The following is a 288,358-nucleotide window of genomic DNA, read 5'->3' on the forward strand; positions in this document are numbered from 1 at the left end:
TATAATTACCTGACATCTTTTTAGAGATATAAATCAAGTAGGCATTATTTTTTAAAAGGGTTTGCAGGTTAAACAGTGTTTTTCTAAGATGCTGTGCATATCAAACTTATGATAAGCCCCATTAAGAATCATTAATAAACATATCAAAAAGGGCTATATAAGCTGGATTTTCTTCTTCATAGTAAATATTTTGATTACCAGTTTACAAGTGTTGAAAATGCACAAGAAAAATTTTACCTCACAAGTACTTTTATGTTAATATTTTGATCCTACATGGCAATAAATCTCCACGTTGTAACCCTTAGTATGTATTTTTTTAAATGGGGATGTAACACTAATAGCCACTACTTAGAAAATAAAGCACACAATTATTTTGGTGATTTTACAAATTGTTTTTTCCAGGTGTAAAGGCTACAAAAATTCCTAAAAATTAGAGAACACTGAAAACATATTAAAAGTTTGACATCTTACTTTATAGTATTTCCATTTTACCCTGAAAGATAACTTAAAAAAATATGACCTTGTTGGAACAGGTCACCTTGCTAATATTATAAAAAACTGGTGAGCGCAAGAAATTGTATCACTGATATGTAGGATTTTTGTAAATAGTTTTCTCCCCAAATCATTAGAAAAATGTTCAAAGATAAAAAAACAAAATGAAACAAATGGTGGTCCCTAAACTATTTTGAAGGCAGGTAGCTTAGTCTAAGCTAAAATATTTTTTCACTCAGGAATCATCCTCCCCTCAAATGCCCTTTTAAAAAATGCATGAAACAGTACAATAGCAAGAATCAAAGCACAAACTGTATTTTCAAGAACAAAAAAATTTCTAGTGCTGAAAGATATAGTAAAAAGCAGATTTCTTTGGGGACAGTGATCAATTAGTTTATAATTCATTATGAAGATTTCTCTTTTCTATTGCGGGGAGAGTCTGCTCCATTTGATGTTACTGTTCCATTTACACCATTTTCTGAAAAGAGAAAAGCATCAGTGTTAATCTCTTTTGTAAGTAAATACAAATAATACTCTTTATACATAAAGGTATCTTCAGGAAGGAACATTTAAAATCCAATATATACTCAGGTGAAGCTAACTAGTGCTTAATCTCCCTAGAATTTAACCAGTCATAAAACCTAGTAATATGCTGAACAAAATGAACTGAAAGCAGTAAACAAAAAGAACTATAATGAAAAGCAGGAAAATGTGGTAGGAGAGAACATGATTTACAAGAATTTAAAAATAGTACTACCAATAGTTTTGGTAGGTATAAAGAAACTTTTCATTTTAGATAGCAAGTCCTTGGAGATAAATACAACATATAAAAAAATTGTTTGGGATAACTATAACTATTATATTGAAAACGATATCATGAGTTTCTTCCTGAAGCTATGATAGAATAACTGATGTCTGACAAACTCTCCCTTCAAAAATACCCATAAAAGTTGAATATAAAAATGGGTATTTCAAGGTTCTCGAAAAACAAAACAAAAGAAACAAAAACCCAAGAAAGATAGGACTTGAGGTGCCAAAGTTCTGGAAAGAAAGGAAATAAAGTGAGGTGATTCTGCATTAACTGCTGTTTCTCCAGGATCATCTGACTCAGGCTGGAATAGAGAACACACAAAGGAATAGGATGGAAGCTGAGTCCAGGGATACCAAGGAGCCACGATTTAGCAGAAATCCTGGTGAAAGAAAACTAAGAACCAATATTCCAGATGTATCTCTCCCTTAAGGCACTTCCAATATTAAACTGTGAATCCACCAAAGATGACACAGAAATCACACAGAAAGTAACTCTTAAGGAACTACAAAGTTAAAGAGAGAATTAGAAGTCTCATATTAATAGTGAGACAAAAATTTAATTTCAGGGTCTATCAGGGAAGAAAATCCTTATACATATGTAGTATACTAATGCCCTAGAAATGAGGGCAAAGTGGAAAATAGATCAGCTTTGGTAAGATGGAGTGATCCACCCAAATGCAATCCAAAGTTTCTATACATGTTTACACAAAACACACCAGAGTCCTACCAGACCTACTAGAAAACAAGATCAAGTAACTAAAAATCAAGAGTCACTGATCCTGACTTAAAGAAAAAAAACTTGAAGTATAAGTATTAAAAGTATTTAATTAAAGTATTTAAAGTTAGAATGACCAGAGAACTAAAGTTTCTAATCTTAGAAATGGAAAAAAAATAAAAACCAGTAAAAGAAATAATAAATTTAATAAACAAATTCAGTAGATTAGGCACAAAAGAAGAGATTAATAAACTGGCAAATAAAAATTAAAAAAAATAAACTGGAGAAAATGCTCAGATTGACACGTGCATAGAAAAAAAAAAGAATGGAAAATGCACAAAATGTGACAAGATATAAGGGGTGGGGAAAAGAATTTAACTTATGTATAAACAAAACCCCAAAGAACAGAAGAGAAAGGTGCTAAAGAAATATCTGAATAGCAACCAGGAAATGAAACCATACCAAGATTCAGAAAGCTCTACCTTACACAGAGTAGGACAAGGAAAAATAAAACACTTCAAGGTGTTAAAATTATGTGCTATGGTTTCATTAATACACTGTTAGTGTAACTGCTAAAAGGCAAAGACAGTAATGATCACACTGGATGAAAAAAATGAAATCTGATTACATGTCTGTATATAAAAGTCACAAATTTTATATAAAGACAAAAAAAGGCTTGAAAGAAAAAAATACAAGAAAAGACATGTCATGATAATGTTTTACCAAAAGAAAATTGGTACAGTTACAGTAAATTTGGACAAGCTACATCTTTGAAAAAAAAAAAAAAGAAAAGAACATGTTCAACAGGAAGATAAAGCAGTACTAAATTCTGATGTACCTGATAACATGTCTTTGAATATGTAAAGCAAAAATTCACTGAACTACAAAGAGAAATGATCAGTTACAAATCATAGTGTGAGATTTTTAATATAAGTTTTGCAGTAGTAGACAGGACAAGCAGAATTCCCCAAACTACATCAGTAAAAATAAAAAATTAAAAAAAAAAAAAAGATTGAACAAAATTAACAAATGTGACCTGACACTGAACAAATGAAGAATGTACAATCTTCTGAAGTCCAAAAGAAGCATTTACCAAAACTGGACACATGCTGAACTATAATGCAAGTATCAACAGATTTTATAGAATTTAATTGGATGATGTTCTCTAATCACAGTGGAATTGTTAGAAATATAGCAAAGAGAAAAAAGTAAAAAATGACCAAATATTTGCAAATCAAACAAGGCACTTATAAATAATTGTTTCAAAGAAGAAATCATAAATTGGAATTATATTTTACCCTGAATGAAAATGAAGATATACCAAAACTCGTGAAATATGCCAATGAAGTGCTGAGAGAGAGTTTGCCCTTAATTAAATATCATTCATAAGGAATGAAAATCAATAATTCAACTCAAGGAGGTAAACCACAAACAACAAAAGAGCATATTAAAATTCAAAGATAGGAGAGTAAGAACAGAAAACAGGGATACAGAAAAGATATAACTAATAATAAAAAAGACAAATGTTGGCTTTTTTTTTTTTTTGGATACTGGGGATTGAACCCAGGGCACTGCCCATGCTAGGCTGCCTTACCACTAAGATACAGTCCTGCACTCAAATGTTGGTTTTGACTAATGGAAGGAAAAAAAAAAAAAAAAAAAAAGGGCAGAAATTAACTAATGTAGAAAATGAAAATAGAAATCATTGCTGACATACAGGCATTCATAAGGTAACAAGAAGATGCTATGAATAATTTTATGCCAATAAATTTGCAAATTTAAACAAAATAGACAAACTCCTTAAAAAACACAATTTGCCAAAAGAGACAGTAATAAGTAGAAAACTTGAATGATCTTATTATCTTTTAAAGAATGGGAATCTGCAGTTAACTTCCCCAAACAACTTCACTGATGAATTCTTCCAAATATATTTTTTAAAAATGTTAATATTGCATAAAGGACAAATTTGCCCAATGCTTTTCAAAAGGCCAGCATAACTGATAGCAAAACCTAACAAGGATATCACAAAAAAGGCTAATTACACACCAATCTTTTACATTAAGATAGATGCAAAAATCCTGACAAAATTTAAAAACCAGCTCAGCAAAAGTGATATATTATCATCATCAACCTGCGCATATGCCTGGAATATAAGTTTAATTTTACACTTTAAAATCAACATAATTCACTGCATTAAGAGAATGAAGAGAAACTTTATGTATGGTTATCTAAATAGAATAGAAGAGACTATACTTTCAGGGGTCATTTCCATAGTTTGTTACTAAATAGCGGCAGAAAAAACATTTGTTAAAATTCCACATCCAGTCATGATAAAAACTCCTAGCAAATGAAGCTCAGAAGAGAACTTCTAGAACAGAATAAAAGGCATCTACAAAACTTTTGTGTGCGTGTGTGTATATGTGATGCTGGACATTGAAACCAGGGCCTTGTGCATGCTCTACCACTGAGCTATATCTCCAGCCCCTCCAAAACATTCTTAATTGTGAAATATTGAAAGCTCTCTAACTTATATGATGAAAAACTCAAGGTCTCATTTCTTCTAATATTATGGTGGCCTTAATATTATATCTAATATTATGGTGGTCCTAGCTAGTATAATACAGCAAAGAAAAGGCATAATATTTACATATGAGACAACTATGTATTTCAATCTAAATTTTAGAGCAAATCAACTAGGAAGGTTTCTCAATACAAGAATAGTATTTTTAGGGCTATTGCCTGACATGTATGTAGCTCAATAGTATAGTGATTGCCTGACATGTATGAGGCACTGGGTTCAAGTCTCGGCACCACATATAAATAAATAAATAAAGGTCCATAAAAATAGTATTTTTAAAACAACCAATGATATTTCTAACTATTTTTTTTATAGGTAAGGTAAATCAGAGGATAATGTATTGGGATAGTTTTGTTCTTGTTTACAATTAAAAAGCCTTATATGATCAGGGATTGACGGGAGTGGGAATGACAAATGTACATTTCAGACCTTCATCACCAATGAAAAAATAAAGCATTTTTATAGACTTAAAACTTGTCATTAGTGCATTTAGATTCTGAAGAAAGAATCAAAATGTGAAATACCTCTACAATAATACAAAGTTAATAGAAATTGGCCACATACTGAGGCCATTTTAGTGAGCTACCATTGTTTAAATATAAGAAAACTAACTTCTTGGTTCAAATTAGTGAAAACTTAAAAAAGATTGTCTTTCGAGAACATTATTTGAGGACAATTCTTTTTCAGACAGATTCTGATATTCAAAATCACTTTATAACATAATTATGAATTAACCTTTAAATCACATCTTTTTAAAAAGCTGTTAGATTTCCATTTCTCCGGGAGATATTTTCACCCAGAGAATTGTTCAATTCCACAGGATAAGCTTTCTTCATTATTATTAAGAACTTCATACATAGTAGAGAGATTGCCATTCATTGCTTTATCATCTTTTCGAAAAGACACAGGCAGACTTGCTAGACTAAAGCTGACATCTTTAAAGGCATGCAACAAGAATGTCCCCACAATGATTGTGAAGAAGCCATTTAGAGTCCCAATGATATCATCAGCAGGCAGATCTTGCCACTCCTTAAAATGAATAGCTCAACAAGTTAAAACTGAGGTTATAAAGAAAACCTAATATATTGGTGTCACCATGGAAGTGTTGAATATGTCCAGGGCCCGGTTTAGGTAATTGATCTGTGTGCTCACACAGACTACGAGGCTCAGCAGCAGCATCCAGGCCAGGGGATGCCACAGCACAGGCTTTCCAGCCAACAGTTCTTTGATGGCGATGCCCAAGCCCTTCACACAGGAGACTGAAAATGCTCCAATCACAGAGCAGATTGTTATGTATACAAGAATATTTGTCCGTGGCGAGGTCCCACCACAAAGATTAATATCAAGGACACAATGACCACAAGTGTTGCAAAAACCACAAAACCTGGATCACCTAACTTGTGTGACATTTCATCTAAGGTCTCAATCTCTTCCTTTGGAGCATGGATGACCATAACTGTAGACCCCAGAATGCTTAGCAAACATCCAATTTTCCCATGAAGATTGTCTTTCATTTAGAAAGTATGAAGACAGAATGACACTTACGAGGACGCTGAGAGCTCCCAGTGGCATCACTAGTGTGGCTGGTGCAAAGGCATATGCGGCAAAGTTGGCCACCTCGCCTGCCCCCATTGACAGGAGTCCAGCCCACCACGACCATTCTTTAAGATATGCATGGCCACCTTGACCTGCTCTCATGGAGCCTTTTCTGGCAAATCGCAGAAGGCCTTTTTTTTTTCCAAAATGAAACTCCCTCCTATGAAAACGCTGGAGGTCATAGCCAATCCCAAACCAATATAGAAATCATATTTTCCACGCCCTGGGCTCATTTCGTTTGTCACTTAAGAAGCTCCTGCGCATCACACTGATTACAGAACAGAGAAACTGCTGGTACTGAGGCAGGGGATGCAGTCTTCACATATGTAAGTTTAATATGGTCTCTCTTTGGAAAACCAGGGATGATTTATTCATTCTCATTTCCTCGTAAATACAACCCTTTATTCCCATTTAAAGTTTTAAACTTTACTGGCAGAGTACTTCAGCCAAGGCAAACCTACTGGAAAGAACTTATTGCCACCGCCAAGGCCAAGGAGCCAGATTTCCGTGGGATTGAATGGCAATCCCGTTTGCGGGAGACTACCTCACGGCGGATCACTAGGAGAGCCGCTTCCATCTCAGAACGCACGTGGAAGAAAGGCGCCCCTGAGGGCCTGTTCCCTGACCTAAGACCCGCAGGCTGGCCCGCAAATCAGCCCCTTCGCGCTTGCCTCAAAGGAAGGAGCAGCAACCTCACCCCAGCCGGCAGGCGGGCCGCGCGACTTCCCCTCGGCCATTCGACCCCAGGAACCTTGGCTCGCACCCCCACAGGGGCCGCTCCCTCCAGCGCTCGCGCGGCCACCGTCGCCGTCCAGTGGGAAGTGCGAGCATCGGGGCTGCTGCAGTGCAAGCCGCCTCCTCCACACGCGCGCTGAGATAAACCCACCCAGGACGACCTCCAGCCCCGCCAAGGCCCGACCGAGGGCCACCGCCGAGGAGAACCAGGGCGCTACCCAGTGACGCCAGAGGCCACGTGCGCACACGCACAGTGCCGCGCCACGCAGGCCGGTATTTCTAACTATTAAAGCTGTTCTTTATAAAGACCATATATATTAGCTTGAACAATAAAGTCAATGAGGATAAATCTGAGAAAAATGTATGAGATCTTTATGTAAAAACCTATAAAATACTACCTTCCAGAACTCTTTCAAGCCAGACACGGTGTGGCCCATGCCTGTTATCCCAGCAGCTTGGGAGGCTGAGGCAGGAGGATCAGGAATTCAAAGGCAGCCTCAGCAAAAGCGAGGTGCTAATAAGCAACTCAGTGAGAACCTGTCTCTAAATAAAATACAAAATAGGGCTGGGGATGTGGCTCAGTGATCGAGTTCCCCTGAGTTCAATCCCCAGTACCGTCTCACCCCCCCTACCCCCCCAAAAAAAGAACTTTCCCAAAACCTAGAAAAGGAGGACATGCTTCCCAAGTCATTTTATGAGACTGGTATTATTCTTATAACAAAACCAGACAAAGATATTGCAGGGGGAGATAGAACCAAAACTATACAAGTATCTTTTAAGAATACAGACAACAAAATACTAGCAAACCAACTCTGGCAACTATAAAAAGGGCTATATGCCATGACCATGAGGGATTTATCCTGGGAATGCAATTTTGTTTTAATATTTGAAAACAGTAACTGTAAATCTATAATATCAACAGAAGAAAGGACAAAAACTATATAATCATCTCAAAAGACACAGGGAAAAAAAAAGCAACAAACTGAATACTCTTTCATGATTAAAACAGTGCTAGGGGTGTGTAGTTCAGCGATAGAATACTTATTAGCTAGCATACTCTTGGCCCTGGGCTTGATCCCCAGCACTGCAAAAACAAATCCACAAACAAATAAGGAAAAGAAGGGAACTTCCTCAGCCTGATAAAACCCACAGCTGACATTGTACCTACTAGTGGAAGACTAGATAGCCTACTCTCTAAGATCAGGAACAAGACAAGGACATCTGCTCTAACCCTTTCAATTCAACATTGTTCTGATTATGATAATTTGGCAAGAAAATGCAACAGAAAGCATTCAGATTAGATAGGCAGAAGTAAAAACTATTTTTCTTTACAGATGATCTCTGTATACTAAAAATCCACAGGAATCCACACATATCAAAACACTATGAGAATAAGTAAGTTCAGCGAGGTTGCAGGGATACCAGATCAATACATTAAAAAGATTACATTTCTGTATACTGGCAATGAAAAATCTGAAAATAAGATTAAGAAGATGATTCTATTTTATAATGGCATCAAACATAGTATTAGGAATAAATTTAATGAAAAAGGTATAAGATATAGTTTGATAACTATAAAATTTAATTGAAAGAAATTCAAGACCTAATAAGTAAATGGGAAAAAAAAAAAAAAAAAAGTCTATGTTCATACTCCCCAAGGCAATCTACAGATGAAAGATAATCCACATCAAAACTTCATCTGGCTTTTTGCAGAAAATGAAAAGCTGATCCTAAAATTTATATGGAAATGCAAGAGACTCAAGTAAACAAAACATAAAAACAAAACTGGAGGACCCATGTTTATGATTTCAAAACTTAAAAAGCTACAGTAACAAAGACAATGTGGTACTGTCATGAGAACAGACATATATATAAATGCAAAAGAATTCAGAATCCAGAACTAAACTCTTACTACATGATTTTTGACAACAGTATTGAGAAGGTTCAATAAAGAAAGGTTAGTCTTTTCAATAAATGGTGCAGGGACAACTGGAATCAACCTAGAAAACTACATAAGATGGTGCAGTGCCTTTGGAAATAGTTTGGTGGCAGTTCCCACCAAATGTTGAACATAGTTACCCTGACCCAACGATTCTAATCCTAGGTAAAAACCCAAGAAAATGAAAATGAGTGTACAAACAAAAACTTGTTCATTAACGTTCGTATTATCAATAGCTAAGAAGTGGGAACAACCCAAAATGTCCATCAACTGATGAATGAATAAACAAAATATGGTATATTCATATAATGGAATAGTTAGCAATAAAGAGGAATTGATACCTTCTACAAAACAGAATTATTTTGCTAAGTAAAGAAAGCCAGTCACAAAGACTACATATTGCATGGCTTTATTAACTTATAAGCAGTGTCCAGAAAAGGCCAATCCAAAAAGAAAGTTCTTGGTTACCATGGCAAGGGGAATGAGGAAATGTAGAGTGACTGCTCAGGAGCATGTGATTTCTTTTTGGGGGTGATAAAAATGCTCTGGAATTAAGACAGTGGTTCACATAACTTTGTGGATATACTTAAAAATGACTAACTTGTATAAAGGATGACCTTTATGATGTGGGAATTATATGCCAATAAATCTATTATTAAAAAATATTAGTTTATAGCTGCTCAATTCACAATAGCCAGATTGTGGAACCAACCTAGATGCCCTTCAACTGATGAATGGATAAAGAAACTGTGGTATATACATACAATGGAATATGACTCAGCCATAAAGAATGATAAAATTATGGCATTTACAGGCAAATGGATGCAATTGGAGAATATCATGCTAACTGAGATAAGCCAATCTCAAAAAAACAAAGGTTGAATGATCTCTCTGATAAGCTGATGATGACACATAATAGGGAATGGGAGGGGTTAGTGTTAGGGTTAGGGTTAGGTTTAGGGTTAGGGTTAAGAAGGGGGGCAAGAATGGAGGAAGGAAGGACTGTATAGAGGGAAAAGAGGGGTGGGAGGGGTGGGGGGCAAGGAAAAAAAATAACAGAATGAATCAAACAACATTACCCTATGTAAATTTATGATTGCACAAATGGTATGCCTTGACTCCATGTACAAACAGAGAAACAACATGTATCCCATTTGTTTACAATAATAAAAAAAAAAAGAATAAGAGATTTATTAAACGAAAGCAAAAAAAAATTACTAAGAGAAATAAAAATAATCTAAATAAATGAAGGTATGTGTTGTGTTCATGGCCTGAAATACTCAATTATCCCTAAATTGCTTTATAGGTTCTATATAATTTCAATCTAATATCTCAGCAAGCTTGTGTGTGTGTGTGTGTGTGTGTGTGTGTGTGTGTGTGTGTGTTTGTGTGAACTGACCATGTGCAAATAGTCAAGAATTGCTGGGATAACCTGGAAGACACAAAATATAAGATATCAAGACTTACAATGAGCAAACTGAGTTGATATATTTTCAAAACTGGAACTCTCTGTTACAATTCCAAGTATTTTGAGGGGCGTAACTGACTCACCTAAGGAATTACCCAACTGTGGAACAGTGGAACATTACTTTATCTCCAATTTTGTTAGTGTAGGATAAAGCATATATGTGTGCTTTTTTTCCTTAAGTAAGATTTGAAAATAAGGAAGACCCCACAGCATTTTTTTTTTCTTACATATTTCTCATTTCCATGGTTTTTTCATTACTTTCTGAATACAAACCTGTTCCTTTTCTAGAAGACCTGCCTTTAGTCACTGTCGGTTTCTTCCTCACAGGTGGTGCCTGAAAAGTAGAGTGTTCCCTCCACCTCCGAAGCTGAAAATTAATGAACTTCCACATCATGAATGCTTGGGTAATGCAAATGGATGCCAGAACAGCGATTCTGGAAAATATTAAGAAATTACAGAGTGTATGAAAATAATGCCACTGAATAAAAGTATTTTACACTAATAAATTACTGTTAAAATTTTCACTGACAGGATGTTAATAAATAAGTCATTCCATTACAAATTTTATCCTAGAAGTTAAATAAGGCTTTAGAACTTCAACTTTGAAATAAAAATTGAAATCTAAAAACATATTTAAAAAGAAAACAAAAGAACTACAACAGGTATGAAATCAAATCAAATGACTATTTTCCCTAACCCCTGCATTAATCTTCTTATTTTTTGGATGATTCACTTTATAGAGAAACTATATAAAAACATCTTATACAACAGAACAAAATAAAAATGTTAAATTGATATACCTAACAGCCAACACGTTGAAGTTTCCTGTACTGAAATCCAGTTTCTGATTCTCTGCTCTTGCAAGGCCAAAACCAACAGTGAGTACTGAAAGAATTAAAGTCAGAAGTCTTCCCAAAACAAAAAGAACTGCCCACAAAGAAAATCTGTAAGAAAAGTATCAAGTCAAACTCATAAAATTAGGAAGAAAAGATTCTATAAATAATTAGATTCTTACTAAGTAAATGAATATTAAAATAGCATTTCTTATTTTGCAAAAAAGACTTCTGCAGTCAAAGGTCTAGGAAATGCAACATATCATACTCCTGGGCACACATACTAGCCAATTTCAAGGTTCTAAGAACCTTAGTAATGAAATCTGCTTAATTTTTTGTTCAGCTCTCTTTTAGTGTAAGCACTATTAATATTCCTAAGAACTGCTGATACAAAGAACAATTTTGAAAAATGCTGGATAAAACCAAACAAAAAGCTGTGCTATAAAGAATAGGGTGCCAACTCTCATTCAAAGTTCCAGTTTTCTTTTCTTTTTTTTTTTTAAGGCTTTCTACTCCTTAGAAGTTATGCCTCTCTAATTGTTTTGAGTCCAATTTTTCCATCAAAATCTTTTAGTATCTTTAAAGCTATATTATCTACTTTTTCATTCTCTTCCGAAAGTTTAGGTTTTTTCCCCCACTCCTTTTCCTAAAAGAAAAACATACAATAAACAAAGTAGGAGAATTTAACAGGAAAGTAAACTCCCCAACCTTGAAAATTCCAAGTTCTCTGTGCAAGACTCTATTTTAGCAATTAAAATGTGGAGTCTGAATATTGCTAAATAGTTTCATTTTATTTAAAGTTGCTACTAGCAGCTTAAAAAGTAAATATTGTGTAACTGTCAAGGACATGAACCTTGGCAAGCTAGGCACTGACTTTAAATACTTGCTCCACAAGATGAAGAATGGTTAAATAACTTACCCTTTCTGATACTTTTCATCACTAAAATAAAACAAGCGGGAAATGTGGAAAAGAAATTCAACAAAATAATGCAGCACCAGAAGAACAAGTCCTAGATGATTCAAGCTGTGGAAACAAACATTTAAATGGAAAAGATAATCGATTAAGACCAATTAGCATACTCTCTGCCAGTCTCTTTAAACACCCAAGCAAAATCCCAACTCACTTCAAAAGATAAGCTCCAGCAATGTGAAAGAGGTAAAGACCAATGTAGACAAGTTGACGAGGAATATCTTCCTGAAAACAGAAAAATACAATATAGGTTAAAATAAAACAAGCCGAAACACTTCTATTCTTTAAGAGCAGTGTGATAGAGTAAAAAATGTACTGTAATAGAAGTAGGAGACCTGAAGGCTATTCTGACACCTACCTTGCCCCAGTCTCTCATTCCCAGTTAGCTTTATGGCTTTACCAAGACATTTAACCTTTCTTGGCTTTAGCTCTCATCTCTAAAATGTGAATACTTGAATTTGCTTCAATTAGATGAACTAAAAAAAAATCCCTTTTGGCATTAGATTTATCATTCTTTTTATAATAAACATTTATTAAATGATATAATAAAGTTATATGGTGGCAATCCAATGCCCTTCTAATATTGAAAGGACTACTTATTAGCAGTAAGATGTTTTTGTTTACCTAAAATAATCACAATTTTAAACTTGTACTTTAATCTCTTCATTGTCACATATAGTTGTTAAATTTGAAGGTTAAAATTTACCTTCTCATTTATGATACTACTTAACTGTATATTTTTCAGAAACAGTGTTTTTAAAAAGTGTAAGTCAACAAAGCCAGCCTCAAGAAAAGTGAGACACTAAGCAACTTGGTGAGACACTGTCTCTAAATAAAGTACAAAATAGGGCTGGGGATGTGGCTCAGTGGTTGAGTGCCCTTGAGTTCAATCCCTGGTACACTCCCCGCTGCAAAAAAGTGTAAGTCAACCCAGCTACTCAGGAGACTGAAGTATAATAAGTTGGAAGCCAGTATGGGAAACTCAGTAAACCCTGGGATATAGCACTTAACTAGCAGGTGCAAGGCCCTGGATTCAAACCTCAGTACTGCAGTGAATGGGTGGGAGAACATCAAGATTTCCTACTACTGAATTGCAAAATCAATTTAGGAGTTATATCTTTTAAAATATAAAATAAAACAAATTTTAAAAAGCCAGAAAGTACAGAACATTGTACTATGAAGAATGAGATTGTGTACACACACACACACTGAATTTTAAGGAAAACCTTGTTTTTCATCTTAGTTATAGTTAAAATGAGCAATGAGCTCAGTAAGTGCTTGTTGATTAATGAAACAACTGTACCTCATTTTGTTTTTCTTGGTTTTGGTTGTTTTCCTTACATACATAAGGCTTATTTAGTACTACTTACTACTATAGCTACTAATTAAAATTATTAATATGGTGGGCTGATGTTGGATACTGAACTGTATTTTCCTGGAACTTCACTAAACCATCTTCTGGTCCTCTATTCCTCCCCTTACATTTCAGTAGAGTGTACTTCATCAAATATTCTGAGAAATAGTGGAGATTTTACAAGCCCAGTTTTGAAACCACACACGCTTCTCTGGTAACAATGGTACAGAGATCAATTATTAGAAAGGCAGATCATAGGGCTAGAGATGTAGCTCAGGGGCAGAGCATTTGTCTAGCATGTTTCAGGCCCTGGGTTCCATTCCCAGAATCAGAATTAAAAAAAAAAAAGAGGAGAACATCAGACAGCCTGAGTAGTATTACATATAGTACTGTATTTTAGGATGAAAATTCCTAAGACAGGATACCGAGTTTATAGTTCTTCCAACTGGAGAGAAAAGTATCTCTGAAAATAAGCAATCTTTTTTTTTTTTTTTTTTTTGGTGGTGCTAGGGATTGAACCCAGGGCCTTGTGCATGCTAGGCAAGCACTCTACCAGCTGAGCTATATCCCCAGCCCCGAAAATAAGCAATCTTAAGATCCTCTCTCCACATAATTTTCGTACTTTCCTTGAAATAGTTCTCCTTACAAAAGGAAAGACAGAGGGAGAAAGGGAGTGGAGATAACATGCTAAGATCAACCATAGGGGAAACTTTTTCTTCTCCTGTTCTGATTTCAGAATAACTCACTTGTAGAGCTATCAATATAATTTGATGTAAAAGGGATATAAAGCTTACAATACATGCATATGCATATGTCGATTTTTCCCAATGTGTAGTGTGTCTATCACTGGTATGGTACAAAATGATTTTAAATAGTATACAAGGAAGCACTTTTATTTAACTTTATAATTTTAAATAAAGCATTTAAGTTATTCATTCTACTATACCTTAATAATTAAAATGGCATGAGTATTACTGCATAGAATAAGAATAGAGTCAAAAGTATAAATTAGTAGTATTTGAATATGATAAAACAGGATGGTGGCAGGTAAATGACTAAATATGGAAATCGCTGCGATATTCCTTCAGATAAGCTCATAAAGGCTTCAAATTTCTGAAAACAGACCAAGGAAACCCTAGATACTTATAAGGGTAGTTTTTAAACTGCTGATTGAACTCATTTCATAACATAAAAGCTTGTATAAGTCAATGCAAAAAACTAATTTGCTGGAAATACTGCGTTATAGTCAAGAGGATTTTTTAAAAAATTTAATGTCAAAGAAATCCAAGTAAGTTTCAAAGATACATTGTGGTCATGTAGAAGAGAAAGACCTAAGCTATGTTTTTCCTCTCAGACAAATCTAAGAACACCACTCTAAACTACAAACAACGTTTCAAGCAGTCATTCCATTTCTCTGTTCTTTTGTCCTGATTAGGTGGAGCAGAGGTTGTGTTTGGTACTAGCTAATAAAAAACCCATAGAGTTGTTGCTTCTGTTTCTATTTTTTTTTTTCCTTTGTAGTACTAGGGATTAAACCCAGGGGTGCTATACCACTAAGCTACATTCCCAGCCCTTTTTAATATTTTATTTAGAGAGAGGGTCTCATAAGTTGCTTAGGGCCTTGGTAACTTACTGAGGCTGGCTTTGAACTCGGGATCCTCCTGCCTTAGCCTCCCAAGCACTGGGATTACAGGCATGTGCCACCATGCCTGGCCCCAGTCCTTTTTAGATTTTATTTTGAGACAAGGTCTTGCAAAATTGCCCAGGCTGACCTTGAACTTGTGATCCTCCTGGCTCAGTTTCTCCAGTGGCTGAGATTATAGGCTTGCATCACCATTCCCGGCTTCATAGAACTTCTTTTCCAAATTCAGATTCAACTTTGCATCTCAGTACTAACTTTTTTTAAAATTTATCTTTTAATTTTTTACAGACTGCATTTTGATTCATTGTACACAAATGGGGTACATCATTTCGTTTCTGTATTTGTACACGATGTAGATTCATACCATTTGTTTAATCATACATATACATAGGGTAATGGTGTCTTGTCTCAGTCCACCATTTTTATACCCCCCTCCCTCTCATTTACTTCTACATAATCTAAAGTTCCCCCATCATTCTCTCCCTCCCCATCCCCCAACCCCATTATATATCATTCTCCACTTATCAGGGAAAACATTCGGTTTTTGGTTTTTTGGGATTGGCTCATTTCACTTAGCATGATATTCTTCAATTCCATCCATTTATTTGCAAATGCCATAATATTATTCTTCTTTGTGGCTGAATAATATTCCATTGTGTATATATACCACAGTTTCTTTATCCATTCATCTGTTGAAGGGCATCTAGGTTGGTTCCACAATCTAGCTATTGTGAATTGAGCTGCTATACACACTGATGTGGCTGTGTTACTGTAGTATATTGATTTTAAGTCCTTTGGGTATAAACTGAGGAGTGGGATAACTGGGTCAAAAGGTGGGTCCATTCCAAGTTTTCTGAGGATCCTCCACACTGCTTTCCAGAGTGGCTGCACCCATTTGCAACTCCACCAGCAATGTAAAAGTGTGCCTTTTTCCCCACATCCATGCCAACATCTATTATTGTTTGTGTTTTCGATAATAGCCATTCTAATTAGAGTAAGATGAAATCTTACGAGTTGTTTAATTTGCATTTCTCTAATGACTAGAGATGTTGAACACTTTTTCATTTATTTATTAATTGCCTGTATGTCTTCTTCTGTAAAGTGTCTGTCCAGTTCCTTGGCCCATTTATTGACTGAGTTCTTTGTATTTTGGGTGTAAAGTTTTATAAGTTCTTTATAAATTCTGTGCTCTATCTGAAGTGCACGTGGAAAAGATTTTCTCCGACTCTGTAGGCTCTCTTTTCACATTTGTCCTTATGTAAGGACACTCTCAGTATCCTTTGCTGAGAAAAAAAAGTTTTAATTTGAGTCCATCCCATTTATTGATTCTTGCTTTGATTTCTTGTGCTTTGGGAGTCTTGTTAAGGAAGTCTGATCCTAAGCCAACATGATGAAGATTCAGGCCTACTTTGTCTTCTATCGGGCGCAGGGTCTCCGGTCTAATTCCTAAGTCCTTGATCCATTTTGAGTTGAGTTTTGTGCAGGGTGAGAGAAAGAGGTTTAATTTCATTTCACTGCCTGTGGATTTCCAGTTTTCCCAGCACAATTTGTTGAAGAGGCTATCTTTTCTCCATTGCATGTTTTTGGCTCCTTTGTCTAATATGAGGTAACAGTATGCGGGTTTGTCTCTGTGTCTTCTATTATGTACTATTGATCTGCCTATTTTGGTGCCAATACCATGCTGTTTTTGTTACTATTGCTCTGTAGTATAGTTTAATGTGTGGTATTGTGATACCTCCTGTTTCACTTTTTCTACTCAGAATTGTTTTGGCTAATTGAGTTCTCTAGTTCTTCCAGATGAAGTTCATTATTGCTTTCTCTATCTCTGTGAGGAATGTCATTGGGATTTTAATTGGAATTGCATTGAATCTGTATAGCGCCTTTGTTAGAATGGCCATTTTGAAAATGTTAATTCTGCCTATCCAAGAACATGGAAGATCTTTCCATCTTCTAAGGTTTTCTTTAATTTCTTTCTTTAATGTTCTGCACTTTTCATTGTAGAGGTCTTTCACTTCTTTAGTTAGGTCGATTCCCAAGGTTTTTGTTTGTTTGCTTATTTGTTTGTTTGAGGCTATTGTGAATGGAGTGGTTTTCCTATAATTTCTCTTTCAGAGGATTCATCACTTATGAATAGAAATGCATTAGATTTATGTGTATTGATTTTATATCCTGCTACTTTGCTGAATTCATTCATTAGTTCTAGAAGTTTTCTAGTGGAGTTTTTTGGATCTTCTGAATATAGGATCATGTCATCAGCAAATAGTGACAGCTTTAGTTCTTCTTTTCCTATTTGTATCCCTTTAATTTCTTTGGTCTGTCTAATTGCTCTGGCAAGTGTTTCAAGGATGATGTTGAATAGAAGTGGTGAAAGAGGGCATCCCTGTCTTGTTCAGTTTTTAGAGAGAATTTGGCCCTAACTTTCTAGCAGTATGTTGTACTATAATTTTATGTAAATTAATTTGTTCTACCAGGAGCCACATGAGGTTTTGCTTGTTTATTTAAGATTTTAATTTTAAATACCTGAATGGAAATCTATAGTCAGTTAACTGGGTCAGTAATGATAAAGGGCAAAGTGCTGTCCCCTTCCACCCTCATAACCATCAAACGTCTATCTAAAAATAGCATCTACAGCTTTCAAAAGCACAAATGTATCAAGAACCCCTTTTCTAAGTAATAGTCCCTTGTTTCTAAAGCAATGTTTGTATGCTTACAGCCTACCACAGAAAAAATAAAAACCAGTGAGTAAGAAAATGGGTTAGTTCTGCCAATTATTGTGTAATTTTGAGCAAGTTAATCTCTGCACAATAATACCAAAAAAAAAAAAAGAAAATGAGTGGCAGAGATGATTTTAATACCACAAGGAGTGGTGGGGACTGTGGTTAACTAATGAACACACTCTGGATAAAGGCAATCTCCTATGATTTAAGAAACCTCAGTGGGAGCTGGAGATATAGCTCAGTTGGTAGAATGCTTGCCTTGCAAGCATAAGGCCCTGGGTTCGATCCCCAGCACCGCAAAAAAAGAAAAAAAAAGAAACCACAGTGGAGGTGGTATACCATGATTTTTAAGCTCATGAATTTTATTTAGAAAATAGCTGCTTTTAGCATCACAGTCCTAGTTCAATCTCCCCTGACATTCTCCAATCTCCATGGGGGTATGTCCTCAATGGTGTGGTGCTCACAGATCTGAGACTGATGACAAAGACCTTGCCTAGTACCAATGGTCTCTGAGTCTTACATGTTTATATGGGGTGTGGGGAATGGGAGTGAACTGAGGAGGCTGGGTAAACCTTGGCCCTCTTGAGGGAATTTTTGAAATTGTTCACTGGTTATACTACAGATTTCAATCAGGGAGTCAGCAAGCTGTTGGAGAGTAGCTCATCACTGCTCTAGAAACTATAGTCTAGATGAATAAGAAGTTGCTGAAAAGAAGTCGATTTGGTTTCTCAACACATTTTCATATGTTGTACTATAATTTTATGTAAATTAATTTGTTCTACCAGGAGCCACATGAGGTTTTGCTTGTTTATTTAAGATTTTAATTTTAAATACCTGAATGGAAATCTATATATGGTGCAAGTTTGATATTACATAGTTTTCCCAAGTTCTTAATATACTCTTAGTGCTAATGTACAAGTAGTTTACACAAGGATGAAACTAGGGAGTAATTCAGAAAATGCTGTTTTTCATGGAAAATCTAATAAGAATAGTACACAAATCATAAATTCTTAAGTTATAGATTCAAGTGACATTTTTAGTTGTTATTAGAACTCTTTTTACTAGAAAAGATTTTTCTAGTAAATTTAAAGTAAATTTGTTTTTATAAGAAATTACATTTCTTAACACTACATTAAAAAACAAACTTTAATACAAACTATGCCCAAATCTTAAGGTAGATTTCCCCCCACGTCCCAGATGGTGCTACATTATAATTAAAAATGTAAGAAGCTCTCATATTACAGGAATCCATATTGACTATTTTGAACAACAAATAAATGTTTGAGTAAGGCACATAAGTTTGAAAAATTTTGCCCAATAATATTTTAAAATGCTCACTGAGGTCTAATAGGAACCCATAAAGATATATAAAGTTGATGGATACTGGAAAACCTTTATTAAATGATTAAAAAAGTGGCTCCAGTAATGGAAGGCAGATATTAACACTGAAGTTGCATATGAAAAAGTGTGAATATAACTTTCATGAAGTAGGAGTGAGGAAAAAAACCCAGTATTTCTATTTAATTCTTTGTATGATATATGATTATATATATGTATGTATAATCAATGTAAAACTGAATATTAGAAATAAAACATTTGGCTATTTCATGACTTCCCTAAAAGGTCATATATTCAAATTGGCTAAGAAACTAAGAAGTGTTTTCCTTTTTAGATAGGGTATCACCATATTGCCAAGACTAGCCTTGTACTCCTGGGTTCATGAGATCTTCCTGCCTCAGCTTTGTGAGTAGCTAGGGTGATAGGTGCATGCCACCTTGCTGAGCTAAGAAATGATATTTTGAACCTTCTCTGGGCAAAATGGAGAATTGTTTATTCTCTTATTGAAAGGTACACAGTGTAAGTGCTTTAACTTTTCTCCTTAAAAGAAACAAGTTATTTGAGACTAAAAACACCTCTTAAACTGCTACCAACAGTGTTCCTTTCTTCATTTGTCTGTAGGACTGGTTCAAAACAATCACTGTACTAGTTTCTTCCAGTGAAGAGTTCTTCCAAAAATAATTTTCATAGACTAAATTTTAAGAAACTGTTTAACACATTTGCAGCTGTTACTTTCAAATTATGTTAATTACTTGAAACAGTTACTTTCAACTGTCACATGTAGGTGTTAAAAATAGTTTCAGTTAAGTTCTAAGTTATGCAAATTATCCCATAAAAATTAGATTGCATTTCTGGAGAAATGCCATCTGGCAGAAACTGATAAGAAGAGAGCTTCAGGAATGAAAATGAACAATTACTTTAAAATGTCCCTCTTTACTTACCAGGGTTGGTGAACATGATATAGACATGGATTAATAATGAAACTCAGAGGTATTATGTTCATGGGTATACAAATACCTAAAGAAGGCTTATATTGGAACCATGGTATTAAGACATTAAGAGAACTTTCCAAAAGGACTTTCCATGATTCCAGAAATGTTACATATCTCTCTTATCCAAAATGGTAGATCCTGGCTACACATGGCTAAAGGGCAGTAGAAATATGGCCAGAGTGACCAAGAAGGTGAATTGTGTTTTTATTTAACTTTAATTAATTTAGATGTAGTTAGTGGCTACCATTTTGGACAGTAGTTCTAGAACACCTATGATTAACATTAGGAGCTTACTAAACATGGAGGAGCTACTGGGAACTGTGGGCCTAATAATTTTATCTTATGACAGTTTAAAGTCAAACATTTGAAAATAAATAAGCATCTTCATCATACTCCTTACAATCAAGTTAATTGGAAAAATATTCTACATCATTAAAAAAAAATATATCAAAAGAAGTGGTGTGCCACAGTACAGGGCTCTAATGTGGTGCTGTTTTCTAATCCTAGTAGATAGTATCAATGATGACAGACACAGAACAAATAAAACACTGCCAAAACAAAGGCCTATATCATAAATCAACTATTTATAGTACATATAAAAATAAGTTTAGCTTTTGGGAGGGCAAAGATAAATTGGTCACTAGACAGGTTGTCACATTTCTACTTAGGAAGATATTTCTCAATGTAAGGGGATCCCTTCTAACTTAAAAAAAAAAAAAAACATTTTATATGTAGGAAATTATAAATACATATACAACTGGCAGGGAATAAAATGAATCTCCATATATTCACAACCCATTCTCAACAGTTATCTACAAATGGCCAAACTTGTTTCATTTACATACCACTTACCCTCATCTGATATTATTTTGAAATAAATCCCATGCAGCATATCATATTATGGAGGTTTTTATCACCTTCCAGAAAAAAAAGCAAACAAAGGTGTTTGATACTTATCAGAGGGAGAAGGATTCCAGGAAAAAGAATTGATGTGCTGTGGTTATAAAATTAGAGAGTCATCAGTGTGAATGAAGCATAGAGAGCAAAAAGAAGAGAGACCAGGGAAGAAATGATATAGATGGGAGAGATCCTTAGAACACAGGTACACAGCTTTACTTTAGTTTAAAGCAATAAGGAGCTAGTACAGGTTTCAGAGGACAAAGAGTTAAGTGAAAGGAATAAAGCTGATTTTTGTGACATTATGGAAGCCTGACTTTAGAAGTACTGAGGGTAAAACTAGAAGGGAGGATAATACAGTGTTTCAGCAGGCTGAAACAAATATCTTTCCCACGTGCTAAAAAAAGGAATGTTCCACCCATTTCAGGTAAAGCTTCCCTGGTGAATATTTAACCATGGTTTACTCTATTTTTCAGTGCTGAATTTTTCTTGGGATGCCCTCTGGGACTACTCTGGAAGTAGAGTTTGGAGAAAGCATAAAACTAGGGAGCTAAATGTGGTATGTAGAAAAGCTTCATTTGAAATCTGCACAACACAAGGATTGTTAGTTGTAGAATAATCACACTAATCCTTTTTATCTCAAATAAATTACTAAGAATATCAGTAAGGTGAAACTATTACTTTTTAAGAATTTAAATTCTAATTAAATTTATATCACTACTAATATAATTTTTAAAATGAGTGATTAGCATGTTGAATGTAAGGTTCCCCTCGGAGTTAAAACAATGATTAAAGTTGTTTTCAAGAAATACTCAAGAATTTTGGTCTGTGTGTAAAGGGGAGGTGGGAGAACGACAGGAAAATAGTTGAGGGAGGGCAAAGAATTAAGAAAGTATTAATTTTAGAAAGACTTTAAAAAAAAATGACAAGACAATTTTTAAAACTACAAAATATCAGCTTACTTTTTTGGTTTTCTGGAAGTAGAGTTCAGGGAAAGCATGAAACCAGTAAGCCAACTGTGATATGTAGAAAAACTTCATTTGAAATCTGTGCAAGAAAGCAAAAAGCATCTTTTAAAGCATAATGTTTTTAAAGAATAAAGTAAACAAATACTGGAAATCAGGATATAATAAGCACATATCTTTGTGTCATTTCAGAAAATGCCCTGTGTATCTTTAAACAACTCTTCAGCAGCCACTTTTCCCTATTTTCCTGGGATATTTCTACCGGTCAGTCCCCCGGATTAAGCAACAGGCAAAGAATTCATATGCAAGCCAGTCCAGAGGAGCCACAGCCTCTTGTCCATTAGTTAATTAATACTGACTAGTAGGTCATGTTATCTACTGAAAACACAAGAAACATGATCAGCCCTTAGATCTATATGGTTTCATCAAGATGGGAATAAGATGGGCAAAAAGACTGACACAAAAATGAAGGCACACAGGGCTGGGGATGTGGTTCAGTGGTAAAGCACTTGCCTAGATATGTGAGGCCCTGAGTTCAATCCCTAGCACCCCTTAAAAAAAAAAAAAGGGCAGGCATACAGATACCAATCACCTGAAACTGGGATAATCCCAATTTCAAATATTCAGGTTTTCCCCGTGGGGAAATATGTAATTCTACCTGGTTGGAACATGGAGAGACACTCAAATAAATGAAGGCAGAGCCAGAATTAAAGAGTGAAATAAGACACAGGAATGTTCCCCAGGAGATATATCCCAATTAGTCTAGAATCAATAGTTTTCCTCTTTACATTATATCCCTCTTGCCCTAAGTCCTCTTTATTCCCCCTTTGCCCTCTCTCCCAGAATTCTAAAATAGAAAATACAGAGCCAATCTGAAGTAATTTCTCAGGGGGAAATACAGTCCCACATAAGTATGATATTTATAATCCCATTTTGTAAAAGTTCATTGAATTAATATAATTTTTAAAAATCAGAGCAAGACCCAGTAAAAGGGTATTCAAAGATATGCATGGTCATACTATTCCCTTCTTTGCCTTTTCTCCAGTTCTCAAATCGCAATGTATTTAGGGAGTACTGTCTAGGTGACAAGCATCTACATTTACAATTCAATGAGGATATTAAATAAAAACAGGAGATAATTTCTATTACTGTCTGATACATAGTCCTGGTGGTATGGGCACAATACAAGATTTACATAAAATGGAATGATTATAGATCAAGACAATACTACATAAAATAAAGCCAAAATGATAAACTCAGGGATGCAAAATACTAAAATAGTCTTATAGTAGCCAGGAACATTAACGTGTAATTGATGTGTTAGAGTGAGGCTTAGAGAATAAGCATTTAGCTAAACATCTTTGTAACCAATGAGCTCCTGAAAGCACTATAGAAAATTCGGGACGGGAAAGATAAAAAAAGGAAGAATCCCTAAACTCAAGAAGTTTATAGCAGAAAGGAAGGAAGGAAGGAAGAGCTGGGGAGGGGGAAGCAAACGTATGGAGAAGACAGATCCATGAAAAAGAGAAAGGATCAGGAAGAAGAAATGGAAAAGAAGAGTGAACCAAATTAAGACTACTTTTAAAACCAGATGTCTCAAGCTAAGGAAGATATTGAAAAGATTATACGTATGAAAAGAGTACACTGGAACTTTTCTCTTATGGTAGTGGGACTGCCAAGACACTTTCACATATTTTATGAATTTGCCTGAAGTTCTAAAGAGACTAACAAGAATGAGTTCTGCTTACTCATGTTATGACCATCATCTTTATTTTAAAAAGCCTGTTAAAAACGACTTACGTCATGAGGTTATGGGGATAAGCCCTCCACAAGATCGTTGGATCTGAGATGTAGTTTTCCTAAGAAAGAAGACAGGGAAATGAGCCTGTGAGTATCATGCAAACATTTACAGTTCCTTGTATCAGGTTCCAAATAGCTCACCAAGTCAAGCTTTTTTTGCAGGGGTACTGGGGATTGAACTCAGGGCCACTCCACCACTGAGCCACACTCCCCACCCCTTTTTGTATTTCACAAAACTGAGTTGCTTAGTGCCTTGCTGTTGCTGAGGATAGCTTTGAACTCTCAATCCTCCTGCCTCAGCCTCCTGAGCTGCTGGGATTACAGGCATGTGCCACCACACCCAGCATGCTTCTTAGTGTAGTTATTTTCAGTACAGTTTTAATTGCCTAATTTAGCAAAGTGAAAATCAATATAACAAAGTCAAATAAGATGTAGTTTCTCACTTTCAAATATTTTTCAATCCAGTAGAGTAAAAATAATACATGTATACAAACCAACATAAGCAATAAACAACAAAATGGTGTGAGGTATAGCTATAACAGCCATAGGAGGGATGAATTTTACTTTGGGTAATCCAAGGAGGAGTTTAGGAAAAGATATAGCTCCTGACAGGAGACAGAGGACCACAATGCTGCCAAGTTTTTTGAAATTATGTCCACAAAATATTACCCAAATCTTTTTCTTAGATAATTAGATGTACTGGGAATTATTACCTATGTCAAAACAAAATAATCCCCCCCCATCTAAAGTGACTTACCTTTCACAAGAATATTTTCCCACAGGATTGTAACTCTTAAGTTTTTTTAAAAGAATTTAAAAGATTTTAAACTGACATTTACATATATTTATAAAGTATTATTAAAATGGCAGAGTAAAATAGAGTAAGCGCTGGCTTGAAAAGTTGAGTTTTATCTCTAAGATTAAGTGTTGTACCCTGGAAAATTCATGTTGTCTTGTTACTCATCTCAAACATGGTGATTAAAAAGAAACTATGTGCCCAACAAACTCAGAAGTATTGTAAACCATGGAGTATTAGGTGAATAAAAGGGATTATTACTATTTCTGATTATTAAAGTTGATACTGTCTCTCCTCATTAGAGTAATACAACTAAAGATTTTGAATGTCTTATTTGAAAAGTTACATGTTTTAAATTGTTTGGAAAATGACTGTTTTTAAAGGTGGAAATGACTGAAAATATTATAGCTCATGTAACATAGTGAGACTACCACTGACAAGCTTTTTGCTAATACAGAATTATCTACAAATGACTGTAAGATACAGAAATAACATTCAGAGTGACTAAAATGTGTACAGCTTTCTGAAACAGTAAATGGCCTAGAATTTTTGCTGTATAAAAACTAGCAGAGTGATCTATTGGTGAAACTCTTTTAATAATTTACACAAGTTCACCAGCAGAATTCCTAATCTTAGGTGAGAAAGGAGAACACTGAGAGGATCATACTTACAGAGACTAGAATGAATGTTCCCCAGACACAAGCAAAAAAGTAGAATGCACTAAGCTGACCAGATTCATTAAACTTGCTGTGTTTCGTTTTGGAGAAGTGCATTCGCCTGTTAATTTTCTAAAAATAAAAACAGGTATTAGTAATTAAGAATAAATTATAAAGGACACTTAATATATGACTACCATAGTATGGAGAACTAGTTCTTTACAAAGTATAGATTTCTAAGATTGCATACTTACATCCAACGTATACTTACATCCAACACATACTCTTGAATTATGGCATGAATAATTATCGCCACTAGCATGTAGAAGAAAACTGTAGCCAAATCTTTGATACCATAGTAATAAAGGGATGCTGATTCAGTAGCATGTTCTTCTGAAGGCCAAAAAGGACACACAAACACACAAATATACATGAGATTATAAAACAGCACTAAGTACAACATAGTTATGAAAACAAACAAAAGAAAACTAACCTAATTGAAAAAAATTTCTATAGAACTATCATAGATAATTTGCTCTTGGATATCATGAGTCTTAGGGGGCAATAAAAACTAAGGAGGAGACGATATAGAAACCCAAAGTTTCAGAAGTTACTTACAGAAACTTGACACATGTAGTTACAGCCATCAAAGACAAAAAAAAAAAAAAAAAACAGGGAAGGGAAAGTCACACTCAATAAACTGATACAATAAACTGATATTATCCCAGGGGTACAGATCATGGTTGATAAAGTTATGCTTGGCTATTTGCCTGTTTTTTCAAAGAACTTTTAAAACTTCAAACAATACTACTATCACTATTCTGAAGGAAAAATGGATTTGACCTTTATTTGATTTAGTTTTGCTCTGTAAGCAGTACAGATGCAACCACTACTTAACATAGTTTTTAATCCTTGGAACTGCTTTAATTTTTCAAAACAAATCTAAATCATATACTTGTGAACTGCTGACACTTGTTCTTAAGACTTAGGTTTAACATGATCACTTAGATAAAGTTTTATTCTTCTCTGGCTATTCAAATTTCAAAACTGTAGTTTTAAGCAATCTGATATCTAAGTCACTAAATCCAACAATTATGAAACTATATACAAGTGAGTAAAAATCCAACTCAATGTTGTATATCTGATTTTATGTCTAAATAACCTTAGGGCAGGTTTTCTGCCTGAATATGTTCATGTTTTATTAACCAAATATTCTGTCCCTCATGCTAGTTATGTTACTGTATTCAACTGCAATCAACTTCCTGTAACAACTTGACTTTCATATATCCTAGTTTAGAAAACTTTTTGGAAAAAAAAAAAAAAAGTATAATTTGGATACAATTACCTGGTAACTAGGAGTAGACTAGGAGTTCTCTAATCAAAAAGATTGCTAGCAGTAGTACATAACAAAAAATGAAAATAAATTTAAAGAAATTGTTATCCCAGGTCCAAAATATGACTCATAAATCAGAAAAACTAATCCTAAACATGTGCCTGTAGAAGTCTTGACCAAACAATAATATTAAACTAATTTAAATGATCTATTATTAGAATTTTCTTATGAAAATATCTGAGGGCAGAGATGACAATACAAAAAGTTCATTGATGGAATTTCACAAAAATGAATGCAATAAATATTTAAAACTAATTTTCATATAATGTGTAGGATGAAGTCAACCCAAAACATCAGGTCTTGTATCACAAAATTATCAGAAAAATGTTCAGTCTAATCATGGAAGAGACTGAAAATAGGTAGAGAATCTAGTGTTCATGAGTACTTCCAAGTATTCAACTGAACTTCTACTTAAATAGGAAATTCTTAACAAAAACTACCTACCTGTTGCGGGGAGGGTAACATTATACTGAAGAGTAACAAAAATGATAGAAGCTTTTGCTGTTATCTAGAAAGAAAGAAAGAAAAAAAAAAAAGATCAAATCAATTTGTGATCCTCCCCCAATAAGCAGATTAGGGGAAAAAACATTATAAATTCTGTCCCTAAATCTAAGAACTAAAGGCGCTCTAGTTCCTGTGGCACCATGATAGGCAGGCACAATGGGAATTCACCAAAGTATTCTATCATTTAGATAAGCTTGTGTAACTCATCTCTATAAGATTTCAAAAGTGATAACCTCTGCAGTTTCTGTAAATAATGATTTCACAAGGAATGATTCTCTAATCTAGACCTGTACAATGAACACAAAGTTCCTATGAAGAAAACTTTAAGTGTAATTTAATAAAAGGAAGTACAGTTAAGTATGAGAACAATGGATCAAACACAGGATCTATGAGTTAATCTCCCAAACACCTGGCACAGTTAAGTAGTCAATAAATGTTTAATTGACTGGACTACTGCTAAAAGTAAAGTGGTGAAAACAGAAATGGAACATTTATAGGCACCAGTCACAAGAAAGGATAAAATTAAGAAGGAATGACAGGGGCTGGGGCTGGAGCTGAGTGGTAGAGCGCTTGCCTAGCATGTGTGAAGCACTGGGTTCAAGTCTCAGCAACACACACACACACACACACAATAAAGACATTGTGTCCATCTATAGCTAAAAATGCTTTTAAAAAAAGAAAGAATGAAATAATCCCTGATAATAAGATATTCAGCTGTATTGGAGGACAAGTAAGCAAACTGTTAGAATGCTATAGAATCAGTACCTATAGAACATTCCCCTGGGATAGAGAATGAAGCCTATTCTGGAAAGACTGCTCAGAGGATGTAATGCTAAGACTGTGCCTTGTTGGAAAATAGAAGTTCTCTAGGCTCAAAAGGGTGGGGGTGAAGAGGGCAATGCAGGTAGAAGAAACAAAGTAAGGCAGGAGTAAATACAAGGCCAGGCATAGCACATATATCATGAAGAGGTAGCAGAAAAGTCTAGAAACATTAATGGAGTGCTAGAAAGTACCTTGCTTGTTGAGCTAAGTAGTTTAGATTTTATTTTTAGCATGACAACAGGATTTGGGGGCAGGGGATGTTAATTCAGGCCTTTTAGAAAAAGTCTGCTGGCTCTGGCTTCCTAAGTGGTCTCTCAAGCCACCTCAAATCCACTCCCACTACACCAGGATGATCTTCTAATCATGTTACCCTGTTTCCCACCCTACATGATAAAAATCTTTCACTGGATTCCTAGGATAATGTGTCCTATACAATTCCCCCTTGTTTGACTCCTTTCTGCTTCTGCAGCCTCATTCCCAAACCATTTCCTCCCAATCCCTGGCCCCTAGTAGTTCCTTCTACAGAGTCCTTGGACAAACCTTCCCCTAGATCTCAGTTAAATTGTATCTTTTCAAGGAAGGCTTCCCTTTCTAGAGCAGGGCATTACTCTGTCAGATTATCTCAGAGAACTGTGTGCCTTTCCTTTGAAACACACAATCTGGTTTGATTAATCTGTCTTGCCCATTACAAAGTAAGCTCTTAGGAGTTGTTTCTGCTTGCCACAGTATGTTCAGAGACCTAGCAGGGAGCCTGGCATACATTAGGCAACTGATCAATATTATTAAATATCAAATAAATACCAATTACAGTAAGCATGTAAGCCAAATAAAACACAGGGACATGTGCAAGAGTTCACATGAAGGTAAGGCCTGGCAGTGGATACAAGAGACCACGTCGGGGCTGGGGTTGTAGCTCAGTGGTAGAGCACTTGCCTAGCATGTGTGAGGCACTGGGTTTGATGCTCAGCACCACATATAAATAAAAAATAAAGGTCCATTGACAACTAAAAAAATATTTAAAAGAAAAAAAGAGAGACCACATGAAGAGGAATAATTCTTGGTTAGCAAGAGAAAAAGGGTCAGAAATTATTTATTGATGCTTACAGCTTGAAAACTAGGTGAAAAATACTACTACTAATAAAAATGTGTGGAGTACAAGAAGTGCAGGTTTGGGGCAAGAGAGAACAAACTAAGTTTGGACAAACTGAGATTTTGTGATACACAGGTGGAAAAAGCAGCAGGCACCTAAAGCCTAGGTCCAGAACTTAGGGAGAAACCGGATTAGATATAGATTTGCAAGTTTTTATTTACAAAGATAAGGCTGTGGAAATACATAAATCATATATGGAAGATGTACAGATTTGTAAAGAAGTATGACAACATCAGACCTGTGGAGAGAAGAAAAAGCCAAAATGTATATCTCTGCTATGGTTGTTTGGGTAAGTGTATCCCCCAAAGGCCCATGTGCTAAAGGCTTGGACCCCAGTCTGTGGCACTATTAGGTGGTGGTGGAACCTCAAGAGAGGGAGCCTAGTGGGATTCTGGGATCTCTCCTCCCACCACTGCCATGAGGGGAAAGGCTTTTGCTCCACCATGCGTTCCTTGACAGATGTGCTGCTTGCCATAGGTCAACCAATTGGTTGGGGCCAACCAATCATGAACTGAAACCTCCAAAACTGTGAGCCAAAATAAACCTTTTCTCTTATAAGTTGATCATTTCAGGTACTTACTACGGAAAAGGAAAGTTACCTAACAGAGGAAAAAAAGAAAAAGAAGAGCGCCTGGCATTCCAAAAGCCAAGGGGGAAACATTTCAAAAACGTGGAGTTAACCAAGTCAAAGTTTCAAAAGAGATGTGGCAGAGAGTGCAACAGACCAGATAATTTAAGAAGTCATAAGCAGTCACAACTTGAGTGATTTCAACAAAGTACTGAAAGAAGCAGCCAAATTGCAATGGACCAAAGAACATGAGGGATAAAATGGTATCTACTAGATAATAGGTCAAGAGTTATATTGTTTTTTAAATACCTTATTTTGTTTGCTTATTTATTTTTTAAAATGTGGTGCTGAAGATCAAACCCAGTGCCTCCAAGGTGCTAGACAAGTGACCTGCCACTGAGGTACAACCCCAGCCCAGATATATTGTTTATAGGATGGAAGAGACAAAGCTTGTGCAAGGAGCAACAGGGAGGTACTAGGGGAAAGGGAGAAATCAAACACAGAAGACAGAAAAGGGATATTGGCTAAAGAAATGTGGTAGGGAATGAAATTACAAGGATGAATTACTCTTGAATATTTCCTCTTAGCCTGGGAACAAGATAGTACAGGCTGAGTATTCCTTATTCAAATTGTTCAGAATCAGAAGTATTTCAGATTTCAACTTTTTAGAATTTTGGAATATCTGCCAATACATAATGAGGTATCTTGGGGATAGACTCAAAGTTCTGGATTTTAGTGCAATTTGAATTTTAGATTAGGGATGCTCAACCTGTAATGGACAAGAGAGATGAGATAGGTAAGTTCAAAAGGCAGGAAACTGAAGAAATCTACATCTAATAAACTCACTTTTTTTTCCCCGTGTGTGGGGAAAAAATGTCACACATGTTAAACACAATGGTGACCTGAATGATGAATACCTATATTGTTCCTATATGGCTAGGAAAAAGTAAAACGATCACAGGATGTTATTAATGTTATGAGGTTAGAAGTCTGATTCATAATATTATCTATCAGCATGCATGCATGGCATGGCTTTTCTTGGTAACCCTCAGCAATCTGTGAATTGACAGGCACAAAAAAGGCAGAAATAGCAGTCCCCCTTATCCATGTTTTCACTTCCTGTGGTTTTAACTACCCAAGGTCATAAGTGGCCTGAAGCCATTAAATGGAAAACTTCAGAAATGTAATAAGTTTTAAATTGTACAATGTTCCACATAGGGTGATGAAATCTTATGCTGTCTCATACCCATTCAGCCCAAGCATTAATCACCTTGGTCCAGTATTCCACACTAGATATGAAACTGCCTATCTTGGTATCTGTAGCTGTCTTGGTTATCAGATCAACTGCTGAGGGAGTGCTTGTGTTCCATAACCCCTTGCATTGAAGCTTAAGGCCTGCATCATTTACTTCACTTCAGCTCATCATGTACCTTCTATCATCACATGAAAAAGGGTAAGCACAGTATAATAGGGAATTTTGAGAAAGAGGCCACATTCATACAGTTTTGATTTTTTTTTTTTTTTTTTTGTAGTACTGGGGATTGAATCCAGTAGTGCTTTACTACTAAGCTACATCCCCGTCCTCCTGTTTGCAATCCTCCTGCCTTGCCTCTCAAGTAGTAGGGATTACAGGCATAGGCCACCACGCTCCATTTGTGTAGCTTTTATTACAGAATATTGTTATGATCATTATACTTTATTATTAGTTATTGTTATTAATTTCTCACCGTGCCTAATTTTTTAAGCTTGAACAAAGGTATGTATAGGAAAAAACCAATATCTATAGGGTTCGGTACTATCTGTGGTTCTGGATATCCACTGGGGGTTTTAGAACATATCCCTGTGACTAAAGAGTAGGGGCTTACTATAGCTGAATAAAGGTTATAGAAGAGAAAAGCAAAGCAATGAGGGGGCAAATACACTGAGAAAAGGAAAGCGGCCAAGGTACCGTAACAGTTTGAACTAGGTAAAGAAATGCCCTATGAGTATCAGAATGAGGAGATGAACATGAAGTAGGTTGTGGCTGAACTCTAGTACCCTGGAATTCAGCATCTGGAAATCAATCAGATTTGTGGGATGAAAAAAAAGTCCAGGATATTACCACTAGAGTGAGTTACTAAAGTAAGGTAGATATGAAGAATGCTTGAATGCAAAAGCCTAGTAAAAAGGCTATATTAAAATTTGGGCCATTCACAAGGAATCATTACAGGAGAATGACAGCATGAGTTTTCAGAGTAACACAAATTTCATGTGATTCCCCCCCCCACCCCAAGTTCTGGAGACTGAACCCAGGGCCTCATTTACTAGGCAAGGGCTCAATATCCTAGTCTTTTTATTTGAGATAGGGTCTCACTAAATTGCCCAGGCTGACCTTAAATTTGGGATCCTCCAGTCTGAGGCTTCAGAGTAGCTGGGATTACAGGTTTGAGCCACCACACCCAACTCATGTGATCATTTTTAATAAAGTTGATTGATAACAATTTCATTTAGTTTTTACATCTTTGGACTTCACACACACACACACTTTCTCTCTCTGTCCTGTTTCTAGTGTGTAATGAGGTCACCACTATCACAGCTAAGAAAACTCTGTGTTAAACAGTCCTCTACAAACAAATGAAATTTTTCAAAGATAAAGTTAGTATCAAATTCTAAAAGTGACAAAAATTAAGATTATCCTTTTATGCTAGGCTTTCAAATAAAATTAAAATCTGGTCTCCAGCTGGTTTAACATGTGTAAACAGAGTAAGAAGAGGAAAAGTACAAACTACACACCAAGAGTTTATAGAAAAATTAAAACAGAAATTATTCTCCTAGCCACTTGCAGGCCTCCTAAGCTTCACACCTTGGCCACTGTTGCTTTAGCTAAACTAATATTACAATTAGCTAACAGTAAGAAAATTCGTTTAGAATGTAAATATACTATAGAAATAACACTGTACTAAAAAAAAAAAAAAAAAAACCAAGTTATGACAGTTTTGGACATCTATACCATTGCTTCCATTTGTGAAAAAAAATGAGATTTACTATATCCATCTTAACCAATTCTATGTTGTATGCAAAGTCAAGTATATAATATATATATATATATATATATATATTTTTTTTTTTTTTTTTTTTTTTTTTTTTTTTGCAGTACCGGGGATCAAACCCAGGCCTCGTGCTTGCCTTGCAAACTCTACCGACTGAGCTATCTCCCCAGTCCTCATACTATATCTTTAATTAAGTGGTTGCCAATTGGGTTTTGGTATCTTATTGTTACACAGAGTTGTTAGAGAAAGGTATGATTACGTGGTCTGGATACAGAAAAAGTAAAGTTGATTTCTGAATATCAAATTCTGTTTCTCTACCAACTTATATAAAACCACATTCTTAAAAAGAGAGAGCTAGGCATGGTACCACATGCCTGTAATCCCAGAAACTCAGGAGGCTGAGGCAGCAGGATCACATGTTCAAGTCCAGTCTCTGCAACTTAGGAAGCCTGACTCAAAATAAAATCAAAAGTGCTGGAGATGTAGCTCAGTGGTAGAGCACCCCCAGGTTCAATCCTCAGTAGTGCAAAAGGAAGGCAGGAGGGAAGGAAAAGAAAATATTGGCATTAATACAAACCATGCTTAAAAATAAAAAAAACATCCAAAAACTGTTCCAAGATGATTGTAACTCTAAATGCCCCCCCCAAAACCTGTAAGGCACTAAAAACTCTGTAAATTCGTGGACATATATCTGGACAGTCAGTCAGTCCTTTCTAGGAGGAAATATTTCTCTTGTGAGCTCCTAACTCTTTACTCCTTTTTCATGACTTTCAGAAAGCTTCCCAAGTATCCTTACATGGCTGTTTAAATTTTTCTAACTCAAATGTGAAACATTAATTAATCTGTATTATGTGGACAGATATTGATTGTAAAAAAAAAATCCATGATTTCAAAATTCACAAGCAGTTTTTGATAACAAAGTTTATGGAAATCAAACTTTTGTATTTCTCCTAAACAGATTTCTTTTCAGTATATACCATCTCTTTGGGTGCTGCTGGGCTCTTCTCTCATATAAAAATGCTATCATCTATTTGCCAACTCTGATCCATTTCCAAGGAACACTGATAGTTACCCTCTTGTAAGCCAAACACAACACTAGGCAATGTACATATTAGCTAATTTTAATTTTGAGTAAACCAACAAACCCAATTTTATAGATGAGGAAATGCGTTCTGAGATGCCCTAACTTGAACATGGATCCCCTTAGCTTCAGAATCCATGCTTTTACCGTATATCTACACTGCTTCTTCATTTGGGATAGTAATAAATACGTTATTTCTTTGCTGTTTTCACCGTAAATCCTCTGACATTTCCTCAATAGACTTATGTGAAAGATTTAATAATTCTGTAAAAATATCAACTTCTCTATTATTTCAGCACAAGTGCTGTAATGCTATAATTATGTTAACTTCAAAGTTCAACAGCAATTATTTTAAAAGTCAAATAGCAAAATTTACTTGGTTAATACTTTCCCATATGCAGACAATATGCTTTCAAATCTTATAACTTTAACATGTGGTAAAACAAATGACTTGTACAAACTTCCCTCTTCTGTATACTATCTTAACACTCCTTTTTGAAGTGGCTTTAAAAACTTCTATTTAGGTGTGGGTTTATTTTTACAGTGCTGGTGACTGAGCCCAGGGCCCTGTGCATGCTAGACAAGCACGCTATCATTGAGCTACATCCCCAGCCCTACTTAGTATTTTGTTGTATCTATTTAGATGATCAACACAAAGGTGAAAAATCCATTTACTGTTAAAAAACATTAACATGAGAGTCCAGGTATGGCTGATGAACTTCCCTAGAAAATGGGGTGAAAAAATGTGAACCAGGTCACATAAAAGTAAAGTCATAGCATTTCTAAGTGTCCAAATTTCTGATTTATATTTCTTTTCATTTAATGCATTTGAAATAATAAGCCTTCCAGGTCACAGTACTTCTAAGTTTTTTCTTAATTATTTTTTTTTTAGTTGTCAATGAATCTTTAATTTACTTTTTATTTATTTATATGCAGTGCTGAGAATTGAACCCAGTGCCTTGCATGTGCTAGGCAAGTGCTCTATCACTGAGCTACAACTTTAGTCCCTTTAAGTTGTTTTTAAGTCAGGAATTCTTACCATGTGGAAATGGGTTTTGGAAAGTTATGCAAAATTGGTGAGTATAATGTAAATATGAAAGCAATTACTTTTAATATCAAAACAGAAAGTATATATAAATATCAAATTTGGAGAGTACAAGTGTTTAGCATTGTGTTTTGTGTGTTGTTGGTGATTGATCCCAGGGCCTGATCCTCTACCACTGAACTATACACCCAATCCTGTTTTTTAATACCACACATTCATATGGTCTTTTGTACACTGTCAGAAGCCTTTACACCATATTACGTGATCATTTAATAGTGGCGAGGAGACTAGTACCAGTGATTTTTATTTCCTTAGAGCAGAAAAACGGAGTCTAAGATTTGGGTCACTTAGTAAGTTTGACATGTGCTGGTTTCATTTTCCCTTCAACTATAGTTGCTCCCTCCTGAGCAACCTATAAATGATACTATCAGAAAAAAAGAAAAAGAAAAAATCTATGTCTAGATCCAGAAAAGCCCATTGGTGAGGATAAAACAAAAATAAATAAGATATTATCTAATAACATTTTTAAAAGCTCCAAATGAGCTTCATTTAAAAAATTTATTCATCTTTCATTCCATTAGCTTTTCTTAAGGATTCATACTTTCACTCATACTTTTAGAACACTATTCTAGGTGATGAAAATAGACTAGTTAAAAAAACAAAAACAAAAAACAAAACAAAAAAAACCCTAAAATTAGCACGGCTGAGCACAGTGGCTCATGCCGGTTAATTCCAGCTACTAGGGAGGCTGAGACAGGAGGAAGGCAAGTTTGAGGACAGCCTGACAGTTTAGTGTAATCCTTTCTAAAAGTAAAAAGGGCTGGGGGTGCAGCACAACGGTAAAGCACTGCCCAGCATATGCTAGGCCCCTGAGTTCAATCCCCAGTACTACAGGTTTAAAAAAAAAAAAAAGGAGAATATCTGTTTTTACTAAGGTTACATGCCAGGAGAAGAGGAAACAGAACAATAAAATAATCTATGTATATGATGAGACACAAGAGCTATAGAGGGGAGAGAGAGGAGAGAGGGAGGAGAGGGCGGAGAGGAGGGAGAGGAGGAGAGGGGGTAGAGGAGGGAGAGGAGAGAGGGGGTGAGGGAGAGAGGGGGCGAGAGAGAGAGAGAGAGAGAGAGAGAGGAGAGAGAGAGAGAGAGAGAGAGAGAGAGAGAGAGAGAGAAGAGAGAGGGAGGGAGAGGGAGGGAGAGGGAGGAGAGAGAGAGAAGAAATGGGCGTGTGTATTGGGGAGTCAGGAAAAAAAAAAAAACCTCGTAGGATGTTACACGTTCACCTTGCAAAGTTTATTACCCACATTCAACAGCTGTTAAGTAAGTCATCAAAATACTAGATATGTGGGAAGAGAATTTACACACTCCTGACATCCTCAGCCTCTTCTGCCTCAAGAAACGATACCACTCGACTCTGCCGCACAGCTGCTCAGAACCTCGATTCCCGAATCAGACCTCGTTTCTCTAGCAAGGCGAAAGCCAGTGTCAGGGCAGAAAGTTCGCTAACTGGTGAGAAGACCCGAAGCCACCCGTGTGCCGGTGCCCCGCGGTCGCCGCTCTCCAAGCCGGTGGCAGACGCCCGGCCCCGTCGGTGCCTCGCTTGCCCCCACCTCGGTCCTACTAGGGACTTTGTCACTTGGGGCCTGTGACCCGGGGGCCGGCGCGCTGCCGGGCCTGGGCAGGACATTCGGGCGGCCGTGGCGGGCCGCCCCCAAGTCCGCCCACCGCGCGGAGCCAGCACGGCAGCGCAGGAGCCGCCCCCGCCCGCCGTCGGGCCCTCGCCGGCTGCCACGTAACCCTTCGCGGGAACCAGGAACTGCGCGGCCGGCGGGAGGGGGCGGCGGTGGCCCGGGAGTGGGCAGCGCGGCGGCCCCCAAGCCCTGAGGGCGGCGGCGAGGCCCAAGGGGGCTCCGCTTCGCCGCGCCGGCCTCGGGCCAGTGCGGCTGGCGGCGCGGGGCAGGGGGGCCAGGCCCACACCTCCCCGAGTCCGAGCCCCCCGCGTCCCGGGTGCAGGGCCGGGGGCTGGCGGCGGGGTCCGGGCGGGGGGCGGGAGCGGGGGCGGTTGGGGCGCAGGCGGGCTCACCTCGAACATGAGCCCCAGCAGGAAGACCATCGCCACACAGGAGACGATGTCCGCGTGATTCTGCAGGATGAATTCATGGCTCAGGACCGGGGGACTCTTGGTGCTCTTCTTGCGAATCGCCATGGTGGAGCCGCCGCCCGTGCCTGCAGGTGCTCCGCCCCGGCTCCTCTCTCTCCAGCTGCTCACCGGCCAGCCGCCGCCGCCTCCCCCTGGCTGCTCCTCACAGCCCCGCCGCAGCCGCTCGCTGGGGCTTCACTTCCCATCCCACAGCCAGTACGCAGCCGCCGGGGCCGCCCGGAAAAAAAAAAAAAAAAAAAAAAAAAAAAAAAAAAAAAAAAAAAAAAAAAAAAAAAAAAAAAGCGAGCCCGCACCCTGGGCGAGCATGCGCAGTAGGGAGACGGTGCTAGCTCGCGCGGTGGCCGCCCCTGCCAGCCCACGGCGCCACCTGGGGACCGGAGGCCGCTGAACGCCGCGGGCTGGCGTGCGGAGAACAGAGCCGCGCGCTTCTGCTGGGCGCCAGGTCGGGGGTTGGGGAGTCGTTTGATGCGCGAGCTGACCGAGCCTGATCAACAGACTTGAGTCTGTGGCCGGGTCGCATGCGCCATGGTGCGTAGGGCCGCAGGCGTGCTTCCCAGCCCTCCTGGCTATCCAGGTTTCGGTGCCAGTGCCTGGTAACACTGATGGTCAGTTGTGTAGGCGACTGCACTGTCCAGAAAATCTGAAAATAGTACTATGGCCTGAACATACACGGGTACAGCACATTCTCTAGTTTCATCTGCATTAAAAATTAATCTCAGAGTTAGTTTTAATCACTTCTCTGGACTTTTTCCTACTTCCCTCCATTCCCCGCTGGACCTCAAAGATGGTGGGGTCGATTTGCCTTTACCTATTTCATATTTATTGTTAACAATTCTTAGTACTCTGGAGAGAGAGTGCAAAAGGTGTATGGATTAAACATGTTCTCTTTCATCATTCTGCCCAAGCCAAGAGTCCTTTATATTATTTTTCCTGAAAAAACTGCATTACTGTTTACTCATTTGCCAAATCTAGGAACTAAAGTCATCCTAGATTGAGCCCTTTCAGCATCCTTCCACGTCCAACTGCACACCAAACCCAGGCAATTCTATCCCTCTTTCCCCTCCCCACTGCCAATGCCCCTGGAGGGGACTTATCTCTTGCCTACCATATTACATCTAGGTAGAATTATGTAGTGGTTTAAGAAGATGGGTTGCTGGGTGTAGTGGCACACCTCGGTAATCCTAACGGCTCGGGAGGCGGAGGCAGGTTCAAAGCCAGCCTTAGAGACTTAACTAGCCTCTGAGCAACTCAGCAAGACCCTGTCTCTAAATAAAATATAAAAATACTGAGGATGTGGCTCAGTGGTTAAGCGCCCCTGGGTTCAAGCACCTGTAGCAAAAAACAAAACAAAAAAAAAAGTATGCAGGCATTGAATTAGTGATCCACCGTATGATCACAGGTTACTAAATATGTGAGACTCAATTTCCTCATGTATGTATGCATTTATTTTTAAAAAATGTATTGGGTGTTGACCATGTGCCAGGCAGTGGGAACTGGGATAACAGGGCAGCACTGTCACACCTGCCTCCAAATTAACCTAGTCTTACAAACTTCAATTCTAGTATGGGGAGAGACCCTTTAAACAAGATTTTGAAAGTGAAACATGTTAAATTGAGTTGAGGACCTAGAAGAATAATTAAGGAAGGGGAATAGAGGAAGCATGAGAAAGTTACATTTGTCTAAAGACCTGAAGAAGGTGAGGGCCCAAACCATGGTGGCACCATATATAAAACAGAAATCATTGTGGTACTCTAGCAATTAAATGAGATGGTTCAAAGAAAGTGCTTAACAGAGCTAGGGCTCTATACATTTAGTTGGATTTTCTTTTCCTCCTTTCAGCAATCATGAGTTTCATTTCCCTCCAAACCACTTATTTTTTTATCTTTTATTTTTTTTACTAGAATGATGCTTCTAACAGACTCAACATCTGTCAGTGGTTTCCCTTTTCTTTTATGGAAAATTAACATGACTAAATAACTCTTTATGATTGCCTCTGGTACCTACACAGGCTGGCTGCCTCCTTGGGTCTTTCATCTCTCTTTGTATGGGCATTACTCACTACTCACACTATGATACAATATGGCATGCTCCCCTGTCAGTCTTTCCCGTTTGACTGCTGCTGCCTCTGGAATTTTTCCTCTTTTCTCATGTACCCAGCAGACTCCTATTGTTCCTTCAAGTCTGATTCTTTCACTGATTCTATGACTGACCTAAGCAATCTGTCTCTTTTGACTCAATTTTTTTTTTTTTTTTTTGGTACTGGGTATTAAACCCAGAGGCACTTTACCACTGAGCCACATCCCCAACCCTTTAAAAAGGGTCTTGCTAAGTTGCTGAGGCTGGTCTCAAACTGGCTATCCTCTTGCCTCAGTCTCTCCAGTAACTGGGATTATAGGCATGTGCCACTGCAAAAGCTCAACGGTATTTTTTAAACAACTTTATCAATATAATTTATATTATAGAGTTCACTTAGTAAACGTGTATTATTTGAGTTTAGAATATTTACAAAGTCACACAACTGTCACCATCACCCAACTTAGAATACATTTGTCATCCCCAAAAGAAAACCTGTACAAGTTATCAGTCACTCTTGATTTCCTAGTGCCATGGGCAGTATCTAGCAACCACCTATTTTCTGCCTCTCTATATTTGCCCATTTTGGACATTTCATGTAAATAGAATTATGGTCTTTCGTGAACTGACTTCTTTCATTTAAGATAATATTTTTGGGATTTACACATGTTGTAGCATGTATAGGTACTTCATTCCTTTTTATGACCAAACAATATTTCACTGTTTGGATATACCACATCTTATCCATTCATCAGTTGATTGATATATGGCTTTTTTCCACCTTTTGCCTATTGTGAATAATGCTGCTATGAACATTTGTGACCAAGTTTTTGTTGGAACACCTGTGTTCAATTCTTTTGGGTGCATATTCAACAGTGAAATTGCTGGTCATAAAGGAACTTTATTTTTAATCTTTGAGGAACTCAAAGACTAGTTTCCAAAATGTCTACATTTATAACCCTACTAAAGATGGATAAGGGTTCCAGTTTCCTCACATTGTAGCAATCCTTATTGTTTTCTTTTCCCTTTTTCTTTTCATTTTCTTTTTGGCAGAAAATGGATAATTTCTTTTTTGGGAACGAGAAAATATATTTAATAATTTCTTTTGGTTTGCTTTCATCTAAATTATACTTTAAATAGATTGAGTCATTGAAATTTCTTTTATTTATTTTTATAGATTTTAGTTTTTCTAAAAAATTTTACTTAAAGTATTTTAATCAACACATAATAATTTTACCTTTTTTTGTTTGTTTGTTTGTTTTTTGTTTTTTGCAGTGCTTAGGAACAGAGGCAGGGCCTTGCCCTGCTAGGCAACTGCTCTGCCACTGAATTGCATCCCCATCCCATATATTTTTCTTTGAATCTTATCTATCTTGGTGGGTGTGAGGGGGCTCTCACTCTGATGTTGATATCATTTCCCTAATGACTAATGATGTTGACTACTGGCCATTTCATATGGTCACTAGTCATTTGACTATCTTCTTTAGACAAACGTCTGTTCAAATCCTTTACCATTTTCTGAACTGGGTCTCCCCACTGCTCCCTGTGGTACTGAGGTTGAACTCAAGGATGCTTTACCACAGAACTACACCCATAGCCCTTTGGATCTCCCTAAATTGCCAAGGCTGGCCTTGAACTTGCAATACTTCTGCCTCAACCTCCTGAGTAGCTGAGGTTACAATTGAGAGCCACCATGGCCCGCCTGAGTTGGGTCATTTAAAAAAGTTTTAAAAAATGTATCATACATACAAATCTCTTATGAGATATATTTGAAAATATGTGCTCTTTTTACTTTCTTGATGATGTCCTTTGATGCACAAAAGTTTTTAATTTTGATGTGGTTCAGTTTATCTTTTACCACTTGCTTTTGGTGTACTAGTTTATAAGAAATCATTACCCAACTCAGAAATTTATTTCTGTGTTCACTTCAGAGAGTTTTGTAGTTTTAGCTTTTTACATTTAGTTCTATGAGGATTCAGTTGTATTTTCATTTCATTTTATCAACTGTCATACTGTATTCTAATTGTTTTTGTGCATTCCCACTAGACTAGTGCTCCTGAAGAACTGCGAATCTTTTCATCTTTGCATTTGGCATGATGTTGTCAAGTTTTGATTGAAATGTATTGAAATTTCAATATTCATTGGCGAAAGACCTCACATGGCCTAGACTGAAACCTTAAAATAGTTTACTCAAGAAACAAACAAACAAAAAATGAATATACACATAAACATATAAGATGCATATATGTATGCATCTTTTTTTTTTTTTTTTTTTTTTTTAATACTTGGAATTGAACCTAGGGGCTTTACCACTGAGCCACATCCCTAGCCCTTTTTTATTTTTTTAATTTTGAGACAGGGCTTCTCTAAACTGCTTATATGCTAAATTGCTGAGGCTGGCCTTGAATTTGTGATCCTTCAGATTCAGCCTGAGCTACTGGGATTACATGTGTGCATCACCATGCTCAACAACATACACATCTTAAAGATAAAGAGAACTTGTAATGCGCCGAACAAGTTCTGAGTACTAGGGATATAGTTGTAAATAGACAGTTTTAATCTTTATTATTGAACCTCATAACTAGGATGGAAGACAGACAATAAACAAATAATTACCAATGTGACCAGTGTTTTCAAAGGGTCAGTGAAGGGTCAGGCACGGTGGTGCACACCTGTAATCCAGTGACTTGAGAGAATAGGGTTCCAGGAACACATGTTCAAGACCAGTCTCAGCAACTTAATGAGACCCTGTCTCAAAATAAAATAAATAGGGGGTTTGGAATGTAGCCCAGTGATAGAGCTCTTGCCTATCACTTATGAAGTCCTGGGTTCAATCCCTAGCACCAAAAAGAGGCCAGTGTGGAGTATAAAGGAAATGTTCCAGGTCATTTGAAAATGAATTGTTGCACTAATATCAGTTTTTAAATGCAAGCTGGCCTTGCAAACCTTGAAATCTACTTATTTTTCCTTCTTATATTTGAGAAAAAACTCACACTGTTTTGCTTTCAGTTGCTTAGACATACCATACATTTAAAGCTGTAAGGCTTTAAATGGCTTTTAGTTTTGGCAAGATGGAGTGTTAGTTTGGGCTGTCTAAGACACTGATGCCAGGATAGAGTAAGAAGCATGACAGATTTCTTGGTGATAGCATTTGTGAAAGATACAGGGGAGAGGAATCAGTCGGGAAAGCTTCAGATGATGCAAGTCTGACAGCTATAAGAGAAAGGAAGGAGAATGGGGCAGGAAAAGCTTGAAAGTGAGGTGCAGCTGAAGAAGTTCCCACCAGCCCAGAGGGAGCTACAGCCCAGGGATGGCCCACAGAGGAGCCCACTCTAGAAGAGGTGGTGAGTCCTTGGAGGACTGCTGTGCTTAATGGGCCCCTGGGGCCCCTGTCCTGCACTCTTGCCACCTGCCACAGAGAGTCCCTCTCCTGGGCTCTAGTAACCACTCTTACCACTTGTCCCTTTGGACACCTGTTGCTAATCACTGTCCCTCATGGTTTCCTTATGCTCTGCCCATACCTGTGAGGAGTCTTTTTATGAAAAATTTCCCAAATGATCCAGTTTGAGTGGCCACTTGCTCCTGCTAAGATACTGACTGATAGAAAGAGTGTTTTCCTTGGAATGGTAGAAACGAATTGGCTGGGGCTGAACCTGGGCTTGTGGCTCAGTGGCAGAGTGCTTGCCTCTCATGTGTGAGGCCCTGGGTTCCATCCTCAGCACCACATAAAAATAAATAAATAAGTAAAGATATTGTGTCCATCTGCAACTAAAAAAAATTTTTTTTTTTTTTTTTTTTTTTAAAGAAACAAATGGCTGATTGTGGTGCATTCAGAGACAATGGGAAGTGGCACGGTGGAGGCAAGAGTGTAAGAACTCATTTGAGGGATTTTATTGTGGGAAGAGGCAGAGAAATGGGCAAGTAGCTGAGAGGGGTCTAGGGAAGGTTTTGCTTTTCTTTTTTGGCTGTGCTACACTATGATATGTGCATGTATAGATGGGAACGATCCACAGGAGAGAGGTTTCTTCCACAGGAAATGTTGCAGGAGCAAAGACCCTGAGTAGGCCAGAGGTGATGGCATCGCGTGCACAAATGAGCACCCAAAGTGATAAGGGTGGGGCACCCACAGTACCCAGAGGGAGATCAAATTTGATAACGACAAGCTGCAGTTGTCCTCCTTTGAACGTTTCTATTTTCTTAGTGAAATGTGAAATAAGGGCTGGGTTGTGGCTCAGTGGTAGAGCGCTTGCCTAGCACAAGTGAGGCACTGGGTTCCATCCTCAGCACCACATAAAAATAAATAAGGTATAAAAAAGAGAAATATGGAACAAAATTATCAGGAATGGGGATAGTGTGATGGTGTCTGAGATCATGGGAGGATGAAATGAATTTGGGAAATGTAATCAGACAGCTGAACCTACCTGCAATTTTTTGACAAAATTAAAGTGAACTAGGAAACAGATTCGCATAATTTTCTGCAGTCACATCTTCCTGCTTGGATACTATAGGTGTGGAGAAGGCAAAGTTGCCAGGCAAGAGAGAGGGGAAAGGATGCTGAGGATGTGTGCAGGTGAGGGCAGGGGTGAGGAGGCAAAGGCCATGAGGGGTGTTCATGCTCACTATATCATCTCCCCTTTCCTTGACAACCCACTTTTTTCTGCAATGAAAGACAAACATCTGCAGAGTGCATCAGTGGGACTCTTTGACCTTGACTTCCAATTGGAACAGAGCTAGAAGTGAATGCCAAAAAAATCAGTGTTTGGAGGATACATTCTCTCTCAATCCCTTCTTGCTTTGCCACCTTTCCAGGGGTGGCTGTGTTCTCCTGTGGCAGAACCCTTGTCCGGTATCCCTTCTCTCACTGTTTCAGCTCTTTCGAGATCCAGTGATCTCGTCTCTCTCCTACATCTTCAGGCTGTTGGTGGTAATGGCTTCCCAAGTTCCTAGTCTCTGGGTTCTTCTCTGTCTCTTGTTGATTACTTCTATCTGCCCACTTCTGTCCTTTCTTGAAACCCTCTTCAGGTATAACATCCCAGTTTCAGAGAGAGAGAGAGAGAGAGAGAGAGAGAAAGTAATAGTGCAAAGGCACCAGTGTGTGGAGGGGGTGGAGGGGGTGTAGTTTGTTGAAGAGGGGTGGTCTGGATGCTGGAAATGATTTCAGAGGTAGCACAGTCATTGGCAATGAGATGGGCTAGGTAGGATGGTGCGAACTGGTGGTTGAGGTGGATAGAGGAGGAGAGGCTTGGAAGTGAGCAGTCTAGACAATAAGATGCTAAGGTGCTGATGCACACTTCACATGGATTTTAAGTCACCAAGAATGACTGAAAAGAGTAAAGTAGAGAGGGGGCCAGTGGGCCAGCCAGGCACTAACATCTGCTGTGAGCGAGGAGTTCGGGGAGCTGGCAGATGACTACCATGGGAGTGAGTGGTGGCAGAGTTTGAGGGTGTGGAAAGGAAGAATTGTCTGTCAGCAGCACTGAGGGTCATGAGAGACACCCACTGTACCCCTAAGCTCTGCGACACATGGGGCATGGGAGGGATAACACTGCCACCTCCTGAGAAGACTCTCAGGAAAGCAGATTTCAGTTTTCAATTGGAGCTGTAGTCATATTTCTGAGTAAGAATGTGAAGAAAATATTTAGAAAGAGGACGGGGATGCTGGGGATATACCTCAGTGGCAAAGCACCTGCCTTCCATGGACAAGGCCCTCGATTCTGTTCCCACCTCTGCAATACACACACACACACACACACACACACACTATTGGCTGGGTGTGGTGGCACATGCTTCAGCTCAGGAGGCTGAGACAGGAGGATTCCAAGTTTGAAGACCACCTGGGCAACTTAGTGAGCTCCTGTCTTAAAACTCAAAATAAAAAAGGGCTGGGGATGTAGGTCAGTGGTAGATCCCCCTGGGTTTAAGTCCCCAGTACCTTAAAAATAAAATAAAATAAAATAAAATTTGAACTCATCCTGAGAGGAGGAAATTTGATTTCTGCAAGGAAGGAAGCAAAACCATACCATTAATATTTGGAAACTATGTAATTTCCTTGAGTATATAAACCACTCAATTAATATTTGGAAATTATATAATTTCCTTGAGTATAAACTGTGCTGCTATGGAAATGATAAAACATTATAATGCAGTGATGTTGTAGATAAGACTGATGGGATCTTGAAGGTGGATCTCACAAATGAGGGAGAGCTGTCTGGTTATGTTATGGAAAGCCTGTGACCCACCCAGACCATTCCTGGCAAAGAGACTGTGATCCTGTGACCTGTGAAAGCTTAAGGAGCTCAAGAGGGAGTTTGTTGCCTTTCTTTTTTTTATTGTAAACAAATGGGGTACAACTTGTTTCTCTGGTTGTACATGAAGTAGAGGCATACCATTTGTGTAATCATACATTTACATAGGGTAATGGTGTTTGATTCATTCTGTTATGTTTTCCTTCCCCCCACCCCTCCCACCCCTCTTTTCCCTCTATACAGTCCCTCCTTCCTCCATTCTTGCCCCCCTCCCACCCCCTATTATGTGTCATTATCTGCTTATCAGGGAGATCATTCATCTTTTGGTTTTTTGGAATTGGCTTATCTCACTTAGCATGATATTCTCGCCTTTCTTAAATGAAGTACATCAGAGCCTGAGTTAATGTTTCTGATCAGTCTCAGAAATTGATGATGGCGAAGTAAAGAAACTGAAACAGGAGGTAGAGACCATGCTTTCAAGCAGTTTTGCTTTAAAGAGGAGAGAGAGCTGGGAGCATAACTAAAAGGAATGAGGGAGCTCAGGCAGGTTTTGTATTTGAATGATGTGACTCTTTCTCCCCAGAAAGAGTCTGAAGATACTGGGGAGAGGGGAGAAAATGAACGGACTGAGGTCTTTAAAGTTTGTAATCTACTAGAGCATAGGAACCCTGACTTTTCATGGGAAGGAGGAGGAAAAAGACATAGAACAAATTTTAAAGTTATTTGACCATTAAAAGATTTATGAATGAAGATCCCCTTCTGCAGCACGAGACGCTGGCTTTTAATGTTGCATGAGGAAGCAAAATAATTACTTGATGGGCCACAGCTAATATATGCCTTATTTGGGTATGATTCAGTGGAAAATCCCTAGTTTGAGGTTAGCTGGCAGTTTTTGATTAGTTAAGCTTAAGTTCCGTTGTGCTTTTTACAAGAAATTGAGTTTTGATTTGCTTACACAGAAAACCAAGGCACTGGAGCCATCTCAGCCTCATGGTCTCTCAGTTAAGTATTTTAGTGCAATGAACATGAGGGGTGTTACAGTAATAGGGCAGAGGAAAAATGACTGAAGGAGAAGGGGTTTTAAAATAGGATGACTCTAGTATGCTGATTTTAAGTCCTTTGTGTATAAACCGAGGACTGGGTCAAATGGTAGGTCCAGTCCAAGTTTTCTGAGGAATCTCCACACTGCTTTCCAGAGTGACTGCACCAATTTCACTCCACCAGCAATGTCTGAGTGTATCTTTTCCCACACACCCATGCCAACACCTATTATTGCTTGTGTCTTGATAATAGCCATTCTAATTGGGTGAGATGAAATCTTAGGGTGGTTATATTTATTGATACCTTCTTCTGTGAAGTATCTGTCTGGTTCCTTAGCCCATTTATTAATTGGGTTCTTTGTATTTTTGGTGTAAAGTAAAACAGCCACATCAATGTTTGTAGCAGCTCAGTTCACAATAGCTAGATTGTGGAACCAACCTAGATGCCCTTCAATAGATGAATGGATAAAGAAACGTGTGTGTGTGTGTGTGTGTGTGTGTGTGTGTGTGTGTGTGTGTGTTTGTATACATAATGGAATATTATTCAGCCATAAAGAAGAATAAAATTATGGCATTTGCTTGTAAATGGATGGAGTTGGAGAATATCATGCTAAGTGAAATAAGCCAATCCCAAAAAAACCAAAGACTGACTGTTTTCTCTGATAAGTGGATGATGATACATAACGGGTGTAAGAGAAGAAAGGAGGAAATTTGGATTGTGTAGAGGGAAATGGGGGTAGGGGGCAGAAGAAGGAAAGATAGTGGGCTAAGACAGACATCATTACACTATGTATATGTATGATTACACAAATGGTGTGAATCTACACTGTGTACACCCATAGAAATGAAAAATTGTACCCCATTTGTGTACAATGGACAAAATACTGTCGATAAAAATAAAATTAAAACAAATAGAAAGGCTATATTATGGTTTGGAGAGAAAGGAGATTGTCAGCCCCATATCTGACCTCAAGAAATACAAAGTTTAGAGAGGAAAAACTTCACTTAAGGGGGCTGAAGAGAGTTGGTATTTAGAGAAGAGGACTGGGATAAAGTTAAAGCAACTGATCAGAGGGAATGTTCAGTGCACTGGTAGAAGATGTAGGAGAGTTTATTTAAAATGGCATAGATTAGATAGTTGTAACTCTTGTTAGTGGCAAATGACTAGAAGGGTCTATTGGGACAAAAGTTAAGAGAGTCTAAAAGAGCTTTAGGAACAGCAATGTACTGTGGATCTTAGGAACTAGACTTAGGCATTTAAACTCATTGAGTTCTTTTTTCTTTCCCTGCCATCTTTTGCTTCAACTTGGCTTCATTTTGTTTTTTTTCTTATTGTAAACGGACTTTACTTACATGGAAAAAAACAAAAAAAACCCATAGTTATTTGCTAGTTCTTTCAGAACAATTTCAAGGAGGAACCTAGGTTAGTCTAGCTTGTGTTGCATAATCAATTGGAGCAAAATCTACTTAATTCACCATGTTTACTTTTGCTTTGGCTTCTTGGAAGCTAGCCTTATAGCATTCATTCTTGGAATTCAGTCCTTTAATATAATTATTCTCTCTTTCTTCTCCCATTTTATTGCTTGTCTCATTTAATGTAATTTTAATAAATTTCAACTTCAGAGGAAATAACTTGTAATAGCACTGTCCTTTGGACAAGCACATTCCTTGCAATAGCATTTGAGCCTAAAATAAATCAGTTTTTAGGATTATAGGGTGAAAGAATATTGTGGACTATAAAAGTTTCACCATTCAGGCTTGTGGAGATTTTGCAGGAAACTATTATCTGAAAGGCACCCTGGAAATAATTGCTATTAGAAGGCCATATACATAATTAAGCTCCTGAGCCCCCTTCAGCCTCTTTGATATGGGCACCCCTGAGACTAAATTCATTGCTCTTCTTGCCTTTTATTCACCACCTCAAAGAGCTAATCCATTTTAATGGTGTTGACCAGTACCACCATACTGAGCGATTCCCAGATGTGTGCTTGGACCTGAGTCACTCACCAAAACCCAGGCCTGACGCTTTGGCCATCTGCAGGGACCCTTCATCTCGTGGTCACCCAGAGTCAAGCATCCATGTGAAGAAACCCAATACATCTTAAACTGAGCTCCTCCGCTTACTCCACCATGTCATCCTCCTGATCACCTCCCTTCCCCAAATCAGCATGTGGCTACAGGAACCAGCACTCTCACAACCATGTCCCAAGCTGAAATAGTCCTCTGTCACTCCTGTTGCTTGCAAGTCAAGTCCCCTCCACTTACCTGGGCAGTATTGATGTGTCATTTGATGATGTAGTTAGAAGGCATTTTGAGGACCCAAGAAAATGCTTGTGGGTATGAGTGATGCTCATAGGAGTGATATTGCTGAAGAAATGAAAGTGGCTGACTTCACAGCCACCAAACCTATTATTTGGTTTAGCCCCAAAGATTTCTTTCTGTGTTTTCCCCTAGCCTAGTCTTCATTTCCTAATTAAAATAAACTACTAGTACAGTGGTCCCCACCTGAGTTGCAGTTCTCTTTTGATGGTTTCAGTTGTCTGAGGTCAACCACTTCTAAAATATTAAATGGAAAATTCCAGAAATAAATATGTAAATGTTAAATGGTATGCCTGTGATTGTGAAATTGTCAAGAAAGAAAAAGAAATGTATGCTAGCTTTACTGTCCTTACCTAAAACTGCAAAACTAATGGATACCACATGTGATAAGCACTTAGTTAAGATGGAAAACAATTAAATTATAGTGTTTGGTACTCTCCCTAGTTTCAGGCATCCACTGGGAGTCTCATGACATTGTTCAAGGACTACTGTAGTTGATTTCCCCATATACAAACTATTGTTTCCATTCATCATGGCGGTGGTGGTAAGAGTTTGGTAATATCTGTTCAGTCAATTCCTCCCCTGTCCAATCATATCTCCCTCTATGAGTTGTGGTCAGCAGCAAATTAGTAGTTCATAATGTTTACCATTTATTTGGCACCCAACAAATATTAGTTGCTTATATTTTCTGCTTGTTAAAAGTACATTCACATATTCATATTCCATTAGTAAAGTCTTCCCATAATTTTATAAGACAAAATTTACGTTCTTCATCCTGAGAAGTAAAAATACAGTAGTTGTCATACCTTAAACAAATTAATTCAATGAGCTGTTTCCTCATTTGAAATAGGTATAATATTATGTGAGTGGGTCAATTATTGTGGCTTATTCTAATCATATGCTTTTCCCTGTGGGTAAGATGAGTATATTAACAGAAGGTATGGAGGAAGGGGTGTTGCGCAAATAAAAATATGAACCACCAGAGGTGAAAAGTTCTGAAGGTGGAAGAACAGGGGGAGATGGTTGTATCAGGGGAAAAAAAGCCAATTTAATGTAATATGAACATGAGTAAGTGAGAAGAAGGAATGGAATGGCTTATATTTGAGGCAATGCCCAAAGGTATTGAGATAAGTCGTAGAGAGGATTTGTAAAAAATCTCAGCTGTCACAGACAGAGGAAAGACTTGGTTTGAATTCATTGTGCTTTAAAGAGAACTCTAGTTCTCATAAACAGGGAAATAATCGTAGGTAATAGTTTTCTGGGTAGGTTGGCACATGCTGGAGACAGTAGTAGCTTTGGGGGATGTTTCATAAGATAATTCAGCATTTACATCTGCCTGGAGGTCACATAGTAGATCGCTTTCACCTGAGAACTAAACATGGTGAGCATGATTCTGAGCAAAATGCTCTCCTAAACTGCTTCTAAAATTAAGCTTATTCCTCTGGGAATCTGTGACTGGTGGAACTGAGGAGATATCTTGTAGCCGTCAAAAAATGGTATTTGGCTCAGTGCCTAGTACAGAACCAAGGTCTTGGGATGATGGCCAAGAATTCTTTGAAACTTTTTCCTTGTTTGCATCAGCCAATGGGCTATAAAACAAAGTTTACTGCACAAATGAAAATAATAAAATATACACATTTATTTGTAATGCCCTGAGCTATTTTTATATACACTATTAATTTTAACCTCCTATCAATGTAAAGCATGATGCTATCCCTATTTCAAATGAGGAAAAGATCAGGAAAATAGCTTGTTTAAAGTTTGACAACTACTCCATTAAATTTTAGCTTCCCGGATGAAGGATGTGAATTGTATCTTAGAAAGTTTTGATAAAAATTTTACTAAAGAGTAAATATGGTATTTTGTAGCACTTAACTGGTATAAGTCCAAGTGAAATAATCATGAGAAAATATGTGAATGTTCTAAAAACAATGAAAAAATATAAAAGCAACTAATATTTGTTGGTTGCCAACCCCTGTACTAAACAATAAAAACTATTCATTTAAAACTGACAACTCGTTAAGTGAGATGTTACCATTACTATTGTCCAGGTGAGGAATTCATTGGACAAATATTATTACTATCACTACCATGACAAATGGAAATAGGAATAGGCTACATACAGGGAAATCAATTAGTAGTAGTTTATTTTTGTTGGTAAATGAGAGTAGACTAGGAAAGACCAGAGAAAGGAATTATATAAGTCTGTTTTCTGTTGTCAATCACATAAATCCACAGCCTGGGAGAGTTATATAAAGAAAAGAGGGTTGGGAGGCTGACGAAGGAGGATCACAAGTTCAAAGCCCTAAACAACTTAGCAAGGCGCTAAGCAACTTAGGGAGATCTTGTCTCAAAATAAAAAAAATATTTTGAAAAAACGAGCCATGGATGTTGCTCAGTGGTTAGTGCCCCTGGGTTCACTCCCTGGTACAAAAAAAAAAAAAAAAAAAAAAAAAAAAAAGTTTACTTATGATGTCATGATGTCTCTCTCACTTCCTATATAGATTCCAGGATACAATCATGGGGGCTCCACCCTGATGACCTTATCTAATCCCAATCATCTCCCAAAGTCCCTATCCCTAAACACAACAGTCAGATTAGGATTCCAACCTCTTACTACCTTACAATGGGAATTAAATTTCAATCCATGAAAAACTGGTGAACACTGAAACCATAATCAAACCCTAGGAGGAATAATCCTCCAGGTAAAGACAAATAATAGGTTTGGTGGCTGTGAAGTCAGCCACTTTCATTTCTTCAGCAATATCACTCCTATGAGCATCACTCATACCCACAAGTATTTTCTTGGGTCCTCAAAATGCCTTCTAACTACATCATCAAATGACACATCAATACTGCCCAGGTAAGTGGAGGGGACTTGACTTGCAAGCAACAGGAGTGACAGAGGACTATTTCAGCTTGGGACATGGTTGTGAGAGTGCTGGTTCCTGTAGCCACATGCTGATTTGGGGAAGGGAGGTGATCAGGGAGATGACGTGGTGGAGTAAGCGGAGGAGCTCAGTTTAAGATATATTGGGTTTCTTCACATGGATGCTTGACTCTGGGTGACCACGAGATGAAGGGTCCCTGCAGATGGCCAAAGCGTCAGGCCTGGGTTTTGGTGAGTGACTCAGGCCCAAGCACACATCTGGGAATCGCTCAGTATGGTGGTACTGGTCAACACCATTAAAATGGATTAGCTCTTTGAGGTGGTGAATAAAAGGCAAGAAGAGCAATGAATTTAGTCTCAGGGGTGCCCATATCAAAGAGGCTGAAGGGGGCTCAGGAGCTTAATTATGTATATGGCCTTCTAATAGCAATTATTTCCAGGGTGCCTTTCAGATAATAGTTTCCTGCAAAATCTCCACAAGCCTGAATGGTGAAACTTTTATAGTCCACAATATTCTTTCACCCTATAATCCTAAAAACTGATTTATTTTAGGCTCAAATGCTATTGCAAGGAATGTGCTTGTCCAAAGGACAGTGCTATTACAAGTTATTTCCTCTGAAGTTGAAATTTATTAAAATTACATTAAATGAGACAAGCAATAAAATGGGAGAAGAAAGAGAGAATAATTATATTAAAGGACTGAATTCCAAGAATGAACGCTGGAATACTTGCTTCCAGGAAGCCAAGGCAAAAAGTAAACATGGTGAATCAGTAGATATTTTCTTAGGTAGGGTTTCTGAAACATGCTTAGTTATCAGTATCACATAGACTGCTGCTCATGTGGAGACATTGATCAGTGGTCTTGCAGTTGGGACACTGTATGTTTAAAAAGTTCCCCAGAAACTTTTCTGATAATTAGTCTGATTTGATAACAGCTGTCACAAGAGAGAACTACTTCTTTTCAGCTTTGAAATCTGATTGTGTTCTTTGGACATTAAATTTCATGAAATAATTAAATAAAGAATGTCCCTAATAGTATTAACAAATTAAAGGTGAAGTTTATATATGTATCTTATATTGAACTTTGATAAAAATAAAAATCAATGCTATAATATTAAATCGTAATTCTGTTGATGTAGGAAAAGAATAATTGGGTAAATTGACAGACATAATATTTCTTGGTCCTCATAAAAAATCTGAGTAAGTCCCTGAAATTTGCATTCTTAACCCCTTGGTTGATAATGATGCAAGTTATCCAGGACATTTACATTTTTGCAGTGAAAGAATGAATGGCTAACAATATTCCTTTGCATTTAAGGTTCTGAGGTGAAATCTTGAGATATATCATTTATTTATTTAATTTTTAATTATTTTTTTATTTTTACAGACTGCATTTTGATTCATTGCACAAAAAAGGGGTACGACTTTTCATTTCTATGGATGCACACAATGTAGATTCACACCATTCATGTAATCATACATGTACACAGGGTAATAATGTCTAAGTCCACTATCTTCCCTTCCCCCGCCCCTTCCCGCCCCATTTCCTCCTACACAATCCAAAGTTCCACCATTCTTCTCTTACCCACCCCGCCACCCCCAATTATGTATCATCATCCACTGAGATATACCACTTATAATAGACATTTTTATCATTTTGAAAACTGAAGCAAGGGAAGAAAGCAGGATGAGTCTTCTTCCACAAAATGTTACCCTGCTACATGGGAAGACTTCTATTATATACAACTATAGAGCTTCTTCTAGTAAAAACTTTCCTTCAACCCTTGGAAAGATATTAAAAGTATAGGGTGCTTCATTTGCCGCTAACATAGATGCTAGTCTCACCCTAAAAGAAAAAATCAATCCTCAATGGATAAAACCTTTTAGAATCATGGGAAACTGAATTATTGAGCTTCTATGATTTGGATGGGAAATGTCCCCCAAAGGACCATGTGTTAAAGGCTTGTTTTCCAGCCTATACTACTGGGAGGTGGTGGAAACTTTAGGAGGTGGGGCCTAGCTTGTTGCAGTGGCAAATGCCTGTAATCCCAGCAACTCTTGAGGCTGAGGCAGGAGGATTGCACATTCGAGGCAACTTAGTGAAGTCCTGTTTCAAAATAATTTTTAAAAAGGACTGTAGATGTAGCTATGTGGTATAAACACCTCTGGGTTAAATCTCCAGAACACTGCCCCTCCCACCAACACCACCCGAAAAATGAAAAGAAAAAGAGGTGGGACCTAGTGGGAGGTTTTAGGTCATTGGGTGTGCCTTCAAAGAGGTTTGTGGGACCCCCATTGCTTCTTCTTTCTCTAGTTTTCTTCTGTTCATGAGCCAAATGGTTCTGCTCTGCCTTGAGCTCCCTTCTGTGATGAGCTGCTTTGCTGCAGGGTCCAAAGCAACTGGTCCAATTGGCCATGGACTAAAATCTCCAAAATTGTGAGCCAAAATAAACCTTTTTTCTGTTATGGTTTAGATATGAGGTGTCCCCCAAAAGTTCATGCATGAGAAAATGCAAGAAAGTTTAGAGGTGAAATGATTGGGTGATGAGAGCTTTAACCTAATTTGTGCATTAATTGCTAATAGGAATCAACTGGGCAGTAACTGTAGGCAGGTAGGGTGTGACTGGAGGAGGTCGGTCATTGGAGGCATGCCTTTGGGGTACATATTTTGTCCCTGGTGAGTTTCTGCTTTCTGATTTTCATGTCCTGAGCTGCTTTCCTCCTCCACACCCTTCTTCAATGATATTCTGCATAATCTTGGGTCTAGATCAATGAGCTGGCCGTCTGTGGACTGAGACCTCTGAAACTGAGCACCAAATAAACTTTTCCTCCTCTAAAATTGTTTGTCAGGTCCTTTGGTCATGGTGATGACAGAGCTGACTAAAACACTCTGCATAAAATGATTATATTGGGTATTTGTTATAGTAATGGGAAGCTAACATATTGGTATTTTTGTAGAAATATACTTTCCTTAAATCAAACTGCATAATATTTGGTCATATAGATGGGTCCTGAACTGCTGAAATATAACATATTTGGAAATATCTGATTTGTAGCAACACAGGTTTTTAAAGATTGGTCTTTTTCAAATATATAAGGAAAAAAAAAACATATTTTTCTCTTCAGAGGAATGCTTGTGGTTGCTAGTCATTCTAAACTTTTTAAAAGTATGAGTAGAAGTAAGTAAGGGGATCTGCCATATAAATGTTAGCATTCCTGCCGAATTTATAGTGGGTAACTTACCCGACCTTAGAGAAAAAGTGGTGTGCATTTGAGAGAGGCAGAGTTCTCTTCCTTTATGTTGGCTACTGAATTCTAATTTCAGTTCAGCTCTCAATAAGAGGAACCTGAATTATCATAAATCTCTGATACCCTACTATATTGAAAAACAAAGTTGGGATCTACTACAGAGCTATAAATAGCACTCTGTTAGATTCAGATAACCTTGGATCTAGTGCTCTTCAGTTGGTTTGCAGACTGCAGTGAAACTTGAAAGGTCACTGAAGTCTTTGATTCCAGTTTACCTGGTTTCTCTATGTCCTTCAGTCTAGAAAGTAATGGAAAGATTTGCTCCTGGGGAAAATTTTATGTTTGAGAATAGTATCCATGAAGGAATACTAACTTAAAGTATCTTACCTTGAGATCTGGGTGAGCATTAAATAAGTATGTGTGTTTCATTGCTTTCAACTCCTCATAATTTTTGCAGGAGAAACTTCTGGGACATAAGTGTATGCTCCATTAGACTAAAAAGTGGGAATTCACCCATTGTATGATATTGTGACATTAAAAATTTAAACTGACAAATATATATCTTTTAACTTTTTCCTTTTAAGTATAGGAAAAACATTTCCAAATTCTCTGTCCTTGTCATTCTCCCAAAGGAAAATAACTTTAAACTCTCTCTCTCTCTCTCTCTCTCTCTCTCTTTATATATATATATATATTTCCCCCCCCCCCCCGACCCCGGTATTAACCAATAAAATGTTTATACTTCTATTTTTTTTTTTTTTTTGGTACCAGGGATTGAACCCAGGCGTACTTAACCACAGAGTCACATCTCCAGCCCTTTCTTATGTTTTATTTAAAAACAGAGTCTCCCTGAGTTGCTTAGCCTCGCAAGTTGCTGAGGTTGGCTTTGAACTCACTATCCACCTGCCTCAGCCTCCTAAGCCACTGGGATTATAGGTATGTGCCACTGTGCCCAGCCCATTTCTTGATTTGTCATTTTTTATTGACTTTGTCATCACTGGTGATGATATGGCATTTTAAAATCTCCTATTCCTTTTTCCTTTCATCCTATAAAGCAAGTTTTAGTCAGTATTTACACTTGCCTACGTAAAAATACAGAGCCAAAAGTATTTCGTGATCATCCCCTTTCTTGCATAACTTTTATTTGGGGGGATCAATAATTGTCTCTTTTTTTCATGAGCATAGTTTTATTTAAACTTATAATTTCAATTGCTCAACTATAGCTATTATATGACTAGTAGTACTTTTTCCATCTACATGCTTAAATATACTGGATAACCTATTGACTTCATTTCTACCCCCTGGAGATCATTCTCTGAATTCCCCTCCCTCCTATTCCAGTCTGGAGAAAGTTAGGGGCATACTGTTATGGTTTGGATATTAAATGTCCCTCAAAATCACAAATGCTAATGGCTTGGTCACCAGCCTGTGGCACTGTTAGGAAGTGATGAAACCTTTAGGGGGTGGAGCCTAGTGGGAGGTAGTTAGGTCATGAGAGGGTGAACCTTGAGGGGATATTGGGATCCTGGCTCCTTCCTCTCTCTTTGCTACCCAGCAGCTATGAGTGAATAGATTTGCTCCACCACACAATCACATGATTTCCACCATGATGTATTGCCTGGCTATAAATTCCAAAACAACAGAGCCAGGCAACCATAGATTGAAACCTCTGAAATAGTGAGCCAAAATAAATCATTTCTCTTTAATGTGGTTCTCTTAAGCATTTTGTCACAGAGACTAAAACATATTATCTTTGTCTTTGTCTTAGAACTTCCTTTTGGCATTTTTTTCTGTTGGACTTATGATGTTGGGTTCTTTCCTTTTTCTTATTTCTCTGAGATACATTCTCTAAGGAGAGGTACATGGCAGACACACCTTTTGAGCCTTACAATCACACAGTATTAATTGGTTTTATGTTTCTAGTATACAAAAATTTATCCCTCAGATTTTTGAATGTATTATATGCTCATACCCAGTTACACTGAAAAAAAAAAAAAAAGTGCTCTTTTGATTCATGTTCCCTTTTAAGTGATTTCAGACTCCTAGTTCTACCATCACATCCACAATCTTTTAAGAGTTTTTCTTTACTTCTGTCTTAAAACTTCAAAATGATATGGTTTGGCATGGATTATTTTAGTGTTTTTACATTGTTAGGCAATACATAGACTCTTTCCATTTAGATTCATATCCTCCAATTCTGGGAAATTTTCTTGAGATTTTTCAAAGAAATTTACCTATTTTCAGGTATATATTGGAACTCTTACTTTGATGTTGTAGTTTCTGGTTTCCTCCTGAAATTTTTCCATTTTTTATCTTTCTTGTTCTATTTTCTGAAAACATTTTCAACTTTGTTTTCCAAACTAAGACTCATTTTTGTTATATTTTACTTTCCAAAGCTTTTTCACATAGCTCTTTTTCATAATATCCTTTTCATGTTTTATGAATATGGTACCTTCCCTTATCTCTTTAAGGATACTAATTGTTTTAGTCATCTTTTTATCACGGTGACCAAAATACAAAGACAATTTAGAAAAGTTTATTTGGGCTCATGACTTCAGAGGTCTCAGTCCATAGTCGGCTGATTCCATTGCTCTCAGCCTAAGATGAGGCAGCATATTTTGGCAGAAGGGCCCAGCAGAAGAAAGCTACTCAGTTCATGGTGGGGTCAGGAAGTTAGAGAGGAGAAGAGGAAGGGGTTGCAGGGAAGATGTACCTTTCCAAAGAATGCCACCATTGATCCACCTCCTCCAGTCACAACCTACTTACAGGGTACAGCTCTCATAATCCAATCATTTTACCTTTGAACATTCCTCATAGCCAAACCATAATACTAACAATTACTTTTTTCCTGCATTGATATTTGGCTTTAGAGCCCATTTTGCACTTTTGTAGCTGATGATCTTTGGATCTGTTTATGAGATACTGATTGGAAATGGTAGATAAGTATGTTTGTCAACTGGTAGGCTTCATTTTGGATGTGACAGTTTTGTTGCAGAAGCCACATCTTACTACTGTATGTAAAGTGCTTCTTCCTCTGGAGAAAAATTTGTCAGTCTTCAATCTGGTTTCATATACTTGGCGGTGACTGTTCTGGGAAGAGGTAAGCAAAGGGGAATGGAGGGCTACTATTCTTTCACATATTTTTTTCCCCTGCCCTTCACCTCTAAGAATAAAATTTACCCTTTTGTTTGGTGTGGCTGATAGTGGTGGTTTTCCAGTTAGGTAGCACTGGGAAAGGGACACTGGGGTATATTGCACATATAGGCTTTCAACAACCCCATTTCCAGACCACCATCTTCTAGATATTGTATCTACATGTCCTAATCTTCTCAAGGGGTTTGTAGAGTGAATTGGGAGTCAATATATTACCAGGTGTGTGTGTATGTATATATATATATATATATATATATATTAATTATTGCTTTATCATTGCTCTCATTTCGTCTGCTGTTTCTCAAAATTCGTTTAAAATCCCTATAGTCTCCTCTTACATTTTGTCTTTTTGGATCTGAAACTTCCTTGAAAGGTCCCCATGTGAAAAGCTTTGTTTCTAGCTTGGTGCTACTGGGAGATGGTGGAACCTTTAAGTGGGGACTTGTGAGTAGAAGTTAGGTCACTGGGAATATGCCCTTAAAGGGGAAACTGGGACACCAGCTCCATCCCTTCTTTTTGTCTCCCAGCTGCCGTGAGGTAAGCAGTTTCCTCTGCCATGTGCTTCCACCATGATGGTCTGCCTCATCATAGGGACAAAAGCAATACTGCCAAGTGACCATGAACTGAAAGCTTTGAAACCATAAGTCAAAATAAATCATTTTTTAAGTTGAATTATCTAAGGTATTTATTACAGTAATGGAAAACTTACTAACAAATAGGTTTATAAGTTTTGCTATTATTTTTATATATTCCTATTTAAAAATCTGATTTTAAAAATTTGTCCTTGGAAAGGAGTAGCAATAAATGTGGTCAATCTGACTATAATTAGCATCAAGAGTTAAATTTCTGGAGAAAAATGCTTAATATGTTTTTGCCAACCAATATAATGTTCAATGACTACTAAAATGGATTTGCTGAATTCAGAATACTCAAAAGTTAACATTTATGGGCAATCATTCAGGATAAAATTGGTAGTAACTACTTTGTTAACAATTTAATATCACATCATTTAGTATTGTTGGCCTTCATTTTCCAGACACCTGATACCTCCCTTGCGATAACACTACTGCTCCAGTGACTATCTTGTCCTTGGTCAATCTTTCATGTTTTTTAGCTGTAGATGGACACAATAACTTTATTTATTTTTATGTGGTGCTGAGGATTGAACCCAGTGCCTCACATGTGCTAGGTAAGTGCTCTACCACTGAACTACAACCCCATCCGTGGTCAGTCTTTCTTAATCTTACTTGCCAACTTTTCCTGGATAGCTCCCCCCACCACCCCAAGGTTGTTAAGCATACTTACCTTCCTGTTGCTTCAAGTGCCACCTGAGTGCTGATGACTTCCTAATCTGTATCTCTAACCCAGACCTCTTTCATGAGCTCCTCAGTAGACTTGGGTGGCAGCTTGGGTTTCCTTTTACCACTGGCCATGTACTTCCTCACTGTTTGGGGGCACTACATCATTAGACTCTGTGAAACAGGTTTGGTCCTTTTATTTTAGAATGTTTTTTTATTATTTATGTTTTCAATAGATAGTCCATTCAAGTAATTCAAAATTCAAAAGCTATAAAAGGGTACAGTGTAAAGTTTCCAGTCCTATCCCTTGTCCTTTAGATGTCCTAAAAGTTTTCCTCCTGGGATGTAAGCAACGTTGTAGTTGTTTTTAGTTTTGGTGTTTTTACAAAGACACTTTATGCATACACAAGTAAATACACTTATGAATATGTACCTCTCCTCTCCCCACTTCAATTCCAAACTTGTTTCAAAAGACCCAATGCAGCTGGAACCAAGACTTTCACAAAAGTTAAACTTTGCACCTATCAAAACGAGATACCCTTCTAAATACCCCTAAAGACAGAATAGGGGAGAAAGACTTAATAATGAAAGTTTTCTTGCTCCAGCACTGTCTAAAAATTGGTATCAAGTCTCATTCTGACCTATTGCTCTGATAAGCAGAATTGAAAGGGTAGAGATGTTGCTATTCAGCATTGACAGAATTAAGAACTTTTGCAGTTGAATCTTTTCTCATTTTGAGATATACAAAAGAGAAGCTGTAAAGTGTTTCCTTTAAGTGGAAAGGTCAAAGTACAATAAGATATTGAGAGGGAACACATATTCACTTGAATTTTACTATAGTATATCCATACAATTGCTCTATTTTTTGTCATTGTTAATTTCCTACTGTGCTTAATTTATAAATCAAAACTTTATTATAGGTATGTATACTATCTGCAGTTTCAGACATTTACTGGGGATCCCAGAATGTATCCTCTATGGATAAGGGGATACTATTGTACTCCAGCCCATGTAAAGCATGACTGGATGATGATACATTGATTCCTGTGTTCCCATGAGATTTGTGTTATCCCTGTGACCTCAACCATATGTACCGCATACTCTGGTCATATAAATTCATCCCCAATCTGCAGAATGTTCTGCCATATCTGTTCATGTGCAGACACACAATTTCTTCACACATGACTTTAACAAGTCCTCCCATCTCCCCAATACACCTAACTTTGGCTACCACTTAACTCATCTTTTCTGACTGTGGTCAGCAGCCTTTTATAACACAATCAGACTAGTATTTTTCCTTTACTCCAAATACAATGGCACTACAAATTGTAATTGTATGTCTCCACAAGTAGAGTATGAGTTCTTTTGAGAACCGCGTGGCCATTTTGTTTGCCTTTGTCTCCCCAGACCCTGGCCCAGTATCCGGCACAAAGCAATTTAATACACACCATTGTTTTTGTCAAAGTTCTGTTGCTAGACTACTAATACACTTATAGCTTTCCATCACCACCTCTCTTCCAAAAGATCCACTTGTAGTATCTGAGGCATGCTATACTATAAAAAGACAATGCTTCCATAGATTTTATGAGATTTCCTCAGCGTAGAATGTCCTTTTTATCTCAGTCTCCCAACATCCTTCAAGAAAGAAGTAGGAAGCCTCAAGTTAAAGGTAATTGTACTAGTTCAGTCCATAAAGGATGATGGCCTGGACTAAGAAGTACTGGAGGAATAAGAGTTTAGTGATAAATTCTGGAGAAAGAACAGGCAGGTGAGGATATGGATATGATAAGGGAGGCAAATAAAGAAGAATGACTAATGGGCTTTCTTTTTGACCAATTGAAAGGTATTTTTATTCAAGTAGATGGGATAGAATGGACATAATCAAAAGGCAGACTAATCATTCATGAACTCATAAAGTCAGATTTACTCATTTAGATTTTGCTATGTGTTGATATGCTTTTTATTTTTTGGTGGTATTGGGGATGATATTTAAAGTTATTATTTATCACTTTAACCATTTTAAGGATAATGTTCAGTAGCATTAAGTACATTCACACTTGTTTTGCAATTATCACCACCATCCATCTCCAAAAAATATTTTTGTTTTCCCTGAAATTCCTTATCCACTAAACAATAACCCTACAGTCCTATATGCATCATTCTTTGTCTCTATGGATCTGCTTATTATAGGTATGGCCTGTAAGTGAAATCCTACAGTATTTGTCTTTTTGTGATTGACTTATTTCACTTGGCATAATGTTCTCAAATTTCATTCATGATGCAGCACATATAAGGATCTTCCTTCCTTTTTAAGGTGGTATAATATTCTATTCTTAACATTTTATTCATCCTTCAATGGACAAATGTATTAGGGTTCTCTGGAGAAACAGAATCAATAGTTAGTATGATTATAAAAAGGGGATTTATTAGATTGGCTTACATGACCAGAAGCTGGACAATGGCCACCTGCAGGCTAGAGAGCTAGAAGAACCAATAGCTGCGCAGTCCACGAGGCTGAAGCCCCAGAAAAGAAGAATCAACAGTGCTACCCTAGTCTGAGACCAAGGCTTCTGGAAACTACCTGGAAAATCCTGCAGTGTCTACTTTAGAAGAGTAAGGAAGTGAGAGTCCCATATCCTCAGACGACTGAAGAAGCAATCAAGGACCCATTGAAGAAGAGTCGAGCTTGCATCTGTATCTGCTTCCTTGTTCTTCTAACTTTTATTCCATCCAAGGTACCCATCCTATTGGGTGGTGCTGCCCAGGCTTAGGATGGATCTCCACTTCAATTCACTATCCCAATTCCAATCGTTCCTAGACATGCCCTCATGGACACACCCAGAAGTCTCTTAATCATGGGCATCTCTTAACCCAATCAAGTTGACAATTCAAATTAACCATCATAACACATGTGTTGCTTCTCTACCTTTTGGCTTCTGAATAATGCTGCTAAGAACCTTGGTTCATATTTGTTCAAATTCTTGCTCCAGTTATTTTTGGGCATATATTCAGAAATGGAACTGCTAGATCATACAGTACTTCTATATATAATTTTTTGAGGAAGCACTACACTGTTTTCCATAGCAGCTACACCATTTAATGGTCCTACCCACAGTGCACAAGAGTTCCAACTTCTCAGTTTCCTTCCCAACAGCTGTTATTTTCTTCTACTTTTTTTCCTTTAAAATAGCCATTCTAAGGGGCATAAAGTGGGAGCTTGTGGTTTTGATTTGAATTTCTGTAATGATTAGTGATGCTGGGCATGTTTTCATGTGATTATTGGTCACTTGCGTATCTTCTTTGGAGAAATGTCTATTCAAGTTCTTTGTGAAATGGGTTGTTTGTTTCTTTTATTGTTGTGTTTAGAGTTATTTTGTAATATGGAACAGTTCTGGGTATACAAGTGGTGTCTGTGGTGTGAGAATGTGTTTGAGAGTGCAATGAATATACTAGGAAACTTGGAAAAAGGAGCAGAAAGAAGTGAGGATGTTAAAGAAAATTAAAAAAAATTTGAAGTCTTTACCTTTAAAGAAGAGTCAAGAAAGTACAGTCTTAGGATTCTATGCTTATTTTTAGTATTGAAGTTTGGCAACATTATAAGATTAAATAAGCACTGATAAGCTATCCTTCAAACCTAACCACTATTTAAGACACTAATTATATTAAAATAAAAAAGCCTGTATTATAGTCTTCTAATTTATAACCAACTTTTTGGTATATAATTCATATATAAGTTGATGTCTATGGACAAACATTAAACTCAGAAAATACGTTTACTGCACTAATGAATTACAAAAACTAATTGTTCACATAATACTTTAAAAATCTAATAAATTTCAATTCCCAAAACTGATTTACATGAATCATTTGTGGGATATCATTATAAGAAAATACATATGATATGAGCTATGGAACCAATACTTAATCATATTAAAATTGATAGAAACATGAAAACTAAGCTGTTATCTATAGATAAAGACAAGCATTGAGGAAAAGGAGAGTATATAAAGGTCTGGGCTGGTAAATGAAGCAGTTAGAGAAAAGAATATTACTGACAACTGGTAATAGACAACTAATCTCCAAGAGTAACATCTGGTTTAAATTACCAATTTTTAATTTAATTTTATTTTTTGTGGTACTGGGGACTGAGCCTAGGGATGCTCTACTACTAAGCCACATCTCAAGCTATTTTTGTCTTCTATTTTTAGACAGGCTCTTGCTAAACTTGGGATCCTCCTGCCTCAGCCTCTTAGTCTCTGGGATTACAGGTGTGTACCACCACTCTTGGCTAAATTTTATTATTCTGAAGGTAGCCAGTTTATTTAATCCATAGAAAATTGACAAATTGTTGGATTCTGATTTTTTTGGGAAAATGTTAAAAGATCAAGGTTAAATAATCTGCAAGTATAGTATGTAATTTACATATTTTAGAACAAATATATTGCTTTGAAGTGTATTTTTGAAGTTCCACGATCTATAGTTTCTCTATACAATACATATCTAAGAAAACATACCATCCTCTAAAAGCAAAACAAAACAGAGCTTTCATTAATTTGAAACTAAAGTACAGCTCTCCATTTCTTGTTAGGATCCGTGTTGCTAACTGTGGAAAGAAAATCAGAGTAAAAAAGTAAGAAAAGTAAGTAAACTCACTGAATTTTAGGTTGTCTATGGCTAGAAAAAGATTCATTCTTAAGCAATTTCGTTGCTCAATATAATTTTTTTTAATATTTTGGGACATGGAGACACATTGCTCAGGCTTCTATATGAAATTCAAGCTTTCAAGACCTTTTAAGGATTAAACTTCAATAAATTATTGATCTGACAAATTAATCTAAACAATTACAGAATTACTACTATGGTATATTTGAGTCCACTACATTCACTGCTGTTTAATCTTTCCCTGGTCCCCAATTTTTCATGTACAAAATTCTTTATGGTCTTGGGGTCTGGGAGAAGAGAAGCTATTCTCCTGATGTACTACTCTGAGTGCCATTTTGACAGGTGAAGACTGGAACATTATGTGAGATTCTAATTCCTGTGGGAGCTTCTGGCTCCAATTTGTAGCCAACTTGCCATGAGCCTAGTGCCTGTCCTAGTGCCTGTCTTTCCACCTTAACATGTAATTCAAGGGAGAACTCTGATGGATGCTCTTTTTCTAAAAGGAAGCTAGTGCATCTGTAGAAATATGTTAAATGCTCCTAGTAAAAATGTTAAAATTTGGACGTATACTTACATATTTTCCCTTCTTTTTCTAGTTTTTTCAAATGAAGCAAGATGTTACGTTCTGCCATTTTATGTAAATGCTCCGGAGTATTCTAAAAGAACAAGGGTGAAGAAAAAAAAAATTTTTTTTTTTTAAGAAAACTTATTTTTTTGGAAAAATTCAAAGTAAAAAACAAAATACAACATAAAAAGTTAACACATTTTTACATAGTTATAATCTAAAAAAATTCACTTTATAAATGCCTTGCTTTAGGACACTACATTCCTGTATATTTCTATAGATAAAAATAGACTAAGGTCTAATGGAAGCAGTGTCTGTTTTGTACACTACTGAATTTCAATGGTTAGTATAATGGCACACAGTAGGAATTCATTTATATTTTATGAATGAAGGAATAAATAAATGTAAAATTTCTTCTTAGTTTTGGATGGCTGACCCTATAGTTTATTTATTAGGTTATATGATAACACCTTTATTCTTTTTAAAAAAATTTTAAAATTTATTGCTGAACCTTTATTTTTATTTTATTTATATGCAGTGCTGAGAATTGAACCCAGTGTCTCATACATGCTAGACAAGTACTCTACCACTGAGCCACAACTCCAGCTCCAATATCTTTATTCTTTATGACACAATTTCCCCTTATTTTTACTAAAATAACATAATAATGACTACTGCTGCTTGAATGAAAATCAAAGCAAATATTCTTTTTATTCTTTAAATACAGGATATAATTCTGAAGCCAAGTTTCTTATCTAAATTCACTGTCTCTATTTCTCAACTCCCTAAAAATATTTTGCCAAGATCATCAAATACCTTCAGTCAAAATGCAATGGATTCTTTGCATTCTCCTCGTATCTGAAATCGATCAGCTATTCTCTCTTTCGACGATCTCTTTTCTCGTATTTATCCCACTGCTCTCATCATCAGTATTCATTCTGGACATTTTTCCTTAGATTTCTCTTTAATATTGATGTTTACAGTGAGTTGTACCATTGGTTCTCTTTTGTACTCATCAACTCATCACACGACAACACAGGTATTGATGACTCCCAAATCTGAACATCCAACCCTTAACTCTCCCTGAGCTCCAGTAACATGTTATATATACCAATTTGATTTTCTAGATTTCATCATGTGAGTTCCCTACCCAAGATCCTTAAGTGATCATTCTGAGATTATTGGCTAAAGCCCAAATTTTTTAGCTGTCAATGAGCCAGATCTGATCATGCCTCCGTTTCCTGCCTCATTTCCTGCAACTCCTTTCCTGTCCATCCACAAATACAACCTGTGCTTCAGTCATGTGGCTTCTTTGTGGGTTTTCAAACACATAATGATCTTAAACTGTGTTTGAATGCAATCTTCCCTCTCTCTAGAGTAACTTTCTTTCTCCTCTAGCCTGATCTAAAAAATGCTTGCATCTTCTTCAAGATTCCATTCACGGAATGTTTCTGAATGCTTTCCACACAAGCCTCATTAAACCCCACATCTTCACTAGGTAGAACTGATTTTTATTTTCATGCCATCACAGATTTGGTATAGGATGTGGAGGGAGTTTGGTATAGAAAAATACAAGATCTGAATATTCAAAAATGTCTAAAATCTAAAACCTTTTGTGCATCAGCACTCAAGAAAGTTTCAGATTTTGGAGCATTATTGGATTAGGGATGTTCAACCTGTATAAAGCACTTAGGATAGTGTCCACTCGCATGCAGTCATGTCTCAATAAATGCACACTATTATGACACAGCCAGTAATATGAGTATCTGTTGAATATGTGTGTCTTCACTAAATCACAAATCCCTGGAGAGCAGGGATCCATAGTCATCTTTGTATCTCTGCACCTTCTTATAGTGTGTCATATAAAAATGTTCAATAAATGTTGAATGAATATGTCACTCTAGAATACCATTCTATACCCATAAGGTGTTTAACACACTCACACAGTGAATACACTTCTGGATACACCTCTGAATGCAGAATTGACATTTGTTTAGGTTCTGGCAATTTCTTGATGACTCATTTGTGAGGGTTAGAAGAATTCTGCTATCTGTACTTAGGTTAGAAACAAACAAAACTCCTCAATGTACCTATATATAGAGATACATAGAGTCTATACTCTAGAATTATGAGGAAACAATCTGTTTCACACAATTTATATATTTACATTACTCTTTTGCAAATTAATTTTTCCCCCTTGGCAGTGCTGGGTATAGAATTCAGGGTTTAGCACATGCTAGGCAAATGTTCTATTAGTGAGCTATAGACATAGCTCCCAACAATGACTTTTTTTTAATCTTTTATCCCTCTCTCAGAACAAAACACAACGAGTTTAACTGTTTCTTGATGACTTAAAGACTATAGGGACATTAAGGTCCTTTACTAATTTGAAATGGCCCCAGCGTACATTTTGAAACTTGTCTTTAGTAACCATCTCATGCATTTTATGGCTGTATTTGATGTGGCAGTGGGATTCAGGTAAACTTTTTCTTCTTTTTGGTACTGAGGATTGAACCCAGAGGTGCTTTACCACTGAGCTACAACCCCCCAGATTTTTTTGATTTTTAAAATTTTGAGAGACAGGTTTCACTAAGTTGCTTAGGGCCTTGTGAAGTTGCTGAGGCTGGTCTTGAACTTGTGATCCTCCTGCTTCAGCCTCCTGAGTTGCTGGGATTATAGGTGTGTACCACTGCATCCTGCAAACTGGTAATCTTACTCCAAAGCCTATATTCTTAACTGCTAAGCCATTTCTACCAATACCACAGATATCCAAAGAAGATCTGCTGAAAAATTGAGTAACACTATTTGATTGCCACATAGTGCTATTACTCAGTGAGGTGCTCAGAAGTCACACTTGGAGGCATGGGGCTCTTTCATTACATATAAAATTACTCATGTTCTTTGATGGGTATTTTTTTCTTCTGTTAGCTATTGCTACAATTTTCCACTGCCATTTCCCCAATATTTGTCTCTAGCAGATTGCCTCACCTCATCTGCTGCAGGTTAGGGCACTGAAAGACAGCTAGAATAATACATATCAATATAAAACTGGTGCAGTTTCTTCTGCAGAGTAAAGTACATAAGGTTTAATTAAGATGGCTCAATAAAGTTCTTTTTTCTCCTCTACGACCAGTTTTTTGTTTTTTGTTTGGTGTTCTAGAAGGTAAGACTATTACTCTCAAGTCTAGTCAGGTGGCAGAACCTATAAAGTTAACAGACTTGTCCCAATCTGGGATGTAGTAAAAAGTATAGTCTTTTTATTTTTATTTTTTGCAGTGCTGGGTATCAAACTCAAGAAACTTCACACATTCTAGATAAGCACTTTACCACCAAGCTCTATCTCCAGAGCTATACAGTCTAGTAAGTAGATTGTTTATTCTAATAAATTTGTGGTTTGTACCAATTAACATAAATGAAAATTACCTTGTAAATAATTTTGACAAGATCAGTTACCGTAAATGACTTTTCAAAATTATCACGAACTAACGTAAGTATTTGTTCTTCTCGAGTATTTCTGTGAGAAATATATTGTAGAATTGTAGCTTCAGCATTGGGGATTACTGGGCCATGTCCTGAATTAAAATAGATATATAAATTACTTTACCAGATAAAAAACATTAAGTACAAATGAAGTTACTTCACTCTATGTAAAAATTATTCAGATGATATATTTAAAAAGCTATACTAACTAATTTATATACTAACTATACAAATACAGATTATTTGGAAAGTTCTACAAGTTTAAGGAGTTAAAAATTATGTGCAATGCCAAAAAGTCTTGGAGAATTATATCAAAATCTAATCTGTTAGATATCATTAAAATACAAAAGAGATTTTAGCAATAAAGCATAGCAATAAAAACAGCAACCATAATAATATCAACGGTAATATTTACAGAGTGCTCACTACGTGCCAGGTCCTGCTCTGTAAGCTAAACATACGTTATTTTTACAAGAATCCCAGAAGGTAGGTACTTTTATTATCCCTTTTTGATAGCAGACACCGAGGTACAGGGAGGGTAGATAACCTGCCCAGAATAAAACAGCTAAGAGAGGGTGGAGCTGGGATTCTGATTTGATAGTTTTTAACCACTCTGTATTCATAACCACTGTGATAAGCCTGCTTATAAAAAATGACTTTTGTAAAGGGGGAATGTAAAATGTGGATTCATGGAAGTGATCAAGATCTACATTCACAAAACAGTAGTAGAACTTTAAGAACGTATGTTTAGGCTAGTAATTCAGAAATTCTGACAACCCGAATTAATCATACTGAAATTTACTTGCTTTTTAATAATACAAATTAATGCATTACACAAGTCTGTAAAAGGGATGTTTCAAATATTTGAGAATAAAATGTCCAGAAGCAGGTTAACCTGCTATTTTGTAAAGACCACTGGTTTTAGTTAAGATAACAGACTACCACATATTAGCTGTGTGACTGCAAGGAAGTCTCTGATTCTCATTAAGCCTGTTTCTTCAGCATTGTAATAGGTACACCATTACTTACTCCAAAGGTTTTTTGTGAGGATGACAGCTAGAAAGAACTCTGCATTGAACCTGATGGGTAGCAGGCTTTATTATTTGGTAACTATGGCTACAGAATGTAATTTACCTGTGAACAATTGCTGTGCTAATAAGCCAGTTCACTGTACTTACTAAAGCAAACACTCTTAAAACCCTTTGTAGGCAACTTAGCTTGAATATGAGTGTACCCAAAATCTATTCTCTTTAAAAATAGCTATGGAGTGTCTATTCATTTTAAATCACAGTATTAATCTAAATGCCCATCTCCATTGTGTATTTCCTTATTCCCTCAGCATTAGGAATTAATAAGAGAATGTCAGCACACTGTATGGACAGATCTTTCCATGGATGTTTGGATAGGAGCATGTTAAAAGGACTTGGAAAATTAAGTAACCTAGTTCAGTTTTCCTTCTGGACCTTCTTGTTGGGTCGTGTCTTTCTTAGCTTTTAGGATGGAGGAGAGATTCATATTGCAAAGCACTGCAGTGATTTCTGAGACACTAACAAGAAGTTTCTTTTTCTGGGGAATAGAAATAAATATACCATTTTACAGTTTCTATGGAAACAACTGATTATTTCAATATTGTGAGTTAAGAAACTAAAGTTCAGAGGTCAAATGTAATCCAAGGTTGGAAAGCTCCAAGGTGGTCCATAATAGAAATCAAGTTAACAAAAATGATGGGGTTATGGAATGAAAAAAATTTTCCTTTTCCACTGTAAGCTTATTTTTCTTTATTTGACAGTTCTATCAATAGCTGTGTAGATGCTGAAAAAAAATTCTCATATCTTTGTAATAGGTTATCAATATAACTCTTGGACTTCTCTTTACATTTAACTATATGACTAAATAAAACTTAGGGATGTAATTTAAGGATATAGTTTATAAGTGTTTCTTCTATGGAAGCCAAAATGAGCCTTCATCATCTGATACGAATGGCTTGCTCAGTTAAAAAAAACTACCCACCTGGATATATAATATCAGCTTTGATTTTTAGTAACTCTTTTAGGGACTTCATATAATCATAGAGGTCTTCAAATATAGTTGTTCCTTCCCCAAGGATGCAATCTCCAGAAAAAAGGGCATTTTCCTCTTCTAAGAGTAGAGCCATATGATCATCAGTGTGGCCAGGTGTGTATATAACTCTGTTTGAATAAAGGAATAAGAAACAATAAAATAATAAGTATAAACTCCTGAGCTTAGAAGAAATCTTGGGAAGTAAATTATTCTCTATCCTTATCTTTGGATAAGATACAAATAAACTATGACAATGAAATTAAAAAGTTTATTTCTTGTGCCCACTGAAAATTATCAACAAATAATTCTCCCTTTAACTAAACCACATCTCTGACTTTAAAGTGAATATTTAATACTTTTCCCATTTTTTTTATTTTATAAATAATCAAGCACAGATTTTAACAAATTTTGAAAACAGAAAAATTAAGGACTTAAGGACATAAAAATCAGCAATCATTTTTATTACTTTTGTTAAATTTAAGAACATAATTGTTTTTGCTAACATGGTGATGCAGCCCTGCAATCCCAACTACTCAGAAGGTTGAGGAAGGAGAATCACAAGTTTGAGGCTGCCTGGGCGACTTAGTAAGGTCCTATCTCAAAATTAATAAAATAAATAAAAAAAATAATAATAAAATAAAACAAAGTAGCTTGGAACTCTAGCTCAGAAGTTGAGTGCTTCTGGGTTCAACTGCTGGGCACCACACACACACACACACACACACACACACACACACACACACACAAAGAACACAATTTCTTTTCTGTTTTCTATGCATAAATTTAAAAAACAAAATTATAATATTGTTTGAACACCTGATTTTTAAAATTTGCACTTATTACACAGTATTTATTACATCATTAAATATTTTTCAAAGACAAGTATTTAAATGCTTTGCAAAGTAGTTGGCATAAAGTTACATACTTCATAAATGATATTTTAGTAGTAGTTATATAAAGGTTTAAAAGAAATCTTTCATATGAATGCAAAAGAAAATAATTGCTGTGTATTCTGACTGCCTTCGTGGTGGCCCAGATAGAACTGGGGAATAAATCTGTGGGTTAAAAAAAAAAAAAAAAAAAGACATTTTTTTTTAGTCGATTTTTTCTTTTTTGGTTCCAGGACTGAACCCTAGGGCACTCAGCTACTGAGCCACATCCCCAGCTCCTTTTTATTCTGAGACAGGGTCTCACTGAGTTTCTTAGGGCCTTACTAAGTTGCTGAGGCTGGTCTCAGCCTCCTGAGCTGCTGACATTACAGGAGTACACCATTTGCCTGGCTTAATCTATTTTTTCTAATTAAAAAAATTAAATGAGAGGGGGAGGGAGGGAGTAAGGGTATGAAAGATGGTGGAGTGAGACAGACATCATTACCCTATGTACACGTATGATTACATGAATGGTATGAATCTACATCATGCACAACCATAAAAATGAAAAGTTGTACCCATTTGTGTACAATGAATCAAAACACAGTCTGTAAAAATAGAAAAAAATTTAAAAACAAAAGCACTCTGGATTGACTTTATCCTATACCATGCTTCTATTTACCATGCTTTTATTTTTTTTCTCTTCTAATTTTCAGTTTGTTTATAATCAATAGAATCGATATTATAATCAATACCTTTAAAGCATGACAAATACTTTATTTGAAGAATCTTATTAATATTGTATTTTAACTACATCTACAATAAACTTGTTAAACAAAGAACTACGTCTAAAACATTTCTTTGCAAAGCATGTACCCCTTGATTTCAGTCATATAAAGACTTAATCCTTTGTACTAGTTATTTTTTCCTTTGTATTAATCTTGTACTTTGGATTATAATTCTTTTACATAGGTTTCACATTGTTTTCTTATTTATCACTGAACTTCACAAGGTTATGAGTTCCTGAAGGGTTGTCTTAACTTTATATTCCCAGTGCTGGACACTTGGTGGAACCCAATTTATTTGCATTGTTTTCTATGTGTCAGGCACTGTCTTCAGGAATTTACAGGTATTACACATGTAGTGCTTATACTACTTTCGGGTGGGTACTTGTTATGGTTTAGATATAAAGTGTCTCCTAAAAGCCTCTATGTTAATGCAGGAAGGTTCAGAGATGAAATGACTGGGTTGTGAGAGTTGAACCTAATCAGTCCATCCTACTTTGAATGGTCTTGGTGGTAACTGTAGGCAGGTGGGATGTGGCTGGAGGAAGTTAGATCACTGGGATTCTGACCTGAAAGGGTTCATCTTCCTTGTGGCCCTTTCCCCACATTTCCTTTTCTCTCTGCTTCCTGATCAACATGAAGTGATCAGTGTTCCTTCACCATGCTCTTCTGCTCCGATGTTCTGACTCATGTTAGGCCCAGAACAATGGACTCAGCCAACCATGGACCAAATCTCTGGAACCATGAATTGAAATAAACTTTCCCTCTTTTAAGTAGTTCTTTTTGGATATTTTGGTTAGTTATGCAAAGCTGACCAATGCAGTACTAGTGACCTCTAAACTTACATTTTATATAAATGAATCACAGGAAATAGTAACAAATGTCTCATGGAGTATGGCTTAGATTGTATTTAACTTAAGAAACTAATTTCTATCCCCCCCCCCTTTTTTTTGGTACCAGGGATTGAACCCAAAGGGGCTTAACTACTGACTCACATCCTCAGCCCTTCTTTATATTTTATTTAGAGGCAGGGTCTTACTGAGTTGCTTAGGGCCTTCTAAGTGGCTGAGGCTGGCTTTGAACCTATGATCCTCCTGCCTCAATCTCCTGGGTTTCTGGGATTATAAGCATAAGCCACCACACCCAGCAGAGTATTGCATTTTTATGTGCTTGGAATATTTTTAATAATCGTCTTGATAATGGAATATTTTGGGGGGAAAGGGTAAATGTAATTGCCACATTTGTATAATAATACTTAGGAACTAAACACAGATTTTTGGTTACAGACAGTGTAGTAAACACCTGTTTTCTTTGTTCTAAAACACCAAAAAAATTAGAATAAAGGAGATTTTTGTTTTTAATGGCACAAACCCACAGGAATGAGAAGAACGGGAGAGGAGACATATCATCAAATATTTAGAAGCTACAAAGAAAGATGAGTGATAAGTGACTGATCTAGCCATGAGAAAACTGAAACCTCAACATGCAGTGGTGAAGACTAAGAAACAATCAGATTTAAACTGTAGAATCCCCCAAAGTCTAAGGGTTTGGGACCTAAGGAATCTGCAAGCCCTGGGTTCAATCCCCGGTCTGGAACAAGCGAACAAACACCACCCCGGTACAAATATTCAGATCTTCAAATTCCCACCTCACTTTAAGAAGTGTAACAAGTATTCCAATCCTTTTAAGGGAAAGACAGCAGATTTATTTAATCTTTGAAGAGGAAAAAACAGGCATGGAAGGAGATAGTGACAAAATACTAAGAAATGAATTACTTCAAATACAGGTAGATTTTTCAAGCTGCCTTTCAACACTCAGCTTCCATAGTGCTGGCAGTTAGCCTTTCCCCTACATGAAATTAGAAGAGTTTTCTAAGTTATTTCACCAGCTTAGGAGTAAAGACCCTAAGGTGATGACGCTGGAAGTTTCTCAACTGAACAGTTCATCCAGATCACCCTACAGAGAGGTTCAAAACCCACAAAAGCCTTTCTTCTCATTCTCGGAGCTCTCGAATAGCTCTGTAGTTTCCCTCAGATGACAACCAGTAAACATCAGAGGATAATCAGGCTTTCTAGAATCTAAAGCAAGCCTCTTGTGTGGAAGACAGTGAATAAGAATAAGCAAAAAATTTAGAGACAAAAAATTATGAGAAAATCTTCCAAAACAAACAAACAAAAAAATCATACCCCATGGATTATAAAATCCATTGCAACTAAGAAATAAGATAGGTTAGCATAAAAGGAACATTTAGGAAACAAAAAATGTCACTGAAAATTAAAAATTTGAGAATGGAAAGAGGAGAGGAGAAAAAAAAAATGTTAGATGATGAGTATAGGAATTCTAACAAAATAGAAATTTTAAGTAAAAGAAAGTACATGAAAAAGAACAAAACAGATGAGAAAACAATCAACAAGCAATTTCAATAAAAATTTCTAGAACCGAAGAAAATCTTTCCAGACTGAACAGGCTTATCAAGGATTGACGAAGATACTTTTCTGTGACCCGAACTTTGTTCAGCTTCTCTCAGTCCTTTCTGATGACAGGGTGTAGAACAAGCTCCTAAAAAATGTGGCACCTTTTCATACTGAGAATATTAAGCTGAAGGAATTTGAGAAAACTAAAAGCATGAAATTCTCTCTGATCTCCCTGCTGTTCTCGCCTGAAGTAGATTATAAAACAGAATTCTGACCTTCCTCTGAAATAGGTCACAAGCCCCTCACATGAGATGTGTTCCCTACACCCTGATGAAGGAACATCCTTATTTCTGAAGGCAGAGAATAATCTGAATAAACAGGTTTTGCTAAATTCCCTTAGCTCATACTTCCTTTGTCCAACCATACTTGTTCATGACTATCTACTTCATCAAACAGCATAAAAATATACAGGTTTTCCAGCTTCTTTTGGTCTTCATTTCTGCAGACTCCTAGGCCATAGAAAGCTTAATTTTAAAGTGGTATGCTTTTTTCTCTATTTCTGTTTGCTAGTTCTATTTTCAGATCTAGCTGGGGGGACCTTAAAAAGGTAGAGAAGAACTTCCCCCTCTGTCCTAATTTGAGCGAGAATCTTGCTAAGACAGTTTAAGGAAAACCTCTTATCTTTGGTAAATTATCATCTTGGCCGGCCTTTAGCAATAATCCTATCAGGTTGGGTTAGCCAGAAATCCCTTGCCTGTTTCCTCTATAATTTTCCATTTACTGACTGCTACCCTGCTCCTTCATCACAAATCACCACTTGTTCTTGTTGGAGTTCTTGTTGCGTCTAATACCTATACCATATGGCAAGATCCCACTGCAATGGTCCCTGTATCTCTTGCCATGGACCCCCTTCAACAAAGTCTATAAGCCTGTCTATGTCATCAACACGTTATCATGAATAGTTTTCTCCTTAACAGGGCCCAGAACCATAAACATAACTGAGAAATTTCAGAAAAAAAAAAAAAAGGACAAGGAGAAAAAACAAAACCAAAAACTACATGATTAAAAAAATGATTAGAAATCAGAAGGGCTTCAGATTTCTCAACAGCAGTGTTGAAACTAGAAGGAAATAACATCCTATGTACAAAATGGAGAAGGGAAAAGAGTTTCAATTCAGGTTCTATAACCAGAAAATCCTCTTTAAAAATTTAAATTCATTTCTCAACTAATGCATTAAAACATAAAAATCATACATATTTATAGAGTACCTACCACACGAGGTTTTGATACATGTATACAGTATATAATGTTTAAATCAGGTTAAACTTATCTATATCCTTAAACATTTATCATGTCCTTCTAATAAAGTCTACTAAAATACTTTCTTTCAGCTTTTTGAAATACACAGTACATAATCATTATCTATAGTCACCTTACTCTGCAATAGCACACCAGAACTTCTTATTCCCATCTAACTGTAACTTAGTACCCATCCCGTAAACAATTTTTTTCTTTTGATATTAACATTTCCTTTATTTATTTATTTTTTCCAGGTTCTTTTTATTTTTTTAGGTTATTTATTTTTAAATTTTTTTACAGACTGCATTTTGATTCACTGTACACAAATGGGGTGCATCATTTTGTTTCTATGGTTGTACGCCATGTAGATTCATACCATTCGTGTAATTATACATGTATGTAGGGTAATGATGTCTGTCTCATTCCACCATTTTTCATACCCCTTCCCTCTCATGTCCTTCTACATAATCTAAAGTTCCTTTATTCTTCTCTCACTCTCCACTCCCCAACCCCCATTATATATCATTATCCACTTGTCAGAGAAAACATTCGGCCTTTGGTTTTTTTGGATGGGCTTATTTAATTTGGCATGATATTCTCCAATTCCATCCAGTTATTTGCAAATGCCATAATATTATTATTATTATTATTTATTTATTTTTTTGCAGTGCTGGGGATTTGAACCCAGGGCCTTGTGCTTGTGAGGCAAGCACTCTACCAACTGAGCTATATCCCCAGCCCATAGTATTATTATTCTTAATGGCTGAATAATATTCCATTGTGTATATATACCAGAGTTTCTTTATTCATTCATCTTTTGAAGGGCATCTAGGTTGATTCCACAATCTAGCTATTGTGAACGGAGCTGCCATAAACACTGACGTGGCTGTGTTACTATAGTATGCTAATTTTAAGTCCCTGGGTATAAACTGAGGAGTGGGATAACAGTAAACTTTAAGTTAGATTTTAAAAAGACACATTTGGGGCTGGGGTTGTTGCTCAGTGGTAGAGGACTTGCCTAGCCTGCATGAGGCACTGGGTTCAATTCTCAGCACCACGTATAAAAATACAGATTCACTGACAACTAAAAAAAATATTTAAGAAAACACACCTTTACCACCTACAAGGAAGGCTGAAGCAGCAGGATCACAAGTTTGAATCCAGCCTGGGCAACTTAAGGGCCTTGTCCCTAAAGAGCTGAGGATGTAGCTCAGTGGTAGAGCACTTGCCTAGTGTGAGGCCTACGTTCAATCTCTAGCACCACAAAACACAGTAACAACAACAACAAAGTGAAGTCTCAAAATCCCACCCTTTCTCAGGAAACTCTTAGAGTTGGGTTTCCAAATAGCAGGGGTATAGGAAATTTATGGGTTATAGGAAATAGGTGATTCCACTTTAAAATTTATGGGCTATAGGATATAGGCAAAGAAAAGCACCCGCCACCCCCTCCCCCAATAAAAGGAACTCTGATGACAGCTGCATCAGGCCTGGAGGAAAACCAGTCCAGACTATCCAGACTGGAAGGGGCAGACGAAAGCTTCTTGGAAGATGAAGTTAAGAGAATCCCTGGCACACTTAAACATCTTGAGAGAAGGTTTATATAATCAGATTTGAATAAGTGATAAGTGCATTATTAACTGCAAGGAAAACAGGAAAGGGAAAGTAAACATACTTTACTGCATGGTTCAGCTGTATAATAGTCTTAATAATGTAATCATTATAGTGCCTACAATTGTAATAATGTAATCATTGAATATATAGAGCTCCTTCTTCCCTCTCTCTACTCCTTTCTGTTTTTCTTCTTCTTGCTCTTTTTGATTCTTTCTGGAGAACCCGGACTATTATCCAATTTCACTAATACTGTTATAAAAATATTAACTAAAATATTAACAAACAATAAAAAACAGTGAAAAGTAACAAGATAAAACTCTTTAAAAATCCAGTAATATAAGATCACCGAAAATAATAAAGCTAGGCAGAAAATAAGCTCATCTCCATAGACTCTGAAAATGACATTTGACAAAAGTCAGCTCTTACTAGTTTTTAAGATAAGTGAAATGACTACAATTTAGGGTTCTTTGCCAAAAGAAAAATTAGTCAAAAATTTAATATTAAATGTTGAAACAGTAGTCTTTTTATTGTTAAAAACAATAGAGTGTAAGAACACGAAATACTAGGGTAGTGGGGAACAACTATAATTATTGCTTTTGGTACTGGGGATTGAACCTAGGGACGCTTTACCACTGAGCTACATCCCCAGTCTTTTTATTTTTTTATTTTGAGACAGGGTCTCACTAAATTGCTTAGCTTTTTTAAATTGTGGCACCTGGCCTAGAACTTATAAACTTCCTGCCTTGGCCTACCGCATGTGCCACCAAGTCTGGCAGGAACAATTATTTCTCAAAGGCCAATGCCTGACCGTTAAGAATTATTATGCTTTGATGATTTCCAAGTGTATGTCTTATATTGCAGACAATTATTATAGTTGTTCCAGTGATGAGGTATTAAAGGGCTGCTTGAAATAATTATTTTTGTCTGATTAAACTTGCAACCACCTGATAATAGAAGTATTCAATGTTATATGAAAATAATTTCAGGAGGTCTTTTTCAAGCCAACTATAAAACTTTGTTGGTGTGTATCTTCTCTTATGGCAATTTTTGAGTACACAGAGTGCATTAACAGACAGAACTCCATTTCTTTTAATCTGTAAAAACTCATTTGGAGAGCTACTTTTTTTTAGTCTGCAAACTGTTTTAGCTGTCAACATGCTTGTATTAAATACCTCCTTTATTATTCCTAACCTTTGCCACACCAGAACTCAACAATTTTTTATTTTCTCAGTTGAAGGCAATAAGATATCTAAAACTAGGGCACTGGAAATTCTAAGTCACTTGGGTGTTTAATGCCTTAATTTGCATAAAACTGTGTTAAAATTCAGCTCACACAGGCAGGAGAAGAAAAGGAAATGACATCAGAGGTGTTTTGCTAAAGATCAGAAGAAATGCAACCGAATCCATCCCATTCATCAGTTACGCCTCTTCTGGGCCGAGTGGACTTTATAAGGATAGCACTTCAGAAAACTCAGGACAGTGAACAAAAGTTATCTGGTCAATTTTTCTTCAAGAAATTAAATTTAATTCTCTGGAAAATTCCTGATGGTGATGCCCAAAGTCAAATTTTTACCAAAAATATGTTCTAGCTTTCTAATTTTTACTAAAAGAGTTCTTGGTGAATATTGGTTATGTCCTATTTTTATTTTTGTTTAACAAGGTTGGCAAGTAGATAAGATTAACTGGACAACAAATACTTGAAGACTTATGCACTTTTTTTAACCTTCTATTATGGAACTTTTGCTTAAGAACAAGTCCTCAGGTAAATACTGAAAACAACTGGGTTTTGCTGATTTATAAAAATAGAAATCTGAAACTACAGTCATCAGGAAAATAAATGTTTTATTCAAGTTTTATCGTAATTAGAAATTATATTTTAAGAAAAGATTTATCAAGTCATTTTTTTTCTTTTTTTTTTTTGTGGTACTGGGGATCGAACTCAGGGCCTTGTGCTTGCGAGGCAAGCACTCTACCAGCTGAGCCATCTCCCCAGCCCAGGCATTTTTAAAGAATGTGTAAGCTTTTTATTTTTGATTCTTTGTGTTAATTTCCTTCCAATCTTAAAATAGATTTCTATATTTAATTTGTCCTAATCAGCATGTAGCAAAAGAAATATTAAATGTAATTTAGATAACATTGAGAATTTTGGCATCAATTTACTCTACAAGTCCAAGGTAGTGTTCAACTAAGGGGGAGATAGTGATAGAATGCTAGCATGAGGGGGGGCTTTTGGGGTGCTGATACTATCCTGTCTCTTCATTTGGTGCTGCTCATATGGCTTGTTCAGTTTGTAAGAAGTTGTTGTATTATACACTTAGGATATGTACATTTTTCTGTTTATAGATAACACTTTAATAGAAAGTTAAAAAACTGTGGTCCTGCTCACTTTGGTGGTAGTTAACTTGCAAGGGCTGAATATTCTCAATATGTAAGATTAGATATAGATGTAATATCCATCATTCTGTGATAGGGTGATAAACCAGTACTGCTATTCCCAAACCTTTGAGACAGAAAACTCAATGAACCACTTGCTGTGTCTACCTCTTATACTAGCTTGGCCCAGGGCTGGCGTGCTATGAAGGAAATGCAGTATTGTTAAGAATATTTTCTGAAGAAGTAATATGTTTATTTTCCTGTGATATCATGAGAAAATTATATGAGATGCTACTGTATTTTCAACAAGAGTATTTTTAAGACAACTGTTCAGTAATTAGCTGGTGTGTAAGTTATACAGTGATTTTGTAAATCACTAGCATAGTGGGGAAGGTATTGGCTTGAAAGAATACATAGACACCCATTACTTTAATTTTTTTCCTTATTCAATTGTTCATCTCCGTACCTGCTCATAGATACTTACTACACATAGGATAAATGTTTAGTGCCTTCTATGTGCCAGGGATTGGGAACAAAAAGAACCTGGTATCTGCCTGTGTTGGAGAATGGTTAGCTAATAACCAAAGCCACTTCTTCTTTTTCCTGGGTATGCAGTTGAACTAAATTTCCCAGCCTACCTATGGTTAACAAGGGGGACACGTGACTGAATTTGCAGTCCATGCAACAGAAGGCCTGGTCCATAAAAACCTATTACACAATAACCCTTCCATGCTCTTTTCCACTTGCTGGATTGATTGATGTGAGCGTGGTGATCTTGAAAACCACATGCAGAGGAGGGTGGAATCACAAGATGGAAGGAACCTTAATCATTATCCTACTGAATACATTGAGGGCCACTTGCTAATCAGGAATCTTTTTTGGCTTTATGCGACCGAGAAACCTATTTTGTGCTTGAGTCATTATACATTTCTGGTTGGTTTGCTATGGCAACTGGCATTAACTATTATTGTGAACTTAAGAAGCTGATTACCTTTTTAAGGAGACGCCCACTCACGCACACAAAAACTATAATACAATTTAATAAGTACTATAATGAAATAATAAAATTTATATAAAAGCTGGAGGAGGGAGCAGTTAATTCTGCCCAGAAAGGATTCTCAAAGTTAGTAGCATGTGAACTGGGTTCTGGAGAATAAATAAATAAAAATTTACCAGGGAGACAAGTATGGGGAAAAGGGCAATGCCCAGAAAAGGGAAGATTTAAACAAAGGTATGAAAACACATACTATGCCAATGAATAATTGCAAAATCCTAACTGTGGCTAATTGAGATCACAAGGGAAGTGGAGGGAGTGAAGACCAGAAACATGGTTTTGGCCTAGACTGTGGCATAATAAGGGAAATAAACATTACCTTGCAGTTAGTGAGAGTCATCAAAATTCTCAAGTGACATAGCCTATGAGGGACAGCCTGGAAAGGGGAGAGCCCAGGGACAGGAAGATAAAGCATAAAACAGTAATAGTGGACATGAAGAAGGAACAGCACTGATAAATATTTTTGAGGAAAACCACTAACTGATTGCATGTGGCAGGTGGTTGTAAAGGTGAAGGGTAAAGATTAAAGGTAATACTGAAGTGTCTATCTCAGAAGAAGGGGTAAGGCCCAAGTACAGAGCAAAATAGATGTTCTGAGGTCAGAAAGTCAGTATAGATTGTAGGGGATAGAACAGACCATAATTAGTTCAGTTTTAAAATTACTGAGTTTGAAACACCTTTCTAAATCCCTCAAGCAGGTCATGAGGGATTACAGGTCTGGCCTAAAATGTACTTGTTGTAGGTATGGATCATCTTTTCAAAGCAAGAACAAGGAAAGCCCTGAATTGAAGTACAGGTAGATCACTAAGTCACCCTAAGAAGAAAATACCAGCTTTTAAAATTTAAATATTATTTATGCAAAAAAAAGTAGGATTCAAATGAAAAGGGTATACAGAGTGAAATCTTCCTGTATTGGTTTCTCCAGCATCCATTTTTCTTCCCCCAGGATACCTAATATTACCAGGTTTTTTTTTTTGTATATTTCCCGGGTCAGTCTTTGAACATGCAAGCAAATAAACCTAAATCTGCCTCCCCTTCTTTATCACACATACATACAGGACCCTCCCACCCTCACCTTTCCTGACTAAGGAACATTAACCTACCTTAGAGTGGCTCCCTCAGTCTTAATCACATCTCCATCTTTCAGATAAACATACTGTTGCTCTCCATTTCCTATAATTTCTTCTTTGTGAGGATTCCGTGGGAGTTTTTTAATACAATAGGTAGTGTCTAGTCACAAAACATGTAAATATATTAGGTCATTCTTTAAATGATTTAGCCATTTAAAGATAAACTTTAATACAGCTAACAATTGTGAATGACTACATAAAATACTGACATTTAGACAACAAAAATATGGGATGAGTTATAGTAGCTTATCTTTAGATGTAACTATTTCATATAATTCAGTGAAAAGAGCTGTTTATTCTTCCATGCCCCTCTTGATTTATATAAAAGCCTGTGTGATTTTCTAGTCATTCCATTATATATAAAAGTTTGAAAGTAGTTCTTAATAATCTCAGCTAGTTTTTACATCAGTTATATAGAACTCAAGAACTTTTCTCTATTTAGGTGCCTACCTGTAGTAAAGAAGTCATGGCCAGTCACATGCAGTGGTGCATGCCTGTAATTCCAATGGCTCAGGAGGATGAGGCAGGAGGATCACAAGTTCAAAGCCAGCCTTAGTAACTTGGTGATACCCTAAGCAACTCAGTGAGACCCTGTCTCTAAATAAAATATTAAAAAGGGCTGGGGAATATGCCTTATATCATTCTTGCCATGAGTGCTGAAAGGGAACTCTAAATCCAAGGCTAAGTAAATTCAGGACAAACTACTACTCACTAACATAAAGAAAATCAAGCTAACCAATCAATAATTGTCTGACAATTATTTATATATAGTGAATACAAGTACTGTGATATCAAAGGATTTAAAAAACTGTCTTAGTGGGAGGAAATGAAACTTACAAACAGGAAAAAAATACGTATATACAATGCCATTTCTTGAGTACCAAGAGGTCAATTCAACAAATAGGGGCAATAGAGCAGGTTATGGTGGTACAGGTCTGTATTTTCAGCTACTTGGGAGGTTGAGGCAGGAGTATTGTCAAGTTCAAAGGCAGCAAGACCTTGTCTCAAAATAAAAAATAAGAAAGGGCTGGGGATATAGCTTAGTAGTAGAGTACCCCTGAGTTCAATCCCTAGTACTGCCAAAATAAATAAGTAAACGAAATTAAAAAATAAGAAAATAAAGGCAACAGAAGTTCAGAGAAAAGAAAAATAGGAAAGGATTCAGAAATATGATAGAACTTGTGGTACGATTTACAGGATAAGTAGGATGTGTAAGAAAGACATGTAGGAATGGGGAACAGCATTAGTAATGGCACAGGAATGAGAATGAGCATGGCATATGTGTGACAACATCAAGCAACCAACTTGTCTAATGCAAAACCTGGATGAGAAGAATGGAGAAAGTGGCCTAGGTAAGATAAGCTCAGATTATGGAGGGCCTTAAAGTGCCTTTCACACAATGGAGGAATTTAAACTTTCCCATGTGTGGCCACTACACACTTTCAGTAAAACAACGAGATAGTGTTAACAGGTGGGCAATATGGCAGTTGTAAGTGGGGAGAATGGAAGGGTGACATAAGACAGAGCCAAGAGGGGATGACTGCAATAACTCAAACAGAAGATAATGAATACTAGCGTGGTAGCACTGAAACACAGAGGGAGAAGAAGACATCCCAAAGAAAAACTGACAAGGCATAGACTAGTATGGAGGGTGAGAGAGAGAAACACTGAAATAAAAATAACAATAACAAACAGCACCTTCCCCTTCCAACCTCAAATTCCATTATTTTGTATCTTGGAGGCTGAAGCAACAAAACAAAACAAAAAACTGTCTGGAAACTGATACTATGCATTCAATTAGGATGGTGAGGCTTGTTTTGGTTTTTAATCTGCCTAATTCTTACTTCAGTAAAGAAGTGGAGGTTCACTTCTACTTATAAGGCTTTTCGTTGACAATCATAAAAAATCACAACTATTTCAAAATTACAAAAAAAATCATACTGTAACTTTGTATCAGTTTTTAAAATTTTGTGTGTGTGTGCTTATATATGAAAACAAATATCCTATTCACAATAACCATTTATAGGAAGAATGGAAAAATACGGTGAAAATAATCATATAATATCTCTAATAATCACTTTGAGATGTAATTAACATACTATAAAATTTATCCTTTAAAGTATACAACTCAGTGGGTTTTAACTATAGTCAAAAAATTCTACAACTCTCACCACTATCTAATTTTTGAAGCTCCCAAGAGAAATTCTGAACCCAATGGTAATCACTCCCTGCTCATTCCCTTCTGGCAACCCACTCATTTACTTTCTGTCTCTATTATATAGCTCTTAGTCATTTGTTAAGGTTTGAATAATGGTTTATAATATCATTGGAAATTCTTATCAATTAAGCTAGTGCAAATGTGATACCATCAATGTATACTAATTTCTAATAAAAACATTCTAACTGAATAGCATAGATGCAAACATTTTGCTCCTAGGACTTAGTTGTGAAATATGTGGCAGAGACTCAATTTTACTTGGAAAATAATTAAAAATTATCAAATAACAAAATGTATTTTACAAGATTTATTCAAAACCAAAACAAACCAAAATATCCAAGCTGTATGGGACTAGAGTCCTCATGCCTAGTAAAATGATGACTTCCTGTAAGTCACTAAGAGTTCCCAAGTAAGCAGATTGCTTCGAAGTTTTTGTATTCTCCCATGAAATCTTGTAAATGGCATTTGTATTTTTGGGGTGGTCTATACAAATATTGTAGCATTGTAATGTTCTTGAACCACTTCTGCCCTACCAATAATTAAACAAAATTGCAAAGAAATATGGAACAAAGTAAACAATTGAAAACAAAATGAAACCAGCAAGTTAGTGATTAAGGATTTTGAGAATGAAGAAATAACATGGAACTGTTGGGAGAAGATTCTGGAAGACACCTCTGTATGACTTTAATGCCCAGCATCTCAAGGTCTGCAGCAGCTTGTATAGCTTCAATAAAGTCCAGTAAGAAATACAACAAGTCATTTCTCAATGTATTAAAATTTCAGTGGCTATAAAAAGCAGTGTCAATTCTCTCTTCTAGTTTCTTCACATCAATTGAATAGGTAATCTACTACCTAGGCATATTATATTTTAGGTATACCTATATTACTATAGGAAATCTAATATTTATTATTTTGTATGGAACCCAAAACTTTAAATTAAAAGAAAATGGGTCAGGGGTTGGGGTTATGACTCAATGGTAGAGCACGTGCTAGTATGTGTGAGGCACTGGGTTTGATCCTCAGCACCACATATAAATAAATAAAATAAAGGTCCATTGACAACTAAAAAATATTTTAAAAAAAGAAAATGGGTCAAATGTTCACTAACAGGTGAATGAATAAATAAATCATGGTATATTTATATATGGGACTACTACTTGGCAATAAAAGGATCACAGTTTTTTTAATTCGCAAAATCTAATGGGTGAATTTACTAGAGAAGGAAAAGGAAAATTGAGAAATCATCAGGCTGAGAAATTATGAGTCCTTTCAGCATCTCCTTGGTTTGGATGAAAGGAGGAAAGAGGGCAAGAAAGTTAGGTTAGCAAGTTTTTTTTATTATTTTTTGTACCAGAGATTGAACCCAGGGGTGCTTAACCACTGAGCCACATCCCAGCCTTTTTATATTTTAGAGACAGAGTCTTGCTGAGTTGCTTAGGGTCTTGCTAAATTGCTGAGGCTGGCTTTGAACTTACAATCCTCCTGTCACAGCTTCCCCAACCACTGGGATTACAGGTAGGTGCCACCCTACCCAGCTGAAAGTTTTTATAACTGGCAGCCTGGTGATCCTGGGCATAGTAGCTGAGACTATTTTGTTCTTAATTATAGTCTCGAGGCCTAAAAAAAGCCTTGCAAATATTTAAAAATACTAGTTGAATGCACATGCACATCCTTGTGTGGACTGAAGTCCTTGACCTCTTGGTCATGCCTTGAATATGCCACGCACACTCCTATCTCAGCCTCTTTGCTCCTGCGGTGCCCTCACTCAGGCGTGCTCTCCTCTCAGGAGCTCACCCCTTCTCCTCAGTCCATTCTTTGATAATAGCCCCTTCCTCCTTCCACTTTACTCTTTCCATCTTCTCTTTGCATAGCTTTATTTTTCTTCCCAACACCCATTACTTTTTCTACTACCAGTTGAGTATACCCTATTTGAAATGCTTGGGACCAGAAGTGGGTCAGATGTTGGATTTTTAGAATATTTGTCAATACATAATAAAGTATCTTGAGGATGGACCCAATTTTAACATAGAATTCATTAATGCTTGGTATATACTTTATACAAAAGCCTAAAGGTAACTTTATACCAAGTTTTTAGTGTGTTTGTGTTTTGACTGTGACCTGTCACGAGGTCAGGCATGAAATTTTCCAACTGTTGCATCATGCTGGTGCTCAAAAAGTACTGGATTGTGGAGTGTTTTGGATTTTTGGATTAGGCATGCTCTTCTTGCAGAATGAAAGCTTCCTGAGAGCACAGTCTGTTTTCTTCATTGCTATAGTCTCTTGAGCCAAGAACAGTGCCTGACACATAGCAGTCACTTGAATATTTGTTGAATGAATGAAAGAATGAATGAATGGAGAAGTATGTGATGAGAGGATGAAGGAACAAGGAGAGAGTTGGTGAATAGGTTTTAGAGAGAGAGAAATACAATGACATTTTGTCTGAATTTCAGTATGTCTTGAGTAATTGCTTTAAAGTTATGGAAGCCCTGAGATCCATCTGTTTAGAACATGGACAAAGCCAGCATCTTCCTTGCAGTACCCTGAACGGCTCAAATTGTTTAGCAGAGTGCCTGGCACACAGTGAATGCTCAATAGTTGTCAGTTATTATTAAGTGTGAGGCAGTCATTGTCACAAAAGACTAAATTAAAACTGTCCTTTATCACAGAGAAAAAAGAGGACAGTAAGAGGGAGAAGAGGATTTAGAAACAGAAAACAGGACTTTTCCTTTCCTTTTTTTTTTTTTTTTTTTTTTTTAGTGGTGCTGGGGATTGAACCCAGGGCCCTGTGCATGCGAGGCAGGCACTTTACAAACTGAGCTATATCTCCAGCCCTCTTTTCCTTTTTTGTTAAAGCTGGGGACAGGGCTGGGGTTGTGGCTCAGTGGTAGAGTGCTTGTCTAGCACACATGAGGCACTGGGTTAGATCCCAAGCATCACATTAAAAAAACTAAGTAAACAAAATAAAGGTATTGTGTCCATCTACAAATAAAAATACTAAAAAGAAAAAAAGCTGGGGACAGTATTCAAGTCACAGAATTAATACTTTCTAAAAGTGCCATTTAAATAAAAGGTACTTAGTAAATGGTTTATACCTTAAATTATAAATTATTCCCCAAACATAGCTTTCTTCAATGTATATTATAAATATTTTCTGTTTACCGTTACTGATGCTTTTACAAATATCTTTTATGCCTCCAGAATGATCAACATGCCAATGAGTCACTATGATTTCCTGGATTGCTGTATTAAATTCGGCCAAAGCTTGCTTTAGACAGCTGATGTATTCTGGAATTGAGGGTTCTCCAGTGTCAATGAGGATTCTCCTGAAAATTAAGGGGAAGATAATCATGCAATTGGAACACTGGGTTAATGTTAGCATATTTCTCACATAGATAATTTATATTACATTTAAGAAATTGTGCGATAGTTTTGCTTTCAACATACTTGGAAACCACTACATGTTACTTTAGCTTAACTATATTAATAGTACTGCAAGCAAGTTCTTTGAAACAAATTTATCTAAAAGGAAGACTGCACAAGGAATAATATCAGTAATTTTGAATACTTACACAGTAACTAACATAAGCTTGGCACTGTTCCCACTGTATTCCTCCTAGTGACTATTCAAGGCAGGTATTTCATTATATTCAGAAGTTAAGTAACTTGCCCAGTATTACTCCACAAATAAATGACAGAATCAGCATTCAAATCCAGAAACCCTAGGCCAGAATATATGTTCTCATCTACCTTGCCTTCCAGATCTTTTACAAAGCCCTCAAAATGTCTCACAGTTATGAATTTGATTCAGTAGTAATCCAAAAGAAACCTGGTCTTCTGTATTAGATACCTAATCTAACACTGAAGTTTTACATTTGTACTCTTATGTGAAAAAGGCTGTAGGAAGGCATAGGGGAAGGTCTGAGCTGTTATATTTCATTACTTAGACAATCCCATTAGTTATATAAATATGTTTTTGTTTGTGTTTGTGAGCCTTTCTCTGTTTTCCTGAGCAAAAGAAGTCAGTGATATTTTCCTTAAGAACGAACCATTTCACCAATTTACCCATGCAGTTTCAACAGTAACACCTTACCAATTTAGTCTGACTGAGAGATGAAAATTCTGCATCATTCATTACTTCATCGGAAACTGTTCACAGATTACCCACAACTTGCCATGCCTTTATTTCTTGCAGAAAGCAAGAAAAACAAACTTGGTTACATTATAGGGAGGGTGGGAAGGGGAAGTTGTATATGACCAAAAACAAACAATGAAAGTAACAGGTGACAGAAAGCATTTTACAGAGCATTAAAATGCAAGAAACACACTGACCTTATACAAAGTTACAGGTGGACAGGAGCAAGAAGCCCTAGCATGCCATTGCACAGTAGGGTAACTACAGATAACAATGTCTTGTACATTTCAAAAAGGTAGAAGACAGGACTTTAAAAAGTTTTCACCATTTAAAGAAATGATGTTTGAGGAGATAAAATTTAATCTGATTTGAACATTTCTTCCATTAACATGAGCAATCATATGTTGTTATGAATCAATTAACACACAAATTTAGAAAAGGTCTCTCTCTGGGGAGGAAAGCAGTGGACTTATGGTCAGGGGGCCACTATATACATCCTGGGTTTTGCAGAGTAGTGAATCACTAGGAATACAGTGTTGAACTGGAGATGGATGACCACGTGTTACACAGGTCCGAGGAAACATTGTAAGATCCTGTTGGTAGTGAAAATGTAAGGAAGAGATGGCACACTCGACAGGATATTTTTGTTTTAATAATCGATGTGGAAGGGAAGGGAACGATAGTTCCCCAAGACTAATCACTGGAGGGAATAAATCTGAGTCTGATTTGGGTCACAAATTTTGATATTATTTGTACTTTCCTTCCCTTACTTTTTCTCCATAGCAATTATTATCATTTAACATGTATTTACATGCTTATTTACTTACTGTCTACCTCCATACTCTCTACCACTCTATAAAAGTAACCCCATGAGGCAGGGACCTCATGTGGTTGAAGCAATTTATGGATCTATTTGTTTATCTACAACACAATGTGCAATGCTTGTCCCTGCATACATTTAGTCACACTACATTAAAAATACACAAAACTGTAATACTATGTATGGTAGTTCCTTACAATACTCTCTTGCCTACAATTCTAAACTTTGGCTGTGTCTGTGCATTTGGGGTTCTTTGGTGTTTATCCCAAATTCTTGCTGCCCCTTAATTAGTGTCACTTGGACTATTTAGGAGGTCTTTTGGCCCTTGAGAGGAATCCTTCTATGCTTCAGATGCAGACTTCTCAAATCTTTTTAAACCACAAAGGCCCTTATTATTATTATTTTAAAAATCATTGTCTTCCTTTCCTCTCAAGACACTCTATTTTGAAATATCTGGCAACTGAAAACTGAATTTAAATTTCCATATTTTAAAGACCAAATCATATTATGCTGATCAAATCATGCCAAAATTAACAGGATTAACATGCTTATTTACTAAAATCCAGTAGCAAAGAAAACATCTTTTAGAATGCCTGTGCTGCCTGTTTGCAAGGCAAAGTCTGAGTGACTGCAGGCACTAGACTGCACTAGAGAATGTGATTCCTGGACCTCCTTTTTTAGGTCTCCCAGTGGTCCTGTCTTGGTCTAACAAAATTGGGATTGCAAAGAAAGGACACACAAAGTAAAGATAATAAGCCTTTCACAAGTCCTGGAATAAACACAACCCTATTTAGAATACAGAAACTGTATCTGGATGCCATAAAACCTAAAAAATGAGACGGTCATACAGATAACATCTTATACCAACACAGTAACTAAACCATTGGGAACTTTTATATTTATTATATTTTGATCCTCTGATCAACTCTAGTGAGGTATTATTTTATTTTACAGAAAAAGAAAAAAACAAAAAACAAAATGAAAACTAGTCTTCAGAAGGGTTAAGCAATTTGTTCCAGGTCTTACAGTTAGCAAGAGGCAGTGCTGGGAAGCATGAATGTTCAGGTACAAGTTCCCGTGACTTCTACACCCAGGACACTTGTTACCTCTTGGGAGGAAGGTGACTGGGAAAGCACCTAGAATCACTTCTCATGTGACAAAAATAAAACTTCAGTTCTAGACTAGAAAACAAAGTTGTTTCCTCCCTAAATATTTATCTTATCTGTAAAGCCTATGAACAGTGATTGCAGATGATGAGATAGTATCATCTCTATGTGGGTTGGTTGCTTTTATTCTTCATGGTCACAGGCAATATCTCCTATCTCCGGAGTTCATTCTGCAAATGCAAGTAAACTGATAATGGGCCCAGGAATGTAAATCAATCTGTATAGGTCTATGACTGATTTATTTATTCAGTAGGGCTCAGTGCCTGATGCATAGTAGGCACATAATAATAAACTGCTATATGGAGAAAAAAATTCTTTAACTCACAGAAAGTTAGTGGGATCAACTTTGCTGTCACTCTTATAAAATCATAAGACCTTTTGTGAATATCCTATGAAACCAGTGTTATAAGAAAAGCAGAAGTGATAAATAGCTAATGTTGTTTCCACATGCTAGTATTTGCTTTTTTGATGTTCATAGGGTTCACTGAATCCTCATAACATAACTATGAGTTAGGTACTATATAGCCCTTATTGCATAGGTAAGGAATGTAAAGCTTAGAGAGGTAGCTGTTAAAAGTCACACAGCTAGTAAATGGAGGCAGAATGATAATCTAGGTAACCAGAGTCCAAAGTATTAACTCTACTCTTCTGGACTGCTTTTCCTACTATAAGGTACAATATGTGCCCTCAAAGTATGTAGTTTTGACACAAAAGATTTAAACTGCAGCTCTCAGAGATTCTTGAGCAGAGAAGGAATGTGGAAATACTCTGGGAAATTGGGCAATCATTTGTTGATTCAAATGCTTATTGAGCACTTGTAATACTAAGTATCACAGCAGGTGCTTTAGTGAAATACATTTTGGCATCCGGGCCTGACCAGAATGAGGAAGACAAACTAAAACTGTAGTTATCCAGAAGTCCTAGAATAATAGTAAAAATTAAGAGAATATGTAAAGAATGGTTATTTATTTGGCAAACATTTACTGAGGTACCTCTGCTATACAAGGCTGTATGCTAGGTGCTGAGGATACAGCAATTAATATCTTCACTGAACTTACGTTCTGCAGAGCTAAGGGTCATCAAAAGTATGGAGTGCAAAGACAGTGTATTACTTTGTCCAAAGGATCAGGGAAGGCTTCCCTAAGGAACTATTTCAAATGTACTCTAAATGATGCTTAAGGATAGCTGGGTGAAGAAGGGAGGGATGAGATGGAGACAGACAAGTAGATATGCACAGAAGCCCAGTGGCAGAAATGATACAGCTTTGCTGAGGTACTGCAGAAAGACCAGCACGGCTGACATGAGAGGTCTGAGATGAGCCTGATGAGGAGGTGGGAACCAGAATACTCAAGGTCTTTCAATTTTCTTTTTTGGTTTGATACTAGGAATTGAACCCAGGAGGACACTACCACTGAGTGGGATTCTAGTGTTTAAAGAAGTAGGTACTTTTCATACAACATGGCCTCTAAATACAAGGCAATTTAATCTCATTTTTCAAACAGAACCAGTCATCTGGTTGGGAAGAAAGTAAGTTGTGTTGAACTTATTAAGACCATTCGTTGAACTCCAACATGGTACTATAGGAGACTTTCTAGAGTAATTTTGACTATACAATTTTCATCTTAGGTATATGCTGAGATGAGAATGTCTGTGGACTTACTGGGCTTAGGGATAGCTTAATTTTTTGTCCTCCTGGATTCTGGAGTTTGAAGGTCTTCTATCTACCTGACCCTGCCTGTTTACTATTGACTTAACCTCCTGCCTACTTGATTGCAAATACTCCAGTCCTTCCTATCCTGCAGCTTCTAAAATTCTTAAGTTACCGAAAAGAGAGTGAAATGCAGTAGATACGTCAAATGAAATCTCAATGACCTATATTGGTCACAATTGTAATAAAAACCAAAATTACAGTCAGTTCCTCCTTCCCAAAAGCCAGGGGTTTTTAGACTCAAATCAGTTGGAAGTAAGAAAATCCTGCCCTCTGCTGCTGAATTAAGGAAGTGGCCTCAACATAAAAGCTTTTGTGATGGGAAGTTGTACTCTGGCCAAAACACCAAGGGCAGTAAGGAAAGCAAAGTGGTCTAAGTGCTTCCTTGGAGTCTTACCTCCAGAACAGCTTAAGCACGAACCCTGGCATTCAACACTAAGCAAAGTAAATCGGGTTTCAAAAGCATAAGTCTTTTTAAAATTTTATTTTTTTCACAATTTCTGCCTCGGTTAGAGGTTCCTACCCGGGGCGGTTGTAATTCAGCTGAGCTCTGGGATCGTGGCATATGCATGCGGTCCTGACTGGGGTTGCCCACCAAGGGGCTAGAAGCCGCTCTCCCTCAATCTCTGCCCAGGACCAGCAGTCGTTGGAGCCCCAGCTCCACCGTCCTGCCGGCTAGTGTACGTTGTGGGGGAAGGGCGAAACGTTTACCTGGAGCCGGTCCCCACCAGGTAGGTGTTGGTGCCTTGCAGGGTCATGGGACCCGGGTTACAGCCCAACACGCGTACTACCCGATTGGACAGCCGCTCGATGCGCTGCAGCGTAACAGACATCTTCGGTTTCCGCGGCCAGCCGGCTCTTCGCGCATTAGGCAACAAGAGCGAGGAACTAAAAAGCAGGCCGGAGGGGCGGGGCTAGCGATCGCATTTCCCTGCACGAACCCGCCCCAAGGGGGATCGGCCGCTGGGCAAGGGAGGGGCCAAAGATCACGTGACATCGCGCGAGCGGGGCGAGACCAGACAGCGGGGCGGGGCCCGAGGTCACGTGACGCCGCGCGGGTTGCGTAGGCGGCGGCCAGCAGCTCGTGGGCTGCGTGGTTTGTAGCTGCCTGAGGCGAGGTGGGAAGCTGGCCCTGGCTGGGTCTTGTTCCGTCGCAGGACCTTGTGCCCAGGCAGGCGAGTGGCTTCGAATTGATGAGAGACATTTTAACTTGGGAGAGCTTGTGATGAAGCAAGGAGCAGGCAGGTTACCAAGTCCCAGGAAGGCTTGCCAGTCAGGGTTTTAAGAAGTGGGGTTTGTGTGTCAGAATAGCCCGCGTATCTTTTTATAAGAAATAGGGGTAGCTAATGCTTAATGAGTGCTTACTGCTGGGCTGAGTGCTTTTTACAAACATCTGGCTTAATCCTCAAAACCCCTAAGCGGTAGGAACTATTTTTGTCTCCGTTTCGTATCTGAAAAACAAAGTTTGCCTAAGTGACGGGATTTTGTTCCTATGTTCCGCCAACACTTGCCGGGTCTGCAAGATTGAAGGAATTTGCCTCTCCCTCTTTGTGTTACCCACTTTCCCCGGAAAGGAGAGTTGGACTTGGGGAAGAGCTTTTGTGGCCACATTGGAAGGGACTTCTGTGCTCCGTAATGAGTCGTTTTCTAATTGGTTGAGTATTAACTGCCTTAGTATTAACTACTGCTTCCCATTAAAAAATTGAGTTATAAACTAAGAGAAAATGCACAGATCCTGTTATCAATTCCATCAAATTAGCACAATTGTATATAACTGCTACCCCCGAAGAGATGGAGAACATAGCCACTGTCCCATCTAGTTTTTAAAAGAAACGAATGAACAACTGACACTCTGGATGTTTAGTTCTAAAATTTAGGATAGAAATCTTCAGCATTTTTTTCGGAGGAAGAGACTTTTTTAAAAAAGTCTTTTTCCTGAAGAAAGACAATTTGCTTTTTGCTTAGAAGTATTTTATAAAGCAGTAATCTAATATTTCAGGTTGTTTGAAAGACACCTGTTATGTGTGAGAAGTTGTCTTGTGTCTCAAAAATGCACCATTACTGGAAAAGTGTTTCAAACAGTGTACCTGAAATTGTCATATTAATATCATTTGTAAGATAGATAATCAATATACTTTTTAAAAATGCTTGCAGATATCTAGGCTCTAAACTGCTTAGACTCTGTCTCAATATAAAACATTTTCTGGGGAGGTGGGTCAGTGTTTCAGTTTCCCTAGGTTCAGTACCTGGGTACCAGAACAAAACAACCAAAAAACAAAAAAATCTTGCAGTAACTATCAAAATCTTCTGTTAGTCATTTTCATCCCATCCATAGTTACTTATTGATAGCCATCAATTAATGGCCATTCGTATGGAAAACTACCTTCCTCCCTCCTTCCTTTTTAAGAACTGTGCTGGTAAGTCAGTAACCTTACAGAAGAGAATTGTGGTTTTTGGATCACGGTGCTCTTCCTGGGAATCTGGGAAACGTCACCCTTACCTTTCCCCCTTTTGAAAACTAGAATATCTGGCGCTTTCTATTTTGATTTAATCCATTGCTAAGGTCCTCATTGTCAGATGAAGAAATGGGCCTAATAAATGAATTACAAGTCAAGTGACGTGTAGGGTTATACAATAGACAGTAGAAGAGCAAAAACAGAATAGGTAGTGAACATGGTTTAGATAAGATGAAGTTGAGGTAAATGTGGGATGGATGTAAAGGTTAATCTCTGGGGTCCAGCTATAAGGGTTAAGGGGAGAGCTAATAAAGAGGCAAGCACACAGTATGGCAAAGAGCAAGAAGTCCCCACCTGGAAAATTCAGTCCAGTTTATTATCTGTTCCAGAATCATATCAAGTCACCTAGGTTACATAGTACAGTTAGCTTTGTGCAGGTGCAGATCAAATAACTTGCTTGCTTCTCAGAGTCCCTACTACCAAAGGTTATTATAACAAGATAATGTCTCCAGACCTCAAGGACAGAGGAGTTGTAGAGCATCTCTAAGCCATTCAAACAGAGCGCCTTTTATCCTGAGGATTGTGCTCAACTCGAAGTATTTTTGCTCCTCTGTACGTTGACCTGAAATCCCTACAACTTCCCTTTCTTGTTTTGTATGGCCTTTTGAATAGATATGACTTGTCTTCTTTTCAAAGAAGGTGGAGGGAGAAAGCAAGGCAAACATTGGCAAAAACAAGCACAGCATAATAAGGCAAGTGTCAATAAACATCCTCCAATGAAAAGCTGTTTGATCCATATAAAATTTGATAGCCATGAGGTTAACCAATCTAATAAATCCCAACCTCCATCATCTTGTTGTACCTTCTCTACAATGTCTTTAGGATGACAAAATTCCCTTTGAACGGGTACTATTATCAGTTAAATTGAAACAACACATATTGTTAAATTCTTGGCATCCCTTATGATGTAACAACAACAAATAATCAATAGCAGCTCTATTGTCAAACAGCTTGATGACGATGTTTTTGTTCCTCATTAGGCATAGAAATTGCCATTGATGTGTAGTTTATATTTTTTACCATAGCGCAAGCAAGCTATATTGTCTGTTTATAAACTCCTACTGCTAGGACAGGAATACCAACTAAAGAGAAAGTTAAAGCTTCAAATTCTGTTTTCGATGATAGATGAATCGAATCATCACAATCTTTATCTAAGTATACAGCTCTCTTATGTAACTGTTGAGCTGGTGACCTATTAAATCCTGAGGAGAGGGGAGAAACACTGTTAATCTACTTAAACAAGAGTTCCATGTGATATGTTAGCTGGAATATAGTTAGAGGTATAAGTCCCACAGGACAAGAACCATCCCAGAGGTAAAGGGCTATGTCCATTTCCATACAAAATGGGTTCAACATTAGAGCAATTGAAGGAAGGGTATCCCATTGACACACATTTATGAGTATAATTTTGAATTTCAGCACAGGTATCAGTCATATTTAAAGAGGCCACATGGCATTGGAGGGCTTTGTACACTGAGGAGTCCCCCAATTATAGGAATCTTTATAAGATACAGATTTTGTATGCTTTGATTAGGGGAAAACATTGTCATAGTAGCTATTTCATGAGCAGGATGGGACACAGGGAGAAGGCAAGATCCCAGTATGCTTCCCATATCTACGTCTTGACGGATGCAAATCTCGGAAGAATTAACACTTTCCGCTAAGCAGATCCAAATATTATAATGGGTGTGGGAAGCCAAAGATGAAACAATTTTTTGTACAGGGACACCACCAACAGGGATATAATAACAGAGAAATAACACAATTAATAGCATAGTTATAGAATTTTGGGTAAGTTTGGCAAACAGAGCTATAACCAAGTTTTCTGGGGTACACTCTAAACCTATCTGGGCTAGCAATTGTTGAGCAGATGTTGTTAAACTCTTTATATCCCCCCAAGTCACTAGATGATTAGAAGACAGATGGTCTCTTGGACCTCTTGTTCTTGTTGGGGGTTCCTTGAATCAGAGTCATCTTCATCCAGGGTCAAATGGAATTTGGGACTTGAACTATGAAGTCCTCGATGACAACTCATGATGATTGATTGGTCTCACACATATGGCAGGAATTCAGACAGGACCTGGAGGAGTAAGAACAACAGCATATCCCCTCCCCCAAGTAATCAAAGGTACATGGTCCCACCAAATTGGATCTGGTGGAAATTGATATTTTACATAAATCTTAGGTAGTGGTTCCTTAGGGTAAACTGACTGTCCAAGGCAGAGGACCAGTGAAATGTATCATATTCATACTGTACATTAAGAGCATTTATTATGAACAAGGCACTATTGAGAGCATTATTAACATGAGTAAGGCTAGGTCCCCTTTTTTGTTTTTGTTTTAAAAGGCATGTCTTAAGCGTGTGATGTACATATTCAACTAAGGCCTGTCCAGTAGGATTGTGAGGAATTCCATGGGACTTATATTCCATTGATTACAAAACTGAGCAAAGGCACTAGAAGTATGAACAGGGGCATTGTCAGTTTTTAAATGATGAGGTTTATCTATGGTGGCAATGCAAAGGAGCATATGAGAGATACAGACTGAGACCTTCTCTGAATGATGTGCACTGGCCCATATAAGGCCTGAGACCATATCTATGGTAACATGTAAGAAGGCATAGGGGTGAAAAGGAGGAAAATGAGTTACATCCATCTGCCAGAGGGCATTAGAGTGCAAACCTCGAGGGTTTACAGTTTCCCAAGTAGGGGAATGAAAGGGTGTGCAATGAGAAGAATTATTTAAGATGAAACGGGCTGATTGAGAGGAAATAGAAAAGGTTTCATTAAGGAATGAGCATTTTGATGAAAAAAGTTGTGTGAATCCATGGCATCTGAAAAGAGAGGATAAAGTGATTTTATAGCAGCATCAGCATGAGCATTTCATTCAGTGAGTGGTCCAGGAAACTTAGTGTGAGCAAGAAATACTGGAGCTGTATAATCCTGTAAAAGAGATTGAAGAGTGATAAACAGGGATAACAGATTAGAGTCCAAATGAGGTGACAAAATTGCAGAGGAAATATGAGGCATCAGTTTGGCTATATACTGAGAATCTGTAATGATGTTTAAGGCAGTGGGAAACATACGAAGAGCCAAAATAATTGCAGCTAATTCTGCTTGAGGCAATGTGTAGTAAACAGTCCGTTTATTATCAGTGAATGTAGATACTACACCCCGTTGTTTTCCTCCATCAGTATAAACAGTAATCCCACTGGAAAGTGGAATGGAGATTATAGAAGAAGGAGCATGAGAGATTTAACAAGGAAACGTATTCATCCAGAGGTGCATGGAAAACAATAGGAGCTAAAAAATCAGTTAAGACAGCCTGATAAAATGAAGAAAATTGTAAATACGGTAAATGTTAAATCTTTTCATAAGTAAGATAAAGTACATGAATGTCCGTTCCTGTAAGAGATAAAATTGGGACCATCTGAGATCAGTTGAACATACATATCAGCATAAGGGAGAACATTTCTTCCTGAAAAGTGAGGAGAATATAACCACTCTAAGTTTTGATTGTGAATGGCAACAACTGCAGCAAAGGCACAAGGCTTTCCTGTAAAGATTATTAGAGATAAAGGAACATTGAGTGTTGGGAGTCTGTCTGTAAGAACTGTAGATAACTTCTCATTAACACGCTGAAGAGCTGTAGTCAGTGCAGGAGTTAACTGGAAAAAACTGGTGGGATTATGTTGCTTTTTTAACAGCTGAAAAAAAAGGTGACAACACATCAGTAGTTAAAGAAATATATGGTCAAGCCCAATTTAAATGTCCTAAAAATTTCTGCAAATGAACTAAGGAGAATTTGGAAGAGAGAGTCAATTTTGGAATATGAGAAATAGAATAATGTTGGAGTATCTTATGTCCTAAATAGTTAATAGGGAGTTGTCATTGAATTTATTCTGTAGCCAGATTGTAATAGAATGTATTATAATTTAGTTAAAGTATTTTCTATAAGTATATAAGTATTCTTATAAGTATAATAAGTTAAAGTATTTCTATAAGCAACCAAATTATCATCCATATAATGATAAATAAGAATATGTGGGGATAATCATCAGAAAGGCTGAATAGCCTTATTTACAAAATGTTGACATAATGTGGGGCTATTTAACATACCTTGAGGAAGAACTTTCCACTGATATCAGTAGGCTTATGATGATTGAAAACAGGAACTGTGAAGGCAAATTTTTCTCAATCATCAGGAAAGAGGGATAGTAAAAAAAAAAAAAAAGCCTTTTAAGTCTATTACATATAAGGAAAAATCTTGAGAGATTAAATTAGGGTTAGGCAGTCCATATTGAAGTGGACTCGTAGGCTGTATACATTTATTAATTTCTCTTAAATCTTGTAATACTCTCCATTTCCCTGATTTCTTTTTTATGAAAAAAATGGTGTATAACTTGAATTGTTCTTGAATGAGGGCCTCTGTGGCTGCCACCTTTGCCTTAGACAATGGCCATTGTTCTGCGCAGATGGGAGTGGTGACTTTCCACCTAAACGGAAAGGAGGTCAATTCTGCAGAGGCCCCGATAAAAAAGGGTGACTCTATAGACATTTGTAACTTGTGCAAGATGTCTCTGCCCTATATAGGAAAGGGAATTGCCATAATGTATGGTTGAATATGAGTAATAACTTGCTGTGGGTTGGAAGGGGTGGAGCATCGCAACCATGGAGAACTTTTAGATACCCGTTCATTATTGCTCCTATGACCCCAAACTGGGGTGGCCCTTACAGGGGGCCACATTGAGACAGGTATAACTGTAACATCAGCACCAGTGTCCAATAACCCTGTGATTGTCTGTTCATTTAAAGAAAGGGTTAATTTTGGGTCTATTTTCAGTAATAGGTAAACATGCTCCTATAATAGTGGAACCAAATCCTGCATTTCCTCTTTCATTTAGGGGTTGTTTGGCAGTAATATAAGGGCTGACAATTAATTGAGCGATGGAGGATCCTTTGGGGAGATTTAAGGGCATATGAGACCAAACTTGAATGTATATTATGCCAGTATAATCAGAATCAATCACTCCAGGAATTATAAATCTTCCTTCTTTAGCACTGTGAGAGCAGGGCAAAATTAAACCAAAGGTACCTTTAGGTAGAGGTCCTTGAATTTGGGTAGCAATTTTACAGATTTCTCCAGGGAGACGTATTTGAGCAACCTCAGTAGTAATCAAATCTATTCCTGTGCCCCCTCTAGTGGCATGAAAGAATTTATGGAAGGAGCTTCTGTGAACTGGAAACATCTGTGAAGGAGACATCTGGGTCATCTGCAGATGAAAAGTGTTCCTCCTCCTTTGGCCCTGGGTCAGGAGGTGACCGGTAATTGGGTTTCCCAACATGTCTGTTTTAGATCTACATTGATTAGCCCAGTGAAATCCTTTATGACAGATTGGACATTTCTGATTGGGCCATTTTTGTGCCCCCCCCCTTTTTTTTAATCTTACAGTCCTTTTGAAGATGGCCAAGTTTTTTACAACTGTAACAAAGTTTATCAGGGGGCTTTAGAGCAGCAGCCAGTAAAGGAGCTTTATGAGTTTCAGTCCCAACATTTTGACATGCCTTTATCAAATCAGAAAGTGTAGTATCCACTTTATGGTAAATGGATTTCATTACTTCCTTACAATCTTGGCATTTTTATAAACCAATTGGTCAGAATATAGGCAGCCTCCAAATTGTCTACTTGTCTTTCAATAGATTTAGTCAATTGGTTAACAAAATTAATAAAAGGCTCCCCTGAGGTTTGTTGAATTACAGCAAAGTACTCGGAAGGATCCCGAGTGTCTGGGATCCTCCTCCGTGCTTTACAAACTAAAGTTCTAATCTGGGAAATGGCAGCTGCAGGCAACTGAGCTTGTTGTTGTAATGTCCTTTGCCCCACACCAAACAAGTTATCATAAGCAATATTAACATTTCCTTGAGCCTTATCCTCAGCTTGAACATGAGCTAAATCAGAGTATTCTTGTAAAAACACTATATTTTGGGGCAGGAGAAGTAACCATTTTCACCAATGCTTTCCAATCACTATGAACCAAGGTATAACCCATTCCCAGCCCCTCTATCATGTTAAGAGTAAAATTACTATTAATTCTACTCTCCAACACTGTCCTTCTTAATTCTTTAAACACACCAAAAGGCAGTTGTTCATATTCTGGTTGATTTGCATTGGTTAATCTAAAGGGGCAGATAGCCAATGTCTGAGTTTCTCCTCCTTCAGCCGCCTGCCTAAGACAGTCAGACAAATGAGACTGTACTGCGGGGAGGAAAAGTAGAAGGGGGAGGAATGGGAATGCAGGGAGAGGACTGAGAAAAAGCTTCAGTCTTAGAGACTACTGGAGAAGTCTGTAGCTCTGTCAAGGCTATTTTTGAGATAGTGTCTCGACACAAATACCAAGTGTGTAACACAGGTATAGGAGCCCTTGGTTCCTCATGCAATTTTTTACCTATATCTTCCCAATCTTTGGGTCTTAAGGACTCACACTCCGGGTACCATGGACAGCATGAATCTATTTCAGATAGCAAAGCAGTGAGATCAGCATTACTTACAGTATGTTTAGCCTTACAAAATAAATAAGAAAGTTCAGCCTGATGATGACGTTGAGCATCAGACAGGGAATTCCCTATAGCTTACCAGTGGGATTGGTACCAGCCGATGAGTGATGCGTGTCAAAGCCTGTTCCAGGCAGTAAGCTACCCCTTCTCTTGTCAACATGTCCAGAAGGGTCCCTGTTTGGGCACCAGCTGTAATGGTTAATTGGGGTCCAGCTATAAGGGTTAAGGGGAGAGCTAATAAAGAGGCAAGCACACAGTATAGCAAAGAGCAAGAAGTCCCCTCCGGAAAAGCCAGTCCAGTTTATTATCTATTCCAGCATTGTATCAAATCACCTAGGTTATATAGTACCTAGCTTTGTGTAGGTGCAGATCACATAACTTGCTTGCTTCTCAGAGACCACTACTACCAAAGGTTATTATAACAAGATAATATCTCCAGGCCTCAAGGACAGAGGAGTTGCAGAGCATCTCTAAGCCATTCAAACAGAGCCCCTTTTATCCCGAGGAGTGTGCTCAACTCGAAGTATTTTTGCTCCTCTGTACATTGACTGACCTGAAATCCCTACAGTGGGATATCCAGGTAAAGAATCCAAAGACTCTTGGATATATGAATTGAACTCAGAAGAGAGCTGTAGACTAAAAATACAGAATTGAGTCTTTGTGGATATATTTAGCAGTGTGAATTTTGGAGTGTAAGTTTTTCTTCAAAACATAAGTCCAAAGATTTTACCTTCTGTTCAGTTATATTTAGTCATTTATTATCTGCCTACAACATGCAAGGTACTATTGTAAAAATATGGGGGGTGTGTTAAAAATGAGTTATCTAGTTTTTGCTTTCTAGATGATTGTAACCATGAAGGAAACATACATGATCTTATTTTAAAGCATATGTGGATAAATCCTGGAAGCACAGCTAAGGTGATGGGATTGCAAGGAGGAAGGGGAGTCTCATTTTTGGGGAAGATTTGGAAAAACTTAAAGGTAGTGGGGTTAGATCTGATTTTTTTTTTTTTTTGTCCTAGGGATTGAACCCAAGGGCCCTTAATCACTGAGCCACATTCTCAGGCTTCCCTCTTTTAAAAAAATTTTGAGACAGGGTCTTGCTCAGTTGCTTAGATCTTCACTAAATTGCTGAGGCTGGCCTTGAACTTGCAATCCTCCTGCCTCAGCCTCCAGAGCCACTGGGATTACAGGTGTGTGCCACTGCACCTGGCTAGAGCTGATTTTTAAAGGAATGGCAGAACTTCATCAACTAGATGTTATATTAGATAGTAAATGTCTTTGAGCAAAAAACTTAGAAGAAATATAGTTGTTATTTTAGGAATTGCTTTAACTTTGATCTAGAATATCCTGGAGGCCATTTGTTAAAGCCTTAATTCCCAGCCTATGGCACTATGGGAAGTGGTAAACCTTTAAGAGTTGGGGGTGCCTAGAGGGAGGTCTTCAGGACATTGAGGGCATGCCTTTGAAGGGGATTGTGGGACTTTGGTCTCTTTCTTGCTTTTGCTTCCATATGATGAGCACCTTTGTTCTACCACACAATTCTTGCCATGAAGAGTTGACTCCAGTTCCCAACATAGTCATGAGTCCACAAGATCATAGACTGGAAGTTCCAAAACTATGAGCCAAAATAATCTTTTAATAAGTTGTTTATCTCAGTGTTTGTTACAGGTGCAGAGAGCTAATACAGGAATAGGGAGCAACAGTTATATGTTCTTAGGTTCTTAGTGTTTGAGAAGGTATATAGGTTGAGAAAACATAGGTAGACTAAGTTAATAATACGTTGTAAATTCCTTATCTGAGTTATTTCTAACTTAAGACTCTCTCCTGGATATGTTATAAGGCAAATCATATTTTCTTAATATTTATTTGAAAAATACAATGAAAAGGTAGAATCTAGTGAGTGTACAAAGGAACCATGTTATTTCTTCCTCTCAGGTAGTTATAAAGAGGTGTACTGTATTCATGATGATACATACTGTTATCACTTGATTATAGAATGTCACATGTGACTAACAGGTGATTTCAGTTTCATTTTAGTATTCGATCTTAAAGGATTATATGCCCTTTAATTATACTTATTTTCAGTGGAGAAGAAATAAAATATTCACAGGATGAAGATTTTCCAGAAGGGACTTTGAATTAAAGAAGACTTTTTATATTTGACAAGTAAGTTTTTTTTTTTTTTTAGTGTGTTAAATTTGATTGATAAGTGAAATTTTCCTAGTATTTGTTTCTTCAGATGTCTGCTTTAATGCAGGGAGATCATGTACAAGGGCAAGGGTTATGTTTTTGACTGGCAAATAGGTAACCACATAACTAGGTTAACCTCTGAATGAAATTGAATTGGAACTATTAAGTCAGTAAGTGTAAGAAATCCCCTGGAGGTTAATTTTTTTTTTTTTTTTTGAGTACTTGAGTTTGAACTCAGGGGCACTCGACCACTGAGACATTCCCCAGTCCTTTTTTATATTTTACTTAAGAGAGAGCGTCTCATTGAGTTGCTTAGTGCCTCCCTTTTGCTGAGGCTAACTTTGAACTCTTGATCCTCTTGCTCAGCCTCCCAAGCTGCTGGAATGACAGGCATTTGCCACCATGCCTGGCTGGAAATCAATTTTGTAGGTGGCATTATTTTTCCTAAGGTGATATTGGAATAGTGATCAACTATAGAGGTAGAGATGAATAAGATGAAGGTTGTCTTTTTGAGAACTATTATCTTAGCTTGCTATGTGGATTTCCTTCCTGTTGGAGTTACGCTTTTGCCTAACTAAACATGGACATTCTTTTTCATTTTCAAAGCTTTGAAATCATACCATAGTAATTTTTCACTTAACATTTTATAATGTGAAGTCAGAGACTGCAAACTGAGATGCTTACAGAGATCAGGCAAGTAGGCATGCAAAATTATAATGATAACTAACATTCTCGAGCCCTGTGTGCCAAGTACTTTTCTAAAAGTTTATATATATCACATACATTATCTTTCTTAATCTTCATAACAACTCTCTAAGGTATATATTATTATTTATGTTTCAGATTAAAAAAATAGAACAGAGGGTAGAAAAGAAAAGGTTTAAGGACACATTGTGAGTAGGTAGGTGTATTAGCACTGAGACCCAGCTTTTGAAAAAATTACTGGATTGTGCCAAGTGGCCACGGTGGTGAACTGCAGAAAGTATGCCCCATGTAAAGGGCAGCCACTGTGCATGAGAAATGGTAGTGTAGTATAGCACATCTTTCAGGTTTTTTTTTAAATTGCAGACAGAAATCTGGATTTTTTAAATGAGACGTTGGAATTAATTAGAAAAATAAACAAAAAACACTTAAGTCATGTGAACTGCAGATTGCATTTAGTACATGTTTATAAAACAGGTCTGTTAATAGTATCTATTCCTAAGTTTGATGTAAGAATCAAATTGAAGCATTTTATATTCATTTAACTCAGTGCCATGCACATTGTGCTAAGTATGTTAGCTCTTTTTAGTAGGATTAACATATTTCTAGTCATCAAAATTTCTCTTCGGTATCATTTATTGTTATTTTCATCTTAAGAAATTATCAGAATAATATAAGTACATGAGTGTGTTGTAAAAACTCAACATGGAAACATAGAGAGCAAATGATTGAAGTTGCATTTGCTTCCTATTCCCAACTACCTGTATATAATTAAAAGCCATAAATACCGTGTTTATCTTTCTAGTATGCTACTCACTTCATATGTCTCGGAGATCTTCTGAAGTCAATTCAAACAAAGCTTCATCATTCTTTTTAAAGGTTGAATGATTTATTCTTTTCTATGGATATATCCTAATTTATTAAACTAGGTCTGTCAGTTACCATTTAGGTAGTTTTTAGTTATTTGTTGTTATAAAAAGGCTCTGCAAGGAGTATATATGTTTGGGGATAATTGTGAAAACTTCCCTATGTTGGGATATTGCATGGAATTTCTGGTTGGGTGCTGTGGGTGTAGCTCAGTGGTAAAGTACTATCTAGCATGCATGAAGCTCTGGGTTCAATCCCCAGCAACCCCCCCCCCCCAAAAAAAATAGAATTTTCAAAGTTATTTTACCTTTGTTAAATATAAGTAACTTTATATAATATTTAATTTTATGCACCTATCTTTATTTACGATTTCCTTATGATGACACATTTAGGTTATTTCCAGTTTCTTGCCACTAAAAATGATCCTGCACTAAAGAACCTTTGTGAGTAGGTTATATTTTAAAAATATTAATACTTCAATCTGAGAGGAAGTTCTCAACTAGTAAGTATATTTCTGAAACTTTACTTTCCAAAAACTATTTTAAGAATTATATTTAGTGACAATATATTATTATTATTTTATTTGGTAACACTTTATTTTTAGAGAAGATAGAGCTTTAATAAAATCACGGGCCTGTCCTTGTACATAGGATTTTTAGAAACTTATGTTTTTATTTCATTTTAGGTATTGTCATCCATAATGAAGATCACTATGAAACACAAGATTGAGTTGGACCTTGTAACTTTGGACCTGGATTAGAGATTTAGAATTGATAGTTAAAATTAGTCACTTTGGTTTTAGTGTTCCAATTTCATATTATTTATTTATTTTTATAAATAGGTTTAGGGAGAAGAAATTAAAATTCAGTGTAATACCAGAAGATGCAATAATATTTGTTCTGGCATTTTTTTTTCATTTTTGTAAGAAAGAAGAGAGAAGATAGCCAAGAGCTATAGCATTCATAATGAAATATACTAAATGCAATTTTATGATGTCAGTTCTTGGCATTATAATCTATATAGCTGATTTAATTGTGGACATCTGGGTATCTGTCAGGTTTTTCCATGAAGGACAGTATGTTTTTGGTGTTTTAACATTAAGCTTTATGCTTTTTGGAACACTTGTGGTTCAGTGTTTTAGTTATGCTTGGTTCAAGGCCGATTTAAAGAAAGCAGGCCAAGAAATTCAGCACTGTTTTCTTCTACTTCATTGCTTACAAGGTGGAGTTTTTACAAGGTGAATATATACTTTTGATCACTAATGTTGTTTTTCTTTTATCCATACTGCCTTTTTTTTTTTTTTTGTAGGTAGGTAATCAAATGTACAAAGGTTCCCTTTTTGCAAATAGCACAAAGGTTACTTGCTCCTCACTGTCTGTGTGCACATGAGTCATTGCTGTACTGTCAGAATTTCCCTATTTCATTTAGTTAATTAAACTGCTTTTTGTGGTATATGCTTAGTTTTATCTTCTCTGTATATTTTAAGCCTAACAGTGCAAATGTAGCCTATCACTTGTAACTCTGAGAGAGCACTTCTCTTATTTCTATTGATTTAACTAGATGAAAAGTTTTACTATAATAATGCAGTAGGCATGTGGTTAGCTAGGTATAAAACTAAAATCAACCTTAAGAATTATGTTGTTGCCAAGTGTGTTGGCACATGCCTGTCATCCCAGCAGCTTGGGAGACTGAGGCAGGAGGACCAAGAGTTCAAAGCCAGCCTCAGCAAAAGTGAAGCACTAAGCAACTCAGTGAGACCCTCTCTCTAAATGAAATACAAAATAGGTAGGGGATGTGTCTCAGTGGTTGCGTGCCCCTGAGTTCAATTCCTAACACCAAAAAAAAAAAAAAAAAAAAAAAAAAAAAAAAAAAAAAAAAAAATCATGTTGTTAAAACCTTATTATATAGTTAGACTAGCTAGAATCTAAATAGGCTCTGAGAATTCTGTGATTCGCTGTATATTTGATTTTATATGTCATTTTCATTATCACCTTAAATAATTTTAATCTGTTAAAACAGTATTTTTCATGAAAGTAAAGAGATAAAGATATCTATTAAAAGAGAATAATGTACTTTTTGTGTGTGTGTGGTGCTGGGGATCAAACTCAGGGTCTCATGCCTGCTAGGCATAGCACTGTACCACTAAGCCACATCCCTAGCCCTGTACTTTTTTTTTTTTTTTTTTTAGTTAGATTTTGAATCTCATCTATTTTAAGATAACATAGAGGTTTTTTTTTTTATTTATTAAGAGGCAAAAGTTTTATGGTTATTAGTTGAAAATGTTTAAAAAATTCTAATTACTTACAAGTGATGCCATTATATTAGTGTAGAGATTTAATGTTCTTCGTCTTCTCAAAGCTAGAGTTACTAAGTTATAAAGAGGAACTAAAATACAATTAGAATTTTGAAGGACTTAGGAAAGCTGAAAACAATGTACTTCAGTTGATATTGGGAGTTAGTTTTGGTATTGTACAATCTGAATAAGATGAAAATGTTTAAAGGAATGTAGTAAAAGTGCTTTTAAATAAATAGGTGTGTAATGATATTTAGTGAGTATTCTGTATGAGCAATAATGAGAATTATGTAATCATAATATCTGCAGGAGGATAAAAATTACTTTTGCAGAGTTTAGAAATATGGTGAACATTAGTTTCTTTGCTATTCTATTAATGGAAGATTTTCACATTTACCAAATTATTTTCATTGGTGTTTGAACTGATGACCTTAAGATACTGATGTTAAAAGTTTGATCTTTGTCCCTGATGCTGATCAAGGTTTTGAAAACAAGTAATAATTTTACTGCTTTGGTAGCAAAGGAGAAAGGCAATAGACTCAATCACAGAGGCTGTCATGCTAACTAGCAGGGGAAATAGACAGCTTTATAAAGGGAAGTACAAGGGGCTGTTTTCCAGATATTGTCAGTAGATGCGATAAATGTTCAACTTTATCCTTAGAAGAGCTATTTTCCCATTTCCAGATCCCGAGTTTCTTTTTCAGGTGGGCAGTTAACCAAAGGACAAATAATTTAGAATAGGAAGAATGTTAATCTTTATTTTCCCTTCAGTTAGGGATGGGAAGAAGAGGAAAGAAAAAAAAATGTTGGTTTTAAAAGAAGTTTCTAGCCATTGAGCAGCAAAGTTTACATTAAAAACATAAAGTGGACCCCTGTTGCATGAAAGGGACTTCCCCTCTTACCAAATTGCAAGATACTGTGTTACAAATAATAAATTCTGTCATAAAAGAAGGCAAAATTGAGCAGGGTGCCCTGGTGGCATATTCCCCATAATTCCAGCAGCTGGGGAGGCTGAGGGAGGAGGATCCTAAGTTTCAAACCTAGCCTCAGGAACTTAATAAGATCTTCAGTAACTTAGGGAGTACCTGTCTCAAAATAAAAATAATAATAATATAAAAGGACTGACTATGTGGCTCAATGGTTAAGCACCCCTAGTTTCAATCCCCAAAAATAGGAAGGCAAAATTGCTTTGATTTTCATTGTCTCTTTATCAGCATAGTAATTTTATTTTATTTTTATTCTTTTTGTATACATGACAGTAGACATATATACATGGAATACAACTTTCCATTCTTCTGGTTGTACATGACGTGGAATTACATTGGCTGTGTATTCATATGTGAACATAGATGAACATAGGAAAGTAATGTCCAATTCATTCTACTAACTTTCCTTCTCTCAATCCCCCTCTCTTCCCTTCATTCCCCTTTGTCTAATTCAAAGTACTTCTTTTTTTCCCAACTCCCTCCCCACTTATTGTGATTTAGCATCTGCACATTAGAAAATTTGGTCTTTGGTTTTTTGGAATTGGCTTCTTTCACTTAGCACATTTTCTGAGGAATTTCCATGCTGCTTTCCATAGTGCTTGCACCAATTTGCAGTCCCACCAGCAGTGTATGAGTGTACCTTTTCCCTGACATCCTCAACAACACTTATTGTGTTGTTATTGTATTGTTACTTGTATTCTTGATAATTGTCATTCTGACTGGAGTAAGATGAAATCTCAGTGTAGTTTTAATTTGCATTTCTCTGATAGAGATGTTGAACATTTTTTCATATATTTGTTAATTGATTGTATTTCTTCTTCTGTGAAGTGTCTGTTCAGTTCCTTTGCCCATTATTGATTGAGTTGTTTTGTTTTGGTGTTAAGTTTTTGAGTTCTTTATATATCCTGGAGATTAATGCTCTATCTGAGGTGCAGGTGGCAAAGATTTTCTCCCATTCTGTAGGCTCTCTCTTCACATTATTGTTTCCTTTGCTGTGAAGAAGCTTTTTAGTTTGAATTCATCCCATTTGTTGATTCTTGATTTTACTTCTTATGCTTTAGGAGTCTTATTAAGGAAGTCGGTTCCTAAGCCAACATGATGTAGATTTGAGCCTACTCTTTCTTCTAGTAGGCACAGGGTCTCTGTTCTAGTGCCTAGGTCTTTAATCTACTTTGTGTTCAGTTTTGTGAAGGTTGAGAGATAGGTGTTTAGTTTCATTTTACTGCATATGGATTTCCAGTTTTCCCATCACAGTTTGTTGAAGAGGCTATCTTTTCTTCAATGTATGTTTTTGGCACCTTTGTCTAGTATGAGATAACTGTATTTATGTAGGTTTGTCTCTGTGTCTTCCATTCTGTACCATTGGTCTACATGTCTGTTTTCGTGCCAATACTGTGCTGTTTTTGTTACTATATCTCTGTAGTATAATTTAAGGTTGGGTATTGTGATGCCTTCCTGCTTTATTTTTCTTACTAAGGATCATCAGCATAGTAATTTCTGATTTAGTGTCATAAAATTAGAGAGGCTCTGGACAATACGACTTTCCTTTTTCTCTGATAGGCGTTTAGAGTAAGGGTCAGTCTACTTTTGATTTTACTCTGCTTCTAGAGTACAGCCTCCAGGGCATTGATAACTTGATGAGGTCTTCTTGATCCCACAGAGTCTGAATGCTAGTCTGTTTCCTTGGTACTTCAAGACTACCAGAAACTTGACTTTGCTTTTCAAAAATGTTTTGCTTAGTTTTTAGTCTCCCTATGGTTTCAATATTTGGCAAATGTCTTAGGGGAAAAATTGACTGAGGTTGAGGTCCCACAGTTCTGCCAGACCTCCAAAATCTATGCTAGTTTGTTTCTTGATAACCCTTTGCCTAGGCAAAAATCCATAATTTCAACCTGACTTCCTGAGTAACAGTCAACAAATATCCAAGGAAATGAGCATTTGTAGAAACAACTTTTCAGTTTCTAGTTTCTCTAGTTGTCTTGGCAGGAGCATTGTTCTACTCTGATATATTATATCCTACCTATAAGTGTAGTCCATTATGTGCAATTCTACATTATCCTAAGTGTGAAGTAAAATAAACCTTTATGGTTCACATTGATAATAAAAAGACCTCAAAACACTTGAATTCCATTTCTCATGTTTCCAACTTACATATTAATGTTTTTGGCATTTTAGTTCCTATTTTAAATCTCACTAGATGATTTTATTTCTGCATTATAGTTCTGTTTTATGAATTTAAACTTTATTAATTTTGTTAATATTTACTATTTATTTTTCATTCCTTCTTGAATCTTAGACCTTTTGAAACATACTGAACTTAAGGGTCCTTCTGAAATTATGTCTTATTAATAATAAGACATCCCATATTTCCTTGTACTGAGAATAAAGCTGGAGAAGGATGCTGACTCTTGCCCCAGCCTGTCTGGCACAGGCTAACTAAATTTACATACGTATAGCACCTGGGTTTTTTTTCTATGTATTGTAATCACTTCTGTGGGACCAGGGGGAGTAGAAATCTAGCAGTTTCTCCCTAATTTGATCAAACTGTATAAAATTCACTTTTTCTTTTCCATATGTTTACCTATTCTTTTTATGTCAATAGGTCACTGAATCTAGCTAGCTGAAATCCAGGCAAGATCCCAGAGCTAGACTGGTAAGATCTAGCCCAGATCACTTTTTTCCTGCTTTTTGAGGTCCATCTTTTAGAATTTCATCTATTGAGGGTATGTTGGTGATATCATCTCTCAATTCTTGATTGCTTGAAAATTCTATAGTGGCTATTGAATTCTACTAGAATTAAGTAGATAAGTAGTTACTTTCAGTGTATTACATTCTGTTGTCTTTTTGGTTTCTATTGTAGCTTTGGAGGAGTTAGATTTCAGTTTTATTACACTCTTTTGAAAGTATTTTCTCTTTTTCTGCTTGACAACTCTTATAATTTTTTTCTAATGCTTTAATTATGATATATTTAGGAGATTTCTTTTGATTTTTCTTGCTTGAAACTTGCCAGTCCTGTTGATTCTGTCATTTATTATCTTCCACCATTTCTGCACAATTCATAGCAGTTATCTTTTTAAACATTTTTTAAGATGTTGATAGATCTTTATTTTATTCATTTATTTATATGCAGAGCTGAGAATTGAACCCAGTGCCTCATATATGTTAGGCAAGCACTGTACCACTGAGCCACAATCCTAGCCCTTAACATTTTCTTTACTACATCTCTCTCTGTTTCTTCTAGGAATCCAAATTTAAGGTAACCTTTCTATTTTTAAATTTTTAAATTCTTTTTATTTTTACATCCTCAATGTTAGCAGAGATAGGTTGTTTAACAAACATTTGTTCAGATCAAATAAGTGGAAGAAATAGTCATTTGCTCATCTGAGTCATACTTCCCTGTGATAAGTCTTCTCCTGGTTCAACATATGGATCTAAATAAAATTTGCCTTTGCCTCAGGGAACAGAGGAGGGGAAGGAAAGGAAGGTTCTGGGAAGAAGATTAAGCAACTAATATTGCGTGCTTGTACGATTAGAGCATAACAAATCATATTTTGTATCATAATAATGAACCGACAAAATTTTTTTTTTTAAACCTTGCTTTAATTCTGACAAGGTCAGACACAGTATGATTTCACTAAACTTGGTTAAGGTAGACCTCGGAAGAGCAAGTTCCACTTCAGTGAAGAGAAAGAATCCACCAAGTGTCTCCTGAGGAGATTCATCTTCAGTAATCGGCATTGAAGGGGTATTCCGGCAAATGAGCCTGTTCAGTCAGGACACAGATCCTCCAGTTTCTATTGAAGCTGAGAATGGTTGCCATCTCCTCATCACTCAATTTGAAGTCAAAGACCTGAAAGTTCTCCACGATGCGTTCTGGTGTCACAGACTTGGGGATCACCACCACATTCCTCTGGATCTGGGACCAGATCAGAACCTGGGCTGAGGATTTTTTGTGCCTCACAGCAGTCTCCTTAATCTTGGGGTCCCCCAGTAGTAAAGGGTCTTCTGGTTTGCTCTATCTGGAGAGCCCAGGGGGCTGTAGGCAGGGACAGTGATGCCCTTGGAGTGGCAGCACTGGGTCAGTTTCTCCTGGGTGAGGTAGGGGTAACCTTGACCTGATTAGTTACCTATTTATATTTCAGTCCAGGCTTGTTCAAGATCCTTTCAGTCTGGAAGTGGTTGAAGTTGGAGACTACAAGAGCTTTCACAAGCCCCTCATCCACCAGTTCCTCCATGACCTCCTAGGCATCCAAGAATGTTGCTTTACTGATCAGGTTGTTGCCTTTATCATCTTTTGGGAATAAGTCCTTCCCAGACTGAAATCCCGGGGGCCAATGAATAAGATAGACATCCAGATAGTCCAGTTTCAGATCCTTGAGGGTCTTCCGACGGGCCTCCTTCACAAGGTTGCTTTCAAAGAAGGTGCACCACAACTTGCTCACAATGAAGAGGTCATTCCCGCTTCACCACCTTCTCTTGGATCTTCTCTCTGATGGTTTCTCCCACCTCATTCTTGTTCTGATAGATGTAGGCACAGTCTATGTGGCGATATCCTGCATCAATGGCCACCTTTACAGCTTCTTTGACTTTATTTGGGGGAGACTTCCAGGTACCCAGGCTCAAAATGGGCATCTTGGCTTTGGTGCTGAGCTCCATGAACGTGGCCATGTCTGTGCAGAAATGATTCTGAGAGAGCAGATAGACGTTTAGTTCAGGCCACTTATTCTAGTAACTTTTTCCGTGGACTCCTTTCAATTCGTTACATAGATAATCATATTATTTGTAAATGAAATTATTTGTAAAGAAACCATATTATCTTGATTACTACAACTTCATAATATATTTTGATGTCATACACTCTTTTACCTATTTTTTTAAACATACTGCAAAATTGAAAAGAAAGAGTTTCCATATATTCTCCACCCCCCACACACTGTACAGGGTTCCTTACTATCAATATCCTGTTACATTGGTATGCCTGTCACAATAGATGAAATTATATTGACACATCATTATTACCCAAAGTCCGTGGTTTACATTGGGGTTCACTCTTTGTGCTGTACATTCTATGAGTTTTGACAAATGTATAATGACATTTAGCTCTCTTTATAGTATAATATAGAATAGTTTAACTCTCCTAAAAATCACCTGGGCTCTACCTATTCATTCTTCCCTCCTTGCTAACCCTGGTCAACCACTGATACATATATTTTTTACTGTCTTGTTTTTTTACCTTTCCCAGAATGTCATGTAGTTGGGATTATACAGAATGTCACCTTTTCATATTGGTTTCTTTTACTTAGCAATATGCATTTAAAGTTCTTCCTTGTGTTTTCATGGCTTAGTAGCTCATTTCTTTTTAATGTGGAGTTCCATTGTCTAAATGTAGCACAGTTTGTTTATCCATTCACTGCCTGAAGAACATCTTGGTTACTTGAGTTTTGGCAATTATAAAGCTACTGTAAATATCCATGTGCAGGCTTTTTGTAGACATTAAATCTTTAATCATTTGGGTAAACATGAGGAGTAGGGTGGCTGGATTGTATGCTAAAAATATGTTTAGTTTTCTAAGAAAATGCCAAAATATCTTCTAAAGTGATTATATCATTTTCCACCAGCAAAGGAGATTTCCACATCGTCATCAGCATTTGTTGTCAGTGTTCTGAATTTTGACCATTTTAATAGGTGTGTAGTGGTATTTTATTTTGGTTTTAATTTGTGTTTTTCTAGCGGCATGTAATATGGAGCATCTTTACCTACTTGCCATCTCTGTCTTTGGTGAGGTATCTATTTGGGACTTTCACTCACTTTTTTTGGGGTGGTTATTTTTCTTATTGTTGAGTTTAAGAATTATTTGTGTATTTCCAGTAACAGTCCTTTATCAGTTGTATCTGTTGCAAATATTTTCTTCTAATTTGTGGCTTATGTTCTCATGCTCTTAACATCCCATTTTTTTTTTTTTTTTTTTTTTTGGCAGTGTTAGAAATTGAACCCATGGCCTCATATATGCTAGGCAAATTCTCTGTAACTGAGTTACACTCCCAGTCTTTACTTTAAAAAAAATATTTTTTCTTTTTAGTTATATATGACAGTAGAGTATATTTTGACATATTTATACAAACATGGAGCATATCTTATTTTAATTAGAATCCCAGTCTTGTGGTTGTGTAGGATGTTGAGACTCACTTGGTGTATTCATATATGTAATAGGAAAGTTATGTCAGATTTATTCCACTTTCTTATTCCTGTCCCCTCTCCTTTCCCTTCATCCCCTTTGTCTAATTTGCTAGCCCGTAACTTTTAATCTATATGTGTCTTTATATTTAACATATAAAGACATATAGTCAACATATGGTTGTTTTTGATCTACTCTGCAATCTTTGTCTCTTAATTAGGACATATTTAAGTCATATTTAAATCATTGATATTTGAAGTGAGTACTAATATAATTGGATTAATTTCTACCATATTTATTACTGTTTTTTAATTCTTATTTTGTCATCTACTTTTTTCCTTCCGTTTGTGGGTTTAATTAAGCATCTTATATAATTGTATTTTATCTCTTTTTAGCATGTCAGATACACTGTTTTGTTTTGTTTGCAATGTACATTTACAACTAATTCAAGTCTGCTTTCAAATAACAGTATTCAGATTCATATAGCAAAATAATTTGAATCCCTCCTCCTCTCTTGTATCACAGCTGTCATTCATTTCACTTATACATAATTAAAACATATACATTTTATATATATATGCATACTTAAGCATTCATAGTCAGTTACATTGTTGCTACTATTATTTTGAACAAACTATCATTAAATAAAATAAAAATAAGAAAAATAAAATTTTTATTTACTTTCACTTATTCCTTCTCCAATGCTTTTCTTTCTTTATATAGATTAATGTTTCTGACCTATATCATTGTTTTTAATATTTCTTGCAAGGCAGGTCTCCTGGCAGCACTTTTCCTCAATGTTTAAGAGTCTTTATTGCTCTTTCACTTTTGAAACCTAATTTTGTAGAATATAGATTTCTGGCTTGATCATTTGTTTTAACATTTTAAATATTTCACTTTGTACTCCTTCTTGCTTGAATGTTTTCTGAGGAGGAGTTAGATATAATTCTTACCTTTGTTCCTCTGTAGACACAGTGCTTTTCCCCCTCTGTCTTTTTTCAGACTTTTTAAAATCTTTGTTTTTCTGAAATTCGAATATTGCATCCCTAGGTAGAGATTTTTTTCTTTTCTTTTTTTTTTTTTTTTTTTTTGCATTGATCCATTTTGAAGCTGTTTAATTCTTATATCTTTCGTTTGATGTCTGACATTATTTTGGAGGATATTTTCATTTGTTTTCTCCCCAAGTATTTCTTACGTTACTTACTCTTTTTCCTTTTCTTTTCTTTTTGGTGTCCTCATCATGTGTATGTTACACCTTCTGTAGTTAAATCACAATTCCTGGATATTCCCTTCTGATTTTCAAGTCTTTTTTCTTTTTGCTTTTCAGATTTAGAAGTTTCTGTTGACTGCATCACTGTAGTATGCTGATTTTAAGTCCTTTGGACATAGGCCAAGGAGTGGGATAGCTGGGTCAAATGGTAGGTCCATTCCAAGTTTTCTAAGGAATTTCCACACTGCTTTCCAGAGTGGCTGGACTAATTTGCAGCCCCACCAGCAATGTATGAGTGGACCTTTTTCCCCACATCCTCTCCAACACCTATTGTTGCTTGTGTTCTTGATAATCGCCATTCTAATTGGGGTGAGATGGAATCTTAGGGTAGTTTTGATTTGCATTTCTCTTATTACTAGAGATGTTGAACATTTTTTCATACATCTGTTGATTGCTTGTACATCTTCTTCTGTGAAGTGTCTGTTCATTTCCTTAGCCCATTTGTTGATTGGGTTATTTGTATTCTTGGTGTAGAGTTTTTTGAGTTCTTTATATATTCTAGAAATTAGTGCTCTATCTGAAGTATGAGTGGCAAAAATTTTCTCCCACTCTGTAGGCTCTCTCTTCACATTGCTGATAGTTTCCTTTGCTGAGAGAAAGCTTTTTAGTTTGAATCTATCCTAATTATTGATTTCTTGCTTTTATTTCTTGTGCTATGGAAGTCCTGTTAAGGAAGTCTGATCCTAAGCCGACATGTTGAAGATTTGGACTTACTTTTTCTTCTATAAGATGCAGGATCTCTGGTCGGATTCCTAGGTCCTTGATCCATTTTGAGTTGAGTTTTGTGCAGGGTGAGAAATAGGGGCTTAGTTTCATTCTGCTGCATATGGATATCTAGTTTTCCCAGCACCATTTGTTGAAGAGGCTATATTTTCTCCATTGCATGTTTTTGGCACCTTTGTATATTTCTTAATGAGTACTTATTTCTTCTGCATTGTATTACAACTAGTGTTTTATAGGTTTGACACCTCCATTAGATTGTAAGATCATTGAAAATTGAGATCATGCCTTCATTTTTGTAGACATCTGTCCCTACCCTGGCATCTAGCCCATATTTAGTAGATTATGCTATTTTAAAAGTGTAATGGTAAAAATACCTTTATTTGCCAGCTTAGAATCTTTGTATATCCATATATATGTATATATTTTGTTTATAATAGGAATAAGTTGTTTTTGTGTTTTACTTTTACTTTGAACTTTTTACAGTCCTTCCATATCTACTAATTTCTTCTAATTTTTAAATTTATTATAGTCATTGACCCATATTAGTTATACAAATTAATGGGATTCACTATGATATTTTCACACAGGCCTGTATTGTACATTGATCTTGTTCATCCATCCTCTTCTACTCCCTCCCTCTTTTCCTCCTTTCCTGTTTCCCTGCTTCCTCTGATTCTCTTCCCAGTCCCTAATAGTACCTCTTCTACTTTTAGGTTATCTTTTTTTTTAGTTTTCACATACAAAAGAAAACACGTGATACTTGGCTTTCTGTGTCGGACTTATTTCAATGTGATATCCTCCAATTTCATCCATTTTCCTGAAAGGACAGAATTTCATTCAACAGGGCTCCATTGTGTATATATATACCATGTTTTCTTTATCCGTGCATCTATTTATGGTCATGTAGACTGATTTTGTATCTTGGCTATTGTGAATAATGCAGCAATAAACATATGCGTTTTTAGTTTTTGGAGGAACCTCCATACAGTTTTCCACAGTGGTTGTTATAATTTACATAAACTCCAGTAGTTTAGATGACTTTGTCTTTTTTCACATCCTTGCTAGCATTTGTTTGTTTGATAGCAGTCATTCTAACCGGGGTGAGAAGGTATCTTATTGTAGTTATGATTTATATTTCCCTGATGGCTAAAGATATTGAGCATTTTTTATATATTTATTGGCCATTTGTATTTTTTATTTTGAGCCTCTGTTCAGATTATTTGCCCATTTTTTTATTTGAGTACATTTTAATTTTTTTAGTTCTTTATAATATTCTGGGTATTAATCGTCTGTCAAATGAATAGCTGGTAATGATTTTCTCCCTTTCTGTAAGTTGTTGCCATTCTGTTAATTGCATTCTTTGCTGTGTAAAAACTTTTTAATTTGATACAGTCTCATTTGCCAATTCTTTTTGTTTAATGTGCTTTTGGATCTTATTCAGGAAATTGTTGCCTGTGCTGATGTCTTGAAGTGTTTTATGGTTTCCTCAGTAGTTTTAAAATTTGAGATCTTAAATTAAGGTCTTTGATCCATTTGGAGTTGGGTTTTGTATAGGTAGAGAGATAGGGGTCTTCTATATGTGGATATCCAATTTTCTAAGCACCATTTATTGAAGAGGCTGTCGTTTCTCCGTGTATATTTTTGTCAAAAAATCAGTTGACTGAGGATTTATTTCTGGGTTTTCTCTTCTGCTTCACTGGCCTGGTGTTTCTGTTTTCATGCCAATACTATGTTGGTTTTGTTACTATGACTCTGTTGTGTGTTCTAAAGTCTGGTATTGTGATGCCTCCAGCTTTGTTCTTCTTCTTCAGTATTGATTTGGCTATTTGGGCATAACTGTTATCTCTTTATGGAAAAAAATGTCATGAGCTTTCATTTATTCATTCAGTAAATGTTCTTGAGCACCTGCTATGTGCTAGGTATTGTTCTAGTTATTTAGTTTGTATCAATGAACAAAACATGTGATACTTAGCTTTCTGTGTCTTACATCTTTTCATGTAGAGTACATTTTTTTGAGAAAGTAAAGAAAACCAAATAAATGATGTGCCATGTAGTATTACATAGAAAAATAATAGAATAGGGATATAGAATGTGATGGAGAGTACTACTTTAGATTGTGTGATCTGAGACTTCTATGAAGAAGTGACAATTGAATAGAGACCTGAATTTTTATAGGCTCTGAGAAAGTCCCACATTTTTGGTCTTGAGAAACATGATGAATATTTAGGAAGGAGTAAGAAGTTCTTGTGTGCTATTGCATGGTAGATGGAATATAGATAACAATAATGTACTATATATTTCAAAAAGCGTAAAGAAAGGAGTTTGAATGTTTCCTCTATAATGAAATGATCAAGATTTGAGGAGATGACATATTTAACCTGATTTAAGCATTATACAGTGTATATGTGTATTGAAATATTCACAGTATCCCATAAATGTGCATATCTGTGTTTTTATATTTCATTTAAAATAAATTTAAATTTATAAAAATACATGACAAGTTAAATGTTCATGTTTACTTTACAGGTATTGGTTTGCCTTGAAAAAGGGTTACCATGTGTCTTTCAAATATAGTAGCAAAACAGATAGCTTCACTGAAGAACAAATTGATCTACATAAGGAAGTTATAGATAGAGTGACTGATTTGAGCATGCTCAGGCTATTTGAGACCTACCTGGAAGGCTGCCCACAACTTGTTCTTCAGCTCTATATCCTCCTAGAGCATGGACAAGCAAATTTCAGTCAATGTAAGTCTTTATTAACACTGTGTTAGATGTTGGATGTCACTGAAATCTTATGTTAACTATATAATCCTCAGACAGGTTTTAGAATTTTTTTAATCCTTTAAAAATTATTTTTTGAAAAGTAAGTTAAGTAACATGGTTCAGATATCAAATAGTATATAAAAAGATATATGCCTCCCTGTCTCTTCTTCCTATTTCTTCCTTTGTGTGCCAAGAAAGAAAATCACTGCTGTCAGTTGATGATCCTTTTAGAGAACTTTTGAAAAAGTACATATCCTTTTTTATTTCATATAAATTGTAACATAAAGGAGAGGAGGAGGGAAAAGGACATCTCAATGTCTAGTATATCATGCTCTTATGGGGATATTAGTTCAGCTGGATTAGGGATCCACCAATATGACCTCATTTAACCATAGTTACCTCCTTAAATGCCTTACCTCCACATATTGTCACAAATACAGCCTCAGGTTTTGCAGATACGCAATTTAGTTCATAAAAAGTATGAAAGTAAATATTTATTTAAAATATTATTATTAATTGTAGATATAAGAAAGCTAACATACCACAGATTTCACAAAATGAAGAAAATTAGTATTTAAAAAATTTTTTTAATGCTCTTCTAAATTTTTTGACTTCATACTCTAGTTGGCTCTAGATATGACTTTATAATTTCCACAGAATAGAAAAATAATTCATTCTTTTCTTCAGTAGATTAAAATTTGTTCTTTAAAATTACTTTTGATTTAGAAATTTTAAACTTAATAACTTATTTGTAAATCATATACTTTTTTTTGATTGTTGTCAGATTTTGAAAAATCCCACCAATTTCAATAATATACTATAGGATTTCAGCACATTTCAAGATTATTTTTAGATGAAGTAACTAATTTAAAATAGTGTTTGAATTGACATTGCTTGTTTATTATTGATAACTTAGTGAATATTGGGAGTTTTATATTTTTTTCACTGATCAGTTTTTAATGTGAAGTCAGAAAGAAATTAATAAGCTCCTTAATGTGATTGAGTAAGGTCATAGGGAAATTCCTAATCAAAGGCATGGTTTGGTAAAGATAAGGACTTCATTTTAGATAGAGTGTATTATCTGGACAGCAAAAGGATCAGAAAAAAATGTTAGAAGCAGATAAGTAAATGGGAAATAGGCAAAAATGTCAAACTAATAGTGTCAACTGAATGTAGACTGTGGTGCTCTAACATTAGTATATCAAGGCCTGTTGATGGCATAATCACATGAAAAGTGATGTAGTTGGCTCTTGGTAACTGTGGGGGATTGGTTCCAGTACCACCATGGATACCAAAATCCATAGGTGCTAAATTCCATTATATAAACTAGCATAGCATTTGCATATAACTCATAAACATCCTCCTGTATACTTTAAATGATCTTTAGATTACTTATAATATCCAATAAAATATAGTGTATAAATAGTTATTTTACTCTGTTGACAAAAGCAGTCTGTAGTTGTTCAGTATAAATGCAATTTTTCTTCAAATGTTTCAATCTGTTTTTGGTTGAACCCACAGAAGTAGAACTCATGGATATGGAAGGCTGACTGTATAGTGAGATGTTAAGATTAGGCAAACTGACTGAGAATCCTAGCCATGACACTTCAATATCAGTTATTCAAGAAAAGTTTGCAAACATGTATTTAACTTATGTGTATTCTTATCTCAAGTTTTTCTTAGCTGGAACCTCAAACTGCCCAAAGCCACTTCAGTTTTCCAAGGCAAAATATGAGGGCGTGTAAATCAGAGGAGACAGGAAATCTATCAACTAAAATTAAAATGTCTTATTTGCAAATTTTATAAAACTATGGCAAGATGAACACATTGCTAGGACTTTGCCAGGTCTGGAAGGAGATTGAGCAAGTGAGGGTCCTTGAAATTGAAGTTTTACTACCTTTGTGATAAATCTACCTCTTTGATAACAGTATTGATCAGCTTTAAACATTGTTATATTAATATGAATACTGTGGTTTCTAGGGAAATAAAGAACAATATCAGCATATCACTGAAAGATGTGGGTTATTAGGTTGAAAGATTGAATTAAAATGACTGCCAAGCTCATTATATCATTTCAGAAAAGCAAAGATAAAATTCCAGAAGATTTGAGAAGAAAAAAATGATCACTTACTAAAGATAGAGAAACCAAATGGCATTAACATTCTTAACTGTAACAGTTGAAATTAGAACATAACAGAGTGATGACTTCAAAGTTTCAATGGAAAAAAAATTAACTTTAAATTCTATTTTTATCAAAACTGTCTCAAGAGTGAGAAAGGAATAAAGAATTTTTGAGACTGTAACATAGTCTCAAAATATTTAGCTTCTGTGCTACATGAGAACAAAACAAGAGGGAATGAGAACCAGGAAATAGGACATCAATACAGAAGAGAGGTGAAAGGAAGTTCTGGAAAGATAGGAAGCAAAACTTGAGAATAACCAGCCTCGGGCAGGAGGATGGTATTAGACAAAAATTGGAGGGGAGAAAAAAAAAAAAAAGAACAGAAATGTAGTTTTTCATAGGGTTTTCTCAATTAATTTGAAGAATTTGCTAAGAAATAGTGATAGGTCAAGAAAAACTAAGCAAGTGAGCAAAAGAAGTAGTTGACTCCAGAAAAAAATGTAATGTTTTAAAGGAAAGAAAATGTAATCAGAGTGACTAAGCAGTTAAAAAATCAAAACCAAACCAAACTGAAACTCCCTGTAGTTAGGTAGTTATAATAAAGTCAACTAAATATTGATTTTACCAAATATTGTGATGTTACTCTTTTAGAAGGAGAGAGAAATGGAGGCTGTGTGTAATGTGCACGTGTACTAAAATTTCTTCTTTCTAAATAGGAAATTAGTAAGCAGTGTCTAAGACAGATAAATTAAACATACTATGTATTTTATGTAGAAATATGACTACATGTCACAGTAGAAGCTTAGAGTTGGTAGTGATTTCTTTTGGGGATTGCAATTAAGTGGTGAGGAAGGGTAGAAAAAGGTACTGCTATTTTTCTTAGTAATGGTTATAGAATTTTTTAGCTTTTTAAGCTATATGAATATATTAATTTGATAGAAATTAAAACCAATTATAAAAATTATTCAGAATCACTTTAGAGCAGCCTGATGTAGGTACCAACTTTGGAATCAGGAAGATTCAGATTCAAATTTCAGTTCTGTAATTTTCTAGCTATGTGACTTGGGCCAAGTAATATATTTTGTCAAGCTTTAGTTCCCTCATATGTAATATGGAAATATTATCTCCAAGGATTAGATGAGATAAGTAAATTGCCTGAATGTGTTTGTGGAAGTGTATGTATACAAATAAAGCATATATGGCATATAGTAATTTAATATTGCTACTACTATTCCTGTAATAATATGTTGTTTTTATTTTTTGTTTTGTAGATGCAGCTATCATGCTTTCTTGCTGTGCCATTTCTTGGTCAACTGTTGATTTTCAAATAGCTTTAAGAAAATCCTTGCCTGATAAAAATCTCCTTAATGGATTCTGTCCCAAAGCCACCTATCTCTTTTACAAGTTGTTTACATTAATATCTTGGATGCTGAGTGTTGTACTTCTATTGTTTGTAAATATTAAGATTGGTTTATTTCTATTATTATTTCTTTGGTTCGTAGGTTTAATATGGGCATTTAAAGAACAAACTCAGTTTTGTAATTCCAAAAGTATGGAATTCTTATATAGGATTGTTGTTGGATTTATTCTTGTCTTTACATTTTTTAATATTAAGGGACATAATACTAAATGTCCAATGTCTTGTTATTATATTTTAAGAGTGCTGACCACACTGGGTATATTGATTGTGTTCTGGGTTTATCCACTTTCTATTTTTAATTCAGACTACTTTGTACCTATCAGTATCACTGTAGTTCTTTCTCTTCTCCTTGGAATTATTTTTCTTATTGTTTATTATGGGGTTTTTCACCCAAATAGAAGTGAAGAAACAAAATGTGATGAAATTGATGGATTATCTGTTCAAAGAGATTGTAGAATGAAGTATTTCCTAATGGAATAAGTTATTAATTTATAAAATATGTGTTGTTATTTTTGTTTCATTAGTTAGTAAAGAAAAATGTGTGTTGTGTGTATGTGTGTATTGTCTCTTATTTTTGCCACCTTTAATTTGAGAACTGGTACATTAATTTTGAATGTGAGAGAATATAATTATATTATTTAAATTATTCTTATTTTTGTTTTTTATGGTTCTGGGGATTGCATCCTGGACCTTGTGCATGCTGGAAAAAGTGTTATGCCACTGAACTGCCCCAACCCTCACATTTGATTTTCAAGATCTTGAGTACAAAAATATTTCCTTACTGTGTCTGGTAAAGCTGCCACTTTGAGTCTGAAATAGAAGAAATAATCTGGTTCCCACAAAGGCTGGCATTGAGGTACTCACCAGGTTTTCCCTCATTGTTCCTAAAACTGTCCTACCTATTTTAGGAACAGAAGAACACCTTATTCTTCTTTTCTTTATTGTCTTGATTCATTGCATAAATTTTGAACTGGGGACAGGTTATGTAGAAGAAATGGGAAAGGCAGGAAGAATGAGGAAAATTTCTTAATGATCACCTACTATGCAACTTTTCATGGACTCCCCAATTCAGTAAATATAAAAGAGGGTTGGGGTTGTGGCTCAGTGGTAGAGTGCTTACCTAGCACGTAATGAGGCACTGTGTTCAATTCTCAGCACCACATAAAAAAATAAAGATATGTGCATCTACAACTAAAAATATTTTTTTAAAAGTAAATATAAAAGAATTCATGCATTTGAGAGGAAAAATTTTATTTACTTATTTTTTAGGTTTTATGGATAAAATTTTATTCTTGATACATTAATTCTATTTATGCTAAAAAGTTTTAACAAAATAGTATTTTGTGTTATGTATTTTTTAAAAATTATGGTAAAAATTACATAAAATTTACCATCCTAATCATTTAAGTACAGTTCAGTAGTGTTAACTATACTTACTTTGTTATACAACAGATCTCTAGAACTTTATCATCTTACAAAAATTAAGACTCTATATCCATTGAACAGTGACTTTCCCCTGTTCCTGGCCATCTCAGGGCTGGGGAGATAGCTCAGTTGGTAAAGTGCTTGCCTTGCAAACACAGGGCCCTGGGTTTGATTCCCAGCACTGCAAAAAAAAAAAAAAAAAAAAGCCTGGCCATCTCAATTCTATTCTCTGTTTCTGTGAGTACTTCAGATATCTCATGTAAGTTGAATCGTGCAGTATTTTTCTTTGTGACAGGCTTATTTAATTTAGGATAATGTCCTCAGGGTTCATCCCTGTTATAGTATGTGATAGGATTTCCTTCTTTTTAAAGGCCAAATAATATTGTTTCACATATATGCCACATTTTCTCTGTTCTTTCATTTATCAGGGAACACATGTGTTGCTTCCACCCCTTGGCTACTGTGAATAATACAGCAGTGAACATGAATCAAATGAAATATTTCTTGGAGATTATGCTTTCAATTTTATTGAATATATGCCCCAAGGTGGGTTTTTTGTATCATATGGTAATTCTGTTTATAACTCTTACAGAATATTCATGCTATTTTTCCTAATGGTGGCCCCATTTTATAATCCTACCAACAGTGCACAAAGGTACTGATTTCTCTATATCCTCACCAACACTTGTTATTTTTTGGTTTTATTTTTATTTCTCTTTGTAGTTTGCTTTGCCTTTCTGTAATGATTAGTGATGCTGAGCATCATTTCTTGGCCTTTCATATAACTTCAATAGAGAAATATCTGTATTTGATAAGGGTTGACGTCTAGCATATAAAGAACTAAAACTCAACAACAGCAGCAAATTCCAAATAACCTGATTAAAAATGGAAAGGACTTGAAGTAACCAAATCATATTTTATTTTAATTAATTAATTAATTTTTTGGGGAAAGATGAGTTTATTGAAATGCTACAAAGTAAATGTAACTTCTTAAAAATGGGAACCTAAGGGACACCTCGGTGGTCTGCTTTGTCTGTCTCATTCTCCACATGTGGGGAGTGAGCTCCTCAGAAAAGGGACTTCATTTTGAGAACATTCAACACCCAACACAGTATAGAAGTTAGTTGTTGAATTAATCAATGAGTGAGGGATGAATTGAATGGTAGAGAAGGAAGAGATAGCAGAGGCTGGGAATATTGGAGCAGGCCGAATAAGTTTGAATGATCAAAGAAGGGGATTAGGTAAAAGAGCAACATGTTCAAGTGTGCTGGACTGATATTTCTAGCAGCTGCTGGTTCCTAGACCAGAGTGGTCGACCTCAGTTTGCTAGTGGGGATGCCCCTCCAGGTGAGTATTTGGCGGGGCCCAAATGGCTGGTTTACCGCTATGATGGAGAAAAATAGGCCATTTCTCCAGTTGGGGACTGTATTTCCAGGTGTTGTTGACATCATCTTCTTTTTCTACTTCCTCCTCCTTTTCCACTTTATTTTTCCCCTTCTCCTCTTCCTTCTCCTACTCCATTTCTTTCATTTTAAAGACAGGTGCTGACCACTTGCCTTGATCATAAAAAGGCAAGTTGCCTAAGTGACATTGCTTTGCTTGGATAATTCTAAGCAAAAGGAGGATTTAGTGACAATCCTTAAGAGCAGCTGTAAACTTCAGATCTGAGCTTGAAAGATAAGTCCCTCTTCAGAGTTCATTACCCTTCAAGAGTCTATAGTCAAATAAACTTACATTAAAAAAATTGTTTTAATTAGTTATACATGATAATAAAATGCATTTTGACATATCATACATAAATGAAGTATAACTTCTAATTCTTCTGGTTGTACATTATATGGAATGGTCATGTAATATATATGTACATTATATTTGACATATATGTACATATATCAGAGATAATGTCCAATTCCTTCTACTATCCTTCCTACCCCCATGCCCTCTCCCCTTCCCTCACTCTCTTCTGCCTTAGCACTTCAATTTTTCCCTAGCACACCCCTCATTGTGAATTTGCATCCACAAATCAGAGAAAACATTCAGCCTTTGGTTTTTGGGATTGGTGTATTTCACTTAACATGATCAGCTCCATCCATTTACCTGCAAATGCCATAATTTCATTCTTCTTTATGGTTAAGTAATATTCCATTGTGTATGTATACAATGGAATATTATGTATACAATTTCTTTATCCACTCATCTGTTGAAGGACATCTAGGTCAGTTCCATAGTTTAGCTAATGTGAATTGAGCTGCTATAAACATCGATGTGGCTGTTATTGCAGTATGCTGATTTTAAGTTCGTTGGGTATAAACCAAGAAGTGAGATAGCTGGGTCAAATGGTAGTTCCATTCCAAGTTTTCTGAGGAATCTCTGTACTGCTTTCCATAATGATTGCACCAATTTGCAGTCCCATCAGTAATGTGTGAGTGTACCTTTATCCCCACATCCTTGCCAACATTTATTGTTGCTTATAATTCTTGATGATTTCCATTCTGACTGGATTGAGATGAAATCTCCGTTTAGTTTTGATTTGAATTTCTCTAATTATTAGAGATGTTGAACATTTTTTCATATATTTGTTGATTTATTGTATTTCTTCTGTGAAGTGTCTGTTCAGTTCCTTAGCCTATTTATTGATTGGGTAATTTGTTTCTTTGATTTTGGGTTTTTTGAGTTCTTCTTATATCCTGAAGATTAAGTGCATATGGCAAAGATTTTCTCCCATTCTGTAGGCTTTCTCTTCATGTTATTTATTGTTTCCTTTGCTTTTTAGTTTGAATCCATCCCATTTATTGATTCTTGATTTTATTTCTTAGGCTTTAGGAGTCTTGTTAAGGAAATCAGTTCCTAAGCTGACATGGTGAAGATTTGGGCCTACACTTTTTCTTATAGTGCCTAAGACTTTGATCTACTTTGAGTTAAATTTTGTGCAGGGTGAGAGATAGAGGTTTAATTTCATTTCATTATATTTGGATTTCCAATTTTACCAGCACCATTTTTGAAGAGGCTATCTTGCCAACAAATGTTTTTGGCAACTTTGTCTAGTTTGAGATAACTATATGCGGGCTTATCTCTGTGTCTTCTATTCTGTACCATTGGTCTATGTGTTAGGCTGCATGCAAATCCCATGCTGTTTTTGTTACTATAACTCTGTAGTTTAGTTTAAAGTCTGGTATTGTGATGTCGCCTGCTTTACTTTTCTTGCTAAGGATTGCTTTGGCTATACTGGGTCTCTTATTTTTCAAATGAATTTCATGATGGCCTTTTATATTTCTATGTAGAATGTCATTGGGATTTTAATAGGAATTGCATTAAATCTTATAATGTTTTTGGTAGTATGGCCATTTTGACAATATTAATTCTGCCTATCCAAGAGTATGGGAGATCTTTTTATCTTCTACAGTCTTCTTCAATTTTTTTCTTTAATTTTCTGTAGTTTTCATTGGTAGAGCTATTTTATCTATTTTATTAGATTGATACCCAAATTTTTTCTTCTTCTTTTTTTTTTTTTGAGGCTGTTGTGAATGGGTTAGTTTTCCTAATTTGTCTTTCAGAGGATTCATCACTGATATATAGAGATGCATTAGGATTATGGGTGTTGATTTCATATCCTGTAGTTTGCTGAATTCATTGATTAGTTCTAGAAGTTTTCTGGTGGAATTTTTTTGATATTCTAAATATGGAATCATGTTGTTAGCAAATAGTGATAGTTTGAGTTCTTCTTTTCCTATTTGTATCCCTTTAATTTCTTTTGTCTGTCTAATTGTGCTGGCTAGAGTTTCTAGGACTATGTTGAATAGAAGTGATGATAAAGGGCATCCTTGTCTTGTTCAGTTTTTAGAGGGAATCCTTTCAGTTTTTCTCCACTTAGTATGATGTTTGCCTTGGGTTTAACGTGGATAACTTTTTTACAATGTTCAGGTATGTTCCTACTTTTCCTATTTTTTTTAGTGTTTTGAGCATGAAGGGGTACTGCATTTTATAAAATGCTTTTTCTGAATCTATTGAGATGATCATATGATTCTTAACTTTACATCTATTGATGAGATGGATTACATTTATTGATTTCTGGATGTTGAACCAAGTTTGTGTCCCTGGGATGAATCCCACTTGATTGTGGTGCACTATCTTTTTAATATGTTTTTGTATGTGATTTGCCAGAATTTGTTAAGAGTTTTTGCATCTATGTTCATGAGGAATATTGGTCTGAAGTTTTCTTTCCTTGATATATCTTTGTCTGCTTTTGGTATCAAGGTGATATTAGCCTCATAGAATGAGTTGGGAAGGGTTCCCTCCTTTTCTATTTCATGGAATAATTACAGGAGGAGTATTGGTGATACTTCTTTGAAGACCTTGTATAACTCAGCTGAGAATCTGTCTGGTTCTAGACTTTTCTCAGTTGGTAGGCTTTTGACGGCATCTTCTATTTCATTGTTTTAAATTGATCTATTTAAATTGTGTATGTTCTCCTGATTCAGTTTGGGTAGGTCATATGTCTCTAGAAATTTGTCGATGTCTTCAAGATTTTCTATTTTATTGGAGTATAAATTTTCAAAATAGTTTCTCATTATCTTCTGTATTTCAGTAGTGTCCATTGTGATATTTTCTTTTTCATCATGAATTTTAGTAATTTGAGTTTTCTCTCTCTTTCTCTTCATTAGTATGGTTAAGTGTTTATCAATTTTATTCATTTTTTTCAAAGAACCAACTTTTTGTTTTGTCAAATTTTTAAATTCTTTTGTTTCAGTTTCATTGATTTCAGCTCTGATTTTAATTATTTCCTATCTCCTATGACTTTTGGTATTGATTTGTTCTTCTTTTTCTAGGTCTTTGAGATGTAATGTTACATCACTTATTCATTGACTTTCTATTCTTTTAATGAATGAGCTCAATGCAATGAACTTTCCTCTTAGCACTGCCTTCATAGTGTCACAGAAATTTTGGTATATTGTATCATTGTTCTCATTTACCTCTAAGTATTTTTAAATTTTATCCTTGATTTCTTCAGCTATCGATTTGTCAATAGCGGATTATTTAGTCTCCAGGTGTTGGAGTAGCTTCTATTTTTTATTTTATCATTGACTTCTAATTTCATTCCATTATGATCTGATAGAATGCAGGGTCGTATCTCTTGTTTTGTATTTGCTAAGAGTTGCTTTGACATAAGATATGGTCTATTTTAGAGAAGGATCCATGTGCTGCTGAGAAGAAAGTATGGCTTGTTGATGGATGAAATATTCTATATATGTCTGTTAAGTCCAAATTATTGATTATATTATTTAGTTCTATAGGTTCTTTTTTAGTTTTTGTTTGGAAGATTATTCTAGTGGTGAGAGAAGTATGTTAAAGTCACCCAGTATTATTGTGTTGTGGTCTATTTGATTCTTGAAATTGAGAAGAGTTTGTTTGATGTATGTAGATGCTCCATTGTTTGGGGCATACATATTTATGATTTTTATGTCTTGTTGAGTATAATTCCCTTAAGCAGTATGAAATGTCCTTCTTTGTCCCTGTGGCTAACTTTGGCTTGAAGTCCGGTATGAAGATGAAAACCCTTTCTTGTTCACTTGGTCCATGTGAGTAATATGTTCTTTCCCATCCTTTCACCTAAGTCTGTCAATGTCTTTGCCTATGAGGTAAGTCTCGTGCACACAGCATATTTTTGGGTTTTGTTTTTAAATGCAATCTGCCAGTCTCTGTCTTTTGATTGATGAGTTTAGCCCATTAACATTCAGGGTTATTATTGAGATATGATTTTTATTCCTATTCATTTTTACTTATTTCTGATTTTTAATATAACTTAGTTTCTCCTTTGATTTCCTCTCGTGTAGTTCCTCCCTTTGCTGGTTTTCACTTTTTTTTTTTTTCATTTCCTCCTCATGGAATATTTGCTGAAAATGTTTTATAGAGCAGGCTTTCTAGTTTTGAATTCTTTTTGATTTGTGTTTATCATGGAAGGTTTTTATTTCATCTTCAAATCTGAAACTTAATTTTGCTGGATATAAAATTCTTGGTTATCATCCATTTTCTTTCAGACCTTTGTATATGTTATTCAGGGACCTCCTAGCTTTGAGAGTCTGGGTTGAGAAATCAGCTGAGATCCAAATTAGTTTCCCTCTATATGTAATCTGACACTTTTCTCTTGTGGCCTTTAAAATTCTATTCTTATTCTGTATACTTGGCATTTTCATTATAATGTGCCTCGGTGTGTGTCTGTGGTAATTTTGTACATTTGAGGTCCTCTAAACCTGTTCGATTTTCCATTTCATTCTTCAGATTTGGGAAATTTTCTGATATTATTTCTTTGAAAAAATTGTGCATTCCTTTGGTTTGTATCTCTGTGCCTTCTTCTATCCTGATAAACCTTAAATTTGATCTTTTCATGTTATCCCATAGTTCTTGGAAGTTCTGTTCATGGTTTCTTATCATCTTCTCTGTGTGGTCACCTTTATTTTCAAGATTATATATTTTGTCTTCATTGTGTGAGGTTCTGACTTCCAAGTGGTCTAGTCTGTTGGTGATGCTTTCCATTAAATTTTTAATATGGTTTATTCAGTCCTTCATTTCAATGATTTCTGCTTTATTTCTTTTCATAATCTCTATCTCTTTATTGAAGTGATTTTTTACCTCCTGAAATTTATCTCTTATTTCACTCCTTATGTCATTATTTGTGTCATGGATCAGTTTAACTGTGTACATTCTGAACTCCTTCTCTGACATTTCTTTACTGTGTTATTATTGGAGCATCTTGGTTTGTTTGGAGCACTTGGTTCCTTTGTTTTTTCATGTTGTTCATGTGTCTTCCCATCTAGCAGTGTGGATCTGAGATAGTACCTTTTCCATCCTGTAGACTTACAGTATTCCTGAAGACTTCCAGTACCTCACTGTAAGGGGGAGATCAATATTAACAGTACCCATTGCAAACAATATATGACCCTAAACCAAATAGCTCCTATTAAGACATCAGGCACTTCTCTCCAAGGTAGTACTGAATGCTAAGCACCATGACTTGTGTGCCTGTCAGGGAGAGAGAAATGTTCTTTATTGAGTGGATCAGGTTCAGGTGCCAGCCATGTAGCTGTGAGCACTGGGCTGGCTTGGTGGCTAGGGTGGGGTTGGGAAACTGGGGACTGGGAGGCCAGAGGGCTCTGCTAGGTGCCAAACTGATGCCAGACCTGGTAGGACCAGGGGATCAGTGAATGTTGGACTGGGGAGGGAGGTGGGGATTGTGCTGGTGCCAGGGCCCAGCGAGTGCCTGCTTGAGTGGGCCCTGAGAACCTGGTGGATGCTGGACTGACTGGCTGCGTGAACTGAGAGCAAGATGCCCTCACACCTTCCTCCAACTCTCCTACTGCTGTAGCCAGCCCTGTCCATCCCTGCATGCCTCAGTATTTGTGGATCTGGGGAGAGCCTGGTTCTCTCCTGCCTCTGCAGCAAGGTGGTAGCTATCAGCATATCTAGTAGGAAGAATCCAGGTGCAACCAAATCAGCAGGCACCTTGACAATGGACCTCCAAGGCCCTAGGTGGTGTCCCCAGATGGAGGCTACCATATCATGAGCTGGCAGTGGCAACAGACCTACAGGCACCTTGATACTGGGCTTCTGGGCCCTGGCTCGTGTTCCAAGATGGAGGCAGCTATGTTTGGAGATGGGATGGTGGTAGTGGGTGGGGTGGTGGTGGTAGGTGGTATGGCTAAACCTAAAATTGATTTAAACTAAAAGCTTTTCTGAACTGTCTTCCTTTTGGGGTGGGGGAAGGATACAGTGACTTAAATTCAGTGAGCACTGCAGAGATAAAAATGAGGGGTTACTGTGCAGCCCCAAATTGTGTTTTAGTAGTTTTTTTCCTACTAAAAGGTAAATTTTGGTTGTAGGACTAATGGGATGCTTGGGTTAGACTGAACTAGAAATAACAAAGCTTTTTCCATTATATTTCCTTTTCAATTTCAGTTCTTCACTCTTCTCCTTGAGTCATTTCTCAGAATGAATCATCAAAACAGCATTCTCTATTACTAACAGAAAAGATGGACAGTTCCACATTTAGTCTTATAACTTAATCTATAATGCTGTGTAGCTCTTAGGAAGAAGGATAAACTTGAAGAACACAGTACATTTCAACTGTCAAAGTGATATGAAAACATAAGTAAATATTAAGCACTAATTCTGTGCCCAGCACTTTGTGAGGTACTGTTGTGGATCCAAAACAAGTATAGAGTAGAGTTGTGTTTCTTAAAAAGGTTACACACTGAAGCATTTACAGAAACTGACATTTACAGAAACATTTTTCATAAATTTTACTTGTAATGTTTGCAACTTTTATAGTAAATGAAACAAATATTGAATAACAGAAGTGGCTATATTTATATAATTACATGGAGCATATAAAAACTCAAAATGTCCTCTGTGCTACTCTTTGAGAGTTAGGCAATGTGGAAGGACCATTTACTTTTGCAGAAGCTAGAGAATCTGCAGTATACTTGGGCATATGTTCCTTGCATATATTAATCTCATTTAGTGCATATCTCCTTGTCTCTGCATGTTTGACATGTTTGAAGGGTTGAAGGTGAGAAAATAACTTAGATATACTTGGTAGCATCTGAGTTAGAATTTTTGTGTCAAAAAGGACCAAAAGATTTTTAATCATAAAATAAAAGTGTTCTTCATTTATTTCTGAAGGTTTAATGTTTGTGTGTTATTTTCCCTCAACCTAAATAACTTTCCGTGGCATTTTCCATGTTCTATATTTGTTGATGATAAATTTCTTTATCTAATCATGGTTTTATTTCTGTTTCATTCTCATATGATATTTTTGCAGGATATAGAGTTCTGGGTGACAGATTTTTTTTTTAATCGAAGTGCTTGAAGGCTTATTTTGATATTAAATTCACTATTAGTTATTCCACTATTTCTGACTTCAGTGGTTTCTCATAAGAAGTTAGTTATCAGGCTGGAATTGTAGCTCAGTGATAGAGTGCTTGTGAGGCACTGGGTTTGAACCTCAGCACTACATAAAAATAAACAAAGGTATTGTGTCCATCTACAACTAAAACAAAAGTCTTTAAGAAGTTATCATTTGTATCCTTGTTTCTCTGTATATAATTGTTGTCTTTCTCTGGCTGTTTTGGGAATTTTTGCATTTAGTTTTGGTCTGCAGTAGTTTGACTACTATGTTCATGGGTATATTTTCTTCTTTGTATTTATCACAAGTTGGGGTTCTCCAAGTTTCTTGAACCTGCAAATTTTTATCTTTCATGATATTTAGGAAGTTTTTGGCCATTATTATTTCTATATTCTTCCTGCCTCTTTATTCTCAGAATCCACTTAATGTGTATGTTAGACCTACTGATGTTATATTATAGATCCTGGAGGTTTGTTTTCTCCCAGTTTATTTTCTCTGTCCTTCATTTTGGGTTTGTCTTCAAGTCAATTGACTTTTTCTTCTACCATCAGTCTGCTCTTACGATTATCTAATGCATTTAAAAAGTAATTTCAGATATATTTATGTTCCAGAATTTTCATTTTGTTCTTTATGTTTTCTATTTCTCTGTTAAAAATTCTTATATTTTTATTCATTATAAGCATATTTACCTTTGTATCCTTGGCCATGATTGTAATAGATGATAAAATCTGTCTGCTAATTCTAATATTTGGGTCATCCTGGGATTGGTCTTCATTGGTTACATTTTCTCATGAGTAGCTTTCACATTTTTACTAATTTTAAATTGTTTCTTGGATTTTATAAATGATGCATATTAGACACTCTTGGTTGTATTTTTCTTCACCAGAATTTTGTTTTATTTTCCTTCTAAAAGGCAATTAAATTGAGCTTTAAATTTTGAATACTGATCTTTGTTTAGAGTTCAGTAGGCTGTTTAGAGTCTGCCCTTGACATGCAAGATCAGTGGGAGATTTACGCGGAATTGGTATATGAAGTGAGTCTCTTTTTTGTTCTTTCCTTCCCAAGATTCTCTCCTTACTTTTCAGTGGCTGTGGTCACTCTATTTTACCCTTTGGTATCATGGTTTTGTGTCAGCGTGCTGTCTGGGGTCTGCTATTACTCAATGCCATTCCTTCTTTTAAATGTTGATCCCTCTTGAGTGTTTGCCTATTTTTTTTCTCTTTCTCTTTATTTTCTTTCTCCCACCCCTCGTATATTTTGTCCAGAGGTCATATTTGTGAAAGATTGTGCACTAGGAGCCCATGCCTACCTTTTTCTTAATCTATGACATTTTCAATAATCTTTCTGTAATATTAGATTACACAGACTATAGAGAGGCTTTTATTTATATGTAATATTTTCTTGTCCCTACTTTTATGACCTTCATAAAAATCATGCAATATAGATATTATCATCAGTACCCTTTAATTGGGAAAACTAAGACTTGTATAGTTTAAGTAAATTGCTGAAATTCACACAGATCAAATCTCAGACTTTTTGACCTCAAGTCCAGTTAACCATGCTACCTTTTTCAAAGGAATAGGTTAAGTGAACATCAGTAGCCTAGAGCTGACACTAAATTACTCATGATTTTAAAATTACTAGGTTATTTATTTGCCCACAATGTAATCAAAAAAAATTCCTACCCAAATATTTTTCAGCCTTCAATTAGGGTAGGGCTAGGGTTGTTTCCCTGATAGTTTGAATAATATAAACAATATAGGTAAGGGGAAATTGTAATTTACATACTGGAAAAATGTATAGAAAACAATATACATTTACTGAAGAGGCTAAGTATTAAATGCCACACAAAACTGGATTAAATATTACATTAAACAACTGTTTTCCTATTGATTTCATAGCCAATAAATAAATAGATAGATCTGGTCAGGTGTTTGGGCTATGTTGTAAACTCTTAAGATGAACTTTGGATATCTAATGGATTTCCTTTAATTCATTTTATCCTCTTGTTTTCTGTATCATCCAGTCATGACTTATAATAACTTTAAATCTCCCCAACTAAATTGTAAGATTTTTATAGATTATTTTGTGCATGGAAAAGACTTTGAAATTTACAAAGTCCAGAGAAGAAAAACTGAGCAATATTCTCATAAAAGAACCCTCATATAATGATTGTGTCTTTCACATCTACTTCAAATACGAATAGGGTATTTCTCTTGGTTAGACCTTTAGGGTGCATTAGAATTACCTTGAGGACCCATTAAAAACAGATTGCTGACCATCACTCCCACAGTTTCTTTCAGCAGGCTGTAGGTGGTGTTTGAAATTCATGTCTTCAGGTCCTCATGTTGCTGATGCTCTGTTCTTCCCACCCTTTGAGAAACCGCACCAAGTTGAGGTTAGTTTTACCATTATGAACCAAGTTTCTAAGTAGCCACTAGAGGGCAATGGAACTACAGACAAATTGGATGTACTGCTTAGTTCTCTAGTTTTTGCTCCCAACTACTTATTGCTCTAGAACACCAAAGCCAAAGGCTGATTTTCTACATGGTATCTTAGGCCCATTCCCAAATATAGCTTGTTCTTGTCATCATGGGGGTCATCTGGCTGATGCCCCACTTAATCATCACAATGCACTGAAATTTCTAATTTTCATGATGAGCACTTATACTTAATCTTTAGGAACCACTTGTGGCTTCTCAAAAAGTCTGCATATTAATATTAGATCTACTTTGTTATAGAGATAATTGTTTACTTAATAAGTGTTATCGTTTTAAAATGTGTGCCTTTTATTTTGTGAAAGCGGAACTCACATACTCTTTAAAATACAAAACTTCCTATATAGTAAACCTAAATTTGCAGAATATAAGGACCACAGAGTATAGGGAATTTACAGTTCCTTTCTTCTAGATATGTCACTTTGTTAGTAGAAAAGGACTGGCAGAAAGCCAAAAGATGTTGTTCACTAGAATGTTGTTAGATTTTCTTTTGAAAGCTGCTTTTTACTGCTATTGTTGCTAATCTTAAAAAACTCTCACTTGATAGATAAACTTAATACACCTTTCTTAATTATCAAATTATCAACTTGAACCAACAATTACTTTTCATTGTATTGTAGAAATTTCTATTTGAAATCAAAGATCTGGAGTTTGATTCCTGGGTTTGATATTATTACCTATATCACCTTGACAAAACATTTAATCTAAGTCCTTGTTTCTACATATGCAAAATAAGAATCACATACTTAGTAAGAATGACAATGTCTCTTGGGATTTTGTAAAAGTCAGCAAGATACTATGTGTGATAGTATTTTGCAGATTGTAACTTATCTCTGCAATTTTTTTGACATTTTCCACCAGTATGCAATATATTTTTAACTTGATTTTGATGTCATTATTATACCTTTATAAAATTAATTACATATGTATAAGTAGCCACAATAGTATATGAAAAAATTGGGAATTAAACAAGTTCAATTCTTTTGTAGAAAACATCTTATTAGTTTTTCACTAGTATTTTGTATTGCATATTATTCCTGATGTGTAGAAAATATAATCTATAAGACTCTTTAAAACAATTAATTTGTAATAAGGTTAGGAATAAGGCTTAAATTGCAAATAATTTTCTGGCTTTTGGAAGAATACATGAATGTCTGTGGTGTGTGAATGTGTACATACATTTAATAGTTGATTTCATTAAATATTTATAATAAATATTCTCTTATTTTTTTTCTAGACCATAGAAGACCTTAGCTATGGTTGCCTTAAGGTTAATCACTGGCAAATCAACTAGAAAAATCCAATTTATGGTGTTTTTTTTTTTTTTTTTTTTTTTTTTTTTTTTTTGTGTGTGTGTGTGTGTGTGTGTGTGCTTTGTTAACTCAAGTACAATCCTATAATTAGGGACTGTAATTCTGTGTCCCTCAGAGGATGCACAGAGTTTCCAGAGGTTTCTGTTAGCAGCAGAGTACTGTTACTTTTTCTGAACTCTAGAAAAGTGAATGGAGTATATTTTATTCCATAGAAAAATCTGATTCCCCTTTGAGGGCAAGGAATCAGTCTCTCAGCATGAACTTCTGAGTGCTGTCTATGTTAATGTATTTGGCATTGTTTTAATAAGTACTTGTTAGTTTATTGATTGATCACCATTTCAGAGAGTGGTTTGTATTTTCCCGGTGGTCTGTAGATGAAAAGTGCTTTTAAAAAAATTCTGGGTAAAATAACTTTATTGCAGTCTCCAAGAATATGAATATTGCTGTGATAATCTTCTTTTTCAGAACCAGCTTCATCAAGATATAGTTTATATGCCCTACAGTTCACCAATTTAAAGTGTACAGTGCTTTACAGTGAACTTTTTCTCATTTTCAACCATCATCAAACTCAATTTTAGAACATTTTTATTACCTCAAAAAAACAAAAAAACCCTATACCATTAACTATCACTTCTATGATGGCTAATTTTATGTGTCAATTTAGCTGACCAGATATTATTATTATAGATAAACATTTTTATGGATGTTTCTATGAATGTGTTTTTGGATGAAATCAACATTTAAATAGATGGACTTGGAGTCAAGCAAATTTCCCCATAATGTGGATGGGCCTCATGCAATCCATTGAAAGCCTGAATAGAAACAACAACAACAACAACAAAAACCACAAAAACTCCTCTTTCCCAAGCAAGAAGGAATTCTGGCCTTCGGACGTGAACTGCATCATTGGTTCATTCCTGCATCTCTAGCCTACCAGCCTACTCTACAGATTTTGGACTTGCCAGTCCCTATAATTAATGTAATGGTAATTTTTGGTATCAACTTGACTGTAGTAAGGGATGCTCATGTAGGTGGAAAATCATTATTTCTGGTTATGTCCATGAGGGTGTTTTCAGAAGAGATGGCACTTTAATCTGTGGACTAAGTAAGAAGACTCACCCTCACTGGGTGTGGGCAGGCACCATCCAAACAGTTGATGACCCCAAAAGAACAAAAGAGTGAAAGGCAAATTTACTTTCTTTTTTGGAGCAAGGACTTTTGTCATCTTCTACCCTTGGACATCAAAACTTTAGGTTTCTCTGGACTCATGTGAACAGCCTCCCAGATTCTCAGTCTCTGGGACTCATGTGAGCAGCCTCCCAGATTCTCAGGCCTTTGGTTTTGATCTGAACTATACCATGAGCTTCCCTGGCTTTCCAGCTTTCCAGTCACATCACGGGACTTCTAAGCCTCTATAATTACAAGCCAATTCCTATAATAAATCTCCTCTTGTCTATCTATGTTTTGCTTCTTGGGAGAACTCCAACCAATACAGTTGTGTGAGTCAATTCCTCAAAATAAATCTCTCTTCTCTTTAATTGTTTCTGTACCTCTGGAGAATCCTGACTCACACAGCCTTTGCTTTCCTTCTTCATTTTCCTCTCCCTGATTTCAGCTAATTTCTGTCTCTATAGATTTCTCTATTCTCGGTTTTTATGTGAATGGAATCATATAAGATATAGTCTTTTGTGACTGGTTTCTTTCATTTAACAATGTTTTCAAGGTTCATCTATGTTGTACCATATTTTATAAGGGCTTGTTTTCTTTTTATGGTTGAATAATATTGTATGAATATAGCACATTTTACATTTCCAGTTGAATATTGATGGTCACTATTGGTTAATGTGAGTAAATCTACTGTAAACATTTGTGTGTAAGTTTCTGTGCAGTCATATTTTTACCCCTTTTGAGAGAGGAATTGCTGTGTCCTGTGGTAATCATATGTTTGTTTGAAGAACTGCCATACATTCCAAAGCAGTTGCACCAATGTATATTCCCATCAGCAGTGTATGAGTTTCTGATTCTCTCACGTCCTCTCCAATGCTTGATATCTGACTTTTTATTCTAGCAACGCTAGTTGTATGAAATGGTATCACACTGAAGTTTTGATTTGTGTTTTGTTGATAACTAATGATGTTGAACATTTTTTGTATGCTTATTGTTGATCACATATATCTTTGGAGAAATGTATTTCTATTTGTCTATTCAGATCCCTTGCCCATTTTAAAATTGGACTTTTTATTATTGACTTGGAAGTATTCTTTATATATTATAGACCTAAGTCCCTTATGCAGGTATATATTCCATTTCTCAGGGTTTCTTTGTACTACCTCGATGGTGTCCAAAGCATAAACATCTTTAATTTTGATGAAGTCCAATTTATTGACTTTTTTCTTTTGATGCTCATAATTTTAGTGTCAAATCCAAAATGTCCTTTGCTAAACTCAATGTCATGAAGATTTAACTCTTATGTTACATTCTAAGAGTTTTATAATTTATGTTCTTAACATGGTCTTTGATTCATTTTTAGTTAGTTTTCATATATAAGAATTTACCTTAAATCTTTTGCTTATGGCTATCCAGCTGTCCCAGCACCTTTGTTGAAAAGACTATTCTTTCTCCATTGACTGGTCTTGGCATATTTGTTAAGAATCAGTTGACCTCTGATATATGAATTTATTTCTGGACTTTCAATTCTATTCCACTGATCCATATGCCTTTACTTGCATCACTACCACACTGCCTTGATTATTGCTGCTTTGTAGTAAGGGTTAAAATTTAAAAGGGTGATTCCTTTTAGTATATTATCTTTCTGGATTATTTTGATTGTTCTGGGTCCTTTGCAGTTTCATATGAATTTTTGAGTCATTGTGTCGGTTTCTAAAAATAAGTCAGCTGGGATTCTGATATGGATTGTATTAGAATCTACATGTTGGTTTTTGGGCTAATTTCATTTTAGCTATGTTAAATCTTCTGGTCCATGAGTGTAGGATGTTTTTCTGTTATTCAGATTTAAAAAAAATTTCTTGAACAATGTTTTGTAGTTCCAGAGTATAAATTTTTCACTTATTTTGTTAAATTTATTCTTAACATTTTATTCTTTTTGATGCTATGGAAATGTAAACATTTCTTAATTTCATTTTTGAATAGTTCATCAATTCAAATTTATCAATACCATTACTTTTGAATATTGATCTTATATTCTGTAGTCTTGCTGAGCTAATTATCTCTAGTAGTTTTTAGTGCTACTTTAGGATTTTCTGTATGTAAGATAATATAATCTGTAATTAGAGATGAATTGACTCCTTTTCCAATTTGGATACTTTTCATTTTCTTGCCTAATGCCATAGCTAGAATGCCTAATACAATGTTGACTAGAAGTGATAAGAGTTGATGTGCTTGGCTTTTGCATCATCTTAATGGAAATGATCTAATCATTTAGTATTAAATGTGATATGAGCTGTGGATTTTTTGATGCCTTTTACCAGGTTGAGTAAGTTCCTTTCTATTCCTAATTTATTGAATGTTTTTATCATGAAGGGTGATGAATTTTTCTTTCAAATTATTTTCCTGTATCTGTTGGGAGAATCATGTGGCTTATAATTATATATTTGTATTTATTATATATGTTCATTAATTTTTTATTTATATGATATAGTGTATTAATTTTTTGGATGTTAAACTAACCTTGAATTATGGACTAAATCCTACTTGGTCATGAGCTTGTTCTTTTCTGATTTCATTCTGACACTTCCTTTATGTGTGTATTGGTATATTTAATGGTGTCTCATGTTTCTGTGAGTGTCTATTCATTTTTATTTTTTTTTCTCTCTGCTTTTTTTTTTTTTTTGGTACAGGGGATTGAACCCAGGGCACTTAACCACTGAGTCACATTCCCAGTCCTTTTTATTTATTTTTTATTTTTAGACAGCATCTCAAAGTTACTTAGGGCCTGGCTAAGTTGCGGAGTCTGGCTTTGAACTTGTGATCCTCCTGTATCCCAAGATGCTAGGATGACAGGGGCACCATCGTGCCCAGCTCTCTCTGCTCTTTGATTTGTACAATCTCTACCAATCTATTTTAAAGTCATTATTCTTCTGCAAGCTCAACTACACTCTTGAGTCCTTCTAGCAATTTTTGAAAAATTTCAACTGCAAAATTTTGAATTTTTTAAAGTAATTTTTGTCTCTTGATATTCTTTATTTGGTAAAATATTGACAAGATACCTTTCTTTGCTTCTTTAATCACATCTTTATTTCTATGAATGTATTTTTATGATGGCTACTTTGAAATCTTTTTGTGATAAATTTGACTTCTGGCTGCTTTCACAGGCAGTTTATGTTGCCTGCTCCACCTGCCCTGGATAATAGGCCATTTGTTCCTTTTTCTTTGTATGCCTCATAATTTTCTGTGGTAACTGGACATTTGAGATAATATAGCCACTCTGGGCTCTGATCTACTCTTGACATGTTATTTTGTTTAGTGATTGACTCTCCCTGTCCTTGCTGTCCACCTCCACAGTTTAAGCCTCTGATTTTGCTCTTCAGGGAGGCATAGCTTTGGGTCTACCCTTAGTCACCTTGGGATGACAGACACACTCGTAGGACTCTCTTCTATCCTTACCTGACCACACTCAACTGTTAAACTCCACTAATTGCTGGCCTGTTTTTCTGTTATTCATAACCATGCTCTGGAGCATAAATTCCTCTATATACTAATTCTTATGGTTTGAATGTGAGGCGTCTCCCCCAGAAACTCACAAGTGAGACAATGCAAGAAGGTTCAGAAGAGAAATGATTGGGTGGTAAGAGTCTTAACCCAATAAGTGATTTAATCCCCTGATAGGGATTAACTGAGTGGTAACTGAAGTGGTAGGATATGGCTGGAGGAGGTTGGAATTGGGTCCTGACTTTGGGGTATGTATTTTGTATCTGGAGAATGGAGTCTCTCTCTCTTTCTGCTATCTGATCACCATGATGTGAGCTGCTTCCCTCTACACCCTCTTCTGCCATGATGTTCAGTCTTACCTTGAGCCCTGAGGAATGGAGCTTGCTGTCTGAATTGAGGCCTCTGAAACTGTGAGCCCTCAAATAAACCTTTCCTCCTCTACAGTTGTGCTGGTCAGATCCTTTTAGTCACAGCAGTGAAAAAGCTGACTAATCTAATTGAATTGTGGCTCTTTGGAAAGAATGGTTTTGGAGGTTAGTGTTTGCTATTTGTTCAGAACCCAGAAGGGCTCCTTCTTGCTATCTTATGTTTTAGTCATCATTTTTATTACTATAATCAAAAGACCCAACAAGAACAACATAGAGGAGGAAAAGTTTATTTGGGACTTATGGTTTCAGGAGTCTCAGTTCATAGATGACTGATTCTACTGCTTTGGGGCCAAGATGAGGCAGAACATCATATAGAAAAAATGTGGCTGAGGAAAGCAGCTCAGGTTATGGCAACAAGGAAGAAGAGAGAGGCCTCTGCTCACCAGGGACAAATATACATCCCAAAGATGCGCTCCCAAATACTCCCCTGTCCCCAGACCTGTCTCCTCCAGCCACACCCTACCTGCTTGCAGTTACCACCCAATTAATCCATTCAAGTGGAGTAATGCACTAGTTAGGTTAAGGCTGTCATAACCTAATCATTTTACCTCTAAACTTTCTTGCATTTCCCATGTATGAGACACCTTGTATCTAAACCATAATATCTTATTTCCCCATTCTCTCCTGCAGATTAGGTGACCTTGTAGTGTAGGATTTTTCTTCATTAGATTCACAAATCTCCCAAATGCTTCACACCCTGGTTTTGACTGTGCTCCTATTCTTTTGCAAACGGAGTCAAGTTTTTGGGAAAAAGTTAGGAGCTATTTGTTTTGTGACATGGCAAATCTCTGAGCTGGGGTTCAGGATTTGGAGTTGAGGACAAGGGCAGGCTTCTGTCTGGGTGGCACCTCCACTGAGGGGTTGAGCACTGGTGTGGGAGTAGGGGGAAATTAGCCTGAGGTCTTCTGGTCTTTTCCTGATCTGAAACCATGCCCTCAACTAGGGAATGAACATTAGGGCCCCAGTATTATCAGTGCTTGGTGTATCATGTCTCAGTTCCACAAATAGGAAGGAGTTGGGTAGAAGGGGCTCACATCTTGACTGCACTTACATTGAACATAGCTTCAGCAATGGACAGCCAGGCCTGATATGAGAAACACTTGTCTCTCATAGGAAGGAAGCCCTTTCTCTGGAAACTTGGGGCTGTAGCAGTCTTAAATGGAGCCTCTGGTTCACTGAGCTGGGAGTAGGGAGAATAGTCTTTGTTCTTACAGAATTTTCATAGATTTTTTTGAGTAGATGTTTCTTAATTTGCTCTTTGTACTTTGAACCATTTCTAGAGATTTTTAAATAGTATTCACCAGTTTCACTGGGGAGTGGGTCAATGGAGCTCTTTGGCATCATGCCACTATTCATAGTTGTTCTCGACAATCATGTACTAACCTGGCATTATGGGGATTCATACAACATAAGCTAACAAGACAGTCTCTTAATTGATTGTATAAATTAATGGCCTTCCAGGCACCCATTTATTTTATTTATTTATTTATTTTTTCAGGCACCCATTTAAACAGAACTTTTTTACATGGGGCTGCCTACATAATGTGTTATCAGGGATGCTCTGGGCGACCCAGATCCCAGTGCAGTTGTTTCCAAACACTGCTCTATGATACAATGACAACAGTTTTTATTTTTATTATTTGTCTTCTGCAAATAACAGCTGTGTTTAGACATTGTTCTTTTCAGTCAGTCTTGATGACATAATTTCTTTAAGATTAAAGTAGCTCAACAGCTATCATTTTAAGTTGTCACTTTCCTTCTTGTTTATATTATCGTTGATAGCCAAACTAGAAGACTTGGTCAGTGTAGTTATAGAGCAATGGCAAACTTTGCATGTGTGGCCTTACCTTGCTGGCACTTTACCTGCTGGTTGATCTACAGGCAAATTTCTAATGGGGTGGCCTGCGTTATTTGCAATTGTTTGGGATGAACTATACTAAGGTCTGTCTAACAACCTGTGACAGGCAAGAATTTTTCCATTCGCACTACTAAATAGTGATGTATAAATAAAAAGGGCAGAAGTCCTTTAGAACTTTATTGAACAGGAAAGCATAACATTTTTGTTTCCATCACAGAACCTGCTCAAATATCTTAACTCTATGTTAAGGAAGAAATTCTTTGCCTTCAGAGGAAGCAAGTCAGTTAAGGACTTATAATAAGAAAAGGTATAATATAGAAATAACAATTTTGGCAATACTGATAAGAGACAGAAGTTTTAGGTTTTATCATGCTAACCATTCCAATCTGATTTTCCTATATCTTTTACTGGGTTTCCATAATTAAATATAAAAAATAAAAGACAACTCCCACTCTTGGCTATGATATGCAAATGCCCATTTTCATGAAATGCCATATTTCCCCTTCCTTTTTATGATTGGTAAGAGTAGAATTATGTAGGGACTTTCAAAGGTTGTTAGAGTAAAAAGTCCAATTTTTGGTTGAAAATGGGCTTCTTGTTTTGCAAGAGCCATCATGACAACTGTCCTACTTTTTGGTAATGAAAGATGTAAATTTTTATGGAATTTTTCAAACAGCTCTGATTCATGCAATATGCAGCTGAATGCACATTGGGTCAGGTACATTAGGTATAATTAATAGGACTCACTTCTTCAGGAAATAATAGCTATTTAAAAAGGAATAGAGGAAAAGGAAGGGAAGAAAAGGAAAAAAAAGAAAGGAATAATTTTTCCTAAGGACATAGTTCAGTCATGGGATATATGCAGATGATTTTTCCCCCTTCTTACTATGAGAAATGTTTGAAAGTCATCTGTCTAGTAGATCATATACCATGCTTGATCTTTTCATTTTATTCCAACAGTAAATAGAAAACAAATGTTTTCTTTTCTTTGAAGGTATGGTTATGACATGTTGCAGAAGTATTTTCAATAAGTTAAATTAAAGATGATAAGGTATTCTTCCTGTTTTGACTACTGTCATTGTGTAGGAGAGGAACAGCATTCCATGGACTTGTTTTAATTACCCTGTTGGTATTCACTGTAACATCTGGTGGCATTGGTGAGCTCACCTGATGGACCACAAAGAGCCCTGATTTATGAACCCATAATTGGGTTTCCAATAAACATTTGTCAAAATAATGTATTAGTTCAAACCAAGCCTTCTTTATTTATTCATATAAAAGAGCACTTAACTTTCAACAAAGAATTGCCTATCATCAAAAACACTCTATAAATGAATCAAATTTATGAAGACATGGTTCTAGAGGGCAACTGCTCAAAGACTGAAGCTTATTTTAACTCTTTAGAGGACTAGGTTTTCTAACTTGTTTCCACCATATCCTCTCATATTTTTATTTTTGAATAATATATATTTTAACATTCATATGTCATTACTTGTTACTTAATTAATCTATGGCCTTTAAAATGTTTACTCAATTATCAAACTAGCATATCTTTAGTAGGCATCATTCTGTAACTATTTCAAATTGTTAGGATATCATATATTTAGCTGTTACTATTTACTTCTATGTAAGACCAAAACATATATTACCTTCCAACTACTTCATAAAGTTGTAGAACCACTGATAAATTATTATTGACCTTTACTTTAAATCTTCAATTATTTTATGTTTGCTTATTGATTGATTAGCCTTTGTTTCTATGGAGGTTAATAAAATATGTAATTTTTACAGTATGTATATTTTGAAGTCTTCATATTTGTAGAATGTACTGTTACAGAGCATTTTATGAGGCATTATTTTAATATTTATTAGTCATTAATACCTTTTTTATAGTGGCAAAATATACATAGTAGAAAATGTACCATTTTAACCATGTTTAAGTGTACAAGTGAATGGTATTAAGTACATTTGTAATTATACAACCAATGCCAATTTTCTGAACTTTTTTATGCCATTTCAGATAGAAACTTTATACTTATTAAATAATAACTCCCCATTCCCTCTTCTCTCAGCTCCTACTAACCTTTATTCTTCTATCTTTATGAATTTTATTATGCTAGGTACCTCAAATAAGTGGAATCAAATAGTATTTGTCCCTTCATGTCTGGTTTATTTCACAGCTTTCAAGTTTCATCTATGTTGTAATATGTATCAGAATTTTATTCTCTTTTATGACTAACATTCGATTGTATGAATACTCCATGTTTTGTTTACCCATTCATCTCCTGATGGACCCTTGGGTTGTTGCCATCTTTTGGCACTTGTGAATAATGCTGTTATGAACATTGGTGTACAGACATCAGTTCAAATTGCCACTTTCAATTCTTTTGCATTTAAGTTGCTGGATTAAAGCATAATTATATGCTTAACTTTTTGAAGAATCTCACTATCCCCTATTGAAACTTTATTGAAAGTGTTAATCCTTCTGTTCAGTATTAAAGCCATCTTACATGATGATATTTTTGAAAATGTTAATACATAACCAGGTTAAGTTCAGCTTTTCACTTCAATAAATATTTAAAGAAAACTGTGTGCTAGCCATTAAAATCATGAAGATAAATAAGAAGGTGTCCAATCTTAAGAAATGCTTATAGTTCCCAAGTTATAGGAAAATTCAGTCACTAGTATGTGTCAAGGCTGCTATAAAACTGGTGAGCTTTATTTATTTAAGAAGCAAAAACTAGGTGTGTTATAATTCTGTTATCCTTTTAACAAAAAATCATAGTGACATTATTAAAATTATGAACTGTATGTGATGTATTCCTGATAAAGGAAAATTAATCCAATATCTTGTGATCAGATCCTGAATAATTTCATCATAAAAGGGGATTAAATTGTATAGTAATCCTTACCATTTACATGATCTGAATGAAAAAAAATCCCAGTCTAGGGTCTGTGAGAAAGGGCTTAGACGAACAAATATTGTGGACTCTAAGGTAGACAGAGGGATTCCTATTAATATAGTCTCTGCTCAAAATTATGGGTAGAACAAGGTTCATCACTACTTCAGAAGCCTGGTGATTAATTTTGAAAAAAGTCCTGAGGAAGTGACCTTGCTTACTTAGTGCATGTATTTGTGAGGTTTTCTGGGCCTTTGTGGGATAGAACAGGGATCATTCAGCTAGACTTCTTTAATATAACCCAAGGGTCTTCTGTGAGTTTATGTTCTGCTGTTCTTCAGCATTTTTAGAGATTTGGGAGTAGGTCAGAATCTACCTTTAAGTGCTGGGCAATTCAGTGGCAGTGTGTGTGCTTCACATGTGCAAGGCTCTGGGTTTATTACCACACCCCCACTACTAACGCTAATTCCCCTGCAGGTTTCACCTGAAATAGAATTTGAGAATCCATAACTGTCTGCTTGGGTCCTTGGGAACTCTCCTTAATATTATACTTCTGTTTATAATGCATCATTTTTATAAACAATGCATATATTCAATTTATAGGTGTTTGAACTTTTTGGCCTGATAGGGAATTTCAGATTTAAAAGTAGATATAGACTGATTTCTGAAAATAAATATTTTTTTTTCCTGTCATCTTATAGTAGATATAAGGATAGTGAGTTTGCCTTTGTCTTGTATTCGAAGCAGAAATGTGAATAGTGGTGGTGTTCTTCTTCAAATTAATATTCAAATGTATTGGGGAAGGAGAATTTATACCTTGACCTTATTGTTTTACTTGGATATACAATGACTGATAATGGTGAGCTGGATTTAGTGGACTCTCCCGAGGCAACACATTGGCATATACTTCTGAAGTCTACAAATGATAGAATTTCTGATGCAATTTTAGACATAACCTTTCCAAGACTGGGTGTCCTACCTGTCTGGCATGACTTTACCTCTCATTTATGCTGCATTGGTCTCAAGTCTCCACCACATACTGCAGATAGCTCTGAGGCTCTTGGCTTTCTCTTATTACGTTACCTAGGGCCTTCCCTTGCACTTCACTGTAGAAGGCTCCATGCCATAATGGCTGCCTTGTTACCACCTCATCTTTCTTTCCTTGGGTATGTGGAAGACTTTGCTCCACCAAATAACAGATTAGGAATGAAAATTAGGCTATTCCCCCGCCCCCATCTGTTGACTCCTTTCTCAGCCCTGTTTACTCTGCTGAGGTTGTACCATGTTAGCACAGTTTTATGTTACATGGAAGTTTTGTTCTCATATCTCAAAGTGGGAAATAAAGTCCATTTGCTCCCACATTCCTTTCATCTTATTTAAAAGTTTCTCCTCTCTAGGACTTCAACTTGGAGAGGGTAGGTCAGGAAGTGCTTGTTTCTTTTGCTGCTTTCATTTTCTGTCTTCCATTCTCTCCTTAAAGTTCATTGGCAAAAGAAGGAATGGGTTTCATACTTGTTGCTTTCTTATCTGGACCATATGTAAAAATATGTAATGGAGTTAGCCATATCTACCTTTTTATTGATTGAATGGGGAGGTAAAGGGATTTGGAAAATTCATTTTTTTTTTTCTTCATACAGCTTGCCTTTCAGAACTATTTTCTATCTTGGCTGACTTTTAAATTTTGTTCTGTGGTTCAGGTAATTACTCACTTTTATTTCTTTGTATTAAAGCTGCAACAACCCTAATCTCATCCCAAGGGGAATGAATATTTTAGTGTATTTATAGGGAATATAAAAAGGAAAGTTTAATACACTTCAGAAAATGTTATGCTTGTTACTTGTGGATCTAGGGACTGTTTTAGTCAATCTGGCTTGTTTGTGACATTAAGTGAAGATAGGGTTGATCTAGGGATTTGGGTATGAAATCAAAATCTCCCTTTAGACTTCGTCTGAAATAAAACTTGAGAATTCATAGCTGCATGCTTAGGCCCCTGGGTGGTCTCATTGCTGTTATTCTTCTGTTTGCAATATATTAGGCCCATACCTTTTGATATATAGGTGAAATGTTCCTTGCACTCTGTCCACTCCTGATATCTTATGGACCGACTCTCTGAGAATCAATTCTTCCTTATCAAATCCTATTTCTTAAGATCTGGGTGAGGCATGAAGCAGATGGTTCAATTTCATTGACAAGATCCTTGCAAGAATAACTTTAAAAATTAATTAAAATTGGTTTATTGTTAAAAATCCAAGAACTTTTTCTACATGAAATTTAAATAAACAAAATAAAACATACAAAAGAAAAATATTTTGTCTGCCACATGTAATGTACTGTTGAGCACTTTTATAGTTAGACCTTATTTAAGGTTATCCTGTCAAATATCAAACTTATGTTATACATAGGAAATTAAAACTATATACTCTGAGGGTGCCTCTTTCTTTGCATAATATGTTTTCTCTACGAGACTACAAACAACTTGAGACCAGGACTATGTTTTACAAACTTTTGTACTTCCAGAGACTAGAATGATGACTGGAACATTGTAAATGCTTTACACATATTTGCTTCTGTCTAGATATTAGCTTATCTCTAAATAGACTTGTATGGAAGAGAGCACAAAGAAAATGATGCACATTTTAGTATTATATGCTTGGGACAATACTCCATAATAAAGGAGTCTAAGAGTTTAAATTCCATGTGTGTTGACCTGGCAATGATTTTGAAATTAATAAAAGACAGAGAAACTTGGGGTTGAAACAGATTCTGTGACCATCCAATCTAGTTTAAAACACCATGAAATACCTTTGTTATCACAGCCTCCACTAGCTAACCAGCCAGGAATTCTATCACAGAGGTGACACTGACAAGAATTTTAAAATGTATGCTGTGTAAGGCCTTATTTTGATATACTGCAGTATCCTTGATTGTGAGATCTTTTGGTCATACCATCATACTGAAATATAAATATGACTATTTTTACATATAAATGTTTTAAGAAATTAAACAAGATCTTTTGAGAAAATGAGCACCAAAATCAGTCCTTTGATTTCTAATTTATGGGTTGGAAGTCTTTGCTTTTTAGGACTTGAAAATATTTTGGTCTTCCCAATTTTTAGCTAGGCATAAAAGGGAGTATTTGCTATACAACTTTAAAGGATTGTTAGATCTGAGAATAATTTTGAGAATTATTATTTTCTTAAAGCTATGTTCATTGGCTTAATGGGAATCAATAGATTATGAAAATATTGTTAGAATATTTGTGTATATAATAGAAATGCATATTTGTGGTAAACATTACATGGCATATAAAATTCCCAAACAGGGCTGGGGAGATAGCTCAGCTGGTAGAGTGCTTGGCTCGCAAGCACAAGGCCCTGAGTTCGATCCCCAGTACCGCAAAAAAAAAAAAAAAAAAAAAAAAAAAAAAAAAAAATTGCCAAACAAATCACTTTTCCTATTTTCACACCACAGCTATCAACACAGAAAACTTATACGACCTCAAAAGGTGTGGGGATTTCTTCCTACCAGCAAACAAATAGTTCATTCTGTGGTGGGCACCTGCTATGTGCTCTCTAATTCAATTCTGACATCATCTACCAGGAGATAGCCTCGAACCTCACAGGTTGAGGGCTTATTCCTAAGACTGCCTCTACTTCAGACTCTGGTGTACGTCCAGGCCTCAAACTTCTGACTGGCTACAAAGGGGATTTCTTATGACTGCCCCTACCCCTTCAGGTTTGATTAATTTGCTAAAGTGTCTCGCCAAACTTAGGAAAACACTATACTTATATTTACCTGTTCATTATAAAGGGAATTTTAAAGAATACAGATAAGTAGATAGATGAAGTACAGAGGGCAAGGCCTGGAAATGCCCCAAACACTGGAGCTTCTGTTTCTATGGAGCTGGGTTTGCCACCTTCCCAGCATATATATGAACGAGTACTACAAGTCTCTGTGTTCAGCTATTGGGAAGCTCTTCAATTCCTGTCCTTTCCGGTTTTTTGGAGGCTTCATTACATATACATGAGTAAAGTGTAGACAACTGGTTGAAATGTGATTAAACAAAGGGGTCTGATCTTAAGCTAATAGGCCGGATGAGAAGACCATCCAGGGCAGTCCTCTCAGATTCTTTAGCATTCCCTCTTTTAGCATACACTCATGGATACGAAGCAGGACCCCTTCTGAAAAGGGGATCTTACCTATTATCAGACAAGGTAGGTCAGAAAATTTCTTTATGGCCAACTCCAAGACAGAAAAGTGGGAGTTTAGAGTTTTATACCCACCTTGGGGAAGAGAAATTCTAGTTTCTATTACTTGCTTATGAGCTAGGGATTGTGGATAAAAACAAACAATAAACCCACACACGTATTTCATACAAGTCATTGTATTATATACAGAGTCATTGTACTATAGTACAAGTCTTGTTTCTTTGTAAAAGTCCCCAATATTATCTACCAAAATAAATGTTCAGAAATGTTCTTTGGGTAATTACAAACAGATCTCACCAATAAATATGGTGAGGAAAGCAGTTTATAAGTGTCTTTGAGAGTGTTTTTTTACAAATTTGAATGATGCTAATTGTTCTAAAGTGCTTCTACTTCTGCATGTTGGGAAAGAGAAGAAACACTTGGATTAATTTTTTGTGTTAATCTTTTAAAATATGAGTGGATCAGACTCTAAGGAGAATTGATAGCTTTATGGTCAAATGTTAGTATACCCATTTCTAACTTCTATTTGTTAGTTAAAAAGGTGAAGTGTTCAGGGTCAAAAATACTGACTTATTTTCTACTTAAAAAGGCAATGAATCAACAAAATGAATGTGTTATTATAGGATTTCCAAAATCCATGGTGAAGTGAGGATATTTAATTTGTTTTAAAGCCATTTGATTGTAGTAGACTCTTCATTTCTTGTTAATCTTTGTTAGATTTACTAAGAAGGCAGAGCATGGCTGTTAGAATAGGGTCATCTTCATGCAGAATAAAAGCAAGAAGATTTAAAATATAGAGCAGTGTTTTAGTCAGCTTTTTCACTACTGTGACTAAAAGACCTGACAAGAACAATTAGAGGAGGAAAAAATTATTTTGAGGCTCATGGATTCAGAGGTCTCAGTTCATAGATAGCTGGCTCCATTCCTCAGGGCTTGAGGTGAATATCAGCATCATGGTGGAAGAGTGTGGTGAAGGGAAATGGCTCATGACATCACACCAGGAAGCAGAGAAAGAGCTCTGATCAACAAGGACAAAATATATACCCCAAAGGTTTGCTCCCCAGGGACCCATCTCCTCTAGTCACACTGTACCTCTGCCTACAGTTACCACTCAGTTAATCCCTGTCAAGGGAGTAATTCACTGATCTCTTGCTTCAGTAATGAAGACTGCCCAAATCTCAATGAATTAATAGAAAGTTTAATTCTCACTCGTGTTACATGTTAAGAATATGTATATATATATATAATATATTTATAATATATTTATATTTATATAATATATATAATATATTTAAATATATATTTATATAATATATTTAAAGAAAAAATATATATTTGGCAGGATCTCTGCTTGAATATACACTCAGGACATAGGTTGACAGGTTCCAATTCAATAGATGCTTTTATGATTGCTGGAAAAAGGAAACTGGTAAACCATGTACTGGCTCTTAAAGCTTCCACTCTGAAGCAATATACTTTGATCACATTTTATGGTTAAAGCAAATCAGTATTTACTTGCCTCTAGGTCTTAGAGATTTTGTACTAGAAGCTTTATAATTTTAAAATTTCGGTCTGCAAACCATTTTGGATGACTTTTTGTGTGTGGTATGAGGGAAAGTTTAAGTTTCATTTTTTTCCCATGTCTATTTCTAGTTATTCCAGCACAATTTTTAAAAAATACTATCCTTTCCTCATTGAATTATCTTAGAACCTTTGTGAAAAAATAAATCGACCTTATGTGTATGGTCATTACTGGACTGTCTAATCTGTTTTTTGATTCTATAGGTCTATCCTTAGGTCAAAGCACAGTGTTCTAATTAACAAAGCTATACATATTGAAATACATAGTGTGAATCCTGCAATTTTGTTCATTTTAAAAATTCTTTACACTGTTCTATATTTTCATGTAACTATTATAATCAGATTGTTAGCCTTTAAAAAATGGTTGATAGGCTTTTGTTTAGGAATACGTTGAATCTTTGTGACAATTTTGAGAGGTGGGGGATATGTGTCTTAACACTGTTGAATTTTCCAATATCTCCTCTTTTACATGATTCTCTCAGCAATGTTTTATAATTTTTAGTGTACATATTTTATTTATCTCTAAGTGTTTTTATGTTATTGCAAAAAAATTGTCTCTAAATTGCATTTTCTAATTGTTCATACTAGGATATAGCAATACAATTTTTTTTATATTGGTTTTATATTCTGAAAACCTGCCAAATTCACTTCTATTTCCTATATTTTTATCGGTGCATTATAATTATATATAATAATGGAATTGGTTATTACACTAACATGATCTAACATTATAATTTGGTTAATATTATTTCCCAGTATTTCCACTTTCCCTCCCTTCTATCCTCTTCCTGGTCCCTCTACCCTACTGGTTTCCCTTTGATTTTCATAAAATTCCCTTCACCTTTTCTTTTCCTGTATCCTCTCTAGTTTTCATAAATGAAAGACAACATACACTTGACTTTCTGAGTTTGGCTTATTTTACTTAAAGTAATGCTCTCAAGTTCCATCCATTTTCCTTCAAATGACATGATTTAATTTTTCTTTATGGTTGAAGAATAAAACTTCATTGTGTATATGTACCACATTTTCTTTGTTCATTCTTTTATTGAATGGTTGGTTCTATTGTTTGGCTATTATGAATTGTGCTGCTCTAAACTTGGGTATGCATATATCGCTGTAGTATGATGACTCTAATTTTTTAGGATAAATACCAAGTAGTGGTAGAGTTGTGTCATATGATTGTTGCATTCCTAGTCTTTTGAGGAACCTCATATAGATTTCCATAGTGATTGTACTAATTTACAATCCCACAAACAGTGTTCTTCCTTGTCCTCTACATCCTCACCAGCATTTATTATGCTTGCGTTCTTAATGGCTATCGTTCTAACTGGAGTGAGATGAAATCTCAGTGTAGTTTTGCTTTGTCCTTCCTTAATTGCTAAAGATGTTGAACATTTTTTCATGTATTTGTGGGCCACTTGTAATTTTTTTCTTTTGAAAAGTATCTGTTTAGTTCTTTTGTCCATTGATTAACCGGTTATTTGGTTTTTTGAAGTTAAATTTTTTGAGTTCTTTACATATTCTGAATATTAATCCTCTGTCAGAAGAGTAACTAAGCAAGATTTTTCCTATTTTGCATGTTCTCTTTCCACATTCTTAATTGTTTCCTTTGTTGTATGAAAACTTTTTAGTTTGATGTCATTCTATTTGTTAATTCTTGGCATTATATTCTGAGCTTTAGGGGTCTTATTGAGGAAGCCATAGCCTGTGCTTATAATGTTGGAGTGTTGGTTGGCCCTACATTTTCTTCTAGGAGTTGTAAAATTTCTTGTCTAATTAGTATATCTTCAATCCATTTTGAGTTGACTTTTATGAAGGGTGAAAGACAGGGACCTAGTCTTATTCTTCAGTATAGGAATAACTAGTTTTCCCAGCACCATTTGTTGAAAAGCCTATCTTTTCTCCATCATGTTTCTGGCACTTGTATAAAGGTTTGAATAACTGAATCTCTATGTGTTTATTTCTGTGTCTTCTTTTCTGTTCCATCAGTCTATGTCTGCGTTCATGCCAGCACCATGCAATTTTTGTTGCTATAACTCCATAATATAAATTTGAAGTCAAGTATTGCGATGCATCTAGCATTGCTTTTTTCTCTTTTCTTAGAATTGCTTTGACTATTTTGGGTCTTATTCTTCCACGTGAATTTTAGCACTGTATTTTTCTAGTTCTGTAAAGAATGTCATTGATATTTTGATGGGGATTTCATGGAATCTACTGATTTTGGTAATATAAGCCATATCAACAATAAAAATTCTGCCTGTCCATGAACGTGGGAGGTCTTTCCATCTTCTAAAGTCTTCTTCGGTTTCTTTCTTCAGAGTTCTGAGTTTTCATTGTAGAGTTTGTTCACCTCTTTGGTTAGATTTATTCTTAGGGTGTGTGTGTGTGTGTGTGTGTGTGTGTGTGTGTGTGTGTGTGTGTGTGACTATTGTGAATGGGGTTGTTTTCCTGATTTTCTTTTTCAGCAAATTTGTTATTGGTATATAGGAAAGTTATTGATTTTTGTATGTTGATTTTGTAACCTGTTACTTTGCTGAATTTGTCTATTAGCTCTAGAAGTCTCCTGGAGGATCTTTTTGGATCTCCTAAGTGTAAAGCATATTATTGTCTTTTCCTACTTTTATCCCTTTTATTTTCTTCTCTTGCCCAATTTCTCTCACAAGAATTTCTAGTACTATATTGAATAGAAGTGATGAGAGTGGACATCCTTATATTGTTCCAGATTTTAAAAGAAATGTGTTCAGTTTTTCCCCTTTCTCTATGATGTTGACTTTGGGATGATCATATGCAGTCTTTATGATGTCAAGGTAAGTTTCTTCTACCCCTAGTTTCTTCAATGTTTTTTATTATGATTAGGCACTGAATTTTTGTAAAAGGCTTTCTCTGCATCCATTGAGATGCCTCTGTGTTTTTGTCTTAATTCTATTTATGTGGTGAATTACATTTACTGATTTGCATATATGAAACCATCCTTATATCTCTGGAATAAAGCCAACTTGGTCATGATAGACAATCTTTTAAATATATCATTGAATATGGTTTGCTAGTATTTCTTAAGGATTTTTGCATCTAAATTCATCAGGGATGTTGGTTTATAGTTTCATTGTTATATTCTTATCTGGCTTTGGTATCAGGGTGATACTGACTTAATAGAATGAATTTGGAAGTATTACACCTCTTTCTATTTTATAGAGCAATTTGAGAAGCACTGGCATTATTTTTTATTTAAAGGTTTGGTGGAATTCAGCTGAGAGTCCATCTGGTCCTGGCTTTTCTTTGTTGGAAGGTTTTTTATTACTGCTTCTATCTTATTGCTTGTTATTGGTCCGTTTAGGTTTCATATATCTAATTGGTTCAATTTTGGCAGGTCCTATGTGTACAGAAATGTATCCATTTATTCTAGGTTTTCAAATTTATTGGAGTATAAATTTTCAAAATAGTCCCTAATGATTCTCTGGATTTCTGTGGTAATTTCTCTTTTTTCATCTCTAATCTTATTCATTTGGGTCTTCTCTATTTTTCTTTTGTTTAATTTAGCTAATGAGGTTTATCTATCTTGTTTATTTTTTCAAAGAACCAACTCTTCATTTCACTGATCCTTGGTAGTATTTTCTATTCTCTATTGTATTGACTTAAGCTCTGATTTTAATTATTTTTTACTGCTACTAGTTTTAGAATTGATTTGTTCTTTTCAAGGACCTTGAGATGTATCTTTAGGTTGTTTGAAATCTTTCTGATTTTCTCATGTAGTCACTCATAGCTACAATCTTTCCTCTTAGAAATGTCTTCACAGTTTCCCAGAAGTTCTGGTATGTTGTATCACTGTTCTCATTTAATTCTAAGAATTTTAAATTTTAAATTTTTCCCCTGGTTTCTTCATCATTCAAAAGTTTTATTGTTCAGTCTACATGTGTTTATATAGTTTATATGTTTTAAAGTTGATTTTTAAATTTATTCCATTATGATCATATAAGATGAAAGGAATTATATTCATTATTTTGATTTTTTGGTATTTGCTAAGAGTCGCTTTGTGACTAAAATATGGTTTATTTTGAAGAAGGTTCCATGAACCACTGAAAATAAGTGAATTTGGCTATTGTTGGATGAAATATTCTATAGGTGTCTGTTAAGTCCATTTGATTTATAATAGTTTTTCAGTCCAAAGAGTCCTTACTGAGTTCATGTCTGGATGACCTATTGGTGAGAGAGGTGTGTCAAAATTACCTAGTATTATTGTACTGGAGTCTAAGTCTTTATGTTGAGTAGTATCTGCTTTATATAAATAGTGTAGTGATATTTGGGGAATAAATATTTACTATCATATCTTCTTGTTGAAGTGTTCTCTTGATCAATATGAAGTGAGTTCTTTGTCTCTTCTGATTAATTTTGGCTTCAAGTGTGTTTTGTCATATATGATAGCAACTACTACTACTTATGTTCAGGCTCCATTTGCATAGCATATCAATTTCCATCTTTTTGCTTTCTGCCTACGACTGCCTTTGTCTATAAGATGAATCTCTTGCAAACAGTATATTTTTGGGTCTTGTTTTTTAATCTATCCTGCCAGTCTCTCTCTCTCTCTTTTTTTTTTTTTTTTTTTGGTACTGGGGATTGAATCCAGGGGCACTTAATCACTGAGCTACATCCCCAGTCCTTTATTGTATTTTATTTAGAGGCAGGTTCTCACTGAGTCATTTAGTGCCTTACTAAGTTGCTGAAGCTGGTTTTGAACTCACAATCCTCTTGCCTCAGCCTTCTGTGCTGCTGGGATTACAGGTGTGTACCACCATGCCCAGCTCCAGCCTATGTTTTTTAATTGGAAAGTTGAGATCATTTACTGTCATTGTGATTTATTTTTTTTGTTTAATTGGATGCTGTTTCTCATTTGTTTGGCTAATTTTCAAATGAGATCTGTCCATTTGTGAACTCTGGAGTTTGGCTTTGATTTCTTTTGTGGGTAGTATTTATTTAAAAAATTTTTTAAAAAAAGTTTGTTCTTTTTAGTTATACGTGACAGTAGAATGTATTTCGATATACCATACATACATGGAGTATAACTTCCTATTTCTGTGGTTGCACATGATGTTACACTGGTCATGTATTCATATATGGACATAGGAAAGTTATGTCTGAAATGGGTAGTATTTCTTTATTTCTGAAGTGCCAACTTAGTAGTCATGAATTATTTTAGTTTTTGCTTATCTTGAAAGGTTTTTATTTCTTATTCAATTCTGAAGGCTAGCTTTATTGGATAAAGGAATATTAGTTGACAGTTATTTTATTTCAGGAATTGGAACATGTCTTTCCATGCCCTCCTGGATATTAAGAGTTTGCGTTGAGAAATCAGAAGTAATTCTGATTGGTTTGAATCTAAATGTGACCCAGTGTTTTTATTTTGTGACTTTAAAAATTCTATCTTTTCTGTATATGTTAGCCATTTTAATTATAATATGTTGTGGAGAGTTCTTTTTTTGAATTTTTAAGATTTGCTCTTTTTAGATATACAAAACAGTAGAGTGTATTTTGACCTATCATATATACATGGAGTATATATATCTATATATAGATATATAGATATGTATGTAACATTGTAACTAGGATACCATTCTCCTGGAGGTAAACGAAGTGGAGTTTCAGCTGTATTCATATATGAACATAGGAAAGCTATGTCCAATTCATTCTGTCTTTCCTATTCCCAGTCTCCTTTCCTTTCCTTTGTTCCCCTTTGTATAATCTACTGAAAGAGAGGTTCTTTTTTGATCTTGTCCATTTGGGGTTCTGAATGTATCCTGTATCTCATATGTTCATTTTATTTCCAATGTTTGGAAATTTTTCTGTTATTATTTCCCTGAAGGGATTATCCATGCTATTAGCCTGCATCTCACAACCCTCTTTGACTCAAGGATTCATAAGTTCAGTTTCTTAATGTTTTCCCAGAGTTTTTGTATGCTGCTTTATCTTCCCACTTTGAGATGCTGTCTTCTGTATGGTCTATTCTATTACAGAGACTTTCAACTGAACATATTATTTGATTCATTTTGCCCCTCATTTCCAGAATTTCTGTATGGTTGTTATTCAGTATCTCTTTTTCCTTATCAAATTTATTATTTGTGTCCTGTACTAACTTTTAAAATATATTCAGTTATTTTTCTATGTTCTCTTGGAATTTATTGATCATTTCAATAATTGTTCATTTGAATTCTCTATTTGTTATTTCATCCACTTCAATATCTTTGGAGTCAGATTCTGGTGAATTATGAACACCAGTAGATGTAATATACCTTATTTTTCGTATTTCTTACATTTCTGAATTGGATTTTATTCATCTGTTAGTATGAATTCTCTTCTACTTTTATGTGTGGCATTTCTAGGGCACAGTCTTCTCTTGGCACAGTGTTCTAGATTATCAGTTTGCTGTGAATTTTTCAATATATTTCCAAGTGGGTTTTGTAGTATAATTTTCTATTTATTTATTTATTTATTTATTTATTTTTATTGTAAACAAACGGGATATATGTTGTTTCTGTTTATACATGGAGTAACAGCATACCATTTGCATATTCATACATTTACATAGAGTAATGATGTTTGATTAATTCCATTATTTTTTTCTTTCCCCCCACCCCTCCCACATCTCTTTTCCCTCTATACAGTCCCTCCTTCCTCCATTCTTGCCCCCCTCCCACCCTCATTACATGTCATCATCTGCTTATCAGTGAGATCATTCGTCTTTTGGATTTTTTAGATTGGCTTATCTCACTTAGCATGATATTCTCCAATTTCATCCATTTGCCTGCAAATGCCATAATTTTATTATTCTTTATGGCTGAGTAATATTCCATTGTATATATATATATATATACCACAGTTTCTTTATCCATTCATCTATTGAAGGGCATCTAGGTTGGTTCCATAGTCTGGCTATTGTGAATTGAGCAGCTATGAACATTGATGTGGCTGTATCTCTGTAGTATGCTGATTTTAAGTCCTTTGGACATAGGCTGAGGAGTGGGATAGCTGCGTCAAATGGTAGGTCCACTCCAAGTTTTCTAAGGAATCTCCATACTCCTTTCCAGAGTGGCTGCACTAATTTGCAACCCCACCAGCAATGTATGAGTGTACCTTTTTCCCCACATCCTCTCCAACACCTATTGTGGCTTGTATTCTTGGTAATCGCCATTCTAATTGGGGTGAGATGGAATCTTAGCGTAGTTTTGATTTGCATTTCGCTTATTACTAAAGATGGTGATCATTTTTTCATATGTTTGTTGATTGCTTGTAGATCTTGGTGAAGTGTCTGTTCATTTCCCTAGCCCATTTGTTGATTGGGTTATTTGTATTCTTGGTGTAGAGTTTTTTGAGTTCTTTATATATTCTGGAAATTAGTGCTCTATCTGAAGTATGAGTGACAAAGATATTCTCCCACTCTGTAGGCTCTCTCTTCACATTGCTGATAGTTTCCTTTGCTGAGAGAAAGCTATTTAATTTGAATCTATCCCAGTTATTGATTCTTGCTTTTATTTCTTGTGCTATGGGAGTCCTGTTAAGGAAGTCTGATCCTAAGCCAACAAGTTGAAGATTTGGACCTACTTTTTTTCTATAAGATGCAGGGTCTCTGGTCTGATTTCAAGGTCCTTGATCCATTTTGAGTTGAGTTTTGTGCAGGGTGAGAGATAGGAGTTTAGTTTAATTCTGTTGCATATGGTTTTCCAGTTTTCCCAGCACCATTTGTTGAAGAGGCTATCTTTTCTCCATTGCATATTTTTGGCCCCTTTGTCTAGTATTAGGAAATTGTATTTATTTGGGTTTGTGTCCGTGTCCTCTATTCTGTACCGTTGATCTACCTGTCTATTTTGGTGCCAATACCATGCTGTTTTGGTTACTATTGCTTTATAGTATAGTTGAAGTTCTGGTATTGCGATACCCCCTGTTTCATTCTTCCTGCTAAGGATTGCTTTAGCTATTCTGGGTTTCTTATTCTTCCAGATGAATTTCATGACTGCTTGGTCTATTTCTGTAAGGTATGTCATTGGGATTTTAATTGGAATTGCATTGAATCTGTATAGCACTTTTGGTAGTATGGCCATTTTGACAATATTAATTCTGCCTATCCAAGAACATGGGAGATCTTTCCATCTTCTAAGGTCTTCCTTAATTTCTTTCTTCAATGTTTTGTAGTTTTCATTGTAGAGATCTTTTACCTCTTTGGTTAGATGGATGCACAAGTATTTTATTTTTTTTTTTTTTGAGGCTATTGCAAATGGGGTTGTTTTCCTCATTTCCCTTTCAGCTGTTTCATCGCTTGCATATAAAAATGCTTTAGATTTATGCATGTTGATTTTATAGCCTGCTATTTTGCTGAATTCATTGATGAGGTCTAGAAGTTTTCTGGAGGAGGTTTTTGGATCCTCTAAATATAGAATCATGTCATCTGCAAATAGTGACTGCTTAAGTTCCTCTTTTCCTATTCGTATCCCTTTAATTTCTTTGATCTGCCTAATTGCTCTGGCTAGAGATTCGAGGACAATGTTGAATAGAATTAGTGAAAGAGGACATCCCTGTCTTGTTCCCGTTTTTAAAGGGAATGCTTTCAGTTTTTCTCCATTAAGAATGATGTTGGCCATGGGCTTAGCATAAATAGCATTTACAATGTTCAGGTATGTTCCTACTATCCCTATTTTTTTCTAGTGTTTTGAGCATGAAAGGGTGTTGTATTTTGTTGAACGCTTTTTCTGCGTCAATTGAAATAATCATATGATTCTTCTCCTTAAGTCTATTGACATGATGGATTACATTTATTGATTTATGAATGTTGAACCATCCTTGCATTCCAGGGATGAACCCCACTTGATCGTGGTGCACAATTTTCTTAATATGTTTTTGGATATGGTTTGCCAATATTTTGTTAAGGATCTTTGCATCTATATTCATCAAGGATATTGGTCTAAAATTTTCTTTCCTTGATGTGTCTTTTCCTGGTTTGGGTATGAGGGTGATATTAGCTTCATAGAATGAGTTTGGTAGGGGACCCTCCTCTTCTATTTCCTGGAATACTTTGAGAAGTATTGGAATGAGTTCTTCTTTGAAGGTCTTGTAGAACTCGGCTGAGAATCTCTCTGGTCCTGGGCTTTTTTTGGATGGTAGATTTTTAATGGCTTCTTCTATTTCATTGCTTGATATTGATCTGTTTAAATCGTGTATGTCCTCCTGGTTCAGTGTGGGAGGAGCATATGTCTCTAGAAATTTGTCAATGTCTTCAGTTCTTTCTATTTTGTTGGAATACAGATTTTCAAAGTAGCTTCTCATTATGTTCTGTATCTCAGTGGTGTCTGTCGTGATATCTCCTTTTGCATTATGTATTTTAGTAATTTGAGTCTTCTCTCTCCTTCTCTTTGTTAGTGTGGTTAAGGGTTTGTCTATTTTGTTTACTTTCTCAAAGAACCAACTTTTTGTCAATTTTTTGAATAGTTTCTTTTGTTTCAATTTCATTGATTTCAACTCTGATTTTAAGTATTTTCTGTCTTCTACTACTTTTGCTGTTATTCTGTTCTTCTTTTTCTAGGGCTTTGAGCTGTAATGTTAGGTCATTTAGTTGTTGACTTTTCATTCTTTTCTGGAATGCACTCCATGCAATGAATTTTCCTCTTAGTACCACTTTCATGGTGTCCCAGAGATTTTGATATGTTGTATCATCATTCTCATTGACCTCTAAGAATTTCTTAATCTCCTCCCTGATGTTTTTTGTTATCCATGTTTCATTCAATTGCATATTATTTAGTCTCCAAGTGTTGGAGTAATTTCCCTTTTTTATTTTGTCATTGATTTCTACTCTCAGTCCATTATGATCTGATAGAACACAAGGCAGTATCTCTATTTTTTTGCATTTCCTAAGGGCTGCTTTGTGGCATAACATATGGTCTATTTTCGAGAAGGTTCCATGTGCTGCTGAGAAGAAAGTGTATCCACTCGTTGATGGATGGAATATTCTATATATGTCTATTAAGTCTAGGTTATTGATTGTGTTATTGAGTTCTTTGGTTTCTTTGGTTGGATTTTGTTTGGAAGATCCATCTAGTGGTGACAGCGGTGCATTAAAGTCACCCAGAATTATTGTGTTGTGGTCTATGTGATTCTTGAAATTGAGAAGGATTTGTTTGATGTACAGGGATGCACCATTGTTGGGGGCATAAATATTTACTATGGTTATGTCTTCCTGATTTATGGTTCCCTTAAGCTGTATGAAATGTCCTTCTTTATCTCTTCTGACTAACTTTGGCTTGACGTCCACTTTAGCTGATATAAGGATGGAAACCCCCGCTTTTTTACTGAGTCCATGTGTGTGGTAGGTTTTTTCCCATCCTTTCACCTTTAGTCTGTGGATGTCTTTTTCTATGAGATGAGTCTCTTGCAGGCAGCATATTGTTGGGTCTTTCTTTTTAATCCATTCTGCCAGTCTGTGTCTTTTGATTGATGAGTTTAGGCCATTAATGTTCAGGCTTATTATTGAGAAATTATTTGTATTCCCAGTCATTTGGCTTATTTTTGGTTTTTAAGTTGGCTTGGTTTCTCCTTTGAGTGCTTTTTCTCTAAGGTAGTTCCTCCCTTTGCTGACCTCCATTGTTGTTTTTTATTTCCTCCTCATGGAATATTTTGTTGAGAACATTCTGTAGTGCAGGCTTTCTATTTGTAAATTCTTTTAACTTTTGTTTATCATGGAAGGATTTTATTTCATCTTCAAATCTGAAGGTTAGTTTTGCTGGGTATAGGATTCTTGGTTGGCAACCATGTTTTTTCAGAGCTTGAAATATGTTGGTCCAGGCCCTTCAGCTTTTAGAGTCTGGGTTGAGAAGTCGGCTGCTATCCGTATTGGTCTCCCCCTAAATGTAATCTCATGCTTTTCTCTCACGGCCTTCAAAATCCTATCTTTATTTTGAATGTTAGGCATTTTCATTATAATGTGTCTTGGTGTGGATCTGTTGTGATTCTGTGCATTTGGTGTTCTGTAAGCCTCTTGTATTTGATTTTCCATTTCATTCTTCAGGTTTTGTTGCTGGCTCTTTGCGGTACCAAATCCACGGATATTTGTCACTGCCTGCAGCAACAATTTGCACGGGTCTTATGGGTGGTGGACTGGAAACTGAGCCACTTCTATCTCTTTAGTGCACTGCTTTCTTACTTGTTTGTTTATAGAGGATAGAGGAAATGAGGTTTACTTGCTTTGAGAGAAGAGAGAGAGAGAGAGAGAGAGAGAGAGAGAGAGAGAGAGAGAGAGAGAGAGACTTTGCTTTCAGAGATATCTATGTCTTCTTAGTTTTCTGTTGCTTCTTACTGGTGCATCCTGCATCCTGTGAACTAAGGGTGCATCTACCTAAGGTGCTTTACTGATGCGTCTCAGTTCTCCGCTCTGCGATCTGCCTTCTGCCGCTTTCTACTAGCTGCTGCTCCGCTGTCTTTTCTTTCTGCTTGCCACTTCTGCTAGCTTCTGTGTTCTTCTTTCTACTAGCTGCTGTGCTCTTCCCTACTAGCTGCTGTGCTTGCTAGCTGCCATCGCTTTTCCCTACTAGCTGCTGCATATTTTTCTGTCTTGCTCCGCCTACGCTTATATCACCTCCAGGAGGTGGAGAGCAGGGCTACGCCTCTTATGCAAAGATTAGCAAGACGCTAGATGTCTGAGCAGGCACAATTAGGAGTGCTTGAGAACACATGCGCATACACTGTGTGCATGGATGATAAATCACCTGAGTGTGCTTATGTCAATTAACCTCCTCGCTGCCAATGTGGTCAACATGGCACAGCCCCCAACAAGGTTTGGGAAATTTTCTGATATTATTTCATTGAATAGATTGTTCATTCCTTTGGTTTGTATCTCTGTGCCTTCCTGAATCCCAATAATTCTTAAATTTGGTCTTTTCATGATGTCCCATAGTACTTGGAGATTCTGTTCATGATTTCTTACCATCTTCTCTCTGTTTGGGCAACTTTATTTCAAGATTAAATATTTTGTCTTCATTGTCTGAGGTTCTGTCTTCCAAGTGGTCTAGTCTGTTGGTGATGCTTTCCATTGAGTTTTTTATTTGGTTTATTGTCTCCTTCATTTCAAGGATTTCCATTTGGTTTTTTTTTTTTGAGAATCTCTATCTCTTTGTTGAAATGATCTTTTGCTTCCTGCAGGTGCTCTTTCAGCTTATTGGTATTATCATTCATTGCCTGCATTTGCTCTCTTATCTCATCCTTTGCTTTGCTAATCATCTTAATCATGTATAATCTGAAGTCCTTTTCTGACATTTCTTTTAACATACTGTCATTGGATTCTATTACTCTAGAATCTAGATTTGTTTGGATCATTTTCTTCCCTTGTTTTTTCATGTTGTTCATGTATCTTCCCCTCTAGCAGTGCAGATCTGGGGTATTGCAGATTTCCCCCTATAGGCTTATAGTGGCCCTATAGGTTTCCAAAACCCTTTCTTTAAGGGGAGATCAATGTTAGCAGTGCCCAAATCAGACACTATGCAATCCTAGACCAAATAGCCCCTATGGGGACAATAACAAAATTGTCATAATAAACAAAGTGAGTTCAAATATTATCTTTGGTAAAACAAACAGGTTTGCAATAAGGTCTGCAGTTTCTAAAGGAGGACAAAGAGGATGCAGAGGGATATAGAATGTGGCTGTTAATGGGATAAGAAAAGAATATACAGAAGTTCTAGAAAATAGAAAGGGTGAGAGTGTAATCAAAAGAAATCGGATGTTAGCATGCAAAAAAGGGAGAAAGAGACTCTGAGGGAACAGGTAAACAAAAGGAAAATAGAGCAAGAAAAGTAAAGAAATAAAAACTTAAATTTTTTTAAAAAGGAGAAAAAAGAAAATCTACTGTATAGCAGTCATATACTAATGAAACCTCCCAGTGTTCAGTAGCCTGATGCATGAGAGGTACCTGACAATGAGCTTCAAGCCTCCAGCAGGTGTCTCAGGATGGGATATGCCCCACCCAAAGATCGGAGCTATGGCTTCCAGGATTATCCAAGATGGCTGCTCTGGCTTCGAAATGTGTTGGCAAATGGGGAGCTGCAGCTCAGGGGTGGACGTGGTCAGCTGGAGGTCCTGGAGATGGCATGTAGTTGGTCCGGCAGGGGTCCTGGAGGTCCAGTGTGTTTGGTGTGGTTGTGGGATCCTGGAGGCCGGGTGCAATCAGTTGGTCTGGGGTCCCGGTGATAGGGCACAGTCAGTTGGTCTGAGGGTCCTGGCAGCAGGGAGCAGTCAGTCGATGTGAGGGCCCCAGAGGCAGGGAGTGATCGGTTGGGCTGAGGGATCCTGGAGATGGGGCTCAGTCAGTCTGGCCAGGGGTCCTACGGGGCCTGGCTGTTGTCTTATAATGGCGGCAGCCACATGTAATCAAACCTGCAGGTACTGTAACAGTGAACTTCCAGGCAGCAGCAGGCAGCTGGTGCTCCACTGGCGGTTGGTGATCAATTTGCTGACTGTTGTCGGACGATCGGGAGGTGAACCTCCATCGTTGGGTGATGGATAGGAGTAAGGCAGGCAATGGACAGGCGAGAGGCAGGCAAATGGTGGATGATAGATGCCTGACAGCGAGCAATCTGCTCTCAAAAAAGGCGTCGATATGCTGGCAGACTGCAGGTCATCACAGCAGACAAATGGGTAAACACCAGGGGATTGATAAGCAGCAAAAACTGCCTCACCGAGAAACAGATATCTTCTGCTTGAATTCAGCGTGAGGGAGCAACAAGGAATGCAGCCTCCCTCTAGTCCGCCATCTTGGATCTCCTGTAGTATAATTTTCTTGCTAGTTCTTTTCTGATGATTTAGTATATTTTGCTACAGTGTTTATAATGTCAGAACTGAGAATCCCACTTTCCCTGTAGGTCACACAGAGTGGGGTAATTGTACATCTGGCAATTGTGTTGCATACAAGAAGGTATGTGGGGCATAATGTGGGGCATACCCTCTGTGATTGCCCTTGCTCATGTAGCAACTGTGTAGATTCTAACAGGGTCTGGGAATGACCTATATTGAGATACTTCATAGGTGTGGTGCCCACAGTATTTGTGTCTATTTTTGTTCTTGTTGTCCATTAGTGAAATCTGAGGGTCCATCCTAGCCATTCCAACTTGGCATCTGGTAATTTGTTTGGGATTTTTGTTTCCCATTTTCTTTCTTTCTTTTTCTTTTTCTTTTTCTTTTCTGTTCTTTTTTTGTACCAGATATTGGCCCAGGGGTGCTTAACCATCGATTCACATCCCCAGCCTGTTTTATTTTTTATTTTGAGACGGATTCTTGCTATGTTGCTTAGGGTTACTCTAAGTTGCCGAGGTAGCTTTGAACTTGTGATCCTTCTGCCTCAGACTCCTGAGCTGTTGGGATTACAGGTGTGCTTTACCATACTTAAATGTTTCCTCTATTTTAATTAAAGTGTCATTGATGTTGAGTGTGGCTAGTTTATTTGGGGAGCAAGACACACTGTCTCTTGACTGGGTTTGGGGTGTAGCTCAGCAGTAGAGGGCTACCAGTTGAACTTGCAGTGTCCTAGTAGATTTTCAGCACCTCACAGGAGAGGGGTAAACAAACAGTAGCAACAATAGCACAAACAATATGCAGCACTAAAATAAATACCTGGTGCCTACTGTGATACCTACAACACTAACTGCCACAGAAGCAGGAATGGTAGGATTATCAATTGCCAACATAAACAATAATAAATAGCTGTGAACTAGATCTGGCATTAAAATCAACAGTAGTTGTCAATTATGCCATCCACAGTACTAATAATAACCACAATAACATGAATCATGGGGGCATAAGTTACATACACCAAACATTTCTAAAAAATTGTAAAAAGAAGACACAAAAAATTTAACCAGAAAACTTCTAGAATAAATGAATTCAGCAAAGTAGAAGTATATAAAATCAATACCCATATATCAAATGCCTTCCCATACATCAGTAATGAATCCACTGAAAGAGAAATTAGGAAAACTATCCAATTCCCAATAGCCTAAAAAAAATTTGGGTCTCAATATAACCAAAGAGGTGAAAGATGTCATCAATGGAAATTACAGAACACTAAAGAAATTAATTAAAGAAGACCTTAGAAGATAGATCAACCATGCTCTTGGATAGAGTAATAAATAAAAAAGAGTAAATTCAAATGCCACATTTCCCCCCAAAATTAAAATAAAAAGTAGTAAAAATATAGTTCATTAAGAGAAAACAAAATGTAATTAGGAGATAAAAGCTTAGAATATTAAAAAATATGAAGAGAGTGAAACCAAGAGATTAGTAAGTTTGGCTATAAAGAAGGAGAAGGGAAATAAAAACAATAAAAAGAGAAAAAGAAGAAGAGAATTTAACTATTAGAGGTAAACAAAAGACCTGACAAGAACAAGTTTAGAGGAGGAAAAGTTTATTTGGGGTTCACAGTTTCAGAGGTTTCTAGATGGCCGACTCCATTGCTCTGGCCCAGAGATGAGGGAGAACACTACAGCAAAAGAGTGTGGAGAAGGAAAGCAGCTTGGAACATCACACCAGTAAGCAGAGAGAGCTTTCCATTCACAGGGAAAAAATACATACCCTAAAGGTATGCCTTCAATGACCCACCTCCTCCAGTCACACCCTACCTGCCTATGGTCACCACCCAGTTAATCACTGTCAGTGAATTAATGCACTCATTAGGTTAAAACCCTCAAACCCAAATCATCTTCTAAACTTTCTGGCGTTTTCTTTAGGGAGACACCTAATATTTAAACCGTAACATCAACCCTCCACAGGGCCCACACAATCCACTCCTCATGAATGTGGCCTTCACAGGCTGAGTTCCCAAGTGTAATCTCTGAGAGTATTCATGCCACATGTGCAGTTTCCTGACCCTCTTCAGCTGGTAACTTGAACAACCAGACTTCAAGGGAAAGCAAGTTGAACTTCTCTCCATATCTCTGACATAAATCCCTGTGGGTGTAATCTTTACTGTGTCTCTTTCAATCATGTTCTGTTAGATACATTAAAGGCCACATAGTAGGCACTTACTGGAACACTATGTTAATATTTTGTATGAATTCCTGGGCTTCCACATCAGCAAACTACAATTGTGGTTTCCTTCAAGATGGCTCCTTGCCTCAGCTCTTGGCTTGCCAGTTGAGAAACACAGAGCACTTTACAAACACAAGTTTGCTGTATAGTCTCTGGTTCAGCTAAGTTCATATTGCTTTTCTACAGGATTTTCCATACCAAACTTGTCTGTTGTGTTTCTCTCCCTGTGTTATCCCTCCCCTCTGCAGTGAAACTGCTGTTGCTGCTATCACTGACTTGGCTCCAATGTACTCATTCGTGTCTTTGGTTCAGTGCACCCAAATTTATGGTATTCTAAGAATCTCTGACTGCCTATTATTGAATTTCAATGAATTCCCTCTTTCACCTTATTCACAATAAGGAGTACTCCCACTGCTCAAATCCCAAGCCACGGAGCAACCAGAAATGCAGTCTCCCTCTAATCTGCCATTTGAATCTCACTTTTTAGTTTTAGCTTTTTGGTAGATTTTTCAGTATTTCCTGTTTGCACAATCCTGCCTGTAATGGTTTGGATATGTGTCTCCCCAAAGTTATGTTAATGTAGTCCTGTGTTAATGTAGGAATATTTGAAGCTGAAATGATTGTATTATGAGAGCTATAACCTAATAATTCCACCCTAGTTTAAATGGGTTACCTGGATGGTAACTGTGGGCATGGTTGGAGGAGGTAGGTATTGGTGATACCACCAGTTATTGGTGATGAATTCTGCTTCCTCAAATGTTGAAGTTTGGACATTAGAGAAGCACACTGAGGCAAGCATATGAAGCAGGTTTCATTTACAGGTAGTAACACAGACTTCTCCCGGGAGGGAGAAGGGAGCCATGGCTGGTATTCTGGTATCCCAAGAAGTTAGAGCGCCCTGCCCTCTTATAGACTAAGTTTCCTTTGTTGTCCTGCTCTCTTCCTCCTTATCTCTGTCCTTCCTGCCTATGTGACTAGGCCCAGGAGATGCCTGTGAGATGGCAAAAAAGGTGAGAAGCAATGGGCAGGGGGAAGGGCCCAGTGGAGTGATTAGGCAGGGGCAATGCCCAAGGGGCATTAATTAGCAATTCCCTGCCTGCAACCTTTTGGGAGAGGTAGTACAGGCAGGTAACCTTGGTGATCAAAGGGCTCTGGAGACCTTGACAGTCCATTCTCCCAGGGGCGGTCTCCAATTTCCCAGACTCAGATGGCCTCCAGTTTCTCTATTTGACCCAGATTCCCTATTCTACACTAACTGCCTGTCCTCAGTTCTGGCTTCATTAGGGGTGTTCCCTGAAAGGGCTCATCTTCTCTGCTTCCCCACCACCATGAGCTGAGATCCTCCACTGTGCTCTTCAGCCATTTTGCTCCTTAAGCCTGGAGCAATGGAACCGATCAGCCATGAACTGGAACTCTGAAACCATAAGCAAAAATAAACTTTTCCTCCCCTAAGTTGTTCCTGTTAGGTACTCTGGTCACAGTGATGCAAAGCTCATCAGCATGCTGTTTTTCACAAATTAAGACAATTTCATCTTTTCCTTTTCAAACAGTATACCTTTTCTTGCATTATTTCAGTAGTATGACCCCCAGCACAATGTTGAACAGAAGTTAGAGCAGTCTTTACCTCGTTTCTGATCTTTTGGGGAAACTATTGTCTTCCCCTACTAAGCATGATGTTAACTGTAGGTTTTTTTGTACTATAGATGCTGTTTATCAGGTTGAGGAAGTTTTCTTTTAGTCCTAGTTTATGGAAATCTAAAATTTATGAATGGGTTGAGTTTTGGCAAATGTTTTTATGCATACTGAGATGTTTTCATGTCTTTTAAATTTCATTAGTATGGTAAATTGTATTGCTTTTTTTACATATATTGTACCAACCTTTCATTCTTGGGAAATCTCCCTTGGTCATGATGTATTATTTAATTTGCTTGTATTTTATTAAGATTTTTGTGTCCATGTACATGAAGAATATTGATCTTAGTTTCTTTTCTTGTAATTCTTTGTCTCAGATTAGTATTAAGACAGTCTTTTTTTACAAAATCAGTTGAGAAATGATCCTTTCCAGTTTCTCAGAGTTCTTTTTAAAGAATTGCTATTTCTTCCTTAAACATTTGAAAGTAAAGTTATATGGGCCTGGTATCTTATTTATAGGAAGAGTTTAATTCTGATTCAACTTCCTTAACTCATATAGGAATTATTCACATTTTCTCTCTTCTAGAATCACTTTTGGTAATTCATGCCGTTCAAGGAATTTGTCTACTTCATCTAGAACTTTTTTACCTAATAATTTTAATAATAATTTGTTATTTTAAGTGCCTGTAGATTTTAGTGGTTTTCCTCCTTTTAAGATGAATATTAGTAGTTTTCTTCTTTCCTTTTTTAGAGTTTCTTCAATTTTGTTGAACTTTTCAAATAACTAGCTTATATTTAATTGATTTTTCCCTTATGTTTACCTTTTATTTTATTATTTCCTACTTTTATCTTTATTATTTTTCCTTCTATCTAATTTGGGTTTAATTTGCTCTTTTTTTCCATTAACTTCTTAAATGAATGCTTAGATATCTGAGTTTTGAACCTTCTTCTTTTCTAATATAAGCATTTAAAGCTATATATTTTCTTAAATGTTGCTTTAATGATCCTACACAATTTGATATGTTGTGTTCTCATTTTTTTTAGTTCTAAATATTTCCCAAGTTTCCTTGTTATTTTGTCTTGATTTATTTATTATATTGAAATATATTTTTTAGTCTCCACATATTTTGGAATATTATAGATATGGTTGTAGTATTAGTTTCATTTTTAATTCCATTGTGACCCTGGAACATACTTTATTATTTTATTTTTGATGAATTTTTTAGAACTTATTTTGTGGCATTAAATTTATCGAGGTTTCTTTTGTGTTCTAGCATATGGTCTATGTTGGTGAATATGTTCCATGTGTATTTGAAATGATGAAATGATGGAGGGGTCTATGAGAATAAGTTGGGTTGCATTGATTGATAATGTTAAGTCTTTGTATCTTTTCTGATTTTTTTCTCTAACATTTCTATCAATTATGGTGAGAAGAGTGTTGAAATATATGACAATGTGGACTCATTTACTTCTTTGTTTTCAGTGTGACAGTTTTTGTTTTATGTATTTTAAAGTTCTGTTCTTAGGTAGGTACATATTTATGATTACTATATCTTCTTGATAAACTGACACCTTTATTATTATGAAAAGTTTCTCTTATTCCTAGTACTATTTCTACTTTTTGATATAAATATAGTCAACTGTCTAATTGTGTTTCATGGTGTATCTCTTTCCATGTTTTTTCTTTTAACTTATCAGTGTCTTTCATTTAATGTGAGTTTCTTGTTGATGACATATTGGAGCTAGCTTTTTATTCACTCTGACAGTGTCTGCATTTTATTTGGAGTTCTTAAATACTTTACATATAATAAAATTTTTCAATATATTTGGGTTTGAATCTGTTGTGCTTTTTCATTTTTTTGTTTGCTATTCTTATAAAGAATTAATAGATTTAATTTTAAATATAGTTTTGGATTTATAGAATAATTGAACTGGTAATACTGAGAATTCTATGTTCTCACTTCCCTTATATATCCATTTGTGGTACACATGTTACAATTAATGAATCAACATTAGTATATTATTATTAACTTTAGTCTATAATTTACATTAGGTTCACTCTGTGTGGTATGGTTCTGGGGGTATTTGATAAATACATAGCCACATGTGTCCACCATTACAGTTTCATACAAAATAGCTTCCCTAATCTGAAAATCCACTGTTTCACCCATTCATTCTTTTATCCCTCAAGTTAAAGCCTTGGAAACCATTGACATTTTCTATAGTTTTGTCCTTTACAAAATATCATATAGTTGGAATTATACAGTAGATGGCTTTTAAGACTGGCTTCTTCACTTAGAAATATAAATTTTAAGTTTCTCCATGTCTTTCTGCAGCTTCCTTTCTCATTTATTTTTATTACTTAGTAACATTCCATGGCATGGATGGAATAATATAACCATGATTTGCTTTTCCATTACCTATTTAAGGATATCTAGGTTGCTTCTGATTTTTGGAAATCATGAATAAATCTGCTATAGACATTCATGAGTAGAGTCTGATGTTGGCAGAAATATTTAGTTCAATTGTGTAAGGACCTATGTGTGTAATTGCTGAATTATGTGCTAAGATTGTGGTTATCTTTTTAAGAGAGAATCATTTTAGAATAGTTTCAGATTTACAGAAAAATTGAGTGATAGTACACAGTTCCCATGTAGTCTTGATGCAAAGTGATAGAGACAGAAGATGGGGAAAATGGAATGTCCTATATCCTTTCCCTTTTAATTATATCTTACATGATTAGAATGGTATGGCAGGTTTTGGGGAGGAAGATCACAGAGATGCCATTTTCATCAAAAAGTGACATCGTAAAGTGCCATTTTCATCACATCACTTCAAGGGTAAATACTACCAACACGATTTGTGACTGTGGATGTTGACTGATTACACGTCTGAAGTGTGTTTTCCAAGTTTCTCCACCCTAAAGACACTCTTTTTTTCTTGGTAAAAAATCCCCTTCTCTTACTGTATTCTTTGGCTGGAAATCATCATGTGCAGCCCACAGTAAAGAAGTGTGGATAGCCCATGCCTTAAAGGTAGAGTCTTTCCATAATTTATTTGAAATTTTTTTGCATGAGAGATTTATCTCTTCTCTCCACTTACTATTATAGTCAACCATTTGTTTATATTAGTATGGATTCATGAGTCTTTATTTCATACTTTGGGTTATAATCCAACATTGTTAATTTTGATTCCCAAATATTCCAGTTTTCAAATTTGGGAGATTTTTCAGTTGGTTCCTATGACCCTTTGATACACATTTATCAATTTTTTTCTTTATTTTTTATTAAACTCTTCATTTTGACATACTTTTAGATTCACATACAGTTGCAAGTATAATACAGAAACTTCCATATGCCTTTCATCCACTTTCTTCCATTAGTGACAACTTGCAAAACTTTAGTATTAGATCTCCATCAGGATACCAACATCAATACAGACGAGATTCAGCATGGTGGACACCACACCCTTATGCTGTCCTTTCATGACCACACATGCTTCCCTCCTTACTCACCTTGTTAACCCCTGATGACTACTAGCTATTCTCTATAATTTTAATTTTTAAATTTTAGGCATCTTATGTAAATGGAATCATACAATACATAACCTTTTGAGATTGACTTTTTTTAAATGTAACCTAATTCTTTGGTGATTCCTTTTGATTGCTGAGTAACATTCCATAGTTTGGATATACCACAGTTTGTTTAACCATTCTCTGGGCATCTGGGTTGTTTCTGGTTTGGAGATATAATAAATAAAGTTGTTATAAATGTCTGTGTCAGTTACACATTAGTTACTGCATTAAATTCTATAAACAGTGCATGACTAATACAGTTTATTTGTACCTTAACCAGAATTTCATGTTATTATTTCCTACTTTATTCATTTTAATAGGTGTGTAGTAATATCTTAATGTGGTTTGAATTTGCATTTCCCTAGTGGATAATAATGTTACACATCTTTTCATGTGCTATCTCTCTTTATTTATTTATTTTTTTAATATCTGTTTATGGCTTTCCCCCCGTGTTTTAATTGCATTGTTTGCTTTTTTTGCTGATGAGTTTTGAGAATTCTTATATTTTCTATATCCTTGTCCTTTGTTGGATATGCAGTTTGTAAATATTTCTCCCTCTCTATAGCTTTCCTTTATTCCTCTCAAAAGTTCATGAAGTTTTAAATTTTTATGAAGTGCAATTGAACAATTTTTTTCTTCAATGGATTGTCCTTTGGTTATTTAGTCTAAGAACACTTAGACTAAACTGATTTTTTGAAGCAATTATGAGATGTGAGTTTAGATGATTTCTTCTTTTCCATTATGAATGTCTAGTTGTTGCAGTACTATTTATTTTAGTGGCTATTTTTCTTTCCCTGAATTTCTTTCACAGTTTTAACAAATCATTTGGGTATATTTATGCTGGACTCTTGATGGGTTCTCTATTTTGTTCCATTCATCTTTGTGTCTATGTCTCTGCTAATCCTACCCTGTTGTGATTATATAAAATAAGTTTTGAAATTGAATAGACTGATTCCTTCCTTCTATTTTATGCTTATTATAAGATCTTGTATGAACTATTGTAGTTTTGTTTGCTGTTCCGTAATTTTTACAGTCTTTTCTGTATTTACAAATATTCTTATTAGGGTTTTGATAGGAATTTTGTTAAATCTGTATATCAGTTTGAAGAGAATTATCATTTTTGTTGAGTATTTCAATTCATGAACATGGTTTGCCTTTCTATTCAGATCTTCTTCATTTCAGGTTTTGCAGGTTTTAGATACAAGTTCTTTATATGTTTTTTCAGATTTGCATCTGAGAATTTTTTTTTTAGTGATTGTAAGTGGAATTGTATTTAATTTTGATGGGTACATATTTATTGGTAGTTTATAGAGACATGATTGACTTTTGTATGTTTATCTTATACTTTACAGTCTTGCTAAACTCACTTATTAGCTGTTATGGTTTAGATGTGTTGTCCTCCAAAAGCTTTCATGTGAGACAATGTAAGAATGTTTGGAGGAGAAATGATTGGGTTGTAGCCTTAACCGAGTCAGTGAATTAATCCCTGATGGGATTAACTGAGTGGTAACTAGAGGCAGTGGGGTGTGGCTGGAGGACTGGTTCATTGGGGGCGTGGCTATGGGTATATATTTTGTATCTGTAAAGTCTCTCTCTGTTTCCTGATCATCATGTGAGCTGCTTCCCTCTGCCAAACTCTTCTGCCATGATGTTCAGCCTCACCAGACTGAGGAATGAAACTGGTCTTCTATGGACTAAGACCTCTGAAACTGTGAGCCCTCAAATAAACCTTTCCTGGTTTACAATTTCCTGGTCAGGTCCTTTAGTCATAGCAGCAAAAAAGGTGACTAAAACATTAGTTTTAACAATCCTTCTATCTGTAAATAGGAGCAGTGTTTTTTTATTGGATCTGTATGCCTTTATTTCCTTTTCTTGTCTTTTTGCCCTAGCTAGAGTTTCAAGTACTATGCTGAATGATAGTGATGAGAGAGGATATTTTCCCCTTGTTTCCATCTAAGGGGAAAGCCATTTAGTTTATTACTGTTATGTATATTGCTAGCCCTTCCTTCCTCCCTCTCTCCCGTTCTTCCTTTTTCTTTAGGTGTTATCAGTTTTAGAAAGTTTTCCTGTATTCCTAGTTTCCTGAGGGTTATTTTTGTTTTGGCCATTGTTGGGTTTTGTTATTGTTGTTTTTCTTTTCTTTCTTTCTTTCTTTTTTTTTTTTGTATTATGAATGGATACTGAATTTATTATAATGATTTTTCCATAGATATTAAGATGCTTGGATGACACCCCCCTTTTATTAATATGGTAGATTACAGTGATTGATTTTCAAACATTGTCATTTGTTTTTGTTTGTTTTCTCCTTATTCTAAATGTCGATTTGTTCCCTCTGTGTGTGTGTGTGTGTGTGTGTGTGTGTGTGTGTGTGTGTGTGTGTTTGTGGTATTGGGGATGAAACCAGGATCTCATACATGCTAGATAAGCACTCTGTCATTGAGCTACACCCCAAGCCCGGTTTGTTCCCTTTTTCTTCTTTTTTTCTGCTTTAATTAAAAAAAAATATTATTTATTGTAAACAAATGGGATACATCTTGTTTCTCTGTTTGTACATGATGTAGAGGCATACCATTTGTGTAATCATACATTTACATAGGGTAATGGTTTTTGATTCATTCTGTTACTTTTTTTCTCCCCCCCACTCCTCCCACCCCTCTGTTCCCTCTATACAGTCCCTCCTTCCTCCATCCTTGCCCGCTTTCCACCCCCAGATGTGTCACCATCTGCTTATCAGTGAGATCATTCGTCCTTTGGTTTTTTGAGATTGGCTTATCTCACTTAGCACGGTGTTCTCCAATTTCATCCATTTGCCGGCATATGCCATAATTTTATTATTCTTTATGGCTGAGTAATATTCCATTGTGTATGTGTGTGTGTGTGTGTGTGTGTGTGTGTGTGTGTGTGTGTGTATATCACAGTTTCTTTATCTATTCATCAATTGAAGGGCATCTAGGTTGGTTCCACAATCTGGTTATTGTGAATTGAGCTGCTATGAACATTGATGTGGCTGTATCTCTGTAGTATGCTGATTTTAAGTCCTTTGGGTATAAGCCAAGGAGTGGGATAGCTGGGTCAAATGGTGGTTCCATTACAAGTTTTCTAAGGAATCTCCACACTGCTTTCCAGAGTGGCTGCACTAATTTGCAACCCCACCAGCAATGTATGAGTGGACCTTTTTCCCCACATCTTCTCCAACACCTATTGTTGCTTGTGTTCTTGATAATCGCCATTCTAATTGGGGTGAGATGGAATCTTAGGGTAGTTTTGATTTGCATTTCTCTTATTACTAGACATGTTGAACATTTTTCATACATCTGTTGATTGCTTGTACATCTTCTTCTGTGAAGTGTCTGTTCATTTCCTTAGCCCATTTGTTGATTGGATTATTTGTATTCTTGGTGTTGAGTTTTTTGAGTTCTTTATAGATTCTGGAAATTAGCGCTCTATCTGAAGTATGAGTGGCAAAGATATTCTCCCACTCTGTAGACTCTCTCTTCACATTACTGATAGTTTCCTTTGCTGAGAGAAAGCTTTTTAGTTTGAATCTATCCCAGTGGTTGATTCTAGCTTTTATTTCTTGTGCTATGGGAGTCCTGTTAAGGAAGTCTGATCCTAAACCAACAAGTTGAAGGTTTGGACCTACTTTTCCTTCTCTAAGATGCAGGGTCTCTGGTCTGATTCCGAGGTCCTTGATCCATTTTGAGTTGAGTTTTGTGCATGGTGAGAGATAGGGATTTAGTTCCATTCTGTTGCATATGGTTTTCCAGTTTTCCCAGCACCATTTGTTGAAGAGGCTATCTTTTCTCCATTGCATATTTTTGGCACCTTTGTCTAGTATGAGAAAATTGTATTTATTTGGGTTTGTGTCCACGTCCTCTATTCTGTACCATAGATCTACCTGTCTATTTTGGTACCAATACCATGCCATTTTTGTTTCTATTGCTTTGTAATAGAGTTGAAGATCTGGTATTGCGATACCCCCTGCTTCGCTCTTTCTACTGAGGATTGCTTTAGCTATTCTGGGTTTCTTATTCTTCCAGATGAATTTCATAATTGCTTGCTTGCTCTATTTCTGTAAGGTACATCATTGGGATTTTAATTGGAATTGCATTGAATCTGTATAGCACTTTTGGTATTATGGCCATTTTGACAATATTAATTCTGCCTATCCAAGAACATGGGAGATCTTTCCATCTTCTAAGGTTTTCTTTAATTTCTTTCTTTAGTGTTCTGTAGTTCTCATTGTAGAGGTCTTTCACCTCTTTTGTGAGATTGATTCCCTAGTATTTCATTTTTTCCAATGCTATTGTGAATGGGGTAGTTTTCCTAATTTCTCTTTCTGAAGATTCATCACTTATGTATAAAAATGCATTGGATTTATGAGCACTGATCTTGTAACCTGCTACTTTACTGAATTCACTTATGAGTTCTAAGAGTTTTCTGGTGGAATTTCCAGGTTCTTCTAAATATATAATCATGTCATCAGTGAACAGGGATAGTTTGAGTTCCTGTTTTCCAATTCATATCCCTTTAATTTCTTTGGTTTGTCTAATTGCTCTGGCTAGAGTCTCAAGAATGATATTGATTAGAAGTGGTGAAAGAGGGCATCCCTGCCTTGTTCCAGTTTTTAGGGAGAATGCTTTCAGTTTTTCATCATTTAGAATGATATTGGGGGCTGAGGAGATAGCTCAGTTGGTAGAGTGCTTGCCTTGGAAGCACAAGGCCATGGGTTCTTTCCCCCCCCCCCCCCCAAAAAAAAAAGAATGATGATATTGGCCATGGACTTAGTGTAGATGGCCTTTACAATGTTAAGGAATATTCCCACTACCCCAATTTTCTCTAGTGTTTTGAGCATGAAGGGATGCTGTATTTTATCGAATGCTTGTTCTGCATCTATTGAAATAATCATGTGATTCTTAGCTTTTAGTCTTTTGATATGGTGAATGACATTTATTGATTTCCAGATGTTGAACCAACCTTGCATCCCTGGGATAAAACCCACTTGATCGTGGTGCACTATCTTTTTAATATATTTTTGTATGTGATTTGCTAAAATTTTGTTGAGAATTTTTGCATCAATGTTCATTAAGGATATTGGTCTGAAATTTTCTTTCCTTGATGTGTCTCTGTCTGGTTTAGGTATCAGGGTGATATTGGCTTCATAGAATGAGTTTGGGAGGGTTCCCTCCTCTTCTGTTTTATGGAATACTTTGAGAAGTATTGGAATGAGCTCTTCTTAAAGTTTTGTAGAACTCGGCTGAGAACCCATCTGGTCCCGGACTTTTCTTTGTGGTAGGCTTTTGATGACCTCTTCTATTCATTGCTTGAAATTGATTTATTTAAGTTGGTATGTCCTCCTCGTTCAGTTTAGGTAATTCGTTATGTCTCTAGAAACTTGTTGATGTCTTCGAGGTTTTCTGTTTTGTTCGAGTATAGTTTTTCAAAATAGCTTCTAATTATGTTTTGTATATCACTCGTTTCTGTTGTGATATTTCCTTGTTCATTCCAAATTTTAGTAATTTGAGTTTTCTCCCTCTTTCTCTTTGTTAGTGTGGCTAAGGGTTTATCAATTTTGTTTATTTTTTCAAAGAACCAACTATTTATTTTGTTAATTTTTCCGATTGTTTCTTTTGTTTCAATTTCGTTGATTTCAGCTCTGATTTTAACTATTTCCTGTCTTCTACTACATTTGGTGTTGGTCTGCTCTTCTTTTCTAGGGCTTTGAGCTGTAGTGTTAAGTCGTTTATTTGTTGATTTCTACTTCTTTTGTTGAATGCGCCCCCATGAAATAAATCTTCCTCTAAGTACTGCTTTCATAGTGTCCCAGAGATTTTGATATGATGTGTGTTTGTTCTCGTTTACTTCTAAAAATTTTTTTATTTCCCTCCTGATGTCTTCCGTTATCCATTCATCATATAATAGCATATTATTTAATCTCCAGGTATTGGAGAAGTTTGTTTCTTATTATGTCATTTATTTCTAATTTCAATCCATTATGATCTGATAGAGTACAAGGTAGTATCTCTATCTTCTTGTATTTGCTAACAGTAGCTTTGTGGCATATGACATGGTCTATTTTAGAGAAGGATCCATGTGCTGCTGAGAAGAAAGTGTATTTGTTCTTTTTTGGATGGTATATTCTATATAAGTTGGTTAAGTCTAAATTGTTGATTGTGTTATTGAGATCTATGGTTTCTTTATTTAATTTTTGTTTGGCAATCTATCCAGCAGTGAGAGAGGTGTGTTCAAATTGCCTATTATTATTGTGTTGTGGTCTATTTGATTTCTGGAATTGAGAAAGGATTTGTTTGACGTACATGGATGAGCCAATGTTCGGGGCATAGATATTTATGATTGTTATGTCTTGCTGATTTATGGTTCCCTTAAGCAGTATGTAATGTCCTTCTTTATCCCTTCTGACTAGTTTTGGCTTGAAGTCCACATTATCTGAAATGAGGATAGATACTCCAGCTTTTTTGCTGTGTCCATGTGCATGGTATGTTTTTTCCCATCCTTTCACCTTTAGTCATTGGGTATCTCTTTCTATGAGATGAGTCTCTTGCAGGCAGCAAATTGTTGGATTTTTCTTTTTAATCCAATCTGCCAGTCTGTGTCTTTTGATTGATGAGTTCAGGCCATTAACATTCAGGGTTATTATTGTGATATGATTTGTATTCCTAGTCATTTGACTCATTTTTGTTTTTTGACATGATTTGGTTTCTCCTTTATTTGGCTATTCCTTTAGTCTAGTTCCTCCCGTTGATGATTTGCATCATTGTTTTTCATCTCTTCCTCATGGAGTATTTTGCTGAGAATGTTCTGCAATGCTGGCTTTCTTTTTGTAAATTCCTTTAGCTTTTGTTTATCATGGAAGGATCTTATTTCATCGTCAAATCTGAGAGTAAATTTTGCTGTGTATAAGATTCTTGGTTGGCATCCATTTTCTTTCAGGGCTTGGTAAATGTTGTTCCAGGCCCTTCTAGCTTTTGGGGTCTGGATTGAAAAATCTGCTGATATTCTCATTGGTTTCCCCTTGATTGTAATTTGATTTTTTGCTCTCATGGCCTTTAAAATTCTGTTTTATTTTGTATGTTAGGTATTTTCATAATAATGTGCCTTGGTGTGGGTCTGTTGTAATTTTGTGTATTTGGAGTCCTATAAGCCTCTTGTACTTGGTTTTCCATTTCATTCTTCAGATTTGGGAATTTTCTGATATTTATTTTATTGAATAGATTGTTCATTCCTTTGGTTTGTTTCTCTAAGCCTTCCTCAATCCCAATAATTCTTAAATTTGGCCTTTTCATGATATCCCATAATTCTTGTAGATTCTGTTCATGATTTCTTACCATCTTTTCTGTTTGGTCAATTTTGTTTTCAGGATTAAATATTTGTCTTCAGTTTCTGAGGTTCTGTCCTCCAGGTGTTCTATCCTATTGGTTATACTTTCTATGGAGTTTTTAACTTGGTTTATTGTTTCCTTCATTTCAAGGATTTCTGTTTTTTTTTTTTTTTTTTCAATATCTCTAACTCTTTATTGAAATGATCTCTTGCTTCCCGTATTTGCTCCATTAACTGTTGATTGGTGCGATCATTTAATGCCTGCATTTGCTCTTTCATCTCCTCCTCCCTTTCTGACATTTCTTCTGCTGTGCTGTCATTGGGTTTTATTGATATAGTATCTAGGTTTGTTTGGGACATTTTCTTCCCTAGTTTTCTCATATTGGTCAGATGTCAGTGGGACTTTTTGATATTGCAGAATTCTTCTATTGGCTTATAGTGTCCCTGTAGATTTCCAGTGTATCACCTTCCTGCCTTCAGTAGCCTGAAGTCTTGGAGGAACTTGATAATGCAGTGCTTTCAAGGAAAGCTGTCCCTAGCCCGCTACTGGTTCCAGGACTTGGAGCTGGCTCTGTGTGGAAAGGTCTCACTGGGGGGCCTGCTCTGAGAAGCTAGCCTGGAAAGGCGCTTCCCGCTGGAGGGGGCCGGGCTTCATGCTGCTTTGGGAAGTCCCTGGCTGCCCTGTCCTGGTACCTGAAGCATCCTCCGGGCAGGAACTCGCCGCCCTGGTTCAGGAACTTGATGCTTGGTTCTGTGCAGAAAGGCTCTCACTGGGGGGCCTGCTCCCAGATGCTGGAGAATCTGGCCCTGTGGGAGGAGCCCACCGCCAGAGTGCGCAGGGCTGCCTGGGGAAGACTCTAGCTGCTCTGCCCTACTCTAATAAGCCACCTGAATCCGGGCCTTCTGCCTGGGCAGCACTTCACCGGGTCGGGGAGACTCACCCCGTGGCTCTATTTTAGTCCGAGTCTCTCAATGCCTCCCCTTCTTGAATCCTGGGTTCTGGAGCGACTAGAGATGCAGTCACCCTCTAGCTCGCCATCTTGGATCGCCCCATGGAAAAAAACCAGTCTATGTCTTTTGATTGATGATTTCAGGCCATTAACATTCAGGATTATTATTGAGATATGATTTGTATTCCTAGTCATTTGACTCATTTTTTTTTTTGACATGACTTGGTTTCTCTATTTGGCTATTCCTTTAGGGTAGTTCCTCACTTTGCTGATTTACATCATTGTTTTTCATCTCTTCTTCATGGAATATTTTGCTGAGAATGTTCTGTAATGCTGGGTTTATTTTTGTAAATTCCTTTAGCTTTTGTTTATCATGGAAGGATTTTATTTTGTTGTCAAATCTGAAGGTAAGTTTTGCTGGGTATAAGATTCTTGATTGGCATCTGTTTTCTTTCAGAGCTTGAAAAATGTTGTTCCAGGCCCTTCTAGCTTTTAGGGTCCGGGTTTAAAAATCTTCTGATATTCTTATTGGTTTTCCCCCTGAATGTAATTTTGATTCTTTTCTCTCACAGCCTTAAAATTCTGTCTTTATTTTGTATGTTAGGTATTTTCATTATAATGTGCCTTGGTGTGGGTCTGTTGTAATTTTGTGTATTTGGAGTCTTATAACCCTCTTGTACTTGGTTTTCCATTTCATTCTTCAGATTTGGGAATTTTTCTGATATTATTTCACTGAATGGATTATTCATTCCTTTGGTTTGTTTCTCTGAGCCTTCCTTAATCCCAATAATTCTTAAATTTGGCCTTTCATCATGTCCCTAATTCTTGTAGATTCTGTTCATGATTTCTTACCATCTTCTCTGTTTGGTCAACTTTGTTTTTTAAGAGTACATATTTTGTCTTCAATGTCTGAGGTTCTGTCTTCCAGGTGTTCTATTCTATTGGATATGCTTTCTATGGAGTTTTTAATTTGTTTTATTGTTTCCTTCATTTCAAGGATTTCTGTTTTTTTTTTTTTCAGTGTCTCTAACTCTTCATTGAAATGATCTTTTGCTTCCTGTATTTGCTCTTTTAACTCTTGATTGGTGCGATCATTCAAAGCCTGCATTTGCTCTTTTATCTCATTGTTTGCTTCTCTCATCATTTTAATAATGTATATTCTAAACTCTCTTTCTGACATTTCTTCTGCCATGCTCTCATTGGATTTTATTGATGTAGCACCTAGTTTTGTTTGGAACATTTTCTTCCCTTGTTTTCTCATATTGGTCAGTTATCCACCCCTCTAGAAGTGAAACTCCAAGGTATTGCAGATTTTCTCTATTGACTTATAGTGTCCCTATAGATTTCCAATAACTCACCTCCTAGCCTCATTAGCCTGAAGTCTTGGAGGAATTTGATAATGCTGTGCTTCACAAGGAAGCTGCCCCTCTAGGGGTGGTGGCCTTCAGGTGGGGTATATTCCCTGCTAGTGGGCAGAGGCACCTCCACTTGTTCACTGATGGTCAGTTGAAAGGGGACCTAGACTGCAGGCTGGGGCATGGCCGGTCTGGGCCTGTGTCTCTGGTTCTACCGCCCTGGTGGGAAAGCCTCACCTGGCGGGGAATACTTACTCGGTGGGGAAGTCTTGCTGGGTAGCTCTCCTCTGAGAAGTTTCCTTCAGTCCAGAGCTACCACCTGGGCTGGGCAGCCCTCCTCTGCGACGTTCCCTGGGGACAGGAACTACCTCGTTGGTGGGGAAGCCTTGCCCTGGGCCGAAGCTTCTCACTGGGCGGCCCTTCTCCGAGAAGCTGCCTGCAGTTCGGTCCTGCCGCAGATCCTTGACCCTTGCTCTGCTCTGAAGCCTCTTGCTGAGTGGCCCCTCCTCCACAATGCTCCCTGTAGTCCGGGTTCACAGCTCCAGTGGGGGAGTCTTGCTGGGCAACTCTACTCCACAAAGTTCCCTGCTTCCGGGACTACCGCCCTGTCTGGGTAGCCTCGCCCAGTGGGAGAGACTCACCCGGCAGCTCTGAGCTGGTCCTGAGTCTCTCCATACCTCCTCTTCTTGACTCCTGAGTCCTGGAGTGACATGAAATGCAGTCACCCTCTAGTCCACCATCTTGAAAAACCTTTTTCTGCTTTCTTTAGAATGGGTATTTAAAATGTATTTTTCTTCAACATGGACTTATTTGCTCTTTCTTTCTCTCTCTAATTAATTGCATTAGGAATTAATATGGATTTTATACATTATCACCATCCACTTTCAAATAATATACCACTTCTTGGATAACATAAAAACCTATGACAGAATAATTCTATTTTCCTGTGTCATCCTTTGTATTACTGTTCCTATTCATTTTAGTTTTATATGATTATGAATTCTATAATAAACTATGATTTTTATCTCAATTATATTTTAAAGAACCAAAATAGGAAACATTCTCCATAAGTTACTCCAATAGTTACCATTTTTTAGTGATCTCCATTCTTTTGTGTTCCTCTATGGTTTTATCCTCTTTAGTTTGAAGACTTCCTTTAACACTTCCTATAGTGTAGGGTTTTCTCTTAATGCAATTGTCATAAAACAATCTATCCACATAGGAAGCATGTAATCTGACACATTTTGACACGTGTACACCTGTGAAACCATAGGAAACAAGATAGTATATTTTCATCACCCCCCCAAAGTTTTATCATGAATTTATATAATCTGTCTCTTCAGACCCTTGCCAACTCATACAAAAAGCAACTGATGCTCTGTATCCTGTTATGTAGATTAATTTACATTTTTTCAGAACTGAATTTATAAGGAAACATACAATAAATCCTTTAAAAAAACATGTAGTCTTCTACTCAGTATAATTGAGATTTATCCAAGTTGTACGTATTAATTGTTAACATTTTTAATGATCAGTAATATCCCATGGTTTGAATATAACAAAATGCATGGAATAACATTTGACTTGTACTCAGTTTTTGGCTTTCACAAATAGAGTTATTTTGAGCTTTTATGAATAAGCCATTATATACTTTCTTTTCTCTTGAGTAAATACCTATGAGTGGAATGACTGGGTCTTATGGGGGTTGTACATTTAACATTTTAAGAAACAAACTGTTTTAAAAAATGATGTATACATTTTTACATTCCTCCCAGAAATGCATGGGAGTTCCTATTTTCCCATGTCTTTGAAAACATTGTGGTCAGAGCTTTTAAATGCTATATAATAAATGTATAGAGACTTCTCATGATTTTAATTCGAATTATTTTTAATGATGAATGATGTTGAGTGTTTTTTGACATGCTTTTTGCTATCTATTTATTGTCTTCAGTAATTCATCTTTTTAGATAGTTCACCCATTTAAAAATACAGATTTTTAAAAATTATTGAGTTTTGAGAATTGTTTTTGTAGATTAGATATAAGTCCTTTATCAGATATGTTCTTTGCTGCAAAGGTTTTCACCCTATCTGTGGCTTGTCTTTTCATCTTATTAACAGTGGTCTTTTCTTTCTCTTTTTGGTACTGGGGATTAAACCCAGGGTGCTTAAACACTGAGCCACACCCTTAGCTCTTTTTTATTTTCTATTTTGAGACAGGGTCTTGCTAAGTTGCTTAGGGTCTTGCTAAGTTCCTGAGGCTGACTTTGAACTTGTGATCCTCCTGCCTCAGCCTCCTGAGCTGCTGGGGTTATAGGCATGCGCCACCACAGCCAGCCTTCACAGTGTTTTTTGGAGAGTAGACATTTTAATTTTGATGAAATTTAATTGATTGATTTGTTCTTTTATGGAATGTGCTTTTAATGTTATAGCTAAGAAATCTTCACCTAATTCAGGAATTGATTGGCAAACTGTGGCCTGGAACCCAAATCTGGCCTGCTATGTAGTTTTGAACCATCCAAAGGCTAAGAATTTTTTAGTCAAAATTTTTTTTGAGAAAATTGTAGATTCATGTGCAATTGTAACAAACAATATAGGGACATCTTCGTACATGTTTCCGTTTCTCCAAGTAGTAACAGTTTGCAAAACTATATTGAATGACATCACAATCAAGATACTTTGATACCTGCTACCAATCACAGTTTTACCTGTGCACATTCATGTGGCTAAGAATGACTTTTACACTTTTAAGTGGTTGGAAAAAAAAGCAAAAGAATAAAATTTCTTGATTGATGTGTATTATATGAAATTAACCTTTCAGTGTCCATAAGTCATATTTTATTGGAGCATAGTCACATTTGTTTATATATTTGTTTATATATTATCTATGGCTGCTTTTGCACTATAATATCAGAATGGAGAGGTTGTGACAGAGACCATATGTGTCAATCTCATTGCTTCCCAGTGCTGTTCAGTGACTATACATTGCAGTGATACAGTTATAACTCAGCAGCATTTTGCTTACCATGTATCATTGCCCCATGACATTTACTTTACTTTTTTTTTTTTTTTCCTTTTTTTTTTTTTTTTTTTATTGTAAACAAATGGGATACATTTTGTTTCTCTGTTTGTACATGGCGTAAAGGCATACCATTTGTGTAATCATAAATTTACATAGAGCAATGTTGTTTGATTCATTCTGTTATTTTTTCCCTTCCCCCCACCCCTCCCACCCCTCTTTACCCTCTATACAGTAGTTCCTTCCTCCATACTTGCCCCCCTCCCTAACCCTAACTCTAACCCTTCCCTCCCCCCCATTATGTGTCAACCTCCACTTATTAGCGATATCATTCGTCCTTTGGCTTTTTGAGATTGGCTTATCTCACTTAGCATGATATTCTCCAATTTCATCCATTTGCCTGCAAATGTCATAATTTTATCATTCTTTATGGCTGAGTAATATTCCATAGTATATATATACCACAGTTTCTTTATCCACTCATCAATTGAAGGGCATCTAGGTTGGTTCCACAGTCTGGCTATTGTGAATTGAGCAGCTATGAACATTGATGTGGCTGTATTTCTGTAGTATGCAGATTTTAAGTCCTTTGGGTATAGGCCAAGGAGTGGGATAGCTGGCTCAAATGGTGGTTCCATTCCAAGTTTTCTAAGGAATCTCCACACTGCTTTCCATAGTGGCTGCACTAATTTGCAGCCCCACCAGCAGTGTATGAGTGTACCTTTCTCCCCACATCCTCGCCAACACCTGTTGTTGCTCGTATTCTTGATAATCGCCATTCTAATTGGGGTGAGATGGAATCTTAGGGTGGTTTTGATTTGCATTTCTCTTATTACTAGAGATGTTGAACATTTTTCCATATGTTTGTTGATTGCTTGTAGATCTTCTTCTGTGAAGTGTCTATTCATTTCCTTAGCCCATTTGTTGACTGGACTGTTTGAATTCTTGGAGTAGAGTTTTTTTGAGTTCTTTATAGATTCTGGAGATTAGTGCTCTACCTGAAGTATGATTGGCAAAGATATTCTCCCACTCTGTAGGCTCTTTCTTCGCATTGCTGATAGTTTCCTTTGCTGAGAGAAAGCTTTTTAGTTTGAATCTATCCCAGTGGTTGATTCTAGCTTTTATTTCTTGTGCTATGGGAGTCCTGTTAAGGAAGTCTGGTCCTAGACCAACAAGGTGAAGATTTGGACCTACTTTTTCTTCTATAATCTGCAGGGTCTCTGGTCTGATTCCGAGGTCCTTAATCCATTTTGAGTTTAGTTTCGTGCATGGTGAGAGATATGGGTTTAGTTTCATTCTGTTGCATATGGATTTCCAATTCTCCCAGCACCATTTGTTGAAGAGGCTATCTTTTCTCCATTGCATATTTTTGGCCCCTTTGTCTAGTATGAGAAAATTGTATTTATTTGGGTTTGTGTCTGTGTCCTCTATTCTGTACCATTGATCTACCTTTCTATTTTGGTACCAATACCATGCCGTTTTTGTTACTATTGCTTTGTAGTAGAGTTGAAGATCTGGTATTGCAATATCCCCTGTTTCACTCTTCCTGCTAAGGATTGCTTTAGCTATTCTGGGTTTCTTATTCTTCCAGATGAATTTCATAATTGCCTGCTCTATTTCTGTAAGGTACGTCATTGGGATTTTAATTGGAATTGCATTGAATTTGTATAGCACTTTAGGTAGTATGGCCATTTTGACAATATTAATTCTTCCTATCCAAGAACATGGAAGATCTTTCCATCTTCTAAGGTGTTCTTTAATTTCTTTCTTTAGTGTTGTATAGTTCTCATTGTAGAGGTCTTTCACCTCTTTTGTGAGATTGATTCCCAAGTATTTTATTTTTTTCGAGGCTATTGTGAATGGGGTAGTTTTCCTAATTTCTCTTTCTGAAGATTCATCACTTATGTATAAAAATGCATTGGATTTATGGGCATTGATCTTGTAATCTGCTACTTTACTGAAATCACTTATGAGTTCTAAGAGTTTTCTGGTGGAATTTCCAGGTTCCTCTAAATATATAATCATGTCATCAGCGAACAGGGATAGTTTGAGTTCTTCTTTTCCAATTCGTATCCCTTTAATTTCTTTGGTTTGTCTAATTGCTCTGGCCAGAGTCTCAAGAACGATGTTGAATAGAAGTGGTGAAAGAGGGCATCCCTGCCTTGTTCCAGTTTTTAGGGGGAATGCTTTCAGTTTCTCACCATTTAGAATGATATTAGCCATGGGCTTAGCATAAATGGCCTTTACAATATTAAGGAATGTTCCCACTATCCCTATTTTTTCTAGTGTTTTGAGCATGAAGGGGTGCTGTATTTTATCAAATGCTTTTTCTGCATCTATTGAAATAATCATGTGATTCTTGACTTTAAGTCTATTAATATGGTGAATTACGTTTATTGATTTCCTGATGTTGAACCAACCTTGCATCCCTGGGATGAAACCCACTTGATCATGGTGCACTATCTTTTTAATATGTTTTTGTATGCGATTTGCTAAAATTTTGTTGAGAATTTTTGCGTCGATGTTCATTAAGGATATTGGTCTGAAATTTCTTTCCTTGATGAGTCTCTGTCTGGTTTAGGTATCAGTGTGATATTGGCTTCATAGAATGAGTTTGGGAGGGTTCCCTCCTCTTCTATTTTATGGAATACTTTGAGAAGTATTGGAATGAGCTCTTCCTTAAAGGTTTTGTAGAACTCGGCTGAGAACCCATCTGGTCCCGGACTTTTCTTTGTTGGTAGGCTTTTGATGACTTCTTCTATTTCAGTACTTGAAATTGGTCTATTTAAATTGTTTATGTCCTCCTCATTCAGTTTAGGCAATTCATATGTCTCTAGAAACCTGTTGATGTCTTCGAAATTCTCTATTTTGTTGGAGTATAGATTTTCAAAATAGCTTCTAATTATGTTTTGTATTTCCATCCTGTCTGTTGTGATATTTCCTTGTTCATTCCGAATTTTAGTGATTTGGGTTTTCTCTCATCTTCTCTTTGTTAGTGTGGCTAAAGGTTTATCAATTTTGTTTATTTTTTCGAAGAACCAACTATTTATTTTGTCAATTTTTTGTATTGTTTCTTTTGTTTCAATTTCATTGATTTCAGCTCTGAGTTTAACTATTTCCTGTCTTCTACTACTTTTGGTGCTGGTCTGTTCTTCTTTTTCTAAGGCTTTGAGCTGTAGTGTTAGGTCGTTTATTTGTTGAGTTTTACTTCTTTTATTAAATGCGCTCCATGAAATAAATTTCCCTCTAAATACTGCTTTCATAGTGTCCTAGAGATTTTGATATGATGTTTCTTTGTTCTCATTTACCTCTAAGAATTTTTTAATTTCCTTCCTAATATCTTCTGTTATCCATTCATCATATAATAGCATATTGTTTCATCTCCAGATGTTGGAATAGTTTCTGTGTTTTACTCTTTCATTTATTTCTAACTTCAATCCATTATGATCTGATAGAATACATGCTAGTGTCTCTATCTTCTTGTATTTGCTAACATTAGCTTTGTGGCATAATATATGGTCTATTTTAGAGAAGGATCCATGTGCTGCTGAGAAGAAAGTGTATTCACTCTTGGTTGGATGGAATATTCTATAAATGTCCGTTAAGTCTAAATTATTGATTGTGTTGTTGAGATCTATGGTTTCTTTGCTCAATTTTTGTCTGGAAGATCTGTCCAGTGGTGAGAGCGGCGTGTTAAAGTCTGAGGTTCTGTCTTCCAGGTGTTCTATCCTATTGGATATGGTTTCTATGGAGTTCTTAATTTGGTTTATTGTTTCCTTCATGTCAAGGATTTCTGTTTGGTTTTTTTTCAATATCTCTAACTCTTTATTGAAATGATCTTTTGCTTCCTGTATTTGCTCTTTTAACTGTCGATTGGTGCGATCAATCAATGCTTGCATTTGCTCTTTCATCTCATCATTCAATGCTTGCATTTGCTCTTTCATCTCCTCGTTTGCTTCTCTGATCATTTTAATTATGTACATTCTGAACTCCTTTTCTGTCATTTCTTCTGCCATGCTGTCATTGGGTTTTATTGATGTAACATCTAGATTTGTTTGCAGCATTTTCTTTCCTTGTTTTCTCATGTTGTTCAGATATCAGTGGACCGCTGAGATATTGCAGATTTCCTCTGTTGATTTACAATGACCCTGAAGATTTCTATATATATCCCCTCTTAGCCTTCAGTAGGCTGAAGTCTTGGAGGAGGTTGATAATGCGGTGCTCCACAAGGAAGCTGCCTCTCTAGGAGTGGTGGCCTTCAGGTGGGGTATATTCCCTGCTAGTGGGCAGAGGTGCCTCCACTTGTTGACCAATGGTCATCCAAAGGGGACCTAGGCTGTGGGCTGAGGCAAGGCCTGTTTGGGCCTGTGTCTCTGGTTTTACCGTCCTTGTGGGGAAACCTCACCAGGCAGGGAAGACTCACCCAGTGGGGAGGTCTCGCTGGTCAGTTTCCTCCTAGAGGTTCCCCTCAATTTACAGCTACTGCCTGGGCTGGGCTGCCTTCCTCTGCAAAGTTTCCAGAGGCCCGGCCCTACCTCCTGGGCCTGGGAGCCTCACCCTTCGCAGATGAATCTCCTTAGGCTGCCCCTCCTCAGAGAATTTGCCCATAGGCCTGGAACCTTCGCTCCGCCCTAAGTCTGTCTCTGTGCGGCTCTTCCACCCAGAAGCCTCCTAGATCCTGGGACCCTGTTCTGCACCTAATCGCCTGGCTGCGTGGCCCCTCCTCTGAGCAGCCACCTGTGGCCCCGAACAATCGCTCTGAGTCCCAGAGACCCGCCACACGCCTCTTCCTCCAGACAGCCGCCCAGTATGCCGGTGCGGTCACTAGGAGTCAAGAAACTCACTTCGTGCCTCCTCCTCCCACCAACCACCCGTAGCCCGGGGCAATCAATCACTCCGAGTCGAAGTGACCCTCCCCGTTCCTCCTCCTTCTCCAGATAACCCCCCGGGTTCAGGAGCAGTCCCTCTGAGTGGCTCTGAATCCACGTGACCCGCCGCACGGGTCCTCTGGGCACCGCCCGGAGCTCTGGTGTGGCCCCTCAAGACCAAGCGTCCCACCACGCTTCTCCTCCAGGCAGCCCCCCTGTGTTCAGGAGCTGTCACTTTAAGACCAAACAACTCACCACTCGCCTTCTCCTCTGAGCAGCCGCCTGGAGCGCTAATGCAGTCACTGCGAGTCCAAAGGACCCGCCGCGCTCCTTCTCCTCCTTCTCCTACTCCTCCGGGCAGGCCCCGGGGTTCAGAAGTGGTCAGAGTCCAAACAGCTCGCCACGCAGCCCCTTCTCTGGCAACCGCCTGTAGTTCCCGTGTAGTCACCCGAATCCAAGCGGCCGCTCCTCTTCCTCCTCGTCCTCAGGGCAGGCCCTGGTGTTCAGAAGCGTCGTTCTGATTCCAAACAGCTCGCCGCGCAGCTTCTCCTCTGGCAACCGCCTGCAGCTCTGGTGCAGTCTCTCCGAATCCAAGTGGCCACGCTCCTCTCCTCCTCCTCAGGGCAGGCCCCGGTGTCCTGAGTCCACACAGTTCTCCCCGCCACTCCTCCCCCGGGCAGCCGCCGGAGCCCCAGTGGCTGCTCCAAGTCCCAGCGCTGTGCCGAGCGGCCTCCTCTATGGCGCTCCAGCGGGGGGAGGGGCGTCTCGCCGGCAGTTCTACTTCACAAAGTTTCCTGCGTTCCGGGACCCCCGTCCCATCCGGGATGCCCCCCCAGGGGGTGAGAGTCACCCGGCTACTTTGAGTTGGTCCCAAGCGTCTCAATATCTCCTCTCTTGAATCCTGAGTTCTGGAGCAACACGTAATGCAGCCACCCTCTAGGCCGCCATCTTGAAAAAACCCTACTTTACTTTTTAATTACCTTTGCATTCCCATTATGTCAAAACAAGAACAGTGAACTTTGAATATCTTGCTTTTAAAGCACAGTGAACTACAGATTATTTTGTTAGGAAATTAGATGATAAATCATTGTGTTTATTAGGCAATTGTACTATAGTGGTGCTGAAGGAATGCAATATTGATTGATATTAGATTATTATTTGCCATATTCCAAGTTTATAGGAAAGAAGCTATTAGAAAAATGAGAAAATTCAGCATAGACTATCTTGTCCAGCAAAATTTTTTACCAAAAATAATACAGGAAACTTCACTCAACATAATATCTGAATGATTCATTTTTAAGCCAGGCAGGAATTACTAATGACCAGTTAAGTAAATCATATTTGATTGTGGCAGCTGAAGAAATGTGTTCAAAGAAAAGACATTATTAAGTTTATTACCTTTTGATGAGTTGAGGAGGAACATCAGTAATTAAACAAGGTGCATGATTTCAAATGAGTTTCCTTGGCTCTTGATGAGGTGAGAGATGCTACTCATATTCTTCAATTATTGTTTATTCAAAGAGTTAATTCAAGTTTGAAGTGATAAAGTATTAGCTCTATGAATAGTCTTCACAGAACTACAACAGGTAGTTAAGATGACACTAATTCAGTAGAACCTGAAATTAAAATGTGTCACAACTGAGAGTGACAAAATATGCATGGAGAGGGAAAGACTTGGTTAAAAAAAAAAAAAAAAAACATAGCTTTTAAAGCCATTGGTCATTTAGCAAGTACTTTGCAGAAAATATTTATCCTCTCATGTGTTACACCAGAAATGTAACAATGAAATTCACTCATTCTCATTGATTTAACCATTGTCAGTTCTGTGAAACAGAAGCACAATATTCTAAGCTGCCCTTTTATATAGCAGTTCCATGAATTAGAAGTGGTAACATTTTATTGTGACTTCAAGCTCAGAGACAAGATTTAATCATTTTAAGTTCTGTGTATTTGTTGTGTGAAATGATTGGTTCTGTGAACTAGAAGCAGGATATTCTAACTTGCCCTTTCACACAGTAGTTCAGTGATTTAAGAGTTGTAACATTTTATTGTGTTTTTTTTTTTTTTTTTTTTTTTTTTTAGCTAGTAGGCAAGACTGAATTTCTTCGGAAAGAAAAGAATCTCCTTGAATTACCATGATTGAACATTAAATGGCTTTGGAAATTGGCTTTTGCTGCAGCATAACTAAGTTTCTCAATGAATTATACCTAGAATTACAAGGTAAACAGCATTTATACAAGAAAGTTATGGTAACACATTTTTTAAAAAATATTTTTTAGTTGTAGATGAACACAATGCCTTTATTTTATTTATTTATTTTTATGTTGTGCTGAGGATGGAACCCAGTGCCTCACACATGCTAGGTGAGTGCTCTACCACTGAGCCACAACCCCAGCCCTATACTAACACATTTTTATTTTTGTTGTATGAATCACAAATGATGCCAAATGGATTTATGCTCTTCCTGTGTTGTAAAAATAAAACAAAAAAAAATGAGATATTCATTCCTACAGAAATTTGTAGCAGATATATTTTCTAGTGGCATTTTTTTGGAAACATGATGCCAATGCAAAGAAAATTCTGTTTTTCAGAATCCATTTAATTGTGCAGCTGAAGAGTTTCTAACTTTCAATCCGAATTAATTAATTTGCCATATAATCTAAAAGAAAAATATCAAGAGGACCTAATTTGTCATTCTATAAATGCCTTCTAAGTGACACATACTCTCAATTAAAATCACAAGATTGTGATAACAATCAGTATTTGGCAGTCCCTGTCTTTGTGTAAAGATATTATCAAAGATAAAATCAGGGGCTGGGGAGATAGCTCAGTTGGTAAAGTGCTTGCCTTGCAAGCACAGGGCCCTGGGTTCAATCCCCAGCACCGCAAAAACAAACAAACAAACAAAAAAAAAAACAAAAAAAACTCATTGTAGATGATTATTAGTAGATATATGTATATTTGCAATTTTTTAAAATTTATTTTTTATTGAGATCTAATTTGCATATCACAATTGTTTTAAAATGTGCAATTCATTTTTTTTTTTTACTATTTTCACAAGTTTGTGCAATCACTGTCTCTAATCTCTCTAATTCTAGAACATTTACACCAGATCCAAAAGAAATCCAATACCTGTCCCTTGGCAAACACTAATATATATTTTACTAAACATTTAAATAAATGGAATGCTATAATGTGGCCTTTATGTGTTTGGGCTTCTTTTACTTGGAATAATGTTTTTAAGATGAATGCATATAGTGTTCCTATATATCAGTGATGAACTCACTGAAAGAGAAATTAGAAAGACTGCCTCATTCACAATAGCCTCAAAAATAAAATACTTGGGAATCAATATAACAACAAAGGTGAAAGACCTCATCAATGGAAACTACAGAACACTAAAGAAAGAAATTAAAGAAAACCTTAGAAGATGGAGAGATTGCCCATGCCCTTGGATAGGCAGAATTAATATTGTCAAAATGGCCATACTACCAAAAGCACTGTACAGATTTAATGCAATTCCTATGAAAATCCCAATGACATTCTTCATAGAAATAGAAAAACCAGTCATGAAATTCATTTGGAAAAATAAGAGACCCAGACTAGACAAAGCAATCCTTAGCAAGAAGAGTGAAGCAGGAGGCATCACAATACCAGACCTTAAATTATACTACAGAGCAATAGTAACAAAAATGGCATGGTGTTGGCACCAAAATAGACATGTAGACAATGGTACAGAATAGAAGACATAGAGACAAACCCACATAAATACAGTTATCTTATACTAGACAAAGGCCTGAAAAAACACATTGGAGAAAAAATAGCCTGTTCAACAAATGGTGCTGGGAAAACTGGAAATCCATATGTAGTAAAATCAGATTAAACCCCTATCTCTAACCCTGCACAAAACTCAACTCAAAATGGATCAAGGACTTAGGCACTAGAACAGAAACCCTGAGCCTAATAGAAGAAAAAGCATATCCAAATCTTCGTCATGTCAGACTAGGACCTGACTTCCTTAACACGACTCATAATGCTCAAGAAGTAAAATCAAGATCAATAAATGGGATGAATTCCAACTAAAAAGCCTTTTATCAGCAAAGGAGACAATCAATAATGTGAAAAAGAGCCTACAGAATGGGAAACATCTTTACCACATGCCCTATAGATAGAGCACGAATCTCCAGAATATATAAACAATTCAAAAAACTTAACACTGAAAAAACCCCAAAGAACCCAATCAATAAATGGGCTAAGGAACTGAAGAGACACTTCACAGAAGAAGAAATCCCATTGATCAACAAATATATGAAAAAATGTTCACTATCTCTAGTGATTAGAGAAATGCAAATCAAAACTACACTGAGATTTTATCTCACTTCAGTCAGAATGGCAATTAACAAGAATATTCCTGGTTGGGACTGCAAATTGGTGCAGCCACTATGGAAAGTAGAATGGAGATTCTTAAGAAAACTTGGAATGGAACCACCATTTGACCCAGCTATCTCACACCTCTGTTTATACCCAAAGGATTTAAAATTAGCATACTACAGTGATGCAGCCACTTCAATATTTATAGCTGCTCAATTCATAATAGCTAAACTATGGAACCAACACAGATGCCCTTCAACAGATGAATGGGTAAAGAAAATTAAGTACATATACACAATGGAATATTATTCAGCCTCAAAGAAGAAAGAAATTATGGCATTTGCAGGTAAATGAATGGAGTTGGAGACTATCATGCTAAGTGAAATAAGCCAAACCCAAAAAATCAAAGGTTGAATATTTTCTCTGATATGTGGATGCTGATCCATATTGCAGGGTGGTAGGGAAGAATGAAGGAATTTTTGATTAGACATAGGGGAGTAAAGGGAGGGGAGGAGATATGAGGTTAGGAAAGATAGTAGAATGAATCAGACATTACTATCATATGTGCATATGAGTATATGACCAATGTAAATCTAAATCAATGTAAATCTAAATCATGTACAACCAGAAGAATGAGAAGTTATACTCCTCATTATATGTATGATGTGTCAAAATGTATTCTACTGTCATGTATAACTAGAACAAATAAAAGAAGGTCAATGCATATAGCATTTATCAGTACCTCATTCCTTTTCACTATTGATTAATATTCTATATGGACAAACCACACTTTGTTTATCCATTCAACAGTTGATGGGCACTTGGGTGGTTTCCACTTTTTGTTATTATGAATAATGCTCCTATAAACACCCATGTATGCAGTTTTGTTTGATTACCTGTTAGAGGGATGCAACTACAAGTCAAAGACCCCCAAGGATTTCTGGTAGTGACAGAAACTAGAAGTGGCAAGGAAGAGTCTCCTTGGAAAATTCAGAAGAACATGACTCTGCAGATAGCCTGATTTCAGTCTTCTAACTTCTAGAGCTGTGAGAGAATAACTGCTGTTTAAAGTCATCTGGGTTTTGATAATTTTTTATGGAAGTCCTAAAACATTAATACAGAGGGTCATATGAAAAGTCTGTTTATCTTTTTGAAGAACTGTCAAATCAATGCAATAGCAGCTGTACTGTACTATAATCCCACCAGCAATACGAGTGTCTTTTTTTTAATGTTCTTGTTTCTCTTCAACCTCATCAACAAGTCTCATTTCTTTTTATTTTTTAAAATTATAGTCATCCTAGTGAGTATAAAGAGGCTTCTCATTGTAGTTTTGATTTGCATTTCCCTGTGACTCATTATGCTCAATATCTTTTTCATGTCCTTTTTGGATACTTATATACATATTTTTAGAAAAATATTTATTGAAATATTTTGCCTTTTTTATTGGGCTATCTTTTTGTTGTTGAATTGTAAGAACTTTTTAGATATGTTGACACTAAATTCTATCAGATGTGTGATCAGCAATATTTTCTTCTATTCTGTGAATCATAATTTCACTTTCTTGATACCGTCCTTGGATGAAAAAAATTTTAAATGTTGATGAAGTCAAAATATCTATTTTTTCTTTGATGACTTATACTTTTAGTGTCATATCTTAGAAACAGTGACAAATCCAGGATCCCTATTATCAACTTTTATTCCCCTCACTTCACTGTAATATTCACATGTTGAAATTCTAACCCTAATTATGATAAGGTTGGTGGTGTGGTCTTTGGGATATGATTAGGCTATGAGAGTAGAACTGTTTTTAATCAGATTAGTGTCCTTGTAAAAAACACGGGAGAGTTAGTTTTCTCACTCTTACCATGTGAGGACACAGTAAGAAGGCTCGCTATGAATCAGAAAAGGAGCTCACACCAGAAACTGAATCTGCTGCCCCCTTGATCTTGGATTGCCTAGTCTCTAGTACAATGAGGAACACTTTTTTTTTTTTTTTTTTTTTTTAATAATCTAAAGTCACCCAGTCTATGGTATTTTTGTTAAAGCAGGCTGAGTGGACTAAAACAATCATGAAGACTTACAGTTAGTTTTCTTCTAAGGGTTTTCTATTTTAGTTCTTTCATTGGTTTTCTATTTTAGTTCTTTCATTCAGATCTCTGACACATTTTAAGATAAATTTTATCTGTGAGGTAGGAGTTCAAATTCATTCTTTTGCATGCAGATATTAACTGTTCCAGTGCCAGTTGTTGAAAACAGTGTTTTTCTCACATTGAATAGTCTTGACACCTCCATGCAAAACCAGCTGACCATAGATGTATGGGTTTGTTTCGGGATTTACACTTCTATTCCATTGATTTATATTTATCCTTATGCCACACTGCCTTAATTACAGTAGCTTTATAGTAGGATTTGAAATCAACAAGTGTGAGTACTTCAATTTTTTTCTTCGTTTTCAAGATTGTTTTGTATATTCTTAGTCCCCAGTAATTCCGTATGAATTTTATGATCAACTTTTCCTGTAAAAAAGGCATATGACATTTTTATAGTCATAGAAATAGTATTTCTATTGAATCCCTTGATTTGTTTGGGGAGGACTGCTCTCTCAACAATTAATCTTTCAATCTATAAACAGAGGATGTCTATCCATTTATTTACATCTACTATAATTTCTTTTGTAGTTTTCCATGTGTAGTTATTGCACTTCTTATATTAAATTATACCTCATTTTTGTTTGATGATAATTTTACAAGCAAATTTATTTCCTTAATTCTATTTTCGTTCCCAGAGTATAGGGATACAACTGATTTTTGCATATTGGTCTTGTATATTACAACTTGCTGAAACTTAATTATTAAAAATTTTTTAGTAGTTCTTTAGGATATTTACATATGAGAACATGTCATCTAATAGAGATGCTTTTATTTTCCTTTCAATACAGATGCCTTTTATTTCTTTTTCTTGCCTAATTCCCATGGCTAGAAATCCCACTACAATGTTGAATAGGATTGGTGAGAGCAGGCATCTGTGTCTTGTTTGTTAGGGTAAATTTTTCATTCATTCTTTATTAATTATGGTGTTAGATGCAAGTGCTTCATAGGATTTTTTTAAAAGTTGAACAAGTTCCCTTTTGAAATAAGCACAGAAGACAATAGTTGCATGGTTTTACTGATATGTGGAATCTAAAACATTAATCATAAAAGTTGAGAGTGGTGTGGTGGTTACCAGAGGGCAGGGTAAGGATGGATAGGAAAATGTTCATCAGTGAATACTAAGTTATAGTTAGACAGGAGTCAGATGTTCTGGTGTGCTATAGCACAGTAGTGTGGTTAGAGGTAAAAATAATGAATTGTACATCCAAAAAATGCTAGAAGAAAGGATTTTACAAGTTTACACCTTAAAGAAATGATAAATGTTTGAGGAGAAAGTTTTGTTTAACCTGATTTAAATGTTTTACAATGTATACTGTATAGAAACATTATGTGGTACGCCAGTATTATGTATGATTTTTCTGTTTTTAATGTATAAGTTAAAGATAAATTTAAAGGATTAAGATGACAAAATTAAACTACTTGTATCACCGAAAGGGAAAAAAAATTTCTATTTCTAGTTTGCTGAATATTTTTTTTCTCATGAATGGGTAATAGATTTTGTCAAATGTTTTTCTTTGTTGATAATTGTGTATGTATGTATATTCTAATAATGTGATGTATTATATTGATAGTATTTTCTATGTTAAATCCATTTTCATTTCTGGTATAAATACCACATAAGCATGGTATGTGCTCATTTTCATTTTACTTATTTTTGTTTGCTAATATTTCATGAAGGATTTTTGTGTCTATGTTATAAAATGGATCTATCTATAGTTTTATTTCTTTTGTGATATCTTTGAGTTTGTAATCAGGATAATACTTGACTCAAAAAATAAATTATAAAGTGTTCTACTCTTTTTTTATTACTTGGAAGTTTTCCATATTCACTCAATTTCTTTCCTTATCATAGGGCTAATTCAGATTTTGAAATTTTCCTGAGTCAGTTTTGGTAGCTTATGTTTATATAATTTGTTTATGTATAATTGTTCATTTTTAATAATCTTTTATATTTAGATATATTTACAAGTAATTTTCCCTTTTCATTTATGGTTTTAATAATTTGAGTCTCCTTTTTTCCTTGTTAATCTTGCTAAAGTTTATCAATTTTTAAACTTTTTTCATAGAACCCACTTCTGATTTTGATTTTCTCTATTATTTTTCTCTTCTATATTTTATTAATTTCAGCTCTAATCTTTATAATTAGATTATTGACTTGATATCTATCTTTTTCATTTTTGGTGGTACTGGGACTTGTGCAACTAGGCAAGTGGTCTACCACTGAGCTACTTTCCCAGCTCTTTTTTATTTTGTTTTGAGACAAAGGCTCCTTAAGTTTCCCATGCTGACCATATGATCTTCTTGTCTCAGCCTCACAAGTAGCTGGGATTTCAGGTGTGTACCACTGTAAGTTGCTCCTTTTTGTTTTATATTATTATTATTATTATTATTATTATTATTGTACTGGGACTTGAACTCAGGGGCACTCATCCACTGAGCAACCTCCCCAGCCCTATTTTGTATTTTATTTAGAGATAGGATCTCACTGAGTTGTTTAGCGCCTCGCTGTTGTTGAGGCTGGTTTTGAGCTCAAGGTCCTCCTCCCTCAGCCTTCTGAGCCACTGGGATTATAGGCGTGCACAACAATGCCTGGATAGATATGTCTTTTTTAAAGTAGGCATTTACAACTGCAATTTTTCTTCTGAGTACTGTCATTGGTATATACTATAAATGTTGGTATGGTATAACTTTGTTTTCACTTATCTCAAGGTATTTTCCAATTTTACTTTTTGTCTTCTGTTACTATTGATTATTTGAAGATTTTATTGTTTTCCTTCATATTTACAAATTCCTGAATTTTCCTTCTATATGGATTTTTAATTTAATTTGATTGTCACTGAAAAGCATTCTTTGTATTATTTCAATCTTTAAAATTTTACTAAGACATATATGATCTTGGATATAGTTTGTTATGAAGAAAATTCCACGTGCATTTGAGAGAATATCAATTCTGCTACTATTGGGTAGAATGTTCTATAGATGTCTTTTAGGTCTGGTTAGTTTATAGTGTTTTTCAATATTTGATTTTTTTGGCTGATCTTAAGTGTAGTTGGTTTATCTGTTATTGATAATTTGGTACTTAAGTCTCTGTTTTTGAATTTTCTATTCCTCTCTTACATTTTGGCAGATTTTCCATTATACATGTTGGGACTATTAGGTGCATATATATTTATAATTGTTCAACCTTTTGTCATGGTAAAATGTCCTTATTTGACTCTAGTAATAATACCTGTCTTAAAGTCTATTTTGTATGATATTAGTATAACTATTCCAATTCTCTTGGTAATAATATCCCACTCAGCGTTTACCCAAGCAGTTTGCTGCTCTGCCTTGTCCTTCACTTCCTTCTTGTGTAGAGCCTCCAGGTCAGTCAGAAGTCAGAACTTCAGGTATTTTCAGGTCTTTCCTGAACACACTCACAGTCATAGGCCTCTGTCTGGCCTTCTAAACTTCCAGGAATATGTTAGAGCTTCTCAAAGTCACTATGAACATCTCATTTTCTCAGTTTTTCTTTTTAAGCCTTTTGGTTTGTCTTAGCTGTTATCCATTGCCTCTGGCAGCTGGGATGTTAAAACGTTTGGCAAATATTTCCCAGGGAGAGATGTTCAGAACTGGACAGTTTCAAATGAGGCCAAATAAAGGAAAGCATTTTGAATGGGGTCTGCCAGGGACCCACTACATAGGTTGAATAACAATTCTTTGAGAATGAGACCTATTCCATTCCTTTTGTTATTGGGCATATAAGTTATCATTTTTTTCAGAACTACTTCTAACTAGAAAATATGGTATGGGAATTGTGTAACTTAAAGTAAAACTCAATTTTCTTATTGAAAAAGCCTAATTTTAAAAAATTAAATGCTGCCTGGATTTGTGCAAGTCTCTTGCTAATTTTTAGAGTTCTGAAGACATTGGCTTCAATAATTTTTGCAGTTTTTTTCTTTGTTGTTGTTGCTTTTATTTAGGGGCAAACTTCTGTAAGTTCCCTACTCCATTTTCACTGAGGTTCTTTTGTAATCAATTCTGATGTCAGGAAATGCTAACTTTGGGCTCTATTTAAACAAGCTATTACTTCCCCCTAAATAATTCCATTACTGTTATTATATTACAAAAAAAATCTACTCAGTTATCATTATATTTTGAATCTCTTTAAAACATTTGTGGAAATTTATTTTCTCATTTCGTTGTCTAATTACTTAAACAAAATCCTCGATTTTTCTCTCTTGACCCTCCAGCCTAAAATATTTGCTATCTGACCCTTTACAGAAAAAGTTTGCTGACCTCTGGCTTATTCTTTTGGTCCAGAGATTTTTTTCGTATGTTTTTCTAAAATTTTCAGGCTTTACATTTAGATTTATGATCCACTTGAATTTTTTAAAATATACACTACAAGATGTGGATCTAAATTCATATTTTTCCTTTATGTATATGCAATTTTTGCAACACGATTTGTGGAAAAGCCTTTGCACCTTTGTCAAAATGTTGTTTGTATGTGCTAGTTTATGTGTGAATCTCAGTTCTTTTCCATTAGTCTGTTGTCTATGCCAGTACCTTGCAGTTTTGATTATTGTAATTTGGAAATCATTATTTATAAACATTATTTATAAACTGGAAATCAGGTAGTGTAAGTTCTTCAACTTTATTATCTCTTTTTCAGAACTTCTTGGCAATTAACCTTTTGACTTTTAATAATAGTCTAACATTTCTATGTGAAAGTTAAGATTAGTTTGTTAATTTGCACAAAAAAAACATTGCTGAGATTTTCATTGGGATCTATAGGTAAATTGGGAGAAATATCTTTTTAACAATATTAAGCTTTTGGACCTATGAACAAGATATCTCCCTTCATTTATTTATTTCTTTAATTCCCTCAGAAATATTTCTTTCTAATTCCAGGGCACTGGATCTTAAGGACTACACAAACTGCAAAGCTAAACAGGAGCATATGGATTATGGGCCAAACTACTTAGTTTTAAATTTGAGTTTCACTACTTACCACTATGTGATTGTAGAGAATGCACTGACTTCTCTATGCTTCAGTATACTACCTATAAAATGGGGGAACTGGGTATGGTAGTGCACATCTGTAATCCTAGTGGCTCTGGAGGCTGCGGTGGGAGGAACACAAGTTCAAATCTAGCTTCAGCAACTTAGAGAGGCCCTAATCAACTCAGGGAGCTCCTGTCTCAAAATAAAAAATGAAATGGGCTGAGGATATGGCTCAGTGGTTAAGTTACCCTGGGTTCAATCCCTGGTACAAAAAAGGAAAAAAAGGGAGTGATAGAGGATTAAAACGAGTTAGTTGTTTAGGATAATGCCTGGCACAGATTAATAACTGTGTAAAGATCAGCCCATGTACATACCATTTTCAAATACTGTTAATACCAAAGGATGGGTATGCTTAAAACTTTCTTATTGTATAGGGGCAACTAAAAATTAAAGGCAAAGCAAGTGGTAATAACTGTAAAACATTTCTGTAGTAAGCACAATCTTTAAATTTGTAGGGTAATGATGATGTTAAATGACATAGTAAAGTCCTTTGAACCCTGTGGATAAGAACAGTTTTATAATAATAGTTTACATTTGTAAAGTGCTTTTAGCCTTTAACCACTTTCACATGATCACTGTGGCTGGTTTTAAAACTACTGCAGTCATGGAAGAGAAACTCTAGGTCTCTAGCCAAATACTATAACTTAGGCTATTTCTCATTTTGATGTTTAAATAAACATGAACATCCTTAACTTGAACTAATGAGTGCTTTGTATATAATGATAGACTAATAGACTATGTGATTTATAGTGTTTGTAGAATAACAATTAAGAGTATAGGACTTTGAAGCTGGACTGACTGGGTTCAGGATCTTCCTTGCTACTCTCTGAACATATGACACTGAGCAAGTTATTTTTCTGTGCCTTGGTTTCCTCATCTGGAAAATTGGGATAAATAATGGGGATAAATAATATTTATTGGGTTACATGATTTGATCAGTATATACAAAATGTTTATAAAATCTTAGCTATTATTACTAGTAGTGGCATTTTGGTGTTTTTTATTTATCTGTACCAGGGATGAACTTAGGGGCACTTAACCACTGAGCTATATCCCTAGCACTTTTTATTTTTATATTTTGTTTTGAGATAGGGTCTCACTATGTTATGTAGGGCTTCACTAAATTGCTGAGGATGGTTTTGAACTTGTGATCCTCCTGCCTGTCTCCCCAATCGCTGGGATTGACGCATGTGCCACTGTGCAGGGCTTGATATCATTTACTATGGTAAAACTGTTTTTTTCTGGTTTTAGAAGTGTTGCCTGTTTATTACAGAACATAGTAGTAATGACTCTCAAACAGGAAAGGAAAATAACTTTTAATGTTATCCCTTGAGATAATTGCTACTAATCCTTTAGCTTATATATCTCCAAAATTTTCATTATTATAATATGTGCTTATGTTTCCCCCCCAAAAAAATTATAAGATCACACTTTTGTATTGGTTGTTACAGGGGAAAACTTCTGAAAAAAAGGTTGATTTACTAAATTACCTAGCTCCATGGGTTGCTAATTATATGGCCATAGTCAAGTTTTACTAACTTTTTATGCCTCAATTTCCTCATCTGTGAAATGGATCACTAAATTAAATAAATGATACCGTGCATGTGAATGTCATAGTAGAAATAGGATATCACTGTTATTATTAGATAAAAATTGGGAAACAACTTGAAAATACAGAGCATAGTAAAAGCAGGTGGTAGATGCATTTTCTATGGATTAACAATCAGTGTCAAAGAATTATGAACCATACTTCTTTGACGTAAAAAATGGCTTCATACTGAGTTTTTGAGTTGTTGCCAAATCAATACATGTGATTTCCTAGCAAATTATGCTGGACTAGAAGCTAAACATGTTGGCTAATCACACAATACAAATTATTATATTATTTCAATTTTGGCAACTAGAAAATCAGTAAGCATAAATATTTCTTTTAGCATGTGTTTTAGTCAGCTTTTTCACTACTATGACTAAAAGATCTGACCAGAACTATTTTAGGGGAGGAAAAGTTTATTTGAGGCCTCAAGATTTCAGAGGTCTTAGTCCATAGAAGGCTGGCTCCATTCCTCCTGGCTTTAGCTGAGGCAGAACATCATGACAGAAGAGTGTGGCAGAGGGAAGCAGCTCTCATGATGATCAGAATGCACAGAGCAATCACCAAAAAAAAAAAAAAAAAGAATGCACAGAGCAAGACTCCACTCACCAAATACAAAATACATATCCTAAAACCACACCCCCAATGCCCACCTCCTCCACCACAACCCACACGCCTTCAGTTACCACTCAGTTAAGCCCCATCAGGAGATTAATTCACTGATTTGGTTAAGGCTCTCATAACCCATTTATTTCTCATCTAAACCTTCTTGCATTGCCTCACACATGAGCTTTTGGGGGACACCTCACACCCAAACCATAACAGCATGTTTGGAGAAACAAAAGGGTAGGGGCTAGGTCTGTTGGGGTCTATATGGCTTGGGAAGGTGGTGAGTGTTCTGTGCCAAGCAGTTATAAGAATGAAGGAAGTTGTGTATTGAGGAAAAGAAAGGAAGGATGGTTATGGAACTGATCTTATTCAAAATATCAGTAGATTCATGTGATTTGATTTCTTTCCAAGGGTAGATCCAAATCTAGCTGGTAGTAGTTCTATGCAAGAATCTCTTCTGTACATGCAGATCCGAGGCAAGATATTTGTACATAGGAGAGGTTTTTGTGATAGAAGGATGGTGGTTGATGAATACATATTCTAGAAACCATATGTTTTGAAAATTTGAAGAATTTCTAAGAGAATAATAATGACCAATATTTATCAAGTGCTTTCTTTATATAATGCATCATTCTTACTCCTTAGAATATTCTTTTTTGGGGGGTGGGTACTGGGGTTTCAACTCAGGGGCACTCAGTCACTGAGCCACATCCCCAGTCCTTTTCTGTGTTTTATTTAGAGACAAGGTCTCACTGAGTTGCTTAGTGCTTTGCTGTTGCTGAGGCTGGTTTTTGAACTCATGATCCTCCTGCCTCAGCCTCCCAAGAATATTCTTAATAGATGTTAACTGTCATTTCAATCCTGTGAGATAATGGTTATCATTATCCTTATTTTTATAATAAAAAGAAACCAAAGCACATATGAGTTAATCAACCTGCCCAAAGATACACAGCTATTAAGTTAAAAGCTCACATGTTGGCCTTACAGTTTGGTTCCAGAGCCACACTCTCAAGTGCACTGCCTTTCAAGAGTGTCAGGGGTTCTCTTGAAGGAAGGCAAATTCCAGTACAATTTGAGGATGAGAGGTATAGTAGACACTACTAGTTGCTAGTCTGGTATCAATTCTTTTCTTCTTTCTTAGTAATAGAATACCATTTTTAACTCAGCATATTACTCTCCACATTTAAAAAGCAAAATAAAACGCCTTCCCTTGCTGTTAGGCGAAGTCATGGTGACTGACTTAAAGCCAAAGAAATGTAAGCGGAAGTCTTGTATGGGATTTCCGGGAAGAGTTGTTTAAAAGAAGAGGTTGTGCTCTCTTTCCTCCTGCTGCTCTCTTGAAATATCTGAGAAATATTCAACAAATATTTTGTACCATAATATGACCTTGAAAACAGAAACAATGTGCTGAGGTTGGCAGAACGCTGGACCTCTATATCAACTGCAGACTGGTTACTTCTGTGCTTTATTTATGATCTTCATTTATAAGAAAAATAAATGAATCATATCACCTTTAAGCAAGTGTTATTTGTGGGTTTTATGTTATGTGAAACTGACTCAATCTTGACTGATACAGAAGGAAACAGTATTGATAAGACACAACACAGCTATAAAGACCCTTCCTGAGACAGACCTTTATTTCTCTGGTCTTCTGTTCTCTGTCTCCCTTGCCGGCTTTTCTTCTATTTGATTTCTAAGTGGAGTTTTTTTGTTCTTAGTCATAGTTTCCCCTCTCTTCTCTGCATGTGTTTTCTGTTGGTGATGTCGTCCATGCCAGACTTTATATAAAATCTGTGTACTGATGTTTCTCAAATTTATATCTTTAGCATAGACTCTCCTTGCATATGTATAGCCACCTCCTTGATTTCTCCTCCTGGGTAAATTACTCCTGCAGAGTAAATGAACCCCAATATATTCAAAACGGATGTTTAATTCCATCCCAAGCTCCACATCCTGCTGAAGCTGATTTCTTCTTCAGTATTCTTCTTCTAATTAAATGGGGACTATTATTTAAGTCAGAAATCTAGAAACATCTGAGTTTCTTTCTTCTTTAGCATTCAACCTCCTATGCAGTTATGACTTGCAACCTTGAATCTGTTCACATTTCTCTATCTCTACTGCCATTATGTGGGTTAAGCCATCGTACTTGTATAAACTGCAACAATTGCATCACACTGATGTTTTTCCTTCCCATCTTATTTCCTTCCAACCCATTTTTACATGCCAATGAGAGCAAATGGTCTTTTAATAATGTAAGTAGGTTAAATTAGTCCTCAGCTTAAAATGCTTGGTAGGTTTCTCATTGTATTTATAAAGAAAACAAAAACATTGGCCATGGGTCCAAGGTCTTAACATGTTTTGTGTTCTGACCTATATCTTGGGGTCTTCTCTTTGCTTATGATACTCCATTCACTGTGGTCTTTAAGGCTTAGCACCTTAGCACTCATTAACTTGGAGTGCTTTTCTTCTGTCAGTTTTCACATGATTTATTCTTTTTTATTCTTCACATTTCAGCATAAGCCCTTAGTCCTCTTCTGGTTATCCATCTAAAAATAGTTCACACTTCCAGGTGCTTTCCTACACATTATGGAGTCTTGTTTATTTTAACCTTTTGCAGTATTTCTCCTACCTTGTAATCTCATTTTATTTCTTTACTTATCTTCATGTTATCGATTGTCTCTTAGACTATAAACTTCATGAGTATAGCCATTATGCTTTTTTTTTTATTGTAGTATAACTAACAAACTATTACTCTCTACTACCATATAACTAGTGCCTGTTGGCTGACTCCATCTGATGAATGAATATATCTGAGTGAACAAATATATTTGAGTGTCCACAGAAATTCTGGAAAGATCTATGCACTCTGCAGCAGATGACTATTTGTATAGGTAGTATTAGACAACATTTGTACTGGGTTGTGCAGAATACATTTGATGGTCTGGGACTTTTGTTCATCAAAAGTCACTATGGAGAAGTGTAACTGAGGGTGGAATGGTTGTAGAGACTGGACCATTCTGACATACCTCTGCTAAGTCATTACCAGAGAATTGGGTTACACACTAGTCTATTTACAGTGCAGTTGCAGTTTGGCAAGACCAAGTCCATGACCAGCCATCTGGGTCTTAGGTCCTTCTTTAGCTCTGGAACAGTGAGACAAAAGCACTCCTGTCTTTCTAAAGCTGATGAAGAACAGACTTCTTCCCTGGAATGGAGCCGACTGGTAATGTGCCTCTAAGGACTACACTGAGTAAACCTTTAGAGCAAGGTGCAGTCAAAGCTGATTAAAATCACACCATTTCATAACACTACTTACAGGCAAAGACATACACCAGGAAGCTGTGAAGAAAGAGAGCTGGCTGCACATCCAACGGCAGCTTGGATCTGTTCTCTTACCCTCTTGAGCTGTTTGTTTAGCACTGCATGGAAACAGATTTCCTGGTTTGTCTGTTAAACTTTCCCTTGGTGTCTTAACTTACTGATAAGATACCTGCAGATGTCTTAAAGTTTTCCACTTTGAGACTGAAATTAAGCTAACACTCCTGTTTCACCTTTGCTTCCTTGAAAGAAAAGATTTAGTGATATTTTAGGAAAATTAAGAAAAAAGAATCATACCTCTTAGAAGTTTTCAGTATGTTACTAACATATAAAAGTTTCCATTCTCTCTGTGAGGGATGAGACTGTGTTTCCAGGAAGCTGTCCATTGGTGTTTCAGTATTCAGTGTTTTCTGAGTGGTGATGAAAAGATAGTTGTTCCTGGAATTTAAAGAAGGGTTCAAATTATGACTGTGTTACTTAATAATTTGAGGACTTCAGGCAAATCACTTAACATCTCTGAGCCTCAATTTCCTTATGTAAAATAGAAATAACAGCTGCTCTACTTACCTCATAGGGTTGTTTTAAGAATCAAATAAAATAATGGATATGAAAATATTTTGTATCCTGTGAAACTCTTTGCAAATGTAAAGTACTATTGTCCTTGCCAAGGCTCCCTCCTCCTTTTTGTAAAGAAAATGTTGACATTTTCCAACCATTAGTTAATCATTCCTCTAGGGCCACACTTGTTCCCAGACAGAATAGGTGTCAGTCTCTACCATGAAATTTGGAGGAAAGTAAAGAAACCCAATAGTTTTTTAAGTGACCTTCCAGCCTGCCACCCTTCAAAAACAGGAGGCCTGGCTTATGCAGAACTCTTTTCTTTATCATCACTTTTGTAGCAAGACCTCTTTGAAACTACAAAGTTCTGATAGAACGAATTCATGAGGTTCAGAAAATACTATTTCAAAGTGCCATATTGGCATCTCAGAAAATAGCTGAAGCAGGAAGTTCACTCCCGATCTTTTCTGTCCTTCTCCCCTGAAGCATGTCCTAAGCCCTGTTTGAGAGATGCTTGCCTTATACTCGGAGAAAGGAACATCCTTACCACTGAAGACACAGGGACACAGAGAAGACAAAACAGGCCTTGCTAAGTTCCCCTCAGTTTCTTAGCATTAGATCATATCCTTTGGCCCAATCAGATTTCTCCAGGAATATTCATCTACTACTCTTCATTGAATCTATGCATGAAAATACACAAGCTTATCTGTTTCTTTGGGCTTTCATTTCTGAAGTCTTCTATGTCACATAAAACTTATATTAAATAAATTTGCATGCCTTTCTCTTACGAATCTGTGTTTTGTTTAAGGGCCTTAGCCATGAATTTAGCAATGGTAAGAAAAGAAATCTTTTCTCCCCCACAGCATGTACTTACAAGTATATTGTTAGTATATATTCATTAAAAGAGATCTTATAGGTATTAATTTACTAGGCAACCAATTTCTTCATTGTAAAGGAAAATAGAAGTACCTTTGATATACATATCCACTTGACCAAAAATCAGTTTAATTCTTTGAATTATGTTATGTTATTTTTATTCATGTAATAATACTTTGATTAAAAGTGATCTTATTTTCCCTGTCTAAATCTCATCAGGACAGTTTCAGTGTTTTAATTATACATCAAATTGTAGGATTACTTATCATAATTGTCACAGAAGAATATCTTGTCATTTAATTTCAGATAGTTTGGGAAGAGCAAGAATATTCCTGGTCTCAGTAATACAAACAGAAGATGAAGGATTTTATTCTTTTTGTTTTAGTCAGTTTTTCCACTGCTGTGACTAAACGATCTGACCAGAACAATTTTAGGGGAGGAGTTTATTTTAGGGCTCATAGTTTCAGAGGACTTAGTCTGTACAAGGCTGGCTCCATTCCTTGGGATCAAGGTAAGGCAGAACATCATGGGGGAAGAGTGTGGCAGAGGAAGCAACTCACATGATGATCAGGAAGGAGAGAGAGACTCCATCCACCAGATACAAATATATACCCAAAGCCATTCCCCAATTCCCACCTCCTCCAGCCACATCCTACCACTTCAGTTACCACTCAGTTAGTCCCTATCAGGGGACTGAATCAGTGATTGGGTTAAGACTCTTACAACCTAATCATTTCTCCTCTGAACCCTCTTGCACTGTCTCACACTTGAGCTTTTGGGCAACATCTCACATCTAAACCACAATAGTATCTGATTTTCCTCAAACTGTTTTTACCTCAAAATGTAGAAATATAATTTGCTGATTATATTTTTATGCTAACATAATTATAAGGTAATTTATGTTAAGAAAAGAGGAGTAAATTCAAATTCTGATAGCAGGCATTTAGGTTAATCACTTTAACTTGGTGAAATGGGCACTTTGGTACTCAGTGAAAGTTGGTTTGAGCCGCAAATTTAGCTTTAGCAGCACACATATCTTGTTTCCTCCATTCCTGTCCTCCTGCCCCAGATTTAAGATTTTGCCTGCTCTAAAAATGCACTGAGCTGACTCTGCCCCCACCAAAGGGGCTAAGTACCTGAACAACTCTTTGGCAGGAAAATTAATAGTTAAGATATTATTGGATAAACAGATTGAAGTTTTAGGAACCTATAAAAGTTCTTATGCAAAATATTAAAATCAATAAGACAGTGAACATGTACATGAGATTCAGAGAATGGTCAGAAACATTTCATTCATTTGATAATAATAATACATACTTTACAATTAATTATCTATCACTGCTTGCTTTTTAGAAAATTTTCAGGATCATCTTTCTACTAGAGTTTCAATTTGATGTAAAAAAAATGCTCAGTTTGCCTTATGGGAGATAACACATATACAAAGGGACTATTTCTTTTGTGTCTGACTGTCTTTTTGGTCCAGAGTTGTTGTCTCTGTCTGTAGGTGCCATTTAATTCTACACATACAAATATAAAAATAAAAATTAATAAAATAAAATAAATATAAAATAAAAAAGATCATACACACACATCATTGATTTAGCTTTGGGGAAGCTTCATTTTACATATTTGAGATAACTAAATGAGTGTTTCTTAAGTTATGTCCTCAATCTAAGATTCCATAGCCTTGGTTCTGATTACTGCAATTTGCATAGCAACATGCTATTAATCTTTTATATCGCAACTTCCACCTGCTTACGGAATTAGAAGTGCAGTTCAAGACTCAAAGCTACTTTTTCTCAACTTCCTTCATCTCTGATAAGGGACTTATGCAACAGTTTCTACATTGGAGTTCTGCCATACACTCTATTTTTTCTATTCCCAATCACTAATTCCTTCTTTCATCTCTAATAGGAATGGTGTATAGTTTGTGCACTCAGGATTCAAATTCTTGTGGTTGCTAAAATATGTTTAGGACACTAGAAATCCTGATAAGAGAAAACTGCTGCTGGGAAACAGGTTCTCGTACTCAGATAAAGGAAATACATTTAATATTTTTGAATGTTTTCATATCTCAATGAAGTGTGTTTTTAAGATTGTTTCCTGAGAGAAATTTCTGTGGGGTTGGGAATAAGAGACCACAGGGCCTCTATCCTTGGTCAAATGGACAGGCATTTATACAAAGGAGTCGGACTGATGCTGAAGTAGGGGCATTAGGAACATGAAAGTTTCACTTTACTATTTTGTCTAAAGTAGAAATAAAGCCTACATTTTCAAAGAACTCAAAATCTAGTTTTTAATAGGAAGAATTTTTTGTGATAGAATTGTGAATAATTAGAATATACTATCAAAACAATTGTAGTCTTTTGAGATTTTTTTTAATGAAAAAATAATTTTTGGAGTAGCTTGGCTTAAATACAATACTGTGCAGAGACTACTGGGAACAATGAGCTGTATCCTATGATTCTGAGATTATGGCCAAGGAAATGAGTTAGAATAAAACAGACCATTCTCAGTCATTGTGTCTTTTAGAAAAGTAATATCTGGGTACTTGATTTTCTTTATTCTCTGTTTTAAATGCTAGCCTGGCACATAGTAAGTAGGCAATACTTTTAAGTTGTTTTTAGTAGAATTAGGAATACAAGATTATTATCTAGAATTTTTCTGTAGTATAAATTAAGACCTATGTTTGATATTTCCCTTCTTTTTAGTTGGTTTTATAGCTCTGTTCTTTACTCATGACTGACCATTCTTATTTTAGATTTTCCTATTTCTGGGCCTAATAGTCTTATTCTCAAGATTTTTTATTACCACCTTGAAAAAAATTCATTTTTTTTTTTTTTTGCTTCAGGAGGTCAGACAGTTCCAAGCCACAGACCTATGTAAAGGACCAAACAAGGACTATGAAAACTTGATAATCTTCTATTAAGAAAATCATATCATCTTGTCACTTGTTTACCTACTGAAGACCTAAAGAAATTGAGCTCTAATTCTACCAAAGTAATATCTCCCTTCTCCCTGTCTCTTGAAAATTCTACAGATGATCTATGGCAGACATTTATAACCAAGAACCATTAGAAAAGAAAAAATTGTGTCTGGTGAATATCTATAATTACATTAAAGTATTTTATAGTCTTCTTCAACTGTGGTGTATGGTCTTGGATTTCAGTGTGCTCAATTTAAACAAAAGTACTTCCCCAGTGATGTAACTCAGATATAGGCACTTAGGTCAACGAATGCTAACTAGTAGTTAATAGAGAAGTTGTTGGCATCAAAGAGATCTTCAGAAATCTCAATATTTTCTTAATTCTTAAAGTCAGGTTAAAATGTTCAGTGTAGTTTCAGTGTTGAGAATATTTTATTTTAACCTGATTTTCTGATTCCTTCTGTGTTCGGACTCCCTGAAACATGGAGGTCTGATATTGGCCTGAAATTTTCTTTCTCCTCTTGGAGCTATTTGGTGAATGATGATTTGTAATCTGTAGTCAATATTCTGTTTCTGTCCTCTCTACTAATCATAACTTTAGACTTCCTTCTTTCCATGGAGTCCTCTTTGAACTTGATAGGTTTTCCTCATCCTTATTCATTAAGTGACCTTCTGAGCTATCTTGGAAGATTTGCTGGTCTGAATTCTCTGAGTTCTATTGTTTGGAAGACTATCTCCATTTTATGCTGCCCCTTAGAGTTTTCCTGGATATAATGAAACATTTTTAGCTCATCTATTTCATTCAAAGAATCCCAAATACCTAATCTTGGAAAAATCATCTTCGTATTTTAGTTAAAAGGACACTTCCTTGAAAGACTGGCTTAGTCATATTCTCTTAGCCTTTGGAAATGCCAAGTGCTTATAGTTCTTTTACAGGACCACCCTGAAAAGCTTATTTTAATGAGGATCCAACCACTTCCATGCCTCCCAAATCACACAGTCATGTCTGTGAATGTCATTGCTGTCATCTAGAATTTTAATAGATAAGCCATGGGGAAATCTATTAGACACCTGGATACTTAAGAATCCTTTGAAAATTGATCATTTATTTGTGGGATCTCTGGATATGGTCTATTAACTATCATACTTCCTTCCTCTTTCCTCTGCCCCTGTAATGACCATGCTGAAAAATGGAATACTGCAAAGAAATTTAAAAAATGAACTATACTTCCTTCAAGTGGTCCAATTTATACTTTTGGATCTATCAATCTATCAATCTACCATCTAAAAGATTATATATTCTGCATGTAATCTTTTAGATATATTTGTATATTTGTACATATATTTGTATATTCATAATTTATTTTATAATTAATTTTAAGTCATATCTATCTTTCCATCTAAAAGATTATATATTCTGCATGTAATCTTTTAGATATATTTGTATATTTGTACATATATTTGTATATTCATAATTTATTTTATAATTAATTTTAAATCATATGTGGTAGAACAAGCTAATTGATAAGGAGAAAATTAGAGTCAGAGACCTCTGGTGGCTAAATGCATGTAGTTAAAAGTGAGGCTCTGTTACTTATTTGGGTCTTTATTTTCCAAGGGAAGACTATATTGTCTATGTGTTGGCCAAAGTATATGGTAAGTTCTCAGATATTGAATTTTAACTCTGGCTTCAAAAGTTTTGACAGGTTCCCAATATATTTTAAGTGTGTATTGTAGAAATCAGAATTTCTACGATTTGAATTAATTGGTTTGCCAAAAACTTGGCAAAATGTCAATTTACCTGTTTTCTATTATTAGCAAGATCAAACACTGACTTGGTTTGTTTTAACAGTTTCTCCCATTATTAAGCACCCTTTATCCAGAGACATAATTCATAATTAGATAACCTAATCTTTGCTTTAGTTTGGAGGGATGGAAAACCTCAGTTGAGTCTAATTTAATACAGATAAAATGACTTACATGATATTTATATTTAAATTATCAGAAATTTAGAGGATGGATATTTGCCTTCTTTGATCCATAGAACATTATTTATATTGATTTATGTTCCTTCAAGAATTGCAATAACTCAAGCTGGTGGATTTTGCAGGCTTTCCATTGCCCAAATATAGAACATCTTTTTTTCTGATAGTTAATTTGAGAAACTCTTTAGGTAGCATTTCTGTACTATTCTCAAATATTGTATGTCTAGAAATGGAGCTTATTTTTAATATTAATATAAGCAAAGATGAACACATTGTAAAACAAAATGGCCTCATATCACTGAAAATTAATAATCTCATTATTTGTAATGATGCATTTTGCATCTTATTCTTTACATAGTTTAAAAAGAAAAATCCTTGAAGCAATTTTTTTAAGATGGAATTTTTTTTCAAAAATGGTTAACAAATAAAATAGTGTAGGCTACATAGGTGTAGCTTCTTTAATGATATCCTCAACTTTTAAAATTTGTTGGACATAAAAGCGGTGCTAATCTGATTAGTAACTGTGATTGAGTAAATCTACTGTAAAAATGGACTATGTTCTGGCTTTTAACATGATACTATGAAGTCATTTGAGAACTGCCTCTGTGGAACATAAAAGTCTCTTTGATGGAATATTTATTCCATGATTAAAAACTATATTTACAAGTAGTTTTTATAGTTATACATACTTATACACATGCACACATACAAACACGCTTATATGAATATATGATTTGTGCTGTTTACTTCCATAAATAGTTATGGATTTAAGTTCCTAGAAACCGATAGAAAGGAAAGAAAAACAGTCTGCTGCAAATAAATGTCAAATCTAGATGTGAATGTGGTTCCCAAAACTTAAGACCCAAGATTATCTAATCTTTTTTTAACTTCTAACCTGCTCTCTTCCTGCTTCTAGACATATATATATATAGGGAGAATAGAACTAGTATCTGAAAGATTGTTGTGAATAGGTATTTTACATATTGTACCTCATAACTGGAAGAATAAGGGGAAGTTTGGAAAGCTTTGTGATGATGAAAAAAATCTGTTAGCTGAACTGTGAGACTTTGGAAATATCCCTTAAGCCGTCTATCTAGCTGTAGAATATTTTTGTATGTCACTTTACCAGTCTTTACTTTCTTTTAAAGTAGAGAAGTTCATTCTTTGGCATCAACATGTACTACAATTAGTCTCTTTGCAAAATGCCAAAAATCTCTAGCAGTTTAGGCTAAGTCCAAAAAAATGTCAGCACTGTGTATGAATGTATTCATTGGGAAAAAAGAGGTGGCCATTTAAAAATAGTTAATATGTATGAAAATATACTAAGAATGGAAAGGTTTTAACCAAATGAAATAAAAAATGCTTAATTTACAGTTTATATGGAATTTACACAGAACTTTCCATTTTTATCCCAGTAGATATCTATTAAAATTTCAAATTAAGTGATCTCATTTTGATATATTTTAAAATAAGACCAGTTAACACCTTATTTATAAATAAAATCTTTTTGTGCTTTTATAAAGCTTTTTGCACAAGAATTTCATTACTAACAATGTTATAAAATGTAAGTGTGGAAGTGACATAAGACACATTATAATAGATGAGTTGGGATCAACTGACCCAACAAAGTTGGGGTTTTGTTTCAACTTGGCTACTTGGCATCTTTTCCTAGCTTCCTGGCAAATTTTGAAGAAATTGACCAAATTTGTTGCTCTTTTAAGGGTTTCCAACAATACATTGGTTTGTGAAGCCAGCAGGCTGTATCTTCAAAGTTGGTCAATGGAAGTTTTCAAATAGGTGTATCATGTATGATTTAAAGAGTAGATTCCAAGTTTACTTGGATTTTAGATTTATGATTTTGCTATGAAGCCTACATCTTTTAGTTCATGGTAATAACATATGGTTTTTATGATTATAGAAGGAGGAAGCTGGTAGGTGGATCCTGCATGAAGAATGCAACGGGAGCATCCATGGGTTGGGTGAGGGGTTGAAACCTAACCGTTTAGTTTAATGCATAAGAAGGACTGGTGGGTGGAAAACAGTGCTTAGGAGAGTAGAGGCTATTGTGACCCTAACGGGCGTGTTATTCCAAACTATATTATCAATTGGATCATTAATAGTTCAGAGAATAAAGTCCAAGTTCCCATTCTAAATTCTTCATAGTTTTCCAGTTCTGTGTGCTCTTTAACAATTTTCAGTTAATTTCTTTTAGAAGAATTGAAACTTATTTAATTGTCAAAGAAATCTAATTTGTTTCTTTCCAAAAATGAGAAATTTCTCCTGGTGGAAATTATAGTAATTTTACCAGCAAAGTAAATGCACATATGATAATGCTTGGGCATTGATTGTCACATGTGTTTGTGTAGTAGTTTATTTTTTAAATAAAAAGTGTAGGCTTTGCTGTCCAAGGGCCTAAACTCAAATCCTAACTCCTTAGGATTACCAAGTGTGTGACTGAAAACTACTTAGTCTTTCTTCACCTTGATTTCTTATTTGGCATAAAGAAAATAATAGAACTTGTATAAGTTAAGCAGGAAATAATAAGTAAGGCACTTACAATAATGAACACTTGACTGGTGCTGTGGTACATGCATATAGTTCCAGCTGCTCGAAGGTTTCATTGATCCTAGGAGTTTGAGGCCAGCTTTGGCAACACAGCAAGACTCTTTCTCAAAGCAAACAAACAAACAAACAATCAGGGCTAAGTGTGGGCTACAACTACAATAATAACTGTTATTGTTGTAATTATGTACTTTCATGCCCATGAACTTCAGGGGATCCTCAGGACCTAGTTCTGGTTTAGGAAGTGAAATTTCACCTGTAATCTCAGTGGCTTGGAAGGGTTAGGCAGAAGGATTGCGAGTTCAAAGCCTGCCTCAGCAATTTAGTGAGGTCTGAAGCAACTTAGTGAGACCCTGTCTCAAAATAAAGTGTAAAAAGGAGTGGGAATATAGCTCAGTGGTTAAATGCCCCTGGGTTCAATCCTTGGCATAAAAAGAATAAAAGAAAGAAAGAAAGAAATATAAGGGTTTTACTCTTTTTAAGCCTTTTGATACACATTATCAAACTGCTTTCTCTAAAAGATTCTACCAATTATTTTTCCTAAAGCATCTATGAAAGTTCCCATTTCACTCAGACCAACACCCCTTTATTTATAATTTTGAATCTTTGCTATGTAGTGCTCAATAAAAGTACCACATTTTTGCTTTAATTTTCAATTCCTGGATGGGCAATTAGTTTTTCTTATAAGCTTATTATGCCTACTTATTTATTTGTGAAAGTGCTTGTATCTACTTTTCTTTGAAATATTATTGTTTTCTCATCTGTTTTTATGAAACCTTCATTTATTAAGAATATCGACCTTTGTTATAATTGTAATAAATATTTCTTCTTTTCAATGTTATATTTCTTATGTACAGACATTTAAAATGCTTAGTGAAATCTACTGATCTTTTTTTCTTTGTGATTTCTTTCACCAAAAAGCCACCAACCTGAAGATTTGTAAAATTTAATGCTGGTTCAAAGTCCTAATTAGTGTAGTAAAGAGATTTGTTTGTTCATTACTTTCAAGGACTTGGAGACATTTGTGTAAACTTAATAAGTACTCTTACCATCGTTAAATCTATCATGGAAAATCATAGCAAATGTTTCCTCTTAAATATAAACTAAAAGGGGGAAATACTGGGAAATGATATTGTCCAAATTATATTTTATATTGTATGTATGTATGAATATGTGACAACAAATCCCACCATTATGTATAACTATAACTCACTAATAAAATATGGAAAAAATAAGACTAACAAATATAAATAAAAAACCAGTTAGATACCAGTGTCTGCTGGTATGGTGCACTATAGTTTGAAAAACATTTCTAACCTGCATTCTCTAATTTTATTTCACTTCTCACAACTATCTTAAGTAGCAAAATAAAATAAACATTATCATCACTGTATTACGCACAAAGACACAAATCTCTCAAAGGGTGTGTTTTTCTCAGTTCATACAACTAGTATATGTTGAAGAGTTTGGATTTGAATCCAGAGCCTCCACTTCCAGATCCAGGCTTTGCTCACTGTACCACCATGTCTTATGTTTTCTTGAAAAAGTATATTACATATGCCAAATAATTTTCTTTTCTTTTTTCAGTGCTCGGGTTTAACCTTTAGAACCTCCTGCACGTTAAGACCAGGGCTCCCCTACTCACTACTGAGCTGTAATTCCAGCCTCCAAATAACTTAAAAGTTGTTCTTATTAGAGCATTATAATTATACATAATAGTGGGATTCATTATGCTATGTTCCAAATAACTTTTTAAGAACCTAACTTCTTTGAGTTTTAAAATTCCAAATTCCAAATTTCCAAATTCCCAAATTACAAATTTGCACTGTTCCAGATATTCTGTTGGAGGAGGAGGAAGGAATTTTTGTCGAGTTAGTATTTAAACTTAAAACATATTCTTTATGTTTAAGCCTCTCTATTGTTTAAAATGTCCTTTAATTCTTTTTATTTTCCCTTGTACAGTGACTATATAATGTCCATGTTATAATCCCTTCTTTTCTATCACTGTTCAGTAGGTTGTGTTTTGATGTTATGGTTTATGCTGACTTTTGCCATATTATCCACACTTTTTTTTCTTTTTCCAAAGATGAAACCTGTGTGGCAGATTTCATAAATGCTTAGACCATTTTTAGTAACAAAGTGTCATGACAATGACCATTATCTCCTTTGATTCTCAAAACAGTATATGAGGCAGTTAGTTTAATTATCTTCTTCATCTTATAGGTAAGGAACAAACTTTGAGGCTGCACTATTAATAATTACTGCTGCCATGATTAGAATATAGATATTTTCTGCTGTATCCTACTGCCTTCCTGGCAGGGACGACTGAAATTCTTTTCACCTGTTAGGATCCTGGAAGCAGTTTTTCTTACGTGTCTGAGCAGCTGTAAATGTACTTCTTGGTTTCTATCCCATAAACCTAATTCCATCTCAGGGTCATTCTGCACAGCTTGACTTACACATAAAAATTAACTTTTAAGAGGTTTACTTTAGCTTGATAGCCATCTATTCACTGACCTAGAAAGCAGGTATCCTGAGTGCAATTTCCTTTTTATAAATGAATACATTGCTGTACTCTTCTGTGAGCTCATTCTTAGAGAGTATCACATTTGCGTTACTGTTCCAGACTAGATGAGGGCATACTGACCTATGGCTCTCAAGCCTTCCTGGTCTTCAAATTTCCACAAACAACAGGATTTGGGCATTGCTGGGATTTTGACATTGATTTTTTTTTTCTTGTTTGGAGAAGAGTGAAAAAAAAAAAAAAAAAGAAAGAAACAGTGTGTAGCAAGGATAAACACAAATAGCTTTTGGAGTAGACAAAAAGATTTGTAGAAATAGAAGAGACTGAATTTCCATGATACAGACAAAAGATGACTGAGGGGAGAAGTCTTTACTTACTCCATATTAAAAAGGAATTCTGCTAAGGAGAGAATGAGCTGAAAAGTGGTTTAGTTTTAGCAGGTTTTTAATATCAAGAAAGTATAAATGTAAATATGAAGCATATATGCAAATACATGAACACATATTAAGAACCCCTATTAAGTGTTGTTGAGTGCTAGATAGCAAACCCATTAAACCCTCAAAACAACCCTCTTTGTAAGGTACACTTGTTATCTGTGTTTTGGTTTAGACAGGTTAATAACTTGTCCAAGACCACAGAACTGGTAAGGAGTGGAACTGATACATAAACCCTTAGCTGTTATTAGGATCTGTATTTATTTACTTGTTTGTTGTCCATCTCCTCTACCAGAATATAAGCCCCACAAAGGAAGACAATGTCTGCTTTTTCATTGATAAATCCTCAGTGTCTGGGTCCGGACCTGATACTTAGAATTTGCTCAATAGATATATATCAAATGAATAAATGAATAAAATCCAGTGTAAGTCCAGAGCTATACTCTACTCTTTTCGTAATAAAGGGTTGCTAGTAAAAATGTCATTCTTTCAAATGCCTACATACAATTTTTCTGAAGCTTTTATCGATTCAGAGAGGAAGAGATTGCTAATCAATAAATGATTTTCTCCCCAGTATAAGATGAGCTTACCTCCATCTGTCGATGATAGAAAGAAAATTCAGAATTTAAATAATTTGTCAGTTGTGATTTCTCAAAATTATGATTTATAGCAACTGTCCCAATTTTCATGGAATTCAGGTGAATAAACAAGTGACAAAGTATCACAGAAATGATCAAGACAGAATCCTTTCCCACCTGAAGCTTATTGTCTACTTACTAGGTTGGAGAGTTATGGCACATCCTCATTAGATTGCAAGTTTAATACATAGGACAGATAATTTCCCACTAACATTGTTAAGTATCCCATGAAAGGTAAAAATATAGGTAGCCATTACTCTCTAAGGTTTGAGACTTGTGAAAGCGTGAAAAAAGAAATGTGAAATATCTTGCAGAAGTTATTACCCATGTTCCTGGTTTTCAACTTTGGTGTGCATCAGAAGCATTGGAAAGTTTTTTAAAAATACAGATACCCAGAGCCTACTGCAGACTAATTTCCTATGAGTTACCTAGGATAGTCAATTCATGGAGTTGAAGTAGAATTGTCCATAGCAGGGGTAGGGAGAGGGAGAATGAGGGTGCACGACTTAATGGGCCTAAGGTTTTATTTGGGATAAGAAAGTTCTGGAGACGGATCATGATGGTTGTGCAACAATGTGAACATCCTCGATCTTCCGCAAAACATGATTCAAACGGTCAAGTTTATGTTCTGTATAATTCACCACAATAAAAAAGTAATAATGATTAAAAAACAAAAACAAAACAAAACAAAAAAAACCTCTAGGCTGGGCCCTGGCATCTAGTATCTTAAAAAAATGCAACAATTCAGTCATTATTTTTATTATGACACCAATTTAAATCCCTTCACCAAGTCTTCCTCTCTCAATGGGCTTCCTTTTTCTAGATTCTTTCAATGCCTAGTGTCTCCACCAATGCTGTTATTTTCCCATCCTGTTGTAGTGCATTTTCTGAAAAATTTTAATGCAAGGTTGTATATTTAGTGCCAGTTACATTTTAAGTTTTAAAATTCCTCAGGTAGTTTTTTCACTTAAAAGTCTCTTGTTAGTTTCATCTGAAATTTTAGCTTGTCAAAACTTTTTTTTTTTTTTTTTTTAATTACAATTTGGTCACCTTGCATTTTACCTGCTAGAAGAAGGTATAAGAAATCCTTTAATGTATTCATTTAAACCACAATAAGAATATGTTGAACAGGATGAGACCTGTTACCCAATGGAGCAGTCAGCGTCCTTATCATTCCATGGTATGGCTCAAGGAAAAAACAGTGAATTTGTTGTTTAGAACTAAATCTGAGTAGACATAACTTATGTGCTACTTTAAATTACCACAGATTCAAGAAAGATTCTGATACTAACAATTGTACTTGGGATTCTTTCCCAAGTACCAACCTTGGCTTGTCGAGCTGGATCAGTGGAGCAGATGAATGACTGAGAATTTGGAGCTATGATATAAAGACAAAGTCAAGCTAGTGTTTTCCACCTAAGAATTAATCCTAATATGTTCACATCAAATGTGTTTTCTGTGGTTTTTAAAATTTCTGTGGCTGGAACGTAAGGGTCTTACCTCTGTTAACCACAAGGAGGAGCTGTGGCCTTGTAAGGAAGAGGGTTTGCTGCTTCTGATGGACAGTGGCAGTTCTGATGTTAGAAAGTACGACAAGACTTGGAAAATAATTTTTCTCAAAAACGACATTTACATAGGAAATTTTAAATGCTTAAGCTAGCCTTTATTTCCAATGGGAAAAAAAACAAGACAATTAGAGATAATTCGAGTACAACCACCTTCTACTAAGAGACAAGTGAGTTTCCTTGTCATGTTCAGTTAGCTATTTGGAACAGACAGATTGATTAATTCTTTAATTCTCCACCCAGAACCATAGGCTTAGAGAAGAAAGGAATATCTGCACCATCACTTTACCTCTTTTCCCTCAGGCATTCAGGTAGTAAGGTTTTAAGAGATACAGTGTGGACTTAAAAACCATTATTGAATAAATGAATAATGAGTGACTGTAAATACCTGCAAGCCAGATAGGTTAATTAAGTTGAAAAAAGCAAACAAGTAGTCAACCCAGGGGGTAAGTATTTGGGAAGAGGAGAGATCAGACCAAATCTCAGGCTTCTAGTTCCTTGGACTGTCATTCTGACACAGAATTGCGTGGTCCTTCTTACATTCCTTGCTTAGGTATGGTCTAAATGTGAGTTAAGTAACTATTTTTAGTCATTATTTGAAGATTCAGTAGTCTACCTTGGGGTATAATGAGTCTCTGGCTACTGTACACATATAAACTGTGGTTGGCATGATCCATTATTTGGGGAGGTTGTAAAAGAGGTTCCTACATTAGATGTAACTTTAGAATAGAGGCTCTCGAACATTCTTTTTGAGGCTAGTGTTTTTATTTTACTCCATTCCTTTCTATCCATTCATTTAAAGAAAACATTTATTGTGGAAAAGTTTAAAAATACAGAAAAGTTGAATGAATTTTACAGTGAATACCCATATACCCACTGCCTGGATTCTATCATTAAGATTTTGCTATATTTGTCTTTCACACCTCTACCCCTTCCTCTATCATTCTCCTCCTCCTCCTCCTCCTCCTCCTCTTCTTCCTCCTTCTCCTCCTCCTTCTTATTAGAGCTTTTCAAAGTAAATTGTAGGCATCAGTGTGCTTACCCTAATTGCTTCAGCATTTATGGTATATAAGTAAAGTTCAATATCATTTTTTAGGTAAAAATTTCGCATGAAAATGCATAAATATGAAGTGAACATTGTTGAGTTTTGACAAATGAATTCACTTGTGTAATTTAAGCTTTTCTCAAGATACAGAGCATGACTGTCACCAAAGATGTTTCCCTCAAGCAGCTGCCCCCAGTGGAGGTAAATGCTGTCCTGTGGCATAATAATATGGCATAATACATAGAAAATAGCAAGTGCTCAGTGAATGTTCGCTGAATAAATAAATGGCTTACTATAGCTTGGGGGCTACAATAATAGAAACAAGAAACCAGGGGTCAAAACATATACTACCACATTATTGTGAACGTCTATCAGTGTGCAGAGCAGTGAGTTGAAGAGATGGGACAGATTACATGGAATCTTTTGGGATTGGGGTATAGAATGGGGGGCTGCCGTGGAGACAAGGTAGTGAGCCCGAGCCCTGTCAAAAGAGTGAAAGGACAAGATGTAGAGTGGCAGGCACTGAACGAAGAGGAAGAAGAGCAAACTTCCCAGTTTAGACACGTCCTGCTTGTGTTGTTCTCAGCCCTGCTTTGGAGGCAACAAGAACCCCTATTCAGATATTGTTACCCTTGGATTTCATTCATACCTATAAATCGAGAGAGCAGCCGTGTTCCTCCAGGATCACTGGCTAGGCCATGGAAGGTGCATGGTCCTGTTTCTCTGTTTCAGCACTGAACTAATTAGAAGCAGACCTGTGAGGATGATGAAAATAATCATTAACTAATGTTGGTATTAAATGAAATGTCTTGAGCTTTTTAACCAGTATGCCTTGTTTAAATGCTCACCGTCCTTCACAATTACTGAAAATCACCTTCATAGTCAAGGTCTTGAAATCTCCTTGAATATGATCACTACGATGAAAGTTCAGTTGTTGTTGTTTCTGTTGGTGATAAAAATTAAGTGCCTTTAGAGAGGAATTAGAGGCTGCTGAAAAGGCCAGCTAATCTAGGACTAGGCTGGACTGTCATTAGTGTTTTTCAAGAGATCGTTGTTGAATATATTTCTAAATAACAGTAAAGGTAACATGTGTTGAACTCTTGTATGTGCCACATCCAGTGCAGAAGAACTTCTTATATTCATGATATCTTTTTATTCTTACAACCTTCCTCTTGTAATGTTATTGCACCCTTTTCACAGATGGAGAAGGTGAGTCTCAGAGAAGGCAGAGAGAACGTATGTGGGTACTATGAATATATGTTATGATGTCATTTAATTAGGTAGGTGTTTCTACTCTCCATTTTATAGACAAGGAAACAGACTGTAGAAGACTGCTAAATATTTACAATGGGCCAGACATCCTGCTAAGTGCATTTCTGGCATGCTCAGTTCAATTTCATAGCCTCAAAACAACCTTGTCAGATATTTCTCCTTATCTCTGCATCATGAATGAGAAAAACTGAGGCTCAAACTTAACATCACTGCGTTAAGCATTTGGCCCAAATTCATGAGTTCAGTGAACAAAACAAAACTGGGAGTCAAAAGTAGCTCCATCTTTCCCTGAAGTCCATATAACCTTGAAGCTATGATGTTCTCCCTCTGATAATGTGTCTAGGGTCACAGAGTCAGTAAGCAGAGCAGGATTTCCAAATCTTAAGTGTGGTGGTTCTTTCTGCTGCACCTTGCTGCTTACTCTGTGGTTTGGGTATGTGCCATCCGTATGTCCTCTGCTCAGGTAGAGAAAACAGACCAAGGTTTGCTCTTTATGAGGCATTTTCAGATCCCTGTGAGTAAGCGACCTTGTATATTCCTTGTCTCTAGACTAAATACTGTGATAGCAAATCCTCTAACCTCCATTTATGGATCATGTTTTTAGTCCTCCAGTATTTTTGCTTGTCCTTTTAAGTTTTAGACCTCCTGTTAACACTTTTTGTCAGATAGCACACACTGGCCCTGTTCTGGGGACTGTTTCCTGATACAGAAGTCCTCTAATGTTCCTAAAGAAGAGTGTCGCTCTGATGAATGAAATGTGGGTGCAACAATATGACCTAATTCCATATTTAATACATCCAGATGAGTTGGAGGTAGACACTGTCTTGGGAACTCGGGGAGGGAAATTTCACAGTTCTAGAACTTCTAGTCTGTGTCCTAAAGTACTGAATTTTGTCTGTACCACTATACCTATAATATAAACCAAGTACGCTTCCAGGGATTTCACTAAAAAAGGAACGTTTCACCTCTTAAATTGACACCTTTGTGCCTGGAAGCTAGTGGTTTTCTGTTTCTTTCTATCTACCACATGGAAAATATATTCTCCAAGAGCTTAGCATTCTCAGGAGATTGTAAGACTTGTCCTTAAATACGTTCTCAGATAAAACACTGCATTGCATTTCTGTTTTTCCCAAGTATGAGAGTTACCACCACTTATAAAAATGTGTTATTACTTACTTAAACATGAAGATGATTTTATCTGCAGGATATTAGTGAACCACTCGGACAGAAATTGATACATTTGCAAAATGTGTTTGGCATCTGTTACTTTTTTTTCCTCTTCTGTTTGTTTTTGAGATACCATGTTCCACTTCCTCTTGAGAATTTTATATTTTCCAAATCAACAGAGAAGACAGACAGTCTAATTTTAACAATGAAAAAAAAATTCACTTACTGAAAGATGTGCTCAGGTAAGCACAGCCCCCAGATTTTAAGTCTGGCTCTGAGAGGAGAGCCACCAGCAGATGGCAGTACCCCTACACAGAATCTCCTACCAGACAAATGTCAAGTGCCTCAAGTAAACTGATATCCCAGTGAAGTCACATGCCGTTTCAGAGAAACCTGATAGCTCTGGCTGGGTAGGAGCCCATTTCACATTATCTCCCAGCTATTATCTCATCTCTCCATTCCATCTGACAATTCTCCAATTCAGCATTTTGTATACACCATCCTAAAGGTCACACATGGCTACTAGGGTGGGTGCTTTGAATGTGGTCCCTGAGCCTGGGATGAGGAGCAGACATTTCTAACAAGTGACTTGTGTTCTCTGCTCTCTGCAGTACCTTGATAGGGATATTTTCTTTATCCAACTGTATGATCTTCTGGCTTTGGCTAACTGATGTTTTGGGATACAAAGCATTAAATGATAGAATTTATGATCAATCCTTGAGGCAAAATATGCTGATGGTATTTTATTTAAATAAGATTTGGACCCCACTGGTGTACAATGAATCAAAATGCAGCCTGTAAAATTAAAAAAAAAATAAATAAATAAATAAAAAAGAAATTTGGAACTTTCACCATAATATGACAGCTTGTTTGAATTTGGTTGGTTGGTTTAGTAATTCTTCTTTCCCCCTTTTTTTTGTGCTTTGCTGATTGGACTTGGTGATAAGCCTCTAAGAGACCTCTGGACACTTGCTTCTAAAATCTACTTGCAAAGTACAGTGACTTTCCAGAAACCGATTGAGGTACAGAAACTTTTAAATAATTTTAGGACTATGGCTGATATTTTAATTGTTTGCATATTTTACGTTTTATTCTCATTGTAGGCAGATTTCCCTGGTCTTATATGTTTTCTCATTGATGTTTATATATCAATATACTTTTGGCTATACTAGAAAACCCTATCCAAAATGTTTAAGTAATAGGGATATTTGTTATTTTCTGTGTTAAGAGATCCTGAGCAATCTTTAGGCTGTTTAATTCAGTGGCTAAACAATATTGTTGAACACTGAGATTCTTCTGTATTTCCCCTTTGTCATTTGTAGCTTTGCTCCAGGCTTAGACAACTTCTTAGGATCATAATATGGCAGTTTAGCATCATCCAAGAATAAAGACTCCCTTGAACCCTAAATCCTCTGTGAGACCTCTTCATCCTTGAACCAGGTACTGGAGAGGAGATGAAGGTTAGCGTGCTTGAATACACATAATCACCTAAACTGGAATAAAATTAACAGTGTTTATCATAGTATCTGTGGAACTGGTTTGTACCTCAGATCTGGATTTAAGTTGATCAATATATTCTTTTAGTTCCTAAGAGAGTTGAGAAACAAAGTGTCAGGAGGGAAATTTCTAGCCAAAAGATTAATAGTGAAATGCCTTTTTGGTGAGTAAAAACCTGGAGTCTAAATTCACAGGATTTTGGGGGTAGTTTGGTAACTAAAAAATGTACATCATTGTGTCTACACTTCACAGAAATTACTTGAGAAATTATTTGAACTATGGAAATGAGACTTTTGTTTTAATAATGTCAAGACATAGGAAAATGAGCTCAGGTTTTTTAAAAATTCATACTTATGAGTAGTAGTCTGCAATTATATAATCATAGCATTCTGTCTTTATTTTTCTGGCCTCATTTTCCAGCTCTGTAAGGGAAGACTGAATTATTTTTCAGATTTGAATAAGGAAATAGTTCAAAATAAATATTTCTGCTTATTTGAGTGCATACTTCAATAAAGATTTCCATGTGCTTTCTGTTTTATATATAAATCACGATTTGGTTTTATATCATGTCATATTTGATAATTTAATAATCTCCTTGAGATTTAAAAAAGGAATTTATTTGGCCACATTTTCAATTTTTACAAAAATTTCAAGAACAGCACGAAAAAATTCCTGTATATTCTTTACCTAGAGACCCCATAGAGTCCCCTATTACCCCATTGATGTCCTTCATAGCAGAAAGACCCAGGATCAATGTTGCAATCAGTAGTCATGTCCTTTATTCTCTCAGTCTGTTCCTCAGTTTTCCCTTGAGTTTCATATCCTTGACATGATTTAAGATCACAGGTCAGTCACTTTGTAATGAAGTCTTCAATTTGAGTTTTTCAAATGTTTCCTCATGATCAGGTGATGTAGTTTTTGAAAAAAAATTTCACCAAAGTGAGGCTGAGTTCTTGCATTTCACTCGAGTGGCAGATGATGTTGATTTTCTCCTTGCTGGTGGTGTAAACTCTGATTACCTGATTAATTCAGCTTATCCCATGATTCTCCACTATAAAGCTGCTTCTTTTTCTTTTGTAATTAAGTAAGTATTCTATGTGGAAATACTTTGAAAGTATATGAATACTGTTATTTAAATCTCACTATCACTTACTAGTTTTAGTAACCATTGATATTTCTTACTTGAATTAATTAATTATTACTGTGATGGTTTCTAATGATGTTTTTTCTAATTCTAACATTCCTTCTATATTTATTAGTTTTTGTTATACTGCATGAAATGCTTCTTTTTCTCCTCATTTACTTATTTACTTACCTATTTAGATCAGCATAGACTAGTGGATTCAATGGTTTATTATCTGTTACTCTTATTTTTTTCGTTCCACATTTTTTTATTGGTGCATCATAGTTGTGCATAATGATTCATTGTTACATATTTGTACTCGCTCACTATCATTTTGATGTTCAAAATGTCCCAGATTTGGCCATAAGTGCTACAAGCTGTCTTTTGTGTCATTATGACAGGTCCTCACCATTTATTTAGTATTTCCTTACCACCAGGCTTGTATTTTCCTAGCACAGCTCTGGATTCAGTCATTTTTCCAAGAAATACTAGTTCCTTTGACTGCAGAGTGAAATTGCCAAGCTAGGAGCTGAGTGATAGATGTTAGATGTGCCCTTTGCTATTCGATGTTGCTGTGCTCAGGCCAGAGCTAAAAAATACCCACCAACATTTACATCTCTGTTTATTGAAACCCTGAATTCATACTGATAACTCTTATTCCAACCCAATACCGTAGGGTTCTTCTCAGTCATTGAGAAACCTGGCTCCCATTATCATCAATAGCTTTATCAATTTGCTGAATTTGTTTGTATGTAGCCATCTACTGATCTTGTCCAGCTATTCCTGCTTCTCTAGCTGTGACACCATCTTCACATAGGCTACTGTCACCAGCTGTGACAGGTACCTATTGCCCCTTAGTCCCAAAACATCTTCCAAAGGCCACAATTTCTGAGCTTCTCAGGCTGCCTTTTCTCCCCAGCTACAATATAATCTTCCTTTAGGCCACATGACTGTCCTTCTGGGGGCTACCCAATGACTTAATTTTTTTTCTTTTAGTTGTAGATGGATGCAATAACTTTATTTATTTTTATGTGATGCTGAGGATTGAACCCAGTACCTTACATGTGCTAGGCCAGTGCTCTACCACTGAGCCACAACCCCAGCCCCACCTGATGACTTTTGGAATTACAAAGGAGATAATGAAGGAATACAAGAAGAATGGAGGCCTAAGAAACATGAATTAAAATGAATAATGGTGATTTGATTATAATGAAGTCAGGATGTGAATCTATGGTTTATTATTTATTCTTTGTAAGTTTAAGTTTTATATTAAAATCTACCTTAAAATTGGCATAGTTCCTTTTGTCAAGAGAAGCAGTATAAAATGTATAAAAATTAATGAAATGGCCGCATGAAACCTGGATTTGGTATATGAAGTTATGCACACCATTTGTAATATAGCAGATAAACATAACCTTCTACTATGAATATCACAAAAATAAGTATGCCATTGGTTCTGCCTTAAATGGCCTGAGTTGCTTATTATATGACTTTGCTTATTTCTCATGTTCTTTCATATTTCTTATATTCTTTAGATTCTTCATCTATAAGCTATGAATCAGAATAGTACTTACAGGATGATTTTGTGGATTAAATGAATTGATTACTGTAAATTTCTTAGAATAATGTTTGCTATTTAGTAACTACTACCATAATGGTAGCTATGATTCTATAATCCTTATTTATAGTTCTATATCCTCTTTTTTCACAAATACTTTTCATTAAGTTTTTACTCTTTCATATTTCTAACCTCTTTAAAAATTGCTCCAATGAACTACTATGGCTTGAATGTTTGCACCCCCTGAAGTTCATATTTTGAAGTTCAATCTCAGCGGGATGGTATTTGGAGGTGGAGTGTTTGGGAGGCTATCAGGTCATGAAGGTGGAACCCTAATGAATGGGATTAATGTCCTTACAAGAAGAGTCCAGAGAACCGGTGTGCTCTCTTTCCACCTGGTGAGGATACAGAGTTGGCAGTCTGCAACCTGGAAGAGAGTCCTCGCTGGAGCCTGACCATACTGGCTTCCTAATCCGGACTTTGCTGCTGAAACTGTGGAGAAATAAATTTCTGTTGTTTATGATTCATCTAGTCTGTGGTGCCTTGTTATAACACTTGAACTGATTAAGTCACAAACCTTCTAAAAGGTTTATTTACAGTATATCCTTTTGAATATAAACTATTGATTAAAATTTCCTCCTTGTCTTCTTCTTCCTACTCCTGGATGAGCAACTAGTTATTTATCCTAACTATCCACCCCACCAAGGGCCCTGTAACTCTGATTTTCCTCTTTTTCGCCTGATTAATGTCTTACCCAAATTTTAGGGGTTTTTGCATGGTCTTGAACATCAGACGACCAAATAGTTCCTTCATTGCTGAAGATGAACTCCCCAGACTAATGCAGTGTGGTTTGGATTTGACTGTGAGACCTTATGCAAGTTGCTCAACTACTCTAAGCCTCAGTTCTTCAACTATACAATAGAGCTAAGCAGCATTACCTCATAGGACTAGTGTTTGATTTAAATGAGACAGTTTGGTAAAGCAATTTACAGAGCACTCAAAAATGTTACCTCTTGTTATTATTATTTCAAATTATCAAGAAGATTCTGGCCTTTTCTACTTTGACTTTCTTCTCTTCCTTTAAATTCCTTTCTTCCACATCTCAAATATTTGCCCTGACACTGAGAAAATTTTAATATACATGCCTTGCTGTGCAACAGTTTCCTCTGTAAAATTGGGATGGTAATAAAATATTTAATACACAAGCCTGTTGTAAGAATTTTGTAAGTTAATGTATGTCAACATATCTGGATTGGTGCCTGGTACTTAGTAAGCACTTGTAGCTATTCAACGACTGATCAGTAGTGACCTTCCGATGAGCACAGGATGTGTTCCTGTTACCATAACCAAATTGTGGTTTAGATGGCCTTTTCCTTCATATTTAGTAAGTTGAAATTTTGGTGTGTGTGCACGTGTGTGTGTGTGTGTGTGTGTAATTTTTTAAATTTTTAAAAATTTTTACAGATTGCATTTTGATTCATTGTACACAAATGGGGTACATCTTTACATTTCTATGGTTGTGCATGATGTAGATTCATACCATTCATGTAATCATACATGTACATACATGGATAATGATGTCTGTCTCACTCAACCATTTTTCCATACCCCCAGCCCCTCCTCCTTCTCATTTCCCTCTACATATTCTGAAGTTCCTCCATCTTCTCTCACCCCCCCACCCTCTATCCCCATTATATATCATCATCTACTTATCAGGGAAAGCATTCAGCCCTTAGTTTTTCTGGGGTGGGCTTATTTCACTTAGCATGATATTCTCCAATTCCATCCATTTATCTGCATATGCCATAATGTTATTCTTCTTTATGGCTGAATAATATTCCATTGTGTATATATACCACAGTGTGTGTGTAATTTTTAAAAAACAAGTCCTTCTACTGATAACAATATTTTGATTGTTTGTGGTGTGGGAGAAACCTCTTCCTTCAGCTTCAGTCCTTGTGAACAAGTGAGACAGCATGGAACCAAAGCACATCACTGATGTGATTCATTAAAGGATGTCTGGGTGGCTAGGAAGCAGTGATGGATGCCTCTCCTTTCCTCCATATGATTAAGAGGCTTAAAGATCCATGGAAAACCAGTCAATTGAATGTTCTGAAGCAGACCATTTTGTTTGTGGTTTAAAACCCACATAGTCTCTCTTAAGCCACTGCCACCCCTTTGCATGAACTGGTTAGAGCACCTTTTAGACTTGAAGTCACTAGCAAAAAAAGATGTATTTGGGATATATGTTCCACTATTTTGGTAGAAACCTTATTTTTCTGATAATTGTTTTTTTTTTTTTTTTTTTTTTTTTTTTTTTTGTGTGTGTGTGTGTGTGTATGAGTGTGTTTGTTTTAGATAAATTGGCCCAGTTCAGATCAGGCTTTGAATTGTGCTCTTTAAAGCATTGATTATACTTAACATCTGTTCAGATTTTTTTGTAGGTAGCACAGTATAATAAGAAGACCCATTAATTCATTAAACAAATATTTATGCATCTAATAAATGCCAGCTGAGTGTGGGTAAAGAGTAAGTATGTAGATATACACATTACTCCCCACCCCAATTAAAAGGTACTTCCATTCTTATGACTTACATCTGGTGGGGAGACAGATATTAACCTAAGAATCATGTAAATATGACTGATTATGACTGAGGCAAGAGTATGGTACTGAGAGAGTATGTTGGCAGAAAAAACTGCCTGCTCAAGTCAAGAAGGCTTCTCAGGGGGCAGAGGCACAGAGACCTGAAGAACTAGCAGGAGAGAACACTGCAGAGGAGTCAGGAAATGAAGGAAGGAGAATATTCCAGACAGAGACATAAAGTGTGCAAAGGTCTTGTGGTAGGAGGGAACATGGGTCGTTTGAAGAAAAGAAAGAAGGTCAGGGTTGCCAGAATTCAGAAGCAAGGAGTGTGGTGAAAATATGAGACTGCCGAGCCAGGGAGGAGCCAGACAGTCGGGGAATTATGGGCCATGTTAAGCCCTTATGTTGTCCCAAGTTCGCTGGAAAATGACTTCTTGAGAGATTGCAAGATCAGGCCTCAGCTTCTGATATATGAAGGAAGAGAAGGAGAAGGAGAAATTCCTTCAAATGGCTAATGATTAGGGCTATAATGTCAACATTCCTAACACATAAAAATACGATTCATTATAGGTATGAGATTCACAAGATAATTACAACATTTATAAGAAATCAGTTCAAAGTTTATGATAGGTGTTATGGGCTGTAGCCATGCCTGTAATTGGCAATGGAACACTAAAGTTGTCTGATGAATATCTTTCCTCAACTTGGTGACTGCGTTTCTGTGTTCATGTGTGCATCCTCACTTTGAGGTAATGGCAGACTTTAAATTTGTGGCCTTTTGTGAATGTGAGGCTCAGGTCACACGGCCCTTTTTTTGCCTCTCTGATAGGTTCTAAATGCAAAAAGGTTGAAATGTTTCAAGCAGGGAAAAGCAATGTATCAGATGTGCATTAGAAAACAATCACTTCAATTGATTTTACAGGGACCAGTGAGAATGGAAGAGATGGATTAGATGACTATTGCAGTAGTCCTGACAAAAGATGCTAGATGCTGGGGTGATGGCAATGTAGTTGGAAAGAAACAAAATGATTATTTAAATCTTGGTTTAGGTGTTTTAATCTTTGTTTAGGATGAAATCTAGAGGACAACCATAATAGTGGACTTTATACAATGATACTCCCATTTGGCACTATATTAAGGTAACTAGACTGAAAGGTAAATAAAATTCACTGAATTATACCAATATGATGATTTTTTTCCATATAATAATGCCTTTTCATGCTCACATATCTGGATATATTTTAAAATTTTCATTTTCCAAAGAGCTAGTTGCACATATAAATAGTCACCTAGGTATGCAGCTCACACGATTTGCATATTTTGACCGTGTTGTTTAGGTGGCACTTGAACACAGTGTGCTGGTTTATTGAACAACTACTATGGGTTAAGTAATAAAGAATTTTTGTTTGTCTTTAAATTTGTAATCTCTACCCTCTAATCTTATAACATGTATACTAATTCTGAAAAAGTTCTAATTATTTCAACTAAGTTTTAAAAGTAGCTTGGAAGTTAAAAGGAAAAAAGAAATTAAGTTGTCTAGTTCATGAATACTATGTAGCAAATGCTCTAAATTTTTTAAGAGTTATATTTTAAGAATTCTGTTAACCTTTTTGTTTTGTCTTTTCCACTGTGTTCCCAGAATAATTGATTATCCATGTGTGATCCTACAGCATAAAAAGCAGAAAATAATGGACAAAGATAATGAAATTTCACATTTTGCTCTCCCTACCTTTTTCTTTCAAACTAATCTAAGTTAATAAAACTTCACTAAAAGCCTTTGAAATTTCATCATGGGTTTTCTGAAAGAGGTGAAAGTTGACCTAGAAGCTCTTGACCTATACCTTGGCAGCTACTGAAAGTCTAGCCTCATAATTCAGTTGTCCAGTGACAGCTTTGCCTATAAACCCAAGTCTTCATTTCACTGACATTTTCAGGTTTAGTCTCCTTGAAAATGCTAACAAAAGTGAAGCATATCATTTCTTTGCTTAGGAGAGCAACGGTGATGTTTATGGAACCATGTGCTGTCTCAGGGGTAATCTCCCGGATAATTTGGATTAACCTTACCAGGTCTCTAGATACTATATTACCCAGGGCAGATGATCTCCAGAATAACCTTTCCAGATCCTAAAGTTTTAACCCTAGCACGAAGTTTAATCAAAAAACTTTCAACAGCAATTCAACTATCCAACCAGATTTACTTCACTTTTGCTTTATAGTGGCTTTCATCCAGGCAAGAAAATATAAGATATGCAACTAATTCTAATTAGAAAGTGGGACATGCTGACATCTTCTTCTATTAACTTTTTTTTTTTCTTTTAACAAGACAGTTGTTATATATCAAAGAGCTTCTCTTCTCGTATTTTGGTCAGGTTTTGAAATTGATTACCCAGAAAAAGGCAGGGGTGGTGGTGGAGAACTTTTGTTAGTAGAAAGAATTTGCTTAAAGGAGTGGAGAGTTTTCCCAAAGGAAGAATTTGTCTTTTGGAATGGGCACAGCAAGAATCTTTCATTTATATTGATCAAAATTCCTTTAGAGCTTTTTCTCCCTCCCTCCCTACCTCCCTCCCTTTCTCTCTTTCTTCCTTCCTTTCTTCCTTTCTTGGTAGGAAGAAAGTCAAATGCTTTCCAAAACTGGGAACAACCTTGAAATTCTGTCCTATTCTGTGTTCTAATAAAACTTTCTCTTTTTAAATATAGTTTTATGCTAAGAGGTAGCTATTAATAATTATAAGACTAGAATTTGTTGTTCCAGTGTAAGGTTATGAAATTTAGTCTCTAGACTGAAAAATGGAAAAATAACATATTTAAAAAAACATATTTAAGAATCAGCAGTTATAATTGTAATGGTATGAGATGGTGAGTGAGCGAGTCCAGGTGGTTCACTGCAGGTTTTCTGGAGAATCTTTACCCAATCTGAATCAGTTTAAGTTGGTGGGAAGATCAGGGGTGGCTGGAAGAACTGGTATCATATAGCTGTCATGGTTGAAGTACTTCATGGTCTTAGATAACATTTATAATGAAAGAAAACTCACTTTACACTCTTCAGAATTGAGATTTGGTTTGTGTTTATGAAAGTGGGTGTCTACAAACCTTTATTACGTATATAATTTGCTTCTAAAAATAACAGTTTGAAAGCAGGCACAGGAGATATTGAGCAAGAGAAAATACTGGCTGCAGTTGAAGCGCCATGAAGTTAGTGATGCTAGTACTTTGGCTGCTTTTTTTAAGGTAAGGTGAAGGAAAGTACAGTATCGAGTTTGTCAGTCCTTGAAATATAAGGTCTTGCTGCTAATTTACACTATATAATAGTTTGAGCTGGTCAAAACAAAATATCCAATGGTTTAGAAGACATGGGTAAAACGTCCTTTAAAAAATGATAGTTTCTACTTCCTGAGAATTTCTTTTGTGTTGATGTTTGCATGTACACAGTCTCACTAATCTCCATGACATGATCATCTATATTATATAGAGGAGAAAACAGACTCAGGAGACCAAGGCATTTACCCAAGATTGCTTAAGTCAAAATCCTACAGTGGAAGAGCTGCAATTGAAACTTTATCTGTTGCTGAAGTTTGTGCCTTTCCACTATGTATTTGGCCTACAAAATGCTTACACACTGGTATTCATTTTAGAAACCAAATCTAAGAGACTATTGGGACAAGGGCAGGAATAGGGAAAGGAAGTGTCTGTGGATACAGTGACATTTTCACTCAAGTTAAGTATTTGGATTATAATCTGTAAATCTGGAGCCAGGCAAAACAGAGACTGAGTCTATTAACTAATTAGAGGCAATTCCACTGAGTTTGGTTGCACAAACCATTAGATGAGTTCAAAGACTAGTAGGAACATTTCCTTGTCTCAGATGAAGGGAATAATGGGAAAAAAATTTTACATTACAAATTATCCAATAATTCCCTTCTAAAATTGGAGTGTGATATTTAAAAAATAGTTAGAATAACATATATTATTTACTGAACTCAGAAGCAGAATTCATGAATTAGTTTTGACCTTATAACACCTAATGTTGGTATTCTTATTACACACTTATAGAATGAAAGAAATTGAGTATCATGGAGGTTAAAGACATTTTTCTGGGTTGACAAATAGTCTGTCTTGACCTTGAGTTCGCATTCTCTCTGTTATGTCTCTCTGTCTCAGAGGAAAATATTTGACACCTTCCTTACCCCTGGAACGTAAACATATGATCTGAGACTAAAAGCCTTATAACTCTGTTTTAAGAGCACTAGAGGTGCTAGTAGGACACATAGGTGGGTTAGAGAAGGTTTAGGCAAGAGAAATCTACAACTTTTCCTATCATTACTGTGCTACCTTAGGCTGATGTGGTCTGGAAATAGTGGCATTGGCCTCAGAAGTAGACCTCATCTGCCACAGTAAATTTAGACAAGTCACTGAGTTTTCACTTTGGCAAAACCAATTTTTGGTTCCATCATCAGTTCCTTGTGCTCTGTCTGCACATAGAAGGAATGAAAATGACATTAATAAGGAGACTGAGACTGTAAGTTTTTAGTTTCTTTCAGTTCTAAAATTCTGTAATTCAGGTATAGTAACTTTGATTTTTTTGTTCTTTCAACAAGGAAAGTCGTGTTCATCTCTTTTATGAGGTTATTCTGAGAATTACTCTTATGATATTTTGCAAGATACAAAGGTCCTCCAGAAAAAAAGGTAACAAGAGCACATCTTTCCTTTAAAAGAGTTGTGATAGTTTTTATTAATATTTTTCATTGATTAAATGCCACAAATGTGCCAGAAAATACAAACTATCCACTAGGTTCTGAACTCAATTTCATGGCACTATTAATAGTCATTAAGTTTAAGAGGGACTGCTGTGGATAGTTGAGAGTCTGGTCAACTATATTATATACAGAAGAGAATTACACTGAAAATAGTACAAACATGACCAGAGAGAAGAGAATTCTCTAGAAGTCAGCTCTATTGGTGGGACTTTTCAACACTTCTTATCTTTGTGGTTTGGAATGCCAATATCTGCTATCAAAGTAGGGAAGCCAGATGCTTTGTGGTCAAGATCAACTAATTTGCCATGTGAGGGCCAATCACACATCTTGTCAGTTTACTTATTTTGGAAAAGTTGATAGTGGTATTTACATCATCAGTTTATTGTGGGGGATGCATAATGAATAACTCTAGAATAATCCAGGAAGGTTCTATTTCCATGGCAACTACATGCACATTTTATTTTTTCCAAGCCTGTTGAAGGATCAAAATAAATAAGAGGAGTTGATTTACTCAAATATTCCAGGGGAACTTAGACATGTGATACTGTATTCACTTTTCTTTCTTAGAAGTCTTAATAACAATAGAAAAGAAAAGGAAAACAAAGAGCTAATTTCTTTACTGGCAATGGGAAGTAAATCATTTGCCAAATCTCCTGAAAAGAGTACTTTCTTCAACCACAAATGTGGGCTTTTTGGAAAAGTATCAGTGTATTCCCTAGATTTGTACTAATAATATGCAGTGATTACAAATTGTAATTTATATCTTACACTTTACTAGTAGATAAATTGAATCAATAAAGAAATTGTGTTATATGGAAACAATCCAAGAGTCAGATGTTGGGTAATGATTTTTTATTACATTAAATTATTCAATAATTCATCTCCTTGTTCATGTGTACATTTGTTCATTAAACCAATATTATTAAATTCTAAGGCTCTGAGTGAGGTGAGGAGGATAAAAAGATAACTGGTATCATCTTTCCTAATTTAATTTTTTATTATTAATACTTATAACCTTTACTTCAGTAAACAATTTACAAAAGTTTGTAATGGGCAGTTTTGATGTTTCTGTTAATGTGTAAGATTCTCTGTATCTATGAAGAAATGTATTCTGTATCACAGCTCCTATGGATAAGGAAGGACTTGACTCTAATATACTTGCCAGTAGTAGAAATATGCTTAAATTATGACATAAGCAAGACATGAATATAATATCTGGTGCATACTAGGACTTTTTTCTACTGCAAACAGAAGAATCTTTCACAATAAAACAAGAGTTGCATGACTGTAGTGCTAGCTCTTGTAAAATCATTAAAAATGTGAACCATGAGTGTTTCTTAGACTAATCCTTTAGGACATCTCTTCTTAGGGAGGATCTTTCAACTGAGAACTAGCTTAAGGAAAAACAAAAAGACTGTGTTGACTTTGTATCTGAAAGAGGGCTTCACACGTGGCCCGGTGCTTGGCCCGGTTGTCAATAAGCTTAGGTCTTTCATCTTTCTTTGCTCTGCTTTCCTTATATTTGCTTTAGTTTGGGCAGATCTTCCCTCATGGTGGTAAAATAGCTATCAGTAGTTCAGCTTTATATCCTGTTTTCCCAGCAATTTAAGTGGAAGAACATACCTTTTTTGTTTTTTTTGTTTTTTTTGGTATAGTTCCAACCAAAACATAAAAAATGAGTTTTGTTAACTCCAGTTGGTTTGTTTTGGGTCGTATGCCCTTCTTCAAGCTAGTTAGTGTAGTCGTCTCCCTTAACCACATGAGAATGAGGAGAAGGGAAACCCAGATTCCGTACTGAAGGAGGGAGGACCTGAATATGGTTGCCGGTTGTTTTTAGCAGCGTCTAGTGGCCCTATTTGTCCTCTGCCTCTTATCAAAAACTAAAGATTTCATGTTTGGCTGCTTCTCTCTCACCCTGTGTGCGTGTTTTCCCCTATCTAATATATTTGGGTTTGCTTGTGAGTCACTTTATGAGACCATGGTTTACAACTAGAGATTTTTAGAACTATGAAATCCTTAAGTGGAGAATGCTTCCATTTACAGAAGATATCCTGCTCTGTGCTGTTTGGCCACATAGCCTGTCTTGGTATGAAAACATTCTTACATCATCAAAATCCCATGATATTGATATGAAGTCAAATTTTATAGAGCAGGATATATAATTTGTGTCCTTTTCACAAGGAATTTCTAATACTAGATGCCTCCTCAAAGAAAAAGTGCCATGAGGCCGTATAAATTATGTTAGAAATAATTTTATATTTGAAAATTAAACTTTCATTCAATTGGATGGTTGTACTTAACCTAATGGATTTCTGAGTGTTCAAAGATGGTTAACATCTGCCAATGGACTCATAAGGACTCTGTACATCATAACAATCAGAACAGGATGAAATCTTTAAATAAAACTTTCCATGAGGATGTAAGTCTAGTAAACCCCTTAAAAAAAATATATATAGTATATATTACACACAAATTACAGAATATTCAATGAAATTTCATTATGTTTAGCCACCCATTTATTTCTGTATGAGTTTTCCCCATTTCTAATGACTAAATGTTTTAGCTTTGTCACAATATTAGGAAGTCTAGATCTAAAAAAAAAAAAAAAAAAAAAAAATTCCATAGTTCAATTTTACTTTAAAACTCTAAGTCAGGAATATAGAAAACTGAGCTACTTTCTAGTATATCAGTAAACCATAATAAAATCTGGGAAGACTTAAATAGAACATACGAGGCACACAAGTATCCCAAAAATATTTAAGACAGAAATAATTATAACACAATACCAAGGTTTAAGCTTTACATTAAAATATTTGCTTCTTATAATGGTATTGATTTCCATTATATCTGAAATAAAACATGGAAGTATCAGAAGCACTTGTAGATCCATTAAGGGAGTCTAGAAGTCTTGGATGCAGGAAGTAGGAACCTCAGAAAGTTTGTTTATTAATCAGAAGATCCATTCTTAGCAAGCGAGTGGATACAAGCATCATTTTTTCCTCCCTTGACTATCACATAGATTTGGTCCTTTAGTTTTATCTCTCCAGTGTGAAAAATTGTCCTTAGTTTGTATCAATAAAAATCGCAGCTTTGAAGAAATCTGGGGCACCTGCACTACATACACTCACCTGAAGCAATAAATCCATAAACTGACGCAAATTCCAGAAGACTGTTTAGAACTTTTGTGGATGAAGTACTCTGATTTAATACAAAAACCCAAAGAATAACACCTTTCACAGGGAAACTCTAAGTTTCAGAGTCTGAATCTAGCCTCTTGCATTGGATTCCTTTCACAAGGACAACTTTGCGATCAGGTTTCTGTTTCAAGTCCATTGTAATGTTTTCCATTTTTGTTCTTCAAAATGCTTTAGGAAGTGAATGTTAATGCTCCATAGCCCAAAGGAGTAATCATGAATATTATGTTCTCTATTCCAGTTTCCTTTTTCTTTTGGTTTGATTTGTTTTTATGAAATTCACTTTTTAAAAAATTTGAACTAGTGGAGATATGTTGAGGTCTGGACTCTGAAGCATTAGAACAATAATGTAATACTGATGTATAATGAACACATTTTATTTATTGAATCTATAACATCATTTGTCATTTTTCACCATTTAATGTGCTAGTTGATACTAATTACTTTAATCTTCATAACAAACATAGCGGTAAATAGTTCTGTCCTCATTTTACAGATTACCTAATTGAGGCTTGAATGTAAGTGACCTTTCAAGTACTCAAGATCATTCTGACTCTTGTTAGAGTAAGAATTCAAACTCAGATATGCTTGAATTTAAAGTCTTCAATTGTTTTTTCTTATTAAGAATAGTGCATGCACATGGTGAGATTTAAATGCAGAAAGGTACAAAATAAAGATAAAAACTCTCTTCTACTCTCTTGTTCTTAGGGGTAGTGTTTTAAAAAAATTAATGGACTTTGACTATTCTTTGTCTCTTATTTTTCCAAATGAATTTCATGATGGTTTTTTTCTAGTTCTATGAAGAATGTCATTGGGATTTTAATAGGAATTGCATAAAATTTGTATAATGCTTTTGGTAGTATGGTCATTTTGACAATATTAATTCTGCCTATTCAGAAGCATGAGAGGTCTTTCCACCTTCTAAGATCTTCTTCAATTTCTTTCTATAGTGATCTGTAGTTTTCATTGTAGAGGTCTTTCACCTCTTTTGGTTAGATTGAGTCCCAATTATTTATTTATTTATTTATTTTGAGGTTACTATGAATGGGGTAGTTTTCTTTATTTCTCTTTTAGTGGATTCACTACTGATGTATAGGAATGCGTTAGATTAATGGGTATTCCATTTATATCCTGCCACTATGCTGAATTAATTTATTAGTTCAGAGTTTTTGGTGAAATTTTTGGATCTTCTATATATAGAATAATTTCGTCAGCAAATAGTGATACTTTGAGTTCTTCTTTGCCTATTTGCTGTATCTTTAATCTCTTTCTTCTGTCTAATTGCTCTGGCTAGAATTTCAAAGTACAATGTTGAACAAAAGTGGTGAAAGAGGGCATCCTTGTCTTGTTCCAGTTTTTAGGGAAATGCTTTCAATTTTTCTTATTTAGAATTATGTTGGCCTTCGGCTTAGCATATATTGGCTTTATGATGTTGAGGTATGTGTCCTACTATCCTAGTTTTTCTAGTGTTTTTGGATATGAAGGGGTGCTGTATTTGTTAAATGGCTTTTTCTGCATCTATTGAGATGATCATATCCTTTGCAGGAAAAGTGAAGCAGGAGGTATCACAACACCAGACCTCAAACTGTACTACAGAGCTATAAAAATGGCATGGTATTGGCCCCAAAACAGACATGTGGACCAATGGTACAGAATAGAAGACACAGATGATAAACCAATATAAATGCAGTTAATATTAGAGAAAGGCACCAAAAACATTCACTGGAGAAAAAAGATAGACTATTCAGCAAATAGTAACTGGGAAAAATGAAAAGCCACATGTAACAAAATGAAATTAAACCTTTATCTCTCACTCTGCATGAAACTCAACTCAAGTGGATCAAAGACTTGGGCACTAGAACAGAGACCCTGCTTATAACTAGGAGAAACCGTATCCCAAATCTTGCCCATGTTGGTTTAGGATCTGACCTTCCTTAATAAGACCAGTAAAGCACAAGAAATTAAATCAAAAGTCAATAAATGGGATGGGTTTCAAATTAAAAAAAGCTTCTTCTCAGCAAAAGAAAACAATCAATATATGAAGAGAGAGCCTACAGATTGGGAGAAAGACTTTACCACATGCACCTCAGATAAAGCAATAATCTCTAGGATATATAAAAAACTTGAAAAACTTAACACCAAAAACACAAATAATCCAATCAATAAAAGGGCTAAGGAACTGAACAATCACTGCAGAAGAAATACAATTGATCACAAAAATGTTCATCATTTAGCAATTAGAGAAATGCAAATCAAACTACATTGAGGGGGGGAGATTCAAGATGGCGGACTAGAGGGTGACTGCATCTCCGGTCGCTCCAGAACTCAGGAGTCAGAAGGGAGGTAATTGAGAGACTTGGACCAACATAGAGCCCACGGGAGTGAGTCTCTCCACTGGGTGAAGCTCAGCCCGGGTTGCAGGCCCAGGCAGTGGGCAGCTTCTCGGAGCAGGGCAGGGGAAGCGAGAGTCTTCCCCAAGCAACCCTGCTCCCTCTGGTGGCAGGCCCGGTCCACAGCCAGGTTCATGGAGCAGGCCCGCCCAGTGAGAGCTTTTCCACACAGAGCCAATCCCAAGCCCTGAACCCAGCAGCGCCCGCCAGTGGCTTCTGGGACCAGGGTAGGACAGCGAGAGGCTTTACCGAGCAGCCTAGCTCCCTCCGGCATGGGCAGGCCCTGTCTATAGCCAGCTACTCGGAGCAGGCCCGCCCATGAGAGGATTTCTATGCAGAACCAGCCCCCAGCCCTGGACCCAGGAGCAGGCTAGGGGCAACTTTCTTCAGAAGCACTGCGTTATCAAGTTCCTCCAAGACTTCAGGCTACTGAAGGCTGGGAGGTGATATCTGGAAATCTACAGGGACACTATAAGCCAATAGAGGAAATCTGCAATATCTCAGAGTCCCACTGATATCCGAACAATATGAGAAAACAAGGGAAGAAAATGTCCCAAACAAACCTAGATACTATATCAATAAAAACAATGACAGCACAGCAGAAGAAAGGTCAGAAAGGGAGTTCAGAATGTACATAATTAAAACAATCAGGGAAGCAAAGAGGAGATGAAAGAGCAAATGCAAGGCATTGAAGGAAGAGATGAAAGAGCAAATACAGGCATTAAATGATCACACCAATCAACAGTTAAAAGAGCAAAAAAGGAAGCAAAAGATGACTTCAATAAAGAGTTAGAGATACTGAAAAAAACAAACAGGAAATCTTTGAAATGAAGTAAAAAATAAACCAAGTTAAAACTCCATAGAAAGCAATAACCAATAGGATAGAACACCTGGAAGACAGAACCTCAGACATTGAAAAAAAATATATTAATCTTGGAAACAAAATTGACCAAACAGAGAGATGATGGTAAGAAATCATGAACAGAATCTATAAGACTTATGGGATATCATGAAAAGGCCAAATTTAAGAATTATGGGATTGAGGAAGGCTTAGAGAAACAAACCAAAGGAATGAACAATTTATTCAATGAAATAATATCAGAAAATTTCCCAAATCTGAAGAATGAAATGGAAAACCAACTACAAGAGGCCTATAGGACTCCAAATATACAAAATACAATAGGACCCACACCAAGGCACATTATTATGAAAATACCTAACATACAAAAATAAAGACACCAATTTAAAGGCTGTGAGAGAAAAGAAATCAAATTACTTTCAGGGAGAAACCCATAAGAATATCAGCAGATTTTTCAATCCAGACCCTAAAAGCTAGAAGGCCTGGAACAACATTTACCAAGCCCTGAAGAAAACGGATGCCAACCAAGAATCTTATACCCAGCAAAACTTACTTTCAGATTTGACGATGAAATAAGATCCTTCATGATAAACAAAAGCTAAGGGAATTAACAAGAAGAAAGCTGAATTACAGAACATTCTCAGCAAAATATTCCATGAGGAAGAGATGAAAACCACGATGGAAAATCAGCAATGGGAGGAACTAGCATAAAGGAATAGCCAAATAAAGGAGAAACCAAATCATGTCAAAAACAAAATGAGTCAAATGACTAGGAATACAAATCATATCACAATAATAACCCTGAATGTTAATGGCCTGAACTCATCAATCAAAAGACATAGACTGACAGATTGGATTAAAAAGAAAAATCCAACAATATGCTGCCTGCAAGACACTCATCTCATAGAAAGAGATACCCACAGACTAAAAGTGAAAAGGATGGGAAAAAACATACCATGCCCACACGGACACAGCAAAAAAGCTGGAGTATCCATCCTCATTTCAGATAATGTGGACATCAAGCCAAAACTAGTCAGAAGGGATAAAGAAGGACATTACATACTGCTTGAGGGAAGCATAAATCAGCAAAACATAACAATCAAATCTCTATGCCCCGAACATTGGCTCATCCATGTACGTCAAACAAATCCTTCTCAATTCCAGAAATCAAATAGAGCACAACACAATAATACTAGGCAATTTTAACACACCTCTCTCACCACTGGATAGATCTTCCAAACAAAAATTGAATAAAGAAACCATAGATCTCAATAAGACAATCAACAATTTGGACTTAATGGACATATACAGAATATACCATCCAACAAAGAATGAATAATCTTTCCTCTCAGCAGCACATGGATCCTTCTCTAAATAGACCATATTTTATGCCACAAAGCTACCTGTTTAGCAAATACAAGAAGATAGAGATACTACCTTGTATTCTATCAGATCATAATGGATTGAAATTAGAAATAAATGACATCAATAAGAAACAGAAACTTCTCCAATACCTGGAGATTAAATAATACACTATTATATGATGAATGGATAATGGAAGACATCAGGAGGGAAATAAAAAAATTCTTAGAAGTAAATGAGAACAAAGACACATCATATCAAAATATCTGGGACAATATGAATGCAGTTCTTAGAGGAAGACTGATTTCATGGAGCACATTCAACAAAAGAAGTAGAAATCAACAAATAAACGACTTAACACTATAGCTCAAAGCGCTAGAAAAAAAGAAGAGTAGACCAACACCAAAAGTAGTAGAAGACAGGAAATAGTTAAAATTGAAACAAAAGAAACAATCGAAAAAATTAACAAAATAAAGAGTTGGTTCTTTGAAAAAATAAACAAAATTGATAAACCCTTAGCCACACTAACAAAGAGAAAGAGAGAGAAAACTCAAATTACTAAAATTCAGAATGAACAAGGAAATATCACAACAGACACGAGTGAAATACAAAACATAATTAGAAGCTATTTTGAAAATCTATACTCCAACAAAACAGAAAACCTTGAAGACATCAACAAGTTTCTAGAGGCATATGAATTACCTAACCTGAACCAGGAGGACATACACAACTTAAATAAATCAATTTCAAGCAATGAAATAGAAGAAGTCATCAAAAGCATACCAACAAAGAAAAGTCCGGGACCAGATGGGTTCTCAGCCAAGTTCTACAAAATCTTTAAAGAAGAGCTCATTCCAATACTCCTCAAAGTATTCCATGAAATAGAAGAGGAGGGAACCCTCCCAAACTCATTCTATGAAGCCAATATCTCACTGATACCTAACCAGACAGAGACACATTGAGGAAAGAAAATTTCAGATCAATATCATTAATGAACATTGATGCAATAATTCTCAACAAAATTTAGCAAATCACATACAAAAATATATTAAAAAGATAGTGCACCATGAGCAAGTAGGTTTTACCCAGGGACGCAAGTTTGGTTCACATCTGGAAATCAGTAAATGTCATTCACCATATCAACAGACTTAAAGTTAAGAATCCCATGATTATTTCAATAGATGAAGAAAAGCATTCATAAAATACAGCATCCCTTCATGCTCAAAACACTAGAAAAAATAGGGATAGTGGAACATTCCTAACATGTAAAGGCCATTACATAAGCCCATGGCCGTATCATTCTAAATGGTGAAAAACTGAAAGCATTCCCCCCCTAAACCCTGGAACAAGGCAAGGATGCCCTCCTTCACCACTTCTATTCACATCATCCTTGAAACTCTAGCCAGAGCAATTAGACAAACCAAAGAAATTAAAGGGATATGAATAGTGAAAGAAGAACTCAATTATCCCTGTTCACTGATGACATGATTATATATTTAGAGGAACCCAGAAATTCCACCGAAAATGTTTAGAAACTCATAAGTGAATTCAGTAAGTAGCAGGTTACAAGATCAATGCTCATAATCCAATGCATTTTATACATAAGTGATGAATCTTCAGAAAGAGAAGTTAGGTAAACTACCCCATTCACAATAGCATCAAAAAAAAAAAAATACTTGGAAATCAATCTCACAAAAGAGGTGAAAGTCTACAATGAGAACTACAGAACACTAAAGGAAAGAAATTAAAGAAAATCTTAGAAGATGGAAAGATCTCCCATGTTATGGATACGGCAGAATTAATATTGTCAAAATGGCCATACTACCAAAAGTGCTATACAGATTCAATGCAATTCCAATTAAAATCCCAATGACGTACCCTTACAGAAATAGAGCAAGCAATTATGAAATTCATCTGGAAGATAAGAAACCCAGAATAGCTGAAGCGTCCTTAGCAAGAGTAAAGAGTGAAGCAGTGGGGTATAGCAATACCAGATCTTCAACTCTACTACAAGCAATAGTAACAAAAACAGCATGGTATTGATACCGAAATGACAGGTTAGGATCAATGGTACAGAATAGAGGACGTGGACACAACCCAAATAAATACAATTTTGTCCATTCTAGACAAAGGGGCCAAAAATATGCAATGGAGAAAATATAGCCTCTAAAACAAATGATGGTGGGAAAACTGGAGAACCATATGCAACAGAATGAAATTAAACCCCTATCTCTCACCCTGCACAAAAATCAACTCAAAATGGATTAAGGACCTTGGAATCAGACCAGAGACCCTGCATCTTGTAGAAGAAAAAGTAGGTTCAAATCTTTAACTTGTTGGCTTGGATCAGACTTCCTTAACAGGACTCCCATAGCACTAGAAATAAAAGCAAGAATCAACAACTGGGATAGATTCAAACTAAAAAGTTTTCTCTCAGCAAAGGAAACGATCAGTAATGTGAAGAGAGCCTACAGAGTGGGAGATAATCTTTGCCACTCATACTTCAGATGGAGCACTAATTTCCAGAATATATAAAGAACTCAAAAAACTCTACACCAAGAATACAAATAATCCAATGAACAAATGGGCTAAGGAAATGAACAGACACTTCACAGAAGAAGATATACAAGCACATCATCAGATGTATGAAAAAATGTTCAACATGTCTAGTAATGAGAGAAATGCAAATCAAAAACTACCCTAAGATTCCATCTCACCGCAATTAGAATGGCGATTATCAAGAACACAAGCAACAACAGGTGTTGACGAGGATGTGGGGAAAAAGGTACACTCATACATTGCTGATGGGGTTGCAAATTAGTGCAGCCACTCTGGAAAGGAGTGTGGAGATTCCTCAGAAAACTTGGAATGGAACCACCATTTGACCCAGCTATCCCACTTGGCCTATACCCAAAGGACTTAAAATCAGCATACTACAGAGATATAGCCATGACAATGTTCATAGCTGCTCAATTCACAATAGCCAGATTGTGGAACCAACCTAGATGCCCTTCAATGGATGAATGGATAAAGAGACTGTGGTATGTATATACAATGGAATATTATCAGCCATAAAGAATGATAAAATTATGGCATTTGCAGGCAAATGGATGAAATTGGAGAATATCATGCTAAGTGAGATAAGCCATCTCAAAAAAATGAAAGGAGGAATGATTTCGCTCATAAGTGGATGATGACACATAATGGGGTTTGGGAGGTGTTAGTGTTAGGGTTAGGGTTAGGGAGGGGGGCAAGAATGGAGGAAGGAAGGACTGTATAGGGAAAAGAGGGGTGGGAGGGGTCGGGGGAGGGAAAAAATAACAGAATGAATCAAACAACATTACCCTATGTAAATTTATGATTACACAAATGGTATGCGTTTACTCCATGTACAAACAGAGAAACAACATGTATCCCATTTGTTTACAATAAAAAAAAAAAACTACATTGAGATTTCATCTCACCCCAATCAGAATGGCAATTATTAAGAATACAAGCATCAATAATGTTAATGAGGATGCGGAGAAAAAGGCACACTTATACATTGCTGGTTGGAATGCAAAGTGGTGCAGCCACTATGGAAAACTGTATGGAGATTCCTCGGAAAACTTGGAATGGAACCACCATTTGACTGAGTTATCCCACTCCTTGGTTTACAACCAAAGGACTTAAATCAGCATACTACAGTGATGCAGCCACATCAATGTTTATAGCTTCTTAACTCACAATAGCTAAACTATGGAAGTAACCTAGATGCCCTTCAACAGATGAATGGATAAGGAAAATATGATATATATATGTATATATATATATCATCTGATGATATATATATGATGGAATGCTACTTGGTTTTAAAGAAGAATTAAATTATGGCATTTACTAGTAAATCAATGGAGTTGGAGAATATCATGCTAAGCAAAATGAGTCAAACCCAAAAAACTAAAGGCTGAATGTTTTCTCTGATGTTTGGAAGTTAATTCACAATAAGGAGGGTGGATAAGGAAGAATGGAGTTACTCTAAATTAGGTAGAGGGGACTGAAGGGAGGGGAAAGGGTTTGGGGGGTAGGAAGGATAGTAGAGGGAAGAGACATTATTACCTCATGTACATACATAACTGCATGACCCCGATGTGATCCTACAATATGTACAACAGAAAAATGAGGAATTATACTCCTTTTATGTATGATATATCAAAATTTATAAATGCATTCTGTCATGTACAACTAATTAAAACAAATAAAAGATTAATTAAAAAATTAATGGACTTGATTTAGATTTACGCCAAGCTTCCATATTCTTGTTCTCTTCCTCTGCCCTTGACCTCATTTTTCCTACTATTAATATAGCACATTGATGTGGTATACTTGTTACAATTGATGAACCAACACTGGTACATTATTATTGACAAAAGTCTATCAGTTACATTAGAGTTCACTCTTTGAGTTGTACATTTTATGGTTTTCAGAAAGGTGTGATGACATAACCATGATTGCAACATTACAGAGTAGTTCTTCTGTCCTAAAACCCCAGCTATTCATCTCTCTCATCTTCTCCCTGAACCTCTGACCACCACTGATCTTCTTACTGCCTCTATAGTTTTTAAAAATATATGTATATTTTTAGTTGTAGATGGACACAATACCTTAATTTTATTTTTATGTGGTGCTGAGAATCAAACCCAGGGCCTCATGCCTGATGGCAAGTACTCTACCACTGAGCCACAATCCCAGCACTGTGCCTCTATAGTTTATGTTCGCAGAATTTCATGTAGTTGAAATCATTCAGTTCTGGGCATCAGAGAAAGACTTGAATGTCATATGCTGCTCAGGACCACTAGGGTTGAACCTATATGGCATTTTCAGATTGTCTTCTTTCAGTTAGCAAATGATTAAAAATTCCTTAATGTGCTTTGTGGCTTGCTAGACCATTTCTTTTTTATTGTAGAACAACATTCCATTGTCTGGATGTACCAATTTGTCTATTCATTCACCAATTTAAGGATATCTTGATTGTGTCCAAGTGTTAGCATTTATGAATAAAGCTAATATAACCATTTGTGTGCAGGGTTTTGGGTAGACATGAGTTGTTTAACTCATTTGGGTAAATATCAAGGAGTGCAACTGTGAGATTGCATGGTAAGAATAAAATTAGTTTTGTAAAAAACCTGTCAAACTGTCTTTCAAATTTTTCTGTACCATTTTGCATTCCCACCAACAAGAAATGGGAGTTTCTGCTGTTCCACATTCTTGCCAGCATTTGGTGATGTCGGTGTTTTGAATTTTAGTCAGTTTAATAGGTGTGTAGTGGTATCTCATTGTGGTTTTAATATGCAATTTCCTGATGACATATGATGTGGGAGTTTTAAAACTATGTTTACTTGTCATGTGTAATTCTTTAATGGGGCGCTTTTTCTGATTTTGCCCATTTAAAATTTGTGTTTGGCTTATTACTGGGTATTAAAATTTCCTTACCCAATGTTTTGCAAATATTTTCTTCTAGTCTATGGTTTATCATTCTTTGAAAAGTGTCTTTTGCAGAGCAGAGTTTTTAAATTTTAATGAAGTTTATTTTATCAGTTTTTTTTCCCCATGAATCATGCTTTTGGTCTTGTATGTAAAACCTCATCCCAAACCCAAAGTTACTTAGATTTTCTCCTATCTTCTAGTGAGATAACAGTCTTGCTACAATACATTCTGGATTAAGTTTTGATATGCATGAAGTTTGTGTCTATGTTAATTTTTTTTCACATGCAGATTTCCGATTGTTTCAGAACCACTTGTTGAAAAGACTTTCTTGTCTCCATTGAATGACTTCTTTTCCTTTGTAGGAGATCAATTGCCTATATTTTTGTGAGTCTATTTCTTGTTTTTTTTAATTCTATTTCCTTGATCTATCTATTTCTTCCTTTGCCAGTACCATCTGGCCTTTATAATTGTAGAATTATAGGAAGTCAGATAGTGTCAGTCCTGAGACTTTGTTGCTCTCCTCCATTAATATGTTGGGTATTCTTGCTCCTTGGACTTTCCGTAAACTTTAGATCCAGTTTGTTGATGCCTGCAAAATGACCTTCTGGGATTTTGACTGGAATTTCATTAAATCGATAGATCAATTTGGACGGAACCATAATCTGAATGTTGAACTTTCATATCCATGAACATGTACTACTTCTCTACTTGTTTATTCTATTTATTTATCAGAGTTGTGTAGTTTTCCTCTTACACATATTATTGATATTTTGTTAAATATACATCTAATTGTTTCATTTTGGGGGGGTCTGGTTTTTTTTTTTTCTTAATTTCAACTTCCCATTGCTTAAAAAATGCTGGATGTAGGAGAACATGCTATGGATCATTTACTATTATTGCTGATTAGTATTCCATTGTATGCATAGTATTCCATTAATGAGTTGATTGATTTCCTGCCAATTATGAATAAAACTATAAATAGCATGTATGGGTTTTTATTTCATTATACATTTTTATTTCTCTTAAGTAAATACCTAGAAGTGGGATAAGTGGTGTATGTTATGTGTATATATTTGACTATACATGGAAGTGCTAAGTTGTTTACAAAGCAATTACTGAATTTTGGATTTTTTTCATGTTTTTCTTTTCCTAGAGACATTATAGTCTTACACTTAGACATATGCTCCATCTTTAGTTAATCTTCGTATAAGGTCTGATATGTATGAGTCAAGAGTCATGCTTGTGCCAAAAGATGTTCAATCATTTCAGCACTTTTATTGAAAAAGCATCTTTGTTTATTGAATTGCATTTGCACTTTTTGCAAAAAAACAAAAACAAAAACAAAAACAAAAGAACAAAAAAACCCGTATATTGACCATATGGGTATGGGCCTATTTCTGGATTTTTCTCTTCTGTTTCCTTACACATGTATTTGTTCTTTTGCTAAAATAGCACTGTCTTATATTGTAACTTTACAGTAAGTGTTGAAATAAGGCAATATAATCCTTAAAACTTATTCTTACTTTTCAACCTAATCTGGCTATTCTAGTTACTTTGCCCTTTTATGTCATTTGTAGAATCAGTACAATAATAGCTAAAATTGTGCTTGAATTTTATTGTGCTTTAATCTTAAAGGTAAAGATAAATTTGTTAAAAGAAGTTGTGAAATGATTATTTTTTTCTGGGTCTCTATTTTAGGGGGAATGTATTCAGTTTTTCACCCTTGTTATGATATTTTATATATACATTTATGTGTGTGTGTGTGTGTGTATTTTTTTTTTTTTTGTAGATGCCCTTATCAGGTTGAAGAAGGAAATTCCCTTCTATTCCCACTCTGCAGAATATTTGTGTGTGATGAATGGATATTGAATTTTTGTCAAAGTCCATTTTCTAATTGAGATTTGATGACTTTTCTTTATTATCTTAATATGTTGAGTTACAGTGGTTAGATTTTTGAATATTAAGCTTTTCATTTCTTGAATAAACTTTACTCATGATGATTATATATTTATATGTTGCTGGATTTGGTTTGCTAATATTTTGTTTCAGATTTATGCATCTATGGTCATAAGGATATTGGCCCGCAGTTTTCTTATAATGTCTTTTTTTGTCCTTTGATAGTAGTATGCTGCTGACCTCATAAAATGAGTTGGGAAGTGTTTTCTCCTCTTGCACATTCTGGAAGAGGAGATGGTGTAGAATTAATTTATTTCTTGATGTTGGTAGAAATCTCCAGTAAGACAATTTGGCCAAAGTTTTCTTCATAGAAAATTTTAATTTCTTCAGTAGATATAGGAAAATTTAGGTTATCTATTTTTTTTTTTTTTGGGTGCTGGGGATCGAACCCAGGGCCTTGTGCTTGCAAGGCAAGCACTCTACCGACTGAGCTATCTCCCCAGCCCTATCTATGTCTTTTTGAGTGAGTTTTGTTGTTCTGTTTCAAGACCATTTGATCCCAGTGTTAAATTCATGGGCATAGTGTTGTTTGTAGCATGTTCTCATTGACCTGATTAATATGTGGGGATTTTCATTCTGGTATCATTAATTTATATTTCCGTTCTCTTTTCCTTGGTTAGTTTGTCTAGAGGTTTACAAGTTCATTACTTTTCAGAGAACTAGATATTGGCTTCATTTATGTCCTTTATTTTTTGTTTTATTATGTTCTGCTTTGTTTTGTGTTCCTTCTGATTGGTTTGGATTTACATTGCAGGTTTTTGTTTTTTTTTCCCCCTACTTTCCTTATTGAGAATTTTTTCTTTTCTAATAAGAGCATTGGAATGGTATAAATTTTCCCTTGTAAGGACTGTTTTAGCCACATATTAAATTTTGTTATCTCATACTATTATTTTCATTCAGTTCAAATATTTCCCCTTTTATAAAATTTATTTTATTGGTCCTTCTTTTAGTTGTATAAAGTACAAACTGACAGTAGAATCGTTCTGATATAATTATACAAGCATGGGATGTACCTTATTATAATTAGGACTCCATTCTTGTAGATGTACATGATGGTGGGATTCACTGTGGGGTTTTCATATATATACACAGGAAAATTATGTCAGATTCATTACACTGTCTGTCCTTTACCTATGCCCCTCCTTTTCCTCCATTCCCCTGTGTAATCTATTGAACTTCTATTCTTCAGCTTCCCATCCCTGCCTTATTGTGGGTTAGCTTCCACATATCAGCAAAAACATTTGACCTTTGGTGTTTTTTTGATTGGCTTATTTCACTTAGCATGACAGTCTGTAGATCCATCCATTCATTGGCAAATGTCATAAAGTCATTCTTCTTTATGGCTGAGTAATATTTCATTGTGTATATATACCACATTTTCTTTATTCATTCCTCTGTTGAAGGGCACAGAGGTTGGTTCATACCTTAGCTATTGTGAATTGTGCTACTGTAAACACTATTTGTGGTTGCATCACTGTAGTATACTGGTTTTCAATCCTTTGGATGTATACGAGGAGTGCGATGACTGGGTCAAATTGTGGTTCCATTCCTAGTTTTCTGAGGAATCTCCATACTGCTTTCCAGAGTAGTTGCACCAATTTTCAGTCCCACCAAAACTGTATGAGTGTACCTTTTCCTCCACATACTTGCCAACATTAATTGTTACTTGTATTCTTCATAATTGCTATTCCGACTGGAGCAAGGTGAAATCTCAGTGTAGTTTTGATTTGCATTTCTGTAATTGCTAGAGATGGTGAACTTTTTTTCATATATTTGTTGATTGATTATATTTCTTCTGGAAGTGTCTGTTCAGTTCCTTAGCCCATTTATTGATTGGGTCATTTGCTTTTTTGGTGTTAAGTTTCTTGAGTTATCCTAGAAAGTAATGCCCTATCTAAGGTACAGGTGGAAAGATTTTTTTCCCTCCATTTTGTAGGTTCTTTCTGCACACTCTTGATAGTTTCCTTTGCTGTGAAGAAACATTTTAGTTTGATACCATCTCATTTATTGACTTTTTATTTTACTTTTAGCACTTTAGGAGTCTTGTTAAGGAAGTCAGTTCTTGAGCCAATATATTGAAGTGTTGGGCCTACATTTTCTTCTAATGTGTGTAGGGTGTCTTGTCTAATACTTAGGTCCTTGATCCACTTTGAGTTGAGTTTTATGCAGGTGAGAGATAGGGGTTAAATTTCATTCTACAGCATAGAGGTTTCCAGTTTTCCCAGCACCTTTTTTTGAAGAAGTTATCTTTTCTCTGATGTATGTTTTTGGTGCGTTTGTCTAGAAGGAGGTAATTGTATTTATGTGGGTTTGTCTCCGTTTTCTATTCTGTTGATCTTCTTGACTGTTCTGATACCAGTACCATGCTATTTTTTCTTTTTTACTATAGCTCTGTGGTATAATTACAAATCTGGTGTTGTGATGCCTCCTGCTTTGTTTTTTTTTTTTTTGGCTAAGGATTGCTTTGGCTATTCTGGGTCTCTTATTTTTCCAAATGAATTTCATGACTGTTTTTTCTTTTTCTTTTTTACTCAACACATGGTTTATTTATACAAGCACTAATAATATTATAGCTACAAAAATTATCACAACCAAAAAACTACTATTTCAATTGCATAAACAAACAATCGCTAAACTCATAAATAGATCAATGTGGTGAGAAATTAAATTATTCAGTGATATTTAGACTATTATGCAGTAATCAACTGTCTTGAAATCCTATTTAATATTTTGATACATCTGTAATTATACATGATCACAATTGTCTATTTCTATGAAGAATGTCACTGAAATTTTGATGGGAATTGCATTGAATCTGTATAGTGCTTTGGGTAGGATGGCCATTTTATTAATATTAATTCTGCCTATCCAAGAATGTGGGAGATTTTTCCATCTTATAAGGCCATCTTCAATTTCTTTATTTAGTGTTCTGTAGTTTTCTTTTTAAGTTTGTTTTTAGTTGCAGGTGGACACAACACATCTACTTTATTTTTATGTGGTGCTGAGGATGGAACCCAGGGCCCCATGCACACTATGTGAGTGCTCTACCACTGAGCCACAACTCCAGCCCTATAGATTTCATTGTATAGTTCCTTCACCTCTTTGGTTAGATCGATTCCCAAGTATATTATTTTTTTGAGTCTATTGTGAATGGGATGGTTTTCCTAATTTCTCTTTCAGCTGATTCATCATTGGAATATAGGAAAACAATTGATTTATGGTTGCTAATTTTGTATCCTGCTACTTTGCTGAATTCATTTATCAATTCTAAAAGTTTTCTGGTGGAGTTTTTTAGGTCTTCTAAATATAGAATCATGTTGTTGGCAAACAGATAGTTTTAGTTGTTCTTTTCCAATTTATATCCCTTTAATTTCTTTCTTTTGCCTAAATGTTCTGGCAAGAGTTTCCAGAACTATATTGAATAGAAGTGATAAAAGTGGGCATCCCTGTCTTCTTCCTGTTTTTAGAGGGAATGCTTTCAGTTTTTCTCTGTTAAGAATGATGTTGGTTTTGGGTTTGTTGTGTTTAGCTTTTCCAATATTGAGGTAAGTTCCTTCTATCCCCATTTTTTTCCCCTAGTGTTTTCAACATGAATGGAGGCTGTATTTTGACAAATGCTCTTTCTAAATATATTGAGATAATCATTTGATTCTTGTGTTTAAGTCTATTTATGAGATGATTTACATTTAATGATTTTTGTATGTTGAACCAACATTGCATCCCTGGGGTGAACCCCACTTGATCATGGTGCACTATCTTTTTTTTTTTAATTTTTTTATTTTATTTTTTTATTGTAAACAAATGGGATACATGTTGTTTCTCTGTTTGTACATGGCGCAAAGGCATACCATTTGTGTAATCATAAATTTACATAGAACAATGTTGTTTGATTCATTCTGTTATTTTTCCCTTCCCCCCACCCCTCCCACCCCTCTTTTCCCTCTATACAGTGCTTCCTTCCTCCATACTTGCCCCCCTCCCTAACCCTAACTCTAACCCTAACACTAACCCTTCCCTCCCCCCCATTATGTGTCATCATCCACTTATTAGCGATATCATTCGTCCTTTGGCTTTTTGAGATTGGCTTATCTCACTTAGCATGATATTCTCCAATTTCATCCATTTGCACTATCTTTTTAATGTGTTTTTGTATGCAAGTTTCCCATAGCTTATTAAGAATTTTAGCATCTATGTTCATTAGGAGATTGGTCTTCAGTTTTATTTCCTTGATGTATCTTTGTCTGGTTTTGGTATCAGGATAATACTAACATCATAGAATATGTTTGGAAGGATTACCTCCTTTTGTATTTCATGGAATAATTTGAGAAGGATTGATATTAGTTCTTCTTTAAAGGTTTGGTAGATCTTGGTTGAGAATCCTTCTGGTGCTGGGCTTTTAATTTGTTGGTAGGTTTTTAAATGGCTACCAATGTCTTCAAGATTTTCTAGCTTATTGCAGTATAAATTTTTAAAATAATTTCTGATTGTCCTCTGTATTTCAGTAGTGTCTGTGGTGATATTTCCATTTTCATCATGGATTTTAATAATTTGATTTTTTTCTCTCCCTTGGTAAGACTGGCTAAGGGTTTGTCAATCTTGTTTTTTCTTTCAAAGAATCAAGTTTTTGTTTCATTGATTATTTTAAAAATATTTTTTTAGTTGCTTAATGGACTTTAATTCATTTATTTATATGTGGTGCTGAGAATTGAACCCAGTGCTTCATACATGTGAGGCAAGTGCTTTACCACTGAGCCACAATCCCAGCCCTGTTTCATTGATTTTTTTGAATTGTATTTTAAGTCTCAATTTCATTGACTTTGATTCTGATTCTAATAATTTCCTGTCTTCTATTGATTTCAGTGATGAATTTTCTTTTTTTTTAGGGTCTCTAAAAAATTTGTTATTTTTATGTATACATGATAGTAGAGTATATTTTGACATATTATAAATACATGGAGTGTAACTTATTCTAATTAGGCTCCCATTCTTACAGTTGTAATAATGTGGAGTTTCATTGGTCTTATATTCATATATGAACTTAGGAATGTTATGTCTGATTCATTCTACTGTCTTTCCTATTCCCATACCCTTTCCTTCATGTCCTTTGTCTAATCCAATGAACTTTTGTTCTGTCCAAACCCCCTTATTGTGTGTTAGCATTCACATATCAGAGAGAGCACTTTGTCTTAGCATGATAGCCCCTAGTTCCATCTATTTACTGGTAAATGCCATAATTTCATTCTTCTTTATGAATGAGTAATATTCCATTGTGTATATTTACCATATTTTCTTTATCCATTCATCTGTTGAAAGGCACCTAGGTTGGTTCCATACTTCAGCTATTATGAATTGAGTTGCTGTACACATTGATATAGTTGTGTCACTGTAGTATGCTGATTTTAAGTTCTTTGGGTATATACTGAGGAGTGGGATAATTGGGTCAAATGGAATTCCAAGTTTTCTGAGGAATCTTCATACTGCTTTCCATAATGGTTGCACCAATTTGCATTCACACCAGCTATGTAGAAGTGTACCTTTTTCTCCACATCCTCACTAACATTTATTGTTTCTTGTATTCTTGATAATTTCCATTCTGACTGGAGTGAGATGAAATCTTGGAGTAGTTTTGATTTGTGTTTCTCTAATTGCTAGAGATGGTGAACATTTTTTTATAGGGCCTTGAAATGTAATGTTAGATTATTTATTTGGTACCTTTCTATTCTTTTATGAGCTCAATGGTATGAACTTTCCTTTTAGAACTACCTTCATATTTTCCCAGAGATTTTGGTATGTTGTATCACTATTCTCATTTACTTCTAAGTAGTTTCTGGTTTCACCCCTGATTTCTTCTACTGTTCATTCATCATTGAACAGTAAGTTATTTAGATAGCAGGTATTCAGGGTAGTTTCGATTTTTATCTTATCATTGATTTTAATTTCATTCCATTATGATCTGATAGAATACAGTGTATCTGTGTTTTTTTGTGAAGAGTTGTCTTGTGGCCTAAAATATGGTCTATTTTACAAAATGTTCCATGTGCTTCTGAGAAGAAAATGTATTGAGTTGGTAGATGAAATATTCTATATATGTCTGTTACATCTAAATTATTATTTGTACTTTTTATTTCTACAGCTTCTTTATTTGTTTTTTGTTTGGTAGGATCTATCCAGGGGCAAAGGAGGTATGTTAAAGACACCCAGTATTATTGTGTTGTGGTCTATTTGATTCTTGAAAGTGAGAAGGGTTTGTTTGATGTACATAGATGCTATATGCTTGGGGCATAAATATTTATGATTTTTTTATGTTTGTTGATGTATAATTCCCTTAAGGAGTATGGAATGTACTTCTCCTTCTGATTAACTTTAGCTTGAAGTCTACTTCATCTGGTAAAAAGATAGAAAACCCTGCTTGTTTATAAAATCCATGTGAATGATATGCTTTTTACCATGCTTTTACCCTTCAATCTGTGGATGTCATTGACTATGAGGTGAGTCTCTTGGAGCCAACATTGTTGGTACTTGTTTTTAAATTGAAGCTGCAAATCTATGTCTTTGATTGATGAGTTTATGTCATTTACATTCAATATTGAGAAATGATTTCTATTCCCTGACATTTTGATCTACATCTGCCTTTAATTTGAATTAGTTTCTCCTTTGATTGACTATTCTTCTAGAGTAGTTTCCCCTTTTGCTTGCTTTTACTTTTTTTTTCATTTCTTTCTCATGAAATATTTTGTTGGGTGTGTTTTGTAGTTCAGGCTTTCTAGTTGTGAATTCTTTTGTTAATCATGGAAAGTTTTTATTTCATCATCAATTTCCAAGCCTAATTTTGCTAGGTATAGTATTCTTGGCTGGCATTCATTTTCGTTAAGAGTTTGGTATATATTATTCCAAGAATAATACATTCCCCCTAGCTTTGAGGGTCTGGGTTGAGAAATCAGCTGAGATTCAGATTGATTTCCCTCTAAATGTGACCTGTTAGTTTTCCTTGACAAATTTTAAAATACTATCCTTATTTTCTATGTTAGGCATTTTCATAATAATGTATCTTGTAGTGAGTCTTGTAGTTCTGTACGCCTCCTGTATTTGATTTTACATTTCATTCTAAAGGTTTGGGAAATTTTCTAATGTGGTTTTATTGAAAACATTGTACATTCCTTTGTTTTATCCTTTAAGACTTCATCTATCCCTATGAATCTTAGATTTGGCCGGTCAGTGTCATCCCATATTTCTTTCTTTTTTTTTTTTTTAATTGTAAACAAATGGGATACATGTTGTTTCTCTGTTTGTACATGGAGTAACAGCATACCATTTGTGTAATCATAAATTTACATAGTGTAATGTTGTTTGATTCATTCTGTTATTTTTTCCCCTTTCCCCCCACACCTCCCACCCCTCTTTTCCATCTATACAGTCCTTCCTTCTTCCATTCTTACCACCCTCCTTATCCCTAAACATATAGCTAACCCTAACCCTAACGCTAAACCATCCCACCCCCCATTATATGTCCTCATCTGCTTATCAGAGAGATCATTCGTCCTTTAGTTTTTTGAGATTGGCTTATCTCACTTAGCATGATATTCTCCAATTTCATTCATTTGCCTGCAAATGCCATAATTTTATCATTCTTCATGGCGGAGTAATATTCCATTGTATATATATACCACAGTTTCTTTATCCATTCATCAATTGAAGGACATCTAGGTTGGTTCCACAATCTGGCTATAGTGAATTGAGCATCAATGAACATTGATGTGGCTGTATCTCTGTAGTATGCTGATTTTAAGTCCTTTGGGTATAGGCCAAGGAGTGGGATAGCTGGGTCAAGTGGTGGTTCCATTCCAAGCTTTCTGAGAAATCTCCATACTGCTTTCCAGAGTGGCTGCACTAATTTGCAACCCCATCAGCAATGTATGAGTGTACCTTTTTCCCCATATCCTTGAAACACCTGTTGTTGCTTGTGTTCTTGATAATCGCAATTCTAATTGCAATGAGATGGAATCTTAGGGTAGTTTTGATTTGCATTTCTCTTATTACTAGAGATGTTGAACATTTTTTCATATATCTGTTGATTGCTTGTACATCTTCTTCTGTGAAGTGTCTGTTCATTTCGATAGCCCATTTGTTGACTGGATTATTTGCATTCTTGGTGTAGAGTTTTTTGAGTTCTTTATATATTTTGGAAATTAGTGCTCTATCTGAAGGATGAGTGGCAAAGATATTCTCCCACTCTGTAGGCTCTCTCTTCACATTACTGATAGTTTCCTTTGCTAAGAAAGCTTTTTAGTTTGAATCTATCCCAGTTGTTGAATCTTGCTTTTATTTCTTGTGCTATGGGAATCCTGTTAAGGAAGTCTGATCCTAAGCCAAGAAGTTGAAGGTTTGGACCTACTTTTTCTTCTATAAGATGCAGGGTCTCTGGTCCAATTCCGAGGTTCTTGATCCATTTTGAGTTGATTTTTGTGCAGGGTGAGAGATAGGGGTTTGATTTCATTCTGTTGCATATGGATTTCCAGTTTTCCCAGCACCATTTGTTGAAGAGGCTATCTTTTCTCCATTGCATATTTTTGGCCCCTTTGTCTAGTATGAGAAAATTGTATTTATTTGGATTTGTGTCCATGTCCTCTATTCTGTACCATTGATCTACCTGTCTATTTTGGTACCAATACCATGCCGTTTTTGTTACTATTGCTTTGTAATAGAGTTGAAGATCTGGTATTGCGATACACCCTGCTTTGCTCTTTCTACTGAGGATTGCTTTAGCTATTCTGGGTTTTTTATTCTTCCAGATGAATTTCATAATTGCTTGCTTTATTTCTGTAGGGCACATCATTGGGATTTTAATTGGAATTGCATTGAATCTGTATAGTACTTTTGGTAATATGGCCATTTTGACAATATTAATTCTGCCTATCAAGAACATGGGAGATATTTCCATCTTCTAAGATTTTCTTTAATTTCTTTCTTTAGTGTTCTGTAGTTCCCATTGTAGAGGTCTTTCACCTCTTTTGTGAGATTGATTTCCAAGTATTTTATTTTATTTTTTTTTGATGCTATTGTGAATGGGGTAGTTTTCCTAACTTCTCTTTCTGAAGATTCATCACTTATGTATAAAAATGCATTGGATTTATGAGCATTGATCTTTAAATCTGCTACTTTACTGAATTCACTTATGAGTTCTAAAAGTTTTCTGGTGGAATTTCCATTTTCCTCTAAACATATAATCATGTCATCAGCAAACAGGGATAGTTTGAGTTCTTCTTTTCCAATCCGTATCCCTTTAATTTCTTTGGTCTGTCTAATTGCTCTGGCTAGAGTCTCAAGGACGATGTTGAATAGAAGTGGTAAAGGAGGGCATCCCTGCCTTGTTCCAGTTTTTAGGGGGAATGCTTTCAGTTTTTCACCATTTAGAATGATCTTAGCCATGGGCTTAGTGTAGATGGCCTTTACAATATTAAGGAATGTTCTCACTACCCCAATTTTTCTAGTTTTGAACATGAAGGGATGCTGTATTTTATCAAGTACTTTTTCTGCATCTATTGAAATAATCATGGGATTCTTAACTTTAAGTCTGTTGATATGGTGAATGACATTTATTGATTTCCGGATGTTGAACCAACCTTGCATCCTTGGGATAAAACCCCCTTGATCGTGGTGCACTATCTTTTTAATATATTTTTGTATGCGATTGGCTAAAATTTTGTTGAGAATTTTTGCATCAATGTTCATTAAGGATATTGGTCTGAAATTTTCTTTCCTTGATGTGTCTCTGTCTGGTTTAGGTATCAGGGTGATATTGGCTTCATAGAATGAGTTTGGGAGGGTTCCCTTCTCTTCTATTTCATGGAATACTTTGAGGAGTATTGGAATGAGCTCTTCTCTAAAGGTTTTGTAGAACTTGGCTGAGAACCCATCTAGTGTATTTGTTGGTATGCTTTTGATGACCTCTTCTATTTCATTGCTTGAAATTGATTTATTTAAGTTGTGTATGTCCTCCTCGTTCAGTTTAGGTAATTCATATGCCTCTAGAAATCAGTTGATGTCTTCGAGGTTTTCTGTTTTGTTGGAGTACACATTTTCAAAATAGCTTCTAATTATGTTTTGTATTTCACTTGTGTCTGTTGTGGTATTTCCTTGTTCATTCCAAATTTTAGTAATTTGAGTTTTCTCCCTCTATCTCTTTGTTAGTGTGTCTAAGGGTTTATCAATTTTGTTTATTTTTCCAAAGAATGAACTCTTTATTTAGTTAATTTTTGATTGTTTCTTTTGTTTCAATTTCATTGATTTCAGCTCTGATTTTAACTGTTTCTGTCTTCTACTACATTTGGTGTTGGTCTGCTCTTCTTTTTCTAGGGCTTTGAGCTGTAGTGTTGTCATGTATTTGTTGATTTCTACTTCTTTTGTTGAATGCGCACCATGAAATAAATCTTCCTCTAAGTACTGCTTTCATAGTGTCCCAGAGATTTTGATATGATGTGTGTTTGTTCTCGTTTACTTCTAAGAATTTTTTTATTTCCATCCTGATGTCTTCTGTTATGCATTCATCATATAATAGTGTATTATTTAATCTCCAGGTATTGGAGAAGTTTCTGTTTTTTATTCTGTCATTTATTTCTAATTTCAGTCCATTATGACCTGATAGAATACAGTGTAGTATCTCTATCTTTTTTGTACTTGCTAACAGTAGCTTTCTGGCATAAAACATGGTCTATTTTAGAGAAGGATCCATGTGCTGCTGAGAAGAAAAGTGTATTCGTTCTTTGTTGGATGGTATATTCTATATATGTCCATTAAGTCTAAATTGTTGATTGTGTTATTGAGATCTATGGTTTCTTTATTCAATTTTTGTTTGAAAGATCTATCCAGTGGTGAGAGAGGTGTGTTAAAATCACCTAGTATTATTGTGTTTGGTCTATTTGATCTCTGGAATTGAGAAGGATTTGTTTGTCGTACATGGATGAGGCATGTTCAGGGCATAGAGATTTATGATTGTTATGTCTTGCTGATTTATGCTTCCCTTAAGCAGCATGAAATATCCTTCTTTATCCCTTCTAACTAGTTTTGGCTTGAAGTCCACATTATCTGAAATGAGGATGGATACTCCAGCTTTTTTCTGTGTCCATGTGCATGATATGTTTTTCCCATCCGTTCACCTTTAGTCTATGGGTATCTCTTTCTATGAGATGAGTCTTTTGCAGGCAGCATATTGTTGGATTTTTCTTTTTAATCCAATCTGCCAGTCTATGTCTTTTGATTGATGTGTTCAGGCCATTAACATTCAGGGTTATTATTATGATATGATTTGTATTCCCAGTCATATTACTTATTTTTGTTTTTGACATATTTGTTTTCTCCTTATTTGGCTATTCCTTTAGGCTAGTTCCTCCTGTTGCTGATTTGCATCGTTGTTTTTCATCTCTTCCTCATGGAATATTTTGCTGAGAATGTTCTGTAATGCCGGCTTTCTTTTTGTAAATTCCTTTAGCTTTTGTTTATCGTGGAAGGGTCTTATTTCGTCGTCAAATCTGAAAGTAAGTTTTGCTGGGTATAAGGTTCTTGTTTGGCATCCGTTTTCTTTCAGGGCTTGGTAAATGTTGTTCTAGGCCCTTCTAGCTTTTAGGGTCTGGATTGAAAAATCTGCTGATATTCTTATTGGTTTCCCCCTGAATGTAATTTGATTCTTTTCTCTCGTGGCCTTTAAAATTCTGTCTTTATTTTGTATGTTAGGTATTTTCATAATAATGTGCCTTGCTGTGGGTTCTTTTGAATTTTGTATATTTGGAGTCCTATAGGCCTCTTGTAGTTGGTTTTCCATTTCATTCTTCAGATTTGGGAAATTTTCTGATATTATTTCATTGAATAGATTGTTCATTCCTTTGGTTTGTTTCTCTAGGCCTTCCTCAATCCCAATAATTCTTAAATTTGGCCTTTTCATGATATCCCATAATTCTTGTAGATTCTGTTCATGATTTCTTACCATCTTCTCTGTTTGTTCAGCTTTGTTTTCAAGATTACATATTTTGTTTTCAATGTTTGAGGTTCTGTCTTCCAGGTGTTCTATCCTATTGGTTATGCTTTCTGTGGAGTTTTTAACTTGGTTTATTGTTTCCTTCATTTCAAGGATTTCTGTTTGGTTTTTTACAGTATCTCTAACTCTTTATTGAAATGATCTCTTGCTTCCTTTATTTGCTCTTTTAACTGTTGATTGGTATGATCATTTAATGCTTGCATTTGCTCTTTCATCTCCTCCTTCAATGCCTGCATTTGCTCTTTCATCTCCTCCTTCAATGCCTGCATTTGCTCTTTCATCTCCTCATTTGCTACCCTGATCGTTTTGATTATGTACATTCTGAACTCCCTTTCTGACATTTCTTTTGCTGTGCTGTCATTGGGTTTTATTGATATAGTATGTAGGTTTGTTTGGGACATTTTCTTCCCTTGTTTTCTCATCTTGGTCAGATGTCAGTGGGACTCTGAGATATTGCAGTTTTCCTCTATTGGCTTATAGTGTCCCTGTAGGTTTCCAGTGTATCACCTACCAGCCTTCAGTAGCCTGAAGTCTTGGAGGAACTTGATAATGCAGTGCTTCCAAAGAAAGCTGCCCCTGGCCTGCTACTGGTTCCAGGGCTTGGAGCTGGCTCTGTGCAGAAAGGCTCTCACTGGGGTGCCTGCTCCGAGAAGCTTGCTGTGTAAGGAGCCTGCCGCCGGAGGGTGCAGTGCTGCTTGGGGAAGTCCGTGGCTGTCCTGTCCTGGTCCCTGAAGCTGCCTGCAGGCCAGAGCTCGCTGTTGGCTCCAGGACTTGGACCCATATTTCTTAAGAATTCTGTTCATGGCATATTAACATCTTTTCTCCTTGATCAACTTTATTTGCAAGATTGTATACTTTTTATTCATTGCCTGAAAATATGTCTTCCAAATGGTCTAATGTATTGGTGATGCTTTCTATTGAATATTAATTTGGCTTATTGATTGCTTCATTTTGAGGATTTGTGATTAATCTTCTTCAGAATCTCTTATCTCCTTATTGAAATATTTATCTTCTTGTATTTTCTCTCTGATTTCACCCCTTACATCATCTTTTGCCTCATAGATCAGTTTAAATATAAACTTTATAAATTCCTTTGATATTTCCTCCACTTTGGTGTTGATGGAGTCTGTTGTTGTGTCATTCTTAGTTGTTTGGAATGGTGTTCCTTTTCTTTTTCATAGTATCCCTTTTGGTTTCCAGTACCTCACAGATTTGGGGGAATCAGATAATAGAAACAACCTATGCAACCTCTATAGGGCAATAAACTGATTACTTAGTTCCTATTGTGATATCTATAGTGTTAATTGGTGCAATAAACTGGAATGGTAGGCTCAGCAATTTCTATCAGTAAAAACAGTAAATAGTCATGAATTATGTGTGGCATAAAATGAGACAATAGGTGTTATTTATGATTTCCATAGCACTGATAATTGTTACAGCATTAATAAGGGAGCAGGTGTTGTATAAACCAAGTAGTTCTAGACAATAATAAGAATAGAGCTAATTAAGAGGGAAGGATAGGGACTGGGGTTGTGGCTCAATGGCTTAGTGGGTGCCTTGCATGAGTGAGGCACTGGGTTTGATTCTCAACATCACATAAAAAATAAATAAAATAAAGATACTGTGTTCATCTATAGCTAAACCTGTGTTTTAAAAAAAGAGGTTAAGATAATAGGTGGGTGTAAAAGAATTTGCAATTTCAAAAGGTGAACAGGGAGAATGTAGAAGATATATAGGATGTGATGATTATGAGGGAGGAGGAGAGAAAATAGGAATAAAATTATAAAAGAAGAGTGAAAGAACAATAGTAGATAGCTGTTAGCAAAAGAAAAGAGGGAGAACTAAGGGAAACAGACAAGTGGAAAACAATACAAAGAAAACCAAAATATACTAATTAAAAACCCTAACCCTCAAAAGACAGAGCAAGGAAAAATACTTTCAAAATATGCTAAAAACGAGCAAAAAGGAAACAAATATATGTATGTGTAAATGTTCATGAATCATTCGGCACACATATGAACAAAAGCAAAAAGAAACCAACAAAAAAGATTCCTGATGGAAAATTAAGGAATTGGTTCCATTGTAGTGGTCAAAATAGTCAGTGAGAATATTGGTTCACTGTCTCTGCCTGACTGCTTTTCTTTCCATTTCTTCTTGAGCTATGTACTGTGCACAGGAGCAGTGACTGTGGGCTGTCAACCTCTTTTTCTTTTTGTGTTGCTCTCCAATTGCCAGTTAGAGTTTAAAATTCTCAGTTTCCCTTCTCTGCAGTATGAGGAAGGGTGGGATGTGAAGTACTGTCAGCTGTACTCCCAGGGTGGGGTTGCTGCAGAGTTCTGTCAGAGGAGTTCCTGTGGGTGGACCACGTGAAGGCAGGGCTTATGCCTAGTCAGACTTCAGGTGCTTCAGTGAATGATGACTGGTCTGAAGTTATTAGCTCAGTGCACCTCCAGGGCCAGGCAGTTGCTGATCTATGCAGGGAGACTGCACCTCAGGAGTCTCCCCAGGGTTCCACTCATGAGGAAAAGGAACCAATCCTTTGTCCCTTTGCTGCCCAAGGACCCTGCCTATTCAGGCTTCCTGCACTTAGTCCCTGAGCACAGTCACACCCACCTGTTCATATTCCTGACCCGCCCAAGCTTATTATTATTATTATTTTTTAGGCACAATCTGGGTGTGGCAGGTGTCTGCAGATCTGTGTATGGGACCAAGTTTATATTTCCCAGAACCTGGTTCCTGGTTTTCATAGCTGGGTTTCTGTAGACCCTGGCTGCTGCTGCATGGGTTCCTCAGGATGGCTCCTGCCTTGGTTCTCCACCGACAATTGGAGAACACAAGGCATCATTCTTGCACAAGGATATTGTTTAGTACAGCCTCTAGATCAGTCGCAGAGTTTTTGATCTCACATTTCTCTGTACCTCGACACCCCAGAGTGTCACCTGAAATGCAGTGTCTGCTAGTCCCCCACCCTGTTTTGCCTGTGATAGGTTGGCTCAGGCAGCTGCAGGCGGCAGCGGTGAGCTTTCTTCATTTTATTGTATCCAACCCTCTGAGTTCCCAAGCTGTCCTGAGTGTCCAGTATTAAATCCAAGTGAGATCTTTCTTTCACCCACCTCACTGAGAAGTTGTCTATCTGCTACTTTGGTCTCACACCACGGGGCCACCTGGAACACAGCCTCCTCTCCTCTGCCATCTTCCATCCTCCAACCTCAAAGTATTTTCTAATTTTCCAAGAGAATTCCTCTTTGACCCTGACTTATTTAGAAGTTTGTTGTATAGGTGTCAAACATTTGGGTAGTTTTCAGGTGTATTTCTGTTATGAATATCTAGTTTAATTCTATTGTACTCTAAGAACAAGCCTGTAAAGTTTCTGTTGTTTTTAAATTTCTTATTGTTTCAATCAACTTCTTTTCCTTCATCTGTGTGTCCCTATTTTGTCATCATTTACAGGAAATTTTTTCACTGGAGAAAGAACTCAACAGTGCTTTTCCTTCCACATTTTAGAGATGTGCTACTTTCTTTCAACCTCTTCTTTTGTTTCATTCTTGTTTTGAATGGATTCTTTTTAGTTATATGTAACATTGGGATACATTTTTGACATAATCACAAAAGTAAGGGATATGATTTGCTCTAATTTGGTTCCCAGCACTTACTCCTCCCTGCTTCCCTTGCTGCCCTTCTACTCTACTCACCTTTCTGGTGACCTTTGTCTTTCCTGATGGGAATTCTTCAGTTCATTTTTTACTCATCTACATGTACTGTGTCATTTTCCTGTGGCTGCTGTCAAGATTTAAAAATTTATCTTGGTGTACAGCGATTGAATTGTGATATGCTTGCGTCTGCTTTTCTTTGAATTTATTCTCTTGGGGGTTTTCAGAGTCTCATGAATGTCTAAATTTATGACTCTCATTGAATTTTTTCAAGTATTTCCTTCCATATCGATCTCTTCTGCACTTTGTGGACTTTCATGACAAAATGAGAAAAATAAACAAGAAATGATGGGTTTCTTCCCATACTCCTCAGATCACTAGGATCCCTTTTCCTACTTATTTTGTCAGAAAAAAAAGAGCATTTTCTCGGTGTTTTTCTGCCTGGTTCATTATTCAGTTTTGTGCAGGGGTCATCTCTGGGTCAAAGTTAGATGACATAGGAAGGAAGAAAACTGTGAAACTCACCCCTATTATAAAGGTTACTTTTCAAGCTTTGGCTCCCATTATTTTTTCAGTTTCCATGTAGTTGCTTTTACATTCTATCCAGAATTTTTAGTTTTAATAAGTGTGAATGTGGGGCCTAGCAGGCTTACTCCAGTTTGACTGGTAGAGTCATCTTTGATTTTTTTTTGAACGAATTTGAAAATGAATTCTGCAGATGCTTTTATGTCAGCAATTTGCTTTATTCATTTTAAAGTATAACATTTTATGGGGATATCATGGTTTCTTTAATAAGTTGTTTAAATTTTCTTGTGTATGTGTCAACAACAATGATTAGACAACATTTTAATACATGTATCTTGGCTTACTTTTATGAGAGTATCTGGAGGTAGATTTCTAGCTAGGAATAATGGTTCCAAAGGCTCTATTAATACACGAATATTATCTAAAGATTTTCCACTTACATGAACAGTACTCCCAAATGCTTATTTCTGCCCACCCGTGCTTGACTAGAAGCTTAAAAATGTTTGCAGTTGAATAATTGAAAAAAAAATCTTTTTTAGTTTTTTTTACATTGCTTTTATTATGGTTGAGACTGAGCATTCTTTCATAAGTTATCAGGTATTATGTTTGTTCTTCTGATAACTTCTTGAGGTTTGTGTTTAATTAGAAAGGTTAAATCTTACTCTTTTCATACCCCTTACCTCCCAATTCAAATTTTGAATAAATTCGCCCAGATCTCCCACTGGTTTCTTTATGATTTTATTCAGTATTTACCAATAGAAGTCAATGCAAAAATTCAAAAATGGCAAGTTAAAAGAAGAAATTCCAGTGTTGGTTCATGTATCATCCTTAATTGGGATTTTCATACATCTTACAGGTCTAATTTTCAGAATACAAAGAAATAGATGATTTGATTCTTAGACTCAAGTTTAGCATTTTATTAAACTTAGAGAGTAGCCTATGAAGGCTGCCAATGCAAAGTAAAAGGGAAAAAATATAACACACTGCTTTTTGGCTATAGGACTAGAAGAAGGGGCTCCATCTGGTGCATGTTCCTAAGGTCAGGTCACTATGCTTCATTTGCTGACCTGAAATCTCACCTGCTACTTGTCGGCCACAGCGAATGCTGGTGGTGCAAGTCACTGGTTGAAAGGTAAATACTTTAGAGGTAAATACTTATCTACATACATTATTGACCATTTGGCTTGAATGGTGAATTGAGGAAGGAAGTCTTTCCTGTGTTTAGTCTGAAATGCTGGCTTAAGAGATGTGGAAAGAAGAAATGTTTTCTTTTAAATATGAATGCCTTTCATATTGACATCTATGTAAATGAGGTGTTCCTTGCTCTGCGATGAATGTATGAAAGGTTTTCCAAGGTAATTCAATTTATATGTATTTGATGTTTAATTTTTAAAATATATGTTTTGAATTTTCATACAGTAAAATCTGTTTTTGATGCAGTTGTTTTGATTAATGTGTAGTTTGTTTATACATGTAACCACCATCAAAATATAGTCCTATCATTGACCCCACAAACTTCCCTTGTGCCCTTTTGTAGTCAACATCTTCCCCATCTCCAAGCAGAACAACCACTAATCTCTTCTCTGTCCCTACAGCTCTGTCCCCTCCTGAACCATATATAACATTTCCAAATGGAAATGTGAAACATGCTAACATGTTTTAGTCAGTTTCTCATGAAAATCATGTACTAAAACTGTGTTTTGCCTGCTGCAGACCTGTAAGGATTCTGTTGGAAATTCCATAGTTTCATCTCTGCTTAATCTGAATGAGCTAGTAGATACTTTCTCATGGAGTCAGGAATCTTAAATCCATAATTGAAGTATTCTTTTTCTGCTGTTCTATATGAGAAGTTTGTATGGGTAAAAACAGTAAGTCGTGATAAAATGGATCATGCTTACTATTTTATATTGCCTATTCAAAACTCAGATATGACTTCCTGACAATTTAGACTGAATCCATACCCACTTTCTATAGCTTGCAGTACCCTTATTTTAGACATCCTCTCCCCTGCTCACTTCTTCTTTCTACCTATGTTTTGAAGGCAATGCTATGTATACCGAATAAAGGTGAAAGTACTGATGAACATGAGGGGTTGGGGGTGGTGGCGGCATAATTTAACCTGTATCTGCTCTTGTACAGTAAGTAATGGTTCACTGTCTGCAATTGGTATCCAAACCTACTTTAGATCACAATAATAGGTTATGAAAAGTTATTTTTTCTTACTTTTAAGCATGCTCTCTGACTTGTTTTCTGTTTTGATCTTTAATATTTATTTAAGCCATCGCATCATATTTATTCTTTGTGTTCCAAGTTTTGCAAAAAGCCCTTGCAAAAACAATAATATTCTGATCTAAGCCAATTTGATTTATTTGAATTAAATACACAAAATAGAAAGTTATGAAAATTATTTGCGTGAGTTAAGAGGAAATTATTTTGTTTCAGAAAATTGAGTTACTGAAAATTTATTTTTTATGATGATTCCCTTGTAATCTTCTTCATAATATTTCTCTTAATTCTTTGGAACATTATTAAATTAATCTTTGAAGATCTTGTTCAAGTTAGGTCTGCCTTTGTGTAAGTGGAAAAGATCAATTTTTCAAGTTTTCTGTGCATCAAACTGATATAAAATTGATCTTAGCTTCCCTGTGTGGGAATTGCCGCAATGAGGAGTAATTAATTCATGCATTCATACAATCAACTTTTACTACCTTTGGTGCATCAAATACAATGCTAAGGATGGAGAATACAGAAAAGGACATTTTGTTCTTTACCTTCAATGTGTTCGTGATAACAATTATAAACTTCCATGTTTTAAAACCCACACAACCTTTCTTTCCTTCACCAATCACATCTAATCAATATAACCTCATTTTGACAATATAATACACTAAATCAGTTGTTCTCAATATTGACTACACAAAATTAGAACTCACCAGAAAACTTTTTTTAAACCATATTTTTATTGGTGCATTGTTGTTGTGGATAATGGTGGGATTTATTTTTATATATTTGTACATGTACACAATATGACAATATATTTGGTCAATATTATTCCCCAGTGTTTCCCCTTTTCTTTCCTCTTCCCTCTCCCTAGTCCCTTTCCTCTACTCTACTGGTCTCCCTTTGATTTGTATGAGATTTCCTCACCTCTCCTTCCCTTTTTCCTCTTTAGCCCCCACATCCAGAGAAAACACATAACCCTTAACTTCCTGAGTTTGGCTTATATCACTTAGCATAATGTTCTCAAGTTTCATTCATTTCTCTGCAGATGAGATAATTTCATTCTTCTTTAAGAATGAATAAAACTCCAATTTTATATAATATGCCACATTTTTCTTATCTGTTCATGCATTGATGAATGTGTAGTCTGGTTCCATACTTTGGCTATTTTGAATTGTGAGGGTTTAAAAATGGGTATGCGTGTTTTGCTGTAGTATGCTGACTTCAATTGTTTTTTATTTTTAAAAGAGTACAGATGTCATGACATTTATTAAAAGGCATGTTGCAATGCTATAATAGGAAATATCAAGTAATAGCAAACATGCAAACTGAAGGAAAATGGAACATACTATAGTGTACAGAAGTTTGAATTAACCATGCACTACATATTTAGAAAATGTTTTAAATATTTTATCTTCTCTCAGCATTTATAACATAATTCAATTCAACAATCACAGAATTCTTTTACTTTAATACCTCAAACTGCATTTCAAATGAAAACTGGGTCTGCTGCTTATCAAAATATACAAGACAATTGATGTTTTATATAAAACCGCTTTATATGTTAACTTGTTCCCAGAAATCTTTTTTCTTTTTTGTTACAAGTATCTGATAGCATTTTCTTCTGTTAGGTGAACATTCTTTTTTTATTAATTTTTAAATTTGTTTTAACTGGTTATACATGACAGTAGAATGCATTTTGACACATTGTACACAAACGAAGCATAACTTCTCATTCCTCTGGCTGTACATGGTGCTGAGTCACACAAGTAGTATAATCATACATGTATATAGGATAATAATGTCTGTCTCGTTGTACCGTCCTTCCCATCTCTACGTCCCACCCCTCCCCTCACTCCCCTCTATACAATCTGAAGTTTCTTCATTCTTCCCTCCTCTTCCTCCCCTAATATGATCAGCCATTCACATATCAGAGAAGACATTTGGCTTTTGTTTTTTTGTGTTTGACTTATTTCACCTAGCAAGATAGTCTCCAGATCCATCCATTTACCTGCAGATGCCATAATTTCATTCTTCTTTAGGGCTGAATAATATTCCATTGTGTATATGTACCACGTTTTCTTTATCCATTCATCTGTTGAAGGGCATCTAGGTTGGTTCCATAGTTTAGTTATTATGAATTGAGCTGCTATAAACATTGATATGGCTGCATCACTGTACTATGCTGATTTTAAGTCTTTGGGTATAAACCAAGAGCGGGGTAGCTGGGTCAAATGGTGGTTCCATTCCAAGTTTTCTGAGGTATCTCTATACTGCTTTCCATAATAGTTGCACCAATTTGCATTCCCACCAACAACGTATGAGTGTACCTTTCCCCCAAATCCATGCCAATACTTATTATTGCTTGTATTCTTGATAATTGCCATTCTGATTGGAGTGAGATGAAATCTTAGAGTAATTTTGATTTGCATCTAATTGCTGGAGATGATGAACATTTTTTCATATGTTTGTCGATCAATTGTATTTCTTCTTCTGTGAGGTGTCTGTTCAGTTCCTTAGCCCATTTATTGATTGGGTTATTTGTTTCTTTGCTCTTAAGTTTTTTGAGTTCTTTATATGTTCTGGAGATTAATGCTCTATCTGAGGTACATGTGGTGAAGATTTTCTCCCATTCTGTAGGCTCTCTCTTCACATTATTGATTATTTTCTTTGCCAGGAAGAAACTTTTTAGTTTGATGCCATCCCATTTATTGACTTTTTATTTTACTTCTAGTGCTTTACGAGTCTTGTTAAGGAAGTCAAGTCCTAAGCTGACATGATGAAGATTTTGGCATACTTTTTCTTCTATTAGGTGTACTACTGTTCTAGTGCCTAAGTCTATGATCCACTTTGAGTTGATTTTTGTGAAGAATGAGAGATAGAGGTTTAATTTCATTTTGTTACATATGGATTTCCACTTTTCCAGCACCATTTGTTGAATAGGCTATTTTTTCTCCAATGTATATTTTTGGCACCTTTGTCTAGCATGAGACTGTATTTATGTGGGTTTTGTACCATTGGTTTACATATCTATTTTGGTGCCAATATCATGCCATTTTTGTTACATGCTCTGTAGTATAGTTTAATATCTGGTGCTATAATGCTTCCTGCTTCACTTTTCTTGCCAAGGATTTCTTTGGCAATTCTGGGTTTCTTATTTTTCCAAATGAATTTCATGATTGATATTTTTATTTCTATGAAGAATGTCATTGGGATTTTAATAGGAATTACATTTTTAAAAATCTGCTTTTGGTAGTATGGTCATTTTGACAATATTAATCTGCCTATCCAAGAGTGTGGGAGATCTTTCTGTCTTCTAAGGTCTTTTTCAATTTCTTTCTTTAGTGTTCTGTAGTTTTTATTGTAGAGGTCTTTCATCTCGTTTGTTACATTGATTCCCAAGTATTTTATTTTTGAGGTTATTGTGAATGGGGTAGTTTTCCTAATTTCTCTTGCAGTGGATTTATCACTTATGTATAGAAATGCATTTGATTTATGGGTATTGATTTTATATCCTTCTACCTTGCTTAATTTATTTATTGGTTCTAGAAGTTTTCTGGTGGAATTTTTTGGTTCTCCTAAATAAAGAATCATGTCATCTGCAAATAGTGATAGTTTGAGTTCTTCTTTTCCTATTTATATCCCTTTAATTTCTTTTGTCTATCTGATTGTTCTGGCTAGAGTTTCATGGACATTTTTACAAACCTAAAAAGGGAATTTCATGAACAGATAACTTAAACATGAGACAATCTGACTTTAATTCTTTGGGTTAAATAACAAGGAGTGAGATAGTTTGGTCATATGGTAGTTCCATTTCCAATCTTTTGAGGAAACTCTATATTGATTTCCATAGTGGATGTACTAATTTAAATTTCCACCAACAGTATAAAAGTGTTCCTTTTTCTCTTCATCTTCTCCAGAATCTATTATTGTCAACCATGACTGCCATTCTAACTGGGGTGAGATGAAATCTCAGTGTCCTTTTGATTTGCAATTCCTTAGTTGCTAACGATGTTGAAGGTTTTTTCACATATTTGTGGGCCATTTGTATTTCTTCTTTTGAGAAGTGTCTGCTCAGTTATTTTACCCATTTATTAATTGCGGTATTTGTTGTTTTAGAGTTTAGTGTTTTGAGTTCTTTATGTATTCTGGATATTAATCCTCCTTCAGAAGAGTTGCTAGCCAAGATTTTTTCACATCTGGTAGGTTCTATTCTCACATTCTTAATTATTTCCTTTGCTGTGCAGAAGATTTTTAATTTGGTGCCATCTCATTTATTAACTCTTGACATTATTTCTGGAGCTTTAGGAGTCTTTTTAAGAAAGTCTTTGCTTGTGCCTAAGCGGTAGGTTGACCCTATATTTTCTTCTAGAAGTTGCGAAGTTTTTGGTCTAAAGTCTTTGACTTTGGATAACTAATTTTCCCACAATTTGTTAAAATGACTGTCTTTTCTTCAATGTGTTTTTGGCACCTTGTCAAGGATCAGAAGACTGTATCGGTGTGGCTTTGTTTATGAGTCTTCTATTCTTACGAGACTAGTCTTCTATCTAGTCTATATTTCTTACTTCAAACTTTGCAGTGGGTTCTATTGCCTATAGGACAAAGTTCATAATTCTTAGCAAGTTCATACTTCCATACCATTGGTCTATGCATCTGTTTTTATGCCAGTACCATGCAGTTTTTGTTACTATAGATAGCTCTGTAGTATAATCTGAAGTAAGGTATTGTGGTGCCTCCAGCATTGCTTTTTTGGTTTAAAATTGCTTTGACTACTCTAGGTCTGTTATTCTTCCAAATGAATTTTAAGACTGTATTTTCTAGTTCTGGAAGGATCTCTGGCATTTTGATGGGGATTTCATTGAATCTGTGTATTGCTTTGGGTAGTATGACCATTTTAACAATATTTATTTTGCCAATTCAAGCACATGGGGGGTCTTTAGGTTTTTCCATCCTCTTATCTTCTTCAATTTTTTTTTCTTTGATGTTCTATAGTTTTCATTGCAGAGGTCTTTCACATCCTTGGTTAGATTTATTCCTAGATTTTTTTTTTGAGGCCATTGTGAATGGAATTGTTTTCTGAATTCCTGGTGTATAGGAAATTTAATTTTTAAATGTTGATTTTGTAACCTGCTCTTTGCTGAGTGTGGTCATTAACTGTAGCAGTCTTTTGGATCTTCTGAGTATGTGATCATATCATCAGCAAATAGTGATAATTGACTTCTTCCTTTCTATTTTTATCCCTTTTATTTCCTTCTCTTTCCTAATTGTTCTGACTAGAATTTCTAGCACTATATTATTACATAGGAGTAGTGAGAGTGGACGTCCTTGTTTTGTCCCAGATTTTAAAGGAAATGCTTTTAGTTTTCCACGTTCACTATGCTGCTGTCTTTGGGTTTATCATAGACAGCCTTTATAATGTTGACTCACCAGAAAGCTTTCAGGAAATTACTGATGGCTGGGTTCTATCCCCAGTGATCTGACTTGGGATATGCGACTGATCTCACTGGGTTGCCAAGAGTAAGGATGATTTCTCTAGGCCAGGAGTTGGCAACTTTTCCTATAAGGGACCAGATAGTAAATATTTTAGGTTTGTTGAGCCATATGATCTTTGTAACTGTCCCTCAGCTCTGCTATTATAGTGTGAAAAAACCACAGGCACTACACTATGAAAGCAAACGAGTGTATCTGTGCTCTAAGAAAATTATTTATTAACACTAAAATTTGAAGTTCATAGGAATCTTCTTTTGATTGTTTTCAGCCATTTAAAAACGTAAAATCATTCTTAGCTCAGGGGTTGTATAAAGACAGATATTGGGTCAGATGTGGCTAATGGTTATAGATTGCCAACCCCTGATCTAGAAGGGCTCAGAAACCCAGATGCTCATCAAAGTCATCTGTGCATCTTTTAGGAAAGTGCCTGGCCTCAACCTAGAGAATCTAATTCAGGACATCTGCATGGGACCAGGTAATTGTGTTGTGTAGGCAGAGTTTAGGATTTCTGTTCTGCAAATTTTTTGAATTTTTCTTCTTTTTCCAATTTCTATCACTGTTTTCTCATGTTAGACTTTTGTTTCTATCTTACGCCTGGACTGTGTTACCACAGTAATAACCTCTAGCCACGTTTCCAGGCTAACCTCTCACTAACCAATCAACACTGCCACATTTCTTACCTTCAACTTTACAATGGAGTCTGTTGCCTATAGGACAAAGTTAATGCTTCCCTAGCAAGTCATAGGATGGTTTTCATCATCTGACCTTTGCCTGGGAATGCAGTCCCTACATGCTCTTTGTTCTTGGAAAAAAGAACTACTTGCAATTCTTTTTATATGCTTGGACTTGTTTATATGCTTGGACTCACATTGGTTCCTCTACTTGAAAAGATCTATTCTGGTGCCAAATGTCTACCAGTCCTTCAAGACTCAGTCATATATTTACCTCCTCTTTTTTTTAAAATTTTAATTAAAAATCATAAATTTACATAGGGCAATGTGGTTTGATTCATTTTGTTATTTTTTTCCCTTCCCCCCACCCCTCCCACCCCTCTTTTCCCTCTATACAGTCCTTTCTTCCTCCATTCTTACCACCCTCCTTATCCCTAACCCTAAACCTAACCCTAACCGTAACACTAACCCCTCCTACCCCCCCCCCATATGTCCTCATCCTCTTATCAGTGAGATCATTCGTCCTTTAGTTTTAGTTTTTTGAGATTGGCTTATCTCACTTAGCATGATATCCTCCAATTTCATCCATTTGCCTGCGAATGCCATAATTTTGTCATTCCTCTTGGCCGAGTAATATTCCATTGTATATATATGCCACAGTTTCTTTATCCATTCATCAACTGAAGGGCATCTGGGTTGGTTCCACAATCTGGCTACAGTGAATTGAGCAGCTATGAACATTGATATGGCTGTATCTCTGTAGTATGCTGATTTTAAGTCCTTTGGGTATAGGCCAAGGAGTGGGATAGCTGGGTCAAATGGTGGTTCCATTCCAAGCTTTCTGAGGAAACTCCATACTGCTTTCCAGAGTGGCTGCACTAATTTGCAACCCCACCAGCAATGTATGAGTGTACCTTTTTCCCTACATCCTCGCCAACACCTATTGTTGCTTATGTTCTTGATAATCGCCATTCTAATTGGGGTGAGATGAAATCTTAGGGTAGTTTTGATTTGCATTTCTCTTATTACTAGAGATGTTGAACATTTTTTCATATATCTGCTGATTGCTTGTACATCTTCTGTGGATTGTCTGTTCATTTCCTTAGCCCATTTGTTGATTGGATTATTTGTATTCTTGGTGTAGAGTTTTTTGAGTTCTTTATAGATTCGGGATATTAGCGCTCTATCTGAAGTATGAGTGGCAAAGATATTCTCCCACTCTGTAGGCTCTCTCTTCACATTACTGATAGTTTCCTTTGCTGAGAGAAAGCTTTTTAGTTTGAATCTATCCCAATTGTTGATTCTTGCTTTTATTTCTTGGGCTAAGGGAGTCCTGTTAAGGAAGTCTGCTCCTAAGCCAACAAGTTGAAGGTTTGGACATACTTTTTCTTCTTTAAGATGCAGGGTCTCTGGTCTGATTCCGAGGTTCTTGATCCATTGTGAGTTGAGTTTTGTGCAGGGTGAGAGATAGGGGTTTAATTTCATTCTGTTGCATATGGTTTTCCAGTTTTCCCAGCACCATTTGTTGAAGAGGCTATCTTTTCTCCATTGCATATTTTTGGCACCTTTGTCTAGTATGACAAAATTGTATTTATTTGGGTTTGTGTCCGTGTCCTCTATTCTGTCCATTGATCTACCTGTCTATTTTGGTACCAATACCATGCCGTTTTTGTTACTATTGCTTTGTAATAGAGTTGAAGATCTGGTATTGTGATACCCCCTGCTTCGCTCTTTCTACTGAGGATTGTTTTAGCTATTCTGGGTTTCTTATTCTTCCAGATGAATTTCATGATTGCTTGCTCTATTTCTGTAAGGTACGTCATTGGGATTTTAATTGGAATTGCATTGAATCTATATAGCACTTTTGGTAGTATGGCCATTTTGACAATATTAATTCTTCCTATCCATGAACATGGGAGATATTTCCATCTTCTAAGATTTTCTTTAATTTCTTTCTTTAGTGTTCTGTAGTTCTCATTGTAGAGGTCTTTAACCTCTTTTGTGAGATTGATTCCCAAGTATTTTATTTTTTTTGATGCTATTGTGAATGGGGTAGTTTTCCCAATTTCTCTTTCTGAAGATTCATCACTTATGTATAAAAATGTGTTGGATTTATGAGCATTGATCTTGTAACCTGCTACTTTACTGAATTCACTTATGAGTTCTAAAAGTTTTCTGGTGGAATTTCCAGGTTCCTCTAAATATATAATCATGTCATCAGCGAACAGGGATAGTTTGAGTTCTTCTTTTCCAATTCGTATCCCTTTAATGTCTTTGGTTTGTCTAATTGCTCTGGCTAGAGTCTCAAGAACGATGTTGAATAGAAGTGGTGAAAGAGGGCATCCCTGCCTTGTTCCAGTTTTTAGGGGGAATGCTTTCAGTTTTTCATCATTTAGAATGATATTGGCCATGGGCTTAGCATAGATGGCCTTCACAATGTTAAGGAATGATCCCACTACCCCAATTTTTTCTAGTGTTTTGAGCATGAAGGGATGCTGTATTTTATTCAATGCTTTTTCTGCATCTATTGAAATAATCATTTGATTCTTAACTTTTAGTCTGTTGATATGGTGAATGACATTTATTGATTTCCGGATGTTGAACCAAACTTGCATCCCTGGGATAAAACCCACTTGATCGTGGTGCACTATCTTTTTAATATATTTTTGTATGTGATTTGCTAAAATTTTGTTGAGAATTTTGTGTCGATGTTCATTAAGGATATTTGTCTGAAATTTTCTTTCCTCGATGTGTCTCTGTCTGGTTTAGGTTTCAGGGTGATATTGGCTTCATAGAATGAGTTTGGGAGGGTTACCTTCTCTTCTATTTCATGGAATACTTTGAGGAGTATTGGAATGAGCTCTTCTTTAAAGATTTTGTAGAACTTGGCTGAGAACCCATCTGGTCCCGGACTTTTCTTTGTTGGTAGGCTTTTGATGACCTCTTCTATTCATTGTTTAAAATTGATTTATTTAAGTTGTGTATGTCCTCCTGGTTCAGTTTAGGTAATTCATATGCCTCTAGAAACTTGTTGATGTCTTTGAGGATTTCTGTTTTGTTGGAGTATAGATTTTCAAAATAGCTTCTAATTATGTTTTGTATTTCACTTGTGTCTGTTGTGATATTTCCTTGTTCATTCCGAATTTTAGTAATTTGGGTTTTCTCCCTCTTTCTCTTTGTTAGTGTGGCTAAGGGTTTATCAATTTTGTTTATTTTTTCAAAGAACCAACTATTTATTTTGTTAATTTTTCCGATTGTTTCCTTTGTTTCAATTTCGTTGTTTTCGGCTCTGATTTTACTATTTCCTGTCTTCTACTACATTTGGTGTTGGTCTGCTCTTCTTTTTCTAGGGCTTTGAGCTGTAGTGTTAAGTCATTTATTTGTTGATTTGTACTTCTTTTGTTGAATGCGCTCCATGAAATAAATCTTCCTCTAAGTACTGCTTTCATAGTGTCCCAGAGATTTTGATATGATGTGTCTTTGTTCTCATTTACTTCTAAGAATTTTTTTATTTCCCTCCTGATGTCTTCTGTTATCCATTCATCATATAATAGTGTATTATTTAATCTCCAAGTATTGGAGAAGTTTCTGTTTTTTATTCTGTCATTTATTTCTAACTTCAGTCCATTATGATCTGATAGAATACAAGGTAGTATCTCTATCTTCTAGTATTTGCTAACAGTAGCTTTGTGGCATAAAACATGGTCTATTTTAGAGAAGGATCCATGTGCTGTGAAGAAAGTGTATTTGTTCTTTGTTGGATGGTATATTCTATATAAGTCGGTTAAGTCTAAATTGTTGATTGTGTTATTGCGATCTATGGTTTCTTATTCAATTTTTGTTTGGACGATCTATCCAGTTGTGAGAGAACTGTGTTAAAATTGCCTAGTATTATTGTGTTTGGTCTATTTGATTTCTGGAATTGAGAAGGATTTGTTTGAGGTACATGGATGAGCCAATGTTCGGGGCATAGATATTTATGATTGTTATGTCTTGCTGATTTATGCTTCCCTTAAGCAGTATGTAATGTCCTTCTTTATCCCTTCTGACTAGTTTTGGCTTGAAGTCCACTTTATCTGAAATGAGGATGGATACTCCAGCTTTTTTGCTGTGTCCATGTGCATGGTATGTTTTTTCCCATCCTTTCACCTTTAGTCTATGGGTATCTCTTTCTATGAGATGGGTCTCTTGCAGGCAGCATATTGTTGGATTTTTCTTTTTAATCCAATCTGCCAGTCTATGTCTTTTGATTGATGAGTTCAGGCCATTAACATTCACAGTTATTATTGTGATGTGATTTGTATTCCCAGTCATTGGACTCATTTTTGTTTTTTGACATGATTTGGTTTCTCCTTTATTTGGCTGTTCCTTTAGGCTAGTTCCTCCTGTTGCTGATTTACATCATTGTTTTTCATCTCTTCCTCATGGAATATTTTGCTGAGAATGTTTTGTAATGCCGGCTTTCTTTAGTAAATTCCTTTAGCTTTTGTTTATCATGGAAGGATTTTATCTCTTCGTCAAATCTGAAAGTAAGTTTTGCTGGGTATAAAATTCTTGGTTGGCATCCGTTTTCTTTCAGGGCTTGGTAAATGTTGTTCCGGGCCCTTCTAACTTTTAGGGTCTGGACTGAAAAATCTGGTGATATCCATATTGGTTTCCCCCTGAATGTAATTTGATTCTTTTCTCTCACGGCCTTTAAAATTCTGTCTTTATTTTGTATGTTAGGTATTTTCATAATAATGTGCCTTGGTGTGGGTCTGTTGTAATTTTGTGTATTTGGAGTCCTATAAGCCTCTTGTACTTGGTTTTCCATTTCATTGTTCAGATTTGGAAAATTTTCTGATATGATTTCATTGAATAGATTGTTCATTCCTTTGGTTTGCTTCTCTAGGCCTTCCTCAATCCCAATAATTCTTAAATTTGGCCTCTTCATGATATCCCATAATTCTTGTAGATTCTGTTCATGATTTCTTACCATCTTCTCTGTTTGGTCAACCTTGTTTTCAAGATTAAATATTTTGTCTTCAATGTCTGAGGTTCTGTCTTCCAGGTGATCTATCCTATTGTTTATGCTTTCCATGGTGTTTTTAACTTGGTTTATTGTTTCCTTCATTTCAAGGATTTCCGTTTGGTTTTTTTTTTTCAGTGTCTCTAACTCTTTATTGAAATGCTCTTTTGCTTCCCTTATTTGCTCTTTTAACTGTTGATTAGTGCGTTCATTTAATGCCTGCATTTGCTCTTTCATCTCCTCGTTTGCTTCCTTGATTGTTTTAATTTTGTACATTCTGAACTCCCTTTCTGACATTTCTTCTGCTGTGCTGTCATTGGGTTTTATTGGTATAGTATCTAGGTTTGTTTGGGACATTTTCTTCCCTTGTTTTCTCATATTGGTCAGATGTCAATGGGACTCTGTGATATTGTAGATTTCCTCTATTGGCTTATAGTGACCCTGTAGATTTCCAGTGTATCACCTAGCAGCCTTCAGTAGCCAGAAGTCTTGGATTAATTTGATAATGCAGTGCTTCTGAAGAACGCTGCCCCTAGCCCGCTACTGGTTCCAGGGAAAGAGACCTCGAGAGGTCTCTTGTTGCCCAGCCCTGGTCCCAGAGGCTGGTTGTAGGTCGGAGGTCTCCACTGGCTTGGGGACTTGTGGTTGGCTCTGTGTAGACAGGCTCTCACTGGGCGGTTTACCCCGAGAAGCTAGCCTAGAGAGGCGCTTCCCGCCAGAGGGGGGCTGGGCTGGTTGGGGAAGTCCCTGGCGCCCTGTGCTGGTCACTGAAGCAAACTGCGGGCGGGCTGGAGCTGGCCGGGGCAGGCTGGAGCTGGCCGCGCTGCTTCTGTGCAGAAGGGCTCTCACTGGGGGGCCTGCTCCGTGAGGCTGGAGGATCTGTCCCTGTGGGCGGAGCCCACTGCCAGACTGCACAGAGCTGCCTGGGGGAGACGCTATCTGCCCTGTCACACTCTAATAAGCCACTCGAATCTGGGCCTGCCACCCAGCTGAGCTTCGCTGGGTGGGGGAGACTCACCCCGTGGTTCTATTTTAGTCCGAGACTCTCAATGCCTCCCCTTCTTGAATCCTGGGTTCTGGGGTGACTGGAGATGCAGTCACCCTCTAGTCCGTCATCTTGGATCGCCCCGTGGAAAAAGCCTGCAGCTGGAGGGGGACAATGCTGCCTGGAGAGGTCTCTGGCTGCCCAGCCCTGGTCCCAGAAGCCGCTTGTGTATCGGATGTCTCCGCTGGCTTGGGGACCCATGGTTGGCTCTGCGTCGGGAGGCTCTCACTCTACCTCCTCTTTTTAAATGCCTGAGTTAGATGTTGCGGTCAGATGGTCCTCATCTGTATTTCCACAGGCCATCTGTTTACCTTTTGTATAACATGTATTGCTTGACATTGGAGAAATCTGCTTATAAGTGAATTATTTGAGATCAGGAGCCCAGTTTTATTTGTCTTTATTTCATAGAATTTAATGAATAAATAAATGCTTATTGCTCTGTAGCCTATAAATAAAACAGGGCATGTTTCCATTGTTCCCATTGCATAACAAGAAAACTGAGGCTCTGAGGGAATAAATAACTTCCAAGGGGTTTGCATTACTACTAAGTATTGGGGGTGGGTGAGGGGATCAAGCATGAATTTCTGGTTTTTTACTTCTAGCTGCAGACCCTCTTCCTGTCACCCCAGGTGCCTCTCGAGTATAGCCCCAAGCTATCTGTGAGCACCACCATTACATGCTGTAGTAGAATGAGCACTAGGTTGGCAGTTATGAAACCTGGCCTCAAATTGCAGCTTTCCTAATAACTGGGGATATGGACTTTAGTGTCCTTTCTATAAAATGAAGAGATTCAATAAGGTTTTAAGGACTGTTTTCAATTCTTAAAAGAGTAGTGAGAGTTACTCAGTATTTGAGTCCATTTATTAAAATGTTGTTTCCAAACTAAAACAGAAATGTGAAATTGTCCAAGGTCTCTTTGCAAAAGGGTTGTAGGTAATAAGCCTCTATTAATTTTTTATTACTGCCATGATAAATTGCCATACACTCCACAGCTTAAAACAGCACAAGTTTATTATTTCACTATTCTTTAAGTCAGCATTCTGAATGGTTTGTCTGGCTTCTCTGCTCAGAGACTTATAAGGCTAAAATTGAAGTATCAACTGGCCTAAGATCTTATCTGAAGACCCTGGGGAGGATCAGGCTTCAGGCTCACCTAGATTGATGGCAGAATTCAGTTCCACATGGTGAAAGGACTGATTCCTTGTTGGCAGTCAGCTGGAGACTATTCCCACCTCCTGAGGCTACTCTTATTCTTGGTCCGTAGCCTGCTTCATCCAACCTTTGAGTAGGGTGTGCTCATTGCCATCTTTCTGTTGCTTCTCTTATGATTCATGTGATTACATTGCACCTACTTGCATAACTCAGGCTAGTTTCCCTCTGTTAAGGTCAGTTGGTTAGGGCCTTATTTATATACATGGACTCTTTCACAGTAGTGCTAGATGAGTGTTTGTTAGAATAACCAGGGGATGGGATGGGAATCTTGGGGGACATCTTTAGAATTCTGCTTACCACAGAGTCCAAATGACGTGATCTTCAAGCAAAGGTGCAGCTCATAGTAACATATTTACTAATACAAGTTTGTTTTTCTTGGTATTACATTATTTTCAACATATTCCTTATTCATATCACTTAGTTACAGACGTTCTGTACAAATACACAAACAAAACAATGTATGTTACACATACAGGATTACACAAATTTAACATATATTTTTGGTAGAGTCATTAGTATGGCTATCATTCCATTAGTTCATCAAACATTTATTAAATGTCTACATTGGGTCAGCAAAACTAGTTCTAAGTGCTGAGGATACAAGGATGTAAAAGTTGGAAACTTTATGAAGAACTCATTCCTTTATCCACTTACCACATACATATTTATTGAGCACTTATCATGAAGTAGGTAGCCTTCTAGGTTTGGGGGATACAGTGGTGAAATAAAACATTGCTATCATGGAGGGTGCAACATAAATGGGAAGTTGACTCTAAACAGATAAGCAAATGAACAGATAATACAGTGATAGGTGCTAGTGTCACAAGTTAAAAATAAAGCAGGATAAAGGGACAGAGAATGGTAAGGCTGAGGGTTGGGCATTATTTTTGAGGCAGCAAAGACCAAATGGCATGGTGAACGCATGTATGAAAGAATAAGGGCACACAGAGGACTAGCATCTAAGCCAGGGATCAGGAGCCTGTAGGAAGAGTTGATATTTAAGTTGACATTTGAAATAAGGGTATGTAGACACTTGAGTGGGGGATGAAGGTGTTGAGAGCAGAGTGAGCAGTATGTGGGAAAAATACGTCTTAGAAGAAGCAAAAAGAAAATTGCGTGTGGTTCAGAATGGCTGTGCATGGCATTCAGCACAGGGGATGGTGGCAGAGATGGGGTGGGTCAATAAAGGTTGTTGGTGGCTGTGAAATCAGTATAGAAGAGTACTTGCAAACATTTTGGTCTGAAATACAACACGATCAGTGATAACGTTCCTGGAAGTAATGTGAAATATGAAAACCAAAGGGGAAAGACTATAGGAAGGGAGCAGAGCTATAGCTTTACCACCTGAAGACTAGACCAAGATGGCTCTGCTGGGCACAAAAGGGAGGTGGCAGAATCCAGAGATCATATGGGTATAAGGCAGACATGGTCTGAGGGTTTTCTGGATGTGGATGCGGAGAGAAAATAAAACCAAGTGCCGACTGTAGAAACTGGGTATAACAATTTACCAAGTTAGAAAATACTTGAGGAAGGACAGATTTGGGATAAAAGTTGAAGAGTCTCTTGAATCTAGGGTAGTTGAATGCATATGTCCAATGTACAGTTGTATGTTCTCATCTGGAGCTAGGATTGGAGAAATTAGGGGTTCTCATCATATTGATGTTAGTAGAAGCCTCACATATGGGTGACACCCAGGGAAAATGTAGAGAATGGGAAGAGAAAATGGGCTTAACAGAGAGGGGAAAGAGATACTGAGAATTGGCTTAAGAGGTAGGTAATATCACGGAAGCCAGTGGAATTTCAAGAATTATTTCCTTTTAATACTTAAAAAAAGTCATTTATAATGTGAAGTCATGCTCCTTTTGTGTACAATGTGTCAAAATGCATTCTACTGTCATGTATAACCAATTAGAACAAATAAAAAAATTGATCTAAAAAGTCATTTATATCTTCTTAAATGACAAAGTAACTAAACAGCAAAAATTAAGCACTGAGGTCCAAGAAACAAGGAATATTAAACTTGCACTAATTACTCACTCCACTTCCCCCCAAATAATGTAGTCCAATGGCATCTTATCTGTGGTACATGCAAGTGAAAAGTAACAATTCAGAAAATTAAAAATCACCAAAAGGAATGACCCAAGAGAGTGTTTTCAAAGAGTGACGAAGCACTCATTGCACCACAATCAACTAAGATGTGTGAAAATGCACATTCCAGTTTCTATCTCAAATCCTCCTGAGTCAGAATTTCTCCTGAGAACAAGATACAGACATTTTAAACAATTTTCTCAAGTGTTTTTTATATGTATTATCAACTGAGAATCACTAGCTTTCATGAAACAAGATAATTTAAAAAATTTTTTTAGATGTTGATAGATCTTTATTTTATTCATCTATTTATATGTGGTGCTGAGAATCAAACCCAGTGCTTCATGCATGCTAGACAAGCACTCTACCACTGGGCCACAACCCCAGTCCCACAAGATAATTTTTTAAAGAGAAACAAAGTCCTACAACTCTTCTTTAAGTTTGTTTCCCTGACTTCCTTTTCTCTTATTACTAGAGATGTTGAACATTTTTTCATGTTTGTTGATTGCTTGTAGATCTTCTGTGAAGTGTCTGTTCATTTCCTTAGCCCATTTGTTGATTGGGTTATTTGTATTCTTGGTGTAAAGTTTTCTGAGTTCTTTATAGAGTCTGGAAATTAGCGCTCTATCTGAAGTATGAGTGGCAAAGATTTTCTCCCACCTGTAGGCTCTCTCTTCACATTGCTGATAGTTTCCTTTGCTGAGAGAAAGCTATTTAGTTTGAATCTCTCCCAGTTATTGATTCCTGCTTTTATTTCTTGTGTAATGGGAGTCCTGTTAAGGAAGTCTGATCCTAAGCTGACATGATAAAGATTTGGACTTATTCTTCTATAAAGTGCAGGGTCTCTGGTCTGATTCCAAGGTCCTTGACCCATTTTGAGTTGAATTTTGTGCAGGGTGAGAGATAGGGATTTAGTTTCATTCTATTGCATATGGATTTCCAGTTTTCCCAGCACCATTTGTTGAAGAGGCTATCTTTTCTCCATTGCATGTTTTTGGCACCTTTGTCTAGTATGAGAAAACTGTATTTATTTCCCTTTTTTTGGCTTAGCCCTTCAATAAAATTTTTAGAATCAGTTTAATAATTCCATAAAACATCTTGTTGCCTTTTAAATAGACATTATATTGAATCTATAGACAAATTTGTGGAGAACTCACATTTTAAAAAATATGTCTTCAATCCATAAACATGTATATCTATCCCTTTATTTGTTGAGATCTTCCTTAATTTCCCTCAGTAATATTTGTAATTTTCTGTGCAGAAGGTTTTTATAGTTTTTATAAGACTTGGTCCTATGTATTTTACATTTTAAATACTAATGTAAATGATATCATTTAAAATTGTATTTTCTAATTGTTGACTGCTAATGCATTTGACATGCTGTTCATTTTTATATGTTCCTCTAGTGCCCAGGAATCTTGCTAAATCTACTTATTAATCTAATAGTTTACCTCTAGTTTCTTTTTGACTTTTGATGTATGTAATAATCAGTAAATGGTAACAGTCTTATTTATTTTTTCCCATATCATAACTTTTACTTCTTTACCTTATGTTATTTGCTCTTACCAGGATTTAAATACAAAATTGAATGAAGTGGTATTAGAGGAACTTCTTTTTATCTAGATCTCAGAAGATTCCAACATTTCACCATTAAAGTCATTAAAGATGTTTTTATAGATTTTTAAAAATTATTTATTCATTTTAAAATTTTTTATGGACTGCATTTTGATTCATTGTACACAAATGGGGTAAATCATTTTGTTTCTATGGGGTTGTACATGGATGTAGATTCATACCATTTGTGTAATCATACATGTACATAGGGTAATGATGTCTGTCTCATTCCACCATTTTTCATACCCCCCATTTCTTTCTACATAATCTAAAGTTCCTCCATTCTTCTCTCACTCCCCACACCCCCACCCCCATTATATATCATTCTCCACTTATCAGGGAAAACATTTGGCCTTTGGTTTTTTTGGCATTGGCTTATTTCACTTAGCATGAATTCTCCAATTCCATACCTTTATTTGCAAATGCCATAATATTCTTCTTCTTTATGGCTGAATAGTATTCCATTGTGTGTATATACCACAGTTTCTTTATCTATTCATCTGTTGAAGGGCGTCTAGGTTGGTTCCACAATCTTGCTATTATGAACTGAGCTGCTATAAATATTGATGTGGCTGTGTCACTGTAGATGCTGATTTTAAATCCTTTGGGTATAAACTGAAAA

General features: G+C 36.0%; 3 protein-coding genes, 1 long non-coding RNA gene and 2 pseudogenes across 17 annotated transcripts; 1 reads left to right on the forward strand and 5 right to left on the reverse strand.

Annotated features, from left to right (window-relative positions):
• Positions 1–786: 786 nt before the first annotated feature.
• TRAM1 (translocation associated membrane protein 1) lies at positions 787–37,277 on the reverse strand. Of its 3 annotated transcripts, none has more exons than XM_079112526.1 (11): positions 36,972–37,156; positions 27,131–27,194; positions 25,565–25,686; positions 25,309–25,425; positions 23,842–23,900; positions 22,039–22,123; positions 12,291–12,361; positions 12,086–12,190; positions 11,134–11,277; positions 10,607–10,767; positions 787–970 (listed from the first exon to the last, which is right to left on the reverse strand). In XM_079112526.1, exons 1-11 carry the CDS (start codon positions 37,092–37,094, stop codon positions 897–899), a joined length of 1,125 nt encoding a protein of 374 aa, XP_078968652.1. In that variant the 5' UTR covers positions 37,095–37,156; the 3' UTR covers positions 787–896. The 3 variants fall into 3 exon arrangements, with proteins under 3 accessions (XP_078968652.1, XP_078968654.1, XP_078968653.1); XM_079112528.1 differs by lacking the exon at positions 787–970 and adding an exon at positions 7,862–8,010 and having other exon boundaries at positions 25,565–25,683; positions 36,972–37,277; XM_079112527.1 differs by lacking the exon at positions 787–970 and adding an exon at positions 7,862–8,010 and having other exon boundaries at positions 36,972–37,276.
• On the reverse strand, positions 5,348–7,158 carry LOC306645265 (magnesium transporter NIPA2-like; annotated as a pseudogene). Its single transcript has one exon. The product of its transcript is annotated as a magnesium transporter NIPA2-like (transcript).
• Positions 37,278–61,137: 23,860 nt separating the features above from the next.
• Positions 61,138–92,558, reverse strand: LACTB2 (lactamase beta 2). The gene is made up of 7 exons (XM_079106081.1): positions 92,375–92,558; positions 86,997–87,160; positions 81,593–81,719; positions 70,034–70,212; positions 67,967–68,115; positions 64,553–64,634; positions 61,138–63,919 (listed from the first exon to the last, which is right to left on the reverse strand). The coding sequence occupies exons 1-7, from the start codon at positions 92,494–92,496 to the stop codon at positions 63,876–63,878; spliced, it is 867 nt and encodes a 288-aa protein (XP_078962207.1). The 5' UTR covers positions 92,497–92,558; the 3' UTR covers positions 61,138–63,875.
• Positions 92,559–92,707: 149 nt separating this feature from the next.
• XKR9 (XK related 9) lies at positions 92,708–122,800 on the forward strand. 10 transcript variants are annotated; one of them, XM_079105981.1, is made up of 9 exons: positions 92,708–98,135; positions 98,172–99,503; positions 101,575–101,714; positions 102,822–102,902; positions 104,434–104,507; positions 104,888–104,942; positions 105,181–105,732; positions 118,469–118,689; positions 122,101–122,800. In XM_079105981.1, exons 7-9 carry the CDS (start codon positions 105,461–105,463, stop codon positions 122,727–122,729), a joined length of 1,122 nt encoding a protein of 373 aa, XP_078962107.1. In that variant the 5' UTR covers positions 92,708–98,135; positions 98,172–99,503; positions 101,575–101,714; positions 102,822–102,902; positions 104,434–104,507; positions 104,888–104,942; positions 105,181–105,460; the 3' UTR covers positions 122,730–122,800. The 10 variants fall into 10 exon arrangements, with proteins under 10 accessions (XP_078962107.1, XP_078962106.1, XP_078962109.1 ...); XM_079105980.1 differs by lacking the exon at positions 101,575–101,714; XM_079105983.1 differs by lacking the exon at positions 101,575–101,714 and having other exon boundaries at positions 104,888–104,938.
• LOC306641164 (aldo-keto reductase family 1 member B10-like) lies at positions 111,048–112,497 on the reverse strand (annotated as a pseudogene). Its single transcript has one exon. The product of its transcript is annotated as an aldo-keto reductase family 1 member B10-like (transcript).
• A 41,260-nt stretch (positions 122,801–164,060) lies between the features above and the next one.
• LOC306646882 lies at positions 164,061–165,691 on the reverse strand. Its single transcript, XR_013759996.1, has 2 exons — positions 165,426–165,691; positions 164,061–165,338 (listed from the first exon to the last, which is right to left on the reverse strand). It is a non-coding gene; the product is annotated as an uncharacterized lncRNA (long non-coding RNA).
• Between the last annotated feature and the right edge of the window lie 122,667 nt (positions 165,692–288,358).

The sequence above is a fragment of the Sciurus vulgaris genome, assembly GCF_902686455.1.
Source record: "Sciurus vulgaris genome assembly, chromosome: 1".
NCBI classification, from domain to species: Eukaryota; Metazoa; Chordata; class Mammalia; order Rodentia; family Sciuridae; genus Sciurus; species Sciurus vulgaris.

Coding starts and splice junctions, on each gene's coding strand:
- TRAM1 (XM_079112527.1), bottom strand. CDS start 37,094: ATGGCGATTCGCAAGAAGAGCACCAAGAGTCCCCCGGTCCTGAGCCAT. Junction 27,195..36,971: donor TGCTGGGGCTCATGTTCGAG/GTGAGCCCGCCT, acceptor CTTTCTTTCTAG/ATAACAGCAAAAGCTTCTAT. Junction 10,768..11,133: donor TTCAACGTGTTGGCTGTTAG/GTATATCAATTT, acceptor AATATTTTCCAG/AATCGCTGTTCTGGCATCCA.
- LACTB2 (XM_079106081.1), bottom strand. CDS start 92,496: ATGTCTGTTACGCTGCAGCGCATCGAGCGGCTGTCCAATCGGGTAGTA. Junction 87,161..92,374: donor CTGGTGGGGACCGGCTCCAG/GTAAACGTTTCG, acceptor CTTAATTTTCAG/GAGAATCCTCATTGACACTG. Junction 64,635..67,966: donor TTGTCAAAATTATTTACAAG/GTAATTTTCATT, acceptor TTGTTCTTTTAG/AATACTCCGGAGCATTTACA.
- XKR9 (XM_079105981.1), top strand. CDS start 105,461: ATGAAATATACTAAATGCAATTTTATGATGTCAGTTCTTGGCATTATA. Junction 105,733..118,468: donor CAAGGTGGAGTTTTTACAAG/GTGAATATATAC, acceptor TTTACTTTACAG/GTATTGGTTTGCCTTGAAAA. Junction 118,690..122,100: donor ACAAGCAAATTTCAGTCAAT/GTAAGTCTTTAT, acceptor TTTGTTTTGTAG/ATGCAGCTATCATGCTTTCT.